Source organism: Syzygium oleosum, unplaced genomic scaffold (genome assembly GCF_021117445.2).
Source record: "Syzygium oleosum isolate NSW1041296 unplaced genomic scaffold, Sole_v2.1 Sole_v2.09, whole genome shotgun sequence".
Taxonomy (NCBI): Eukaryota; Viridiplantae; Streptophyta; class Magnoliopsida; order Myrtales; family Myrtaceae; genus Syzygium; species Syzygium oleosum.
The window spans coordinates 9,398,513-9,669,874 of NW_026607493.1; the positions used below are offsets into that span (position 1 = coordinate 9,398,513).

General features: G+C 41.7%; 36 protein-coding genes, 1 non-coding gene and 3 pseudogenes across 55 annotated transcripts in view; 19 read left to right on the forward strand and 21 right to left on the reverse strand.

Annotated features, from left to right (window-relative positions):
* The first annotated feature begins 4,368 nt into the window (after nt 1–4,368).
* LOC115690449 (dof zinc finger protein DOF5.6) lies at nt 4,369–6,574 on the forward strand. The gene is made up of 2 exons (XM_030616788.2): nt 4,369–4,649; nt 5,199–6,574. The coding sequence occupies exons 1-2, from the start codon at nt 4,599–4,601 to the stop codon at nt 6,156–6,158; spliced, it is 1,011 nt and encodes a 336-aa protein (XP_030472648.1). The 5' UTR covers nt 4,369–4,598; the 3' UTR covers nt 6,159–6,574.
* Nucleotides 6,575–7,455: 881 nt separating this feature from the next.
* TRNAP-UGG (transfer RNA proline (anticodon UGG)) lies at nt 7,456–7,527 on the reverse strand. The gene has a single exon. It is a non-coding gene; the product is annotated as a tRNA-Pro (tRNA).
* A 392-nt stretch (nt 7,528–7,919) lies between these two features.
* LOC115692053 (pantothenate kinase 2) lies at nt 7,920–20,529 on the reverse strand. Of its 2 annotated transcripts, XM_056314559.1 has the most exons (22): nt 20,062–20,516; nt 19,026–19,238; nt 18,689–18,756; nt 17,800–17,916; nt 17,242–17,361; nt 17,068–17,162; nt 16,891–16,984; nt 16,587–16,718; nt 15,835–15,947; nt 15,517–15,709; nt 13,519–13,727; nt 12,959–13,003; nt 12,825–12,873; nt 12,271–12,353; nt 11,024–11,140; nt 10,287–10,350; nt 9,917–10,063; nt 9,687–9,845; nt 9,137–9,220; nt 8,723–8,917; nt 8,506–8,577; nt 7,920–8,284 (listed from the first exon to the last, which is right to left on the reverse strand). In XM_056314559.1, exons 1-22 carry the CDS (start codon nt 20,339–20,341, stop codon nt 8,195–8,197), a joined length of 2,739 nt encoding a protein of 912 aa, XP_056170534.1. In that variant the 5' UTR covers nt 20,342–20,516; the 3' UTR covers nt 7,920–8,194. The 2 variants fall into 2 exon arrangements, with proteins under 2 accessions (XP_056170534.1, XP_056170533.1); XM_056314558.1 differs by lacking the exons at nt 7,920–8,284; nt 8,506–8,577; nt 8,723–8,917; ... (7 more) ...; nt 12,959–13,003; nt 13,519–13,727 and having other exon boundaries at nt 15,286–15,709; nt 18,689–18,759; nt 20,062–20,529.
* Nucleotides 20,530–22,124: 1,595 nt separating this feature from the next.
* On the reverse strand, nt 22,125–29,028 carry LOC115694292 (iron-sulfur cluster assembly protein 1-like; annotated as a pseudogene).
* Nucleotides 29,029–29,168: 140 nt separating this feature from the next.
* On the reverse strand, nt 29,169–33,311 carry LOC115694279 (uncharacterized). The gene is made up of 8 exons (XM_056314903.1): nt 33,130–33,311; nt 32,425–32,509; nt 32,233–32,301; nt 31,918–32,030; nt 31,392–31,503; nt 31,163–31,306; nt 30,205–30,379; nt 29,169–29,475 (listed from the first exon to the last, which is right to left on the reverse strand). The coding sequence occupies exons 1-8, from the start codon at nt 33,179–33,181 to the stop codon at nt 29,350–29,352; spliced, it is 876 nt and encodes a 291-aa protein (XP_056170878.1). The 5' UTR covers nt 33,182–33,311; the 3' UTR covers nt 29,169–29,349.
* A 671-nt stretch (nt 33,312–33,982) lies between these two features.
* Nucleotides 33,983–37,263, forward strand: LOC115662526 (GDSL esterase/lipase At5g62930). 2 transcript variants are annotated; one of them, XM_030584668.2, is made up of 6 exons: nt 33,983–34,138; nt 34,311–34,388; nt 35,538–35,678; nt 36,003–36,079; nt 36,527–36,691; nt 36,867–37,263. In XM_030584668.2, exons 1-6 carry the CDS (start codon nt 34,040–34,042, stop codon nt 37,033–37,035), a joined length of 729 nt encoding a protein of 242 aa, XP_030440528.2. In that variant the 5' UTR covers nt 33,983–34,039; the 3' UTR covers nt 37,036–37,263. The 2 variants fall into 2 exon arrangements, with proteins under 2 accessions (XP_030440528.2, XP_056170754.1); XM_056314779.1 differs by lacking the exon at nt 34,311–34,388 and having other exon boundaries at nt 33,989–34,138.
* Nucleotides 37,264–37,590: 327 nt separating this feature from the next.
* Nucleotides 37,591–41,498, reverse strand: LOC115690802 (triose phosphate/phosphate translocator, non-green plastid, chloroplastic-like). The gene is made up of 9 exons (XM_030617282.2): nt 40,988–41,498; nt 40,029–40,151; nt 39,773–39,925; nt 39,573–39,658; nt 39,325–39,409; nt 38,966–39,085; nt 38,787–38,864; nt 38,014–38,143; nt 37,591–37,859 (listed from the first exon to the last, which is right to left on the reverse strand). The coding sequence occupies exons 1-9, from the start codon at nt 41,420–41,422 to the stop codon at nt 37,783–37,785; spliced, it is 1,287 nt and encodes a 428-aa protein (XP_030473142.2). The 5' UTR covers nt 41,423–41,498; the 3' UTR covers nt 37,591–37,782.
* Nucleotides 41,499–43,892: 2,394 nt separating this feature from the next.
* LOC115694205 (E3 ubiquitin-protein ligase BOI) lies at nt 43,893–48,074 on the reverse strand. 2 transcript variants are annotated; one of them, XM_030621334.2, is made up of 4 exons: nt 47,921–48,074; nt 47,085–47,195; nt 45,491–45,852; nt 43,893–44,541 (listed from the first exon to the last, which is right to left on the reverse strand). In XM_030621334.2, exons 2-4 carry the CDS (start codon nt 47,188–47,190, stop codon nt 44,008–44,010), a joined length of 1,002 nt encoding a protein of 333 aa, XP_030477194.1. In that variant the 5' UTR covers nt 47,191–47,195; nt 47,921–48,074; the 3' UTR covers nt 43,893–44,007. The 2 variants fall into 2 exon arrangements, with proteins under 2 accessions (XP_030477194.1, XP_056170832.1); XM_056314857.1 differs by lacking the exon at nt 47,921–48,074 and adding an exon at nt 47,455–47,604.
* A 5,645-nt stretch (nt 48,075–53,719) lies between these two features.
* On the forward strand, nt 53,720–57,308 carry LOC115690677 (uncharacterized). The gene is made up of 6 exons (XM_030617115.2): nt 53,720–54,182; nt 54,521–54,634; nt 55,589–55,669; nt 56,148–56,320; nt 56,482–56,578; nt 56,946–57,308. Exons 1-6 carry the CDS (start codon nt 53,898–53,900, stop codon nt 57,054–57,056), a joined length of 861 nt encoding a protein of 286 aa, XP_030472975.1. The 5' UTR covers nt 53,720–53,897; the 3' UTR covers nt 57,057–57,308.
* A 383-nt stretch (nt 57,309–57,691) lies between these two features.
* LOC115694236 (serine protease SPPA, chloroplastic) lies at nt 57,692–65,628 on the forward strand. Of its 5 annotated transcripts, none has more exons than XM_056314790.1 (14): nt 57,692–58,195; nt 59,230–59,413; nt 60,288–60,425; nt 60,630–60,743; nt 61,051–61,221; nt 61,305–61,408; nt 61,857–61,924; nt 62,165–62,334; nt 63,082–63,151; nt 64,013–64,203; nt 64,333–64,438; nt 64,607–64,694; nt 64,786–64,929; nt 65,098–65,628. In XM_056314790.1, exons 1-14 carry the CDS (start codon nt 57,716–57,718, stop codon nt 65,326–65,328), a joined length of 2,259 nt encoding a protein of 752 aa, XP_056170765.1. In that variant the 5' UTR covers nt 57,692–57,715; the 3' UTR covers nt 65,329–65,628. The 5 variants fall into 5 exon arrangements, with proteins under 5 accessions (XP_056170765.1, XP_056170766.1, XP_056170767.1 ...); XM_056314791.1 differs by having other exon boundaries at nt 64,049–64,203; XM_056314792.1 differs by lacking the exon at nt 60,630–60,743.
* A 3,407-nt stretch (nt 65,629–69,035) lies between these two features.
* Nucleotides 69,036–69,980, forward strand: LOC115692266 (basic leucine zipper 43-like). The gene has a single exon (XM_030619071.2). The coding sequence runs from the start codon at nt 69,156–69,158 to the stop codon at nt 69,771–69,773; it is 618 nt and encodes a 205-aa protein (XP_030474931.2). The 5' UTR covers nt 69,036–69,155; the 3' UTR covers nt 69,774–69,980.
* A 2,415-nt stretch (nt 69,981–72,395) lies between these two features.
* Nucleotides 72,396–75,228, forward strand: LOC115690720 (uncharacterized). The gene is made up of 4 exons (XM_056314949.1): nt 72,396–72,544; nt 73,219–74,057; nt 74,143–74,216; nt 74,639–75,228. The coding sequence occupies exons 1-4, from the start codon at nt 72,482–72,484 to the stop codon at nt 74,776–74,778; spliced, it is 1,116 nt and encodes a 371-aa protein (XP_056170924.1). The 5' UTR covers nt 72,396–72,481; the 3' UTR covers nt 74,779–75,228.
* A 517-nt stretch (nt 75,229–75,745) lies between these two features.
* On the forward strand, nt 75,746–81,586 carry LOC115690430 (uncharacterized). 2 transcript variants are annotated; one of them, XM_056314989.1, is made up of 9 exons: nt 75,746–76,030; nt 78,574–78,925; nt 79,411–79,444; nt 79,582–79,800; nt 79,886–79,975; nt 80,287–80,352; nt 80,441–80,532; nt 80,618–80,665; nt 81,085–81,586. In XM_056314989.1, the coding sequence occupies exons 1-9, from the start codon at nt 75,976–75,978 to the stop codon at nt 81,200–81,202; spliced, it is 1,074 nt and encodes a 357-aa protein (XP_056170964.1). In that variant the 5' UTR covers nt 75,746–75,975; the 3' UTR covers nt 81,203–81,586. The 2 variants fall into 2 exon arrangements, with proteins under 2 accessions (XP_056170964.1, XP_030472630.2); XM_030616770.2 differs by lacking the exon at nt 75,746–76,030 and adding an exon at nt 77,468–77,988.
* A 563-nt stretch (nt 81,587–82,149) lies between these two features.
* LOC115662174 (M phase phosphoprotein 10) lies at nt 82,150–86,662 on the forward strand. Of its 2 annotated transcripts, XM_030584357.2 has the most exons (13): nt 82,152–83,068; nt 83,303–83,364; nt 83,788–83,911; nt 84,033–84,143; nt 84,253–84,390; nt 84,975–85,043; nt 85,118–85,159; nt 85,283–85,351; nt 85,545–85,616; nt 85,698–85,751; nt 85,843–85,984; nt 86,087–86,146; nt 86,224–86,662. In XM_030584357.2, the coding sequence occupies exons 1-13, from the start codon at nt 82,349–82,351 to the stop codon at nt 86,235–86,237; spliced, it is 1,677 nt and encodes a 558-aa protein (XP_030440217.1). In that variant the 5' UTR covers nt 82,152–82,348; the 3' UTR covers nt 86,238–86,662. The 2 variants fall into 2 exon arrangements, with proteins under 2 accessions (XP_056170438.1, XP_030440217.1); XM_056314463.1 differs by lacking the exons at nt 85,545–85,616; nt 85,698–85,751; nt 85,843–85,984; nt 86,087–86,146; nt 86,224–86,662 and adding an exon at nt 85,627–85,678 and having other exon boundaries at nt 82,150–83,068.
* Nucleotides 86,663–87,335: 673 nt separating this feature from the next.
* Nucleotides 87,336–89,726, forward strand: LOC115692980 (uncharacterized). 2 transcript variants are annotated; one of them, XM_030619966.2, is made up of 4 exons: nt 87,336–87,968; nt 88,433–88,871; nt 89,068–89,118; nt 89,299–89,726. In XM_030619966.2, the coding sequence occupies exons 1-4, from the start codon at nt 87,546–87,548 to the stop codon at nt 89,343–89,345; spliced, it is 960 nt and encodes a 319-aa protein (XP_030475826.2). In that variant the 5' UTR covers nt 87,336–87,545; the 3' UTR covers nt 89,346–89,726. The 2 variants fall into 2 exon arrangements, with proteins under 2 accessions (XP_030475826.2, XP_030475834.2); XM_030619974.2 differs by having other exon boundaries at nt 87,342–87,968; nt 88,448–88,871.
* On the reverse strand, nt 89,387–90,517 carry LOC115692992 (glutaredoxin-C1-like). Its single transcript, XM_030619982.2, has 4 exons — nt 90,339–90,517; nt 90,145–90,233; nt 89,907–90,005; nt 89,387–89,738 (listed from the first exon to the last, which is right to left on the reverse strand). The coding sequence occupies exons 1-4, from the start codon at nt 90,392–90,394 to the stop codon at nt 89,644–89,646; spliced, it is 339 nt and encodes a 112-aa protein (XP_030475842.2). The 5' UTR covers nt 90,395–90,517; the 3' UTR covers nt 89,387–89,643.
* Nucleotides 90,518–91,108: 591 nt separating this feature from the next.
* Nucleotides 91,109–98,731, reverse strand: LOC115692943 (uncharacterized). Of its 3 annotated transcripts, XM_030619929.2 has the most exons (13): nt 98,298–98,731; nt 97,759–97,894; nt 96,836–96,972; nt 96,156–96,357; nt 95,490–95,728; nt 95,263–95,374; nt 95,030–95,174; nt 94,684–94,826; nt 94,407–94,576; nt 93,448–93,750; nt 93,288–93,343; nt 92,732–92,946; nt 91,109–92,613 (listed from the first exon to the last, which is right to left on the reverse strand). In XM_030619929.2, the coding sequence occupies exons 1-13, from the start codon at nt 98,481–98,483 to the stop codon at nt 91,430–91,432; spliced, it is 3,228 nt and encodes a 1,075-aa protein (XP_030475789.2). In that variant the 5' UTR covers nt 98,484–98,731; the 3' UTR covers nt 91,109–91,429. The 3 variants fall into 3 exon arrangements, with proteins under 3 accessions (XP_030475789.2, XP_030475807.2, XP_030475801.2); XM_030619947.2 differs by lacking the exons at nt 97,759–97,894; nt 98,298–98,731 and having other exon boundaries at nt 96,832–96,972; XM_030619941.2 differs by lacking the exons at nt 97,759–97,894; nt 98,298–98,731 and having other exon boundaries at nt 96,828–96,968.
* Nucleotides 98,732–112,842: 14,111 nt separating this feature from the next.
* LOC115661747 (homeobox protein knotted-1-like 6) lies at nt 112,843–119,217 on the forward strand. Its single transcript, XM_030583955.2, has 5 exons — nt 112,843–113,483; nt 113,637–113,762; nt 114,031–114,172; nt 118,609–118,853; nt 118,953–119,217. The coding sequence occupies exons 1-5, from the start codon at nt 113,142–113,144 to the stop codon at nt 119,106–119,108; spliced, it is 1,011 nt and encodes a 336-aa protein (XP_030439815.2). The 5' UTR covers nt 112,843–113,141; the 3' UTR covers nt 119,109–119,217.
* Nucleotides 119,218–120,220: 1,003 nt separating this feature from the next.
* On the reverse strand, nt 120,221–123,795 carry LOC115662469 (LRR receptor-like serine/threonine-protein kinase GSO1). The gene has a single exon (XM_030584613.2). The coding sequence runs from the start codon at nt 123,378–123,380 to the stop codon at nt 120,471–120,473; it is 2,910 nt and encodes a 969-aa protein (XP_030440473.1). The 5' UTR covers nt 123,381–123,795; the 3' UTR covers nt 120,221–120,470.
* Nucleotides 123,796–127,222: 3,427 nt separating this feature from the next.
* On the reverse strand, nt 127,223–132,042 carry LOC115694475 (uncharacterized). The gene is made up of 5 exons (XM_030621596.2): nt 131,662–132,042; nt 129,231–129,297; nt 128,580–128,978; nt 128,105–128,445; nt 127,223–127,815 (listed from the first exon to the last, which is right to left on the reverse strand). The coding sequence occupies exons 1-5, from the start codon at nt 131,743–131,745 to the stop codon at nt 127,600–127,602; spliced, it is 1,107 nt and encodes a 368-aa protein (XP_030477456.2). The 5' UTR covers nt 131,746–132,042; the 3' UTR covers nt 127,223–127,599.
* Nucleotides 132,043–133,499: 1,457 nt separating this feature from the next.
* Nucleotides 133,500–135,488, reverse strand: LOC115662279 (uncharacterized). Its single transcript, XM_030584446.2, has 2 exons — nt 134,982–135,488; nt 133,500–134,209 (listed from the first exon to the last, which is right to left on the reverse strand). Exons 1-2 carry the CDS (start codon nt 135,239–135,241, stop codon nt 133,759–133,761), a joined length of 711 nt encoding a protein of 236 aa, XP_030440306.2. The 5' UTR covers nt 135,242–135,488; the 3' UTR covers nt 133,500–133,758.
* A 147-nt stretch (nt 135,489–135,635) lies between these two features.
* On the reverse strand, nt 135,636–137,966 carry LOC115662269 (plant UBX domain-containing protein 10-like). Its single transcript, XM_030584436.2, has 4 exons — nt 136,884–137,966; nt 136,387–136,560; nt 136,112–136,309; nt 135,636–136,001 (listed from the first exon to the last, which is right to left on the reverse strand). The coding sequence occupies exons 1-4, from the start codon at nt 137,442–137,444 to the stop codon at nt 135,774–135,776; spliced, it is 1,161 nt and encodes a 386-aa protein (XP_030440296.2). The 5' UTR covers nt 137,445–137,966; the 3' UTR covers nt 135,636–135,773.
* A 6,466-nt stretch (nt 137,967–144,432) lies between these two features.
* On the forward strand, nt 144,433–146,714 carry LOC115665394 (profilin-2-like). The gene is made up of 4 exons (XM_030587283.2): nt 144,433–144,628; nt 145,012–145,149; nt 146,216–146,350; nt 146,446–146,714. Exons 1-3 carry the CDS (start codon nt 144,494–144,496, stop codon nt 146,348–146,350), a joined length of 408 nt encoding a protein of 135 aa, XP_030443143.1. The 5' UTR covers nt 144,433–144,493; the 3' UTR covers nt 146,446–146,714.
* An 11,462-nt stretch (nt 146,715–158,176) lies between these two features.
* LOC115692557 (uncharacterized) lies at nt 158,177–161,648 on the forward strand. Its single transcript, XM_030619457.2, has 7 exons — nt 158,177–158,723; nt 158,832–158,918; nt 158,997–159,212; nt 159,729–159,893; nt 160,092–160,145; nt 160,260–160,406; nt 161,009–161,648. The coding sequence occupies exons 1-7, from the start codon at nt 158,442–158,444 to the stop codon at nt 161,384–161,386; spliced, it is 1,329 nt and encodes a 442-aa protein (XP_030475317.1). The 5' UTR covers nt 158,177–158,441; the 3' UTR covers nt 161,387–161,648.
* A 3,009-nt stretch (nt 161,649–164,657) lies between these two features.
* Nucleotides 164,658–168,941, forward strand: LOC115692571 (kinetochore protein SPC25 homolog). 2 transcript variants are annotated; one of them, XM_030619487.2, is made up of 8 exons: nt 164,658–164,990; nt 165,171–165,236; nt 165,418–165,564; nt 166,328–166,432; nt 166,511–166,600; nt 166,698–166,820; nt 167,044–167,272; nt 168,446–168,941. In XM_030619487.2, exons 1-8 carry the CDS (start codon nt 164,831–164,833, stop codon nt 168,462–168,464), a joined length of 939 nt encoding a protein of 312 aa, XP_030475347.2. In that variant the 5' UTR covers nt 164,658–164,830; the 3' UTR covers nt 168,465–168,941. The 2 variants fall into 2 exon arrangements, with proteins under 2 accessions (XP_030475347.2, XP_030475340.2); XM_030619480.2 differs by having other exon boundaries at nt 164,666–164,990; nt 166,319–166,432.
* Nucleotides 168,942–169,860: 919 nt separating this feature from the next.
* LOC115692566 (short-chain dehydrogenase TIC 32 B, chloroplastic) lies at nt 169,861–172,821 on the reverse strand. Its single transcript, XM_030619467.2, has 8 exons — nt 172,487–172,821; nt 171,307–171,538; nt 171,134–171,213; nt 170,784–170,937; nt 170,625–170,703; nt 170,447–170,534; nt 170,249–170,295; nt 169,861–170,158 (listed from the first exon to the last, which is right to left on the reverse strand). The coding sequence occupies exons 1-8, from the start codon at nt 172,713–172,715 to the stop codon at nt 169,985–169,987; spliced, it is 1,083 nt and encodes a 360-aa protein (XP_030475327.1). The 5' UTR covers nt 172,716–172,821; the 3' UTR covers nt 169,861–169,984.
* Nucleotides 172,822–176,501: 3,680 nt separating this feature from the next.
* On the reverse strand, nt 176,502–185,620 carry LOC115694570 (uncharacterized). 4 transcript variants are annotated; one of them, XM_056314970.1, is made up of 14 exons: nt 185,452–185,620; nt 184,681–184,786; nt 184,397–184,556; nt 183,577–183,682; nt 182,754–182,859; nt 182,482–182,641; nt 181,200–181,254; nt 180,986–181,119; nt 180,813–180,905; nt 180,097–180,369; nt 179,692–179,894; nt 178,588–178,815; nt 177,481–177,618; nt 176,502–176,942 (listed from the first exon to the last, which is right to left on the reverse strand). In XM_056314970.1, the coding sequence occupies exons 1-13, from the start codon at nt 185,583–185,585 to the stop codon at nt 177,508–177,510; spliced, it is 1,869 nt and encodes a 622-aa protein (XP_056170945.1). In that variant the 5' UTR covers nt 185,586–185,620; the 3' UTR covers nt 176,502–176,942; nt 177,481–177,507. The 4 variants fall into 4 exon arrangements, with proteins under 4 accessions (XP_056170945.1, XP_056170946.1, XP_030477536.2 ...); XM_056314971.1 differs by having other exon boundaries at nt 181,046–181,119; nt 184,675–184,786; XM_030621676.2 differs by having other exon boundaries at nt 178,588–178,809; nt 184,675–184,786.
* Nucleotides 185,621–190,981: 5,361 nt separating this feature from the next.
* On the forward strand, nt 190,982–199,619 carry LOC115668355 (galactinol--sucrose galactosyltransferase-like; annotated as a pseudogene).
* Nucleotides 199,620–200,641: 1,022 nt separating this feature from the next.
* Nucleotides 200,642–204,281, forward strand: LOC115693495 (SH3 domain-containing protein C23A1.17-like). Its single transcript, XM_056314620.1, has 3 exons — nt 200,642–200,980; nt 202,003–202,236; nt 202,685–204,281. The coding sequence occupies exons 1-3, from the start codon at nt 200,768–200,770 to the stop codon at nt 203,939–203,941; spliced, it is 1,704 nt and encodes a 567-aa protein (XP_056170595.1). The 5' UTR covers nt 200,642–200,767; the 3' UTR covers nt 203,942–204,281.
* A 357-nt stretch (nt 204,282–204,638) lies between these two features.
* Nucleotides 204,639–205,116, reverse strand: LOC115690979 (oleosin H2-like; annotated as a pseudogene).
* An 11,706-nt stretch (nt 205,117–216,822) lies between these two features.
* On the reverse strand, nt 216,823–219,066 carry LOC115661783 (protein LATERAL ORGAN BOUNDARIES). The gene is made up of 2 exons (XM_030583989.2): nt 218,713–219,066; nt 216,823–217,748 (listed from the first exon to the last, which is right to left on the reverse strand). The coding sequence occupies exon 2, from the start codon at nt 217,742–217,744 to the stop codon at nt 217,166–217,168; it is 579 nt and encodes a 192-aa protein (XP_030439849.2). The 5' UTR covers nt 217,745–217,748; nt 218,713–219,066; the 3' UTR covers nt 216,823–217,165.
* An 8,929-nt stretch (nt 219,067–227,995) lies between these two features.
* LOC115694024 (uncharacterized) lies at nt 227,996–229,346 on the reverse strand. The gene has a single exon (XM_030621130.2). It carries the CDS (start codon nt 229,115–229,117, stop codon nt 228,131–228,133), a length of 987 nt encoding a protein of 328 aa, XP_030476990.1. The 5' UTR covers nt 229,118–229,346; the 3' UTR covers nt 227,996–228,130.
* Nucleotides 229,347–229,493: 147 nt separating this feature from the next.
* On the reverse strand, nt 229,494–233,691 carry LOC115694013 (histone deacetylase 6). The gene is made up of 6 exons (XM_030621119.2): nt 233,076–233,691; nt 232,185–232,625; nt 231,949–232,091; nt 230,693–230,783; nt 230,473–230,609; nt 229,494–229,848 (listed from the first exon to the last, which is right to left on the reverse strand). The coding sequence occupies exons 1-6, from the start codon at nt 233,625–233,627 to the stop codon at nt 229,791–229,793; spliced, it is 1,422 nt and encodes a 473-aa protein (XP_030476979.1). The 5' UTR covers nt 233,628–233,691; the 3' UTR covers nt 229,494–229,790.
* A 5,864-nt stretch (nt 233,692–239,555) lies between these two features.
* On the forward strand, nt 239,556–241,361 carry LOC115661924 (transcription factor MYB53-like). The gene is made up of 3 exons (XM_030584120.2): nt 239,556–240,020; nt 240,118–240,247; nt 240,339–241,361. Exons 1-3 carry the CDS (start codon nt 239,894–239,896, stop codon nt 241,141–241,143), a joined length of 1,062 nt encoding a protein of 353 aa, XP_030439980.1. The 5' UTR covers nt 239,556–239,893; the 3' UTR covers nt 241,144–241,361.
* A 2,721-nt stretch (nt 241,362–244,082) lies between these two features.
* LOC115692682 (60S ribosomal protein L27a-3) lies at nt 244,083–244,824 on the reverse strand. The gene has a single exon (XM_030619619.2). It carries the CDS (start codon nt 244,742–244,744, stop codon nt 244,304–244,306), a length of 441 nt encoding a protein of 146 aa, XP_030475479.1. The 5' UTR covers nt 244,745–244,824; the 3' UTR covers nt 244,083–244,303.
* A 1,114-nt stretch (nt 244,825–245,938) lies between these two features.
* Nucleotides 245,939–249,044, reverse strand: LOC115692662 (U-box domain-containing protein 33-like). Of its 2 annotated transcripts, XM_030619598.2 has the most exons (5): nt 248,536–249,044; nt 247,645–247,763; nt 247,436–247,554; nt 247,115–247,323; nt 245,939–246,586 (listed from the first exon to the last, which is right to left on the reverse strand). In XM_030619598.2, the coding sequence occupies exons 1-5, from the start codon at nt 248,798–248,800 to the stop codon at nt 246,474–246,476; spliced, it is 825 nt and encodes a 274-aa protein (XP_030475458.1). In that variant the 5' UTR covers nt 248,801–249,044; the 3' UTR covers nt 245,939–246,473. The 2 variants fall into 2 exon arrangements, with proteins under 2 accessions (XP_030475458.1, XP_056170207.1); XM_056314232.1 differs by lacking the exon at nt 245,939–246,586 and having other exon boundaries at nt 246,851–247,323; nt 248,536–249,041.
* A 3,187-nt stretch (nt 249,045–252,231) lies between these two features.
* On the forward strand, nt 252,232–255,638 carry LOC115692650 (ferric reduction oxidase 8, mitochondrial). 2 transcript variants are annotated; one of them, XM_030619591.2, is made up of 8 exons: nt 252,232–252,670; nt 252,903–252,996; nt 253,092–253,277; nt 253,357–253,594; nt 253,693–254,020; nt 254,121–254,379; nt 254,481–255,187; nt 255,315–255,638. In XM_030619591.2, the coding sequence occupies exons 1-8, from the start codon at nt 252,505–252,507 to the stop codon at nt 255,485–255,487; spliced, it is 2,151 nt and encodes a 716-aa protein (XP_030475451.1). In that variant the 5' UTR covers nt 252,232–252,504; the 3' UTR covers nt 255,488–255,638. The 2 variants fall into 2 exon arrangements, with proteins under 2 accessions (XP_030475451.1, XP_030475441.1); XM_030619581.2 differs by having other exon boundaries at nt 252,235–252,670; nt 253,089–253,277.
* A 2,594-nt stretch (nt 255,639–258,232) lies between these two features.
* Nucleotides 258,233–259,255, forward strand: LOC115692673 (uncharacterized). Its single transcript, XM_030619605.2, has 2 exons — nt 258,233–258,494; nt 258,639–259,255. Exons 1-2 carry the CDS (start codon nt 258,332–258,334, stop codon nt 259,049–259,051), a joined length of 576 nt encoding a protein of 191 aa, XP_030475465.1. The 5' UTR covers nt 258,233–258,331; the 3' UTR covers nt 259,052–259,255.
* Nucleotides 259,256–262,750: 3,495 nt separating this feature from the next.
* Nucleotides 262,751–264,920, reverse strand: LOC115692687 (uncharacterized). The gene is made up of 2 exons (XM_030619631.2): nt 264,691–264,920; nt 262,751–263,192 (listed from the first exon to the last, which is right to left on the reverse strand). The coding sequence occupies exons 1-2, from the start codon at nt 264,832–264,834 to the stop codon at nt 263,037–263,039; spliced, it is 300 nt and encodes a 99-aa protein (XP_030475491.1). The 5' UTR covers nt 264,835–264,920; the 3' UTR covers nt 262,751–263,036.
* A 3,867-nt stretch (nt 264,921–268,787) lies between these two features.
* The window catches only part of LOC115692646 (protein NBR1 homolog), a 4,570-nt gene continuing 1,995 nt past the window's right edge, over nt 268,788–271,362 (forward strand). Inside the window, exons 1-2 of the mRNA XM_030619569.2 lie at nt 268,788–269,118; nt 269,982–271,362. The exon at nt 269,982–271,362 is cut by the window's right edge and continues 112 nt beyond it. Coding sequence (XP_030475429.1) covers nt 269,095–269,118; nt 269,982–271,362 — 1,405 coding nt within the window. The 5' untranslated portion in view covers nt 268,788–269,094. The remainder of the gene's footprint in view (nt 269,119–269,981) is intronic.

The following is a 271,362-nucleotide window of genomic DNA, read 5'->3' on the forward strand; positions in this document are numbered from 1 at the left end:
GGAGAGAAGGCAAGCTTGACCGCGTCGATTTCGAGGTCAGTCAGCATCAGAGAGACGACACGAGGACCGCCCGAACCTTAACCATCAGACGAACGCCGGAACTCTCCGATCGATTCAAATGCAAATCGACAACAGACCCTTGACACGAGGGTAAAAAATAGCTAAACTTCATTCTTATCATTTCCACCTAGTTTCTGTAATTTTCAATTATGACCCGTAACTTTTTCTTAGAGAGCGCTCCACATTAGTTGATACAGCTAAGACCATACTTTGAATATTTAAAACAAATGTCGGCGCAAATGAAAGATACCTAAATCTGATGGACCTAAAGCTTATTTACATTCAAAATGCGCTTGAGTTTCGATGATCGCTTATCAGTGTCCTGAAAAACTCTCTTACACGTTAATTACGTACAGTGACTGTTGAATGATACGGGACTTTATTACTTTCGAGTGGTTCGGGGCCGATTCGAATCCCGATCGTTCTTTAGTTCGTTTGTGGACGACATTCGAACCAGCATGACCCTCGGCTTTGCACGCGCTTATTCCGTGCGAGGCCAAGGGGCAGGCTTGTCTTTTCAGGTAATACTTATGATTTGAATCGAAGATTTCACAGCCGTTCGGAAAACTTTTAATACATGCTCGAACGATAGAATGAATTACTCTTACTCTTAGTCGTCCCTTCTCACCCTTTCGACTTTGGAGGGGAAGAAACCTAATTACATCTGGCTTTGAATAATCTACTCAAAGACGTACGTGTGCACTTATTAAGAGATCATGCATTGATCATAACACACCCGATTACCACTATGGGGATGGAAGGAGTTCCTTCAAAATCTGACTACAACCCAATTTGCAAACCCCTATCCCCTATTTTGAAGTTTGAAAAACCCCCCCTTGATGGCCCTTGCGGTACATGCCAGTTCCCCCAAAGCGACACTCGAAGCATAATCGCATGTGTCCGATAAAGCAAAATTCCCAGACCACCATAAACAAATTCGCATACTACCTCCACGAAATGATTAAAGATCTCGTGGAAATCAAAACACGAAAAGAAAGGGAGGAAAAAGAAGGGGGGTGAGACCACAAATCAATCCGGATTTAATCTTCGAAAAGGAAAGAAGGCCCCCAAAAAAACTTTCGAATGATGTTGGCGTGGAGAGCCCTTTCCGGACCTTTTCCTCCCCATCAAATAAAACACAAAGCAAAAGCAAAACGTGGGTGCGCAAATTGGAAAATTCAGGAATTTTTGGCTTCACCCTTTGGTCTTAAGCTTGAAGATTTGCCATTTCTGCGTTAACAGAAGAACAAGAAGAATTTGCTGTAAAGGCCCCGAGTCATATGGCTAAGGGCCTAAGGGCACTTGTCTTTTCTTTGGAGCAGCGGCAGCAAAAAAGAAGACAAAGCACTTGGCTAAGGGGCACTGTGAGTCCAAGAATCTCCTCGAAAGCGCATGCTGACACATGCATTTCACCATCATATGCATCCCTCCTTTTGATCTTTTTGGTCCGTTTCGATTTTGTTTTGATTTGATACTTCAAAGGTTGGTACACAGACGTGCTCGAAACTCGGAACCCACTTGTTCTCCAGCATTCACCAACATAGGATTCTTTCACCAACCGAGCTCCATGACCTAGCTCACAGCTACAAAACACACACACGTGGCACACACGTCCCATGCTGCCAATGTCTTATCACTGTTCAAGTAAAACCGAGTTTTACCGCTCGTCGGCACGACCAGAGGCGAGGGCAGTCAATGCGATACGATAACATCTCTGTTCGATCCGTGGCGGTCCATATATATCAGCTACAAAGTCTCTATATGAACGAGAACGTGAAGTTATCATGGATGATGATGATAAAACGGACCATCTCATCTCATGCCAAGTTTAATAACCCTTGATTGACTGCTGTGTGTCCGAGGTTAGTGGACAAGCTAAGGGCGGGGTCTGTCGCTTTATTCACCTGACAAGTTACAACCGACTTTGGATCCTCATCTTGTCCTGGGTTTTTGTCTGGAGTGTGTTGCTCAAGCCATCAAGAATCTTCGCAGGTTTATCTTAATCCTAAAGCAGCTCCACATAAAGTCCATCTGTCATGATCGAATTCGTTTTAAAAAAAAATGGGATTCAAACCCGCCCGTTCGCTTGCAAACTTCGGGATTTTCAAACTTATATTCGAAGACGAGGGAAGTCGATTGAAAACTTTGGACACACAAGACAAAAATATTCCACTAAACACATATGTCCATGGCATCGCACCTCACTACGGGAATTGATTCAATTTGAATGGGAACTCCCGTACCTTTGTTGTAACCCGATAAAACTTTCAGGTCGAACCAAGCTATATAGAGTTATGTTTTCGCTCACAACATTTCATTCAAGGCGGCATCAAATCCCAACAGTGAGGATCAAAGGGGTTCGGAATCATGCTATTTCGAAAATTTTCTTCGGTTATATACAGACAGACGACTAGTGAATCAATTATCACAAACAAGAAAGGGTAACGGGTCTGATGAGCTTACATGTGAAGAATACGCATTCGCGGGGGAGACTTTCTCCTAAAAAGTTTCAACCAATCAGATACATTCAAGGGTTAACTATCGGACTTGTCGAACCAAACTATACGTGCAAAATCAGAGCTAAAGCGCAACTTGAAATATGAGTTTTCAAGTTTCATTCAACTAACGTCCTCGAGTAGGAATTGGAAATCTTCAGCTGGACTCGAAGGTGGTGGTGGTCGTGGTGGTGGCTGGGGGGTTGCACGAGGAGAGTGAATCGAAAGGAAGGAGAGATCGCACGTGAGGCACGTGAGTGCGGGGGAAGGGAATATATGCCTTGCTTGTGGGAGGCGAGCGAGTGGGGCCCACGCGGGGGGTTGGGGGGGGGGGGGGGGGCCCGCAAGTTGGAGTGATGTTTGGGTTTCCGTTTGTTTTTTTTTTGGGCTGGAGAGGGAGGGAGGGAGGAGAGCAGGAGTCGTCTGCCGCTTTATCGGAAACCCCAAAATTAATATTCTCTTCCTCCTCCTTCTTCCTCTACCCCTTCATCGGTCACGTCAGACCCACCCCCCACCCCAGTCGTCACGAAGAAGCCGCTATTTCTGACGTTATCTATCTTCTTCCCCCCCCCCTCCCCCACCCTTTTTCCATTTTTTGTTCTTTCAAAAACGAGAAAGAAGAACGAGAAGAAAGAAATTTTTTTTTTCTCTTCATTTTTCCATGCGGACGTGATAATAATAATAATACACGAGAATCATCAAAGTACGAGAGCCACGGAATGTTCATTCGCTCTGAACGGAATCGATTTAAAGTGCAGACGATCTCTTTAGTCCGTAACAGCTCTGTTCTGTGGAGCGATTTGAAATACTTTCACGGACTTGAGTTTAGATACATATGGTTTTTCTATGCATGCTCTAGAAAGTTCAAAAAAAAAAACATACCTCGAATTGGTTCTCGGACCACTTCCATGCCTTTGCTTTTGAAACATGTATTTGCACCTTAAGTTTTGGTTGTGCATACCACTTTGCACCCCGATATCAGTTACTATTGCTTTGTATTGGCAGATCTATCATTTCCTTTCCCATAATGGCCCTTGCCAATTCAAACCCTAGCTCATCCAGCACAGCAGCCACCAGCGTCCATTGAGGACCTCTATATAGCTCTCTCTGTTGGCCAACAATGACCCCCTATCCGTCTCCATTGTCAGGTCACGTTCGCTCACCCGTTTGTTGTACGCTTCTCTCTCTCTTCGCCATACGATATGTTTAGATACTTGAATTGGGCAAAGCGCACCGGTGATGATAATTTCCACGTATAGAGCTATTCAATCAAGATATATTGATCTAGCAAAAAAAAAAAAATCAAGATATATTGAGCTCACAAATGAGACACGTTGACAATCCATGATGAGTTCAAACGCTTGATGCGAGGAAAGATTAAAAATATATTCTCGAATCACACTTCCGATTCGTAAGTTTCAAGTTACAACAATCACCGACACGTAAGATACGAGTAATGCTTATATTTATAACGTGTCGTCAGAAAAATGGATGGAGAACATTTTTTCCGATGAAAAGATGGAGAAAAACATGGCCTGATAAACCGAGTGTTGAGAACTTGAGATCAATGAGCCTTAGCGTGAATCCTTCGACCAAGAGCAAGTGTACATGGAGAAGGGTTTTTGCATTGGCCTTAGGTAAGTGGTGGACCCCACCATAGGGGTAGGAGGGGACGTAGAGAGACAGCGTAGGGCCCGCAGGATGTTAGCCGTACAAGTACATACCGCCGACGCTGCGTAGACCGTATTTCTCTCTCTCTCTCTCTCTCTCTCTACACTTCCTCCTTTTTCTCGCCTTCTTATTCCCAACCTTACCCGTGCTTCCATGCATCCACACATAAGCCATTTACTCTCTCTGTCTCTCTCTCTCTCGCCTCACTCACTCCCATTATATAATCAGAAGCTTCTCAGAGGAGTGAAGTGATGATCTGGGGGAGTTCTTTTCTGGAGTGATCTGGTCTTTGGTTCTTGCATGCGCGATCTTGATCCGTTGCAGGGTCGGCTTGCCGTGTGATTTTGATAAAGTGGAGTCATCTACAACAAAATGGCGTTCACTTCCCTGCAAGTCTGCATGGATTCGTCCGACTGGCTACAGGTCAATCATTTCCTCATCCCTTTCATCATTACCTCATCATCCCCACCTCCTGTCGCTTGATTTGTGTGCATTGTTCAAAGATAATCATTTCACCCTTCATCTTTCGCTCGAGGAAAAAGGTTCCCATCATCGAATATCTTCATTTCTTTCTTCCCTTCCGTACATCGAGATGCCCATTTGGGATCATAGAACGAAGCTTCGACTCTAGCCCTCTTCCTCAAACATCTAAACAAAGACGACGGTTTCGCTAATGTGGAAGGTGTTCACGTTACAGAGGATAAAAATGTGGCAATCGGTTACGTTCTCTGGCCATCATATTCATGCGAAAAGTACATCTCCGATATGTAGCAAATGTAATCAGAGAGAGGACAGTAACAGTTTGACGCCGTACGTTCTGATAATCGCTGCATTATTGCTTCCATAAACGACAAAGCAAGCCATGTCTGCTGCTTGCATTATTGTGACCTTTGATGATGCATATCTATGACACAAACATTTCTGCTGACACACGCACATTCCCACATTCTCTTGTCCTTTGATTTTTCTCAGGGCACGCTTCACGACGAATCGGGAATGGACACATCCTCGCCTAATTCGGGCGACATGCTCGCGTGCTCGAGGCCCTTGATGGAGAGGAGGCTCAGGCCACAGCACGACCAGCCCTTGAAGTGCCCGAGGTGCGAGTCCACTCACACCAAGTTCTGCTACTACAACAACTACAGCCTCTCGCAGCCCCGGTACTTCTGCAAGACCTGCCGCCGCTACTGGACCAAAGGCGGCACACTCCGTAACATCCCCGTCGGAGGCGGCTGCCGAAAGAACAAGAAAGCTTCTAATTCTGGCGGTAATAGCAACAATAGTGCCAACAGCAAGAAATTGGCCAACAATGATCATCAAGGATTTGGGGTCCCTAGCCACCCTGGGCAGTCGTCGGCGTCCTCGTCTCGAGGCGACCACTCGACCGACCTCCACCTCTCGTTCTCGCCCGAGGTGCAGCTCTCGCACCTCCACGGCTTGCTCGGCGTCCATGGGACCGCCTTCGCAAGCCCGGGCAACAATTTCTCGGGGCTCGAGAACCCGAGGCCCATCGATTTCTTGGAGAGCAAGGTAATGAGTTATGACAGCAATTTCATGCTGAGTGGAGATAGCCCTCATCCCCACCTGGGCGTGGTTGGAGATCTCGGCTCAACTGGGTTGGCCCCGAGCTTCCACGGCCTCTGTGGCCCGTTTGGGATGGCCATCGATGGTGGTAATAGTGGCAATACTAATAGCTTCATGGAGAATTGCCAGAGATTGAACATGCTCGTCCCATACGATCAGGGCCATGACCAGGAGCACATCAATGCGATGGATGTGAAGCCGAACCCGAAGCTTTTGTCGCTGGAGTGGCAAGATCAAGGTTGCTCCGACGCGAGCAAGAACGGGTATGGCTACTTCAACGGTTTAGGACCGTCTTGGACCGGGATGATGAGCGACTACAACGCCTCTGCGACCAACCCATTAGTCTAAAAATCAAGCTGATGCATAGTAATAGGATTGCTGTTTCCAGATCGGTTATTCCAATTGACTTTGGCATTGACGACACAAGAGTGTGAAACTGAGAAGCCCGAGAGTTCAACAATGGCTGCCTCTTTGAGCATCATCGCTATTGCTGATTATCGTAATTTTCCATTTTCCTTTTTTGGGTCGAGTTTCTTTTTTTGGTCGTCTTTGTTGTCATCTGATGTGGGTCGGTCTAGTGTGAAAGATCTGAATTCAAAGTCGTAGGATTTTGTGGCAACTCCGAGGAAGATATGTCAGTACTCTTTTTTTTGTTCTAGTGCTTAAAATGTGTTAGGAATTGATGTATCCCTATTTTAAGAGGTGCCATCTGTCTTTTTGCTTATGCTGAATGGTATGATTATTGTTATGCTTTTTTGCTCTTACGGGTTTTCTAATGGTGTCTTTCATGGTTTTTAAGGAAAGGTATATAAAGCAGGTTTCTAACAATTAAAAAACCAAAAACACCACCTCCCCTCTCGAGTCATTTGTTAACGATGGCATGTGACCTTTTCCATTCCTCGTTATAAATAACATTAACACAAGCTCGACTCGTATGAGTAAGTTCGTAACACCTTAAGTTCCGACTCATATGAACTTATCTCATGAATGTATTACTCTTGATATGAGCGTAACTTGTACTTTTGACTTTTGAGATAGCGACTTCTCAATATAAAAATTAAGATTACAAAGAATTTTATTGAGAACTATGTGGAGAAGATCGTTGATTTTAAAACTTTTATTTATGTTATCATTTATCAAATACTTTATTTAGTTAAATTTGAGTTTGATTTAAAGTGACAATGGTCAACAATTTGTTGGGTTTTAAAACTTTCAATGAATCACAGAAACATGAATTTTGACATGTGCCTTGGTATAAGTAGATAGCAGGGAAAATATTGTCTGCCTTCCAACTTCAAATTGAATTGAACAAAAGCAAACTTTCGGTCTCATTAATGAGACAAAACTTCCGGGCCATAGTCTAAAATCTAATCTCTACGGGAAGTCTTGATTCTACAAGGGGAAACCCACTATTCTGATCGTGATGCAAAGGGACCCTGATATGGTCATAAATCAATACTGTCTTAAAAGTCCTTGCATGTTTTGTTTTAGCGATTGAAAGAACAAGGTCAACATCGTGAACAAAGTACATGGGCAAGAGCCTTCAATCTACGAATTCTCCTGGCCTGAAATGAGGGATAGAAAACTGCAGAAATAATGGCGAAGGGTCCAAAAAAAATAGGAAGGAAAAAGGGGAGGTGGTTGAGGGGCATTCCGAGAATCGAACTCGGGACCTCTCGCACCCAAAGCGAGAATCATACCACTAGACCAAATGCCCTGCAGTTGTCATTACTTTACAACAAACTGTATATATTTTCTAGTCACAAGCGCTTCGAGCAATGAACAACACGAACCAGACGGCAATTTTTTTTTTTGGTGTTTTCACGATTCTACATTTAGAAGATCTGACATTTTAGAAGGGAATTGTACATATTTGACATCAGATTTGCAAGCTAACAAGGAACACAATAAGCCAATTCAAAGCACTTGTATTATGACCCTGCACCTTTTTATTTCACTCTGTAGAAACCCCGGACATTCAATACCATTTATCTATTCTGCGACGCTATACTAAGCTGAAACCTAGCCGATCTACTCTATGCTCGCATTAAGCTAAGCGGGAGTTCCTCCGCCGTCTATGCCAAGCAGGAGGCACTCCAGGAAATCATCAGGCCTGAACTTATTTGTATAGTATAACAAGAGCATTGGGGATTTTCCATCCCACTGAAGTAATCATTCCAGAATGTGAAACCTCATGCTACAACACTTGCCATATGATGAACTGTTATGGCAGTATTAAAATAAACACTAGAAGAGAACATGTTCAGTCATCTTCCAAGAGTCCAGCCACCACTTTTCATCCTATTATCATCGCTACTCAGAATCACTCTGAAGGGTCTCATCAAAGGATCTATCAAGAGGGCAAACAGGGAAGCAATTCAAGTTCAACCGGCCGGTTCATATTTGCAGACGCAGTCGTATATCTTGCCTTTGACCAGCTTTTCCGCCAATCTTTGATTCTTTACCATCGCAAGCTGTAAGACAGAATCAGTTCGTGCTTGAGACAGGGTGCCGAATATGAATTTCAAGCCATCTGCAGAGACGACCTCGCCGAAGCTTTTCATTTGCTCAACTTTTACTTGAAAATGAGGAAATTTTCCAAATGGATTTTCCCAGACCCACTGGATATTCGCACATAAAACGTGAAATGACACTTTTCAACCTTTGCTGGAGAAATTGCAATAAGAAGCTTTACCTTAAGAGCATCACATTTAAACCGAGCATTCAAGTTGGTGTGGAGAGCTCTACCCATGCCTTCCAGGATAACCTGCATTACAAGAGATCCATCATGTTGACTTTAGACAGCAAGACTAATGGAGTAGCATGATGAACATTCACAAAGCATAAGACTCATTCTACAACATAGAAAGGGGGTCCAAGAAGAAAATTCAGCATGTGACCGCGTAACCTACCAAATCAGCACCCTTTGCAGCGGCAGCTAGCTCAGAGCTGACCTGCCTCAAGTCAATGCATGGACTCCCACATCCATTCTCGACAGCCATCAGAGGAACTGAAGAAGAATTTTCTTTGGAGCCATCCATTGTGTTGGTCATTGCATCTACAAGGAGGCCTCCGGCTTCAGCCGCTCTTCGTAGAATATCACAGTGCTGTAATAGATCACAACAATCATTAGTCTCTCTTGTCAATTATGCATGCTTTAATATTCTGAGCAGGGTGAAGTTGGAAATAACAGAACACTACTATTTATTGTGCAAGCGGTTTCTTTTTTTGAGAAGAAACCCAAATGCAGCAAATACATGATAAAACAAAGTGGTGATTATTGCACTGCCATCCTCTCAGAAGGATGAGAATTTCAAGTTGCTAACCTTGGCAGCCTCAGCAACGATCTCAGGAAGCTCCATAGCAGTTACATCATTCAAAGCAGGGAGTGAGTTTGCAACCAAAACCACCTGCAAATGAATATCATTACACGTTCTTTAAAGCATAGCGAAAGGTTAAGAAATAGTAGCTGAGGCTTTGAGAGAATATGCAAGCCTAGACAAATGCCAATTATTTCAATTGATACTTACGCTTTCCTATACAAGTCAATAAGATGACGCCCATCTTCTTTCGGGAGGTTTCCATTTACATCGGTTGGTCTGGATCTCATTTAGAAGTACAGATGCATGAAATTTCTTAGCCTTTGTAGGTAAAGTTAGATGTCTTCACAAATTTATGTGGGAGGATTAAAAAATGTAAAATGATGCATGATGCCTTACAGTATCCAGATGTGAAAATCAAGCAATCGATTTTACAGGACTAACTTTTTGTTTAACTAGTTCCCAGTTGATGGACTGTGCAAGAAAGACTTGCACCACCTCTCATCTAACAGTTACAGACCATTTCTTTAGTCCCCGAATGTAAAGGAAACCTTACTTCTGTTCCACGTCGCAGGAGCTCTCTCGCCAGCGGAAGCATACCGAGTACGATATCAGCACCTGAATTGTCCACAAAGAGTAAAGCTCTTTTGTGCGGGCGAGGCTTCTGGGACCCCGATCCCAACATTCTCTCCTTAAATTCATCAAAATCATCCACCTACAACATGAAAGTGGGTCAAGTATTTCTTTTCCCGAATCTGTGTCAGAGTTTAAGTTCAATCCACTTACCCGCCACGGTCTTTGCATCTTATTCCGACTCATTCTATAAATTTCAATAATCGTTCCCTTGTGATAGAGATCCACACAGGCTCGAGATCCCCAGTCAAATATATTTGCTGCTAGGACACCTTCAATTAGAGTAAGCAGCCGTGTTTCCTGCAATCAAAGTACACGCTTCAGTTGATAAAATGATTAACTTGTTACAGTACGATCTCATTTTTCCACAAATATCGACACCTGATTAATTTTTCTTTGGTTGCAATTGAGGCTACAGATAGATGAGCCAAAAATTAAAACTGCAGATTTTCAGAACTCTGAACACTTCAATATTCTTTCCAGTAAGAAGGGAATAGTAGAGCTGTACTCATATTACACTCACCTCACTCATACTATCAAGCTCCATCAACAAGTCCGGCAAAACAGCAAGCGACGCCTCATTTTCCCTGTATTTTTAAGCCAAAGAAAATAAAAAACTAAAAGTGGCACTGCATCCACGCTCACACACATAATTCTTTAACCTGCCTGACAGTGTGATTGAATCTGTTTCTTCTCCCTAGTGTCCTTGTTAGACTTTTATTGGCATTTCCAGTATCACAACAAAAGTTGTCAAGTGAGATAACTACTCTAATGACATTCGGAACCACCCAAACTACTGACAAAGACATTCACCGTCTCCAAAGAATATTCCTCCCCAAATCATAAGCCTCTCATGTTATGTTGGAGAGGACTCGCATTGGGGCTTAGGTAACAAATATATCTAGCAAGCAGAAACAATCAGGGTTATTAGGGTCCATTTGGTACCTAAAGTTCAGTTTCTGTTTTCATTTGAAATTAAAATAGAAAAATAATGAACAAATGCACCTGCGACTGTGGGTTTCTTTGTTTTCAGGAGAACTGGAGAACAAAACGTCATTTTCCAAAGGAAATGAGAAAAAAAAATGGAATTCCACAGAAAACTTATAATGCGTAAAGTTGAAAATACCAATAATATTATAATAGAAGTGGTAAAATGATAATAATAACCAGCTTTCAGGAAATTATCAATGTAAACTTTTCCAGAATTAAAATTACCCTTGTTCACACGGATAAACATTTCAGCTGTCAATAAAATTTTACCTTTGCTTTATGCTTCTATAAGCATCGACAAATTGAAACTCCCTTAAACATTCTTCCCTTAATTCCAAAAGATTGGCCAATCCCAACTTTCCATAAGCAGCAGGCTCCTCCATCAACCTGCTTGGCAGAGTATTATTTGAATTTTACCGCTTCACTTATGACAATCAATCAAGAGTGAAAAATATTCAATCAGGCATTAGAAAAAAATGGCAACCAACAACATTGGAGACGAGAGTAAATTCACTCAAGTTCATTACTTCATCACACAAGAAAACAAGCATCGACGTATATGAATGAGATGGGAAGTTAAAGCTGTGTAAAGCAACTATAGTTATAGGAACACTGTGATTTCATATATTGGAGAAACAACTTAGAGGAATTATAAGTTGATCAGTCATTTACATTGCCCTCTCTCCAAAAGTCACAATCCGTGCACCAAAAACTCAGTTGGAAGCTGCTGATTTGCATGTGAAGATACTCAACTCAACAGTGGCTAACTGACACCGAAAAAAAAAAGAAAAAGAAAAAAAGGGCAGCTAAGCCTTATTTCACCAAATGGGTCAGCCATATAAATTCTTTTATGTCATTGCCCTCTAATATGTACCAGTCCTGTGTACCTTAATTAAAAACAAGTGCAACCTTGATGAAAAACCAGAACATTCTTACTAGTATTTAGTGTATTGATTGTCCCACATATTTTTTGACATCTTTAGCGGTTTTTTAGGATATTAAGATTGCAACAAGATTTTTAAGATAACCAGTTTTATGCATCTTAAAATTGTCATAATAAATTACAAAACACAAAAGATGTCTGAGTGAACTAAAAAGCCATTCACATGAAAAGGACATTTAAGTGGATCAAATGGACTCTTTGTTGCATCACCAAGCTGTGTCTTCGTTTGCATTGTCATATCAAATTCATGAAGCAATGGCGGAGTGAATCTTCCCAGTTTTCAATCATCCAGAGAACAGACACATACAAATTAATAAAATATTAACTTAGTCCACCTTGAGAAATACGGATGCTAAGAAGATGAAGGTAACTAATGGGATCCCTTCAATTCATTAAAAGGATAGACTCAACTCTTTTCAACACTCAAAAAGAGAACTACACACAAACTCTTAAGACACTTTTCATATACTCATCCAACCACGGTCCAAACTTGTGGTATCAAAGATCCAATTCGTCTCCTAGTCTTGCACCAATCACACAAAATGACAAGCACGTGGCAGAAGTATACAATTACCGAGCCAAATGAGCTGAAAAAGCACGGGCAAATGCATCGCCCCTCCTGTTGGCGTCATCAGTTCCTCCTTCACTTGCAACTGCCTGCAATTCACATAAAGTACAACTCTATAACCATTGTAGATCTGCTTATTATAAGCTTGAACCATGAGCTTTGTTAAAACTTAAAGATGACTACAAGCAAGGACAGAGTGTTGAAAATTTCAAAATTATTTTGTTGGGGGTTCTGCTGCAGTTACTGCAATGCAGGGTCCAAGGAGGGTCAGATGCAGGCAACCCTTACCTTTCATGTGATTGGTATAGTACCTCAATTCAAACCCAATTTTCAGTTTCCCGACATCCCCCAGTACGAGAAAAGCGCACTATCACTCCTTACTTAAATGGGATTCGCTTCAGAATTGGCCCAGGTCTGACCATCAGTATTTGCTCTCAGGGGTGCAAGTGCATGCACTCTTCGCATGCACATGAGAGAGAGAGAGAGAGAGAGAGAGAGAGAGAGAGAGAGAGAGAGAGAGAGAGAGAATTTCATTGGCCACAATCAGAACATGTAGATACCTTATCAACAAGGTCTGGTAAATGCTCCAGCAGCACGGTGAACCAGTATCTTCAATAAGATTTACACGAATCAGCTAAAGAGATACTCATAGTCATATAAATGAAATTGACACTGAGTAGTGTTTGCAACTTACTCTAGCTCACCAGTCTCTGATAGGTCAATAGTGTTAGGTTCATATCTGCAAAAATTGCATGAAAACATAGAGTTACAAGAGCATTTGGAAATATGCAATCACTGGTATCTAGGAAAGTTATAAGTTCACGATGCATAACATAATGGAAGAATATTATAAAAGAAGTCATTAAGGAATTTAGCGTATTAGGCTCCAGTAAAGACATTGTTTTTTATTTGTTTGGTCAAACAGTAGAGACATTGTTTAATTCATCAAAAAAGGAGTATCAATAAAAAGATTACTAGCATACAATTGGAATAAGGAAAATCACTACATAGGAATAAAGTAAAGTGCACAGATGTTTGAAAGCCATCCATATACAAATGCATGCGATAAAGGCTCATTGTCTTTTGGTCAATTCGGAACTGTTATCTCAAAGATGTCACGAAATATGTCCAAAAGTGTAAGAACTCCTCTTTTGGGACTATTTTCAACAGAATAAGCATGAGCTCATTATAGATGAGATTGATTGCAAGATAAAATAACTAATTAAAAAGAAAAAAGTGTGCGATCTTGCATACGTTTTTGCATCAGCCAACAAGGGAAACACCTCCAGAGTTGGCACAAGATGAAGAACACCAACATTTAAAGCACTTGCATCAGAGCGCAGAGTACCTCCCTTTGATGAAGGCACTTCAAAGCCTCCAAGTCCGGTGGTTCCAGGTTTAGCCATTGGTACAGGTGCAGTAATCTCAGTTCCCCTCAGCACAAACTTCTCCATCCATGAAATCTGCACTTTAATCCATAAGCATGAGGCATTCTGTGAAATTCTGCAAAGTATTGATAACCATCAAAGCTGGAGGATAAAAAACACCAAAGGGATTGCTCAATATCTCCACTGATATATATATATGGCATAGTGAGACAAAAAAGGAGAAATCTAGAAGGGCGTGACTTGGAATCAAGAGAAAATAATCAGGAATATGGCATAGCGAGACATATTCACTAAACACATTATCTTGTAAATGCTTGTGGTTGATGTTTTTTTTCTCTGTCTTGCAAATACTTGCAATTGGTGTATGTTTCTCTACCCCAGCCAATACAGGCATGTTCCTTTATTGAACTCAATATCTCATACAAAAATGATTACACATACGAATACATAGACCAGTATAACAGAGAAAGACCTTTGGGAAATTCAACAAAACTAACACAAGAAAATCGACATTGACAGCCACATGAGCTCAAAAGTACAGAATATTTTGTCGCTTAAACTTACTTTTTCCTACAACCAGTTTAAGCAACCCACACTGGCCCTGACAACATCTCCTGAATGGTTGTGGTTCCACACTTGAGTTCATTTAAAAACAAATTCATTCATACGAGCTTTATACATAATAGCAGTCAACTTATTACAATAAGACGAAAGACACAACACAAAAGGCTGATCTTTATTCTCTTCTTTACTATTGGTTAACTGCATATTTCTACTTTAAAGATTCTCTTGGCCATCTACATGTTAATGACTAGCTTTTCTCTTCCTGTGGGCACGTGGTTGTTGGGAATTGTGCTTTAAAGATGCCTGGACACTGATATAGAATACCAAGGATATAAAATAAAAAAAGAATCTTCACCAAAAGCCGCTTTAACACGCTTTATACTCAAAACTAGTGGCAACCTGAAATTGATTAGCCACCATGTCCTTTTAGCTTTTCCAGAACAATTTAATACAAAAGTAGGAACCTATTCTGTAAAACAGTATTGTTCCGCCTCCTAGTCAACTCGCTTATGCAATCTGTTCCCCGACTTTCTTTATTCTCGAATACTATCTGCTTGAAAACCGACCATAAAGCCAATGGGCCCAGTATCAAAACCTTGCTAAACAGGTTCAAGACAAGTTTCAAACTACAATCCATCATAGCAGTGAAATTTAACCATTATCTAATATGAAAAAATCCTTAGCAGGCCTTTGAAATTTTTCATACAACACGATGTCACTTATGTTAAATGCAAAAGATTGACAAGCAGCAACAACCATGGAAAAAGTTGTTGAACAGGAGAAACTTTTTCACTTGTCAATAACAAGCGATAATGACATTAAACTTCTGGTGAATTGAACAAAATATCTGTTCACAGATTATGTCAAAATTTTAGACAAGCTCTCATGCAAAAGACTGTCTAAGCAATAAAGGCCCTTGAAGACATCTTCATCAAACTTCTAATTCAAGTCAAAAGAAAGCCATTAAAGAGAATTTAACCAAATAAAGGAAGAATTGAAAGTTCTAACAGAAACTATATTTTGGACAAGTTCAAAAGATTGTAAGAATGCTCTCACTGAACCAAAGCACGGACTTTGATCCCCGCTACAGATGAACGGATGAGGAACCCAAACGGCTTATTAAAGGGATACAGATGATTCTCTCTTCTCTAAAATGAGGAGCTCCAAAGAAAACCAGATCCTCCAAAAAGTTAAAAGTGAGCGAAATCACACAAGCAACAAACCATGAAAAGTTTAATCTCATAGTTTCAGAGCTGTCAATATGTTCAGGAGAGCTTCTAGCTGTTCTAACTAAACTTGCCTTCTCATTAAGATCTGCCAGTGGCGGGCCATGAATCTTTCCTCCTGTATATGGTGCACCCATTGGAAACCTTTCCACTAACTGATGGACCATTAAGTCATCAAGACCATGCTTTTCATAGCTCATAAATGCACCTAATGCTCCCAGAAATCCTTCATGCCGCAGAAACATTGCTTGCATCTCCCCTCTTGACCTGCGTAATGCAACATTATTTAGCTCTGAATAACTGATAATCAAGACAGATAAAAGAATGCACTCAACTTTCCACTATAGCTATTTTCAAAGATCATGAATAAGCATAGTAGACCATAAATTTACCAGAAATGAACTGCAAAAGATATTGTGTCCATTGTATAAGCATGGCCCCTAATAAAGAAACCACCAAAAAAGATTCGCTTTAACCCGAACCTTAGTGCATTCAAGTAAGATATCTGCACAGAAAACGATCAAATCAGAAGCAAAGAAACAATAGGCACAGTGAGAATATCGCCATCACAAATTAGATTCCAATACAATGTAAAACCACATGCCTTCATTAAAAGAAATAATTGCAAGATCAGTCAACTAAACGAAGCCGAAGAAGTTATTCCATATATCCATTCTCATATCTATGGCGACTCCAAGAAAAATTTCAGAGTGCACATCCAGAAGAGGCACTGTGTATTATACCATTTCAAAAATATGAAATAATGCTACCTTCCTAAGATAGAAATGAGTGGTTAATCTTTCCAATAAATATTTGAAGTGATTTGATCACCCTAAAAGCCCTTGTCACTCGTAACTTTCTTTGTTAAGATTGAACCCTAACTAGGCTAAATTGTTCAATTGCCAAATCATATCATCTTGGTGCATTATCCACCAGAATGAATGGAATAATAAGTAGACGGCACTCATATATGTTTGCATGACCTCTTGTTATTCTCTGGTCTAAATGAGAGATTTGCGTAAGGTAACTAAGGAAAGGCCAAATCGATGGAGTACAATCAAACTCATGCCGGTGGTCACGATTGTAGTGCCATCAAATTGAAGAGTTAACGAGCAAAACAGGATCCTCTCTGCTTGCAACTTACCTGCCCAATATTGTAAGATATCATTCGCAAGAGAGACAAGGATATGTCTTCGGGTCTGTAGTCTTCGAGCTCCTTGTTTTCAGAAATAACCTTACCGAAACTTGAAGCAATCGTGGATGCAGATAGACCAATCTGGGATTATTAACAACATGAGAAGCTTGATCGCGTGGATGAACATGTGATAACACAATATTCAGTGACATGAAAAAGGAAATAATTTTGACAGACATACATGGTATATCGCCTTTCGTAGAACAAATGTTAGCAAAAAGCTTCAATGGAAGGAACCAAAACCAAGCCATACCTTAGAGTAATCCATACCGCCATATATGTCTCCAACAAGCATGTCAATTGTCCTGTTGTCTCCCCTTTGACTTAGCTCTAGCAACTCATCAAAACTGAAGGACAAAAAACAATCCATGGCACTAGCTTAGGATAACTTGAAGATAGATAGAAGGAAACAAGGGCTATCAAGATTGACCTTTTGCACTTTGTTAACAGCCTTCCCAAGCCCCAGTATGTACCTCCACCAACATTAGTACCACTGACTCGTTGAAATTTCCCATCGCCATCAACCTGTGGCAGGCAACATTAAAAACACTAACTATGAACATATAAGCTTAAGCACAGCCACAGAAAAAGATGATAGATTTACCTTAATCATGCTTACACCAGATCCGATATTAACGAGGAGATAAGGAAACAACTCATTGTGGTCGATTTGCACAAATTCTTTCTGACCCTCAATGTGAGTAAAAGCTTCATGACGAATTGCCTAATTACAATAAGTAGCACTGTTAGGAGGCTCCAAGAGACTTGAGAATGACATCACAACCAAGACATATGAAAATATTAATGCAAGTGAACTAATGTTCCTCCCATGCTGGCAGAGCTGTAGTTGAAAAATACATAATTCTGCAATTACTAACGCTGGGCGAATGACTAAACAATAGCAGAGCTCCACCTAGAAAATTTTGCTGTAGTTGATAATTGAAATGCTGAAGATTGGAGGCAAGAAAATTGAACAGAAAACAAAAAAAGGCACTTCACAACATGTTCAGGCACATAGGTTGATTCACGTGCTCAAACATGTCCACGTGATAAAATCTATGATGTTGAAAATAAACTTCAGGCTTCAGTTCCCTGTCTCAGGAAAAACAAAATAATGGACAAGGATAAAATCTAGCTGAAAGGGGAAGTGGAAAAGATTCACCTTGAGCAAAAAGTTTGCCCCAGCTACAAGACAATCCATTTCATCTTCTTTTTCAATACTAACACCAAGCCTTTCTCTAAAGAGATCTGCAAATTTGAATGCTCCGCCTCCTGTGGCCTTCTCACAAGAACAATGCGTTAATGGCTTGAGTTTCACCAGAATAGAACAGAAAGGAGGAAAATAGTCCCTTGCCACGAGTCTGACTACATCAGAGATTGTCCATTTTCAAAAACATCCAAATGCCGATCAATGAAAATAAACAAAAAGCAAACGCAAACACACGCACGCACACACAATCTTTATCAGATAAGAGAAGACTCTTACTATGTCAATGTTTGTTAATTTTCAAAAACATCCACATGCCACGAAAAGGGCACACGAACGCATATACAAACATACTTGTAATGAAGATATATCTTGACAAAGGTACTAAAGGAACTTATGGTTTTCCTACTAATGATGATAGGATGAATAATGTGAGGAAAAATTAGGTGGGCCTTTTGAGGAAAAATATAATCAGCACCCCACAGAAGACGATAAGAAACATAACGTCCACGATTGAATAACTGTTGTCCAAGTTAATATTATACTTTTTTCGCTTAGAAAGGGACGGGAAGTTAATATTATCATCCCTAACATCCACAATGTGTCACTGTAAGCTTCTTCTCAAAACACAGAAGAGGACTGCAACCAACATGAACAAAAACTAGGTCCTTTTTTCCGTTTCATGTATACTATAAACATTGTGTTCTTTAAATCAGATAAAAAAAATTTCATCAAGTGCAAAAAGTCTACATCTTCAAGAAAATTAAACAAACTTAGGTTTTTCTCCATTCATTTCGCAAGGATCACATAACATGCCACAATAGTCATATGAACAAGCGTTCACCTTTATTACAGCATTGTCAATGGGTTGTGAATTGGGAGACTCGGCACCCCAATGACGAGAATCTACATCTGTGACAACAAAACAAACCAGAAAATCAGTGTAAAGAAAGGAGAATAGTGTTGAAGATATAGGATTAAATCACAGAACGAGACCAATATCTAGATAGGAACATAGATAAGTTGCAGAGATGACAGACCAAAAATCTAATACATCGTGTTAGCAATTGCTGATAAAATATGCTCACTCAAGCAAATGTGCCAGTGTACTGGAAAGGACTTGAGCATGCACAAGCACGTGGTGCACACACAGAGAGCATGACAGCATAAAAGAAACGTACCACTGCGATGAAGCTGCTTGGAGTCTATAAAATCCAGGCACTCATTTAACTTGTTTGTCTCAAATTTAACAAAATGGAGCCTTCCACCTAAAATAGGGTAGCTTCTCCTGTTGCCATTGGATATCCCTAGTCTCTGCTTCACAGTTTTCTTCCTCTTATTGACAGTGGATTGGTCCTCGTGTCTTGAAAAGTACACCAATTTGATGAGAGAACCTGCCAGAACATCAACACATCATCAATTTGACGATGAATGGGGCTGCTTTAGAAGCCAACATTTAGTACAAGCAACTGATGAAGAAAAGGCTCTGACTGCAAGGCAAGGCTCTGACTGCAAGGCCCCTGTTCGCCCTTCCAAGTGCTAGAATATATTCTATCATTTACTTTTCGTCAAAAAACTCAACTTTGATCTTTTCTCAAGTGTTAGAAGAACTTATATCATCCATTTCTGATTATGCATTCTATATAGTGTATCAGGTATAGCCCCTCCAAATAGAAAGCACTATCAAGCACTTCTGAACCACCAGCTGCAAACAAGATCTCACGACATATTAGTAAAGATAAACTAAAGTGTTCTTGGAATCAGCAGGGAAAGTAAAAGGATTCGATATGTCCACTCTGGAGAAAAGGAAGAAGTTTTAAATTCGCTGGAGAGGGAAAAAGAAAAAAGAGTGGAAATTTGCGTGCATAGTATATCCTCAGAAATATGAAGTCAACGTCCAGACGGTGAAAGTATCTCCATCAAATTGAGGTAACAAGTAATATAAACACAAAAACAAGTTAATAACAATGAAAAGCTTTAATACTCAAGAGCAGAGTGATGCATAGTCTCTACAAAAACTTCATGCAGTGCATATCATTTTTTTCTCTCTCTGTTGTCAAACCTTACACTTCCCATAGAAGAATAAAGTAATGCAATCGATCCAAATACGGCTACACAAATTAAATGAGAGAAGGGCGAAAAGATGAGGGAGCTAATAAAACACCAACACAGTTTGAAAAACTTAGGAACAATAAATCCTGCAATCTTGTTCCGTACCTCCAATGTCAAGAGCCAAGTGAGAGATATCATCGGACTGATTAGGCAAAAGAATTGTGGGATCTCTCTCCTCAAAATTCCCTTGAATTGCTGCTTTGCTGAGGTCAAGCTGCGGCCTTGAACTAGACCTGTGGATGGAATTGCTGGCCAGATGAGCCATGGAATCACCCTCAGTGTCCTGGCTTTTGTCTACAGTATTGCTGCTTTCATGGGCATCTTCTTGATCTTTTATGTCGTCATTTCCAAGGGAGCTCCGGTAGTCTTCGCTTGGACCAGCCATCAATCCCAAAAAACCAAAGGGGGTTTTTCACCAACCTAACCCCCCAACTGTTTGTGGTCAGAGCAGACCTATCGGACACTTTGTCATCTACCGCAAGAAAACATGAAAAAGGAAACAGAGAAAAGCCCCAATCTTGATTACATATAAGGAGAAGAGTTACGGAGGAAGAAACGATTAATATATTCAGAGAACGAATGAGCAATTAGGGGATAAAAGAAGAGCCTTACAAACAAATTCAAAGTTCACTGTGTCACCTTGGCAGAGTAGGATAGCTTCCTTTGACCTGTAGCTTAAGGCAATAAAGAAATCCTCAAATTGGAATGAGGCGAGAGAGAGAGAGAGAGAGTGATAATGACTACTAAAAAGATAACGCATCGACCACCAACCCGGCAAAATAAGAAAAGGGCATGGATCAATGATCGAGGTGAACCGAAAAAAGATGAGATTGGATGAAAGCAAGAAAACCCAAGAGAAGAAGCGAGGCAAAAGCTATGGCGACTCTGTTTTTGACTGGCGGAGCTCGAATGGATGAAAACTGGGGGGGCTTCGAATTGTGCGAGAAGAAGAGAGAGAACGGACCTTGAATTTGGAAGAACGGTGTCAGATCAGAAGCCAATCCAAACAAATTCGAGGAAATGATTTCCGGGTGTTCGCGAGTTCGCGATTTGATTAAGGGGCAAGATTGGTTCTTGGTCCTCCTCGTACATACGTTGTTCTTGCTTCGCTCTGGTCCGAGAATATGTCCGCTCGCGTTTTCGGTGCGTGAGGAGAGCCACGATTGACAACACAAGCCAATCTAATGATAATAATAATAATTAGGATTATCAGCTGGCGAACACAGAATAATAAATAAGAAACAGATTTTGGGTAAACATAAATTTTCTCTTCAGAAGAAAATATGCGTGATTGAAGAGAAAATCGGTCGTTTCTAATCACAAAAGATGTGACACTATGAATATTATATTATATATATATATATATCGAGATTAAAGTAGGAGAGTGATATGATATGCGGACCTTCGTGGTAGGTGCAAGAATTGAAGGGTTTGGACACACTACCAAACGCTCGATGTTAGGGGTGTCCATGAGTCTCTAGGTCCCATGTACTTCAAAAGTTCATATGAGTACGTCATTTTGCCTCTCGAAAATAAATTTGAGTAATGGTCAATTTATTTGAAGGGAAACTATTTTCGAGAAATTGTTTTCTGACTTCTAGTGCTTGGATGACGGGAAACTAATCAATTATAAAAAAAGTTTTTCAGGAATTGAAAACAATAAATTTAGATTGAGCATACGTTTGTTTCACCGAAAACTTCACGATTAAGGAAAATTATTAATTTTACATTTATTTGGTAGTTTAGGAAAATTGATTTCATTTTTGTCAAAATGGGAAAACTTCATGATTAAGGAAAATTATTAATTTACATTTATTTGGTAGTTTAGGAAAATCGATTTCCTTTCTGTCATAATGGAGAGTCGCTTTTAGTGATCTAAGCTTTGTTATTTTCAATTCATATAAAACGTTTCGAGATCGATTAGTTTTCCGTCATCCAAATATCGAAAAGTAAAAAATAATTTCCTCAAAGCGGTTTTCTTTCTAACAAATGTACCTTGAAACTCATTTCAATATCTGTAAAGAGAGCTCCTCTTATTCATAAGGATCCACTGACCAATATAATCCCCGAAGTGCTAGGAAGAGGACAGCCTCGGCACCTAAAATCTTTATGGACGTCACCACACAGAAGTCATTGCTTTATGCAAAGCAAGAATCGACCCATCTCAATATCAAATGATCCCTTTCAGGATCAGCACTGCATTCATCACGGCGCTAAGCATAACATAAAACGTACACACGATATTCGTACAAGTATATTACAGGTAATACATCTAGTGACAGTGAGCTCGTCCTTATATTTACATCGGCATCTCTATATCTCAAGCTTCAACCGCCTTTGGATTGGCATCCGGACCGCCATTCGATTTGGCATGTTTAGCTTCGTAATCTTTTACAGCTGCCACGACGGCATCCTCGTCAAGCATGCTACAGTGCAACTTTACCGGTGGAAGGGCAAGATGTTTTGCGATTTCCCTGCAAAGGAAGTTGCAATCGCCTCGGAATCGGCCAAGGGCCAAGATGGAGCACAAGATCGAGACTCGACTACACATAGCTAGCTGCGGAAGATCATGAACAGAAAAGCAAATAAGATAATTTTCTATTCTAAAAGGCCTCCCAAGGAAACATTAAAAAAAATAAAAAATAAGGGGATAAAAAAAAAAATCATGCAATATTTCAATGGATAAGACAGTCCTCCATTTTTCTGCCTTTCACCCATTCAGTAGCTGAAAAGATGATAAAGAGAATTCAGTCATCAATAAGTGCAGAAAAACAACATAGCTTGACAAAATACAGACATTGCAAAAAAGGGTAAGACATATCGAGCTCGAAATAGATAGTATGTGCCTTCACTCCTAATTTCTGTACAGATATTTTCTTTCCATCTCACCATCTTATCTCGATGTAGAACAGCTTAGCCGTGATTATCTTGAAGAATGTGATCGTAATGCGCCGGAAATCTCCAGCTTTTCGATTAGGCTTTTTTTACTTTAGGCAATTTCGAATTATCAATATTTCGTTTGATTTTATTAGATAAGATTAGATTTGATTTGCTTTTGATGTTATCTTCATTAATTCAGATATCTTTAGGAGTCCTATCATTATAAAAGGACGTCCAAAGCTTTGTATTGGATATTATGAAATTGAATTGAATTCCAATCAAATCGTGAAAGAGTTTTCCAAGTTATCGCTTCTATCTCAAGGCCATTTGATATCGAGCGGTGTTTCTCCCGTGACGATGGTGAATAACGTGAATGTCAATCTCTCCGCCGCCGAGGGCCGTGGAAAGCGAGCCCATTACGCGGGCTGATTTCACCGGTTCGTGGATCAAACCGACGGAGGTTTCAAGAGATCCTTGATGCCATCCAAATGCTTGTCCACAAACCATGCGTACCCGGCTGCTCTTCCAGTGAGCGAATTCCCCGTCGTTCGTGATCCCGAAGATGCTATGGGGCGTGGAGGAATTCCCCCGACATAGGCGTCAAGACTATGTCGAGGATACGGAAGACAAAGACGATGATTTCCAAGAGATGCAAATTGTGTGGTGGTCGCCGATACTGTGGGATTCCAGGGAGGAGATGTTCGTGGGAATCGACGTCGGGAGGATATCGACGAGATCATGAGCAAGTATCAACTAAAGGTAGATCTCCTTACTTTCAATGGGAATTTGGATATTGAAGATTTCCTTGATTGGCTTTGGGAGGTCGAAAAATTCTTCGATATTTGGATATTGGATCGTGAAACTTGTGGCGCTGTTGAAGGTGAGCGACGACGTGAGGATTAGGATCGCCAAGTGAAACTTGTGGCGACAAGTTGAAGGGTGGCGTCCGACTTGGGGAAACTAATTGACGCGACATCGACAAGGCAAGGCTCTATTCGATCATGGGGTCAAATGAAACGAAGTTGAAGAAGAGGTTCCTCCCAATGGACTATGAGCAATCTGTTATTTCAGCAATTCCAATTGCCGACAATCGAATAGATCGGTCCAAGCTTATACTAAGAGTTCCTTCGACTCTCCGCTCGCAATAACCTGGATGAGTCCGAGGCACAACAAACCGCTAGGTACATTAATGGTTTGCGACTTAATATCCAGGATCGGGTTTCTTTGCATCGACTATTCTCTCGTCGAAGACGCCCAGGATATGGTGCGAAAAATTGAGGTGCAATTGGAGAGGACTAGCCCTAGTACTCGTGGTAGCAATTATTCGGGTCGTGGGTCATTCTGAGAAAGGAAGACTGACTGATGTTGCAAGTTCTTCTAGTCAACAAACACTTGATTCGAGCCGAGTTCCAGTGGTACTACCGGGATGCCTAAGGAAGCAAGAAACAATGCACTCCCAAGAACATCCATATGCCAAGTAACCGATCTCCCAATCGTAATACCCGAATCCAATGCCATGCGCCAACGATCAAGTGCTACAATGTAACGAATTTGGCCACGTAGCGATTGTCCTCATCGTAGAATGGCCAATATCGTTGAACATGACGAAGATGTGTATGAGGAAGATTGGGAAAATGAAGAAGAAGTGGGAGTGGAAGATGAAGTGGGCGAGCAAGTTAATTGTGTTGTGCGTCGTCTATTGCTTGCTCCGCGGACGTGAAGATACCCAATGGAATCGGCTTTTCCGCGCCATGTATCGTCAACGGCAAAGTATGCGATATCATTATTGACAGCGGAAGTTGCGAGAACATAGTGTCAAAGGCCTTGGTGGATCACTTGCAACTAAAGACGGAGCCGCATCACGCGCCCCTACACGATCGGGTGGATACGCAAGGGAGAGTAACTTAAGGTAAACCAATTATGCCGTTTACCTATTTCGATCGGGAAATCATATCAAGATACTATTGTCCGTGATGTTGTGGAGATTAATACGTGTCATGTTTCCTTGGGTCGGCCATGGCAATATGATGTTGATGCTACACACCGAGCTAGGAGAATACGTATTCTTTTGTGTGGCAAAAGGACTAAAATTACTTTGAGACCAAAGAGTAATTCCCCGAGATTGTGAAGAAGCGAATGCAGGTGGATTATAATGAACATCCGAAAGCGTGAAGGGATGTATATGATTGTGGACAAGGGCGACCAGCAAGTTGTGGTTCGTGTTCCCGACATTCTTAAGCCCTTATTAAAGGTATTCGTGATGTTATGCACGAGGATTTACCCGACGATTACCTCATTTGAGAGATATCCAAGATGAGATTGATTTTCTTCCAAGAGCTAGTCTTCCTAATTTGCCGCATTATCGGATGAATCCGAAGGAGAATCGATTCTACAGAGCAGGTGGGAGATCTCCTTCGAAAGGGCTTCTTGCGTGAAAGCAAAAGTCCATGTATCACGCCAAAGAAAGACGCACATGCGATGTGTCTGCCATTAACCTCACAAGATAGTTCATTCCACGACTTGCAAGAGAAGACGGCACGCATTTTCGAAGATAGACTTCGGCTGATAGCTCTATAGTCCGTTCGCATCCGTCCGGCGACGAATGGAAAACGAGCCTTCAAGACAAGTGCAGTGTTTGTATGAATGGCTTGTCATGCCGCTTTGGACTCACTAACACGCCTAGTACTTTCATGCGTTTGATGACTCGTGTTCTCAAACCTTTTCTTGGCAAGTTTGTGGTAGTTTTCTTTGATGATATACTCATATATAGTCCGGACGGGCGTCAACACATGGAGCACTTGAGGGATGTCCTACTAACCTTGCAGCAAAATAAATTGTTCATTAATCTGAAAAAGTGTAGTTTCATGACAGTAACGCCTCTTGTTTTTGGGTTTTGTTGTTGGCGCGGATGGACTTCACGTTGATGCGATAAGGTGGCCGTGATTCGCAATTGGCCAGTTCCAAAGAATGTTGGCGAGGCTCAAGTTTCCATGATCTTACAACATTCTATAGGCGTTTCATTCGAGATTTCATTATTATGGCCCCGATCACCGACTGTTTAAAGAAGGGCAAATTCCATTGGGGAGAAGAAGCTTCGCCGCTTTGCTCTTATAAAAGAAAACTCTCCACGCGCCCGTATTGATGCTCCCCGATTTTGAGAAAGTGTTCGAGCCGGGATCGTGATGCTTCCGCTGTCGGGATTGGCGCTGTCCTTTCCCAAGAAGGTAAGCCTATAGCCTTCTTTAGTGAAAAACTTAATGAAGTTCGCCGCCGTTGGTCGACATATGAGCGGGAATATTATGCCGCCGTGCGAGCTATAAAGCATTGGCAATCCTATCTTTATCAGGAATTTGTTCTTAACACCGATCATCGTGCTCTTAAATATATCAAGAGTCGAAGTACTTAAATCGAATGCATGCACGATGGGTTTCTTTTCCTGGAGCAATTTAATTTTGTGCTTCGTCACAAAGCAGCCATTTAAATAAAGTGGCAGATGCGCCGAGTCGACGTGTCGCGACACTCGTGACCATGCGCACCGATGTTGTCGGTTTTAATTACCTATGTTCTCTTTATCCCGAGGATGATGATTTTGGTGAGATATGGGAGAAGTGTTCAAACAGTTGTTATGGCGATATGATAATTCAAGAAAATTCTTGTTCTTTGGCAATAGATTATGCATTCCTCGTGGTTCCTTGCGTGAACAACTCATTCGAGAGCTTCATGGTGGTACTCTCGGCGGACATTTGGGGTGAGATAAAACTATAGCCTTGGTGGAGGAGCGGTACTATTGGCCTCAACTAAAGCGAGACGTGGGGCGATTTGTCAATAAATGCTACATTTGTCGGACCGCTAAGGGCCACTCTCTAACACCGGTCTTTATACCCCCTGCCTATTCCTTTGGGTCCTTGGGTAGACATATCGATGGACTTCGTGTTGGGACTTCCTCGCACCCAACGGAGTTTAGATTCTGTTTTCGTGGTGGTTGACCGGTTTTTCGAAGATGGCGCACTTCATCCCTTGTAAGAAAAATTAAGATGCTTCGCATGTGGCAAGTTTATTCTTTCATGAAGTAGTTCGTCTCCATGCCGTGTGCCGAAGACAATCACTTCCGATCGTGACACGAAATTTCGAGCCATTTTTGGCATACTTTATAGAGTTTGTTTGGGACCGATTTACAAGTATAGTAGTTCTTTTCATCCCCAAACGGATGGTCGACGGAAGTTGTGAATCGTACTATGGCGGATATCATTCGCCGCTCTACAAGTGATATGCCTAAGCAAATGGGACCTGTATCTTGCTCCCGCTGAGTTCGCCTTCAACAACTCGGTTAACCGCTCTACGGTACATCTCCCTTTCGTGTCGTTTATGGGCGTACACCACAAAGATACTCTAGATTTGGTTCCCTTGCCCAAGATTCCCGGCTATAGTGTCGGGCGGAGAATTTGGCGACCGAATTAATGAAGTCCAAGTCGCTGTTGCTAGTCCATTGGTCGCTTCTAATTCAAAGTATAAGGAGGATGCCGACAAACGGCGACGTTCGAAAATTTTTGAGGTAGGTGATGAGGTAATGGTTTTCTGCGAAAGGAGCGTTTTCCTATAGGTACTTATAATAAACTCGAAGCACAAGAAGATTGGTCCTTATCGCATCCCGAAGAAGATCAACGACAATGCCTATGTAGTTGACCTTCCCGTGATCTCAACATTTCCCTACATTTAATGTGGCAGACTTATTTGAGTATCATGCTCCCGATATACCCCTTTATCCTAATCATAACTCGAGGGCGAGTTTTCCAAGAGGGAGGGAATGATGTAGAACAGCTTAGCCTGTGATTATCTTGAAGAATGTGATCGCGTAATCGCGGAAATCTCTAGCTTTTCCGATTAGGCGCTTTTTTACTTTAGGCAATTTCGAATTATCAATATTTCGTTTGATTTTATTAGATGAGATTAGATTTGATTTTATTAGATAAGATTAGATTTGATTTGTTTTGATGTTATCTTCATTAATTCGGATATCTTTAGGAGTCCTATCATTATAAAAGGACGTCCAGCTTTGTATTCAAATATTATGAAATTGAATTGAATTCCAGTCAAATCGTGGAAGAGTTTTCCAAGATATCGCTTCTATCTGCGTCATTATCACAGTTCATTCCGTGCCCTGAATTTCAGCTAAAAAGCTCAGACTAAGTTCGAGAGATGTAAAATGTGATGAGCTTGTGCCTTCACTTCACCAGTCCACCACTTCGTTGGCCAATGTGAATGGTAAAATGGTATGATCTAACAGCACTTGAATAGGGAATCGATTTGATTCCTGGAATTCTAGAGAGCACGCACTGTTGAAAGAACCAGAGGAAAACCATTCGTTTGCTGTTCGAGGGAGCAATTCTGCGAAACGCGAAAATAGCCAAACCACATACCCTCGAATCGAATCTACTCACGTTGAATATCTTCAACTCCACCAGCCGGCATTGCCTCTTCCAAAAGAAAGGAAAAAAATTCCCACACAAAAATTTTAAAAAAAAAATCAAAAAAAAACCAAAATTCCCTTTTTTTTTCTCCCCCTCAACCGAAGAAACGCTCGATTATTCGTATTTACCGAACCAAAAGCATTTCTTCAGTCAATCACAAGTTGAGAACGAGGACGTGGAAGAGAAAAAAGATAATGCTGATAAGCAAAAGGTGGCTCACCAACAAAGGAAGAAGCGATGGCCGAAGGCCAAACCACACCCGAAAGTCTTGAAACGAGCACCGACGATCGTCCCGGACGCACCTTCGACGTTGATCTAAAGCTTCACGACGTCGCCGCACGCCGGCGCTCCGACCAGGCCCGTGCCGACTGCCTGGGTCGTCCTTCTCGAAGGATCCGATGTAGTGACGGTCGTCGCAGTGGTCGACAACGCTCTCGTGGTACGACCGTCGCAGGATCGTCGGCGGAGCCGCCCTCGCGGCGGTCCCGGTCAGCTCTTCTCCGGCGATCCTGAGCATCGTTGGGTTCGATTTGGAGAGAGCGATGGCGATGAGGGGAGTGAGGTTGGACTTTATAGGTTGCCGGGGGTGTGTGGACACGTGGCGGCAGCTCAGGGCAAAATGATCACGTGACGTATCGAAGCACCTGGGATCTATTTGGAGCCGTGTGATCCCAGGTAATCCGACGGCTGTTAAGGCGCACCATCCAAATGTTCCTCAAGAACGAATACCACGTAAATTATGACGTCACGTCCATTTTCAGTGCGAAAAATAACTCATTTTGTTTGTGTAACAAACGACGTCGTAGTACGCCTTGGGCGAAGCCATTGGTATGCCACGCCAACGTAGAGATCTGATCCCATTGCTGCAGCTAAAAACTTGAAATAAAAAACCCCACTGCTGTATCATCATAAGAATGAGCCCACAAACAAGATGGTCTGCCTTGTCAATCTAAGAATAGTCATGGGTTCATCATCTTTTACATTCAATTTTCGAAGATATGTGCAAACGGGCGAGCATTCTCGTCCGAGAGATATCTCGACTGCTTCAAGGATCGACCTTTGCCGCCGCGGATGCGTAGCTTACGCTGCTGTCTCTCGTGCTCTTGCACTGGCTCGACTGCTCGTATCGAAGGAACTTTATCTTTATCTTGGTAGAGCAGTTCATCAACATCTGATCACGAAAAGAAAGAGAGGAGATTAGACAAACCTTAAAACACCAACATCTATAGAAGGCAATACGAGGAGAACAACTTCACAACAAAATATAATAAAGTGTCTGTGCTGCCATGGACGAAACCGAAATCCCCGTGTCCATTACATTTTCGCTTGCAAGTACTAACGTCCTTAAAAGGGAGCCATCTCCAGTTCTAATATCTTCATATTAGAACTCGACTTATTGGATTCGTCCAGTTCAGTGTCCACACTGATTTTCAGGACAAAAAAGAGCTATACATACTTGTGATACTGCACGCTTGGAGTTGCTACTAGTTGAAGTTAGAAAGGGGGTGTATAAGCAAAAGAAATGATGCTCCCTGTCAAGATAGTCGACTTTTCATTACTCAGGCACTCTTGTGATTGAATGGATATAACCATAAGTCAGATATTAGTAGTAGACACCGGACAGTAATCGAGATTCAGAAGCGTAAATTTCACCTCGACCATAAATAGGTTTGGCCAGGGCATTTGACCAAACAAAATACCTGTCAGAGACGATTTATAGGCGATGCAGCATGACATGATACCATAAATTTATATGCAAATCTCACTCATGCCAAGCTCTATATGAAAGCAAAGTCGATTTCTTACAACAATCAATCAGACCTTTCTTTATGCAAACAGCTGTCAGATCAGCTAATTTGTTAAGGCATTCAAACAACGTCAAGATGATCTGAGGTCTTACATGTAGAAAAACACTAATCGGATGACGCCCACAAATTGTGTTGTGGTACTCATCTAGATACCGTTCGAAAGCATTTGGATCTCCAGTTTCTATTATATCCATCCCCGTCTTGTCCAAGGCCTCTATAGACTTGTATATATCCCCACATTTTCTGTTGTAGTGTGTGTAGCTGAAGCTGAAATAAACCGCAGGCAAAGATATGTCAAACGGAGAATCTCAACAAGCTCCCCAAAGGCCAAACGCAATGTAATCAGATCAGATTAAGATTTAGACCATCTATGGATAATTATTTCATGCTCTCGTGAGTAAAAGAAAAACGTAGCCACAGATATTGATTAAGTCCATCCTCAATCTTCCAAACACAAAAGATGAACACAGACAGCAGCAACAATGCATCTCCATCGCTTGTCAATTCAATGAAATCCTCTGTCAAAACCCCCCAATGAAGATACGTTGATGACAGATTGAATCAAACAACAAATCAAGGCCAAGCTCAGGCGGAAAGGGTCAGAAAGAACCGACTTTACCTAACCCCTCTGGCAAATCAATTGCCTTACTGATCCACGAAACAGCAACTTTAATCAGAACATCAACAACCAGTGATGCAAAATTTTTTAAAGCAAACTAGGCTAAAGAAGGAATAAAACCTGGCCAATTCTCCAGCTACACTACATATTTCTATGAACTGCATCCATGCCGCAAAGTTAAAGAATTAAACTTTACAGAGTCAAATTTGTTCACAAGTCATGATCGCAAAATGAACCTTTGGCATTGGTAATTGTACTCTTGCTGATTCCCCTTGTGACATTTTAGACTCTACATTGCAAAATATCTTCAACATAACTGAAAAGAACTTCAAGCTCCGACTTATAATAATTTCCCAATGAAAATAGCAAAATGCACCAAAGTGGATCAAATGTTCCCCTTTAAATGACTAGCAAATCTGAACCGCACATACCGTGTTCCCCAGTGACAAAAATCAGAGGATACTGAGAAAAAGTTGCTCGGATCATCTACATATTTGGCCAGCAATCGCCCATACATGGCCTCATTTTCGGGGTTAACAGCACCAACCATTATAGGTACTACTTTTACCGGGTGCCTGCATTATAACCACCAAACAGTTACCTTTAACAAAAAGAAGCAAGAATAGACAAAAGCAGCTTAATTAGTCTCAGAGGTAGTACCCCTCAAAGACTTTGGCAAGGTATGGCAAGTGCATTTCCATGCTGTGCTCGGCCTCATCAATTCGAAGATCCATCAGCTCAAATTTCCCAGTTGCTTTTAATTCCTCGATAACTGAAGTTAAGGTATAAAAAGGGTAACTTGAGGCATACATTTAGTTTCAAAATACCAATGGAAAATATCATCAAAACTCACATGCAATCAATTTCAATTTAAAGGAAACAGGAAGGCTTTCTTACACAGAGAGCACATCACAAGAATATATCGCGTCGTAAATCAGATCTTTTTAAACAGCAATGACTTTCTCGATCGGGACCAAACATCAGTTGAACAGATAAAATGAAAACAAAGCATGCAAGGTCTGCAATTCCAATATCGCATGTTCCTATGGGACAATCTTTCACCTGGACCAATTTTGTCATCTTCTCCACAGCCCACACTTCAGATTACAACATTACATCAGAGACGCAGGGAAAATCAATCTCCCTTGAAAGTTAAACTTTTCAAACATGACAAAACTAGCTTTACCTTCCAAATCGATGGGTAGGTCCCCAATAGGAGTCTTGTAAACAGTAGCTGTTGAAAGAGCACATTTGGGCGTGTAATAGTGATGAGATGGTCCAAGGAGGAATATCCTAGAACTGAAGTTATATATCAGTGAGATATTAGAAATAATACAAAATCTGTCGAGTGCTTTAAATTTTTTACTTTTCGTACACGTTTTAATTTTCTTGTATATCTCCTTCTGAGCATTTCTTTTAGGGGCGCCACAAGGTACTATTGCAATCAAATGGAATTGTTTGGTGGACAAAATTCTTCATTAACAAAGATAAGTAGCCATACATGCTTGTAGGATCTATATTTCCAAAAGCAAAAGCAGCAGCCCTTCCAGAATACGAATAACCTGCATGCCTGTACTCCAGGGCCATCGAGCAAGGTCGCAAACAATATGGAACAAAATAGCCAACGTTGAGGATAACCGATGTTAACATAACTGGATCAAGAGAAGAACCAAGATAAGGCTTCCACACTTACGGAGCGATCACGCCTCTTACATCAGGAGATTTTTCCAGGCCAGCTGCTCTAAGCCATCCCTCCAGCTCTTCGGCTAATTTCTTAGCTGATGATCATGCAAAAAAGATACTGTCACGATCAATGCGTTTGGACGAAAAATCAAGCAAATTCACTGACTATTCCAGTGCTTCTACATTTTATCATCCCATCGAGCTCCGCAAACAATACAATTAAAACACTCGTTTTTAGTTGGCGAGGCTAACTAAATTTCTCGAGGGAGACCCCAGAGAAGAACATCCCCTAAAGGCAGTCGCTAAATGAAGCTAATTTCTCGCTTCGAAAGCCACACAACACCGATGAACATCCCATCTTAAAATCATCGAATCATTCAAAGTCCCAGAAAGAAAAAACCAACGAGCAACCCATTTGCACCGATGTTTTGATCGACAGTCGAGTTTTGTTTCGGCCTCCGGAGCCGTTTCGTTATCTGGGGGAATGCCCTGTCCGTCTGTACAGATTTTCCGATTCACGACTTCCTCACAATCAAGAAACGGAAAGAGAAAAAAAAAAGGGGAACAAGCGAGAATAGCGCAGCCATTCTTAGACAAAGAAAAAAGCCTCAAGAAACCTTCGCCCTTCATCGATCACCGGGGGAAAAGCGCGAGCTTTGGGAATTCGAAAGCGAGAAGGTAAAGGTAAGCAATCGGTGGTGGCGGGGCGACTCACGGTTGTCGGTGTACCATGAGCCGGCGTGCGACGCCCTCCTGATTTTCTCCATGGTTTCCGAGAAAACTCAAGAAGGCGAGGATCGAGCACCGGAGTCCAAAGAAACCCTAAACTCGGCGAGCTGCTCGTCGTCGTCGTCGTCGTCGTCGCCGCCGTCGCCGCCGCTGTCGCCGTGCGTGCTCGAAGCTCTCGGCGACGAAGTGAAGAAGGAAGTGCTGCGAAATAATGGTGGTGGTGGTGGCGGTGGCGTCAAGATCGCCGCAACCAAAAGATTCCAAGGACTTGACGGTGCCGCGGCTTTTGCTTGCACACGTTGCTCGGCATCGCCGTCGACTTAACGGTAACCGCCGTTTCGAATGCAGCGAACCCTCCTTCTGGACTATTTCCTTTTTGCTTAGAAAAACCGTTGGACAATCTACTTTAATTTGATTCAACGTATACTTTTTAATTTTTCAATATAACATCGTATATAAAAATATTTCAATGTAATTTATTTAGTTGATTCAGGAATTATATTGAATATATATCAAATGTCCAAACTATCGAACGTTTATCAAAAATCGCATTAAACATGTAGAATCCAAATTCATGGACTACATGAAACAGACTATTGTATGCAATTTCGAATTGGGCCGATAGATTCTAAGTTGTTCCTGAAATAATAATTTGAACCAATTAAGCACATCATCTAAATGGATCGCATTAAATATTAGGGTCAAAATTTAGGGCCGTTTGCCACGTTATCCCTTAATAATAATTTGGGAGCAGTTGGGTAACGGCGTTCTTGTCACGCAATAATCACTGCCCTTCCTCTGTGTGCCTCTCTCTGTCTCTGCCTCTCTGTCTCTCTGTCTCTCGCGCGCGCAGCAGAATCAACTTCCAGGTTCCACCCGTGCGGAGCGGGAGCGGGATGAGGCCAGCGATCGTGTTGTTCGGGGATTCGATAACGCAGCAATCTTTCCAGCCGGGCGGATGGGGTGCCGCTCTCGCCGACGCTTACTCTCGCCAGGTTTCCGCATCCTCCTGTGTCCTTACTTCCTTCTCTCCCTTGATCCATCGACATCGAGATCTCGCGTTTCGATGAACATTCGTCAATGTTGTTGTTTTTTTGTTTGTCTGTTTTTTTTTTGGGGCTGTGGTCGATTCTCAGAGGGTGATTTGTTTTTCTTGGTGCCGTGCAGGCGGATATAGTCCTCCGTGGATACGGCGGGTACAACACCCGATGGGCTCTCTTCTTGCTGCACCACATTTTCCCCCTGGTGCGTGAATTCTTCCCCTTTCTTTGTGAGCACAAATCATTCCTTTCTGGGTGATTTCCCTTTTGTCGTTTCTTGGACCGTTGGCGGGTTCTTGATTCTCGCTCTGACGTCTGTTTTGGTTGTCGATTGCAAATGAAAGACTTTACAGAATTGACGATTCCGAGTCGACAAATGTTGTTTGGGATATCTAGTAGATCTTGCTAAGGATGTTGACGATGATACAATCCTTAGCAGTTCGGGTTGAGGATTTGGTGAAGTGGGTGTGAAAAAATGTTGAACATGATGGTTAAAATCTTTTCGAGGGTTTAAGACGAGAGATGGATGGTTACTAGATTGGGGGAGGTAAAGTTTTGACTATATGCTACGGTAATTGCAGGCAGGAGAATAATTAGCTAGTTAGGAAGCCAGATGTTGGCCATAAATTCAATGGGGACTTTGATTGTGTCCCCTAGATGTGGTGGTTTGCCCTTCAATACCTTCAGGGGTATTAGTATATGTATTGGAAGTAGCATCTCCTCCATACATTCTTATCTTACTGGCAATATTGTATAAAACGGGAAAGAGGTCATAAAAGACAGTCATGTTCTGTTGCAACAGGTAGGAATAGGGAAGTTTCATTGTTTGTCTATGGCATTACACGTTGGGGGATCTTTAGAGTTTCTGGCTAGTTAGATTGGGCCTTGCAATTTCATGGAGAAGGGCATCTTCTTTAGCTTCTTGTCTATGGATACGACCATTAGGAGGAGAAAAACTGCATCAGATGGACTGCTGTCTTCTATGTTGGTGGGCTGGCTATTCTAAGCATGGGAAATGACTTGAAATGGGATAGGCAAATGCGAGGCCAAGAGGATTTGAAAATGTTAATTCTTACTTTGGAACCATGTGAAATGTGACCCATGTCAACTCTTTCAAAAGATCATTCTTGTGGGTCAAAACATGGTTCAACATTTTGTACCTTGAGACTAGATCATGGGGAAAGCTCAAATCATAGTTTGCCAGACTGCAGCTGAAAAGCTGCAACCTTAGGAAGATGGCATGTACATCATGTTTGATAATCATATCAAACAGTTTAGATGTTTAGAGGTGTATTTTCTATTTTCACTCATCAAACATAACCTGAACATGTATTTCATGTGACTGACTCTGTAGGACTCTTCAAAGCCTCCAGTAGCCGCCACAATATTTTTTGGGGCAAATGATGCAGCTCTTTCAGGAAGAACTAGTGAACATCAACATGTGCCTGTCGATGAATACAAGGAGAACCTCAAGAAGATCGTTCATCACCTCAAGGTTCAGGATCACATCGATTTAGTTGAGCTGTTAAAAGTAGAAATGTCGTTTTAAGTTCTCCCCATTGCATGACTAGTGCGTATCTAGAATTTTTGCATCTTAGTTTCGATCCTTATTGGAGAATCGGAGTTATGTGATCCACACTTCATCACCGATGATGAACTTGCTTGGTTCGGTAATTGCCAGTCAAACCTCGAAACGGTCATTCTACAACCTTACACGGAAAGATTTGAGCTTTGTGATGTACAGGCCATGCTCTGCAGATATTTTTGCCTGTCTTAGTATTTGGAAGCTACAAGTTAACTCTCTCCTTTTCCATCTCAGAAAAGTTCCCCCACAATGTTAATTGTGCTTATTACCCCACCACCAGTTGACGAGGAAGGACGTAATGAATATGCCAGGTATACGCTTCTCCTTTATTGCAGTATAAAAATTTGTTCCGGCACAGCATGATACAGCTTGACACTTTTGCTTTTCCTTCTGTGTAATCTTAGTTGCTTCTTTACCTTCCTTATGCTCAAAATTCGTCGAACTTGCATGGACAAGTACAACACTTCCTTTTCTTCTAAAATTTTATGAGGTCCATGACTTTTCTAACCATTGCGCCGTTTCACATTCTGAGTGAAGTCACTGTCTGATTGTGTGCTCATAATCTGTAGTCGTTCCTCTGTGGAAGAACTTTACCTTTGCAATCAGAAGAAAGGAACATTGTGAAGGTTTTTTTCTCTTTAATCTAGATGTTCAAACATATCTAGGCGCCTAGGAATTGATTAATCATCCTGTATCTCCTCGGTTTTGATTGCCATGTATAACATAATTGTAGATGAACTTCTTACATTGTGAAACAGATCATTGCACGGCAAGAGTGCTAGAGAGCTGCCAGAAAGGACTAACGAAGTGACTGGAACTTACGCGCAGCAGTGCGTTCAGTTAGCCAACGAACTGGGGGTCCGCACAATCGATGTATGGTCCAAGATGCAGGAAACCGAGGGGTGGCAGAAAAAGTTTTTGAGGTTGGTCATATTCTTAAAACATCTAGAAGTGGTGTAACAAAACTTTCCTAGTTTTACTTAATAAAGGTTCCGGCTTTTCTTATCCTGAAATCCGCATCCCAGACACTTGCATTGTCGGATTGCTTCTTGAATCTTAAGTTCTAAATCTTTTCCCTGTACATTAATTCCTTTACAGTGACGGGCTGCACCTGACGCCAGAAGGCAACGCAGTGGTTTACCAAGAAGTCGTCCGGGTGTTCAGTGAAGCTTGGCTTCATGCCGAAGAAATGCCCTACGATTTCCCTCACCACTCGGAAATCGACGGAAGCAATCCTAAGAAAGCTTTTGAGCAAAGGTGCCTTTAGCATCAAGTGACTCGGATGGTTCATCTTTTTCTCATCTTCTAATTAAACATATCATGCTCCCCTCTCACTCAGCACCATACAGCACAATAATGGATGGTTCTTTTTCTTTATTTATTTTTCCTCCTTTGGCATGTTATAGTCATTATGACATTGTATTGCCGGTTCCTTTTGATTCATTGACCCGGAAATATTCGTTCTTTAGGATCGTTTCCTAAAGAGACTGTTACAGTTAGAAGTTGCACGGACCCCTTGCTAATGCACCGTGAAGAATATAGCACTGCTAGTGCATTCCTCCCTTTTTGAAGAAATTTTCTCAGGAAAAGGGTCGCTCAACTGAAATTTATCACATGCAATTAGTATCGCATGCCGATTACTAATGATAATGAATTATTACTAACCTCTGAAAGAATAACCAGCTGATCGGTTCGCCAAGGTACCAATTTTATTAAACTTCATTGATCAACTTGTTCCAACGAATTCTTTGATATCAAATGGCAAATACCCATTATGGATGGGTTTCACGATTTTCAAAGCTCGATGCTATAGAAAAAGATCGAGAACTCAAGGTGCTTTGCCATTGCCGACCAATCGGGGTACAATTATTTAGTTTTGCAAAAGAATAAACCTCGTGCAAAGTAGAAGCAAATAGCAAATTCTGCCAGACCTACAAGCAAATTGATTGCTGTGGCAAGATAAACCTGATCTAAATTCCAGATCTACAAGCCAACAGTTTTTCCCAAACTGACTTCATGCCGTCTTTGGCTTCGGCTTAATCCTCTTCACTCTGGAGTAAAGGAAAACCCCGGCGAGGGCAATGCCAGTGCCTGCATCAGTGAACAAGAAAATGTCAGCGGTTATATGGATTCGAATCGCGCAGCAAACAGAAATGCAAACAAACAGAATAATTAATGCTAAACAAAAGTCACGGTTTCAATGAAAGCAGCAAAATCAAGGGCGAGGGAACAATTCCCACAGTACCTATAGAATTGATGGGGGAAACTGGCGTTCGGAAGAAAACAACAGAACTGATAATCACTACAACCCGCTTCACACAATTACCAACAGAATGGGTGATAGGAGATACTCTCTGTAAAATCATATAGGAGACCTGCATAATTCCACCAAGAGAAGTCAGTGTCATCATCGTATATAACACGAGTGTGTAGGTTGGGCTCCTCGGGAAGGATGGGTTAAATGGACTTCCGTCGCTTATTGCATGTAAATATTGTTGCTATACCAGATGCCATGTGTTCCGACGAGCCGAGATGCTATATCACAAAACCTAGTATCTGTTATCTGACAGAATCGCCTATGTAGAGAACATCGCATAAACACAGCACTTATGCACAGATAGACATAATGTCATTTACCAGTGAGTCTAGCAAGATTATCTAGACTTTTTCTAAAAGCTATCTTGCTAGAGTACAAAACCCTAAAGGAAAAGGCACATCCTTTTGAGATCAAAAGAAAGTAACCAACAAAGAGCTCATAAATTAAGGCATATAGCTCAAGATACTAGCAAGACAAACAAGAGCTTCACTTCCTAATTGCTTCAATCTAATTGAGCATCCCGTGCTCTCAAGCATTCCATTAGAGCACGGTTACCACTCTCAAGACTCGACAGTCTTTGCTTAGTGTTTACTTAAATCTCGAAAATCTAGCCCATCAAAATACTCAGATTTGAATTCCATTCAAGATCCAGGTTCAGCGACAAGTATTTTATAAGAGTAACAAAGTAATGATGGACTCACCTGCTGATAAGCATGGAAGCAAAGGGCAGCCAGTAAAGACCTGACCAATACTTGTTTAACATTCAATCCACTCTTTGCCTGTTGCACGAGATGATAAAACACATGAACCAAGATCCACTACAAAAGTAAACATAACCGCTAGAAGCAGTGAGTTTTATTATTCTTCAGGGAACACTTACGGCCAATTCAAAGTAGCCCGGAGTAAATTTGAAACCTTCCATGTAACATGCCGCAGGGAATACTAGAATAAACGACATGACTGTTATAATTGAGAAGAGAGTGATGTTGTCCACTGATTCCTGCCAATACAAAATATCTAGAACAATCAGACATTCTTTTCTTCTTCTAAAGCAAATTTACAAGCATTAGCGCATGGATAATGATCTAACAAAGCAAAAAATGGGGACAATGGTACTATTACTTTGATTTTTTGTCAAATGGTACTTGACTAAATCAATCAGATGCACAATGTCAATGTGCAGAACCGAGACTACAACCTGGAGATTCTCAAAAAGATAAAAGAGTCAGGATGGATTACCTCTTTCTTGACCATCACTTTTTTGCTAAGGACATTTCGAGATTGATTGGACAGATTTGAAGCCATTGCACTCCAAAACCCCGCCCTTCAGAATCAGGAAACCAGGTCACAAATATTGAAAAGAAAAGGGTATCGTAGTACCGCAGAAAAAATTTCACATTTCTCATTACACACAAAACCATATTGTCCTAGTTAACTCATCTTCATCTGTATTTAATCTAACAAATCCATTTGCATTCAAAATTTACCAGTTAAAAGAGGCCTCAGTCATGGATGCTAATCCAACTCCACCAACAATTGGTAGCAGGGAACCAACAACCCAGAGAGTTGGCATCTGCAGAATTCAGGGGATGTCAGAATAAAGGACCCCTGAGAACGGACCACAAAATCACAAGTCACTGAATGAAAACCTGAAAGGTAAGACCTAAATCTCAAAGAGAAAGCGCACCTCTCCGAGAAACATTGCAGACAGGACAACCGAGAAGAAGGGCTCCATAGCCTTGATTGTATGAGTGAAGGAAACAGCTACTTTTCCAAGACTCATGTTAGTGAAGAGATTACCCAATAAGTGTACCACTGCCAGCGGGACAATTGCCATAAGCTGTTAATAGGAAAGTCATGGCAGGAATGAGAGCAAACAAAAAATTTGAACGTGAGGAGGAAAAACTGTGGACTTGCAAAGTTGCAATTGCATGGCAAGGTACCTGTGAACGACTGAGTTTTGGCCTTTTGTAGAGATTAAATGTCCACATGAACAGAACAAGGACAGACCCTACAGCAAACTGTACCATAGTGATGGTTGCTGGGTAGTGGTAAACCTTTAGAACCTGTAGCGAGTAATATTGTCAGATTTCTCTTTCCCAAACCATTCAAACAGCAAAGTGCTTCCAAAAGCAATTTCCGTGGCCACCATCTAACATGATCTGCCAGCTTACGCAGCCAAATTGAAAGGGATGATGCTGGTCTCAAGGCATTTCACCCTAGGAAAGCTATCAAATAGTTTCATTATATGCACGAGCGATCACCAGAGTTTAAATTACGACAAATAGTTCATCATATGTGGATGGTATTGGTCCTATGATATCCGTAATCTACAAACATGTCTAGAAAGTTAATAACGAAATAATGGAATTGCTAACATCAAATTACTAACACAGTTGAAGAATGACCCATCACCCATTAACATTGTCCATTGTAAAAATCCGTCCTTTAGCTCGGGATTTGTAGAATTTTCATCTATATATATAATGAGTAAAATGTCGGGTCCTTGAAGCGACCCTTCGGCTTCATCGGGTGAAGATCCTTATTGCTTATGTAACAGAACTCAAGAGATTCCACAATTATTGGACAAATCTAACCAGCTAAAGTCACGGTCAGAGATATCTGACGAGGAAACAGCTACAGTAATCAAAGTACCGGAGCACGTGATTGCTCGGTCTGTCCAAAAATTACACGATCGCCATAGAAATAATGAAGGTAGTCCGGAGCAGTCAGCACGGAACGCAGTAAACAAAGATCCAAAAAAGTGCCAAGCAAGCATCGAAACTACGAGGATAAACCAATGACAAGCACAGCGACGATGAATGAAACAGTACATGCTCGACGACGATTCAAAAAAAAAAAAAATTAGAACGAAAGAAGCAAAGTCACGAAAGAGGAGGACCTGCTTATTATAGATGTTGAAGTAGATGTTGAAGAGGTACCAGAGCCCAAACAGCAGCCCCAGCTCCAGCGTCTTCCTCATGCCCCCCGGCTTCTCCCCGTCGCCGGCGGCCTCAGGGACCGACGCCGCCCCGACCTCGGAACGGCTCCTCCGGCGGTCGCAACCGAGACCGCGCGCGCCACTCCACGGCCAGAGCCTCGAAGAAGATGAGGAGGTGGAGGAGGAAGGAGGAGGAGGAGAGGGAGAAGGAGAAGCGGAGGACCAGTGCACCGAGGGGACGTCATCGGGGGAGGAGGAGGCGGCGGCGGCGAAGGCGGCGAAGGCGGAGGAGGGAGAGAGGCGGGCGGGATCGAAGCCGAGACCGGAGCGACGGCCGTGGAGCGGCGGCGACCGGAGGCGGAGGGGGGAGAGGGCGGCGAGCGCGGTGCTCTGCATTTTCAAAGAGGGAGAGAGAGGAGCACACGTCAGCGGAGGTTGGTGTGATGGGTGGCGAGAGAGAGAGAGAGAGAGAGAGGGGTGTAGTGGTGATGACAAAATATTTTTTATTTTTTATTTTTTATTTTTTGGGGTGGAAGATGACAAAATTGGAAAATGCGGAATATTCATGCTTTCCCTTTTTATTAATTCTTTGTCGTTTTCTGGGATATTTTATGCGGGCGTTGGCGGCCCCCCTAAATTGGAGATTGAATAACATTTTAATTAATTTCATCGGATGAATTCAAAAGCAAAACGGTGACTCACTACAACTACAGTCCCGTCCAGATTCATGCTGCCCAAATTAGGAATCCGTCGCGTGCTTAGAGCGAGAGAGCCGGCGCGCTCCGTCTGATTCGCGTGAAAATATTTTCCAAATAATACATTTTTCATGAATATATTTTCCTTAAAAATATACGATTTGGAAATTATATGGTTTAAAAAATATTTTTCTTGAAAATGTATCGTTTGGAAAATATATGTTTTCTCAGTCATCCATTTTCCAGACGGAGCCTAAAAGTCATTTATTGTTGCCCCAAGAGAGAGTAAGGTCGAACTCGACCTAATGCGGTCCAAAGCATACGGAATCTCTAATCAGAAGTTAGGCAATGATGGTTCGATGCACGTTTAATTTCCGCCCAGAAAGAGAACCGCTCTGAATGACGGATAGTCGAAAATGTGACTTCTCCGACGACTAGCTCCGGCTCCAAAGTTACTCAAATCGTCGATTGAATGTCCAAGTACAATGCACGGGACAAGAGGTATGTGAAGGCAGCCGAGGTAGACCGGATGGCTCAAAAGCGGCACGACATGGAAACACACACATCCGTTCCACTTTCCAAGCAAGTTCTATGGTCCCGCGAGTGCTTTCCCGAACCAGAAGGGGACAATCTAAGTCCCGTCAGATCCGGTTTAAAAAGTACAACTGGGTTACCGGGCAAGATCGATTTCCGGTCATTACTCGTGGACGTTACGAAAAATTAAAAAATGTTGCGGACTCGAAGGTGACAAAACTTGCATTCGAATAAGAAAAGTCACGATGCGCACGACAAATTAGTGAATCAATAGTTGCGAAAATTTATGAAGGGCAAAGAAAAGTTACGATGGTTTAGGTATTTTACAAACAATTGAACAAGAAACTTACTATTAGCTTAGGTAGATTACTAATGTTTATGAATTTTAGGACCTATAAAATGAACAACCACAAAAAGGAAGATTGCGTCCTTCACAGATATGTTAGGGAAATATATTTTTACACTAAAGTTACTATTAGCGAAGACAATTACGTACGACAGAAGGAAAATTACGATCCGTTGGCTAATTTACTAACGATAGGACAAAAAGAGTTTACTATTAATGAGGCAGATTACTACCTTTTTTGTGGAGTATTACGAATCATAGGATTCACAGAACTTATGACGACGAAAGTGAAATGACGCCCGTGAAAGAAAAGTTACCAAAGATATGTTAACATGTAAATTACTACCAGTGAAGAAAATTACGAATGTTGAAGAAAAGTTAGGCATAATTACGTAATTTACTAAAAATAGAAGATGAAAATTTACTAGTATCTGAGGTATTATGACTGCCGAAATCATGCCTTTGAAGAAAGACGTAAATAACATACTACAAGTGATGACAATTTGTTTTTGGTCGAAATAAGTGATGACAATTGCGTACGCAAAAAGAAAGGTAGTTTTGCTAACAAAGCTGACGAGGAGAACTTGAGGAAACTTACTATCAAATTGAGCACATTAAGAAGCACATGGCAAAGTTTAGAAAAGTAGAGTGAAAGATTACGAGCGGCAGGAAAATTACTATCCTTGTTGAGGAAAATTTCGAACAGCAAAAGAAAGTTGCTAACCATAAGAGTAATCAAGTTATTAGTTACTCGTGACATTCTTCCATTGTCATGTGTGGAAATTGTCGAATGTTTAGATGAATATATGAAAAATTATTGAACTAACTAATGATTAAGGTAATTATCAAGCTAGGAAAAGTATCCTATTCAATTACTTCTAACGCCCCACTAATTTTTCAGAATATTTCCCAATCCACAAACAATTTTGAACTTCAAATCTTCCACTTTTTTGTAAAAGAAATTTAACAGAGTGAATATTTCTAACATTCATCGACGAATCGTCCCACCCAGATTGTCCCAGTACTCCCAACAGATCTTGAACCGGAATGGTGCCTGAATCACGACTTCGCACCAAACCTCCACTTGGCATAAAAGTCCCAAAGCCTACAGAGCCGAAACTGTCTGAACGACCCAATCATCTGCTCATCTACCGTTCCAATTCAGTATGTAATGCAAAGGAAACCAAGGCCAACACAAAATGGCACTATCTTTCCCTATGTTTATTCTTAAGGACGCCATTCATCCGACCGATTAACTATCCATGACCAAGACACCATTATCGGACAACTCTTGATTATAAAGAGGGGCAATCCACTTCACATATCATAATAATTCACCCAGCAAACATCATCATTTTGACAACTGCAAGTGCTTATCTATGCCTTGCACAGACCACGGGAAAATCTCAACACATGTACACTTGAACTAGGCCAGTTCTCATCATATTGCAGAGGGGGCACACATCAATAAACGCTGCACAATCTTTACATAGACACAAATGTTTGCAAGGCAATATCAAGATGGAGACTTCTTTAGTCTTACACGATTTGCAGGTCATCTGGTTCCTCTTGACCCCTGATGTCCCAAAACCGTCCACGAAGCTGAGATGGTTCTGGTTCGTGTAAGAGGCTGCATCATCTACCTCACTGTCCCCGCAGCCTTCCTTCCCTTGCATAGCGCCTTGTGCCATGACTTGCTGTAAATTGCTCTTCAGTACATTCACAACAGACTCGTTGTATTTAGCTCGGTAGTGCCAGGATTGAACTTCTGCCGTCACCTGCTTAATTCTTTCCTCTAGTTCCTTGTTCTTGCGGTTCATGTTTTCTAGTTCAAGGTCCTTCTCGTGTAACTTCTTGCCCACTCCTTTCTCTACAGCACTCAGAAAAGCAGCTGTATGTCTTTGCCGTAGTTCTCTTACACCCTTCGTAATGTTTTCTTCCTGATTCAAGCAAAGCGGTCATTAAGATGGCAACAGCACCAATTGAAGTGGCAGATATATATGAACAAGGACAATATAGGGGATTGCAAACATGAGACAACCAGCTTCAAAATGAGTGCTGAAGAAAACTTTTACCATACACCACGAATTGACATCTCAGTAGTTTATTAATTTGCATGTCTCTCCCACCGCATCATATATGTCCTCTCATCCCATTTGAGTGGACCACATGCGTATAACAGTCATAGAAATCACCATACATAGGAGTTCAACACTGATAAAAACAAATAGAAAATGGATGTATTGACTATATCCTATTGACAATATATGGCTGAGATTATAGCATCCATCTTTATCGTTTGGAAAACAGCTAACCAATGCAGATACATTCTCTGAACGTGTACCAGACACAATGTACTTGAACATGAAAATGGATCTCCAAAGACTAACTATTTTTGCTTTTGTTCCAGCATCACAAAGAAGATCATCTCCTTTAAGACATCAATTCTTTTTTTTTTTCTTGGGGGGGTGGTCTGCCACTGAACGACAATCTTAAGGACTAAGTATAGGCTTGTTCAAAACTTAGAGAATTAAATATCAAAGTCTAAAACCCTTACCAAAAAAAAAATATCAAAGTCTAAACCAAAGCTAAGATTGTTCATCCGCGGACGACACAAAATAATATCTCTAATTGTCGAGAACAAAATGACCAGAAATACAGCCACGAGTTTGAACAAACATATTCAATTCATGCTGCAAAATACATGAGTTTGCCAATGAACCGGGCATAAATATTCCTAGAACTGCGCCAATTGGATATTAAACCACAATAATTGTAGATGGTTCTACAGCCAAAACAAGACAAGGCATTTTTTGTGTTCTTTGAGCATTACTACAAAAATTCCAATATTTCTGGACAAAGGTAGAACCTTTCGCATAAAGAGATTACCTGTATTCTGATATAGTGATCAAATTCTTCTTTCTGTCGATCAAACTCCGTCTTGAAATTATCGCCAAGCGACAGAATCAGAGGCAGTGCAGCTGTCATGCTTTCACTTGCAGATGTTACAGAGGAGTTATGTTCATCCTCTTCATATGAAAGTTTCAAACCAGTTGACACAGGATTGGGATTGAAAATGCTCCCAGAATGACCTGCCTCATCTGGATAGATTTTATCACTGAGGGTTAGCGGATGCTTTTGCTCTCTAGAAAAAGATTCAGCTTCCCTAAATCTTTTAGCTGATCGGTCCATATTGGTAGTGTGATCCTTTCTGGTGTAGTTTAAGGGACCAATACTATTTCCAACTGGATCTGTGACAGAATGCATTACATTATGACATTAGCAAGCATGTAATGCAGGAGAAAAAGTTCATGCTAAAAAAGGAACATCCTTGATTGATATGAATGCAAGGAAGGCAACAGGAAAAAGAAGCGCTCCTTGTAATTCTGCAGAAAGAAGGTAGCCTTGGAGTTCCATCTGATACTTAATTCTTAAACAGGAAGTCGCAAGGGGATGAATGATACTTGGCATAATGTGCCCCCATGTATGAGAAATAAACTGCCACTAGCTATAAAGCCAAACTAAGTATGCTATGCTTAGCACATCATACCAATTCAACAGGTACAGGCTACAGAACACGCTCTAGGCAAGCTTCAAACATATGACCGGGTAGCCGTTCGTGCTATGCTCTAAGTAGAAGGGAAGAAGTATAATGGCATGGGCAAGAATTGTTGAAGACAAGAATATTAATGTGGAAAATATCACCGGCCAATTCATATGCATCTAGTCATAACTAGCGGTGACTTTCAAAGCACTAGTGTTATTTTTAGTCACTAGGGCGCTCCTGAAATTGCGATGACAAAGCAATTAGAAATTAGCAACTTACTGCCATCTTGTCCAAGAATAACACAAAAGAAGCATCAATTCACGAATAAAATATTGATCACCAATTTCTCTAGCATGAATAATCCAGAACACGACCAATGTGCATCCAGGAGTTACTTAGATTATAAACCAAAAGCAAAATTTACTCCACTTCAATTATCTTGAATCTGATCAGACATGGCTGGGAAAATACTAGGCCCCTCATCAATAAGCATGATATAAATTTGCACAAGTACAGGTCTGCCAATTGCATGTGTACCATGACTCCATGAGAATAGCTTCTGAGTTACCTGGTTTTTGATGATAATGCTGTACAACAACAAAACATTGGCTGCTGCTAAACACTGACAACGACGATGATGGTGACGGTGGTGATGGTGATGGTGATGGTGGTGATGGTGATGATGGTGATGATGCAAAGGCTATCTTCTTACCTGGCTTTTGACTATAATGCTGCATAATAACAATCCATTGGCTGCTGCTAAATTTTTATGATGATGATGATGATGATGATGTTGAGAACAGCAGCAGCAGCAGCCAGCAGCAGCCGCAGCCGCAGCAGGATAGTGCAAATGGACTAAAAACGACAGAAGACCACTAATTTTCACAGGCGAGAAAATAGGATAGCTATCAAAGATGGATTCTTGCTTGAACTTACAATCTCCAAATAACTGCAGCTGAGGCAATGCATTAGTATCATATTGGAACCCATTATCTCCAAGGAACACAGGAAATCCACAATTGTTGGGATCGCCTCCGAACATTTTTCCTGATGAAAACAAAAATACAGACATCAAATAACGAGAATGATTAAGAATGACCCAAGTAAAGAAACTAATATACACGCTCAACGATAGACCTAACGAAACTAGAAGCAAAAATCGGTTAATTACACGAGACCAGGAAAGCAAAAACACAGCAAAATGTCACGAGCTCTCGAGCTTAAAGTTCAAAAAACTGATGTATCTCAAATTAGCAGTTCAGCCGCAGCAAAACAGCACATGACCCACGAAGATCACCAAACATACACGGAAAAACCCGGTCAAGATTCCATCATTGGGCTTCTTCTTCGGAGGATCAAATAACGGTCAATTTGTCGGAGTTCAAAACATCATCGAAGCAAGCCTCTCAGTTTCCTGATCGATCAAAGAAAACGAAGGGGGGACCCTCGGATAAAGCGGCTCAATCTCCGCGTCCTCGAGCTCGACGCGAATTCAAGAAAAACTCGCTCGCTCACTGTCAAACAAACCCGTTCGAAAGCAAAGAAACCAGAGATCGGAGCACAAGCTACGCAGCGTTTCGGGAACGGGGAAGAAAACGAAACGGCGACACCTATTCTCGGATTCAATGCCTAAACCGCGGCAACCCCAAAGAGAAACCGATCGGTCGATTCGAGCGCGCCCGGAACACGACCGGTCCCCCCGGCAGGCCCCCGATCGGAGCCCCGAAACGGGAACCCGCGCCCGGGATCCGGGGAAGAAAACGACCGGGTACCTGAGGAAGCGCCGATCGAATCGCGGAACCAATCCGGAGGGAGGGAGGGGCGGCGGGGGGGGCGGGATCCGGAGGAACCTGCGGCGGCGGCGGGAGGAGGAGGAGCGATCGGCGGAGTCTGCGAGAGGAGAGCGCGGAGAAGGAAACGAAGGGAACGAAGGTGGTGGTGGTGGTGGTGGTGGTGGTGGGGGAGGGAGGAAATGAGGAGGGGGGGAGAGGAAGAAAAGGTGAGTGGGTGGGGGGGAGTGCGGGTGGTTAACGAGGCGGAGAAGGAAACGGATGATTCCATTTCCCGTTCGGACGGGGATTTTCGCCGTTTTGCATCTTTTTCCCGTTCCGGCGGAATTTAGTTCTTTTTTTTTTCCGGATGAAAATTTTGATGATGGCTTTATGGTGGAAGGAGATTTTTTTTTTTTAGCCTTTTTACTTAATAACAAGGACCTCTATTCACGGAGATATGGCATCCGAGACCAATACGAGCTAGCATGATCATTCGAATGTAAGTTCGATTTTGAAATATTAATTATACACGAATTTGGAGAGAATTTAATGCATTAGAAAAGTCTGATGTTTGTAAACATTAAGCCTGCCAAATACCGAGAGCTCGATTTGAATAAATGTGCGCAATAAACTCGTTCGACGGCTTTGTTAGCCTTTTGGGTCCCGATGGGAGTGCGATCCGCCTCGCCGGTTAAGCGAAACAAGAAAGTTGTTAGATTGTTTCGATAGAGGTGAATAGAAAGAAAGAAAGAAAAGAAAAGAACAGATTCTAATAATTAGGAAAGAAAATAAATTTAATAAAGAGTTCGAATGTTGTTTGAACACTGGCGATCAAACCTCACGATCTAAGAATTCTTTGTTTTTTATGTATTTAAAAACTCAAGATAGAAGAACAGCGCGCGAGCGTGTTATTACACAATCCCCGCAAATCCCACCATTTTCGGACATATTAAGAGGGACTTTAAAGAAATTGATTTCGTTGGTTGTTTGATTAGTTTAAATTTTTAGGCTCCGTTTATTTTATGGAAAACTACGCTCAGATTTTTATTTTTATTTTTGGACGTTCGGTTTACAAAAAAGAGAAACCATGAACCGGAATAAAAGAGTTCCTGGACACCAGAAATATTAAAAGGGAGAAACCATGAGATTTTTTCAGTATGAATTTCTTTAAACGGCGTTTCCACAGTACTCCTAACGAGTTCGGTTTTCAAATGTGATTGTCCATTTCCTTTCTCCAATCCATCTTCTCTTTCCCTTGACTTATTGTTCGTTCTCAATCCCGTGTCTTAAAACATTTGCTATGTTCGGAAGCTCGAATCATTTTTTCAAGTCCCGAAAGAGAATAACATGATTGCGCTCGAGTGTAATCTTAAAAAAATAAAAAAAATAAGAGGGTCGGCCAAATATATGTCGTCGCGGGAAAATGTTACGTTTAAATCTGCGAATTTCGTTTGCCCGATCGAGAAATCTAATATCGATGATATATTTAAATCTCAGGTTAAGCGTTCGTACACCGGTCAACGTACTCCAAGACCGGTGATAAGATCGAGAGGTCGAGCTCGCGACCAACGACTCTCGAATCAAGGTCTCGCGTCGCCCCGATCCGCCGCCGGTCCGCCGCCGCCGCGGCTGCGAAATAAGCGCGTGGCAGCCCTTGCCGGTATCGAACGGTCGTCGAAAAAAAACGAGGAAGCGCGATTCGTCAAGCCCCTCGTGGTACGAGACGTTCGTAAATGGCAGGCGTGGCGTCAAGGAAAAATGACGCGCGCGCGCGCGCGAGAGGTGGTCAACGTCAACGGAGCGATGGACGCGGCGGCGCGTGTGGGACCGTCCGCAGGCGATGATCCCCACCGCTGCTGACCGCGACCGACCGAGGGGGGTCTTCCGGTTGGGCCCCACTCCCGCCCCCCACCGCCCGACAGCTTTTAGCAAGTCCCCGCCACCGCAATTCACGGACAGGACCACCCCAACCCACCATTTCCCGCCAATTTTTCCATTCCCTCTTTTCCTCGGGTCGGGTCGGGTCGGGTCTAGATCCGCAGCGTCCCGGGGGACACGTCACTCGAACCGAGCCCGCGCGCGTAAAGAACTCTAGGTTTATGATTTTGGGGAACCGGTGGCGTTCGCCTTCGCGGCGTTTAGGCGGTTACGGAAACGTGGCACGGCTACCGGGAGCGCCACGTGTGAGGCACCTGTTGTCGAGATGGCTTTCATAACATCTGGTGTTTTCTTTTTTCTCTTTTGTTGGGGGTCAAATAACATCCGGTGTTTGTATGACAAGCGATCCTCGTTTTTTTTTGGGCCAAGCGCAGAGATGATGTGGGCCCACTCATTCAGAATTTTCGCTCGCGTCTTATCCGATCCATTGGATTCGTTCAATCAACTCCTTTCGTTAGTTATATTTTTTCAAAAATTTTAAGACATGATTGCACTTTTCAAATTTGATTGTACTTTTTAAATATTTTAGGACTCGATTGTACTTTCATGATAAATTTTAGGATTTGATTAAACTTTTTGAAAGTTTTAGAACTCGATTGTACCCGCATGACGAGTTTTACGACTTCTAGTGCACTTATCCAATTTTTCTTTTGTACGAATCCGGCATTTTTTGAGTGGGAAAAGGGACTCGGCTGCTGCTATTAGAGTTCCCTAATACCGATACGCCCCGAGGGCGGGAAACAAAAAATGCAAGAAAGCGATTAAGGGTGCGAATGGTAACCATTCCGCTCCGTAAATCAAATTCTTCGCGTAAATTGATTTTTAATTTTGTTAGAAATTGATTTCGGAGGAGAAACTGTTTGGTAAAACATGACTAATTCTCGCTTAAATTGATTTCGAATGAAATCTATTTTGATTTGTTGATTTTTTTTGCACCTAAAAAAATTTAAATTTTACTCAAAGTGAGTAGCCACATGTATTATAAGCCATTCAGTAAAGTTTTGAATTTTTTGATTTTTTTAAATTTTTTTTTGGCACCTAAAAAATTTTAAATTTCACTCAAAGTGGGTGGCCACAGGTATTCTAAGCCATTTTGTGAAGTTTTGAATTTTTTTATTTTTTAAATTTTTTAAATTTTTTTATTTTTTTGGGCACCTCAAAAAATTTAAATTTTACTCAAAATGGGTGGCTACAGATATTCTAAGCCATTCTTTGAAGTTTTGAAATTTTTTATTATTTTTCTTTTTTTTGGGCACCTCAAAAAATTTAAATTTCACTCAAAGTAGGTGGACAAGTATTTTAAGCCATTTTGTGAAGTTTTGAAATTTTTGATTTTTTTTGGGCACCTCAAAAATTTAAATTTCACTCAAAGTGGATGGCCACAGTATTCTAAGCTATTATGTGAAGTTTTGAAGTTTTTGATTTTTTATTTTTTTAGATCTCAAAAATTTAAATTTCACTCAAAGTGGATGGCCAGTATTCTAAGCCATTTTGTGAAATTTTGAAATTTTTGATTTTTTCATTTTTTGAAATTTTTATTTCTTGTAAAAAGGAAATTTGGGCTAGAATGCATTCGGAATAGAAAAGCTACAAAAAGTAGCTTCTCTTTTGCCAAAACTCATTCCGGAAGCAAAAATTCATTCTAGAGCAAAAAAAGAATGAAGTTTTACCAAACGCGTTTTTATTCCGGAATGCAAAAATTGCTCAGAACGCATTCCAAAATTATTTTAACAAACGCATTGCATTCGGGACGGTACGGAGCGCACTTCGCTCCGAATGGATTCCATGCGCGCCCTAAGTCTCGAGGGATAAAGAAACAAGGGATAAGTGCATTCAAAGTCCTAAAACTTGTCACGAAAGTGCAAATAAGTCCTAAAACTTGTCACGAAAGTGAAACAAGTCCTAAAACTTGTCAAATTGGTTCAATCAAGTCCTTCCACTGATTGTACTTTTTGAAAGTTTTAGGACTTGTTTGTACTTTCGTGACAAGTTTTAGGACTTATTTGCACTTTCGTGACAAGTTTTAGGACTCAAATGCACTTTCATGACAAGTTTTAGGACTTGTTTGTACTTTTTGAAAGTTTTAGGACTCAATTGCACTCTCGTGATAAGTTTTAGGACTTCTAGTGTACTTATCCCAAGAAACAAAGAGGGTTCGATCTGTATGACCAAAAAGGTTCTCGCTCCCACTCTTTCTTAGATGATATGGAGTTACTTGATACCCCCCGTTCAGATAGTGAAAGAGAGCAAATACTGGGCTTTGGTGGCTTGCATTGAGAAGCCATTGTGGAAGATAACGGGGATCTTTAAGCTGGAATTGTCATAATGGCTCTTATAGGGGCCCCACACCGTGATTTTCTTGACGGGAAACAAAGAACAAGGAGATCACGGCGGATCGCGTGAAACGGCGTCTCAATTTTTCGAACTCGCCTTTTAGTCCCAGCCGGAGGGTGGAGCGATGAGGTTTGGTTTTCAGACGTCGAGTTTCTACCCCGATCCCTTTATGAATCGATGGGACCGAGGGATTTCAAACCAAAATATTGAATCAATGCCCCTTGCCCAGTAAATGACGGGACGAATGAAAGCTTGGTAAGGCTCCCGTAACGTTAAAAGAGGTGAAAGATGCTGTTTTTCAAATGGGATCACTCAAAGCTCCAAAAGCCCTGATGGCTTGAAATGGGGCAATTCTATCACAGGTACTAGGAGGATATGTGTAGCTTGACTTGTTCCGGCAGGTGAACAGCTTCTTTGAGTCTGGTACTTTTGACCCCCCCGATTAACAGGACACGTATTTCACTCATCCTAAGAGTGCAAAATCGAGAAAGCACAAGCCAGTTTTAGATCCATCGGCCTTTGTAATTTTAGCTATAACACTATTTCAAAATTGATAGGCTAACGTGCTGAAACGCTGGCTTTCTGAGATAATTGCTACTGAACAAAGTGTCTTTGCGAGTGACAGGCAAATTCAAGACAACATTCGGATTGTTCATGAGGTTTTACACCAGTTAAGAATAAGAAGAGGGAAAAAGAAGTTTCAGACCGTCTCGAAACTATATATGTAGAAAACTTACGATACGATAGAGTCGAGTGGGATTTCTCGAGGAAGTGTATGTTAAAAATGGGTTTCTGCAAGCGATGGGTCTTCTTTGAATCATGCAATGCGCGTCTACCGTTTCATTCGACGTGAAAGCAAACGGAACCAACGCAACGCAATATCTTTGACCTTCACGAGGACCGTGGAGACCCGCCCCTTCTATCTTTTCATATCGATAGCAAATGTTCTTTCGTGGCTGATGTATAAATCTACAGAGGATGAGAGCATAAGAGGAATTAAGCATAATTGGTTCTGTCGACCAACTCTATCTCATTTACTGTTTTCTAGATGATGCTATATTTTCTCTGAACGGTACCATTAGAAAATGCCAAAAACCTGGCAACCGCATCGAATCGGCATTGCTTCGCCAACGGGTCAGGTCATCCCACTTGAACAAATCGGGCATTTATTTGGGTGGCGGCTGCATGTGCATTATTTCAATTAGCTATTTAATGGACGCCACCAAAAAAAAAAATTCAAGCCACGTCATCCTCGAACAGTGCCTCGACACGTGGCGCGTTCCTCTTCCATAAGAAGAAGCAGGAATCGCCTGTGCCTCGTACGCAGCGCGCAAAAAGTGCAGACCACGAACAGCGGCAAAAATTCAATTCCCCCATTAATTCTCTCTATCCCCAAAGTACCCCCTCACCAATCCCCCCATTCCCCCGGCATCACGCAAGGGCTTTACGGTAATTTCCCACTTCTCGGGGATAATCCCCGAACGCTGTGGCGGACATCAAAGCTGGGGAAAAAGTCCGCTGACATCCGAGACGAGAAGATAATCGGAACGACGCGCACGCTCTCCCTCGATTCCCGAGAATGTCTCGCTGCGATCGCGATTTTCCCGGAAAATGATTTCCCGAGAATCTCCGTCGCCGAAGCCGTCGCCGTCGCCGTCGTCTTCTCGGTGACGTCGGAGCTAGAGCGGACCGAGACGAGCGAGGAATGCATTCGCTGAGCCTGAAGGCTTTCGGCAGCGACGCCAATGCGGCGACGGCGGCGCGGAGGTGCTTCCCGCCGCCCCAGGCGAGCCCGAGGAGGGAGCGGCTGAGCTGCCGGGAGTTCCCGAGGAATTGCAGGATCGTCGCCGCTGCTTCTTCCTCGGAGGGGAGCGGCGGCGCGGGAGGAGGGGGCGGGGAGGGCAAGAGCTCCAGCGCCAGCTCGTTCCTGACGCGGAGTCAGACTTACGCGCTGCTGAAGCAGCAAATGGAGGTCGCCGCCAAGTCCGAGGTGATGGTTCGAATCCTCCTCTCCCGTCCGTTGGCTTGCTCAGTGTATGAATTTGTACGGTCCGGAGCCCTGTTTCGGGGGGGACGGTGGAGATATATATGCATTTGCGCCGTCGCACCATTTGCTCGTTTATACGAGTCGGTGAATTTGCGCATGAAAGAATGGATATTCGTTCGTAGCTTGTGATGGCTAATCTGAATTCGTAGCCACGGGGATTTTAATGATGTCGGTCTCTTTTAGGATGGTTGTGTGCTTCGTACCTCAAAGGAGGATTTGATTATATTTGGATACGGTGATAAGTATTGGCAGATAGATAAATTATGGTTTATGTGCTTTAGGATTATAAGGAAGCTGCTCGAATTCGTGATTCATTGAAGTTGTTTGAGGAGGAGGAGCCGGTTCTCCGCCTGCGGAGGTTAATGAAGGACGCAATCACTGATGAGAGGTTTGAGGTACTTGAAATTCTATCTCCCCAGCTTAATCTTTATCTTCATTTTTGCTGCGGCATTCTATGTCACCAGATCAGGCTTCAGTATGCACTATGTGAATTTTCAATTCCTTTTGTCTAAAACAATCCATGTGACGACGAACTGCCCCGTGTTGATCTTTACCATGGTATCCTGCCTCTAATTGGAAATTTCACTTCGATTTCTTTCTAGTGCCTCGACCCCTTTTGGGTCAGCTGCTAGTGGTAAATGTCGCCTGTTAAGGTAGTCATAACTTTATCTTGGGAGGTTTAGTATGTTTGTTTCCGTCATGGTTAGCCTGACTACTGTTGTGCTATGCTTGGGCATTAAATGCCCAAATCTCCATGTTTACCTCATTTAGTTGCCCATTTCTAATGTATTTTGAGGTCCAGAGTTCGAATGCTGTGCCCTTTATGCTTGAATCTTCTCTTCCCTTTTTCCTATTCTTTTCTTTTTGACGGAGTTGGATGCATTCATATGTTATAGTAGTTTACACATTCATCCTTGTCATGTATACGAAGCAAACAAGATCTGCAAGACGTGAAAATGCTTAGAGGGTCAAACATCTGATGCAAGATTTAGTAAAGTTTTGATATGACCATTGTTCCTGCTTCGTGCAAATTCCATCATGATCCTACATGACATAGCCATTCGTTAGTGACAACCCCAGTTGAAATCCCTAAACTCCAGCTGCTTTTCTTCAGATGTAGAACTCCATACATACGTAAGTGTATGTATACAGATTGGAGCATTATTTTGTTAGTTTTTGTCAAAGGAATGTCCAACACTTATGTTCTATCTCTGTGAGAGGATCAAGCTGACTTTGTTGATGATTATTGTGTTATCCTCACCTTATTTTCACTGGTTGCTGACTTTAGCAATGATGTTGGACTTGTGCCAACCATCTCTCTTAACCTTCTGATATGTCTTTTCTTTCAGGACGCAGCTAAATATCACAACGAGCTGAAAGAAATTGCACCCCATTCACTCTTGAAATGTGCAAGCGATGCAACAACCTTGGTATACACTTTATATGTTTTTGCTGCTACAATTAGATGGGCTTTTACAAAGTAAAATGTTACTATGAATTGACTGATGATTCTAGTCTGGTTCATGAATCTGTTTCGTATGCATAGTAAAACTCCATTAGTGTGCCGGTTATATTTAGTATGATGTTATGAACGTTTTGTATCTTGTAATTTAAATTTTCTGGGACATCTTTTGGAAACTGGTAATTACCTACAGTTACATGATGAGCACTTAGAAATGCTTGTAGGAGTCACCAGTCAGTATCAAATACAGCCCTTTTAGCAACCAATTTGTGGAAATTACTGAAATGTTCTGTTCAAGATCCTCAGAATGTTAGCCATCGAAGTTGCGGGAGTTCTCTTTAGGAAGAGTTTTTGCAGCCTGTTGTTCTTTGTTGCCAGCGTTGTCCTGTCCATTTTTTCCGTACCTGATGGTTCATTGATCTAAAGCAAAGTCCTTATTATTTCAGGGTATCAGGGTTCAAGTCAGGAGTGTGTACATTGAGGGGCGGAGTCAGCCTTCCAAAGGGCAGTACTTTTTTGCGTATAGGATCAGAATTACCAATAATTCAGATCGACCAGTTCAACTTCTTAGAAGACACTGGATCATAACTGATGCCAATGGCAAAGTCGATAACTTATGGTGATCTCTCTCTCTCTCTCTCTCTCTATCTATACATATATATGCTTGTAGTATTTTGTTCTTCATGTTATTGAGGCAGGAAATGTGAGACTGTGACTTGTTATTTTGATTTCTTGCAACAAGGAAGTATGTGTCGGACTTATTGTGTCCTTTTATTTCAGGGGAATTGGAGTTATAGGCGAACAACCCGTTATGCTTCCCAGGACTAGTTTTGAGTACTCATCTGCATGCCCACTCTGCACGCCCAGTGGAAGAATGGTAAGACTTTCTCACTTAGAACAATTGAGCTTACGTTCTGATTGGAATTGAAGCATATACATACATGCGTGCGTGCTTGGGTATTTTCTTCGTTTGTCAAACAATTTGCAGTTGCACCATGTAAATATTTTGAGTGAAGTTGGATGTAGAAAAATGGTCCAGAAGTAAGCATTCGACCAAGATGTTTACTGGTGGAAATGACATTTATATACAAGAATCCACAGTTTAACATGTAAGGTGGTTGGGGTCACTGTTATCTCCAAATCTATGTTGTGGTTTGCGAACGTTTGTGTAGAGTGGTATACATTTGTCGGTCTGAGGCACAAACGTTTGAACCTCATCCGCTTTTTCCTTTTCCGTTCTGCAGGAAGGTGACTTTGAGATGAAACACGTTGACAAGGTAAAGTCACCGACGTTCAATGTGGCCATCGCGCCATTCTCACTCTCCACTCTGGGGGATGACTCCGATGCCTTCTGATTTCCAGATGTCTTCTCTTCTTGAGATGGATCCGGCATTGAGGCGTGTCTTTGCTCCGATTGAGTTTCTTGTAGACTATTTTTATGGTAGAACTGTATAGCGAAGCAACATCCAGTTGTATAGATTACTCTTCCTCCAGTGCAATATGAGCTCTCGTCTCCTTTTCTTCTGTCTCTTTTTTCTGTGTTTGGACAGACATTGTCAAATATACGTATAGTTTCCCAAATGAGGCAGAAGTTTCGACAGTGTTTATGTCGGTTTGCATTGATGCTGCTCTTGGATCACTTTGTTTCAAATGGAAAGATAATTGGACAAAATCCTTTCACAAGAACACTTTGCAAGCAAAGTGAGTGAAAGAGAGAAATTTAGAAGAGGTCATTTCATCTGTCTCGCGAGTACTCCCAATCTTACGGTCAATATATATGCACCCGATATTCTTTTACTTGACGCCGTGCTTGCACGTGAGCATGCGGATATGACACGTCAGCGACCTTTTAAGGATGACGTGGCGCAAAGTCCACCTTGTCGCTCCGACTTCCTCTTCCTTACTTGCTGGTTTTCCCTCCGCCATGCTTAGAGACTTCGCCGACCGAAAACAGAACACACGGGATACGCAGAGAGAGAGAGAGAGAGAGAGAGAGAGAGAGAGAGAGAGAGAGATGTCGAAGCTTCTTCACACGCCGCAGATAACGTCCACAGTCCAAGCCCACCGCAAGAGCTTCTCTGCAACAATCCTCCTCCTATCCAAGACGCGCGCCCCACGTCTTCCTCTTCTCTCCTCTCTCCACGCGAAATCCGTCCCTCTCCTCCGCACCCCTCCTTCGCTGTCGAGGGCCAATCTTTCTCTTACCCGTCCTTCGGGTTTCGTTCCCCCCGCCGCCCATCGCAGGAGCTTCTCCGTCCGAGCGTTCGATGATTCCGCGCCGGCGGCCGAGACCCAGAAACCGGAACAGGAACAAGAAACCCAGAAGGAACAGGAATCGCGCGCCAAGAAAGACGGGGACTACCCCAGCGGGGAGTTCGAGTTCGAGGAGTTCGGGGCGTGGAAGAAATTCGGGGTCAAGCTCAAAATGCTCGTTGCTTTCCCCTGGGAGCGCGTGAAGAAGGGCAGTGTCTTGACTATGAAATTGCGCGGCCAGGTTCGGTCACTTGACGAACGATACTTTTGGTGTGTTTGAGAACAGTTCTTCATCTCTCTATCATACGTTTGGATTTGAGTACTTAACGCCTGTCAGCACATAAAAATTACATAAGATCTTGCCGTACATGCGGGGTTTGGCATATACATATTGGGTAGCAGGATACTTAGGTGTAGCTTCATCGTCGCTGAAAAAAGACAAGAAAAAACTGGGTGTTTGCCATGTTAGAGGTAGGCTTTACGGTAAACCAGATGTCACTTTTGAGTTTTGGGTTTTACTCTGTGTTGATGTATACAGTCAGAGAGAAAATATCGACACACATTGTTAACGGTGACTCAACCCCAATTAGGGTCGTATGATATGTGACTAATTACGATAGGGTACAGATCGAAACATAATTACTGAAATACCCCATAATACATATAAATTACACATTAAAACTCATGATTCATGAAAACGATTTGCAATGTTACAAAATCTTTGGAACGGCGTCGAAAACTCTTTTTCTTTTTCGGTCCTCTCAATACGGTAGTTTCATCTTCAGATGCGACAACTACTTATAGATACAAGAAGAGGAGTGAGACATGTTAAAAAATCTGCCCACTTACAAGATGCATGATAGAGAACCAGTGGAGAAGCGGTTTTCTGATAATGAGGTGGTTCTTCCAATTGCACAAGCTAAAAATTTGGATAGGCTTTAATTTTACTCTCATGTTTTTCAATGTAATGTCTATTGCTCGAGAGTTTGCTACTGAGTGTGCAAACAAAAACCCTTTGCTTATATTAATGTTGTGTTTCTTATTTGTCTCGCGAGAGGGTAGCTAATTCAATTTTACAATGATATATGACTGCAGTAAAAAAGCCTGTGCATTTGTTACCTGCGGCCCTGCCCGTAAGATTTTGACAAAGTGAAAAATGCATATTTATTATCGCCGCAAACTTGCTTAAGATCATGTTATATGAATCCATTATCTGACTCATCATGTATACCTCTCATTGGAGTTGAAACTTCTCGTGTTTTCCTTATTGTTCAGATATCTGATCAGCTAAAGAGCCGTTTCTCTTCAGGACTCTCCCTTCCTCAGATTTGCGAGAATTTTATAAAAGCAGCATACGATCCTCGTATCTCTGGTATTTACCTCCATATTGACTCATTGAACTGTGGATGGGGTAAAGTCGAAGAAATTCGGAGACATATCCTGAATTTCAAGAAATCAGGTAAAGAATGTGCTTACTTCTTGAATTTGGGTAGACATATACATACTATAAAGTGGCTCGCTGTTCCTAGAACCCTCATGCTTGTAAGACAGATGAATATGGTACATGCATGCACGCGATATGCCAGATTAAATAAGCTGGTTACTATGTGATCTTGGTGTTTTCACCTTAAACTCAGTAAATCAAAATGCCTTAACTTTGATTAAGCCGCCATGGTTTACTCTGGTGTATTTCTCCGTGAAACTTTTTGATGAGCTTATGAAGAGTTACTTAATGGTGTGAGTTTCCAACTGGTGGTGTGAACTTATTAAGAGTTACTTATATGGTATGAGTTTACTTTAATATATTGTTGCACTTTGAAAATGAGGGAGTCTTTGGGATAACAAGACTGGGTTATTCACTATTGATGAGGCCACAGCCCTTTTGCTTGATCAATAGACTATTGTACTCCATCATCTTCTTCTCTGGAATATGGCTCGCTTATGATATACTGAATTTTCTGGAAAGTTTTATCAAACCTAACACAGCTCAAAAGCGCTCTTCTTCAGCTTTTCTTCTCTAGTTAACATGTTTGTGGTGTAACAGTCAGTCTTACTGCCTAACTCTAGTACATATGCGCTTGGGGATAAGTGTGCACATATGTTATCCCTTGTGGTGTGAGTAATCCCAAATCAAATAAATCTGATTCAAGATTCCTGCAGTCAGAATTTACTTTCACCAAATATGATGCGATAGTAGGTTCCTTTAAACTGAAGCATACCGCCGCTTTAATTGCGCATTTGGCTTTTGCCTTTAAGATTTATCCTGCCATTGTTCATATACTAACTGTTGTTCTTTACTTTGTTTATGATAGAGCTTTATTATGATTTTATAGGTAAGTTCATTGTGGGGTACGTCCCTACATGTCGAGAAAAAGAGTATTACCTTGCTTGTGCCTGTGAAGAGTTGTATGCCCCTCCAAGTGCTTATTTTTCTTTGTATGGCCTGACAGTTCAAGCTTCCTTTGTAAGAGGTAAATTGATTTTCCAAGACCTTTAAACCTTAATGTGCTTTATCTGACAGCTGACTGACAATTGTAGCTTGGATGCTTATTTCTCAGACTTGTATGCTTCGATGCTATTAGGATTCCAGTACTTTTCTTTTCCTCCAGTTGACAGAACTTTTTTTGTTGCTTTTTTTGAAAGGGGAGGGTCATGACATGCTCAGAATTCTGCAGGTTCCTTGATACTTGTTATTGTAGTTGTTATTCTTTCTCTTCTTTTGATGAGGTCGGGGGGAGTGGGGAGGGGGATGAGGTTATATGCGAACCATTTGCAGCATCTGCCTAGATGTTTGAAGTTCTTACCAAAATCCTTTTGTCAATTCTGTCTTTAGGTTGGTTTGTCTTGGGGTCTTGAGAAGACAAGCATACATCAAAAGCATGTGGCATGCACATTTTCTCGTTTATATGATTGTAATCAGTGGATGACTTGCAGCTTTGATGCATAGCTTAAGCATGCCGGCAGAAAAAAATTGGATAGGAACTTAAAAGTAACTTTGCCGGAGTCTTTCTTTAAACCGTCAGCTGTCGGCAAGTGGCATGGATCATTTATCTTCTGGAAGCTTATTCTCTCTCTCTCTCTCTCTCTCTCTCTCAGGTTTATTTGATAAAGTGGGAATTGAACCACAAGTTGAAAGGATTGGTAAATATAAAAGTGCTGGGGATCAACTCATGCGAAAATCCATGTCTGAAGAAAATTGTGAGATGTTGACGACCATACTGGATAACATATACGGCAGTTGGATAGATGAAGTTTCTTCAACAAAAGGTGTCGTAGCTTTAACATCACATGGGCTTGATCTTCCAATTTGTACTTGCGAAATATTTCTAAGGCTCTTCTGTTTCAAACAGGGAAGAAAAGAGAAGATATTGAGAACTTCATAAATGAAGGAGTTTTTCATGTAGAACGGCTAAAAAAAGAGGGCTTCATAACTGACACGCGCTATGATGATGAGGTGCTTCACTCTACTCTTATTGTGGTGGGATGCTCAGAAGAAAGCATTTAGTAAAACCTGCCAAGGCATATACTGTTAATGATTTTGTCATACTAATATACATAAATACGTGGGTGGTCGGAAATTCCATGCTTGCATCTGTGAATATGAGTTTCTATTATTATTCGTGGCAGTCAGAGATGCCTCTTGTTTATCAAAAGCAAAGGTGTAAAAATTTCTTTTAGGAAATTTCATTCTTCTTACTTGCTTCCATAAAATAATTGTATGTGATCAAAAGCAACATGCTGGAGCTTACTAGTAGGGAGCTCCTTGGTGTCCTATTGTTTGTCTTCATTGTCCATGCCTGCTCATATTCTTATGTTATCCTTTACTAGGTAGAATTCCTGTCTCATCTTAGATTATTTTTACACTAATACTTATTTTTTACTAATGTGTAGACACATTGCAGGTGATAACAATGCTGAAAGGAAAACTTGGAGTGCAGATGGATAAGAATCTTCCGTTGGTTGATTATAGGTAGTCCACAGTTGGTCCAAGGAAGTCTCTGTTCAGTTTGTATGGAATCATTTTCCCCTTGTTACTGGTCACATGTGATCTGAAGTTTTCTAGCATATGAGCAAGTATGGTTTTAAAAGGAATGTAAAGTTTCAGAAACAAGTGTTCTACCCTCTGCCGATCTGGGAACAAAAAAATAACAGTTTCGGAAATTAAATGTTACCATCTCATGTTAATGGTCCTTTTCTTGTGGTACTACAGGAGGTACTCAAGAGTTCGCAAATGGACCCTTGGTTTATCTGGTGGTAAGGACTTAATAGCTGTAATACGAGCCTCTGGTGCTATAAGTCGCGTGAAAAGTCCAACGAGCCTTCCCAGTTCTTCCGGTGTGATAGCAGAGCAAATCATTGAAAAAATTCGGGTTGTGAGAGGTGAGATTTCTTTGCGAGCTCAGAAAACAGTTATAAGAATACTGGGTGGCATTTGTTTCTTTGGTGTAGTAATGCCAAAGCTCTGTGGTTGTCAACTTCCATAGATATGGTTATGAAGTGGCATTCTGTTTGCCTAGTTATGAAGCGGTGTTTTAATAGTAAGCTGGAGCAACTTATGAAGAAGATATGAATGTCTAGTGTAGTCCTTGTATTTCTTTTATGCGGAATCTCTAGTATTGCCATCTCCTGCTAGTGAGCAAATCTGTCCTGATGCTTAAGTGCAAAAATGATGTATAATTAAATTTTTAGCATCCCTTGAACCATCAAGTATTAGATCAAACTCTAATTCAACTGTTGAAATGTTTTATTATTCTACAACCTCCGGCAAAAAGAATCTTTCAAAATGCCTTCATGAATCAGCTGATTATATAATTTTGGCTTTTTTTTTCCTGCTTCATAATTCTAGTAAACTTTGAGTAAGTAGAGGTGGAAGCAAGCAAATTTAGGGGCGGACTACACTGTTCCCTTCGTTAGTCCACATGCATCTAGAAAGTAAGATGGTCAATCTTTTAGATGAAAAGCCAATTCGAAAGCCCTCCCTCTAAAGCATAGGCTGATAGCTCATCTCAAAGTGTTCCCATATTGTTATTATTTCCTTTTCTTTTATGGCACATCGAGAATTATCGTTTATTGCACCTTCTTTTTCATCGCATCTGTCTTTAAACATTATATCTTTCCTTTCTGTAGAGTCAAAAAAATTTAAAGCTGCTATAATCCGAATTGACAGCCCTGGTGGCGATGCTCTAGCCTCAGACTTGTAAGTGCTGCTATATGTCACCTGAACATTGTTCAACTGTCTTTTCTGGTGAGCCGCTCTTGATACTTTTAAAACATAAAAGCGTATATTAGCGAGAAATCAAGCTATATGAACGTCTTAGTTTTCTATGGATGTAATTGTAATGAATCGTGATAATCATATCTTGCTTTCACTGTGGTGTTTATAGTTTAATAGGGGGATAGTGTAGAACAAGACTAAAAAGTTCTGGCCCCTGGTTAATTAAGTACTTAGTTTTTCTTTTTGATCAATTGAGGACTTAAGATCTTATAAATGCCCTAATTTGATCTTGAGCTTGTTGTCGATTCATTTCTAGTGCCAAAATTTTAACGTGGCACCAACGTGGAATACTTTGGTCATCTGGGTTGTATGATATCCAACGCCTGGATTCCATCAGCGGTGAGTTTAAGACCTAATTGGGGCCTTTTTAAAAATCTCAAGTTCTCAATGACTACCGGTCAAAACAAACTCTAGTTTCTCCACTTATCCCTTTTATTTAGCTATTTCAAAATATTTTTTTTGCTAAGGAAGTTCTATAGTCTGTGGCATGTAAAAGCTCTTCTTCTCTATCTGGAATCAGAGTAATGCCAGTGCAAAGTCATGCGCTTTTGACATGGTTGACATTGCGCCATAAGATTAAGAAACTACCCATCTCTCTCTAGTTACTCCACTTATGGAGTTGAAATTTGAAGCTGGTGGGATAGCTCAAAAGATGCATTTGGCATCAGTAAAGTCTTGTGCCCTAAGTGATTTGCGTGTCATTTCCATGCGGTGGAAAATCTCATCTTTAACTGTCATATTGAAACGTATTACTCTTTCCTTCTGCTTTTTTTCTATTCGTAGCTTAAGTGGGTGTTTCATGATGCTTATGATGAGCAGAATGTGGAGGGAGATTAGGCTACTGGCTGAATCAAAGCCTGTTATTGCATCAATGGTTGATGTGGCAGCAAGTGGAGGATATTACATGGCAATGGGAACACCGACCATTGTTGCAGAAAGTCTTACCTTAACTGGCTCTATTGGAGTTGTTTCAGGTGAACCTAGCATCTCTTTGTAGTCTCATACATTGCAATAGTTGTTGTCATGCTACTGCTTTTCCTTTGGTTTTTCATAGCTTCATGGAGTTTCTAAAGTGGTTGAGTGTGCCATTTTTCTCCTTTCAGGGAAGCTTAACCTGGGGAATCTGTACGAAAAAATAGGCTTCAATAAGGAGATCATCTCAAGGGGAAAATATGCTGAGCTCCTTGCAGCTGAGCAACGACCTTTTAGGTGAGAGGCGTTGTCGCACGGTACTTTGAAGTGTAAATTAAGGAAGATATCTTGATAACTGTGCTGGGACTTTTGAGTGCCGTCTTCACATTTGGATTTTATGTGATGACATGTTCCAATGTAACCATTTGTCCTGCACTTTTTCTGGTTTGTTCTAAATGATTGCAGGCCAGATGAGGCAGAGCTATTTGCCAAGATGGCAGATAATGCATACAAAATGTTTCGTGATAAGGCGGCTTTCTCGCGATCAATGCCGGTACGGAAGCAACATCTGGGGTTCATCTATAGAACCCGCCTGATATACACCTGCTACTTAATGGAATTGTAATTGTTATATTTCCCCACAGGTTGATAAGATGGAGGAGGTTGCCCAAGGGAGAGTATGGACAGGCAATGATGCTGCTTCGCGAGGTTTGGTTGATGCAATCGGCGGATTTTCTCGGGCTATTGCGATTGCGAAAGAGAAGGCCAATATACCACAAACTAATAAGGTCGGTTGATCATCATGATAATTTTCCTTGAGCTTCGAATAGTTTTTCTGTTGATCTCGAAAATATTTGTTTCGAGCATCTCCAATACTTACAGAAATCTAAAGAACAAACAGAAACTTGTTTTGTAACAGAGTAGCTGCTAAGTTTGATCATTTATCTCGGGCGCAGGTCACACTTGTCGAGCTGTCGAGGCCATCTCCTTCGCTCCCCGAAATATTGAGTGGGGTAGGAAGCTCTCTTGTCGGGGTCGACACCGCGATGAAGGAATTGCTTCGAGAATTGACGTTTGCTGAGGGCGTTCAGGCCCGGATGGACGGAATATTATACGAGGGGCTAGAGGGCGCTTCGTTCGCAAATCCAATCTTGACCATGATAAAAGATTATCTGAGTTCTCTCTAGAGCGTAAGCTCCAACCAGTCTCGCGGTTCCGCCAGAAGTACACAGCAGCCTCGCTCGGTGCAGCGGGGGCGGGACGGCATGACATTCGCTACAGAAACGCACGGCACTGCTGCCCCGGCTCCGCAACGTGGAGCGGCCTCACGTGATATCAACATCTCAAGCCTGTTCAAAGCATATAGAGACGGAATAAGGATCGGTGATGATATCATTAGTAAGCTTCTATTTAAAAGAAAGTGCCTATTGATTATATATATTCAAAAGCCGGAGCTGCGAGAATGATCGATCATTTATTGCCCACGTGACACTTATCTTTAGCTATGTGCTCATCATGTGGCATGATACTTGGCATTATGTTGCCATAGAGAAAATTGTCCTAAAAAAGTCCTAAACTCGTTGCGTTACGCAGTGGATTAAACTTTCGAAGCATGCAAGGGAGAGCTTCATAGATTTGTGTCCCGTGTCTGAAAATACGAATCGTTTTTCCATGTCGGAAAATTCGAATTAGTGTTAGTATGTGTCAGGAATCTGTTGGTAGAAGAATGATGGTTGTTAATGGGGAGAAGGACACTACAAGTGTCAAAAATTGTATACGACGCTCACTTTTGGTACTAAAAGTTTCTTTTGGATCATTTAAGTGATCATTTTTTAAGTGTCAACCCCGCTTTGATCGTCCGGAAATTCGATGTGGGTCGCCGGAGGTCCAATCAGTATGTCAATAATAATAAAAACGTCGTTTGGCGGATTTCCCCTAAATAATAACCTTTAAATCTTCAAATCGAAAGAAAACCCAAATTTGAAAAACCCTAACCGGCCAATTCGAGCATTTGTTTTGGTTCGCCCCCCAAAAGTACTCGAGAAGCTCCCGATATACAGATCTCCGTTGGGGAGCGGCTTCTTGACGGCCCTCTCGGTAGTGGCGGTCACCGCCGGGGCGACCCGGCGCGTCAATCGGAGGCGCGACGACGAGCTCAAGGGGCTTTTGGCCGTCCTTGTCGGAGACGATGGGGACCCTAATCCTGTCCTTGTCCTTCAACCACGACTTTTCTTCTTGGTCAGCGAACTCATGTTATCCAGCAACACCGCCTCATGCATTTATTTTTGTCCCCGCTCCGTCGGGGCTCTACATCAAATCAAACACCTCCCCTCCTCTGGAAATTTCAGGCTTTCTCCACCTTGGGATAATCCATTGGAAGCACCACACTAGCGGTGGCGAGCCCACCGCCGGAGCGACATTCAACGGCGGTTTCTCGGTACAGAAGACCCCCCTCTCTCGCTCCCGAGTTTGGCAACTCCTGCTGTGCTGTCGTCTCGGCGCTCGAGGAGAAAAAACGATGTCGTTTTTTACGTTCATGTAGACTGTGTTTTAAAAAATACGCCACGTCACTTTTTTTAATTATAAAAGTCACGTACTTTGGCTGGAATTTCTCGCAGTTGATACTTCAGTGATCCGACGAAAACTTTTGGAACTAAAGTGAGCGCTATACACAATTTTTGACACTTATAATATCCTTCTTCCGTTGTTAGTGACTTACCAAAACTTTTATGAAATCATTAACTTTTTTGTTCTTTTAGTTTGTAAATTACCAATTTCTGTACTAACTTACCAACTTTTAATTGCGGAAATAATTAAGGCTTTGATTTTACTAATTTTTATACGAAACTGCCAACCTAAAGCGAAGTGACTTACCAATTTTCATTTGAACTACTCAGTAACGTTATAATTATTTTTAATTTTTCGAAATTTTCTATGGAATTATCAAATTTTATTTGCTTTGTTAGCAATCTCTTAAGACTAACTCCTTTCTATATTAACAACCTATATTTAGCGTGAGTCACGAATTTTTTTTTTCCAATAAATTACGTTACAACTCCTCCTGTTTGATTTACTTACAGACTTTATTTGGCTTTTCTTAAGTCGCCAACTTTTCTTATTGTTCACAAAGCTTTGACTTGTCTTAATAATGCCTTAAATTTACCTAACTTTTTGTTAGAAATTACCAACTTTAATGATTTATTAATTTTTCTCTGATTAAGTTACGAATTCGTTTCGGTTCATCTACTCTCATCCGACAATTTGGTTATGTCCTTAACTTTAACAATTTCTGTTTCCATCATTTTTTTTTGGCACAATGAACGAATTTGGCCAGCATTTGGCCGGAAAACTGAATTTACATACAAATTATGTTGTCCCCCAGGAAGCCGGAACTAGAAACCGGCCAAAGTTGCCGATCGGCATCACAAGTGCTCACTGGCCGGTTGACGAGACGGTGCAGGTTTTTCCAGGTGAGTGGGGTTTTCATCACCGGCCATGATCACAACTATCCCCACCACGGGGCCGCCGCCTCCACTTCCGTCGCCGTCGCTGCCTTGCCTGGCCGTTTGGGCATCGCTGGCTGGCCCCCGATATCGCGGTTGTTCCTGTTGAAAGAAAGCGTTAACAATGCCACCGTCACGATCCCAAGAAGCAAGGCCGGGCCGCCGTAGATGAAGATCAGAGAAATGGGGACGGATCTAGTGCGGAAATTGGGTAACTTTGTCCCTTCGTGTTGGGGTTTAGGGGTTTGAATGGGAAGAAGTGGGGTGAGCTGCAAACTTTTGATTTTCCCTTTCAAGAAGAGCTCTGGTTTTTGCTCAGGAAATTCCTTCTAAGATATGACGCGACATGGTTTAGCTCTAAACTATGAACGTAGATATTGCTTAGTTGTTTCATGGGCAAAAAGTTGGATGCTAGCTGGTGTTCTTTTGGGCGTGCCTTAAATGGGCTAATCCTCTCTCCATAGCAGGCACCAGTCTTAGAATTTGTTTAATGTCGACGATTTCTATATCATGCCAATTCCAGAGTCCCAGCCGGTTGCGTGCAAGCTTGCACCACCGACCATCCATCCAAGCTGAAATGCGACTTATTGTCGCATCGCCAGCTCTGGAAACCCTTTTTAAGTGCTCAACCGATAAGATTTGCTTACTAAAATTTCCGGTAAACACTTCAAAATCACTATGCTATCTTGCCAATATGTGATTTTCGGTATCGAAATATCAACCCTAATTAATACGGGTCTTTTTGATTCTTCGAATTACATCACCTCTACTTATTTGTGTAGGTCTATTCTTGGCCATTGGTCGTTGTCGAGCATCGTCCTACTTGCCATATTGGGATGGCTAATATTCCCGGGTCTCTTTTCACCGCATTTTGCGAGGCCCACTTTTTCAAATGCGTAAAGCATATGGACGGACTATGAAATGACAACCTCTTTTTCGAAGCTTTTGAATTCCGTTGCTTGTAAAATTTGTGAGATAAGTAGAGCTAATCGCGATTATGGAGTTGGTAACCTAGCCTATTAAGTACTTGGCTATTTATTTTCATTACTAAGTTACATCTGGCTTTGATCTCATCACATTATCTTTACAATTTTTGTCAACGCGACATATCGAGTTTGGTTGCTTGTAAAACTTGTAAGTTAAGTAGAACTAATCGCGATTATGGAGAGGGTCCTCTAACTATTAATTACTTGCCTCGTCATTTTCATTACCAAATTACATCTGGCTTTGATCTCATCAGATTGTGTTTACCACTTTTGTCAAAGAAACATAAATGAAGGTAGCCCCGCACCCTGAAATTGTAGTGAATTAACTGATGGGCAATTTGTGCATTAAGCATAGTTTGGTTTGGTGTGCATTGCACATTTTGGACTGTTGGACATAAAAGCTCCAACCTAATGCTTGATTCAAAGACCTGGACATCTTCTTCTTAGTTCATTAGTCCTATAAAAAACCTCTTGCCCTCCCAATACTCTCCTCCTCTCGTTCCCTCTCTTTCTCTCGATCTGTGTATGGAGATGGAGCTAACTCAGTTAAGTGGAGTGAAAAACTCCAGCCTCGCTCAGCCAAACACTGCTCATACTCTCCTCCATTTCCCTCCACAACAAAAACCACCGCATTTCCCCTTCAGCGCCCTCCATGCAGACCCTAAAATCTCGCCTCCTGATTTCACCATGTCGTCGATCCCCTTCGGCGGTTTCTTCACCAGTCCCCACGTCACTGGCGAGCTCTCTCCAAACCCATCTCTCCGCGACAACTCCGCCGCCTTTGATGAGGCCGGCGAAGATTTCATGAATCATCGCCATCACTTTGACCTTGTCAGTAACGTCGTCCGTGAGAAGAAGCTGAGAAGGATGATATCGAACCGGGCGTCCGCGCGGAGGTCGCGGCTGAGGAAGAAGAAGCAGATCGAAGAGCTCCAAATGCAAGCGGACCAGCTCCGAGGCGCCAACAGCAAGCTCGCCGACAAAATCATTAGCCTTTTGGAGAGCAATAGCCAGATCCTCCAAGAGAATGGTCGGCTCAAAGAGAAGGTCTCTTCGCTCCAGGCCGTTGCGACGGAACTGTTGACCCCCTTCAGGAACGCGGAAGAAGTTGCTTGCATTCTTAAGACCGAGGCATCGAAGTGATCGGTGCGTTGGCACACGGACAAGCTGTATCAGACTTGGTAAAAAAGTTATACAGACGAAAGTACAGAGAGAGCACTAACTGCAATAATGGCTCTTCAATCCCAAATAGTACTTTCTGTTGGCTATTATCGTATGCACGGCTTGCAAGATGTGCTGCACTTGCTTGAATGAACAAATTGAAAATATTAAGTTTAGAGTTTGTCGATATGTCTTCTTCTCTTTAGTGTCTGCTCTCATTGATCAGGGTTTGATTTCTCTCTTTCGGAGATCATGTTTACACCAATTCGGACGAGTTAATCTCCCTCATAATTGGATTCGATTCATGCATCACATCTCATGATGTCCTTCCAAACTCATGTAACTGAGAAGAAAGATAGTTTGTAGCTCATGCATCTTTGATATTCTTATTCCGATGTTTCTCCATAAGAAACTACCGATAAACTTTCTTCTTAATTTGGTTTGCATGCAGGGGAAGTCTGAAGATATGGTATAATCACCCGATTTCCACATGAAAATCTGGGATAGGCTCTTTTCCACAAGGACTCCTAGATTATGTATAATTAGTCCAAAAAAAAAGAGAAGCTTTTCCCATGTTAAAAGGCTAACTAGATTAACACGGCAAATATTAAGTTCTGAGTTTACCGCATCGGATAGCTAACTCGATCGAACAATACAAGAGCTTTAAGATAAGCAAAGACCAAAATTCTTACTCGTGCATTCATGGAGTTTTAGCATTTATGGGAAACAGAATAATTTCCGGGTGCATTGATTAATAGAGTTTGGCACTCAATTTAGAAAGATATACCAGTGCCTTGTCCATTCTTATTATGCTTCCTTCTGGGGAGAGATCTCAAGTAATTTTCACACACATAAGAAATTATGTTCAATTAGTTCTGAATTTTTCACAGTGTCCGGCTCACACGTTAAGGACTTCAGTGTACCGAGTCCACAACTCAACTCTAGCTACGAAACTGTTTGAGCAATGTGGACCTTACCACTGAACTAGTGGCTAGAAATCAAATTTTGACGCTTGTGTATGCAAGAAGAGAAGGATGTCAAATATGTAGAATTGGTTGTACCAATTATTGCATGAGAAACTTAGCGACTAAAGACAAGCATTAGATCAGTTCTGTCAGAAAAAAAATTGCAAATATCGAGCGAGAATTCATGTGTTTTGATACTCAGAGTGCCCACACTGCAGGAGCAAGAAAGTTCAGCATAGTGCTGAAAAAGAAAGAGAAACAGGGAAAAAAGGTGGGATTGTCGTATTTCATGCTTTTATCTAAACAGTCACTAGGAATAAGATTCAATGGGAGCATTTCGATTGTAGTCATCTGATCATTGTTAATGTTTGAGGAATTCTCAATAGTCAATATGAGCATCAACTTCTAGGTTAAATTCGTTTTTTTCTAGATTTATGAAAGATTAGTACCATCCTCACGCATAAGAAATTTTGTTCAATTAGTTTTTGAATTTTTCATGGTGTCCGGCTCAAACGTTGACGGCCATATTCACTTCTGTCTACCGAGTCCACAACTTAACTCCAGCTACGAAACTGCTTAAGCGACTATGGGCATGAATGATAAACATTCTTGTTTATGGAATAGATTTTTGGTTTCTTGAACGAGTTTCTGAATAGAGATATGCATTTAATAACGACATAAAATTTCTCCTCTTACACTCTTTTCATTCATCGACGGGCGGTGGCAGGAGATGAGGGTGAGTGATGAGAAGAGCTTTTCCAAAAATAGAAAAGTGGAAAATTTTATTTCTCATTTTTGTTCCAAACCTATTTTTGGATTAATTTTTTTTTTCAAAAAAAATAAAAAAAATTTGTATTGCCAAATGAATTTCTGTTCCAAACTTGTTCCCAGGAATAGAGAAATAAAAAATAGAAAAACAGAATGGTTATCATGCGCACCTTATGTATCTACTGTTTATTTACGCGTTTTGTGATTTTCAATTTTGATAAAATGGATAACATGTAAGAGAATCTTTTCATTCAAATATGCTATACAAAAAGGTCATTTTCTTCTTGGCGAGCTCATTCTAGTAATTAGTTAATTTTCATGTCCAAAGATTTATCAAGATATTCCCCTTGGCCAGTAAATATTCCAAGTTACAAAAAAAAGTCCCCCATTTTTCCCTTGACTTCTTCTTTAAATAAGTACTTGTCAGTTGATCATTCGGACATTGTACACATGAACAATTCAACTCGTACAAAAATCACTTTTGGACAAAATTTATCGTACGTGAATTAGTTTGGCTTTTCATGATATCCCAGCTAGACATGGCCACGGTTCGGAACCGGCGGTTCCGGTTCGTGACCATGTATGAACCGATTCGGAACCGGCCGGTAAAAAATTAAAAAATAAATTATGAAATAAAAAAATAATGAATTATCAAATTATGAAATAATGAATTATTCAATATAAAATGTAATCAAAATGTACATTGTAATCAAATTTGGGGAAAAAAAGAGTTTCTCCACTTATCTGCAGTTTTTTTTTTTTGGAACCGGCGGTTCCCGGCCGGTTCCAAAATTGTTGGAACCGGAACCGGGCCCGTAGGCCACGGGCCGGTTCCGGGCCGAAACCGGCCCGTGGCCATGTCTGAATCCCAGCGCCCAGTGTTCCGAAAGAGAGACGAAGGAGACGCTCCTCCTGGAAGCTGATCGATTCTTCTGCTCGGTCGGAGTTCGCCAGGAAATGAGAACGAAGAAGAGTCGGAGAGGTACCTCCAGGACGTCGCCGTCTCCTTCGCTGAATCAGGTTATTGGTCTCTCTCTCGTGTGCAATTCGTGCTGCGTGCCCTAGATCTAGAGGACAGCCTCGCCCTTTTCCCCCGGGGTTGTTAGTTTTCGCGGCTTCTCGTAGGCCCCTTCTTTGTTGGGTGCGCGGTATCCATTGCAATGTCTTGAATTTTCGAAGTGGAAGGCCAATGTAGTGGATGGGTGAATAGCGGTTTACGATGACGACGACTGGGGCGCGGCAGCATCGTGGGTTTGATGGGTACTGTTAGTATTTGTCACTGTCATGAGTCTGAGGACCAAAGCGGATGCAAGGCCGTGCTATCTCGAGGCGATCCACGCCATTATGAGGAACGAGTCGGCTTTTCTTAGTTGGGTTGCTCGTGTAAACTCGAGGCAGAGATAAAAATCTAACCTTTTCTCGCCATTATGAGGAAATGAATCGGCTTTTCTTAGTTGGGTTGCTTGAGTAAACTCGAGGCAGAGATGAAAATCGAACCTTTTTTCGCATTTCGATTGGTCGTGACAATTTACTGGGAGATTTCTGTCGTGGGGATAGCGAACTGGTTGTGCTTGTTATTCAGAATCTCGTGATTGTTTCGATCAGCGACTTATCTTTAGCTGATGGATGTTATTCACCTGATTGATTTTATGAATGGCGTATTACTTAGTCAACAAAGTTCCTGTTGTCCACAGGGTGTTGGTGGCAAAGACAGCAATGTGCATGGTGCGAGTGACTGTAATGATGGCGGCGAGCAACATGCCGTGGAGATTCCTGTCGAGAGATCCCGACCCGGAGGTTCGCGAAATGTTTCTGGTCAAGGAAGCGTGGACATTCATTTGCTGGTGAAGCAGAGTTGCTTAAAATGCGGTAAAGGTGGCCAGTTGCTAGGCTGTTCTGAGCCTGGCTGCCCAATTGCCTATCATAAGAAGTGCTTGAGCATTGAAACTGAACTTAGAAGAGCGGAAAACTATTATTGCCCTTATTGTTCATACAAAAGAGCGGTGACTAAGCTTTGTACATTGAGGGGAAGAGTTGAGTGGACCAAGAAGACTTTGTCTGCTTTCCTTACTACCGGGGTAGCTGATGAGGAGCAGAAAAAAGGAAGAGACAATGGAAAAGACTCCAATGTATTTCCATGTCCAGGACAGGAAAATGTCCATGACGATGAGAATCGAAAAGAGAAATCTGATCGCAATAAGAGTGTCTGTGGAAGTCAAGGTCTAATAAAGAATCGACAACAAGGCAAGCTCCAATCAGGGGATACTACAGTATCTTCAACTAAAGGGGATTTTGTCACTGATGTGATCTGTACAGGAAATGAAGTACATGATTTTGAAACTCAGCCTGTTTCTATGAACAGTAGACGTCCAATTGTAGTGCCTCGGGACAAGGCACAACCAGAGAAGGTTGTTCCACTAAGAAAAGTTTCCTTCCAATTAGGCATCTCTAAGCAGAAAGATTCTAGAGACAAAATGAAGGAAGCCACTCCTGCTGAAAAGTTGAGGCAACAGCAACGGTCCCCCAGTGAATTGTATGTAAGATAGTCTTAAAAAAATTTGGTATATTTCTACCATAGTAGAGAACTGGACTTATGAAGATGGCTGTTGTAAATGCAGAGCGAAGCTGCCCCTTCACAATCTAAAGCGTAGAAGATTATGGTCACCTGAAGAGGAGGAGATGCTAAAGGAAAGTCGTTCTTGTCATGAGTTCTTTTCTTTATTTGCATCATTTGCAAGGATAAAGTTGCATGCAGTTCCTTCAGGGATAGCTATAAATCTTCAATCTTCTTTTATAAAATCAATTTTCAACTTTCGTAAAGATATAAGGATTTATCAAATCCTGTAGATTATCTTTACGGTGAATCTAAATAACTAGCTGATAAGATCCTTGCATTACGTTTGCATAAGCAAAGTATTTTTACCAAGAACTCTAGGACTCCATTTCTAATTAATTGAACTATTGCCTCCAGCAGATTGTTGCTGGAATATTTGCTCCTTTGTGATGTGGTCGTTCACTGATTGGTATGCTTTTGACGAGCTAAAGATAACGGAAAGTGATTGGTCTCGCGATTTTATATTTTTGATCTCATACGGTATCCTGTGCTGCAGGAAGGAGTGCGGGCATTCTTGAGCAACGTGAACAAGAATATTCCTTGGAGGAAGATTCTGGAATATGGCCGTCGTGTTTTTGAGCCAACTCGTACACCAACTGATCTCAAGGATAAGTGGAAGAACATGACTAGCAGAAGGTAAGGATGATGGTCACTGTATTTTTTTATTATTTAAGAGGGCAAAGTCGGGAAGAAGACGGCTCTTTCTTTTTAGTTTATAGGGATTTAGCACAGGTTTTTGATGGGGAAAACGTCTCTGGTGGCTCTGCATGGCTGTTTTTGTGAGGGTTGATTGGTAACTGCTATTTTCAAGCTATGTACAAGCCATGTGCAGTGACTTGCCAGGAAACTCAATTTTGGACTTATGCACAGATTTTGTACGGGTTGATAATTTTTCTTCTGTATTATTGTCTAGTTGGGGGGCTGCCTGGATGGCTGGGTAGGAGTGCCAGCACAATGCTAGAGTTTAGGAAAGTGAGAAATGGACATAGGCGTCGATAGGCATTCAAGGAGCGAAAGTTCAGGATTCTGTAAATCTCTAAACTAAATTGAGCATATAGTAGATCATTCAGAACTCTTATTCATGTTATAATTCCTAACATGGCCTTGATTCCAAAGGGGAAACATCACGAAAGTATACCGCTCGGAAATGATGGTTTCGCAAGGCGTGTGGACACGAGGTCGCCAGTTCTCTTTGTTTTCATCTGATCACTATCGATCTGATTGGATTCGGTGGGTATATCTATCATACTCGTACATAGGGATTTGTGGCTCGAAAGTCAAACGGTGCTCTAAACAGAGATTCAATTCTGCCCGTCAAAGTGAGAAATCATTTTATGTACCAATCACGCGATTGGCGTGGTGTAATCGATCGATGGCACCACTCAAGTGATATGTGACCCCTTAGGCTTTGCATTCGAATTTCGCAAATCTATTGCCTTTTCGATCAACTCTCTTCCACGTGTGTCGTCGTCGTCGCGTGGTGTTGTGCTGATTAAACATGCGACACGCTGTCCGGTGTTTGCATCACACGCATCTAAAATTTTGATTTGGTGCGATTGAAGTACGCTGAGCCCCATCACCAAAAGCGTGAGCCCAACGACCTGAATGTACGTAACCCCGTCATTCACCCTGCATTTTCCCCCCAACCCGGAAAGACATGAACTTTGTCCTCCGCTTTCGCTCCAGCGATGCTCTCTCCCGCAATGGGGACTCCGAATTTCAGCTGAAGGTCTCTGCTCATTCTTGCCTATAATTTGGAGCTTCAAGCTTCGGGATTTTGCAAACGATCGATGTGAGGCCTCTTCATCGGTCGATCTTTGCTCTGTCGATCGATGAGATGAACTCAAGTTGCCGCGACGAACGACTTTACCAGAGATCGAACAACATGACGGGTGAGTCTCTCTCTCTGTCTCTGTCTCCGTGCATGTGTGCTTTCGAGTCGCCTTTGGATGTGCTTAGATGTGGAGATCATGCACGAGTGAAGAGTGAAGTGCGCGTAATGTCATAAGCTTTTGCCACCGTCCACATTCATTACGAACTGCACTTTGGATTCCCAGTAATGCCCAGAGTCGAACTGTACCAATGAAACTGGTAGCCAATAAGCCTCAGCTTCTTCAAGAACTCTTCTTTCCCAGTAAGAATTGAATTCACTTCTTCGCATCCTCTGGCGACCGTGTTCAAGAACGATTTCCGCACCGTTCGTTGGTGTTTTTCCGAACGAAACCATCCAAGTCAAAAGCGAAGAAAAGGTTTTTCCATCTGAAGGTGCAAGAATAAGTACACCCAACACTCCAACAATGTCTGTTTCAATAGTCAAGCCAAACGGAATTTATCATCTGAACTACGGCTATTTTCTATGCTGGGGTTGATTGCTTTTTTCATGGCTAGAGAGAGAGAGAGAGAGAGAGAGAGAGAGAGAGAGAGAGAGAGAGAGAGAGAGAGAGAGAGAGAGAGAGAGAGAGAGAGAGAGAGAGAGAGAGAGATGGGGAGTTTTATAGAAACTAGGATCTTGTTAGTAAGTGCCATTCCGCCACTCGTTAAGTAACTAAACAGAGAAAGTTTTCCGTTCTTCAATGCGATGATTTGCTTGCGTTATGCGTAATTAGAATTCTGAAATTCAAACTATTCCTTACTGAGTATGGTTAACAAGTGCCCTTGAAAATATATCGGCGTTTGGAATTGAAATGCAATAGCAGGTGTAGTCCCTGTCTACTCTAGTCTTGAAATTTTTTGTGACCTATTTGATTCCACTGCGTTATGTAGACAGCCGAACTAATTTCGGTTGCCCAATTTTCCAAAAGCAAACTGTTTCTCCCCTTGAATTGTGGGGCTTGTGCATATGCTTCAAGTTCACGTCAGTTTCAGCCTCAAAAGTGGGATCATTCTTTTCTTGAACAGACGCATGTCTTTGGGGGTCAAAAATTAGTCATCACGAATTAAGGAATACCCTTTGTCCCGGTCAAGCCAAGTTTCTCTTTCTCTCCCCAGGAGAAAATATAGATGCCTCCTTTGAACGATATTAGCTGATTACATCTATGCAAGCCGTCGAATCACGTAGATCTCACGAAAGGACCCCACCAAATAGATCGGCCCTAATACATTAGGCTCTTCTAGGCGAGTGGGCCGACTCGATCCAGATAAATGGGAGGTGAAAATATGTGAAAACTTTAAGTCCTCAATCAAATTGAACATGCATTCTATGCGTATCTATCGTTACTGCTGCATCATCTTAGCTTGGGCCGAGAGCTAAAGGCTCAAGCTTCCGTAGTTCAAGCCCACGATGAAAACTAGTGCAAGAAAATCGTCCATCGCAGAGGATTGCTAGACATTAGGGCCAACAGCTCTTCGTCGTTTCAACGCAGTTGGTGCTGCCTCAAGAGAATCTAGGGGTAGAGAGAGCAGAAGATTGCTTCCAACTTCTGTACCAGCCGACCTAAGCCCATGTAGTCCTAGGTGCATGATTGGCAAATTATGGCACTTGTCGAAGAAGGTCAGACATGATTTTTGTTCCTGCCCCCACCCTTTGCAGCACATAGCGTCCTTAGGTACCGCCTTTTAACAGTGGTCTACGATCACCCACTCCCTCCCTCGGAGAAAGAAGGCTAGACATACTTCCGATGAAAAGCGTTTGGGCTGCTAGCGTTCCATCCCTGTTTCTTCTTGCCTTCTCTCTCTTTCTCGAGGCTTCACTTCGGAAAAGGAGGGAAGATAAAAATGCATGAGATTCCAAAATGTGAAAGCTGACGCAGAATGCATGTTGGGAACAGGAGGAGAATTTCATATTTGCATGGTTGTCTTAAGATCGCGACTGGAGAGCCGTGTAATATTATAGTTTACGGGATCTTAACCGGTAAGAAAAAGGGGAGCTTGCGCCCAAAGTTCACGTGTCACGGCCCTTCCACCCCTCCAACAACGCGTAGCGTCTCCTCTCCTCTCATCCATCACCCCATTTTCTTGCTTTTCCTCGCGAGCTATCATCCTTTCCTTAGCTTAGAATTTAGCTTCCGCTTTTTCAATCTCACCGCACGACACAAAAGCCCACCTAAGAAGTTTTGTGAATTTTGAACTTCTCTCCGAGCCCCCATCTCGTTCCAGTCTTTTGATATCAATCCCGTCTTATCAGTGAACCCCGCATTAGGTTGCATTAGGATTGTTCCTACGTTTGATCCTGGAAAGCGAATAAGGAAAAGAACTTGAAAAGTTCGCTATGATTGCTTCAATGAAATCATAGTTGGGTCATTCTCTTCTCCAGCATTTATTAAGCTGCCAATAGTGCTTTTCCTTGTCTCCCCCGTCTCGTCGTCTTTTATATACTTTTATTTCCCTGTCGAGATTCAGAATTTGGAGGTGAAACGTCCATTTTTAAGGTCACTGAATCAAGCAAATATTCGGGAAATCAAGAATAACGAAATGGGTTTCCTAACTGGATCCTCAGATAATTCCTGGAAGCCAGCCATGCCGGGTGGTCACACGACCGCCATGGGTTACTGGTTCAACTGGAGGGTCTTGCTCTGTGCGATCTGGGTCTTGGCATCTTCGTGTTTTGCATTGATGCTTGTGAGGAAGTCTGAAGCTTTTTGCAGTCGAAGTAGTGGCAACGGCGGCCGAGAAACCATGCGAGAGGCTGCGGGTGTTTTGTATATTGATGAGACCTGGACTCCATGTCTCAAAGGAGTCCACCCTGCTTGGCTTCTGGCTTTCAGAGTCACTGCCTTCTTCTTGCTCTTAGGAATGTTATGTCTGACGGCTTTCATGGATGGCGCAAGCATATACTACTATTACACTCAGTAAGTCCTCTGTTTCCCCTCTTTTGCGTAATTAATTTTTCTCATTCCGTTATCATCTCAGTTAGAGTGTATATAGATTCGGGGTTTCAGGTAATATTTTGCTATGCAAGTATGTCATTTAGCAGTTCATATAATTTTGTTGCAATTGAGTATCAATTACATTTACGGCAGATCGGCCTACATAGGAAAACTGCATTTGCATTACGCGGAATAACTTAGAAAGTTTAAGTATGGAGCTTTTGGGTTCTAAAGGATTTTATTGGTTCGACACAGTAAGGAGATACGGGCTTCCTAATTTTAAGTGTTGCCAACATTAGCTCGATGATAACGAGCAGAAGTAGGGTTTTTTTCTATTAATGATATACACCTGAGTAATGGATCTCCTCCTTTAGCAAGTTGCTCTCACCTGAAAATGATACGTGCAAGGTCTAGAATTTTTCATCACTTCTTCTGTGGTTGACAGATTTAAATTTCTCTCTGAACAGGTGGACTTCTACGTTAGTCACCGTCTATTTCGGGGTATGTTATATGCAGCTCTGCTGACCCATTATGATCAAGTCCTTCATTTTGCTTCTTTCCTTCTATGTTTCCACTAGTCACTACCTTCTTATTTTCTTTATATGTCCTAACATGACTACTTTGTGGGCATCCTCCAGCTTGGTTCGTTGCTCTCTGCATATGGATGTTACAGGTATGGCGACAAATTAAGTGAATTTGACAACGCGGAGATAGATTCAGAGAAAGCAAATTTTGCGGCCCCAAGACTGAGGGATTCTTCTGGCATGGCTAACACCAACAAAAGCTCTGCTCCACCTAGTGAAGCTGTTCGCGAAACTGCAGGCATTTTTGGCTATTCCTTTCAAATAATTTTCCAGGTACCTATTATGTATGTAATTATGATCTCTTAAGCTTTGATGAGAAACCAGGACATTGACATTGTTTTCCCCTTGTACATGACAGATGAATGCCGGGGCAGTTGTGCTTACAGATAGCATCTTCTGGTTCATAATTGTTCCGTTTCTTGCCGTAAACAACTATAGACTGAGATTTGTAAGTAACAGAACATTGCTTAGCTCTTTAGCACATAAACTCAAATTCTTTTGAGGTGAAGATTCCGTGATAGACAATTATCCAATAGTCACTTCATACAAATGGGAGAATGTACAGCCACTCTCTTCTATGTGAACTCAGCACAGTAGCGCATTTCCTTATAATTGGCACAATTGTCTGATGGAAATTCAGTCAGTCTCAAGCTTGTATCCATTTAAAACAAAATTGCTTGAACAATCTTGAGTCCTTCCCAATGACTTGTCTGTTTTGTGCCACTGATCTAACCTACTTATCTGACCTTCTACTTGCAGTTGGACATAAACATGCATACCATCAACGTTGTTTTACTTCTTGGAGATACAGCTTTGAATTGCTTAGTAAGCACATAGTTCACTGGCATTATTTCCCTCTCTCCTTTAAGGTCAGGTACCATGTGTTCTGATTCCTGAAGTTCTTCCCTTGCAGCGGTTTCCTCTCTTTCGGATCGCGTACTTCTTCTTGTGGACGACCATTTACGTAATTTTCCAGTGGGTTGTCCATGCTTGCTTCACCATCTGGTAAGTGATCTGTATTTTTCCTACTGCATCATCGGTTCATCATGATCTATACTATCATGACACTGAATTGCATACTGCTTAACAGGTGGCCGTATCCATTTCTTGACTTGTCATCTCCATATGCTCCTCTATGGTATGTAGACCTTATGACGCCATGTTTTATAGCTCGTCCTTTAACAATTAATAAGCATGAGAAATGAACAATGCAACTCCCCCTAAATTTTTTCCACTCGAATTACTTTCTATCTAACTACACTTGCAAACTGAGACGGATTTGGACACCTGGATGGTTCAGTTGGAGACCCGGCTTTGTTTTCAAATTTGCAGTACTCTGATGTGTGTCTCTAGTTTCGAACAGCCTTAGTCAATTCTACAAATGATTGTAAGGCTCAATTCACATAGAAAGCTATTATGGCCATGACCTACTCCGTTACACGCAACACTGGATATTCCAGACAGAATTTGTTAGCAGTTAAGAATGCAAAGCAGGTTTGCTAGTGGTTTGGCTTTCTCGAGCAAATAGTCTTGACTCCTCCTCTATGGCATTTGAAGGTACTTCTCCGTGGCACTAATGCACTTCCCATGCTATGGCGTTTTCGCTTTGGTGGTGAAGCTGAAACACAGCCTGTTGAAAAGATGGTTCCCTCAGTCGTATCAATGTTCGAGGTGACATGGATGAATCGTTGTACGCGAGGCAAACCTATTTCAGTCTATCCAGAGTTTAGTGGCGCGGGAGACTACAGCGACAATTTCTTTCGAGATGGTACATAGGTGATAGCAGAATTACTCAGTACATGCAGTTTTGGCAGTAGAAAATAAGCAGGAAAAATTTGTTCAACATAGCTTTCTTTATCCCGAGAACATGTCACAGCCACAGGTCTAGAATTTGCAGGTGTCTGAAAGAATTCAAAAGAAAGAATTGTTTTTTTCTTTCTCCTCCTGTGCATACACTCATCTCTTGTTTTCGTGCAATGTTCATCCTGTCTCTACTTCATTGTAACAGGCACGAGCATATAAGGTAAATAACATGTGCCGGACACCATTTTAATTCCTAGAGATGTTGCCTTCACATCGTACCTATCTTGGCGAATGAGATTTCTATTGGTCGATTATATCACAAGTCACGTTAACGAGTGCCCATGGAACGCTAGATTTTAGAATGGAAAAACTACCCATTCTGATAAAGTCATTTGATTTCCAAAGCACATTTAATAAGAAGTGCCCTAGAAGCACTCTTCGGCATTTTCCAAATGTCAAACAAATCGGAACCAAGTCGAAACCCCTGGAAGGAAAAGATTCGAACGAACGAAAGAGGAATAGATCCAACGGCTCACATATGACTTCTTTCTTAAATTTTGGAAAGGAATGAGAAGAAACACAATTTTGAAAGCGTTTTTCAAACTATTGACTCGTTTTCAGTTTTCAATCATCAATTCAAGAAGCATTATTCGCGTCTTTTAACCTATCTAACTTAAATTACAGAGAATAAAAGCTCTCTTAGCTTGAATGCTAGAAACATTCTATGATTACATAAAAAAAACACAAAATTCTCAATTAAACTATACGAGGATTCGAAGTGTGTGATAACTTCATCTGGTTTTCTCTTCTCGTCTGCCGTGTATAGTGGGCCGCTTCGCTCGCTTTCTTCGCACCCTCCTCCTCGCCATCTAAAACCCAAAACCCCTAACGCTTCGTCGTCTTCGTCCCCCAACTCTCCGCGCGCCTTCGCCAAGAATTTTCTCGCCTTCTTTCCCATCACTTTCTGGGAGAAAAGGGACCAAGAAAAGGAGGCGAGAAAGAGAGAGTAAAGGAAGCGATGGTGAACCCAGAGGAAGCCGGCCTCCAGGTCTTGCGTCGCCTGAAATCGACCGACCCTCCGATATGGCTCGCCCCCAATCCCTCCCTTTCTCAGGAGACGCGAGCCGCCTCCCTCCACCTCTTCTCGTCCCTAAGACCCTTCTCCCCCAAGTCGCCGTTCGACCAGCTCCTGGTCGACGGGTTCGACGCCGAGCAAATCTGGCAGCAGATCGATCTCCAGTCGCAGCCGCTGTTGTCGAGCTTGCGGCGGGAGCTGAGGCGGTTCGAGAAGGACCCAGATGAAATTTCGAATCTTTTCGGGGACGGCGAGGGTTCGGAGGGGAAAGGGAAGGGCCTCGGGGGAGGCGGGGGTGTCGAAGGGAGTGGGCGTGGGGGCGTTGGTGATTTGGGCGGTGTGGGCATGGAGGTGGATGGGTTTGATGAAGTTGATGAGGATGGTGATAGTGATGAAGAGGAAGGTGTTGAAGAGAGAGGGGTTGAGGGTGGGGACAGTGAGGAGGAAGGGGAGGAAGAAACGAATGATGGTGGGATTGAGGATAAGTTCTTGAAGATTAAGGAATTGGAGGAATATTTGCAGAAAGACGAGGCTAGAGAATATGGTTTGGAAGATGCCACCAAGAAGAATAAGAAGGAGAAGAAGACGGTGATGACTGACTCGGATGAGGAAGAAGAAGATGATGAGGACGAGGACGAGGAAGAAGAAGGTGATGATGATGAGGTGAGAATGGGTTGATAGGTGTTGATGTTGTGATTGCATAGCAATCAAATTTTGTCTGAGGAGTTGGAAAATCATGACTCTGCTTTCGTGTTTGTGGAAATTTTTACTTGCATTTTCTTAATGTTTAGTTCTTTGTAGAAATCCTGAAATGCGAGTTCATTTAACTCATTGTCAGTAATTTAGATTCATCTTCTCATGATTGAATATTTATATTAGTAAACACATCTTTTGCAGCTCGACGAATTTGATGTTGATGATGAGGACGATGAAGGCACGGACAAGCTGGGAAAGGCTAGGTAATAATGCTTTTTCACGTTCCCAATCACTTCTTTACGGTTGATAATGTTGATGGAAAATTTAACAGAAGGCAGATTTTTATCATCTTTGTTTCTTTAAAAGACCGTAAGTCTTCTCATTTTTGTTGCAATAACAAATGCATGAGCATCCTTACTACCTTATGGGCATCCCCATTCCCTCATGTTCTTCCCAAGCAGTAAAAGAGATCACAAAAGACTTTCCTTCCTATCTGCTAATCCAAGTTGCATCTGGCTCTTTTTTCTCTTGAAGTCATGAATGCCACGATCGCTTAATCTGTTTAAATACTGACTTCCCCCATGCTTACAAATGTAATATCTTTTTCTTGGAGTTCTTTGGCTGGCAATCAACTTTTATGCAGCATTTTCTTATAAATCTCTTTTGCGTAATATGAGATTATTTAGATATGAAGACTTTTTCGGAGCTAAAAAGAAGAAAGTCACTCAAAGGAAACCTAAATCGAGTGATGGATTAGGATATTCTACAGATGATGAAGAAGAAGAAGAAAATGGGAGAGATGGAAACAAGGTAATCACAGACTGAGTGCATTTGCATAGGTATTCATATATTTGTCTTGTGTAATGGACTGCTTTCTGGATGCTCATGTGTTAGTTGAAATAACACAAGACTTAAATCCGCTTGTGTTCAGGGAAATCATAATCTTTCTACCCACGAGAAGGAACTCTTGGACCTTAAAGCCAAAATTGAGCAGATGGAGAAGTCCAATTTGGAGCCAAAAACATGGACAATGCAAGGAGAGGTGATGTTTCGTCCGTTATTCGTTTAATTTTGGTGAATTGGCATTCTGTATTGGTTTGGAAAAATCGTGCAATACTTGCATCTGGATTATATAATCGTTATGATGACAGGTGACTGCTGCAAAGAGGCCTAAGAACAGTGCTCTTGAAGTGGATTTAGATTTTGAACACAATGCTAGGCCTGCACCTGTAATCACTGAAGAGGTTACGGCTTCTCTTGAAGAGTTAATCCGGAACCGGATTCTTGAGGTAAAGTTTGTGCTTGGCTTTGCTATTTATGCTGACGGAATGCGAAACTGGAATAATTTTTACTCTTGCATTCTTTAACAAAGCTGGCACCGCCAACATAGAGTTATTTTTTTAAGAAATAGAAAATAATTGCTACACATTTTTAGTTGACAAAATAACGTGTCTTATAATTTGCAAAAATCCCTTTAAAAGTCTGCATTAGTGGCATTATTTAAATGCATACTTAATTCCCTCAAAGCTTGGAAATGTGCAAGAATTAGACTATACAAAATCTTCTGCACTCTGGAAGGGTGACTTGTATGGTATGACATTGCCTGATGATTCATAAGATATGCTGTTCTTGTCAGATTAGTTGATAATTCACGCTCACTCACATCTTAATATGACATGTACGGATTTCATTTTCTTTCCTACTTTAAGTTCTGGGGTATATGGACTGTAATCTATACCCTATTGAAGCTTTTTGTTGTACCTTAGGATTTAATTGAAGATCTCTGGCTCTCCATTATTGTACATTTAATGGACATAAAGTTCTACATTTGTAGCAAATTAACCCCGAGAAGCTATTGTATTATCTTCTGTAGGGGCATTTTGATGATGTGGAAAAGCCTCCTGGTCTACCAACGAAAGCACCAAGAGAGCGTAAAGAACTGGTAAGAATTGTTTTTTTATCACTGTTTAATCGGTCCGGTGGGCATTATGCAACTGAATTTTCTTGCCTTTTCAGGACGAGAACAAAAGCAAGAGAGGGCTTGCTGAAATATATGAGGTTAGCATGCGGTTCATTACTTTTGCCCCATCTATATCCTACTTCATGTCATTCTAAACTGGGGGGACTCTGACTGCTCAATGCAATACATTGATTCTTACCTGAGAATTTTCTCTCTTGCAGGAAGAGTATGCACAGAGAACAAATTTGGCTTCTGCCCCACTGTCTTTTTCTGATGAGCTGAAAAAAGAGGTATGTTTACAAAATTTCACATATATGTCCTCCCTTTTCGTTATATTCCTGTTCCTTACACAGAATACTTGTTGCCTCTGCTTTCATGATCACCTCTGTTCTTTATGTTCCCCATTTGAAACTTCATGCAATTTAATTGACCCATGGCTTCAAAATTATAATATGCTCAGTCTTACACCTCTATTCTGATCAGGCTAGCTTGCTGTTCAAGAAGGTGTCTTTGAAGTTGGATGCTCTTTCTCACTTTCATTTTGCTCCTAAACCTGTAAGTGCAGGAGCACCATCAAACAGTTTATTGGTGTTGCTAGAGCTTTTGGTTATTAATTATTTTCTGATGACTTGGCAGATAATTGAAGACATGTCCATACAATCTAATGTCCCTGCTCTTGCCATGGAAGAGGTTACTAATTTTATTTTGGGCAATAAGGATGTAAATTGATTGCATTTGGTTTACCATCATTAATTACATTTCTTCATGTTTCTGGGAGTAGATTGCACCATTGGCAGTATCTGATGCAGCCATGCTGGCACCCGAGGAGGTATTTGCTGGCAAAGGCGACATAAAGGATGAAACAGAGCTAACACAGGCAGAGAGGAAGAAGAGGAGAGCTAAGAAGAAAAGGATACATAAAGGTATATGCAGTTTTTTGGTGCAAAATTGTCCTTGTTCTTCCAATGCTCCATTTTGCTTTTGCTCTGAGATTTATCTTTTGTTTGGTGTCAACTTGATTACAGCTGAGGCAACAAAAAGGATGCCAAAGAAGGGTAGAGAAATGTCACTGAATCGCAGTGAAGGTACGCTTTGTCATTTTTGCATTGACCTATATTGCGGTGGTATTAGAATTTCACGTTGAATTGTTCTGTAAATGCAGGCAAAGAGGAGTAGATACTGCGGAGGCTCCATTTTATGTCAAAGGTTTCCGTTTTCCTCTCAAACAAGAGTTGGGTATAATTGTAATGTACCGAGAGTCAAGAGAATGAGAGGGGAAGAAGAGAATGGGTGGGCTCTTTTAGCGCTTCATTGACCCAGCTCGATGTCAAGGTCCACAAAGTTTTGATTGGTTTGGCCTGAAGTACAGAGAGACATTAAAAATAGATGGAAGATCTTCTCTGGGGGAAAGCTAGATAGTGTGATTATGGAAGCCACTCTACTTCATGTTAGTTTTTTGATTGAAAGGAGAAATTTTGGAGGAAAATCCTAACTCAAGAATGTTGATGCGTAATCGACTAATTTGTTTGTACCGGCCGTCTTTAGCTAATTGTTGGAATGCTTTATCATTAATTTATGAGCACCTGCTATTGAATCTCGAACTCAGTCTACTAAATCCAAGATCAGCATTTATCTGTCCAGGAAGGAACCATTTTCTAGCACTAGCAACCCACGAGTTCAAAGTTGGAAGTATTTTTGGGAATTGCCCTGGGCTCTCCTTTACTTTGTAAATTCTTTTTCACAAATGAGTCGACAAGTGGTCGCTGCTGATGGTTTACTTCTGATCTGCTGAGGCCAAGATAATTATGAAATAGGCCGAGCAGAGTGTGCATGGGTATGTGATAAGTGGTTGATCAGGGTATGTCTTGTCTTCAACTATAAGGTTTTGTCACCCTCGTTGCAGATTCTCAGTGCTTGTGTAATTTGTTAGGAAGGAAACTTCTCTTAGCCAAAGTTAAGAAGCCAATACTTAAACACACAGATTTTGTTAATGAACCATGTTAAGCTATCAACAAAGAAAAGTTTTCTATTCTCAACGCATCTGACTTTTGTTTTTTATGATATGTGTGATTAACCACACAGATAAGACTGGATTATTGCCGTGGTTTAAGAGAAGTATGGATGCATTCGGGCATTTTTATCTTGGCCACTGATGCACCAAAGCATAAAATAAACAAACTCAAGGGTACTTAAATTAAGGGTCGTCAATAAAATCTTGCTGCAAACTTAAAAAAGTAAGAGGCAAAGCGAAAAAGCAGGAACAAGCAGCTGGAAAAAGCAAAGCAAAGCAAAGCGATTTGAAGATGCACTCATTTCCTGCTACCATAAAGCAAAAAGGCAAACCCACAACCCTCGGTATTACCAAAATCTCCAACCCAGCTTAACTTCACTCGTCCTCTTTCAAAGTGATCTCCAACTGCACAAGCAAAGTATCACCCTCGCCAACCTTCTTCACCCGCTCCCTGCTGCAACTCTCACACTAACATGGCCGAGCTCAAAATGCTGGTCACCGCCACCATCTTCCTCTTCACAGTCCTAATAATGCCACTGAACTCCGCCACCCTCCACGTCCCGACGTGCCGATCCTACTGCGGCAACATCACCGTCGACTACCCCTTCTCACTCCAGCACGGCTGCGGCCACCCGGGATTCCGGGACCTCCTCTTTTGCATCAACGACGTCCTCATGTTCCACATCTCCTCAGGGTCCTACCGTGTCCTTGACATCGACTACGCCTACCGTTCCCTCTCCCTCCACGACCCCCACCTGTCCACATGCGACTCCATCGTCCTCGGCCGCCGCGGTAACGGCTTCTCTGTCGAGCCCTGGCGCAGCCCCTACCTCTCTGCCTCCCCCGACAATGTCTTCATGCTCCTCGGCTGCTCCGCGGTCTCCCCACTCTTCCAGGTAATTTAGACTCCATTTGGTATGGCTGTAATCCTACTGCAATTGCATCGCGATGTACGACGCATGTTTTGAAACTACATTGACACGCGCTTGAGATACTCGATTCGCTGTGAAGTCTGAAAAGTGATTGATCGCCAATTTAGGAATTGATTACACTGTTTGAAATTTATAGTACCCAACTGTATTTCTTTCACAAAAATTGGACTTCCTCTTGACTCTTTTTTTATCCAAATGTGATATGTGATTAAAGATATGTAACTACTCCAAGAATATGACTATAATTTGATTTGATTTCACATTAGCATAGATTATGGATTGATTGGAATTGGATGTTGGGTAACGCTTTAACCATAACTCGATTAACCTATGCATTACAACTTTAAAACGCGCTTCTTCAATTGATTTGTTTCTTTATACATTGTTGGTACTTAGTACGTGGTATTCTATCATCAATACACAAATAGCTTCTCTTCTTTCAGGGCTTTGCTGACCGCCACTTGCCGTGCCGGAATGTCTCGGGGATGGGCTGTGAAGAGTACTACGACTGCCCAGCATGGGACTGGGTCGGCCGGAGAAAGATCGGGTCAAAGTTCGGGTCAGGCCCGCCGGAGTGCTGTGCGGTCTCGTTTGAGGCGATCAAGGCCATCAACTTGACCAAGCTTCAGTGTGAAGGCTATAGTAGCGCATACACTCTCGCCCCATTGAGGGTCAATGGCCCGCACGAGTGGGCGTATGGCATACGCGTGACCTACTCGGTGCAAGGGGGCGACGAGTTTTGTGGAGCGTGCGAGGCCACCGGCGGCACGTGCGGGTACAGCGACGGTGTAGATGATCATAACGATGATGGGGTCAAGCAATTATGCATGTGCGGGGGCTCCAATTCCACCTCCAATTGCGATTCAGGTGATCACATTTTGGTCATAGTCTTGGTTAATGAATTTAGAAACCGTAAAACTGTCCTTGTCCAGTGCAAATTCCTTACCTGAATCCCTCAAAAGAGTTGCAGTTTTAATCTGTTATGCGCCTCGATAAGTTCAGCAAATTTTTGACGATAGAGAGTCCTAGTTATGTGACGGTCCAAGATATGATGATCATGCAGGTGGGTCATCATCAAATAAAGGAACATGGTCTCCAATGAACATCTTAGCAGGTACTTCTCTTAGTAGTTGATCTTTACCCTCGAAGTCGAATTTTGTCAGTTCGGTAACATTTAGTATTTTATCAGTGATTCTCTGAACATGTTAAGACATAGATCAAAACCTACAATGAATTTTTCCTTTTTGTTCTTGAGGATGCTTAATTCTGATTCACCACCTCATTATGCTCGTAGGTTTCATGACGTGTGCATTAGCCTGGATAACATCCCACAAGAACTAAAGATCGGTACTCACCCGCAGTACGTAAAGGATGAATGAGGATTCTTGACAATCCTGCTTGCTTGGAAGAGAGATTTTTGTTTGCCTTTTTTGTTTTGGCTTGAAAGAGAGGTCTTTACGTGTCTATAACCGTTTATTACATCATCATGGAACTACACGACATACAACTCAAACGCGACCAGTCTCCATCTCGCATTACATTATGCAGAAACAAGAGCAAGAACAAGAACAAGAACAAGAGTCTCATCTCTGTGTATGGTGTGACAGCTGGGACAGTGTGGTAATAGTGAGAGACTTGACTAGATGATATTAAGCTGAGCTGAGTTGTTAGCAATTGCTCCAGCATCCATGAGAAGGGGCTTCAATTTTCCCGATTGGTGCATCTCAAGAACCTCTGCAGTAATTTCAAAGTGAAGAAAAGAAGAAAAACACAAAGCCTGATCAAAAGACTTAATGCTATGAGACATAATTAAGCACTATGATTATCTGTAATGCATTCACCGAACCGATCTGGGCATGTTCAAGAGTGTTTAAGATCAAGGAAAGGAGGAGGAGACTTAACCGTCGGAGCCGCCGATGTGTTTACCGCCGATGAAAACATTAGGGACGGTCCTCTGCTTCGTCCACTCTGCTAGAGCTGACTGAATCTCATTCTCGTCTCCTGCGACGGCCCAAGTGTCGAAACGTTTCTCAAAACCTCAATTTTATCAAGAACTCTTCAGGGGAATAAGCAAAAGACCATATAAACACGAAATAATTCTCTACCAACATCCAACATGGCGAGGAAAGAAAAAACGTACTCTCCTCATCGAGTTCAATGGCGTTGTACGCAGCACCATATTGCGTGAACAACTGCTTCACCCTGTTGCAGTAGCCACAGTATGTCTTGCTGCACCCAAAGATAAATAAACAAAGTAAGCATCTAGATCAAGAAACCATGTATGGAACACGGGCATGTTGCATTTGCAAAAGGAAAAAGAACGAAAATGTCTACCTAAAGACGACTACCGGAGTGGAGGATACGATCTCCTTAGCCTTGTTCAACGCCATCTGGGTCTCTCTGTCTATTGATGAACTCGTCGCCAACCCTGGCTTTTATGGATTCAGTACGATGTACAGATTTGATAAGATCGATTGTGCTCGACGACATACGCGAGAGAGAGAGAGAGAGAGAGAGAGAGAGAGAGAGAGAGAGAGAGAGAGAGAGAGAGAGAGAGCGAGAGAGAGAATGGAGCCAAAAGCCAAACGACCAGGTGTCCCTTGTTAAAACAAGGGAATTTGCATGGATATGCCTGGTGTCAACGTTTCATTACAGTAGCGCAGAGAAGGAAAAGGAAAGTCAAGCAACGTTACCGTGATCAACCGATCACGCCATGTGAATACATAAGATCTTGTACTCGCTGGGACTGTTGGACGGGTTCTTACCTCTGGTCTCCAATTATTATTTGAGTGAGCTTGAAGAACTTCTGGTTTGGTACATTTCTGATATTTTTGGATCTTATGATTATTTTCAACAATGCATGGTTTTAATCTAGTTAATACATTTTCGTGAAATGATTATATTGGTTAAAAGCTTCGTCCTTTATTTAATGAAAAGAGGTCTGCTCATTTCTTATATCCTGATGTAGATTTGGGGTGTGACACGTTAAAACAGATTTGTCGAGATAGCTATACTCCATGCAGAGCAATGCAATAGCTTGTTGTCCAAGAAACTGAGTTCCTTGAATAATTTGTGTTGCAGAAATCTGATGCACACAACTTGGGTTGAGTATGGCAAGTTTTGGTTGTCACATTGATGAGGAATTAATTACTCGAGTTAGTTAGGGGCTGCATAGCCCTAAATCACTTTACAATACTGCAATAAAACAGGCTCAACTGTCCAATCCCTAATTAATCACGAAATTTTCATTATTTTCTTCCTGTGATACCCAAAAAGGGATCACAACCCCAACCCCCTAATCCGCCAACTTGAAAGTCCCACATAATTAACTGTGTAGCAGATAGCTTCAGCTCCAAGCAACTGCTGGAGGGTAAATGAACTGATCATGATCTTTTCAAGTGTCAAGGTTTTTCATCAGTTGTTGTCTACTTGGATGCAAAAATGGCTTCCAACTCTTTGTACAACCCTGTCGGCTTTGAGTTGAAGTCCGAAGACGAACTCGCGGACGTGCCCCCGCTCTTTTTGGTCCCCCAGAAGTCGCTCCACTTTGGACGACTGCTCGATGGGTCGTTTGGCACTGCACTACTTCCTTCTCTACTAAAGCTTGCCTTGGCCAATTCCCTCAGTTGCCTTAGCCACGGTTTATCTGTTGAACCTGAACTCCGGCTTCCGGAGCTCCTATTCCTACCAGCAGATGATCCTGTGTCTCCATTTTCTCCGCCACTTGGTCGAGTCTTAGGGAAATTGCTTTCCAGGCCTTGACTCAATTTCCGAGGGACAAAAATGATTAGGACTCCAAGTAACGCTACTTTCAACCCCAACAAGAAGGATTTATCATCAGGGTCGAGCCGCTTGGTTTGTTTATACAGTGCATACCACTCATTGACCATTTGAGCCACGAATCCAATCAAAAACAGCACAACCATGAAAATTCCCATACAAGTTTCGTCCTGCTCCGAAAATTCCTTCCTCAAGAGAACTGCGCATGATGCGAAAATGCCTACTTCGGTTGAAACCGATATGATCTCGACCAGTTGAACTTTCTTCTTTATGAAAGGCTTCTTCAGCACAAGGAAGAAGAGCTGGAAAGAGGTCACACACAATAGGGTGATCGTCGGGGTTCTAGAAGACCAGTCGTTCATATAAGTGCCGGCCAAGATTCCCAGAGCGACCCTTTTGATGCATTCGAGCAATGTATAGAATATCCTGAGGATTCCAAATATCTTCTGTATGAAGGGCGCTTCGGCATCTTCCGTTTCATCTTCTGAGGCAATTATGCGATCACCTTTCCTTGGGTGGCCTCCAGATATCTGCGAGAGCATGTATTTTGGGGGACCTCTAAGGTCTTCAAACAACGGGCCATATTTTATCAGGTAAGCGGAGTTAGGCTGTTTTTTCCATGTCCATTGGCCTCTTTTACCTGGACCAAGGGTCACTCTAATAAGCTCTTGATACCAGTGAAATCGTCGGCCTACTTGATGGACTTCCTTGTATTGAAGCAGTTTCCCAAATGTAATACCAACTGAGAGGAAAAGGAACAAGGATAGAAGTTCGAAAGACACGAAACCCAATAGCAGAATGCCAACTACAACCGCTGACGGAGTTACACCTATCATAGAGAATAACACGGTAAGCCGATGAAGCTAAAGAGGCAAGACAAACAGCTATTTTGTTACCTTAGACAGAATATTCTGGTCGTTAACTGGATAGAAGAGCGTGTCACATACCTTGGATCAGAGCAGAAGAGGCCTGACATATACAAGGTAAAGCAAGAACTAAAAGAAACATCTCAAGTCTTGGGAATGTGAGTGCTCCATAACTGTCTTGCTTTTCAGTTGTTTTGTTCTTGAACTTAAGAATCAATAGAAGCAGAGCATGCAGTAATATCAAACTGCCACCGATTATGGCCAGCCAGAACATATTTCTACTGAAATCCCTCCACCTACAAAAGACCAAATCGTCTTCATCAACAAAAGTAGCAGGCAGTCAGAATTACATCAAACTTCCTTTGGAGATAGCCCAATATCAAATAGGACTTAGAGCTGTAAAAGGGAAATTTGTAATCGACAAACTAGTGGCCTCAACACTCATCTCGAACTAGCAAGATGTTCAAATGAGGTACATGATTCTGCTTCCTATGACAGCAACGACTATAGACGAATTAGTAACTTTTTCTCCTCATTTTGAATTGATTTCTTAACAACTACTTACAATTCATTTCTGCAGCTTCTCAGATTAAATTTTTAGCAATTCATATCTCATCGAAAACACTGAGAGACTTACCCACTCATATGTTGAGGATCCAAAATGTATTCAACTTCTGGTTTACTATTTTCCATCTGCAAGTATACAATTTACAATGCCATGGTTATTATGGTTAACAGAGCCAATGATGGAGATACGACTCTGGAGAATAGTACTATAGACCAGAAGTTTCCCTAACCTCGAAAAAGGATTTGTACTCCATTGGAGAAAGTGGTAATCCATAAACTGTAGCAGCTCGTTTCAACTTCTCTTCTTTAGGTGTTCCGATTGTTTCCAAATCAAGAACTTCACTAAAGTAGGATGTTGAATTCGCAGGAGGACTTGAGCCCACCATGACAGGCTGGACGTGCCCGACTTCCCATGGGAGACTGAAGTAAGGAATACTCCACTGCAGGTCCCTTGCAAGTTCATAATACTCGACCGGCAATATAACTGCCAACCATCTAGATAGTGCAAATACCTGGATGTGGCATACGATTCTCTGTATGGAACCATAGAAACTTCTGTTAGTCTCTTGCAGCAACATTAGCAGTCATATATGAATTCCACAATTAGGAAATATTCAGAAAAACCAGGACCTGAAAGAATCCCCCTCTCTACTTAAAGTGCACTTTTTGGATCGTCAAATTGTTCACTTTTCTGTGACATCTTACTGTTTCATTGATGCGACAGAGCCGATATAACAGTGTTCTCCAACATATGAAATTCCAAGCATTCAAAGGCAACAAACAATATGCCTTGGAGAATGCTCTTATCCATGTCAATATATATGAAGTATCTGGTGTCTAAACAGCATTTTGACCCCAAATGATGACGAGTCTTTTTTTTTCCCTGACATTGACATTGTTCAGATTTCTCACTTGGAAAAGACTAAGTTGTAGGGGTGGCGGTTGTTGTTCAGATTTCTCATAACAAGTTCCCTAATAGAACTGAAAATACAGAATCTTTTTTTTTTCCTAATGAAAAACAAAAAAGTCACAAAACACTCGTGTAAGCAACACAGAGAATAGTGTCTAGCAAACAAAAAAATGATGCAGAGAACCGTGGCTAAATAAAAATTTGTCCATGAGACAATAGTAATTTAAGTAAGACGCATGGCATTGCAAAGACTAAATCATCGGGAGATTTATAACATACAAAAAGATTCCTCGAAGGACTGGATATCAAAGTGGCATATGTCCGCGGGAAAGCACCAATAGCTAGAAGGCTTGCTGTTGAAACAGAGAGCAGTCCCGCAGCCAAAGATGTGATACAAAAAGCAGCAGTTGCAGTGACAGAAGCGACAGAAGACACTACGGGCATGGAATCTGTAAAATTTAGCCCATAACTTAGAGCAAACAAGTAAACACAGAAATGCTCTCAATAACTTAAATAATGACTAACTGAGCTTATAAAGGCATGAGCAATTCCTTACAATGTCTCACTTGAAGAATATTGGAAGGTAAGTTTTTGTTTCCAGCAACATCCCCAGTTGCATTTTCAGGAATACTCACAGATACTATATCATCTTCTGCTTTAATCTCAATGGAGTATTTGCTTCTGCTCATTTCATAAAAGCTGGAGAACATATTGATGGGAACAAATTCGATATGTCATATGTAACTGCTGTAGAAGTAAAATCTTACAACAATAATGGATAAAATTTAAATGTGGATCTTTGCCAGCACGACCATGTTCCTAGGTACGAATAGTGTGTACTTGTGTGTGGATTAATTTCAATTTATGAGTGCAAAATGCTGGGATGGTAAAGTAGAACTTACCTCTGCAAATGACCTCCTGATATTGCTATATTAGATGAATTGAAGCCGAATACTGGTTTAGCAAACTTTATTGATATAGGGATATTGTGCTCTCTTGTCCTAGAAGTAGAGGTCGTGCTCAACCTAACAATTGGTCTCTGAGAGTCTGAGAGACATTTGCAACCATGTAAGGATAGATAATTCACATTAAAAATAATTATAGATAGTTGAGTCCTTTAGAATTTAGATGGTACCATAAAGGAAAGTAACTGGTGCAATAGGAGAAACAGCAGTCGCTTGTCTGCTAATTATTGACTCGGACTTGAGGCTTATGGTGATTATGGCAACGCCAGATGTATTGGCCACCTGAAAATTAGAAAATGCAGTTTAGAAAAATAAAGAAAATTGCGAATACAACATAGTACAATTTCCAGAACATGTATGCAGTCACAAAACATTAAAACCAAAAGATATAACTGACCGTGAAACCAAATTTCCGATTTCCGAGTGTTTTTCCATTGGTCGGGAGAAGGGTGCCCTGACTTGTGTTGAGTGATTCTAGGATTTCTGCTGATGAATTCATGACTGGTTCCGAAAAATAGAGGTACACCCTTAAGTTGTTTTGGTTATTTGTAGCTTGCACTGTTCTGATTTGATTATTGACTTGAAGCATCTTTTCAGGAATGCGAGTCCTCAAGTCAACGAACACATTCCTTCTGTCTAATAAATGCATCACAAGGAGGGGTAAAATCAGATCGTATTCACATTTGAACTAAGAATAAATCATATACACTTTGTGCAGGTTAAATTTTCAGAAGAAGTATTTCTGAAGCGTAGGAAATGAATTGAAATGAATTCCCACTGTCCGAGTGTAACTAAGACCACTATTATCAAGTGAAACTAACTTCTATGTGTCTGCTCAATCATCAGCATAGGAAGATCTCAAAATTAGAGACACCATTATCCTAATTACCATATAAATGAAAATGCTATACCAGTTACATGTAAGAAAATCTGCAGAAGAAAAAATGATGGTTTGAGCATCCTAACTTTATAACTATTACACATGCTTGCAAATCTAAGAGAATCCCATTTGAGGATGGTACTCCATGAAAGGTTGGGTAAAAGTACCAATGAAACGACTCACCAAAATGCACGTAAAAGCTTGAATTAGCTGTCCTTGTGAATGGATTTCCAGCATTGTCGGTGCAGAAGTGCTTATCCATAACCAGGATCACTCGTCCATACTGTATAGTAGAATTCAAACTTACTAAAAGTGTGTATTCGAGGTTTGGCTGCAAAATGTTTAGAGTAGATGGAATGACTTGGCCAGCACCATAGACAAGTAGCTGCAAAGATATCAAGTACTTAGTACAATCAGTACATCTGATTATCCAAAGATACAGCACAAACCACTAATAGAAGCAGTTATATCAACTTATAATGAATTTGTCAGTAATACAAGCTCATTGGGCAATTTGAACTGATTTGCTGGAGAGATCAGAAAGTATTATTCAGTCAATAAAAGGTACATCTTTTGAAGTTCATGTTGTCATCAGCGTGTTGTCTTAAGATTTCGAGTCCAAGTTTTAACTTTAGAACATGATTAAAAAACTGTAGCTCCTTGCCCTGATAGTCATTCATTATGTTCTCCAGCACACTGTGATCTGCCTCATAAACTATTACATCAGTTTTTTACTAGAGCTGTATTTGTGAACATGATATGTTACAAAGTAAGTGGTTTCGAGAGGGATGTAGAATTCCGCAGTTAACATGACAAGAGAGGACTATTGAATCTTAAAATGTTAAAGATAGCCACCTACTCACGTTGCAGGCATCCACAGAAGAGCATCCAAAACCTCCTCCACCAACACATGGCTCACTAAATAAAATAGTCACAGAGACATTAACGGCACTTGTCAAAGACGCTGGAGATGTTATGTATGCTGTTGGCGGAATTGTATCTGCAGAAATGGAACAATCAAATGGGTAATTTGCGGGATCTCTCTTTTTGCTATTTGAAGCTTGTTAACAAAGCAAAATCTATATTCTGAGCAAGGGTATACTCAATTGTGATCTCACACAACATAACTAGTACAATTGCAAAACAAGATCAACCATTGGTCTTAGTACCTAACCTAAGTGCCAGCTACTGTCATCATGACACCAAGTTCAGTAATTCAGCATTGCCAAATGTTGACCATCTACACTTACTTCATTGTGGGTCTAGCTATGACAACAGCTTACCAAGTCACTACGAATAGGATGCACCTCACCTAAACTTTACTGCTGTATAGTGCTTGTATTCCTATTGGCCATTTCCCTGAGCACCTCAACATATTTTCAGATGAAAAAAGCTAGTTGCCCAAAGTATGTTTTTCCCAGTAATGACCAAGAAAATTAATAATTCTAGCAGCAAAAGCTTTGATTTCTCTGTTTGCAGTGACAAGCAGGTTTTACTAATTTAAGGACATCATATCAAATCAACAGGCAAATTCACGAGCCATCACCTTGTCCTTGTTGATTGGGTGAGCAATAAAGTTGCAGAAAAACAAAGTGTAAGTCTATAATTATCTAAAATACTCATTCTTTGAAAATCATCTCCTGCAGATTTTTGTATGTATGATATTCTTCCTAAGAAAACTAGTTGGAACAACAAATCAATTTAAACCTTGATTTCATTTTTTAGTTATCCTATGTTAGAAAAAGATTGAACCATCCGAAAAAGATAAAAGGGATAGATTCTTGACCAATTGTCCAGTTATAGGAAGCACAGCCAATTCCTTGGGATCCATTTGCGCACACCTCAAATGAATGATTTCCATCTAGTAAGCCACCATATGAAACTTTCCTGCCTCGACAGTCTGAGAAGGCACCACTATCCAGCTGCAACAGTTTTGCATATGGAGAAACCAAAGAATTATTAAATCAAGTAGCATGAAAAAGACACTCGTGATTTGACATGACTCTCGGGTAACAAAAACAAAATTTCCTGCTGAATCATATAATGAGGTGGTTTCTCAGAAGTAGTTGCCCATCAGAATATGGAAAACAGTTTACTGTGATTTAGCAGAGAATTAAGCAAGGGGAAAAGGAGGGGAAAAAAGAAGTGAGGAGCACCATTAAAAATGTAACATTTCCCAGTTCCTTTATTGGTAACGCACTTAAATCAGAGCAATGGCCAATTCCTATTTTGTTCCTCACAGCAGAACACACACCGAGAGAGAAGAATCATCACTGGCACGAAAGCAAGGGTGAAAATCACAGTAGAACAAGAGCCGAGGCAAACCTTGCAACTGAAGTTACAGTCAGAGCAAGCTTCAACATTGCCATTCACCAAAGGTTCGAAAGAAAATGCAGTCGCGTTTCTATGCGAAACTGTATTAGGAAACTCAGTGAGTCTCACAGATAACCCAGAGCCATCACAACTTGCTTCCCAACACAAAAGTAGAAGGACCCAGAAAAGCAAACCCATCACCCACTGAACCTCGAGAGCCAAGCACGTTATCTCCAACGTTAAAAGGGATCAGAACTCTACCGGGAAAAAGGAGACATTTTCGTGTTTTGTCTGACGAAATTTTGAGCAGGGGATGATAAAAACGTAAGCTTGCGGACGGAGAGAGGGCGGGAGGGAGAGTAAGATAGTGTTCTTAATGAGATGGGCCTTAATGGCTGATGCAAGATTCCAGCTTTAGGATAGTGCACATGAGACTGACAATTCAAGACAAGTAATTTCGTGCAAGATTCCAGCTTTAGGATAGTGCACATGAGACTGACAATTCAAGACAAGTAATTTCGTGCGGATAAATGAGAGAGAGAGAGAGAGAGAGAGAGAGAGAGAGAGAGAGAGAGAGAGAGAGAGACGTTTGAATTCAGTGAAGAATAGTCAGACAGAGAAGCAGCATAGCCCATAACATGATCGACCATCACAATTCATCATCAGTCATAAGAGAAGCTCATGATGCATTGGACAAATTTCTTTATAACAGGTTAGTTGGGACTCTCTGGTTCAGACATTATTAACATGCAATGCAGCATCCATTTGTCCATGCACAGTTATTGCCCTCTACTCTTTTCTCATTGGCAGTTATTACCCTTTTATTTAAAATTCACCTTGCTGGCTCCCACTTCCTGACCTACCCTTGACCATATTTTCAATAGCTTAGTTTTTCATGTGATTTCATAGTGATTCAAGATGATACTATAGAGTTTCTCGATCGAATTTTTCATTTCAAAATGTAAGACTTGATCATGAGTCATGCGACTCGCTGGGATGATGACTCTTACGAGATTCTGAACACAAATTTTGACAGATTTGACCAATGATTTTTTCTTAACCCTTATCTCCATATTAGGTTATTTTTAAAAGAATATATATATATATGTGTGTGTGTGTGTGTGTGTGTGTGTGTGTGTGTGTGTGCGCTTTTGTAAATAATGTGTGGGTCTGAACAAGGAATTTTAGGCTCCAAGTACATGAACCAGTTCATACAGGCTCGCCCATTGCTCAGGTGTACTTGGAAGTGGAAAGAAGCGGCAACTTACCATGAGGCTTAATTCCATATTCTAATTTGGAGATTATCAAAACTAAGAACGAGATCCATAGAGTTTTGCTATATCTCCGAACAATGTTTGAAATGTCAAGCTACTCCATCCGCATTTTCGTTTGCGTGGACCGATAGGAAAATTTAGATAGCGTCAAGATAATCCATAGATAAGAATTTTGTGTTCGATTACTTAAGAGGCAGCCTCAACTTTGGTGCTGCTTTCTTTCACGAAACGAGAGTGATTATGAATGCTCTACCGATGATCTTGTCCAAATCTGAATGTCTTTGGAAGATAGGTCTTTACTCTATGAGTAAACCTAAAAGCCTTGAATTCTTAAGATCCACATACAGGACATTTCTCAAAAATGTTTCTCAATATAATAGACCTACCAATGAGAGAAAAGAAGCAGCAGCAGGATTGGCATGTGCATGGACAGCTTCCTGGAACACAGCACACAGACCATGCTTTCCCAATCAAATCCCAATAACTCACCAAATGTGTTGGCTACAATTCAAGCGGCATCAATGAGATGTATCCAGCTAATAGATTTTGCCCACAATTGGTAAAAGTAGTTTTTTTTCTTGGAGGGACAGTTTTGGTAAATCTCACTGATCACTTACCAGCTACATATGATTAACTTGGTCTGTTGATAATTGTAGAAATCCGGTAGTGTACAGTTTACTCCTTCTTATGTGCAATTAGTCAAAGTTAATCGCCTGCGTCAAGCTGAATTGTGGCATTACCGGCTTCCTTAATTGTCCGATAAAAGCAAATGCATCTAGTGCATCTATTGCTGGTAAATGATTTGAAAGTATCCTGTGAAACATAGGATTCATTATTGATGTCAACATACGCAGAAACCCTCAATTTTTTATGGATGAATTGAATAGAAGAAAAGGGACTTAAATGAACTCTCTAAGTGCTGTCTCCCTCTTGTTGTCCAGAAGAAAGAAACAGAGAGAGAGAGAGAGAGAGAGAGAGAGAGAGAGCAGGGACAGAGGATGACAAGGACATGTTTTTTCTTCTTTCTCGGTCCAAGACAAGGACATGGTTATCAATCCCTACTAGCTGGTCTTGTGGCGGTCCTCGAAAGGTAATCCCATCTTCTTAGCTTGAATGGAACAAGTGGTTTTAATTGGAGAAAACTATAATACTTTCGTCTTCGAAGCTAGACCTCACACACATCATCTCTTTGGATGACTCACAAAAAAGTACAAAGAAACAAAAAGAAAGGCATGACTTCACAGATAACAAAGAATGAAACAATGACTAGATTTTTTTTCTAGGAAGGGGAAGTGCTTCCCTAAGTGGACTTGATTATAGCCTGCCCGGTTTGTACTTTGAGCCTCGTTGGCTCAAACGGGCCTAAGGGTGAGTCCATCGAGTCACCAGGTCCATGTTCGAGTCCATCCCTAATTGAGCGTAAACACCATGAAGTTTACCATCTTATATTTGGTCGGGGCAATATGCAAATAGAAATTCAATGAATGAATTTACGGGGATGGAGATCCATGTCTCTTATGGTATCTGAACGGTTAGCCATGTCTGTTGTGTAAGCACGTAAATAGTTCTGACATTTATGATCGAATACATCAGCGGTCGCCGGTCGGGACGGTCAGAAACGCAGGATGAAGAGATGGGATGTGGAGGGGAAATCCACGTTCTTGAGCGCAAAGTTATTTGCATTTGGTAGAGGGAGGAGATCATGAACTGGTTCCGAGGGATGGCTTGTCCAAAGCCCAAAGGCTGAAAGCCCGAGCCACGAGGCCCAAGTTCGATCTATATGTTTTGTTGGGCCAAACAAAGCCCATATTTCCTCCACTTTGATTTCAATTAGGCCCGCCTTTACGGCCCAATTATATCAACGGCACGTGGATAAGACAATCTTCTTCATGTGATATTATCTAACTCGAGGTATCGAACTCCGATCAAAGGTTCGAATCTCGGTTCTCATTATACTCGTTATACTGTCTTCGGAACGTTGTGTATGTGTTTCCAGTTATCTGTTGCAAGCAGCAACCTTCATATCTTGCAATTTAATGCGCAAAATCTAGCTTGTTCGCAACATATAGTGCTAACAAATACGCACCAACATGTCTATCGAAGATAATATTCTTTAATCTATATTGATAGTTTCAACTTCAAAGGAGAAAGTAATTGCTGCTTATATAATAAGTGATTTAAATTGTAATGGAAATTCACGTGCCAATGATTTAAGAGGTCATGACACCAACAATCCTATTACGTTTTATCTAAGGCCATGAGGCTTCACATATAGTTAAGTGTTGGGAGGTGAAGGTAGGAGGTGGCGATATGGCTTGTAAACTCGCTTTTTAACCCATCTTTAACAGGCCGGGTGATATATGGATTTCCTGAATTTTTTGTTGTGAGTACGAATGGAGTCGCCATGAGTTTAATATTGAAATGTTGGCGGTTGAAGCCGAACTTTTTTTCTATTAAGGGTCCTTTTGTCGTTTCTCTTTATTTTGCTTTTAGGTGAAAAGCTACACTTCATATATTAATTATTGATAAGGCATTGATAAGGTAGTAGCTATGAGCGACTGATAATAAAACAGAGAGAAAAGAAAAAGAGAGGTTGTGACGGCCAAAAGGAAGAAAAAGTGGATTTTTCTTCGTAAGTGTTCTCAAATCTCTTTGTGCCCTGTTTTTGAGGGAAAATTATCATTGTATTCCTATTTTCCATTGAAGCCTAGTGGATTTGCAGGGAGCCTGTGTGGATTGTTTGCTTGTGTTATTTTTTTGGAATAGGTGTGCAATTCCTATCAATTGGTATTGGAGCCTAGGTTGGCTAATTGAGAACATAGAGAGTTTTTCAGTGACATTCGATTGAAAGCAAATGAAATGGAAAAAGATAAAATCATAATCAATAAGTTCGATGGGCAAGATATCTAATGGTGGAAACTCCAAATCGAGGACTTCCTTCAATAGAAGATCTCTATGCACCACTTGAGGATTGGAAACCCGAAATCGTGAAAATGTATCCAACAGTAAAATTATGATGGAAAATTCTTGACTGAAAGGCATTAGGTGCGAAAAGATAGGGCACCACATCACAAAACCAAGGACTGCAAAAGAAGTCATTGATATTCTAACAATTATATATGAGAAGGCGTCCACATCAAATTAGAAATTTTTGCCGAAGAAGTTGGTTAATAAGAAGTCATCTAATAGAGGTTTTGTGGCAGAGCATATTAATAGTTACATTGTAGGTCATAAGTTAGTTAGAATCTGCGGGCATGAACCTGGGTATGAAGCTCCAAACTTTACTATTTTTATGTTCCCTTCTGAAAAGCTACAACACCGTAGTGTAGAGAATTTCGAGCACCATGAAGGATGGTTTGACTCTGGATGATACTGTGAGTAACATCATGGATGAAGAGGTGCGAAGGAAAGTCTTAGGTGGAGATAATTTTTCGGTGTCTACGTCTTCGACGACACTAATAGTGGAAAATCGTGGGAGAAGTAAAAGCAGAGAAAAATTCAACCGACGTGGCAGGTCACAATCAAAGAGACAGAGAGAGGTTGCAAAAGACGAGGGATGGTTTTTGTCACTAGAATGGACACCAGAGGTTTCAGTGTGAAGCCTACAAAAAGAAGTAGCTGGGTGAAAATCAAGGAGCTAATGCAATTAATAATGAACCTTTGCTAGAGGACTTGTGTTTGTCTACAAGGTCTGCCTTGACGACAGACAGGTGGTATGTTGACTATGGTGCAAAGATACATATTTCTTGATTATGCTAGTGGAGATATCGGGTAAATGGTTGTGGGAAATGGCCACATGTGTCCAATTGTTGGAAAATGAACTATGATTATGAACATTTCAGGTTGAGGACATATAGTTTTGCGTGAAACCATACATATTTGAAGAAAAAAATGATCTTAACTAATAAACTTGACCAAGAAGGTTTGTAACAACCATTAGATGCGGGGAGTGAAAGATAACCTCAGGGGCAAGAGTAGTAGCATAGCGAAAACATGCGGATACAATTTACCTTTTCCTGGAAAACATTATCAGTGATATGGTTGCAACTAAATTGGCTACTGTAGTTTGTCTACTTTTTGGCATTATTGTTTCGGATATCTTGATGAAAATGGTGTAAAGTAGTTACACTCGAGAAAGTTGCTTCCAGGTTTGCATAAAGTTGAGTTGGATTTATGTGTTGCATTTATGAAAAACAAAACGTGGTTAGTTTTCAATTGAATGGGCAATAAAATAAAGGTCGAAAGCTAGAGTTGCTTCGTACGGATATGTGAAAACTGGCTCAGGAATTCTCTTACGGTGGTAAGAGATATATTGCCACTTTCATTGATGATATGACAATGAAGACTTGGGTCTATGCTCTTAGAGAAAAATAAGAAGTATTTGGGATGTTCAAAATGCGGGAGACCATAGTAGAAATAGAGACTGCTTATCAAGATAAAGTTATGAAGTCTATGATAGTGGTGAATGTACGAGTAAGAAATTTGCAGAATACTTGAGCTGGGAAGGTATACATGGGTTGAAAACTATTTCTAGAAGAGAACCGTGTAACTAAGAGGATGAACATGACCGTGTTTTAGCACACGAGATGCATGAGGCTACATGGGGTCTCCCACTGCACTTATGGGCTTCTACAGTTGATATAGCTATTTACCTGATAAACAAGAGTCCATCTAGTGCACTGGATGAGGAATACCAAAAGAGCGGTAATCAAGTGAAAATGTTAATTATTCATATTTAAAAGTTCTTTTGTTGTATAGCATATGTTTTGATTGACAGGGTGGATAAGAAGAAGCTTGATGCTAAGTCTCAAAAGTGCGTCTTTATTGGATATGTGGCAATGAGAATGGCTATAAGCTTTGGGATTATGAGAATAATAAAGTCATTCGTAGTCGGAATGTGGTATCCCACACAACAAATGTACAAGGATCGTCAGACAAAGCATGAGAAGGCAATGGAACTAGAGTATGTTAAGCTGCACAAAATACCCGTGAAGATGGTTCCAGCAGATGAGAGTGCACCTAAAGGGGAGGTTCGAGATGAACTTATTATCAATGAGTAGACAGTTCAAGAGATACGAAGTGATTCGAAAGAGACTAATGACCCGAAGTACCTGTCTTGAAAATATCTACACGTGTAAGAAAGACAAAGGTAATTTTTTATCCATTAGTATGTATTGTTCTCAACCGTATCTTATATACAAATTCAGAAGAGTCAGAGACTAATGATAAGGCAAAAAAAGACACATCTCACATGCAGTGAGAGCATACTATGAAAGACAAGATGGGCTCGTTATCTTAGAATAAAAATTGAGAGTTGACCGAGTTACTCACTGGTAAAAAGATTTTGTTAAATAAGTGAGTAAACATGATAAAAAATGAAGCATATTGTCATATCGGATACAAGGCGAAACTTGTGGTCAAGGGTTTTTCTTAAAAAAAATGGATTAACTACTCCAAGATATTTTCACAAGTAGTGAAAATGACATCAATTAGAGTTCTGTGGAGTATAATTGCAATGGAGGATCTTCATCTCGAGCAGTTGGATGTGAAAACCAATGTTTTTGCTTGGTGACTTAGATGAAGAATTATACATGGTGCAACATAAAAGTTTGAGGTCAAAGGTAAGGAGCACATGATATGTCGTTGAAGAAAAAGCTTGTATGGTTTGAAGCAAGCTCCGCGACAATGGTATTTAAAGTTTGAAGGTTTCATGTAAGAAAAAGAATTTGCACACTATGAAGCTGATCATTGTGTTTATTTTTCGCAAATATGGCAATGGTAATATCGTGTATCTCTATTTGTATGTAGATGACATGTTAGTGGCTAGCTCCAATACGAAGAGAATCACAAAAGTAAAGAAGATGTTGGCATCGCCGTAGGCTATGAAAGACTTAGGAGAAGCCAAGAAGATCTTAGACATGAAAATCATCGGGGATAGAAAAAAATAAGAAATTATGGATGTCGCACAAAGACTATGTGAACAAGGTGTTAAAGGGATTCAACATGAACAAGGCAAATCGGTAATGACTCCTCTAGCAAGTCACTTCAAACTTTCCAAGGATATTTGTCTAAATACTCAAGTTTTGAAAGATGAGATGGCAGCAGTTTTATATACATAAAAGTGGGAAGTTGATATATGTCTTAGTGAGCACAAGATCAGACATTGCACAAGTAATGGAAGTTGTGAGTCGATATTTGCAAAACTAGGGCAAAGAGCCTTTGGATACACTAAAATGGATATTGAAATATTTAGTAGGTAAATCAAATTACTCTCTTTGTTAGGGATATACATCTTTAGAGTTGCAGGGTTATGTGGATGCAGATCACTCAGGTGATTAAGATAGTGGTAAGAGTACCACTGGATATATCTTTACAGTTGCAGGTACAATAGCGAGTTGGGTGTCTCAACTACATAAAGTGGTGGCTCTATTGGCAACAGAATTGGAGTACGTGGTGATCACGGAAGCCTATAAGGAAATCATGTGGTTACAAGATTACATGGAGCAAATACATCGAAAGTAGCCAGTGAGCACATTATGGAGTGATAGTCAAATGTAGTGCATTTAGCAAAGAATGCAACTTATCACTAAAGAACTAGACATATTAAGATGGGTTGTCAATTCATTAGGTCAGTATTTAAAAATAATGAGTTAAAGCTACTGAAGATTGATGGCTCGAAGAATCCAACTAACATGTTTACCAAGGTAGTAAACAAAGAGAAGCATACTCTTTGTAATACTACCATTAGCATTACTTTGTGTTAATTGATGAGGGGTTATCACAGAGGCACCAGTTCCAGTTATTAGTTTTAGTTTTTGAAGTAGATGGTTGCAAAGCTGCTTGGTACATTGGGTGTATCTGTCTTCAAGTGGGAGATTGCTCGCGGATAAAGCCGAACTTTTTATTAAGGGATTTTTTTTCTTTTCTCTTTATTTTGATTTTAGGTTAAGAACTACACTTCATATATCAGCTATTGCAGTAGCTGTGATGGACTGAGAAGAAAAAAGAAAGAAAAGAAAAAGAGAGGCCTTGACGGCCAAAAGGAAGAAAAAGTGGTTTATTCTTCGTGAGTGATCTCAAGTCTCTTTGTGCCCTGATCTTGAGAGAATATTATCATTATATTCCCAGTTTTTTCGAAATCTAATGGATTTGCAAAGTGCATTTTCATGGAGACATAACCCAAGTTTGAGTAAACTTTGATAATAAATTTTCCGGTGTGTTCTTTCAATTATGTTCTTTTATTTTTATATTATACATGTGTGGATTGTTTGCTTGGTTTAATTTTCTGAAGTCGGTGTGCGATTCCTACCATGGAATGCTTGTCTACATTTTAAGCATTTAGTGCTAGTAATACAAGTAGCAATTCTTAAGTATTTAGCTATAAGGAATCAATTCTTACCAAAAAAAACTTTAAGGAATCAGTTGAGAGGAATTAATTTTTCTAAATCTAACCTAATGGGTTATCTTATCTCAATGAAAATTGAACTAGACACCTTAAACTTTTTACAGGAATTGTTAGCATTGATTCCTTAAAGTTAAGTACTTAAAAATTCCTTAAAGTCAAATACTCAAATACTCAATTGATTTGACAAAAAAAAGAATATGATTCTTTTGTAATGCATAAAGATGATTTTTGATATCAATTGATCAAATGAAAAATGAAAGGGCAATCAACATCTACGTAATACATCTTAGTGTCCAAGTCCGAGCGGGTTGGGTCGGGATGAACATGAACATAAGCTCCTCAATGTATGTTGTAGGGAACGCTTTCGTATCGAAAGTCCACCATCAATTCTCACTCTGTAAATGTGTCTAAGAGAGAGAGAGAGAGAGAGAGAGAGAGATACAAATGGAAAGCTAATTACGGTACTCCGATCACTGTGGCATGCCGATGCCTAAGCAAATATGTTGACAAGAGTGAGGACATTGCTAGTCACTTGGGTAAGATCCACCATCCTTTGCCTCACCTCACCTTTGTGCCTTGTCTATAACCTGACTCCTGAGCCTGTCCACACAAGTGTTATTGTCTGTCAGTGAGACACTCACCCAGAATTGCTCATTTTCCGAGACAACGATTTAAGGGAAAAAATTGCTAAGAATTGGAGCCCGAGTTAAGTCGAGTTAAATATGAGTCACTAATTGTATTACATAAAAATAGGTCAATTTTGGTTAGACCATTTTCAATTCGACCCAACTCATTCATTTGACTCATTTGACTATTATAGTGGAGATGTATAAGCCGGAAGCTTGGAGTTCGATCCTCATGTGAGGACAGATTTCATGTAACATTAATTAGGGACTAGTATCAAATCCATCCCCTAAATTTTTTCCTCCCACAAAATCGACAAATACTAATTTTCAAGCATTATGCTACTAGAACAATGAGAGAGAGAGAGAGCCCATGTCAACTCTATGCATTCCATGTGAAGCAAGTGAATTTCAAGAATGTCTTTATCAAAACAAAACCGAGGAGAGTTCTGATTGGATTCGGATCACGTTTCTGGACTACGATTCGGCCGTTTGTCACGATCCTCATAGACTTTTTCATCATTCAGCTCTTTCTTTTATTATTTCCCGAACTCATCATCTTAAGTAATCTTGATTATACTAAAAGAAAGAAAGCAGCCTTTCACTTTTAAAAGATATTCTTTGCCCCTTCAAAATCCACCAACAGAACAAAAAAATTATTATGCATTGGCCCCACCACCTAAAGTTTGGTCCTGTGAGTCCACATTTAGACATCTAAACCTGTATTTTCTTTGTTCATTCCCTTTAGAATAATCTCATTTCAAGGCTGCTTTAAACCACACGGGTCGCGCCCATGCAACTGATAGAAGATTATAAAGAATAAACCAAAGTCTCATCATCAAAACGGAGGGCATTAGGTTTAGAACAAAGATTGTTGCCAAAAGAAGTTTGAGGAAGAAGACAAGAAAGCGAGCTGGATATATTCCGGCTCTAAGCAATGATTCTCGGCAGAATCTTGGAGCGTGTTATTAGGCGGTCGGGGTCCACTAAATACACAGCTTGGGATTATCCTAATCTCGTAATTAGGGCAAAAAGAGGAAATTGACGTACACTCTTCTGGACCCCCGTTTTATTTTCTAGAAATCTCGTGATTCTTAATCAGTCCGTGCTTGCCGTCGTTCCGTGTGAATACTTGCATTACTATATGCTTCTGGCGTCAGCTCCACGAGATCAAAGTTGGTCTCCACCTCGTTCGGGCAGTTGAAAATTTTGGGTTCGGGTAATTTGGTCGAAAAATATCGGGAACAACCACCGGCGAAGAATCAGAAAAGAGAGGAGGAGAGAAGCCAAAAAAGGAAATGAAAATCATGCATGCATGTGATCTATGATGGTCAACTTGTAATTGATACTGCCACAAACTCGTGTCTCCAAGAGCACTTAGATTCATCACTCGTTTTTAGTCTCGTAATTCTTATTCTAACTCTAATGGAAGGAACGGATCGCTTTCTGGGGTACTAGAGGCGGCCGTGGAGAGTTGAATCCCCGGCATAAACATCATTTTTGTAGAGGAAAAGTCATGTCCACTAGTACGATAATGCAGGAATAATGACGAAAATGAGGTTTTTGATTTGTACAAATCTCGAAGTGGGGAGGGAGAGAATAACCGCATCTGATATTTGATTAAATAAGGAGCGAATGGGTGCAGTGTTTTTCCCAGAATCCGAGAATGTTTTTCGTCACGAAGAAGGAAGCGATCGTTCTGATCAGAATGGCACGTCCGTTCATGTCACTTGGAGTTACATTTCACCTGCGCCTATCGATGTAGCTCAGTGGCTCTGCATTCTATTGGCATTCCTCGTGTAGCCGGGAAAAGGGCAAAATCAAGAATAACCCGCTGAGCACTCACTTTTCTTGGAGAGCGTGCGCCAATAAGTTTTATTGTCTTGATAATATCTTTGGAAGGTTATCCGCCATTGGAATTATAACCCTGACATCACATAACGCAGTGATGGTATAAGGCGATCCTTAAAAATTTCAAATCCATCCGGTGATTTTCAGATTAAAAATTAGGGTTAATATTACCAAAAATTACAAATTTATATATCTATGATAATTTTACCCCGAATTAATTTTTTAATCACCAAAAATTTCAAATTGGTACACTTGAAACAATTTTACTTCAAACTAATTTTTTGACTACTAAAAACCCCAAACTGGTACATTTGTGACAAATTTACCTTCCGTTAGTGTCCGTTAAATTGGATTAATATTATGAAAAATCACAAATTGATAAACTTGTGACAAATAGAGGGGTAAAACCCCAAACTGGTACACCCGTCAACTACCATGTGTCATCAAACGTAGCAATTTGACAGTAAAATTTAACGAAAACTAACTGGGTTAAATTTGTCACAAGTGTACCAGTTTGAGATTTTTTGTGATCAAAAAATTAGTTCGGGGTAAAATTGTCAAGGGTGTACCAGTTTAGGATTTTTTGTGGTAAAAAAAATAGTTCGAGGTAAAATTAACACAAGTGTACCAGTTTGAGATTTTTTGTGGTCAAAAAAATAGTTTTGGGTAAATTTATCACATGTGTATCAGTTTGAGATTTTTCGTGATATTAACCCTAAAAATTAAGGGTTATTCATTCAAATCTCATTAATCGTGTGCAAGTTGCTTTAGTTAGGGCTATTTGCGCAAGTGAGAAACTTGATCTTCATCTATTAAAGAGGCTTAAGGCTTATAGTGTGTAAATGAGTCTCTAAATAGTCATGTCTCTGCACCTGTACTAGTAGATTATCAAAAGAAGAAAAGATTTGGGTTGTTTAGATTTTCATGTAAGTACTAAATACATGACTTTCTAGGTGTTTGAAACAAATCTACGGCATTACAATATTTATTTATCCCTACCTTCATCAACTGCAGTTGGATCATCCATTGCTTTAAAACGATTGAACTTCATATATGGAGAAGAATTGATTGGTATGAATGAATTGATAATCTAGCATAATAAGGCTATAACCAAGTGATCAAGAACAGTCAACGAGATCTTAGTTTGACTTGTTAAGTGAAATCAAAGTGATGCCATAGTATCCAAATATTTTTTAAAGCTTTTATAGGAGTATACATACTTCCTTGAAGGATACGAAGAGGGTTTCTCAAAAAATACTATTAGTTATTCACAATCGGTAAGACAAAACAGAATAGGAAGAAATTGGGGTTAAATGGATGATATGGAAAGAGGAACAGAATAAGAGGTTTTATTACGTTTATGTTTTGTGGTTGCGAAATCGTGTAGAAGAATATCAGGTCATTTATTCTCTTTTGCTTGAAATTTTTTTATGAAAATAATATATATAGACACACGTGAAGTACTGATTGTGGAACGCTATTGATCAAATATGGCGTTAGCGGAGGAAGTATATATTCTACAAGAGTCCTGGGTTCCGTTTGTTTCGCGAAAAATAAATGATTTGAAAATTATTTTTAAAAAATAATTGATTGTATTGATTGGAATAATTACTCAATGATTTTTTTTTCATTTTCGACAACAATTTATGTCTAAACACTTTTATGGACGATTATGATATTTATTTTTGCGATCAATTTTGAGAAAATATTTTTCAAATAATTCATTTTCTACGAAACAAACGCATCTAAAGGAAACATTTTCCAAAAAATTAGTGTATTTTTGTGTTAGCCATTCAATATATCTAAAGGCAACAAAAGCAAAAGGAAAAAAATATAAGAAGAAGCTCAATTTCTGTATTTGTATGAATTGTATCTCAACATCTTCATTGTGATTTTGTGTTCCAAATTTGCAATGTCTCGCAAGTACCACTAACACACAATAAATTCCACAGGAGGTTACCAACTTATAGTTCACCGAATTTTGATTCTAATTGCTCAATCCATTGAACTTTTGGTTAGTTTCCATCAATGCACTTTGGTTGAAATAAGGTCGATATTTCCGTTGAACGCTAGCATGGTGTTCAATACGGCACCGTATAATCGCCAACGCTAAAAAAACACACTAACAATAGTAAGAAGCCAAAGAAAAAAGAAAAGAAAAGAAAAGAAGGACAAAGGGGCCTCACATCGATGTGGAGGAATGCTATCGGCCCTCTTCCCGCGGAAAGATGGCCAACCCTTTATTATTGTTGTGAATGACCGTTACCACCCTCCACGATAGAAGAGAATCCATAACCCTAAATTGTCAATGCTGGTGAAACTCCGCCCCTTTTATTTTCTTTTTATTTAGCTATTTTGTTGTTCAACTTTTTTTTCATTCAATCTTTTCATGGTCAGCTTGCCTACAAGATTAGCTAGATCACAATCGAAAATCTATCAATTTCAAAAGGGTTAATGACATCAATGGTCTATAAACTTTGATTAAATGTGCAACGTGATTTCTGAACTTTTAATTTGTTCAATATAGTCTCTGAACTTTGAATACATGTTCAATTTAGTCTACGAACCATACTGAGATGTTTAATATTCTCCTTCCATTAATTCAAGTTCAGGCACTAAATTAAATATGTACCAAAAATTTAGAAATCATATTGAACAATTTAAAATTCAGGGACGACAATACACATTAGGCAAAAATTTGAGAATCACATTGAATAAATCAAACGTTCAAGAATTATATTACATATTGAGATAAATTTTATGAATTATTTGTTTCATTTTTCTTAATGCAAAGAGGTAGGGAGATGGATGAGGAGTTTATTTAAGCTCCGTTCGTTTGGCAGAAAATATTCTCCTTTTGGAAAATATTTTCCCGGAAGTCATTTTCCTGGAAAATGTTTTCCGAACATAATTTTCTAGTGTTCGACCAATATGAAAAAGTTTCGGAAAATATTTTTCGCGGTGAGCGACGACCGGGCGGCGGCGGCGGCCGACGAGGCGGCAGCGGGCGGCCGGCGACCTTAGTGAAGAAAAAGAAGAAGAAGCTCGAAAAATGATTTTCGCTTTGAAGAAGCGGAAGTCATTTTTCGTAGACTTTGCTATTTTGTAAAGGGAAGGAAAATATTTTCACGTAAAACGTTTTTTGCCCCCGAACATCGGAAAACTCGAAAAATATTTTTCGAAAGAATATTTTTCGCCAAACGACGGCGCTTTAATTAAAATTCGAGGTACCACATTGGCAAATGCGATTGCGGTTGGCGACGGTAAAATTTTCCCCCGCGGACGCGCGGCCATGAGGGCGCGTGGAGGAGGAGAGAGAAAGCCTGCGGGAGCTTTATGATCTCCATGAAATGAAAGCACTGCTTTTCTTTTCTTGCTTTCGAGTTTTCTCCTCATTTGTACGCTAAAATTGCGCTTCTCAATGCATCTCCTCTTGCTTCTGCATCGTCCATTTCTTGTTTCTCGCACAAAACAAAACCAAACCCTACTCTGTCTCTCTCTGTCTCTCTCGTATTCCATAGTCCACTCAAACATGAATGATTGAACACTGCTTTCACAGTTTGCTCAGCTCTCTCTCTCAGACATCCTCCCTCGTCCTCGCCCTCGCTCTCGCTGTATTTCTATATATACAAAACTACCGGCACAAGACACAAGACACAAAGAGCAACCACGAACTGTTGCTCTCTTGGTATACGCATATATAATGGAGGGACTGTACGGACTGCACATTCCCATGGAGGCTGTACCGGAGGACCTGCAGGTTTCTCCGGAAGAAAGTAACCGTAATCATCATGATCATTATCCTTTTAGTTTTTTTCACCCGCAAAGCTCGACGTCTTTTCACCTGTGCGGGCCGGACCACCAGTTGGTGCCGGGTTCGTCCGCCGTATCCGATGCCGGGTCGAGCATGGTTGTCGTTGCGGACGGAGGAGGAGGAGGAGAAGACGAAGAAGATGATGGCGACGCCTCGACAACGCTTCGAGCCAAGATCGCCACGCACCCTCTTTACCCTAAACTGCTCGAGGCGTATGTTGATTGCCACAAGGTATGGTTATTACGAGTCTTTGACCTCCCTCAGGAAAGTAGTTTTTACTGTTTACGAAGATCAGAGTTTCGAAGCGGCACTTACGGAAAGCCTATAGATGTCGTGTATTGAATTAATTCCCGGTTCTTTCTTTTTTCTTTGCGCCGCCCGCAGGTGGGGGCTCCGCCGGAAGTAGCGGGTTTACTGGACGAAATCCAGCGACAAAGTGACGACATATCTATGGTCACAGGATCTGTTGACAATTGTCTCGGTTCGGATCCCGAACTTGATGAGTTCATGGTCCTCTCTCTCTCTCTCAAGTTTCTGCTTGTTTTGACTGAAACCCTAGTCAATTTTAACTCAAATTCTTTCAGTTTTCTTGCTTTCGGACATGGACGTTGGACTTGGTGGCACCAGTTTGGTCTTGTTTTGTTTTGGTCCTTTTCCCTTCTTTTCGGATCTTCTTCTTCTTTTATCTTCTCGAGGGCCAAACTCAATAATCTTTATTTAATTTTGTTATGGGCAACTCAAAACTGAATGTCAGCACTGATCGTTCTTAATTACGTAGGGAACTTACTACAGGATGTTGGTGAAGTACAAATCGGATCTGTCAAAGCCGTTCGAGGAGGCAACCTCGTTCTTGAACACCATGCGTGACCAGCTCAACACTCTTTGCCACGGGTCGTCTTCATCGACCAACTATCTTCATGGTCTCTCTCTCTCTCTCTCTCTCTGTCTCTCTGTCTCTCTCTCTCTCTGTCTCTCTCTCTCTCTCTCTGTGCGCTGTTCCCTAGAAGATGTGGCGCCTTTTTTGTTAGGTAATATACATTATAAGCCACTCGGAGAAGAAGCAAAAATCTCTACTCGCTGTGGAAATTGACTAAAAGAAAGCTTCCCAAAGAAACCCTAACAAGGAAAAGGCCTTTTTTGAACCTCTCTCTTTTGTGGTGAATGTGCATTCAAGTCCAATCTTGACATTGACTAAGAGAATGTTGAAAAATATTTGGTTGCTGGTGTCTTGACTCTCGTACTTATGAGTCGCGGTTAGGTTAGAGTCGTAAATAACTGATTCGCTTGCCTTGAGCCGCTCTTAAATAGACTAATATTGTGCTAAGAATGCTGAAAATGATTTATAAAGTAATACGAGTACTTTTCATTAGCTGTGTTGAGTCTGGCATATGCCTCGTTATATATCAATTTTTGCAGATTACTTTAATATATACTTGATTTTACTATGTACACAAGTGGGTAGAGATTAGTTTGTACAGTCTATTGTAAGGTACGGCATGCTATTTAGAGGTATTATTAGAGTATCAAAAAACTTAAGTTGACCAACTTAAGGTACGACATACTATTTAGAGGTATCTTTGGAGTATCAAAAAACTTAAGTTGACTTTACGAAAACATAGGTTCGTGAAAGTTAGTTTTATGTAACTTGTGTAATAAAGAATAGAACCTCCTTTTTAATCTGCCTCTTGAGGTTGTTTGCCATTGAAGAAGCTGGTTTTGATAGCCTATAATGGACAGTAAACTGTTGTGCATATGATTATGAACTAACAGCCAGTCAATCAAGAGCGCTTCTTTTTATTTGTTTGAAATAGTGAAGTAGTAATTTGTCACAAATGAAATAATTGATTGCATTTACTGCATTTACATTCTCTGTTCATTTTAGTGTTATGTCATCGAGGTTGGCATTTGCTTGTAAATTGCTGAGTGCCTTTTGTTTTCAGTCTTTTGAGCATCTAGAATGTCAATACATGCTGTCCAAATTTTGTCTGGCCACCCCAATTTAGTTTTTCCAGGTTCTTTCCTTTTCTTAGGATAAGGAAGCCCGTCTTAGATGAGAAAAATTCCTAAAATACAAGCGAAAGCTACAATGGTTTTCGTGAGGCTGAAAAGGAACTTGGGAATGTGGAATGAATTAATTGGACCAAAATCGCCTGAAAGAAACCAGCTGCTGGTCTTGGCCAGGGCTTTCATACTCTATTCGTAATCACTAAAACAACTTTCGGACTCCAAGTCCCTGCAAAGACACATGGAGTGCATCTTAGTATATATAATTCCATTACATGGACTGCGGAACAGATCTTTTCTCAGAAACCTTATTGGTTTGGATAAAGACAATGTTGATGTTGTCTGATTAAATCTGTTGAGTGCCTAGTGTGTGTGTGAGAATGCTGTTCTTTGCTTTTGCATGTTGTGATAACCACTCTGCTCTTTTTATATCCCTGCCACTATCATGGCAGTTTTTGTGCATCACTTCATGCTTTATAAGACTGGAGCCCTTTAATTACTCTCAAACTTTTTTTGTTTAGAACGAGGATTAGTACAATTTTCAAGTTCCTAAGGAGAATGGCCCTTGCAACCGGCCATGGCTAGAAAATATTATTAACCTTCTTGAAAGTTTGTTTTAAAGGTGGACTTGTACCTGCATGTCGGGATTTGAAGATCTCAAATTGTTCTCTTGCACGTGAAATAACTCATTAAGAATTCTTATAGACTGTTGAGAGTATAAGTGATAGAACATGAACTCATGGGCAATTGCCAGTCATATCAACCATCAGTGGTACGAGATTCCTTGTCGAACTCACAAGGAGCACTAATATGTTGCATAACAGGTGCAGTGAAAAAGTGTTAAGAGTTACAAAATATGGTAATACTAGCTATTGTAAGATTGGTCTTCGTAATTGGTATCATAAGTAACCGAATAGATAGGTAATGACATTTAAATAAATGGATCGTATTCAACACTTGGTAAAAGTTTTCCACTAAAGTCGATAAAACCAATTCCGTAAACCTGGTTTTAGAATACCTAACAGAAACTGTGCAATATATAATGTTGGCTAGTGTGCCTGTCTTTCCTTTTCTAACTTCAGTCCTTACTTTGATTAAATCAATTTGCCATCCATTTCCTGCTTTTGAGGCTGCATGCCTAATAAAATAATGATTCAATCCATAGATCTCCACTGGGGACAGAGGAACCTTGTCCCCAACTTGATGCTTTAATCTTCTTCCTTTTAGTGCACTTAAGGAAAGATTGTGCACGACCTCATTGCCATGGTCTATTTTTAGCATCTTTATGCAATAAAGCTTCCTCAGAAACCATTGTAGTGATCTGGTCCTCAGTTTCTCCATTTATAAGTTCTGAGGCTATCAGCTTGAGATATGTTAAGGGCATATTCAGTGGCTCGTTAAGGATACCGAGCACGTGAGAGTGTACTTGGCTGCTCTCGAGTTTAATTAGTTTATTGTAACAGTGTTTCTGGCTAGCTGTTTGAGTTTCTTGTGAGCCTGCCATCCCACCGAAACTGAATGACAGATATTCCTCGAATGTTCAGGTCAAATTAATGTTCCGTAATCTTGCGTCGTAGAAACCTCTAATGGGACATGTTTATGCGATTTGCTGTAGTCTTATTGTTAGTGCTATGACTCATCAATCTTTTCCAAATCAGTATCAGCTGGATGTTCCTTCTCGGCTGGTGACATGGAGCAATTCCCTAATGATATAAGATACATGATCATTGGCACTCGGCTATTCTATGTTTGGAGCTTTTTTTCTTTACATCACCGTCACTTAGTTGTTGAAGCAAATGTCCATGGTAACATTCTATTTTGGCCAACATTGCTCGACTCTCTATTTACAGTAGTGCTGACTATAGATGAGTTTCATTATCTATAGAGCCACATGAGTCAATGCTGTGATTTTGGAGGCTTATGGGTGCGTTGCAAACTAATATTGGACATAAGTATTGTCCCAGTCTTTGTTGTCCTGTGAACATTTCATCACTTGAATCGGGGCATAAATCTCATTTGTGTGCCGTTTCTTCCCTTGAGCTTTCCCTCTTTAAACCGAAAGAGCCAAATTTTTTTAACCGTCGCATGTCAGTAAGGGAGGATGCAAGAATTGCTTGTGACCTAACACATTGATGTCAAGGGCATATTATATGTTGAGCTATGTCATACTGCATGGGCTCTTCTCCCTTGAATGACTTTTTCTTGTTGTTTGGTGAAAAGTGTTGTGTAGAACCGTTTTGCAGATGATGTCGTAGGTAAAAGAACGGTGGCATAGAAATTGAACTGAACATTATTTGTTTTCACGGAGCAAACATTATCACTTAGGTGAAAATGCACAAATTGGCCAATCTCCCTGCAACTCGTTCTTTTTTGCATCATTTTATGATGGCTTAGAATATGTAGGAGAAATACAGTAGTTTTTTTATGTGAACGAGGAGAAATACAGTAGTAGAAAAGAAGGGAAAAGGACAAATCAAAGTGAGGAAGAAGTTGGTCCCGGGTTTGACGCTGCGCTTGTACCTTTTGTCAAAAGAACACATAGAAATGACAACATCTTCAGTCTCCTCTTCTTCTGCGAATTTCAGGGTTTCCAGATTTTAAGGAGTACTTCCTTAGTTGGCATCTGACCAGGTCGGAGGGGGTATGTCCGTTGGGTTTGAATTCTCTGGTTAGAGATGAAGACTGTCCAGTGCCTGCAAGTTGCAATGTGACATCCGTACGTCCCGCGGACGCAACCCACTGACTGGGACTCGACATCACCCACCTCCTCCATCCTTTCTCTGACCCCCCCCCCCCCCCCCTCCCGCTCTCTCTCTCTCTCTCTCTCTCTCTCTCTCTCTGCAGGTACAGATGTGGGTCGTGTTGCATAGCATAAAAGCACATTTGGGTTCAGTGTCCCATCTTCTGCAAAAGACTATCCATTCTGAGCTCATTTACTCGGCCCATATCGAACTCTTTCAGACAATCTTGTTTGCGTATGACTTACTCTTGCCTTACTGCCTGAAAATAATAACAGAAGTTTGAAAGAATTAAAGAGAAAATGTTGCCGAAACGGGTCGAGTCTAATCGAGTGAAGGAATTGCTTTATGTTTAGCATGGCTGCGCCTTTTTTCTCTTTCTTAAATGTGCTGCTCCTAGGATTTGTGAGGGTGAGTCCTCTCGATTATCTCTTGATATTTATGCAATGTGACATGAAAATTTAATTTGCCTTGAAATTGAGAATTTTGCTCTTGATATTGAGGATGATGTATCGTATGGGACTCTTGTTATGTATCTTATGATTTGTAATGAGCAAATTCAAGAAATTGATCATCCTCCTGATGAGCCTGGCATTTCCCTTTTCTGTTACTAGTGATGGAAGATTGTGCTGGGTCATCTGAGGATGATCTTAGTGGAGGTGAGATCGATGTGTCGGAGGGAAACCGGTCCAGTGAAGACTGCGAACTTAAGGAAAAACTCCTGCGCAAGTACAGCGGATACATCGGGGCTCTAAAGCACGATTTCTCGAAGAAGAAGAAGAAAGGGAAGCTGCCACGGGAGGCCCGGCAATTGCTGCTCGATTGGTGGAGCATTCATTACAACTGGCCATACCCCACTGTAAACATTTGCACTCTATACATACTAAACTAATCCTGAATCATCTATTAGTTGATGGGGCGGTGAACTAAAGTGCTTGGTGTTCCTGAATACATACAGGAAGCGGACAAGCTCGGATTGGCAGAGGCGACGGGGCTGGACCAGAAACAGATCAACAACTGGTTCATAAATCAGAGGAAGCGCCATTGGAAGCAGGCCGAGAACATGCCATCCGGCATCATGGAGAGTCTGTATGGACCGTTATTCGCAAATTAGTGATATCAGGTGTTGGGTGCAAGATTTCTCACGTAGGATCACCTGTATAAGTTACGGAACCTTGCCTCTTGGTTTTCCATGCAATTGAAAATACTCTCCTCTTTCTTAATTCGGGGGGCATCGGCAGTGTGTCCTAGTGTTTGCCTTTACTGATTGGATGATTGGTCCAGGACTGTGACATGATCACTCCTGATGATTTCTTTCCTATCGATGTCCATACGTGATTGAATATGACTCTGGTAGCATCGGGCGTGGTCATGATTAATGGAAATCGCTATGGGATTCAACTCGGACGTGGGCCTTGCAGGGAAGGCCCATATAAACAAGCAGCCCTCCATCATGAATGATAATGACCAGAGGAGGCCCTTAAATGGATTCTCGAGGGATATATAATGAGGTGCCCCAATGTCAAGATTCAAAACTTCAATGTTAATGCCTTGTTTCATAACAGAGAAGGAGTCGTGAATAGACTTCGGGGTGATGACATGGTCAAAGAAGTTAAAATGAGTGGGGCTAAAATATATGTTAAAAGTAAAAGAATCGTGAAGCGTAGGAGGAGTATGAAGTTGACGGCGAAGACTAAGGGTGACGAGTGTTGCTAAATGGTGGTTGTATACCGAATGTATGGAGAATTTTTCTGCTTCTGTGGACAGTCTTTAGTGCGCCGTCCTATCGAGAAAATCCTTGCCTGTTCGATAACTTTGGCTTCTTTCGTTGAGTCGGCTGAAGATTCAGAGAGCTATACATTGAATCAGGCGTGAGTTGGTGATTCATAGTGGTGGGGTTGACAGCGACGAGTGCATTCCAACGTTGGAATATTAGGATAGTGACATGAGCCATCATTTCTGATAACAATAGCTCTCCCCACGCTCAACTCTCCTTTTCGCATTATTCCCAACGAGAGCCTTCATTTTTCAATGTACATCTTAAGTCATTGAGCCGAGATATTGAACGACGACTGAGTGTATTACCATCGTCTAGTTATATCTAAAAGAGAAGGGTCATCATAGAAAAGTCGTGGCTCCGTATGTGCAAGGAGGTCAGTTTTCTGACCTGCACAGCTTAAGGTTAAAATTATTATTAGTTAACTTAAATACGTACACAAAAAGGAAACACGAAAACTAAACAGCGTCAGTGAGTTTATACACGTTGAGCAGACATAATCTTTGCACAATAGTGATACACAAAGACAGTGTGGAACAGAAACTCTCAGCTCGGCTGTCTGAGCTTGCAAAACGATCTTAACGTATTCATTTTGCAAAAGAAAAGACTACGGAGTAGAAGAAAGAACAAAGGAATACTGGGAAATCAACTGAAAACTCAATGAAAACATGGAAGAACACAAAAATAGTCAATATCTCCTCATAGCGATGTTCTGTCTGGACTTTCTACATCCATTTTGAGCTGGAAGATGCATGTGCTCGATGGATGCTTCTCGTGCGAAGGCGCCAACCAGGAGTTCATTTTCCAGTAGTCGCCGTTGTTTCTTCTCTTTTCATTTCCATGGATCCACATCTCTTCTCTCTTGAGCTCGGCCCCGCTTCCCTCGGAGCTTGATATTAGGACTCTCCTCCAGTTGCACCAGATTCTGACCATCATGTAAAGCATTGTCAAGCATATCAGTGCTGAGACAAAGACGATAGCTGCCACGATCCCCGCGACCTCACCTTTAGACAGTGACTTCTCCATTGCTTGTGAGGAGCACAATGCTAATGGTGGGCCGCAAAGCTCCTTGTTTCCGAGGAAAGAGCTGAGTGGGAATCCTGAAAAAGTTAGAGGGAGTCGGCCCTGGAGATGATTATTTGACAGGTTCAGCATGTGAAGGCTTGTCAGTTTTCTTAGTGAAGGTGGAACTTCTCCTTGAAGCTGATTGGAAGACAAGTTTAACCTCTCTAGCTTCACCATATTGCCGAGCGAAGAAGGGATCTCGCCCGAAAATGAGTTCCTGCTCAGATCCAGGATCACCTGCAATTCAGTTAGCTGTCCTAGTTCGGATGGTATCGGACCTGTCAAGAAGTTCTCTGAGAGTCTCAGTTCAAAAAGCTTTTTGCATTGCTGAATTGTGGAAGGAATGGTGCCTGAAAGCTTGTTCTTTTGCAAATCGAGGACATTTAGAGCGATTAGATTTCCAATCTCCAGTGGAATCACTCCGGAGAGATTGTTGCTATGGAGGGAAAGCTTGAGGAGCTTTGAACAATTTCCCAGCTCACGCGGTATTGATCCTTGTAATGCATTGGATGAGAGATCTAGCTCCCCGAGTTCTTCTAGTCCCCCGAGCCAGGAGGGTATGGCGCCTGTGTAATTGTTGTTGCTAAGTAGGAGGTGTTCGAGTTTTCCACAATTCGATAGCTGAGATGGCACATTTCCATCCAAATTATTGAAAGAAAGGTCTAGAAATGTGAGCTCGGAGAGCTGGCCGAGCTGAGAAGGAATGTTGCCAGTGAGATGATTGTGGGCAAGGCGGATACGGGTTAAATTCATTGACATGCCCAGTGTGGAAGGGATGGGGCCTGAGAAGCTGTTGTTTGTAAGATCGAGCGCGGTCAACAGATTTAATCCGCAGAGGGCAGTTATCGTCCCTTCAAATCGATTGTGGGAAAAGTTGATTTTCCTCAAGCTCTTCAGAAGGAAGAAAGATTCAGGCAGCGGACCCTCCAAGGAGTTATTGTAGAGTGTGATCGTGCTGAGTTCCGAGAGAAACTGGAAAGTGGGTGGTAAAGTTCCGGAGAGTTTATTATCGGCTAAGGCCAGCAGCTGAAGCTTCGTGCAGTATCCCAAACTCGGTGGGACTGGACCCGAAAATTCATTCTGCCTCAGATGAAGCACCACCAGATTCTTTAGCCTCCCAATCGTAGCGGGAATAGACCCGCTAAAGTGGTTCCCAAAAAAATCAATCGCAGTCAAGCTCGAGCAGTCGGTCAGCTCTCTAGGAATGCTTCCCGTCATCTGGTTGTCATACAGGTAGAGGGTGCTCAACTTGTCTAACTTGCCGAGTTGCTCCGGAATACTGCCTGTTATCATGTTATCAAAGAGATAAAGATTTTCCAGGGTGCTAATGTTCCCGATCTCAGGTGGTAGGACTCCGGTGAAGCTATTGTTGTTGAGAAGAAGATCGGTGAGCTTCTGTAGCTTGTCGAGGCTCGATGGTAGGGACCCTTCAAAGTTGTTATCCGATAAATCCAGCTGTTGGAGTGAGGAACAGTTTATTAACTCCAAAGGGAATTTTCCGGAGAGTTCATTTCGAGCGAGAATGAGCTGCTTCAAGCTCGAGCTGCTCCAGCAGAAATTGTTCGGTAGTCCACCCGTCAACATATTATCGGATAAGAACAGAGCGTTTAAGTTCTTCAATTGGGTACTGGAAAGGCTAATAGACCCGGAGAGGTTATTTTCCGATAAGTCGAGCATTTCGAGCTGAACCAGCCCATTGAGTTCTCGAGGGATCTCACCTGTCAGTCTGTTGCTGAGCAAATTTAAGTACCTCAAATTAGAGAGACCACCTATTTCAGTTGGAATTGGTCCAGTGAGGCTGTTGTTCGCCAAGTTAAGAATTTGCAGTTTCTTTAGCGATCCCACCCAAGAAGGAATGTCCCCTTCCAACATGTTGTTGGATGCTGCAAAGTTTTCGAGCACTTCACAGCTGCTAATCTCTTGAGGAATCTGGCCGCTGAGGCGGTTCTTCTGCAAGTCCAGAGACATCAAATTCTTCAAATTTCCAATCTCAAGAGGTATACTCCCTTTGAATTGGCAATAGGCAAGGCCTAATACTCTTAACTCCGACAAGTTACCGATATCCGGGATGATCTTGCCGCTTAAGAGGTTATCTCCTATTCTTAGGACTTGCAACTTTTTCAGCAGGCCTAATTCCACGGGTATCTCGCTGGAGAGAGAGTTGGAATAAAGGAGGAGCGACTTCAAATTTTGAAGCTTTGAAAGCTCGGGAGGGATCGAGCCGGTGAGGGAATTCGATGATAAATCAAGCATCTCTAGTGAAGCGAGAAAACCATACTCAGGTGAGATTGTACCCGACAGCCCAGAATTCGTCAAGTTCAATCCCACCATCTTTAATTGATCATCTGAACATGTGACCCCATACCATCCACATACATGAACTTCTGGAGACCAATTGTTTAGAACTCCAGAAGGATCATTCAGTTGTGCCTTGACTCTTAGAAGCCAGTAGGATTCTGATGGATCATCTCCTAGAGAAACATCAAGAACAGCACCAAGTATGCTGAAGAACAGCAGGAAATGAATCATTTGTCTGCTTTTCATTTCAGAATGATGTGTGACCAGCTCAATGGCAGTTCGAACTTAAAGTGTTGTATGCTGATTCCCAAGATTCTGAATCTGTACTCGAGAAATTTGATTCCATGCAGAGTTTAGAATTTTAGCAGGCAAGAACCAGCTAAAGTAGTTGAAGCTCAAGAGACAGAAACAGCAGAACAAGAGGTGACACAAGAAACAGAGAATTTGAGGAGGGACAGTTGGAAGAGAGATGGAAAATTTTTTTAGAGGGATGAGGCAATGTGTCTTGAAGTTTATATAGCTCTATTACTTAGAGTTGTTTATTGAGCTGTTAATGGAACTTAATTAAGCTTAAGCCACTCATATCATTGAGAAAAGCAGTGTGGTTTTTTCCTTTATATTTGGCTAAAAGGCATGTGAGTTCCTTTTTCCTACTTTTTTTCTCAAGCAATGATGGAAAACTTTAGCATGCTATTCAGCTTCTGAGATGAGACAGTATGTGGGGGATAAGATATTGTGATGGGCATTGCCAAAAGACCAAAAGAGTTGAGGGAGACTGACCCACTAGTACCTACTAGACAATCAAGAAGTGGACCTTTCCCTAGGCTTATATTTGATATTGAAGTCTATGTCAACTTAAGATTCGATCCATGATGAATATGAAATATAGGATGATAATGAAAAGACGAACAGATCTTGCATTAACAGTGATACAATACATACGTTTCAGAAAATCATATCAGTCTTATGGCAGAACATAGTATGATAAGATGATAAATTCCAATATGTTTAAGGCTGTGAAGAACTTAAATTTTGCATCCAACAGCTCAGAAAGGATACCATACACCTTTCTTTTTTTTCTCTCTGTCTAGAGAATTGTTCCAAAGATTATGGCTTGCTTCTGAGAGATTTGATCAGCTGACTTTCAATTATTTGCCTGATTAAACAGGTACAAACCCATTAGCTCTAAAAAATTGCGTCATGCTCTGCAAATAACATATAAGATCATTCTCATATAGACATTTCATACTGTTACCACTAGGAGTTTCTTGGTCAAGCAAGTTGCTTGAAGACACAAATGTGAAAGAAATTGAAACTGTATAAAGCTTACTCTAATCGCGGTCAACAAATTATTTCTCCTTTGTTTTAGTGCTTCACATTCCCACTTTTTTGTCGTACTATTGCTCCTGGCCTTATTCGGTTTTGAATCTTGTGATTTGCGAATTCAGACATCAGATATTCTCTTGCAACCTAAACCACCTAATACCCAATTAAATACAGGAAAAGAACAGAAGACCAGAACAACCACACTTAAATCAGGTTCACCACAAAAAGATGACCCTCAAACCATGTTCAGACCCAAAGATCATGTGAATCCTTGCTTTTGCACATCAAGAAAAAGAAAAAGAAAAAATGCACTATGGGCCATTTGAATTATATAGTTATACCAAGATCAGAGAGAAGGAGAGAATATTGCCTCAACAAAGAGCCAAGCAGATGAGGACAAACAAGTTCACATCAAAATTGGACATTACTTTGACAGAGATAAGTTGTCTTCCTTATTTTTTCAGTGTAGCTCTCTATATCTCTCTCCATCAACTTTGCTTAGTTTCTCAGGATTTAGGCTGAGGCAACCAATATGGGTTGGAAATCCCCACAGGCTTTTTTGTCCCATCAATATCACCAGACAAGGAAACAGAAAAGTACTCGCATTCACCAGGACCATTTGTAACCCAAATGCTTAAAGTTTCACTTTTTATGCTTTCAATGAAGAGAATGTCACCCAAAATGCTTACAGTTACAGATACATTCACCTTCTTTGCCACTCTCTCTCTCTCTCTCTCTGTTTTCTTCTTTAATTCTTCCAATCACTCTTCGAGTGCGGTTACATTCATGCATGCTTACAAGTCAGAAGCACCAGCATGCATGCTCAGCAGATCAAAATCCTCTTTTGCCTTGTACCAACAAAATGAAAGAAGGAAAGAAAAATTCGATAAGTATTCTACCTAATAGAAACAGACAAATTAACAAAACAGAAATTCTTGTGAATCCATCAGAGTTGACTTAACAAATCCTCCTCCTCCTCTCTATTCTAGATTTCTCGTTTAAAGAAAAGAGACTCCAAGCACCTACTGTAAAAATTAAACAAAGAATGAGGGGACTTCTTGGGTTTGAAATTTTAGCGTTTTGACGACAGACGCAAAGACGAAAAACATAGAGCCAAAGGAGAAGGTAACATTATTGAGCACGAGTAATATTAAACAAAAGCCGTGCGATAACACTTGGTTGATGGTTACTGTCTGAAAAAACAAATGAACCTAATATTCTCTGCTTTTCAGGTTAAGCTATTGTGATTGTGATGGTTGAGGTTCAACGACAGAGTAATGAAAAGAAAGAAATTGCTATAAATAAGCAAATTAAGAGCAGAACTTTTAGCAGAATTTGACAGAGATTGAGGGCATGAGAGGCTCAGAGCTTGTTTCATTGTAATCTTTTTGTTCTTATTTCCTTCTCTACCTCTTTGTCTCAAGTTTAATTCGAAAGGTATCAGTCCAACAACCAGGTTTTGATCTTTCATAGCAACTTAACTGCTCAAAATTATATGTCACATAAAAAATAAATCATTGGTGTCCACCACCAATCATTTAGGCAGTCTACATGATCTCCATGTGAAGTAGCATTTGACTTGTGTCAGGAATCTGCTTCTGGTTGGTTAGAGATTGCTTAGCTGGTTAGCTCATAAAGTGTTGACTTTTTGGTCACTAAACTTTTTGTTTCTACTTCTGTAGCGAACCCCAAACGAGACGTCCTCTACCTCTTTGACTATCGAAAGCCTAATCACAATTTTTTTAATTAATTGCACAAAGAAAGAATCTCAACTTAAAGGGTTATCCGGATCAAGATTGGCATTGGAATAAGGGGCTTCCCTTTCCAATACATTTTGGACATCTGCTGAAACTTTTGGTTGGTCAATTTTCATCGTCACTCCAATTCTCAATACTTAAACACTTAACTTAATCTGAGGGTTGAATTCTAACTTCATCTTAGGTCTGAACGCTAACTTCATCTCATGGTTGAACAATGGATTACTTTTATAAACATGTCCAAAACCTGGGCATTTTTGTTCAATCACACCTTTGTTTGGCTGAGAAAATTTCTTCCTTTCAATCATCTTCGTTTTTTTCTCTTTGAGGGTTCAAAGTGGGTTAATCAATGTTGGCATGCCAAGGTTTGAATTCAACAAAAGGGGCAAAGCGCAATTGGGTGATACTGGATAAGGACCATAAAAGTTTGGGGATTCATCTAAGGTTTCGTTGGATCAAAGGGAATTCAACTCTAGGATTATAGCGTTCTTGTGGGCCGAACACATCTCCACATAATGGTCCTCCCACAATCGTTTGATGGAAAATCCAAAGTGGAATGTGCAGACAATCCAAAGTGCTTCTGGAAGTGATGACAAAAGTAAAAATTTGGCATTGTAAACAAAACCTAGTCGAGAATGCTTCTCGTGTCTTACAAAGACTAATAGCTCTTCTTTTTCAATTATGCTTAAACATAGGCCACTGGCAAAATTCTTCCCACGGCTGAACATGCTGATGCAACTTCTTATACGAGGTTTGTTACTTCCGTTTCCTTCAAGCGAAAGTTGATACTCAACATAGTAAATTTAAGGAGAGTGTTATTTTCTTTGTACAAAACTAGGCACGTACTAGGGACGTGCTTAGAATCCCAGAGAAAAAAATACAGGCTCGGCGGTCAAGTAGCATACTCCAGATGCAAGAACACAGCGACCTACATGAATACTCTAAATTGCCAAAAATGAAACCCTAGAGGGACACTCCAGCAAAAGGTAAAGTGACCGGCGAAAATGCTAGGAAAATACTATTCATCCACAATGCATAAGAAACTTGGAAAATAATGCTAGGAACTGTGAGAAAGAGCTCTTGAACCTGCTTTTGAACATGTTCAATCGCTGTACGTTGTGAACTGTTTTCTTTATGGCACATGTCACAGCAGAGTGATGCTAACTTGATCCCCAGCGTCTAAACTACCCATAGGACCGTCAAAACCTTCTACTCTGCTGTGAAGAATCTCCACTTCAACTGTTTATTCACCTTTTTTGGCCTACAAATTCGCTTGGTTAATCCTATCTACCCTTACATCCACCCTATCTGAAAGGTAGCATATGCATGGATGTACAACAACGTGGTGATCATCTCATGAATCCAACTAAATTGTTCACCATTCATTCTGCCGTGATGGGGTTCGAAGTAAAAATCCTCATGAGGATGCTTGAAAGCGACCAGATGCAAATGACACCAAGAAACTGAAGGACATTCAAAAGAGTACTTAAGGAGCTATTAATTGCCAGGTTGTTTGGAGTCACTTCTGCTCCTCTTACTGTAAAGGACAGGGCTGTCACCAGCTGTGCTGCTCGGTTCAGTTGGTGCAACCTATAAACCTGTTAAGCAACAAGAAACATATGGGTAAAAAATTCGGCCCTTTCTTTGTCCTTATAGATTTTAAGTGCCAATTGAAATTATGAATAGTGGCCTCAAAAGCATTTAGAATTCCAAGCTGGCTATTCAATGGAAAAAAAAAAGATATGGACCTTCAATAAAACTACTTCATCAAACAGGCTAAATTTTTAAATTGATCTACAAATGAGCTAACTAAAGTACTGCATTGGCCAATCCAAAGACCCTTCAACGAAATCACACAATAAGACAACATGGTATGGTACCACTCACCTGAAATATAATGGGTATCACAGGCATGGAAGGGGATTTGCGGTATCTTGCGTATTGCTCGAATGCAAATTGGACAGTAATACCAACCAGATATGGAGCAAGTGCTGCAGAAGCTGCAGGGCCGGTCCATGGCCAGACAAAGCCCATGGTCACCATAGGAACTGTAAGACTAAGCACCAGGGCAGCAACTGAAGAGATCCGGTGCACCAATTGCGGAGCCAACCTCTTCTTTTCATCTGCAGAGTCGGACGCCAAAGGCCTTCGCATGCGGTCTATAAGTAGAAGAAATATTGCAACACCGCAGTAGAACAGAGCTTCCGTGAAGAACAATATGAGGAAATCTGCAATCACAAAGCCACATCTGAAGTGAGAAGGAAATGAACTAATATGTGGACTAGTAAACAGAGAACAACTGATGCCTGCTATTCTCTTGGGGAATAGCTAAACATGTGTTGACATTAGAACTTTTGCTCACCTGTCAGCAGAGAGTCCTCAAATATAGTACATAGTATTCTCCGAAGGTACAGTGAAGGGAAAATAAAGGACGTCACAAGCACAGCCGGCCCAAGGATCCATTTTAGGTTGTTCTGATTCCCCTGCGGTACCTTAAGAAGTTTGTCCTCCCTTCCATATGGACGATTGTAAAATGATAATAGGCCCGGTTTTCCATCAGTTCCCTCAAAAGGGACATACAAGCTGCTCAAAGAAGAGGATTCTTCAGAGGGAGTGAGAAGATTTGTCTCCTCTAAAGCATCTGAATCAACCTCACTGTCTTGTGCATGCCCCACTGAAGTAGCGCAGAAAGTATTTTTCCCATTTTGGAACTTTCTATTCGAGATGACCGCTCTATCGATGAAGCCATGAGCCTTGACGGCTTAAAAAAGGAAAAAAGAAGAAATCAAAACCAATCATCAATCCAGTAGTAATAGATAATTGATGATAACTAGCAAGATCGTGAAAGAAATAATATATTGTAAAATGGCCATAGCCAAGATTTTTGAAGTTTGAAGTTGAAAACTAAAGTAGCTAAATATCAGAATCCAGCTGCTTGCATCATTGCAAAAGTCCTTAAATCGGATGTGCCTACGCAAAATACAGATAGAACTTGTTTAGTTCTAGAAATTACCCTTAGAATTGCTCAGCCAGTGAGTATCAGATGAGCGGCTTCCACATGGCACTCTTAATAGGCCGAGCTGGCAATGAAAGTATCAGAGGTTTAAACAAAATTAGAACCAAATTTTTTAAAAGAAGATATATCACTTCAAAAAAATTAGGATCACTGAAAGAGAATTGTTTTCTCTATCAAGTAATGCGCAATACAATTGGCAGAACACCAAATAATAACCAGTTGAAGAACCCTCAAGATAACTGAAAAAGGTAACTTGTTGAACACTAGAAAGGAAAATGAAAAAACGAGACACCATATCTTGAGTTAATGCAATTGCAGTCACCAAAATCCCAGTTTGGATCCTATGAATCAAGAAAAAGATCAAGATTTCCTTTTCTTCTCTTCACATGTTAGGACTTTGACAATATAAATGATTTTCGTCCACAAAACATTAGAATTGCTAGAACCTCCTTTATCCAGCAATTCAATTTTCATTAAAACTTAAGATACCGAGATTGAAAGCCCAACGAAAATTATAGGAAGTGATTATCATTATTAGCATGTGCTGAAAATAAACAATCATCAACTTAGTATGTTGCAGTCATTCCCAAATGGGACTATAAATAATCAGTTGACCGAATATGAGCAAATGGATAAAAAAAAAAGGCATCCTTCAGTAAACAAGCTTCTTTTAGGAAAATTGATAATGTCATGTTCTAAGGACAAGGAGGATTTGATTCCCCACTTGAAATCTTTGAAGCAACTTAGCAACATTCAAAAGACAATCAGAATCTAAAGAGCAGCAGCCTAAAGCATTTTATAGTTCTCAATCCATCTCTTATAGCAAAGAAATTTTGTCCAATTGTAAAAAATTTCTCACCTTTACCACTGTATCAAAGATCTATTGTAGTCCAAACACTTAAAAACATTGTAGTAATAAATGTTGGTCATTATATGCAGGTTCATTATATTCTCTAGAAGTTGGTACCCCCTCTCTCTTAGCCTCTTATGTGAGGCTGTATTTGTACATTTAAGCATTTAGATGATAGAAACTTAAAGTAACGCCCAAAGCTAATTTTATCTCATATATAGATATTTTAGGTTTGCAGTTCTGTTCTCACAAAAAGCATTCTCTATCGATACCGTTGCATATTTCCACATACGTTCATAACACACTTTTCTGTACTTCAAGGATCTTAACGCCTGACACCTCCATAGATGTTTTAGTACTAACTTTGGAGCTCTGATCCAACTAAACCCAAATTTCTTCAAAATGAAACATCTATCCACATTTATTTGTCATCTTTTCACTAATAGAATCTCATGATCCTAGCAGCAAAGTTCACCATCATAAAACCTAATCCACCATCCTCCGCAGGATCCAAATCTTAGTAACCTTGAATATGATCAAAGTAACTCTCTGGCAGTTCACTTACTCAGAATTCATTCTCAAGGTGACTCTATCCATATATAATTAATTGTCTAGGAGTCAAATCCTAGTTTTTAACAGCATTCATTGAGTAACTACCTATCTTACTTTGGCATTCTGATTATTCGACCAACCAAGAAAATAAACATTTGCACCATCCTCTTGAAACTAATACAACATTATCTGCAGTTGTCCTCTCATTAGCAAGACGTACTAGAAGGCCAAAATACTGTGGACATGAGGTCAAATAGAATTATAGTGCCCGGAATTAACTCTGGGTTCACCATATATACAACAAACTTCAACAAGGATGAGAGCATCCACCAGAAAGCATCCATACAAACAGCATAAAAGCAAACAATGTGGAAATCCACGACTGTCTTTGAGATTCACTGACCGAGCCCATGCTGATGCACGGTCTTGCAATATCATCAATATTAATGACATGGTACACATCCATCCCTCGAGAAAAAGGAAATGGAAGGTTGCGCTAGTCCAATATTACATTCCCCCCCCTGTTGGGGTGGTGAAAAAAGACTTTATCACAGATTCTCCATTATAATAGGAACTTATCCCAACATGGAGCCTAAGGACAAATTGCATAACCATATATCAACCCCTCTCACGCTCTTCACCGGTTCTTAATTTTCCAGACAATTAACTTAAGCCGCGGTCTCCTTTTAAAAAACTATTTATGGATTCTTGATACAGTATGTATGTATGCCTTCACTGGAACTCTTGTCATAATTTTCCCAGAAAATCGTACATTTTGCATGAAAATTCTACTCACACACCCCGATAACAAGCACGGCTGGCTCAATCTCGACAACGAAAATAATCCAAGAAATTGTAGCCATAATCTACTCACCACCACCACCAGCACCACCACCACCAAGAATCAGATTGACAATCCACAAGCAAGAAAGCACGCTGAACGATGTACAAAAACTCAGCAGAAATCAAATCTTTGAAGTGCTAAACACAGTCCCGACCAGACCAGGTGAAATCTTTCTCAATTACCCGGAAAACCTCGGGCTTGAACGGAGAAGAAACGGAAGTGGCAACACAAGACACCGAAGAGGAACCGGCTCTGACCACCACCATCTTTCTACAAGGACGACAGCAGCAGCAGCATGGCCCAGTTCAGTCCAGACGCGGTCGCCGCCGCATGCCCACGGGAAATCGGCGCAACCCCATTTCGTTTCCGAGAAATCCCAGCAAGAATTGCTCGGTCCCGGGAATTTCTCACAAGGGAAGGAGGAGGCGCCAGGAGGAGGAGGAGGAAGGGGAATATATAAAAATCTACTTCCTTGTTCTTCTTTGGAAGGTTTCGGAGAATCTGAGGAACGGGCTTGTGAGGTGAAATGGAAGAGACTGCCACCGGTCCAGACAACTCAAAAACGGCTCGTTCCATTGGGTTTTATACCGAGGGCGAGCAGCATTTTCGGAAAAAATTTAGGATGCCTTTTGCTAAATTTCCTTTTTAGCCTAATTTTTGTCGCCCGTAATTTGAGGGGAAATATCATATGAGGGAATGTGACCAAGATGTACCTTATACTTGATAAAGGTTATTTTTTTCATTTGATATAGTATATTGATATCGTAAATCGGTCTTATTCAATTTAATCATGTGCGTTCGGGGGAGAAAAGAAGAAAGAAAGAAAGAAAGAAAGAAGACTTTCTCTTTTGTTATGTTTGGTATGTTTTTTTATAAGTCTCAAATTTGTACATCTTGGATGAAAATTCATTTCTACCGATTGTCGAAATCAACGCATCGATACATGTATGTGTGATACGTGGTCAAGAAAATCGAAATATTCTTCTACTTTTCTACTTATTGACACTTTCGTATCTTTTATTTTGAAAAGCAAACGGGGCGCAATAATATTATTACGAACTTGATTAGAAAGATAGAAGGGGGATAAAATAGCGTCTCGAGTAGGTTTCGAAATTAGGGTAATCAAAGGGGGAAAACCGATGATGAATTTTTTAAATTATTTCTGATAATTACACGAATGAAGACCCGTGTGCATTTGCATATGATCATTTGACTCTTATCAAAAGAAACATTATCATTTGCCAACAAAATTTTGGTACCGGACGAAAATATCCCGAGCCCTTCGGGCCTACAAATGGACTGGACAATGTCATTGAGAGGGAAATGCAAATGGACTCCACGGGACACGAATGCGAACAAGATCGATGTCGAGTCCAACATCATCGCGTGGGCTCTTTATAGCTGCATGTGAGAGCTGGCTCGTTCTTGGAAGATGGCATTTTCATCACAGATGAAGGCACCATTCACCTCAACGTAGTGCAGGACATTGTGACATGAATCGAGTGAACTGCTATGGGGGTTGATCAGATCACTTCTTTTGGTGATTAAGGAAATCAAATTGGAGTAAATGGGGGAAGAAGGGGATGAAGAACTCAGGTGGACTTGCATTATTACAATCCAGTAAGCTATCGCTTATGCAACAGGGAAGTTTCTGACCAACTCATGTCCGTGGTTACTTCCGAAATGTCACTTTTCTAGTCAACATTGCTAACTAGCTGTCTTATGGGTACATGAGTTTGGCAATGGAGCATTTCGTGTCGTTGTGAGGTATCCCGTGGCCTCTCCGTGATTGGAGCAAGACGAGTCATTCTGAGAATGTCACCAACGCTGCGAACGGAGATCGAATCTTTGTTGATATATCTACAAACCTTTCCAGGCATTAGCTCTTCAGATTTGGAACCACTTCTTCCCTAATTCCGTTCAACACGAGTCTTACATTACTCATCTCACTGATCATTCGTTTCTTTACGTTCACCAAGTTGGCAAGTTCATTGTGCTACTACATCTGTGAGAAAAAAGAGAGCACAAACAACAACCCGAACTTTACTCATCATATGAACCTATATAGAGTACTACAATCCCCGCTGACCTGTGAATATACACGGACACAAGGCAGCATGAAACGTAAAGTACTTTTTTTTAGAGACAACTTGCACACTATGTCCATAATTACTGTTATAATAAGAGCATACTTCTTGTCTTTTATCTACTTAACCCTCAGGCAACATTATCAGCAATGACAGACATGATTCATTTACCACTCAAATAAGCATATAAGTTCAGGATGAAGCTACACCGCCTAACTTATGTCCATTCACTCCAGCTACTTCAACATCCACCCAGACTTCGTTCACTCGCCCGATGATCTGGAACGGGGTGCTATACTGTGCAATCGAGTATGCATAGTCGCTTTTGGAAGTAATATTTGCCCATGTAGATCTGCTTACGCTGAGAGCGAGTTTTCTTGCTTCTTTGACAACGATGTCGTCCAGTGCGAATCCAGGGAACTTCCTGACGGCAACATAGTGGCTGCTCCAATCATATGGTTCTAGCTTCAGCTCGGGAAGCGGGGTTGGTGGGGTCGATTGGAATTTCGTGGGCAAGTAGAAACGTACGACATAGGCTGACGAGTGGAGGGGTCCTGCCCCCGGAACGATGCTCGTCAAGACAGGTAATGTCATTGCCAACCTAGAGCAATTCAAATTGGCACCTTGGGTGTACTCAAACAACCTGTAAGAAGAAAGAAGGGAATTTATATATCTACAAAATTGTAGCAACCAATGACATTTCAATCTTACAAGGCCACACGACATGGATATTGAAGATTGACAACGTGAAAGAACTCATCTTTGAAGTACAAGCATAATATGCAATGTTCAGCCGAAGGTCAAATCTATTCTAACTCGTTGAGCAAAACAAAGACCCCAGACAGGAAGTTTCATAGAAAAAAACCAATGATGCAATTTTATGCAGACTTTCCTGGACATGGCAAGTACACTGCTTTATGCAGTAGCAGCAGAGTTGATCTTCATTTAGAAATAATCGAGTAAAAGAATTGCCGAACCACCCACCAATCAGTATGGGCCAACAACTGAGCACTCAGCACACATCCAGGATGAAGATGCGCATCCTCAACGGATATATTTAGGCTCACAAATCAATCATTAGAATTGAAAACATAAGCAGAAGCAATAGATCATAAAACAACAACTGCAGATTAGTCACATCTAGTGAAGGCTATTTTGTTCTGGAACTAAAAATACATATGATTGCATTCCTGGAAAAGACACCTTAGTGAACGTAAACTGAAATCGAATCAACTTATCACTAGCGATGCTCTATCAAAGTTCATTCAACGCGATTCAATCACTGTCAAGAATCAAAGGCCAATCCTTGAGCTATAATAGAAGTTTCCGGCATCTCAATCCCTATAACTTTCCACAATTAAGTGAAAAAACTAGAACTTTTCGAATCAATGAGAGAAGAGAAGGAAAAAGGGCACCTCTGGTAGCCGTTGAGAGTGGCCATCTCAAAGGAGAGGTCGCTTGCCTGAGCGGACATCCACGAGGAATTCCCGTACAGCCTCACCTCAAAGTCTGACTCCACGTGGACGATCGTATATTGCGGCGACTCGATCGAGTCGCACATGGCGGCGAAGAGGGAGAGTAGGCTGAGCAGCGATGCGATTGCAGCGATTCCTCGTCTCTCCATGTTTGCGATAGCGGGTTCTGGTGCGGGAGAGTTTGAAGGACGTGGTTTCATGGTCGTGTGGTTTATGAAGGAAGACGATAACGAATCGGACAAAACACAGGTCTGAGATAACGAAGATCAGAGTCCACAGCAAAATGTTCCCGGAATATATTGTTGTCTTTTATGAATCCAGACTCGAAGAATGTCGTCCTAGGATAGAGTTGATGACAAATCAAATGGCCTGTCTCAACTTGTCAACTGTCAAGGTGACGGACAACGTAGTTTATTAGACAACTGACATTTTGTCGACTTTGTAATTATAGCTATATTACTTTTATCATTCAGATTATTGTCCGTATACGGAAATTGTGAGATATAACATTTCATTGGTCTGATTGGGCTGACTCACTTGTCACTGCAGGCCCACAGATCTATAGGATGCGACTGTGGAGATCAAGAGAACGGGTGCAGGAATGTATGTTATGCATATCGATCGTGAAACAGTTGAAATCATTCAACGACAGTTTCTGTGAATAATAAGCCTAGTGTTGGTACACCGCATAAGTCAGTAAAATAACCCGGACTATGTTACTGATACTGAATTTTAAAGGGGCTCAAGGAAGAGGCTTGCTCTAGGATAGAGACCAGCATCTTTCAGGGTCATTCCCATCTGATCGACACCGTACGTCTTTCTCGGAAAGCTCGACACCAGTCTGTAATTCGCAATGCCCGGGAGGCCTAATGAGTCGATGTATGTGTAGATTGATTGGATCTTGTCTGTGCACAAGAAGCTGTGTTCTCTTCTATCGCCATTGGGGAAGCGAATCAATATCTGGAAAAGATGGAAGTTAAAGGCCAGGAGTCATTTTTTTGACTCTGATCTCTAGTTCAAGCTTGTGAGTATTGATATTCTTTTTGCAACATCGGTGTGTCATGCCATACCTGTGTCACCTGTTGATCTATTCCTTGACTAGCTTTTCCCTTGTTTTGCAGTCGTCTGCTCGCGGCCGTAGCCTCTTTCGGTTTATCGTACTGCTTATTGGAATTCTGTAATTTCTCATAATCTTCTTTACGCGGAACTTCCTTCAGATTATGAAACTTGGGTCCTGCTCCTCCTGAAGACTTCCTTCTTTCCTTCTCCTAGAAAGCGGAAAGAGAAAAAAGATTCAGTTCATGGTCACTTCTTATTACAAGCTACTCAGTAAATTACATCAGACCTTGTCTATCTCTAGAGCAGCAAAATATGCAGCATCTTGTTCTTTTCTTAGATGCCGATCAGCTTTTATCTTTTCTTCTTGCTTCAACCTCGCACCACCAAAGGCCGACCCTTGCTCTTCCACTGTCCTCTGGAGAATGTCAACCAGCTCCGATGGGGAAATCGGACCTTCTATCTAGCCATTGTTAATCAAGCACAAAAACAACTTTCAATTATCGCTGAAAAAAAAAGAGGACTAACTTTTAGTTAGGACTTCAATATGTTAGGTCTGTGTAATAGTTTTGTAATATTTGAGATCGTGCCCCTCTATATGGCAAATCATTGTATGAAGGTACTGTTAAGACTCGAGGACTAACGACGACCATTTTAAGTTTTTTTTTTTCCCCATGTTTGCGGTTGCATTGATTAGTTTGCTCCAGAGTATGGTCATCACTATCAGGAAGAGTAGAAGTACCTAAATCTTTGGAAAGTCAAAAACACAAATATGTTCTAAGAGACCTGTTGTAGTACTGCAATGCTATCGCCGGGAGGTGGAGCGATAACTGTGCAGAATGGGAAGCTCTGGGGACGCAACGCCATGGCCATTTGCAAGCCCTCTCCACTGTCAGTGAGTCCTCCCCAGCTAACGAAATTCTCGTCAAGGAACTGCACGACCATCTCCGAGCACAGGGTCTCCCTACAGAAGGAAGGGGTGAAGGGGTGATCCGGTGCGTGCAAGTACAGGAACAAGAATTTCCGATCGGCTTCTGCAATTTTGAGCGCTTCCGTGAGCCGACACGCGTAGAAGAAGGGATGCATGGAGCCGTATTGCTGTTCGAAGACTGTCAAGAATGCCCACTCATCTTGGGGAATTGTGGGTTCTTGTGGATATTGAGGTGGGTAGTTAATGGGGATATGTTGGTGTCTTCTGTTGCCGATTCGCATTAAATCCATGCTGTGATTCATTGCTCTCGAGAACTCGCCGACGATGGCCCGAGGTAGACTGACCATCCGGCGGACTATTCCCCTGCAAGTCCCCTCTCCTGTTCCTCTTGCACTCTCCCTCACCGAAGACGACATAATTCTTAAATGATCGCACGGTGTCGGAAAGTAGATCTCGGGGTGGAAGTGTAATCCGATGGTATTGGTCCAGAGATCTTAGTAACAAGTTCAACTCTCAGGGAAGCTTTTGAACGGAGGAGATGAATGTAGACAGTGACAAGGGACAGAAAAGAACTCATTCCTGATTCGCGCGCTTTAAAGTGAAGTAGCGAGAAGAGTGCAGAAAAGCTGAAGATGCTCCTTCTTCCTTTTCAATTCACTTCGACAAAACTCTAAAAGATGATTCCTTCCTTGTGTGGGAATCAAGTGCAGGATTGCTAGGGAATGATCTTACCTTCTTTCCTTCTACTTGAAAAATGCTGATGACCTTGCCACGGCATAATACATAAATTGCACTAGAGAATACCACATCAGCCATAATATCATGTCACGATTCAACTCACTACCCCGCTTTCTCCGACCTAAATTGTCGAGACTGGAGTCGAGAATGAGATTCGAAGTCCAGCTATATTCTTTCCTGGTCATTCCAGATTTCAGGAACGCTCTTTTTATACTTCCTCAATTCTGAGATAAACAAGAGATGCTCTACGTTCAATAGTTGCTAGTGTTTGTGGCAAGACCAGTGTAAGTGCAAAAAAGGATATCTTGTTACCAAGATTGGAGGAACGCAAGTCACGCCTGGGCAACACAAGTGTCGCTTCAAAATGCATTATCAGGTATCATCACCTTTAGAAAAGCAAAAGCAATAGCACTCGGAGGATTCCTCCAAAAAGACCATAGAGAACAAATTATTGCACCGTCACATCAACAATGCCACTAGATCATGGCACTGCTATTATTCATCACCCACCCTAACATCATTTTCTTTTCCTCTTTCTTCTTCTTCTTCCTATTTTTTTTTTTTTTTTACAGGAGCCACCAAAAACCTTAAGTCATGCCCGCTATGACGCATTTACCCTAAATTTTTTTTTCTGTTATACAAATCTCAAACTTATATCCGTGACCTTACCAAATTTTTTTTTTCCTTACCAAAAAAAACTTATATCCGTGTAGCACATTTACCCTCCGACAAAGTTCTATCAATAAAAATCGTTAAAAATATGCCTACATGGACGCCGGAAAGCAAACAGTGTCGATATGGTACTCAAGTTGCTTAAGTGACATAAAACCGATGTTGTTTTGGCTGAAAAATAATCTAAGGAGATATTGACGGAGGGTAAATGTGTCACATAAGTATAAATTCGGGATTTTCGATGTCACAAGAAAAAGTTTAGGATAAATGTGTCACAGTAGACATAGTTTGGAATTCTTGATGTTGCAAAGAAAAGTTCAGGGTAAATGTATTACAGTGGGCATAGTTTGTGATTTTTTGTGCCTTTTTTTCCTTTTATTGGGGGCCGAAATCAGAGATTTAAGATACGTATATGTAATTTAGGTAGGAGAAATCAAACAGAATATATATACCACCAAAAGGAACATTGAAAGCTTGGTAAATCAGATTATAGAAAGTAAGAGATAACCACGTATCGCGATTGCCGGATCTTATCTTGAATGCTTGGATTATGAGAAGATAAGTAGCTCTATATGTACTCTACGATAAAGCATGTGAAATCATGTAATTAGCGGGACAACCACAAACACGTAGAAACATAGAGCGCCTCAAGTTTTGTATGGAAGATTTTCATATTTTGAAGGAGAAAAAAGATTTCCATCTTCTTCACCACAATTGCTATGAACATCCTTAAGTCACAAACCGGCGAGAGGTTCACTTGCGACATGCAATATATTGATTTTTATATGCAATATATTGATTTTTATTAAAAAAAATTTAACTGATAAAAGAATATCTAAATAGAACTTCAAACAATAGAGAATGACTTTCAGTTCCATATGCAGTAATTGAATGGCCACGAGGGCAACCACTAGCGAGACTTGCCCTCGCCGGATGGCCATGAGGGTAAGGGGGGAGTCTCGCCAGAGGCCGGCGAGGTCAACCTCTCTGGCCCTAGGCTCTGGCCGGTTGCCGAGGTCCAGCGATTAGCCAGAGGAAGAAGGGAGGGGAGGAAAAAAAAAGAAAAAGAAAGAAAAAAAGGAAAGGAAAAAATATATAATAAATGTAAAAATATTATTAAAAAGTTGTCCACGTTAGCATCGGCCGTGCCATGTAGGTTGCCTGGCGTTCACGTCAGCAATATCTGACTAAAATTAGCCGGAAAGACTAAATTGGTAATATGTCAAAAGGTTTAGGATTAAATTGGCACAAATGCAATAGGTTTAAATTGGCACAAATGCAATAGATTTAAGACTTTTCTGACACTTTTCCTCGAAAGAGAGAATTGTGTGATTTTTGTATATTTTGCATAATGAAGAGTAGGGGATGTATTTATAGCTCTTTCATTATGACTATATGATACGACAAGATATTATAATGGCAACTGTAATTAATTAGCGACATGCACAATCAAAAGAGATATATGCACAGCTTTGATAGGTATGGAGAATCAAGGGAGATATAGAGAATTTCATAAATATATCTCTAATAATCATCTTTTTGCGGTCATAATCGTGGCGTTTCACATATGTTTTGCTTTGTTGGTTAAAAAGGAAAACAAAAAAAGAGGGTCTTACCGAAGCAATTTCTCTTCATCTATCAAAAGATTTTCAGATAGCGCAGAATAATATTGAAGTGATGAAGTCACTACTCACTAGCTTCTCCTAGTCGCTCCGTAAAAATCATCAATGTTATAATTTTTTTTGGTAAAAGCAATATTTTAAATAGGAACGGTAACTTTTAGCTCTTTTCAAATTAATTACTTAAGTGCACACTTAGCATTAAATTAGCAAACTTATTCATATGACGATATAAAAGGGAAAAGGAAAGAAGAAAGAAGTTCAAAACAAGAATTTTGTTGTCTAGGATTATTTATGTCTAGATCCAAGTCCAACCCGCGATGTGGTCTCAAAAAGCTTGGTTTAGACCGCTCAATCGGGGAAAAATAGAGGCTCTTTAGCATTGCTAGAGTGGCTGTTTCAAGAAAATCTTTCTTATCTGGGGACGTGATTGTATGAATGATGGTATTCCTTTTTGTGTTTCTAAGCTAAATGTTTTCATATTACTTTACTAGCTCGTCAAATTTTGTTTTAACGAATATATAAAATGAGCATAAATACAAATTTAAATCATCGAGCAAAGATTAGCTAAGCGATCAATCTTCCTATTTGTATTTTGGTATCCTCCATCGAGACTAATTTGTAAGGCCATGCTCATCATTATGCGGTGGAGACAAACCCGATGCACATGGACTGAATTTTTCCATATATCCGTGGAGATCTATCGATCCAAGCGAAAGTTGGAATGTTTCCTGTAATTCGAAAAAATCGTATGAATTTTGTGCCGTGAATTGAAAATAAGAATTTGTATGAACAATTGTAAAATGTAACACTTCCCACGTTTTTTTTTCTCAACTAATGATAATTTATTTAGACATGAAGAGATCACCGAGCATTTTCCCGATATTAAAAGAAAGAGATGGTGTGTGTGCGCGTGACGATAAATAGAGACAAAAGGAGAGAATTTAAAGATTTATGGATGAGCCAAAAGGACAATCCTGCAAGAATTCGTTGTGCCATGCCCGAGATGTCACCTACCAGAATGGCTAATGTAATAACCATAACTACAGGAGTTGCTGTCGGCAAGGTTGTGCTTGGACCTCTGCGTGTCATTTAGTGATGAGCAGTAGGAGTCTCTCTTCATACACGCACTTATCATCTCTATGGTTTTCGAATAGGGACTGCAGTCTACAGTGATGGTGCTCTTTCCAATGTATTTTCCTCTCTGTGAAACTTGCAGTGGGAATAATCATGGGCTGCCATGGCTGATCTTTCTCAAAGTACGAGAAAAAAACACATGCAAGGAGAAACATCATTTTCCTCACTATTTTCGGGTTTTCGATTCTTTGAATATGGCTGATCAAGTATCCAAACTTGAAAAAAAAAAATTAAGTTTATATCTTTTATCTAATGCACTGTCTTTCTTTCTCGTGTTGTACATAATCGATAAATGGCAAATTAATCGATTAACTATAGTCAACAAGTGCGCAAAAGTACTCGTTAACAGGGTCCTTCAAATTCATACACACCGTCGTCATTGAGATCAGAAAAAGTAAGACTTCGTAATTAGGAGAGAATGACAATTGATAATGTGAAAAGTAACTGGTAAAACAAATGGGACATTTACTAAGATTTCTCAATTGCAACTCGAATCGTTCTTTTGCCGTCTCCTCGACTCTAGAAAAACTCAAAGTAAAATCGGTATTTTCTGCGTCTTATCCATCTTTTGTGCCTCCAAGTTTCACCATACAGTGAAAGAGTAAAATTGTTAGGTGACTGCTAAATATTATTCAACTTACGACGGAGCGAATATTGGGTAGTCTTGCGGTGTAAACTTCTTACATCTCCACAAACAATCATAATTATCAATTTCGAAAGAAAATAAACGTCGGAGATTCACACAAAACTCAAAATGGATAGTTTAATTCGCGTATGAAGTATCGAAAAATTTTCCTTCTGCGTACCTAAATTTTTTTTTTCCGACATGTCGTGAGACCATGGGTACATACAATCCTCTTGCAACTAAAGAATTGGTGCAAGCAAGCTCTGTTCCTACTTTGAGAATCGAGTAAAATTTTGTTTCATCTCTCTTTCTCCTCTACTGTCTTTCTTGAAGCAATTCTGAAAAGTGTTGCTCGCTTTGCTGCATCGCCGGTGGAGATTATGGCATTGGCCCATGGGCTTTTTACCACTCGAACCAGCTTGGAGCCACTGGTTTAAACCATGATTTGGGTTTTATATTGTAACACATATTATTGATACGATAAAATGATCGCATAGTTCGCTCTTGATTGCAATTAGGTGTCATATCGTGAACATCCTAACTTACAGTAGGGCATTCTTGTGAGCTATTTGATCAAGTTGGGCAGCATTCATCACCGCGAATTGCAATTACTCTTCCTTCTTGTTCTTATTTGAAGGCACGGATCTACGGTTCCGTAGCTTACGACGGAAAAGAGGGATGCAATCACGTGCGGATTTGATGAACCCGAGACGCTTATTGCAATCGGAGTCTACCTTGGCGGCACCAAGTACGTGGTGATAAGTGGTGAACCGGGTGCTGTTATTCGGGCAAAGATGGTAATAACTTTGTTGCCTCCTTCCTTTTTGCCAATAACAGTATTATTTAAGCTGCTAGGTTTATATAAACATTCTTTTTTTTTTTTTTGGGGCCTTTTGATAGGTTTCTTATGTCTTCTCTAATCTGAAATACATCTACTATCATAGTTTTCCGGGACACGATGTCCAGTAGGCACGTTAATTGACACGGCTCCTTGGAAGGAGTGGTGCACCATATTTCGTAATTAAGTACAAAAATGTCATAAAATTACATTACCGTTGCAACTAAGTTTAAATGAACCGTAAAAGAGACGATATTAATACTATGTGTTGGGTATCTTAAAAATTTCCAACTGGGAAAAATGACAAGCTCATTCGTTCGACACAAAAAATGAGACGTTTTTGGAAAATCGATTTTATTGTTCCAAAATGAGCGTTTTGGAAAATCGATTTTAATAAATTTTTATCTTTTTAAAATCGATTTTTTAATTATCTTTTTTCTTTTTCTTTCTTTCTTTTCTTTTTTTTTTCTCCCCTTCTTCTTCGGCAGGTCGCCGGTCACCGTAAAGGCCGACGACCGGCCATAGGAGAGCTCGAGCCTTGCCGGCATGTCGTCACCAATGGGCAGCAAGGTGGAGGCTCGAGCTCGCCAGATCGCGAGGTGGAGGCTCGCCGATTGTTGCCGTGGCTTGTGATCAATAGAGAAAAAAATAAAAGAAAAAATAAAATAAAATAAAATAAAATAAAATAAAAGATAAAAGATAAAATTACAATAAAATCAAAATAAAAAGAAAAAAAGAAAAGAAAAATAAAAAATAATTGAGAAGAAAAAGGAATGTGAAGGATATAGATGAAAGTGTTTTTTTCTCCATCGAGAGAAAAATAATTGTTTTCCTTGACTAGTTTATTTTCTGTGGACCGAAAGCCGGAAAACTCGGAAAACATTTTTTTGGAAATTATTTTTCGCGAAATGAACGGAACATAAAAGTGTCATAATGTTCATACGACGCCGACTTTAGTGCCAACACCTTTCGCCGGACCGTTTAAGCGCCAGATGAAAGGAAAGACGATCACTTAAGTTTGAAAATTGTTACAACGCGACAATTGTATCACCGATTTTAGAACAACGCATCGGTCGCGATTGAAATCGTCAAGAAATGAGTAGATTTTTTCCTCTTTTTTATCGTGTATCAAATCGTGAGCAGCAAATTAAATTTTGTGTTTTTTTTTTGCAAATTAAATTTTGTGTTAAACACACATGAATATGTATTTAACCACCATTACACACCGATCCCCACATTCGGTTGAATGCTAACCGAGCGTTTTCTACATATCTCACGAGATGTTCATCAATCACACGAGACGGATGGTTCGAATAGCCATATGATAACGGACGCGAAAATGCGATTTAAGTTATTTCAGGAAATACAAATAGACCTCCTCGAGATAGATAAATTAACCGGACGTAATAATTTCGTTGGCATCTGAAATTATCGTTTTTGTCCATTTATTAAAGAGGAACAAGCTTTAGTCACTCTTTTAGTAGCCAATATGGCTATATACGTTCGTGAAATTTTTTTTTTTTTAACCATGGATCATAAATAATAGGGGAGAGAGAGATATTGAGAGATAAACACGAGTGGAATTTCCATAATAAAGAAAGAAATTTTCGGAACGGAAGCCAATAAATAATTCAAGCGCACTTGCGCGTGTTATATTTTTACGCAAGCGGGATTTTTTTTTTTCCTTTTTTAACTTATTTTCTTTGTTTTCGAAATCTTTTTCCGTAGCAAAAAGGCGAGCAGAGAATATTCAAACCATTATTAACGCAAGCGCTCGTGCCCTGTTTCTCCCTCCATTCTTCGTCTTCTTCTTCTTCTTCTTTCACAGAATCGGAGATGGAGTGGGAAGATTACTACGAAGATTACTCGATGTTCAAGAAGATGAGCACGGATGAAGACGGCACGTATCAAGCCGCTGCTATCATCGGCCATGACGGGAAAGTTTGGGCCCAGACTGCCAACTTCCCTCAGGTTCATCCTCTCGTCCAATTTCTTCAATTTAAAACCTGTTTTTTCCCAGTTGTGAATTCTCTTGTTGCTGTAGAGTCTTCGATCAGGTCATTAGTCACTCCGAACGATAAAACTCGGTTCAGAGTTCTAGTTTTGTTTGATCATTGAATATCGGTGTAACTTACAGCGGCATTCCTGTAATCGGATTTGATCAAAAACAGGGGAAATGCAAATATTGGACGGCATTCATCACTTGCGAATCATGGTTGCTCTTCTTTCGTCTGATAGACTTCTCTGTTATTAGTTGGATGTAGGCGATTTGATCAAAAAACAGGGGAAATGCAATATTGGACGGTGTGTTCAAGATCGTGATTTTACATGGGCATGGATTTTCTGTTCTGCAGCTTACGACCGAAGAGAGAATTGCGATCATGCGCGAATTTGATGAACCCGGGATGCTCACTACGATGGGACTCTACCTTGGCGGCACCAAGTACGTGGTGACCCGAGTTGAACCAGGTGATGTTATGCGGGCAAAGAAGGTAATAAGATTGTCGCCTCCCCCACCTCTTTGTCATATGCAGCAGTCTTATTTGGCCGCTAGGTTTAATTCTCTTATTCCAAAAGGTTTTCCTGGAGACATGATATCCACTGCCACACCCATGATCAAACGGCTACCCAACTTCGAAAGAAACGTTCCACTCGAACATACCTGAGAGGAGAAATGTCATTTACAGAACGTATGAGATCTGGTTTAAGTTATTATGATGCAAAACAAACATGGATGGCTCATCCTATTAGACCTCCTAGCAATCCTAGTAATGGTCGGCGGTCAATTTGAGATGGCCTGGCAGCGCATCTTTAGGATGGATAACTCCACATACTGCTTCTTTCCTCCGACCTAGCACGTGACCCTAGCACATGCTTATCTCCATTCAGAGTCTCGGACAGCATAAGATGCTTTGGCTAAACAGGAAACTGCTGAGTCATACTCCATTCTTTGAGGATGAGCCTCAAGAGCTTTAGTTTAATTGACTGCATTGCCGTCTGAGTAATTGTCTTGCTACATTTGTCACAGTGCTGAAGCTTGCTCTTACTCTCTCCCTACACTATCTCTTTTAAGTTTCCTTGTTGGTGCTCTAACCAATGCTGTAAACGGTTCTCCTATCACCTCCCCCCATTTCCTATTACTTCTTGAGAATCTTGTCGATATGCTCGACACACTCTTTGTTGAATAACCAACTTCTGCAGTGGAATTCCTAAACCATCCTAACAGTGATCGTTTCGGCTTGATTATGCAACGGCTCTATGACTAGTCAATCGAAAGTAAAAAAAAGAGAGAGAAAAGGTTAGTCAGCTATGGCTGTGGACATAAGTTGCTCTGCTTGTGATTATAGGTTTTACTTCATCAAGTATATAATAAAATCCATGTCGGCTTCAGCTTTTATGTGCTCGCTCTGAAAAGCTAGTTTCCTTAACTAATTTGTCTCGAAGAGCTTGCGGCAAGAGGTGTGAATAATTTTGCATTTTGCAATTTCTTGTAGGACCCGTACTTCTAGTAATCGATGGCTTCTCTCCCATCACTTAGTTGTTCTTATTTGATTTCAGCCGGGTGAAAGTGTGACCATCAAGAAGACAAGTGCGGCCTTGGTCATTGGCATATATCCAAACCCCGGGATTTCTAATCGGTGCAATGGGATTGTTGAGAGGGTGGGCGACGACTTAATCAAGCGAGGTTTTTAGGTACGTCACGATCGCATCCTTCCTTCCTATATGAAATCTTGCATTCTCTTGATGCAAGTATCATGATTAGATCGGGATTGTTGGAGTTGATGCAGGTTTTCGTTGGACACCATGGAAATCTCAAGTGCAAGAAAGGTTGTTTGGTTTGTAAATGGACTTAGACACTTGCCGTTTCTTTACTTCTTTTATGAAACTTTTGCCGAGGATGCTGGTGTTCCGCTCCTAGAAGCTATTTGATAGCTTATCGAAATACTTGAACTGTAAATGCTGATTGAAATTCCTTCTAGTGAAGGTCAAAGAGGTTTATCGTGACTGGTAATCAAATGGATGAGTCTCTGTCTGATCATGAAAATGCTTTCCTCTACCTTTTTTCTTTCATTCATCTCAGCTTTGTTTCAATATCCGATCATCTGCAATTGATTGTTGATGGGCATAGTGCATTCCCTTCAAGGAGAAAGAGAAATCCTTTTCTCATAATGTTGTGTGCTCTACAGTCCTTCCTCTTCACCTTCTTGACCTGGTTTACTTGTTTACTGTGCTGTTGTTACTGCATATGGAACCGAAAAGTGATTTTCTGTGGTTGGGAGTTGCATTTAGATGACTTCTCATCACTTCAACATCGATACGTTCCATTTCGAGAGCCTGTTTGTGCCTTGGGATTGTCCAGGGCGAATGTGGTGAGAAGATGGAAATCTTTTCCTCTCCTTAAGTGGTGAAAATAGAGATTTTGAACCAATGCATTGATGAATACCTAAAGTCTCTTGGAATCCCAAGCGATTTTTGGAGAGGGCAAGCAACAACACCATTGAGGCCGCATCTCTAACTATAGTTTGGCGGGCGCTTGCATGGGTCTACCGCCTAGGTGGGGCGCTTTCACAGAACCTCTTTGAAGTTAGGAGCGATGAGGTGGCTCAGATTATGCCACACTCTTTCAAATGAGGAGAGGATTCTTCAAGACATGAAGTAGCACCAAATATAGTATTTTGATTTTTTTTCTTTTCACATTTTGGAATGAACAATGATGTGTTAGAATTCTTTAAAGAACTTGCAGTTAGGGTATTTTGATTTTTTTCTTTTCACTTTTTGGAACGAACTATGCTAAAATTGCTTAGGAAATCTTTGAGAGTTTTTTCTATTTAGAACAGTGGATGGTAGAGTTGCTTTGGAAGTTTTGAAAAATTTATATTTTTTCTATTTGGAATAATGGATTGTAGATTTGCTTTGAAAGTTTCTGAAGAAGAACCTGCAGTTAGGGTATTTTTGTTTTTTTTTTTTCTCATTTTGAAATAAACAATGGTAGACCTGCTTTGAAAGTTTTTGAAGAAGAACTTGCAGTGAGGGTAATTGAAATTATGTATGGTAGAGTTGTTTTGTAAGTTTTTGAAAAACTTGCATTTAGTGTATTTGGAATAATTGATGGTAGAGTTGCTTTAAATTTTTTGAAGAAGAACTTGAAATTATGATATTTGGAATGATTGATGGTAGAGTTGTTTTGGAAGTTTTTGAAGATGAACTTGCAATTATGGTATTTACGTTTTATCCTTCCTTAGTTTAAAATGAATGATGGTAGAGTTGCTTTGCAAGTTTTTGGGAAAGAAATTACAGTTAAGAGTATTTGGAATGATGGATGGTGGAGTTGCTTTGGAAGTGCTTGAAGAAAAACTTAAAGTTAGGGTATTTTTGTCAAAAAAAAAGCATTGTCTTCATCCTCTCTCCCTCTGATTTGCAAGAAGAGCCAATCTCGCTCATCCCATGTCTGTGATTATGGCCTAATTTCACGATCGACCCATAAAGTTTAAATCCCAATTTGTACTTCAATAACGGTCGATATGTTGTTCTAAAATCAAAGTTGTAATTGTTGTGTTGCAATAATTTTCTTAAGTAATTTTTTTTCTTAGATTCGGCACTTAAGTGATTCAGAAAAAAGTTGAAACCAAGATTAGCAACGTGATAAAGCTACTGCATTCTAGTGTCCTTTTCCCAACTAGAAATTTCTAAGGTACACTAGTACATGGTATTATTGTCTTTTTTACTGTTCATTTACACTTTGTTGCAACGGTAATGTAATTTTATGACATTTGTGTACTTAATTACGAAATATGGTGCGCCACTTCCACGTCGCTGGCCGGTTCGTAATGCTGAAATGATTTGCAAGTAAAAGTTTTATGTCAATTTACGTTCCTACTGGACATTGTATCCTGGTAAACTATGACAGTAGATGCATTTCAAATAAGAGAAGACATAAGTTACCTATCAAAAGACAAAAAAAAATTATTTAAACCTAGCAGCTTAAATAATACTGCTATGACAAAAAGGAAGGAGGCAACAAACTTGTTAACTTGTTACCATCTTTGCCCGAATAACAGCACCCGGTTCACTCCCGATCACCACATACTTAGTGCCACCAAGGTAGACCCCAATCGCAATGAGCGTCCCTGGTTCATTACGTGATTGCGTCCCTCTCTTTCGTCGTAAGCTGCAAAACCGTAGATCCGTGCCTCCAAATAAGAACAAGATGGAGTTATCGTGATTCACGGTGATGAATGCTGCCCAACTTGATCAAATCGTTTACAATAATGCCTTGCTGTAAGTTAGGATGTACATGATATGAAACTAATTGCAATAAAGAGCGACATACGTGATCTTTTTACCATGTCGTAAAAATGCGTTGCAGTATAAACCCAAGTCATGATTAAAACCAGCGGATCCAAGCTGGTTCGAGTGGTAAAAAGCCCATGGACCAATGCCTATTCTCCACTGGTGATGCAGCAAAGCAAGTAAAACTCCTCGGAATTCCTTCAAGATAGTAGCGGAAAAAAGAGATGAAACAAAATTTTACTCGACACTCAAAGTAGGAACAAAGCTTGCTTGCACCAATACTTTAGCTGCAAGAGGATTGTATGCACCCATGGTCTCACGACATGCCCGAAAAAAAAAATTAGGTACGCGGAAGGAAAATATTTCGATACTTCATAAGCGAATTAAAAACTATCCATTTTGAGTTTTGTGTAGATCTTTGATGTTGGTTTTGTTCCGAAATTGATAATTATGATTGTTCGTGGAGAACAAAAAATTTTACATCGTGAGAGTACCCAATATTCACTACGTCATAAATTAGAATACTATTTAGCAGTCACCTAACAAATTTTACTCTTTCACTATCCGGTGAAAATTGGAGGCGCAGAAGATGGATGAGATGTAGAAAATACCGATTTTAGTTTGAGTTTTTCTAGAGTCGAGGAGACGGCAAAAGAATGATTCAGGTTGCAATTGAGAAATCTTAGTAAATGTCCCAATTGTTTTTTAGTTACATTTCACATAATCAATTGTCATTCTCTCCTAATTACGAAGTCTTCCTTTTCCAATCTCAATGAAGCTAGTGTATAAATTCGAATGATCTTGCTAACAAATGTCTTTGGGCACTTGTTAATTATATCTAATCAAGAAATTTATAATTTGCCATTTATTGATTGTGCATGACACGAGAAAGGCAATGCAATGGACAAATGATAAACTTAATTTTTTCTTGGGAAAATTTCAAATAAGGGTCTAAAGTGCTTTCGTTTTCTCAAATAAGGACCTGAAGTGGACCTTGTCTCAAACAAGGACCTGAAGTGCTATCGTTTTCTCAAATAAGTGCCTGAAGTAGACATTATCTCAAATAAGGGCCCGAAGTGGTTTATTAGTCTCAAATAAGGGTCTCACCTTGATGGCTGAAGGGCATTTTCGTCATTTATTTATTTATTTTTATTTTTTGACCTTTTTCCTTTTTATGTTTTTCTTCTCCTTTTCTTTTTTTGTCCCTCTTTCCTCCGCCGGTCGCCAGCGAACGTCGCCAGTGAGGGCAACCCTCGTAGCGCCGATGAGGACAACCCTTGCCCAACGCTAGCGATGGCCACAAGAGGGAAGAGAGAAAAAGATAAAAGGAAAAAGAAAAAAAGAAAGGAAAAATATATATTTAATTTTTTTTAATTAAAATACCCATTCTTCAACGTCGAAATAGTCACCGACCGGCCAAAAATCCTTATTTGAGACGATTTGGCTACTTTATGCCCTTATTTTGAGATTAATAAGTCAGTTCATGATTTTATTTGAAATAAAATTCACTTCAAGCCCTTATTTGAGAAAATGATAACACTTTATATCATTATTCAAAATTTTCTTTTTTTTCTTTTCAAATTTGAATACTTGATCAGCAATATTCAAAGAATCGAAAACCCGAAAGCAGCGAGGAAAATGATGTTTCTCCGTGCAATGTGTTTTCTTCTCGTACTTTGAGAAAGATCAGCCATGGCAGCCCATGATTATTCCCACTGCAAGTTTCAAAGAGAGGAAAATACATTGGAAAGAGCAACATCACTGTAGACTGCAGTCCCTATTCGAAAACCATAGAGATGATAAGTGCGTGTATGAAGAGAGACTCGTACTGCTCATCACTAAATGACACGCAGAGGTCCAAGCACAACCTTGCCGACAGCAACTCCTGTAGTTATGGTTATTACATTAGCCATTTTGGTAGGTGACATCTTGGGCATGGCACAACGAATTCTTGCAGGATTGTCCTTTTGGCTCATCCATAAATCTTTAAATTCTCTCCTTTTGTCTCTATTTATCTTCACACACGCGCGCGCCTTCTCTTTCTTTTAATATCTGGAAAATGCTCGGTGATCTCTTTATGTCTAATAAAATTATCATTAGTTGAGAAAAAAAACGCGGGAAGTGTAACATTTTACAATTGTTTATACAAATTCTTATTTTCAATTCACCTCACGTGCACAAAATTCGTACGATTTTTTCGAATAACAGGAGGCATTCCAACTTTCACTTGGACTAACTGATGTCCACGGATATATGGAAAAGCTCAGTCCATGTGTATCGGATTAGTCTCCATTGCATGATGACGAACATGGCCTTACAAATTAGTCTCATTGGAGGATAGCGCGATTTTTCACACGTACTTTGTCCTGCCCAAACCAAAACATGAACCGGATGATTAATCACTTAGCTAGTTGTTATTTGATGATTTAAATTTGTGTTTATGCTCGTTTTATATATTCGTTAAAACAAAATTTGACGAGCTAGTAAAGTAGTGTTTCACCAGAAAATGCTCCCGCGGCGAAATATAATTCACCGAAAGTCGTTCTTCGGTTTTTAATGTGAGGAGACCGGGTTCCGTGGCGACTCCGGACAGGAAATATCTAGGGAGACAAGGAAAAACGGCGAACTTTTACTTCGAACTTCGAACCGGACTATATGTACAAACCGTGCCGGAATTTAATCGACGACAAAGCTTGAAAATACAGTCGCACACGTACACAAAGATGTAACGCCGAAATTTAATCGACGACGCAACACTCGGGATAGAGATACACGCCGGAATTTAATCAACGACGTGAATCGGAAAGCTACCTCTAAGGAAAGATAAAGTGCGGTACATGAAAGTAAAGATAATTGAAAGATAACATGTTATTTGATTTTTGTCAGGGTCCTTTCTCCGGTAGATGGCCGGTGATATTTATAATGGTCGTGTGGTAATTGCTCCTTAGCAGTTTTCAACAGTTGTGCCCATGTTCTTCCATTCCGAAAATCTTGTCTTCATGTCCATGTGATGCCATGATTCTGCTTTCAAGATAACTGTCTCGCGATCTTGTCCACAAGTGATAACTTCCTCATAATCATGGTTCCAAGTAACTGTTCTCGCATGTATGCTCCTTAGTGGTTTCCAACAGTTACGTTGAATCCACTACCTTGACGGTTTTCTTTTTACTCCACTACGTTGGCGGTTGCTTTGATTCCACTATGTTGACGGTTACTTCTTCTTTCTGCATCTCCAACCAGTCACAACCGTCGACTTCCTCTTAATGTCGAAAACTCTACAGTGATTTTCTGAGAAAACTCAAAACATAAAAGTTGTAAATCCATGAGTCTTCGTTCTTTTGGCTTTGGAATCAGGTCAATCCGATCTGTCTCGAAGAAGTTATGATCATTTTCCCGAGCTAGCATAGAACTGAAATTTCCTTAATAAAGTCGTGACCAGTCTTGTCAATAATACCAAAAAATTGGTCATTTTTTGGTGTAAATATATACACATGACACATGTCTCTGACATGTGTCCCTTCTGTTGGCAACTTGATGATATTTGCTTCCACGTTACCTCAAATCTCCGTCATGTGTCCCTTGATGATCTTTGGCACAAACGAACCATGTCGACAAGTTGGCTATTTTTTGGTGTAAACAAGTAGTATGAAAGCATTTAGCTTAGAAACACAAAAAGGAATACCATCATGCATACAATCACGTCCCTAGATAAGAAAGATTTTCTTGAAACAGCATCTCTAGCAATGCTAAAAAACCTCTATTTCCACGATTGAGCGGTCTAACCAAGCCTTTGAGACCATATTGCAGGTTGGACTTGGATCTAGACATAAATGACCCTAGGCAACAAAATTCCTTTTTTGAACTTCTTTCTTCTTTCCTTTTCCCTTTTATATCGTCATATGAATAAGTTTGTTAATTTAATGCTAAGTGTGCACTTAAGTAATTAATTTGAAAAGAGCTAAAAGGCACCGTTCCAATTTAAAATATTGCTTTTACAAAAAAAATTATAATATTGCTGATATTTACAGAGCGACTAGGAGAAGCTAGTGACTTCATCACTTCGATATTATTCTGTGCTATCTGAAATCTTTTGATAGCTGAAGAGAAATTGCTTCGGTAAGATCCTCTTTTTATGTTTTCCTTTTTAACCAACAAAGCAAAACATATGTGAAACGCCAAGATTATGACTGCAAAAAAAATGATTATTAGAGATATATTTATGAAATTCTCCGCATCTCCCTTGATTCTCCATACCTATCAAAGTTGTGCATATATATTTTTTGATTGTGCATATCGATAATTGATTGCAGTTGCCATTATAATATCTTGTCATATCATATAGTCATAATGAAAGAGCTATAAACACATCCCCCACTCTTCATTATGCAAAATATATAAAAATCACCGAGAAAAAACCACCAAAAACCCCAAACTTTACCATTTGTGACACATTTACCCCTAACTTTTTTTTGTGCCAAGAAAAACTCCAAACTATGCAACTTGTGACACATTTACCCCAATATACTGTAACCTAGGGCATTTTAGTCTTTTTCCCCTTTTCTATTTTTTTCTGTTTTTTTTCTTTTTTCCGGCGGGGGCTGAGGTCGCCGGCGAGGTCTCCGGCGACCTCGCCGGCGAGGGCAGCCCTCGCCGGCGTTGGGCGAGGGCAACCCTCGCCTCGCCGGCGTCGGGCGAGGGACCCTCGCCCCGCCCAGGCGAGGCGATGGCCGCCCTCGCACGGGCGGAGTGGGCTGCCCGCCGACGACGTCGGCAAGGGCTTCCCTCGCCCCGCCCGGGCGAGGGTGCCTCGCCGGCGTCGGGCGAGGGTCCCTCGCCCTCGCACGGGCGGGGCGAAGGCTGCCCGACGCCGCCCTCGCTCGGACGGGCGAGGCCGCCCGCGTCGGCCTGCCCAGCCGGCGTCGGGCGAGGGCTTCCCTCGCCTCGGCCGGGCGAGGGCGCCCTCGCCCGCCTAGGCGAGGGCGCCCGCCCGGCCGAGGCGAGGAAGCCCTCGCCCGACGCCGCGCGGCGGCCCTCGCCCGCGCGGCGAGGCGAGGACCTCGCCCGCCCAAGCGAGGGCCGCCTCGCCGGCGTTGGCGAGGGACCCTCGCCCCGCCCAAGCGAGGGGCGCCTCGCCGGCGTTGGGCGAGGCGGCCCTCGCCTCGCCGGCGTCGGGCGAGGGACCCTCGCCCGCCCGACGCTACCTCGCCCGGGCGGGGCGAGGAAGCCTTCGCCCGACGCCGGCGAAGCGAGCCTCGCTCGCCCGTGCGAGGGTTGCCCTCGCCTAGCCGGGGCGAGGGAAGCCCTCGCCCGACACAGTAGCGGGCGAGCCCTCGCCCCGCCCGGGCGAGGCGCCTCGCCTCGCACGGGCGGGGCGAGGGTCCTCGCCCGACGCCGGCGAGGCGAGGGGCCGCTCGCCTAACGCTAGCGAGGGCAGCCCTCGCTTGGGCGGGGCAAGGGTCCCTTGCCCTCTCCGGCGAGGTCGCCGGAGACCTCGCCGGCGAGGGCAGCCCCTGCCGGAAAAAAGAAAAAAAAAAGCAGAAAAAAATAGAAAAAGGGAAAAAGACTAAAATGCCCTAGGCTATAGTATATTGGGGTAAATGTGTCACAAGTTGCATAGTTTGGGGTTTTTCATGACACAAAAAAAAGTTCGGGGTAAATATGTCACAAGTGGTAAAGTTTGGGGTTTTTAGTGGTTTTTTCCCAAAATCACCCAATTCTCTCTTCCGGGGAAAAGTGTTAGAAAAGTCCATAACCTATTATATTTTTGCCAATTTAGTCTTAAACCTTTTGACATAGTACCAATTTAGTCATTCTGACTAATTTTGGCTAGATATTGCTGACGTGGACACCGATCAACCTACATGGCACGGCTGATGCTGACGTGGACAACTTTTAATAATATTTTTATATTTATTATTTTTTCTTTTCCTTTTTTTTTTCTTTCTTTTTCTTTTTTTCCTCCCCTCCCTTCTTCCTTTGGCTGGTCGCTGGACCTCGGCAACCGGCCAGAGCCTAGGGCCAGCGAGGTTGACCTCGCTGGCTGCTGACGAGACTTGCCCTCGCCCTCGGGGCCTCTAGAGAGGGCTTGAGCCTCACCAGCCTAGCGCGAGGTCGCCCTCGTGGCCATTCGGCGAGGGCAAGTCTCGCCAGTGGTCGGCCCTGGCCTCTGGCCAATTGCCAAGGTCCGGCAACCGGTTGGAGGAAGAAGGGAGGGGAAAAAAAGAAAGAAAAGAAAAAAAATTAATAAATGAAAAACAAGAAAATAAGAAAATTATTAAAAGTTATTCACGTTAGCGCCGGCCGTGCCATGTAGGCCGGCCAGTGTCCACGTTAGCAATATCCGGCCAAAAATTAGCTGGAAGGACTGAACTGGTACTACGTTAAAAGATTTAGAACTAAATTGGCACAAAAAAAAAGATTCAGAGCCAAATTGACATCAATACAATAAGTTTAGGACTTTTCTGATACTCTTTCCCTCTCTTCCACGTATTCTTATCTCCCATGACTATGGAATTCGAATTCTTCTCTAATGCCTATCATCGGAAATAGGCGAGCATCCAAAATGACACAACCGAATATATCTCGAGAAGATAAAAGAAGAAAATAGAAAAGACAAAAAGACAAACAAAAGAGGAGGGGAAGAAAAATATTCATATTCTAGGGTGAGTGGGGAGGGAATATAATCAATTCCAACTTTATAAAAAGGTGGTGCGGTGGTTCCACTGGAGATCATATTAAATCTAACTACATCATGACGGCCTGCTCCATGGGGAGCCCAAAAGCGGGACCGATCCTATTCCTCCATTATTCCTCAAAAACATATGTCCTTTCGTTTTTATGTACAGCATGAACGAGTGACAGTGCACGTACTACCTATTTTTCTCAACCAAGAAAAAAAAAAAAACATGGTGAGTCGAATATCGATTATCCTTGCCAACACAGGCATGCGGCCCTACTAACGAAGAGACTGAAGGTAGGGCTGGAGAATTCCGGATCGGGATTCAATTCTCATGAGCATCGCACACACATGTATATAGTAGAGAGGAGTGAGACAAAAAAAATATATGTTTTGATTTTCCTTCCGATTCCTTAATTTTTATTCGTATTTATCTTGGTTTTATTCCCTTCAATTCATTCATAGTTCATCCTAATCAAAGCACTATAAGTATGGGAGAAATCGATTTTTTTACGCATCATTTTTATCGCAAACATGTAAAATTGACATCAGGAAAATTTTTAAAATAACCCAAATCAATCGTTTTCTCGAAGAAGGATTCACCTGGAGTGGCCAGTTTAATCTCAAGTAAAGGTTCTTGGCAATTCTTCAACTAGTCGACAAACTCCACACAAACCTTAGCTTCAATTTGGGCAAAATCAGAAAATTTTGGACAAAATTGCCCCTGCTCTAGCTGCCGGAACAAGCCGGCCCGCGAGCTCGAGCCCTTATCCGAGACCAATTTAGCCACTTCGGCCCTAATTTGAAATTTTCCCGACAACACGTTGATATCACTAGCGAATTAAAGAGGCCGAATGTACTTTGTATACTATCTTTTTTCTTGCAATGGATAAATTAGGAATTACAAGTTGGCAAGTCTTTGGAAAGTGGCAAACATCATCACTCGGGACCTTAAAAAAAAGGAAAGGTAAACCAGAATTTAGGCCGAGGGGCTTTTCCGCCCCCACATAGGCATACGCATGTTTCTTAACAAAAGGAATTTATTTAATTTGTTTATGCTTTTTTGGCACCGATCGGTCCTAGAACCAATTGGGTCCTGGTTCCACTGTAAAAATTGTGAATTTTGTCGAACTCAAAATTTCAATTGACTGATCCTAGCCTTACAAAATGGGACATAGAAGTGAAATTCGTCACTGATAATTGCAGATAAATTAGGTTTAACATTAATTATTTTTTGAAAGGGAAAACTTACTCAAAATCTGTCGGTAGGTCAGTTCGAGTCACGTATTAGAAACCCTATTCAGGGGGGGACCGGTTTCTAGCTCTTAGAATCGGGCACAAATTGAACCGATCGGATCTATTCAGCGGTTTATCTTTTCTATCCGACATCCAACTGTATATATTTCTAATTCTGAGTTGTCCGAAGAACTCTAGCAAGAAAAACGGAAATCGAAAGAATCCCCATACATTAGCATACCCCTATACACGAGGTCCATTTATTTCGTCTTTTATGCCATTTTCAAGAAAGATCTCTAAGGTGCCCAAAGAGTCACGAGGGAAATATCAGTAGGGCGTGCTAAATTGCTAAATGTGAGAAGTCAGGGAACCCACCATATTGGTGCAACTCCAGCTAATCTCATTAATTAGCCAGGCTTGCTACTCTGCAGAGAGTTATTTATGACGTAATTAATGGGCCTCTGTACGGGCCCTTGTTGCTTAGGTGGACCATGACATCAGAGTGTTGTCAGGTCGGGTGGGACCGGGGGGGCCCTGTTCAATTAGGGTGGTGGGGGCCACCCCGGGCCCACCTCATCATTCGCCTCCGGTGAACTTTCATGGAACTTTGACTTTGAATTTCCGGGGTTATGACCAGAAAGTTTTTGAACTATAACACGGTTTAGGAAGGAGAAATCGTGCCCCTGCACATGCTGAGGTCTCATCTTGACTACAGAACATTGCCACGAGAGGCAAATGTAAGGTGATTATAAGATTAAAAATTCCCTTTTTATTTGGTGACCTTACAATCGATGTGTGAAAATATCAATAAGTATCTATGGGAATTTGTTAACCTTACGGGATTGTACCTGTCAAGATAATTCTCTGAAATACCTAAAAGCAGCGGTGTTCGCTTTCACAGCTGAAACTACTGGACGAAAGCTATATCAAATGACCTCTTAGATAGAGAAAATCGATTGATTATGCTCTTTATACGAGCGCGAGACGGTCCACCTTTTATAACCCATAATGCTCATATTCATGACGGTTGCAGCTAGCATACTTTCGATGTTGACGGAACATTAATCTACGCCAAGCTCACATTTTTATTTCGACAGTGTTTTTACGGTGCTTCGATGTGAGATTGAATTGTCGGCTGTCCCTAGTTCTTGCCCAATCTTTCCCTTTCGCAAAATGTACTGAAAACAACAGTGTGATTTTCCGTTCCTGCCATCCTGTAAATTTTCTCAACTCTATGGTCACATACAGAACAAGAGATGGGTCTGTCTTGAACTCCCAATTATGGGTAAAACTACGATGCAGTTGAGCTCCTCGCATTCCCCATTTTTTAATGCGCTCCTGCCTCAAGTTTCTCCGGTGTCAGAAGCATAAAACCAAAACACCAGATTCTGAAGAGAGGGAGAGAGAGAGGGGGGGGTGTTTTAATATTGTGAAAACGATGAGGCAGAGGACTATTCTTTCTCTGCACTCTTTCGATGTTCCTCTGTTTCGCATGGACATGAACACTTATCATTCCTCTCTGTTTTGAATTTTTCCTGTCATGTGCTTATCATCGCACAACAGGACAACACCACCCCAGTCATGCGAACCCAACAACACTCTTTTTCTCAGTCAAAACATTCCTCAAAATTGGCACTTTCCCCTCCTCCTTCTCCTCCTCCTCGGATCATGCCCATGTTGGTCTCTTCGTTCATTGCTCTTTGTTTACTAAGCCCTGTTCTTTCACAGCCTGCAACAGCAGCAGAGTCCATTAACAAACCACCAGTCAACCAAACTTTCCATCCATATAACGAGCTGCACAAGCTGAAGAAAGTCCACTTTTATCTCAAGAAAATCAATAAACCTGCGGTGAAGACCATTCAGGTTTTTTTCTTTTTTTTTTCCGTAGTTTCTACTAATTCTCTGGTCTTTCTTGATAGAGCATTTGGCTCAGCAATGCCGTTTCATTTATTTTGCTTTTCTTTTTGGCAGAGCCCAGATGGCGATTTGATAGACTGTGTGCTTACTCATCTTCAACCTGCTTTTGACCACCCTCAGCTCAAAGGGCAGAAACCACTGGTACTACTTCACCTTTTATCAATTCACCAAATAAATTAAAGGTGGAAGATTTGAGTCTGAATAATTGGGATTCTACAGGATCCACCGGAGAGGCCAAAGGGCAATGACTCAACCGCAGATGAAATCGCAGATGGTTTTCAGCTATGGGCCGAGGCAGGTGAGTCATGCCCAGAAGGAACAATTCCAATCAGAAGAACCACAGAGAGAGACATGCTCAGGGCAAGTTCCATTAGAAGGTTTGGAAGGAAGCTGGGGAGAAATGTGAGGAGGGACTCAGCAGGCAGTGGTCATGAGGTGAGCGAGTCCCTGCTCACGCAGCGTTTTGCTGTCTGTGTGAAACTGTCAATAATGAACTCAGATATGATAAACAAGAAAGATTGCAGAAGTCTCTGTTTTTCCAACTATCAGAAACATTCCTCAACAAAAAAGAAGTTTCAGGCTTTGGTACTGTTGGAAACATTCCTTCATAATCAGCAAAGGATAAAACACATTGTGTTTGTCTTCTTTTTTGAATTTTTATCCTTCATACAGCTGAATATACCTTTTTAGGCATTTGTTGCTTACTACTAAATCTAGTTTTACATGAATGGAAACTATTGTTTGGCACCAATCATCAGATTATTGAACTGTCTACATTGAGCCGTTTGAAAACTTAAAATCCCATTATTGAAAAGAGGACCATGCATTAATTGATTGAAGTTACGGCCTAACAACCTTTGATCCAAAACAATTAATAACTTCAATAGTCGTTCTTTGGATTAGTAGCATTTTATAAAGCAGGAATCTAAAGAATTGCTTTCCTTATTACAGCATGCAGTTGTGTACGTGAATGGGGACCAATTCTATGGAGCCAAAGCGAGCATAAACGTGTGGGCACCCCGTGTCACCGACGAGTATGAGTTTAGCTTATCGCAAATATGGGTAATTTCAGGTTCCTTTGGCAATGACCTTAACACAATCGAAGCCGGATGGCAGGCAAGTGTATTTGATCATTCATTGCTATTTTTCTCTGCATTCTGTAAACCAGACCACAAACACTAGAGAATAACTCTAATTTTCTATGAAGGCCTGGAAAAATGAAAATGTTAATGTTTGACACAGATTTGAAGGATCAGTTTAGCCCGAAATTATTGTTTGTTACTGATGAATTATCTGAACATTCTCTACAATCAGGTTAGCCCGGAATTATATGGAGATAACTACCCAAGGTTCTTCACTTATTGGACTGTAAGTATCATCTGGCTAGGTCGATCTGACACAAGAAATCAGTCGAATTATATCTTTTCGTTAATTATGTAAATAAGAAATTTGAAAAGGAACTGAGAGGCGAACAATTTGCAGACAGATGCATACCAAGCAACTGGCTGCTACAACCTACTGTGCTCAGGCTTTGTTCAGACAAACAGAAGGATCGCTATTGGAGCCGCTATCTCGCCGAGGTCTTCTTACAACGGCAGACAATTTGACATTAGTGTAATGGTTTGGAAGGTAAACTGAATGCCGTTATTTCGATGTATACATGGAGCTTTTTGGCTTTCAACTTGAGATTCTTTATAATTTTGAAATAACTTGTGAAGTAGATAGTCTTTTTTTTTTTTTTTGGACGTAGAAGTAGATAGTCTGCTCTAGACTTCTTTAGGGGTAGATAAAATATTTTGCCTACACTTTAAAATTAAGACTTGATTAATATGGCGAATCTCTGCACGGTCAGTAGCAATTATCTAACAAGAGTTCCACTGTTGCTAAATGTGCTGAGGAGATCCATCATGAGTCCCACTTTTAAATAAATGAAGTTGACCACGCTAGTTAATCAGCTTTCTGGCATAGCTCTTCCACCTTTCATTAGCATTTTAATCTTTTTGTAAGATTCTATTTGTTTTTTTCAGTCACAACTGCAAAACACTTCACGTGGGCTCCTGATTTTTTCCCCCTCTGCACATGAGCAAAGATAATGAACTAGATCCATCAAGAAGAGCTAATTAATGCTATTACAATAAAGTAGCAAATCATATGATTAGACCCCACTAATGTCGATTAATTATCCAAAAGATTCACTCTCAAGACCAATGATGCCAATGCACTATTTGCAGGATCCAAAGCACGGACACTGGTGGCTCCAATTTGGTTCAGGCCTACTTGTGGGATACTGGCCAGCATACTTGTTCAGTCACTTGAGAAGCCACGCGAACATGGTGCAATTCGGAGGTGAAATCGTCAACACCAGATCGAGAGGCTACCACACCTCCACGCAGATGGGCAGTGGCCATTTCGCCGGTGAAGGGTTCAAGAGGTCATCGTACTTTCGGAACTTACAAGTCGTGGATTGGGACAACAGCCTGATCCCTCCGTCAAACCTACGCATTTTGGCCGATCACCCGAACTGCTACGACGTGAGCCAAGGGAGGAACAGAGTTTGGGGGACTTACTTTTACTATGGAGGTCCTGGAAGAAATGTGAGATGTCCATGATCAGATCAGAATGACTCAAATTGTAGAGTTTTTCCTTTTTCTTCCTTCTTTCTTGCTTAAGCTGTTAGCCATTTCGCTTTCAGATAAATTTATCTTTTTTTCTTCCCTAGGCATCACATGGTTTGAGTTGGTATTGCTACAAAATTTACATGGTTCTTTTGTTTTCCCTGACAGCTTGCTGATTGGATGATCCCAGTTTTGGCAATTATGTATATCTTCGAGCTATTGAGTGTTAATAATAATAGCTGATTTATCTTGGACCTTTTGTAATCTCTCTCTCTCTCTCTCTCTCTCTCTCTCTCTCTCTCTCTCTCTCTCTCTCTTTAATCTCCTTACCAGACATGGTCAGTGGGCCTTCTCTGCAACATTTAAATACATCCTAACTTGCAGAACAGTTTTCAGCTGTGTTAGATGACATAATAAAATGCATCTCAGTAGACATATCTTTATGGATATATTTGCAACGCAACAATAAATGAGATTGCAGTCAACCCCAGAACAACAACAGGCATAAGCAAAGAAGGGTCCTTGCCAACCCAGCTTTTGTCTTACCAAAACAAAGTCCTGTCCTTTTCCTTCATTTGAGAAGAGAGAGACCACAAAGGAAGCTTGCATGAGGGAAGCTCTTGTCTATTCTTTTTGGCCAAAGAAAAGCAGGCTCGCATTCTCACAATTTGACTTGACTGGAAAAGAGAAAGTTGCGCTCGTCTTCCCTACCATTTGAAATGCAGTAACTTGCATCTGTGGTGGGGCTTCTGTGAATGTTATTGGGGTTCGCCAGTGACAAAAGATGGGAGAATGATGCTCTTTTACGTGGAAAGGCAAGCGAAAGGCCCATTATCTTTTTCTTTCTTTCTGCATTGTTCTTGTTGTCTTGCTAATTAGCTATGGTGGGGCAAATGCAAATTGCTTTTGAAAACTATTTAGGATTAGCTGTTTTGCTTGTTGGGCTTAATTAGGCCAATCTGGCAAATGTGAGAAGTTGTGAGAAGGCCAGACTCGGCCCAAAAGTCCCAATATCTTGTGGTCAGGCCCAAATCAACATATCTCATTGGAGCCCCTTCCTCCTTTGCTCCAATTAACTTTTGGCCGAAAGTCGATTGGGGTGTTAAAAGCCCAGGTTGTCGGCCAGCTTTAAGCTTTGAGCATTGAAAGCATTTGCAATGCCGACTTTTCCAACTCCCACTTCTTTCCAACATTTCCAATTAACTTTCGGCCGAAAGTCAGCATTGGGAATGTTAAAAGCCCAAGGCTTATCCGACTCCTTAAACGAGATTTCTTTATAGCAAAGTGGCCCCTGATTTTTTGGCAGGTTCTCTCTCTGACTTTCGGTAGTACTAGTTCCTAAGGGAAAAAATTATCCAAAATAATCCCCCAAAATTTTTGCCGCGATACATGTTTACTGTCGAATTTTCTACCGGTATACATAACCCTGGAAACTTTCATTTAACGCTCCATCCATTTTTTGTGCAACTTCTTCACTATAGCAATAACCGTGAAATGAGATACTTTAAAAATGTTTTCCTACGCACCTCATAGAATATATTTGGAAACATATCTCATAGATACCTTTTGGAGTATGCACATAGATCGCCTTGCCTATGAGTATTCGTTGAATAAGGCTCTATCCACAGGGTGACAAAAGAGACTCAAGGTTACTATAAATAAAAGATATTGTTATTTGAATTCATGATTTGCTGCATTGAAAGCAAATGCTTATTCACTCAATCAACTTCTTGGGGCTGTCTTTATGTATAGCTCCAACTGACTTGTTGATGCACATCTCATCGTTGGTAAAACTTGACTCAGTTACGATGCAATACTACTATATTCATTCGAACGGAATCTACTAGTGTGAGACTGATTTTCATTTAAGGTAGCACTTTTGTAATTTAAATTGACTTTTAAGGGTTGGCTTTAGATTGATTTATGTAATTGGAAAGAATTTGCACCAAGTTAGGCACCAATGAGATGAAGAACTCCCTCCCTTTCCAAAGGATTTAGCTAATAATTCCATGAGAAGGATTAGGGTGAGTTTCTTTTATTATAAGTCAACCGAGTCAAGCATTTTGGTCATGAAAGATAGAAAAGGCCAATTCAAGTTTCGCATGGATAGCATTGCACGTTTGGGCAGGAAAACTAACAGCGGTTGACTGCGAATTTTGTAAGATGAAGGAGGAATTTGCAAGAAGTTAAAAGAGAAGGAAGCAATTTCATTTTTGATCATTTTCTATGGAGGGGCAATTTGCAATAAATTCTTAAGATTGGAGTAAAAACATAAATATAATAATGTAAGAAAAAGTCTTCTTGTTTAGGTACTTCTGAGAAGGGGTGTGCAAAAAAATCGGGAACCGCCCGGAACCGGTGACTTCTAAGGGAACCGATCCAGGTCCCGATTCCAATTTTCGAGCGGCCCGACCTTGGGCGATGGCTGCCGGCGCCAGATCTGGCTAGCCGACAGCTATAGCCCATCAGCGGCTCCGGTGAAGGGTAAGCTTTTTTTTTTTTAATAAAAAAAAATCCCAAAGCCCTTTATAAAATAAGATTTGCCAAATATTACTTGAGCAAAAGTAACTTCACAAAGGAGTTTTTACCAAATGCAATTTGCATTTCACCAAGGGGCTTTGAGTTAAAGGTATTTGCATTCCCCCGAAGCCCCTTGGGAATGCTGAAGCAAACGCACCCGTAGTTCCTCTCAAAGGAGTAAAATTCCACTAATAAAATAGCCACTAGACTTTCGTGTCCTTTGGCACTTTGAACAAAAATTTTACATTCATTGGCATTCCGATGCAATTTGACCGGAATCCGCCTTATTATCCAAAAGGCTTGATCAATGGCCAAGCCCGAGAACCCGTGCATAGCACTGGGTCCGATTCTTCTTTGTTTTTTTTTTTTTGCCCAAATTTGATAGTGATTGAAAAATAGATACCACACTTTTACCGTAAAAAGCGATCGAAAGTGAATGTATTGAAACGAGTCCAACATGGAGATGCCTACTTATATCCGCCCGTTTTGTCCTTCTGATCTATCGTGACCGAGCTAGGGCGGGCCTAGCAAGACCCCCCGGCCCTACAACAATCTCAACTTTTTGGGACATCACATCTTTTATCACATGGCCATATGGACGACATTCCATCCTAAGATCAGCTATAAGTTCCGGTTAGCAGCAATAGCATGAATCGTGCGACAAAAGAGAGCAAATTCGGTTTATCCCGACTCAGCGATTCCAACTGACCGAGTCACTCGCACGCTCCCGAGAAGTCGGTGTTTGTCCCCGTTTCAACCGTCGCTTTCTGGCCTTTTTGCCGTTTATTTCTGCAAGTCATCTTTGGCTTCTCGTATTTGAACTTGAAAGCAGAAATGGCGGGCTGAGAGCCGGAAGCACATTCCAATCTCTCTCTCTCTCTCTCTCTCTCTGTGTATCGCTCCGTGGGGACGACGACGATGCAAGGGGAATCGGTGCGGGCGAAGATGGAGACCCTGCGGCTGGCGTGCGAGGCGGAGATCTCCGCCGAGCAGCGCAAGATCGACGCGTTCGCGGCGTCGTTCCTGGACTCGCTGCAGTCCACGAAGGCCAGAGCGCAGGAAACCGTCCAGGATCAAGGTCCGTCTTGTCTTCGTTCCTTGGTTCTCAGAACGGTACCGTACCGTCATTCGCGCCCATTCTAGGCTAGGGTTTCGGAGGGGATTGAGGGGTTGCTTCTGTGGCGATTCGATGTGGTTTTTTGGGATTAAAATCGGGCAATTCGAGATCAAGTTCCGCTCTTTTTTGTTCCTGTCGCAGGAAGACTATCGAAGTTGAAGAGCAGCTTGAAAGAAGAGGAGGATGAGCTCGTCAAAGCTCTCGCAGGTTTGCTTTCGACTGTCCTGGTCTTCTGGGTTAGATGCTTTGGTTGCTCTCCTGTCGTAAGCAAATGCTTTGGCTGCGTCGAACTCAGAGTCTTCTCCCCATTGCCCTGTTAAACAATTGGTAACCCATGGGAGTACGGTTTTTTGTGGCTCGCTGAATATCCGTATCTGACTTTGTGTAGTTAAGACTCGTACTGAGGCCAAGCGGATGGCGATTATGGACTCCATCTGTGCCGTAAAATCTAGGCAAGAGAATCTTAGGAGATCCTTGCAGGACCAGAAGTCGAGGAGGGATAAGTGCGCTGCAATCGTATCCCAAGAATTGATCGGTATGCCCTTTATCTCTGTTTTTATCTTCTCTGAGTGCGGTCAGCAGAATCGTGAGGTGCAGTTCTGTAAAGGTTTGGTCACTACTTAGCTTTTTGACTCTGACCCTTGTGTCAGAATTGTGTGTGTACTGTGTAGAGGATACTACTTGGAAATAGTTGTGTTGCTAGGCCTGCTTATCCTGGAAAGATGCAAAGGAAGGTTGAAACAGGAACATTGTTATTGTAATGATTTCATCAGGACAACTTCTCCTGGAAATGCAAAATGTGCACTTGCGTCTCATAAGCATTAGGTGCAGCCAATATCCCATAGAATGCCCCCATTTTCCTTTGTCTGTATTGACGTATTGCATTTGTATAAATGTTGGCTTTGGCATTTAGCCATTGGCTTGAATATTCAAATTCATAACGCTCGGTTTTTGTTCTTCTCATCATTTTGGCCTTAAAGGACCTGATGTGAATCCTCTGTTAGATTAAACATGTTATTGCATTTTGACAGGTATCAAACAACTCACATGTATTTCCTATTATAGATATGTAACTTTGAACCTGAAGACCAATGCAACACAGCCGGACAAAGAAAAGTTCAAGATGTGTTGCAACATTCCTGTTATTGTGTTCTCTAACTGATTTTCTTTGTTTCTTTCTGGTTATTTTAGTATAATAATGATTTGTTGCTACTGTTAAGTGTTTCTCATTTCCTTTAAAATATCGATCCTCTCTCCATCTAATTGCTCGTTATTCTGTTCATTGAAAGCTTTGACAGCATTTGAAGAAAAGAATGAACAGAAAATGGGACAAAAGGGGGATATACAAGAGGCAATTTCTTGGTACAATAAGGTTCTTGGTTTTCAAATTGAAGGTGGAAATGGTAAATGCAAGCACTAGGATGGCACTGTTATTTCTTTATCTTGCGTGATTGGTCTCATGACTTCGAATGTTATTGTAGGGGTGACCTTCATGTTTGATAATATCGACATAAAAAGTCCACACAACGTGTACCTTTTCACCATTCGCCATGCAAATGACACGTATACATGTAAGGCTTGGTTGTTGGTATTGGATGTTATGCTTGGACATCTAAACCATAGGCGAAGTTGCTTACCCACTTTTTTTCTGTTGCTGGATTGTCTTAGTATTGGAATGCGATCCCCCATTGGATGGCACGAAAGAATTGATCCATGAGTTGAACAAAAGCAATGATCTATACAAGTTTGTGAGGATTATGAGAAGGAAGTTTCAAGAATTTGCAGCACAGGGTAAATATTTCTCTCTTGTTTCCTTTACATGTTATGCATATGAAGTTGACTTTTGCCACTGTCAACACATGTCAGACCTTTTGCCTATAGATCTGAACAGCAAACACCAGCATGTATCCCGACTTCATCTATTATCATTCTGTGATATTTGACTACTCGTGCGTATGTTTCTTTCAATGTGGATTTTGCGCTAACGCAAATATACTATATTCACGATATACAGGAACCTCACCATCAAATACCACAGTTCATCAAGAGTATTCAATAAATTCTCTGTCTGCTCCAGTTACCTCAGTTTCAACTGAAATTAGTGAGTCCCCAGCAAGGAAGAAATATTATGAAGCTGAATATGGGGAAGGTGATAGAAACATTAAAAAAGTGAACCGCGGTACAAGCACTAGAATAGCAACATCTTCAGGATCTGCATCATCTCTTCGCCGGTCATCTCGAAGGTATTCTTGGATAGAACTTTCCATGTTATGTCTATTTGAGTTGCTAGGAGATACTTTAGGGTCATTCGTTGTTCAGTTTGGTTCAATTTGAACTACATTTCAATAAAGAAAAAAGAAAAAACTAAAACCAAATTGATAACTTCTACTTGTTATCGGTTTGAAACTTTTAACATCAAGGTGAGCTCAAAACATTCATACTTAACAAGTAGTGATTATTTTGAGGAGTAGCTTTACATTTATGAATTGTGTGAAATACTCTCATATATAGGAGTACCTCTACAAATTCTAAAAAATGGATGAGATGTGTGATCAAGATTTTTATTTTGTTATTGTAAATGATTAAGCGGGAGAAATGCTCAACTGCTAGCCACCATGTGGAAGTTAGTGGTAATATATGAGACTGGTGATGGCTATTGGTTCGGTCATTTGGTTGTTTCTTAGGGTGCTTGGTTTAGTACTTTTGGAGCTTTCGTTTACCAGTCAAGAAATAGGATGGGAATTACTTGTAATTTTAAAAAGTGCAAGGCAAAGTGAGATGATGTGTGTTTATCGATTTGGTGGTGGATAAAAACTGGGAATAGTGGGTTGGGGGCCATTTTTCAATGAGATGGCTGTTCGTGCAAGACGTTTTGCATTTAATAGGTTTGATTGTTCATATTCGTACTTTCGGATAAAGGAGGTGGTACCTTAGTTGGCTTTGTTACAAATAAGCTTTTGAAGAAGAAGAAGAAGAAGAAGAAGAAGAGAAAAAAAATGGAAATACAAGAGTAGGAAAAAAGAAATGAGGTGGCTCCCACGTTACTATTTTTGTCAACTCACCGCTGAGGTGGCATGCTACGTAGCCGAAAGCACGTGACTAGGATGAAGGAAGGACGACATTGAATTAATTTTGAATAGTTTAGGAACTAAATGGAACAGAAAAAGTCCCAGGACCACATTGAATAACTAGAAAAAGTTCATGGACTTCCTATGTCATTACACTTTTGTCATGGTTGCACTGGTCCTTGTTAAAACAAAATACTAACCTTGCCGAAGGCTAACATTATGTGAATGAAAAATTTCGATTTTCTGTTAGTTTGACTTCATTTCCTCGTCCCCACCTTAAAAATTTGGAATTTCTCATGAGATTTTGTTCCTGTTTTATGACACTCCATGATTGTTGCTCTATTTCAGGTTAAGAAATAAGGATTGAGACATTTTCCAAGTAATTGTAGATCCCTTCTTTGTCACATCTTGTGACATGGTCGAGTTATCAGTGAGAGAGGTTGCCTGACAGTTGACGTGTAAGAGAAGATTTTACAATATTCATCCCATAATGGAGCATCTTATGAGGCGTACCGGGCTGTATGAGGTCCCCATTTTTTGGTTTGAGGTACCCATGTAGTTGGTCTAACCCAAAAGAACATGTCGAGGCGATGCATAATCACAGAAAAAGTTGTGGGCCAGAGTGTTACAATTGCCTTGTATTCTCTTGGGTTACTTGCTGCAGTTTCCTGGAATCTAGGAGTGTAAGCTTGTGTATTTGTTGGGAATGTGCTCTTTTTGACTAATGTCAAGACACGATTGTAAGCTGTTTACTGCCAATTATCATGAATTGTGCTTTGTAGTTCGTCTTAATTAACCTTAACTTCCTTGCTATCTCACTTTGTATACTAACCCCCTTTGTTCATGTTCTTTGCATTGACATATTCATTTTAATATTCTAACTTTTTATTCTATAATGATTTGGCTATTACAAACAATATCTGGACAATAAGATGTTATTAATAATTCAACGTCAGGAAGCTACATTTACTTTTCACATTAATGCATCAAAATAGGCACGCTGTTGATCTTGGTGAACAATTTTCAGGAATTGAGTTTCATCGTGGAGCATATTAAGCGACTAAAATTAGGTTCTTTGTGGTTTCAAATCCATGGGTATACTCTATTACTGTCAATATGGAGGCTTTCTGGAAGATGATTAGTAAGCTCATAGGGCTTGTAATGAGACTTTGATGTTTTCCTGTGACATGAAAAGCTAGCAACAGGGAAAAAAACAGCAAAGCTTGTTTTAGGATAAAAGTTAAAAGCATGGAGAGTTGATTGAGTAATGGCATGTATGGTCGAGTCATTTATCATCATTTACACGACAATCCTGTCTCTTTAGCTTTCCTATATTTCTTGATGAAAATGACATGCCGAGCTTGCTTATGCCACAAATGTCTGCTTAAGCAAGCCTAACATAGTTTTATTTTAACTCTTTAGGTTTTTATATCATTGACTACATGTGAATGCTGCCAAAACCCTTCATGTTTAACGAGTTGCATCTCATGAATATGTATCTTTTAGCTATGGAATTTCCACCCATGTTGATGTAAATGTTGAACATATACAATTCGATGAAGTAACCAGTTCTTGCATATCTCCTTTGGACTTGATGTATGGGAAAATTCTGTGAAAATGTTCTCATTGTTTGATTCGATGGTGGAGATTGAGAGAACTATGCTGTATCCAGAGTAAGTTTCAGGTGAAGAATTGCGCATAGGGAAGTCTGCAAGGAACGGAAATGGAGTTTTCATCTTATCTAAAGTAGCTTTTATTTTCAATTGCTTTTGCTTTCCCCACCAATAAGCCTACTGCTGTGTGTGCCTTCTGTAGTCTTGAATACATAACCTTATGTACACGTCTCCTAACTGCTGTAACTTTACAAAAGGTACATCGAATATCTGTCTATTGCCGGAGTCGTCTCTGGATCAATGTAGTTGTCCGCTTCCATAGCTTCTTTGCTTCATGTTCATCGTTTGCTAGACTGGAGCAGGTACTCTCATTACAATCTGCAAAGTATCTACCACTGATCCCTTCTGTCTTGGGGCTCAGAGCAACATAACATGTTGTCGATGCTCCCTGCAATCACAAAGACAGCTCTTGTTACAATTGAACCCGAATTACTCTCTTTGCGCACCCGCTCGCGAAATGTGAATCGTGAACACAAACCTGAGATATAGTCTTCAGTAGCTTGGATGCAATGAAGTACAGGGAATCTGCATGGAGAAATCTTTACTGATTAGGTTTACTTCATATTCTTGGGTTGTAATCGTAGAATTATTAGATAAATTATGTGACAAACTAGGAATTTTTTGGGCAAGTGAATAGAAAATATATTTTATTCGGCTACATTTACATGAGTCTTGCCTGTAATAAAGCCTTTATGTGCTCTGACAATTCCAGTCTTCACTATGCCTGGATGGACCGCATTAATGGTAACTCTGGCATTCCTTGCCTGTCATGTGAGTTCTGGTGTGAGACTTGATTGATCAATTGAATGAGAATAACATGAAATGATTCTCAGACTCTTTAGTGGAGTTTGTACCTTGAGCTGTCTTGCCATTTCCTTGACATGCAAAACATTGGCTAACTTCGACTGAGCATATGCGCGCGTGCCGTTGTAACTGCACGATCGAGTGGATCGATGAAATTAGCTTCTTTTTTTATGTTACCGAGAAGTTGAATGGAATCAGATTTCATTTACATTTTGGGGTTGATGATCTGGTTGAAGCGGAAAGAGTCTCTCTTTACCCAGCTGTGAATGACTGAGGAAACGTTGATGATCCTTCCTTCTACGCCTGATTGTGATGCCGTTTCTATCATTTTCTCTAGTAGCATTTCTGTCAGTAGATAATGTCCTGCCAAAATGAATTCCCTCAATCAGAACCTGATTAAGAATGTAAATCAATTTGGAAAAATGAAGGTTCTTAGTATATAATCGATTCAACTTGGATACTATCCTGGTTATACCAAGAGTTTTTGATATATCAATAGGCGAATCAAGATGAGAATTTAGCAATGTCTGCGACTCGTCGATGATAGACCGTTCATTACCTAGGTAATTTGTTGCGAATGTCATCTCAATCTTCTCTTCCGAAAACTCCAACTTTTGGGAGAATACTCCTGCATTGTTTCTGAAAAATATTTTGCATCTTCCATTACCATTTTTGAAAACATAAAATGCAAGTGTGGAAATATTGATTATAGGCAAAAAGTAAGAAGCTTACATAAGGATGTTAAGTGGCAGTCCAAGAGACAAGAACTCAGCGCAGAATCTTTTAATGGAAGTGAAGGAGCTGAGATCGATCTCCAACAATATGATTTTGGCGTTTGGAGATTCCTGCAAAATCTTGTCCCTCACTTCAGCTGCTTTTCTCAAGTTCCTTGCTGGTATTACTATTCTGACCCCTCTCTTTGCTAACACTCTTGATGTTTCTGCTCCAATTCCTGACGTAGCCCCTTCACGACCCAAAAATACATATATAAGAGCAAGTAGTTTGGGTTGTAGGAAAACATGCATGTCAGTCTAATAACATCTGTAATATGAAGGAGGAGAAAAATGGGGAAGGCACATGCTGGGCTTAGCAGATATGGTACAAAAAGCAAGAGATCTGGTGAAGAAAATGAAGGAAAAAGATCCTCAGAGAAAAAAACCATATCGTCCCCCATTTAACCCAAAATAAGAGAGCCACCAACATCCGTGACCATTACTAAGCATGTCTGCTATTTTTTTGGTAATCCATCTCATCTTCTCCATTACCAGATTAGTATCTGAATGCAGCTTAATGTACACCAATATCGTTTAATATAGTTATAGTTGATAGAGCTGTTTGTGGCGCTGATTCGGCCGGACATATTATACCCATCTAGAAGCCAAATTAGATTTGCTCTCAAAATGTTTGAAATTCATAGAGAAAAAGGCCATAAAAGTGAAGAAACAATACAATATTCTTCCCTGAATATGGAGAGAGAGAGAGAGAGAGAGAGAGAGAGAGAGAGAGAGAGAGAGAGAGAGAGAGAGAACAAAAAAAAAACCTCTTGGAAGAAGAAGAAAAGCATGTCAAGCAAGTAGAGAATTATCTCTCAAAGCAGAAGCAGACTCCAACCCATAACAGTGAAAATACCATAAGAAACAATACAATATTCTTCCCGGAATATGGAGGGAGGGAGGGAGAGAGAGAGAGAGAGAGAGAGAGAGCAAAAAAACCTCTTGAAAGAAGAAGAAAAACATGTCAGCAAGAAGAGAATTATCTTTCGAAGCAGAAGCACACTCCAACCCATTGGGAGCAAAAGAGTGGAATGGACAACCTCCCCACCCCAACAAAGAACAGAAAAGAAAGCAGAAGAGAACTCCTTTTTTTTTTTTGTATGAAGATCAAGCAAGAGTGTGATCAGAGACCAACCAACCTGTGATGATGGCAGTGAGGTGAGAAGGAAGCAAGTAAGAACAATCCACAGTGACTTGCTCAGCCGTGGCATTCGAGCCATACCCACTGGGGCCTGCAATTCCTGCTAAGTACCTCAAAGTCTCCTTCATGAAGATGCAGCTCAAAAGCTCAACAAACCGAGACACCAGTTTTAGCAGAGAGAAGCCACGCACATATAGCGGATTTATAATGTTCTGAATATAGTCCATCAATTGTTTGACCAAGCTCAAATATGTGTATTGTGGCGTAAGCCTCAAACAATGAACACACCACCCTAAGTAAGTCAGAGCGCATAGCACACTTTTTGTTAGTGACACTTTTTCTTCTGCTGCCCCATTGGAGAAATGTCTTTTGACCCAGCTGAGAGACAAATTATACATTGTGGTCCATAGACACACTTAATTGCTTTTAGACACACGTATATGAAGGTGTTGCCAATGTGAAAATGCTTCCATTCCTATTCTCAGTCTTCTCGTTTATACTCATCATAATAATTACTGTCTGCTCTTATCTATGACCCTTACCATTTTCCTAACGACTCATATATAATAATTATTTCGTGTCCTCTTTCTTTAGGTACTGTTTCTATCTATGAGGAAAAAACGAATATGCGTAACTATTACGTAAAAGATTGTCAATAGATCATTTGTGAACACGTTCCTTTTACTGTAGATCTCAAATTTAGTTGGATGTGACATGAGCGCAGTTTGTCTCCCAAATGACTTGACTTTATTGCTATGATCTCGTGGAAAAATAGAGAGCCACATTCACACGCTCCAGGAAAATCATACGCAATGATAACGTTGAGATCATGATATGAGAATTATGCTTAATTTTGGATCTGAATGGTAAAAATATGATCATTGTAAAGGCATCGAGTAAGTGGACTTTTAAGCCTTCTCCCAACTTTACCAAGATATATATCTTGTTGATGAAGTTTTAAAACTTCATAATTCATGCAAACAAGATGATTAAGAGTTAGATTATTTCTCTCTGTTTTGGAGGTACATCGCACTGATTGGCCCATAAATTCATGATGCACCTTTTGAAACAAATAAAATTAGGTTGCCCCACATGTGAAATTCAAAGATGAGTCAAAAGTTTAGACAATTAACTTGTCACATCTCACCTAGTAAATGAAAGTTTTAAATAGAAGTTCTGAATGCATATGATCATTTTTCTGTTAAAGCCATTATATTGGCTCACGCTACAATTGAAGGACAGTCATCTAACAAATGCAATGCAAAAACTCCATACCATTTCTTACTGTTTCTGAATACATTATGCAAGTCTCAAATATATCTTAGTTTGTCGAATAAAATCAAGATGTAATTTACTTGTGAAAGTGACACAGATAAGATCTGTGAATGCTTTAGCACTAAAAGTTTGTGACTGGCTGAGACAATTTAACCATCCAAAAGAATGGTTATAATTTCACACTCCATTACACGTGCATATCTAGAGAACCCATAATGATAGAAAACACACACATACATACATATGTTGAGAGGTTGAGCCATATATGCATGAGAAAAGGAAAAAGAAAGTGTGTGTGCCATCAATTCTTAGAGACAAAATTGCTTTTGGTGCGTGCCAAAGCTTGTCCCTTCACGTCGCCTTTTGTCTCAAATTGGCCAAAGAGTTTTGTCCAAATTCTTACACCTTTGGAGAAATGATGGCCATTGTTGGAGGTTTGACAGACTAAAAGAGAGCACTGAGGATGACCCTTCAACAATTGGAGTACTGTAAGTGGACCCATTGTGCTTCCCAACTTGAATACACCTTTCTATTTCGCTTGCCACAGCTTCTTGAAGCACCAATCCTCCAAAGCTTCACGTGATCTTTGGCCTTTTGATTTTGTTTGCTTTCATCTCCAATTGCAAGACCCTTAAATGGGTGCAGGTGAAGACTGATTATGAGGGCACTGGTGCTTCCATTTTTCCCTTGTGGAGCACAAAAGAGCAGTTCGCCAAGATTCAAAAGCAAAGAGTGCTTTTACTTGGGTGTGAGGAATTAGGGTACGATTATGACTATGGTTTCAAGAGAAAAAATCATAATAGTTTTGCAACCTTGATCAGTCTTGTTCTCTCCACTAAAATCAGAAGAGTTTTGATGAAGAAAAATCAGAATACCTCATTCTTTTAATTGTTTTTTTTTTTTTGAATGTTTGACACATAAAGGGATTGTTCATCCAGGCAAGCTTCTTGATTCAGTTGTGTTCTGTGCAGTCTTCACAGGGACATTTTCAACTAAAAGGTAAACGTGAAGGAGACAATACAAGCTTTGCCATCGACAAACCTTGTCTCCTCCCATCTTATTCTTTGTCTAAACTGGCAAATAAAGACATGCATTGCCAGCTTGAATTCACAGAGTTCAGCCACATAATTAGGTAGGGGAAAATCTCGTGCATAAATTTTCAAGCCAAAACCAATGGCCCAGAGATAGTGAAGTCAAATCATTTTCAGTTTAGTCCAAAAGAAACAAAATTAAAAAAGAACCATTTTTAGATTTTGTCTTGACAACTAAAGTTACCCCTCATCTCCTAATTGATTCTCCTAAATAAAAGATGTCTTTGAGAAGGGAATTACTACCTAAAGCAAGATCATGAGCACCTAACTTAGCGAAGAAAAAAATGGGATTATCACCCACTTTATCAACAAACCCATTAAAGACAAATGAAGTACATAAAGCAAAAGCTTTTATTCACCAAAAACCCTCAAGGACCTTCTGGTCCCAATGTTAAATCATGTCCCCCCCTCAAAACTGAAATGTTCAACCTGAATTAATTCAGTTCAATAAAGCAAAATACGAGACCTGCCGACAAGCCCTAGAATTTCTCCGTGAGATCAATCATGTCAACCTAGCATTTTCCATCATGGAAGATAAACAAAGTCCACTAGAAAGAAATTTGTATCATCCTGAAAAATACAGGTCACACGTGCCATGTACAAAATCATAGTATGAGAGGATGGGCCAAAAAAAAAAAGGTGGGGCTCACCTAGCACGAGCCAATCGCGGCGAAAAGGGGGACATAATCAAGAATCTTCTATGTTTTTCACCAAATGTGGCTCTAATAGCAGATTAATTAGCTATAAGTTATTAACGATTTGATTGGATAATACTAATCTATCAGCAGACAGCACGGAAAGATTGTCTAATTTCTCCTTAGATTGGGCCTTGCATGGCAAGATTCTTCACAAAAGGTTGCTTGTCTTCTTCACCTACAAGAGCATATCTATCCAAAAAGACGTCTGATTTTGGGATTATCTTAAGCCCAACATGAAACTTAAAGAATTACTAGGTTTATAGCCTCTGGTTACACCTTTCGAAGCATGCAATTTGAAATAAAGAATGGACATACCACCTCCACACCGACATTACTTTTGAACCTCATTGAATTCCTGTCATTACGTGAATACAATGAATAAAAAATTCTGGGTGTGGCGAAAAAGTTGGAATTGGAAAATTTTAGTCCATGAATTATAGCAAGACAGAATAATGTGTTCGCCAAATGCTTCCTGAGTGGATTCACTATAGAGAGTGGACAGAACCAACTTGTTCGGATGAAAGCGCTTCATACTCTTATTTAGTAGTCAGCTAATGAACCAATTCAAGAAACTGAAGCAAATGTTCTCAGCTTGCATTCTCAAGAAATCTTGATCCATGCCCCATGTATATATAGAGTGGCAATTTTGATGCACTTCGTTCACTGCAATCCATTGATCACACTATTGACCTTGTAGCTTATCTAGTATTCCCCAAGATAATTAAAAGGAAAAAATGACTGGATAAAATAGTAACAACTTCCTTATTAGTCAAATACAAAGATTGCAAATATTGCTCAAATCCATTGTAGTGACTCGGTTGGATGGTTCAAGGCCTACTAAGATTTGGTTGGATCTACCAAATGCCATATCTAATAATGCTACTGTAACAATTTTAAGGGATCTTCCGGATAAAACCCCAAGATAATAGATATAATCAAGTCCTGAAACTTGAGAACCAAGACAATCATCACATTAAATTTATGAATTATCAATGCATATTCCCTTATAATTAAAAGGATAATGTTAGACGTGATAATATAGACCTACCAAACTCTTCCTGGCCAGTGGCAGCCCTGTATGTACTTAAAGTTATACATTCCTCTAGTCTAGATATGTCTACCCTCCATCACAGGAAACAAAAATCATAGTGAGAAGTCATTTCCTTCAAATACAGATAGAAGTGGTATTCACAAAAGATGTGAGGGGCAAAACTGTGATTCATTCTGCACAAGAGCCATTTCAATTCAATCAGCGTCAACTTACATGTAAGACAAAAATGGCAAACTTTGTCGATATATACATTTATTGCCAATAATCTCAACAAAGCAATATCCACCTGCCTTCATAAGACCATCTCTGCATTTGTAAGCAGATGTACATCAACATTATCTGCAATATAATTCCACACATAAGTCAAGGTTAAAAGTGAAAAGGAGGCTACACAATCAACTTTGCGTGCATTTTAATCTTTCTTAACGATGTAAGAGAAATCTAACTACCAAACTCAGCTTGAAGCAAGTTTGATTGAAAATTGCGGTTCACCATAATAGAATGATATCATCAAGGTAGTAATTGACCCAGAAAAAGGATGTTTATTGGTAAAGGTTAGAGAAAATAGAGAAACAAAACAAAGTTGGTGTGATGAAGTTCTGCGACAATGCTAGTTAGGAGTAAAACTTATGTCTTAAGGTATAACGTGACTGTTGTTTAATAGAAAAGGGTCATTAACATTCAAAAACTTCTGGAGAAGTCTCCATCGCTCTTCAAAATAAAGCATCTGGATAGGTATGGTTCATCCTGGGTTCACCCAAGATTCCCCATTTATCTGGCCATTAAATAGACCTCTTCCACTCTCGCCTTGTGGTGCTGCATCTGAACCCACCCGACATTCAGTGCAAGATCTAAAATATATAAAGCTCGAGTGTACCTTTTCAAAGGGTAATTGCCAGTTGTCTCACTGATGCTTTGTTCTGCTTTGAGGCCAGCCCAAGCCAGCACTGCCAACATTCCCAACTGCCTGAACTGGTTCAACCGATCCCTTCACAGTCCGCCCTAGACCCTCACCCTGCAGTTGAACATAGGACTTGTTATCAGATAATCAGGGAAATATATGCAATTGAATTAAGAAGATCTTGAGATTTGAGAGTCAGTTTTGATTGATTAATCAGTTCTAGACGGAGGTTGACGAAAGAAGTGGAAGTGCCCAGAATCACTAGGTTCAGATAGGCCACGTGTATGTCAAGGCTTATGAAACCAGACTATTAACCAGTTGAAGTTGTCCAACCGGAAGCAGGCTTGCACCTAATCAGGGCTGAACTTGGGTTGAAAGAGAAAACCCTAATCACTAGTTCAACTTTTTTGGTCCTGTATATACTCAATTTGAGAAACTGCTGCCAAGTTTACATGGTTTCAGGCTCACCCAAGGAGCCAAGGACTGAGATGTTTGAAAAGCCAGACCTTCAGCTCCCCTGGCACGTACATTGAGCACCAGCACAGGCCCATGAATGCTGAAACTAGTCTATTGTCAATCATCTGGTCCTGGCACTGGCAGTGAATTAACTCGGTTGAACCATGCAGCAGTTACATGACCATGTCTTCCTCCAATCTTGGTTTTAAACTATTGAAGCACACAGGGTAGATCCTATGTAGAGAGGCTATTTTCTCAAGGTGAACCCTCAAAATGGACTTATATCTGAGAAACCTTACAGCTGCACCAAAGCTTCCTTTACATCAGGAACTTTTGAAAAAAAAAAACGAAGCAAAAGGAGAGAAGCAGATCCAACAAACAGTTTCAGATGACAGGGGAAGAATCTTATAGGTAGACATCAATAACCAAATTGTGACTCAGCGCTAAAAAACTGGAACCCAGTGGCCCAACCATCAGGCCCGATGAAAGCCAGAGACCTTGACCTATCCAAGAGAGTTTTATTTTGAATCCCAGTCAACTGTGACATATTTGTGTTGTACAAAATACTTAGATTAATGAAGACGTTTGCCATTGAAGAGAATGTTTTAATCTGCATCATAGTATTACCTCCTTCCAGCCCATGCTTTCAAGGACTTTTCTGGCAAAACTACCAGCTCCAAAAGACATGTTGAGGGCTTCAGCTGCGGCTTCTTCTGTAGAGACAGAAGTTCCGGAAGATCCTACATCATCACCACAAGACGGCAAATTCTTTTGTCCAGGCCCCACACCATAGCCATGATGCAGCATTCTTCTAGCAGCAGCTCTATCCTTGTATCCAGGTCCTATATGCTGGCAATATAAGCAAGAAGTATTTAATAATACTGACCATCTCAATCATGAGGTCCACACAATCACCATTATAGTCCAGTAAAACGGGAGAACGTGAATAAGTCTACATCTTTCATCTATTGAGCAGATACTTTTTGGTAGTCAAAGTTGCTTCAGACAAGGTCATAAACCAGTCTGTCGCACTGTCTTGCAAGTTTCACCTAGACGTTGCAGATTAAATTCTGGGCTATGTTGTTAAAGTAGGTTCATATAGGTCTTCTGCATTCTTATGCATATGCCCAAGGTACATGTAACATCATGTGGAACTTCTTGTGCAAGAGAAAGGACATATCTTCAATCACTGCTCCTCACTCCACCCACCAAAAAAAAAATTGACAAATATGGACCAGTTCTTATCTTCTAGATAACGAGAGAAATTATTTGAAGTATTTGTCAAGCAACTTGAATGAAGGCTAACAACACAAAAGCTACAAGAATATCTGCTTTGTCACGGCTCCAATAAAATAATTCTAATAATCCATGATGACATTAAGATCTGGCAGCCGATGGATGCCCATGGTGCACAGGATCTGTATGCTACCCAGACATGATAATTGTGTTGTTGCTAGTCAGTAACCTATGATGTGATGCATACTTCGGGGCAAGAGGTGTGAAGCAAGAAATGTTGCACATTGGCAAAGCTAAGCCATAAAAGTATTGAGCGTCCTTCATCTAACACTTGGAAGGGCCTTCCAGCCCTTTCCATTTGCATATAAACTTAAGTTCTATTTTCAGCATATCAACTATCAAGGGACACGCTCAGTCTAAAGTAACCGGGCAAGAACGAATTCTTTCATTACTCAGATCCATGGCAACCTTCTATATTGCTCATGATGATGTTACCTTCTGCGATGCCAAAAGTTCATCTGGTTCCATATCTGCTACTCTTTTTGATTCACTACTCTTAGTGGATTTTGAAAGGCTGACAGGTTCTCCTCCGGCTACTAACTCGGGAAACCCCCAATCTTTCGTTGGATTTGAAGAATCATAAGAAGTCACTGAAGCTAAGTAGCTCGCGCTGGGACTCCGCAGCTTATATATTTTTCCTGAAAGAAGAAATTTTTAAGAGATCATCAACTAAAACTCACATGAATGTACACATCCTCAAAAACTATACAGAGGTTGCATGAATATAAGCAGCCTGAATATATATTTATGCTTCCATGTTGAGCTATAAAGAGAAACGAGCTAGCCCCGCATGAAAAGCACAACTGTATAAACTGTCACAATCATGGGGCAAAACCAAACCTGTTCTAACTCGTACCAGGTCAAAGCGCACTTGACATATTGGAGCAGTTTTAAGAAAACCGCCACCGGCAGGCATAGATGGGTGGAGTTTAGCAGATCGTTTGACGAGCCGGCCGATTAGCCTAACCACTTGACTTTTTCCATCCTTTCCTGACCCTGTTACCACTGCCCAGTCCCACAAATCCACAACTGGGAACTCCAGCGCAGGCTCTTCTCTTGATTGAATGACTTGACCATATTGAGCTTGCCATTTTTCCTCATCTTGCAAGAGAACTGGGTTGACAATATAGTGCAGTCAATCAGTATCACCAAAAATAGATAATTACCTTTTGTAAACTCTGAAAATAAACTGGGTTAGAGCGAGTGACATCATATTGTCACACTTATACATATATAGACAACATAGGAGAACACGTTTCTTAGGAGGCAATGCCCCAACTCTTTCACCATATTGATACTTACAGGACAGATACTTTTATTTAGGAGCTTTGGAGTTAAGAAGTTAAGAAGAGGTCAATTGCCTCCAGAATGGTCAAGATTAATTCAAACCTCAAAAATAATTTCATGCTGCTTTTTTAATCATGACCGCAGATATTATTCTTTTCCTCTAATTACCTCCAACAAATATTCTATCTCCGCCATAGAGGGGGAGAGAGAGAGAGGAAAAAACAAACGTTGTATACAAAAGTGCATTTTCCAAGTGGTAATAAGGCAACCTTGATTTAAAGCGTCTTCATTTGAAACAGATGGATTAGGGAGGTCTTCTGGTATCCACTCTCCTTCTTCTAGCTCGTAAGCATCGTTAGTTTCTGATTCAAAAGAAAAGGCTTTAAGTCATTCTGTAGGAGTATTTTGTCATTCTAATTGTGAGCAAAACACTAGAACAAACCAGGTGACGACAATCTAAAATCATTCCCATCACAAGCTTCAGGTGGTGTCATCGCATCACCAGATTCACCACCAGCATCAATTGCCGGATTGGAATAGCCAGCCAAATAAAGTTCAATCAGTGTATCCTCCAACCTGACAACAGTGAAATATCCACTTCAGCATATCAGGAAGAAAAACTCTACAACAAGAGGCATGCTGCAGAAATATGGTACCATTCTGATGGTGGCTGTGGATCTTCAGAAGCATGATGGACAGTACCCTCATTGTCTGTGCAACAATAAAACACAATATTAATTTTAGTGCATGAACCTGGAAAACCATGCTTTAATTTGTACAATCCAGTTGCTTCCAAGATAAGTCCATCAAAGGAGATAAACCAGGAGAAAAATAGATGGATAGACAAATTCTTTTGCACTTTGGCAGTGTAAAAACAGACAAAATGTCAAAGCAAGTTTTCGGTGAAAGCAGCACAGCGACGGCAAAAAATCATGATATTAAGCTACCAGACTGGTGGAGCTTGGTGGAAAATTATAACAAAGGCAGTGGCCAATCAGGCCCAGCAATACTTGGGCTGCCATGAACTTATTGATCTAGAAAATTTAGAACTTAAAAAATACACACACACACAATTGATATTTGATATAGCCATATCATATCCAGCTGAATATAATCAGGGCAGTGCAGATATGGAAAGTTGCTATACTTTAAAAGGAACAATCATTTAATAAGAAGTCTGTATATTGGGGATTCTATCACATAAAGCAGAATCAAACAACTTCTGCTCTAGCTTATTGTAATTGATAAATGAAAAAATAGTAGGTCAGACCGATGGGTGGTTGGAGAGATGAAATTCTGGAAAAAGCACCAGTTAGTGGTTGTTGATGATGTCAAATTCTCAATGTTGAGAGTATATTCATGCCTTACATACTCATAGACCTCATGTTAAGAGATCACATGGACTGATATGCTCGAAGCACCAAAATCCACCAGCACTAACTAAGAGATCATGAGGATGTCAAAGAAAAACTATGGTGCTCTCTTAAGCCAAATAAAAGATACAATTCGAGTTCTTGACAAAATCACATTTAAAAGTGATAAAGGTGTAAATTCCATCGGTCGTCACTCAATTTTAGTGGATTTTGCAATCGGGCCATTGAGTTTTGATTACCTAAAGCATTACACTTTCATTTCCCTGCAATTGAAGAACTTTGACCAATATCTGCCAATCTAGGGCAAAATGCTGAAGGGGCAGACAGGTGAATGTATTTCCAGAAGCCTCACCATTGCCACGTGGCTGTCATGTCAGCATTACCCCGGAAATTGGCCAAATACTAGTCAAAGCGCATTAATTGCAAAAGAAGCAAAATTCAGTGCTTTAGATAATTTAAATCAAAGTTCAATGACTTGGTAGCAAAATCCACTAAAATTTAGTCAACGCTAGTGAAATTTACCCGATAACAGTCACAAACCCACTGGCCTTCAGAAATGGTTCACCTGAACTGGCCTCATCAGCTATTGTGTCCTCTTGTTGGCAAGCTTCAGATTCGTGTCTCAAGATAGAGGAGTAATTGTTGGTCCTCCCATGACATGTATGTGAATGAGATTCATTTTGAAGGGAATTTATGCAAGTACCTCCCACATCACCTTTATCAACCTGAAGTAACATGATGGATGAACATATCAAAATTGAACCTATATAGAAAATTACATAACATAGAAGGTAAAAGAAAAATTAAACTAGTTCAGGGCGAGAATACAATGTCTACCAGGTCGGATTTCAAGGGCACATAATTTCCATTTTGAAATTTGTAATATATACCATCTCTACTGCTGTAGTACCAGCCAGTATTGGGGTCATGATAAAACCCACTTCTGCGGAAGTACAGAGAACAATAATGAGAAAAGAAAGGTCAACAGCAAAAACCTCTCCAACTAGATAAAGTTGGCAAAAATAATCAGCTTAACAGTTTAATACCAGCTCTTGAAAACAAGAAACTTCATATCCACATTACTAACAACATGGGATAAAGTTCTCCTACACGACAACATCCTGTAGAGCAAGGATTTCTTGAGCTTAACTTGTAGAACGAGAAGATTACCGTAATACCTCCTAGAGAATCATGGCTCTACATCGCTCCGGTATTATGTCGACCTGGTTCTAAGTCATTTCATGAGGATCAAGGTGCCAAAAAGTAAATTATCTTCAAACAAGTTTAAATTATATATTATGTTCATGACGTGTGTGCAACTGTGCATAAATATTCAACAACGACAATAATAGTTAAACATAAAATGGAAATTAAAATTCTATTATGAAGATGTGTCATCTATGTGGCCCCTGTAATGACCACGATAATCTAAAACGAGCAACACCTTAGCATTTTTCCTGTATTGATTTTCTATTCATTTTGCTTTCTGACCAATGCAATACACAAGAAAGTCAAGGAAAAAAGTGCAGATCTTGTTCTTGACTTTTGTCATCAATAAAACAAACATTATCTACACATCGAGAAACCACATGCTTATAATAGAAATCACATGAATTTAAAGATTCGACACCCGTGAGATATCAAGTGCTAAGGGAGCAACCTGGCATCAAAGTACAGCTGCGATGTCTCATCCCAAATAAAGGAGCACTCCCCCTGCAATTCTGCAGACCTATCCCCCACGGAATCCACTTCTCTCTTTGCAGAGGCTAGACATCAATGACCAAGAGACTTATCAGGCTTTAGAACAATACGACATGTTTGATTAGCTGAACCATAGTGGGACATTGGACCCTCACAAAGTTCCAGGTGTCAACAGTCTTTTGTATAAAGTGGTATGTATGCTCTAACCACTAGGGTCCTCTCAACTTGAAAATCTGTTCTTTCAAATTATGATACTTAGTTCCCAACCAAAAATAGATAAAATTATGATACTTAATGAAAGTATTGTTAGCAACATTTTTACATTATTAGCTGAATCATCAGCATTAGTTATCGCAGAGTCCTGAAACAATATCACACAGACGTGGACAAAGACTACATGAATCCATAATCCTAGAAACTTCTTAAACACACAGAGAAGCAATGCACAAGCTAAGACATAAGTGGTTTCCATTGAGACTATCGTGAAGAGCTTCAGTCAAGTCAAATGCTATATTATACCAACTTAAGCAGAAAAGAGCTCACAACGGATGCCAAAACAAAATCACCTAGCTTCAATAAAGACATACTACATACCTAAACCCAAAAAGTGCTCCCACAAAAAATTGCCAACATTAAGCAGCTCAAAGCACTTGAGGATGTCAAGCAAAACCATGGGGCTTCTATCAAGCCAATATTACAGCCTTATATGTATTGATGATAATCAGTCTATATAATCAGTGAAAACGTGAACAGAAGACTGGCACGAAGAAATGGTTCACCTGGAGTGGCCTCATTGACTACAGTTTCCTCTCGGTGGCAACCTTCAACTTCAACTCCCTCGATCAAGGAGGGATTACCCTCTCCATCACAACCTTTGCGTGAGTGTGATTCATCTTGCGGGAAAATTTCATTGATACCTCCTCCATCACGTTCATCAACCTGGATGAACAGGATAGCGAAACTTATCAATATTGCACCTTGTAGGGTGAAATGCCAAAGAGCCAACGAAAGAAAGGAACAAAAGGAGCCCCCTGGAAAACCAGGTCAGGAAGATTACATCTACCGCTTCATGCTTTAAAGGTACGTAATTTCCATCCTCAAATTTGTAATAAAGCCCGTCTTTACTGCTATAGTACCAGCCCGCATCAGGGTCATGATAAAATCCGGTTCTGCAAAAGGTATAAGAAGAAAAACTGTGACAGAGAAATGAGAAGTTCGAACGATTCAATTCGAACATAGAAAGAAGAAAATCTCTCTCAAAACCGAAAGAACTTACATTCACAGCAATGCAATGGGAATTTCTTGACATTACATTATTTCGCGAGGAACACGGATTATCTAATAGGTCCAATGGAAGGTCAAAGGGTCATTCTTTTCTCGAGTATACAACTAATAATCACTCCATCGCATAAGAACCTTATGCTTACTCTTTCATATAAGCAAAAACATACGCCAAGCCCAGCGCTATGAACTCTAGGAACAGTTCTTCGGTTGTTTGGCCAAGGAAGACAACCATGTAGATGCAAATGTTGACTCTATACACCAATCACTCTCTCCCTTGCAAACGAGCACCCCAATTCAACAGTCAAAATCAGCTCGTCTAGGAAGATGATTAGCCTAATCAATCCCGCCAAAGAAAGCGGCCAAAAAAAGCAAAAAAAGAACACCCAAGAGCTCGAAGAAGCAAATTCGATGGCGAGTTTTCGCATCGAACCGAAAACGCCGAGGATCTCGCCATCCGGTCGAGCGATCGCATGCTCGCCGGGTCCTTCCCGTGCAGGCGGGAAGCGCCGCGCGAAGGAGAGCGTTTCGAATTGCCGAGAGCGAGAGATACCTGGCGTGAAAGTACAGCTGCGACGCCTCGTCCCAAGCGAAAGCGCAATCCTCGTTCGGTTCTTGAGGATTCTCCTTCTCCGCCATGGACGTTCTTCCTCCGTCCGCCTCTCTCTCCAATTCTCGCCCCGCCATGAAAGAACATCGATTCGGGCTGTAAAATGAAAGCCCATTTGAGAAAGAGGCGGTGAGCCCAAAGTATTAAATTCAAATTGGGAAAACGACACAAAGTTACAAACAGTCACGGTTCAACGTGCAACGTGGTATCTAAATCTTTAATTTGTTTAACGTGATTCCTGAATTTTAACTTAATGTGTAATGTGATTCATAAAATTTTAATTTATTCAATACGGTCCTAAATCTATGAACTTTATAAAAAATATTCAATTATATTCATGGGCTACAATGTGCATTGGATTGAACAAATTAAAAGTTCATGGATCATTTTATATATTAGATCGAAATTCAGAGACTATTGGTGTAATTATTCGTTATACTAAGAAGTAGGATCGATTCTCATAATAATAATAAAAAATGCAATTATTAATTTTGTATACGTGGTATGATCCATCTATTTCTGCGAACAATTCTTCCTGTCCTAGGCACTGTCCCGCCACCTGTCTAGGGGTAGCATGGGAATTTAGAGCCCCCCATTTAGTCAACGGGTAGCGTGGAAATTCGGAGCTTCAGTAGTCAACAGGCCCGCTACGTGGCATCTCGTGTGAGAACCTGCGGTGGCAATCTTCCAGGCTCACGTGGCGTCCTGACAATCTTGTAGGCTTAAGTGTCCCACGCGCCAAGGACCAATATTTTTTCGCTCTCTTTTTTTCTCGATTCATGTTAAAAACACTTAACAAATAGGTGAAGTCTTCCTCTTGAATCGGTTAAATGTGCATTTGACAACAATTGTGTTCTCGAAAATAATTTCTATTTAGAAATGATTGTTTTTAATTTTGTGTCCGGGAACAATTTATAAGCATTTGAAGGTATTTGGTAAATGCCCAAACTTTCTATTCTTAGAATAGAAAAAGAACATAAATGCGTTTGGTAACTACATAAAATTTATTTTTATTAATTATATTTTGAATTTTTTAATATTTCTTTCTTTTTATTTTTCTTCTTCCCCTTCCTTGATCATGGCCAGGTCGCCGGCGTCGGCGACCGACCACAGGCTAGGGCCGGCGAGGGTGTTGCGGCCCTCCCCAGATCTGGCAAGGGCTGGACCTTCGCCCAGGTCGCGAACCGCCCTCGCCGGATCTGGTGAGGGCAGTGGCGAGGGCACCCACGCTAGATTTGGCGAGGGCAGCCCTCGCCTAGGCGACGAGGGTCCGGCCCTTGCCCTCGCCGGCAAGGGTAGCCGGTCACCGGTGGCCTGCTATAGGCCAGGAAGAAGAAGAAGAAAAAAAAATTCTTTTCTATTTCTGACTCTTGTTCCCTTTTTTGCTTCCTGATTCTATTTCAAAATTGATTCTGGAAACAAATTTTCTCAAATTTGTGCCCGGGAACAAAAAATTGACTAAACGGATTTCTGTTCCAAAACTGATTCTGAGAACAAAAGAATAGAAATAATTATTATTTGGCCGGTTGCCAAACGCGCCCTAAGCTAATTTTAGAGTAAGTTTGTTTCACAAAACATGAATAATTTATAAAATACTTTTTTTTTAAAAAGATTGCTTGTATTATTTACAAAAATGAATGAACGAAAAATATTTTCATATTTAGACATAAATTATTGTCGATAATGAAAATATTTCTTATAAATTAATTATTTTAAGCGATACAAATGCCCATTTTAAAGAAAATATTTTTTGAATCATTTTTTTATAGCAAAAAAAAAAGAAGTTTTGGCTAATCTAGTATCACGGCTTAAATCTCATTAATTTACAAAGTAGGAGATTGGGAAAGATGATGGACTTGATGGTGTCCACTCATGTTGGCGGCTGCGATTACCAGGTTCGATATGTTTCTACTAGGAGTGTCAGAACCGAACCGAAAAATCGAATCGAGATACGAACCGAACCGAACCGAACCGAAAATTCATGCATTTTCGATTAAGTTCGGTTTCGGTTCGGATAATAAATAAATGAATTTGGTTAATATAATGGTTTGGTTCGGTTCGGTTCAAATCGGTTCGGATTTCGATTTTTTAATGTGGTTTTCTTCCCTTCGCGCGCGCTCTCTCTCCTCAATCTCACTGTTCTTTACTGCTCACCTCTCACTGACTTTTCTCTCTCTCACTTTTTTACTTTATTCTCTCTCTTCCTCTGTGTTCGCACTCTCACTGCTCTCCTCTCTCTCTCTCTCTTTCCTGCTTTATTCTCTCTCTTCCCTCACATCATTATCATCTCCCAAAAAGTGACGAAACACATTTTTCTCTCTGGCTTCTTGAAGTTGGGCCAGGTGCCGCGCTTGAGGTGCTCGGAGGCGGTCCGTGACGGGTTGGAGGCGGAGAAGACGGCCTCGTAGAGGGAGTGCCGGAGCTTCATGGCCTTGGCGAGGCCAGTGTCGGCGTTGTGGACGAGCATGGGCTCGAGGTGCGCCCAGTACCACGCGCCCTTCCCCTTGACGGCCTTTGGCCGTAGCATGACAAGCCCCTTGTAGCGCTTGTTCACGGCCTCGGCCGTCAGCTCGTCGGCCGATGCCGACATCGAGACCGAGTCCACCCGGGCCGGCGACGGCGGCTCCGAGGTGTTTGTGATGGCCGCCATTAACCAAACGGGTCGTTCGAGTCCCGGTCCTCGCTTTTTTGTTGTTAGAGCGGGTTCAGTCGCCGGAAGTTCGGTCTCCGGCGAGTGTCCATGGCCGACTCCGGTGATCTGGTGGGGCCTTTCGGTGGTGGGTCATCAATTGACCTGCTTCTTGACGGGAAGAAGAAAGAAGAAGCAGTCTCGCAGAGAAGGGAAGAGAGAGAGCGGAAGAAGAAGACGAGGAGGGGGAAGGGAAGAAGTGTGAAAAAAGATAAAAGAAGAAGAAATCGAAAACCAAACCGAACCAAACCGAATCAAATCGGTTTATCGGTTCGGTTCCAATTCGGTTCGGTTCCTATTTGGTTCGGTTCAAGGAGGCACCCTTAACGGTTCGGTTCGGTTCTGTTTTTCAAGAAAATCGAACCGAATCGAACCGTTTACACCTCTAGTTCTACGTTGTTCGTGGAGTTGTGAAGGAGAACTTTAATCTTAAAATTAGAAAAAATAAAATAAAATAAAATAATATTTTTTTGACTGCTACTTAGTATGGGCAGTAGGTAATGAGATGATGATCTGTCTCCGAGGCCACTGAAATTTCTAGTGGCTTCCAGCATGGTATGACGGGGTCCACACATCACGCTGCTATGGAAACTTATGTCCATAAAAAGTGAAAAGAATGCATTAATCTCGTGCACTTACTACACAAACCAAATCAAAGTACCATGTCCAACATTAGAAGCCAATTAAAAGGTCAGCTACTTCTTTAATTAACGATTAATTCAGTTTAACCCCACAATCGAATTGTATATGTATTCTAGATTTGGTTGTGTTATGTTGAATTGTAATGACGATGAGTAGCCGGAATGGTTCCATCCGAGAACCGAATCAAACCGAACCGAACCGAAACGGCCTTGCCAAACCGGATCCAGGCAGGTGCACACGAAAACCTAATAGGTCCTAGGAAAACAAAATTGGGAATTCGGCCTTGCTCAATTTGGTTTTCGATTGCATACCATAAAAACGTTGGTTTGGAACCAGTTTTTGTCTTCTTTTTTTATTAAATCTTTGTTTAAGAAAAAGATAAATGTGTTGGAGATGGGTTTCGTATTTGAGAAGTCTAAAAGAATTATCAATACTTTAACCATTGTTCACATAATATGTTCTCATACAATAACAGCCATATTCCTTAACGTCAGCACCAGTACCTAGATGGATCCTGTAATTGGCCTGCTTGATTCCAAGCCGACTCTAAAAATCGAAAATAGACACCGAGAGATTAATTTTCAGGTTCTTAATCCGAAACCAATGCGTACCAATTCCTAAGTGGTCTTCCTCATTACGCAACGCAATGCCTTTTCCAAATAGAGTGCAATGGAAGGTGCATGAATTTCGGGGCGTCCTCGTGAACGAAACACCTAAAGGGTTAAAGAAATTGGGGGGGGCGAAGCAATTCGGAAACATCTAGAAAAAAGAAAGGAAAGGTCGAGAAACTTGGACGTCACAGAATGAACCACCCAAATAAAGTTCAAAAGGAAATTGGCATCTCTCTCTTTTAGCGTTCTTCCCGGAAATTACCAATTTGTGGACCCCCTTCGTAGCTCTTCTGATGTAGTAGAAGCTGCAAGCGTTTTAGATTATACGGAGTTCATTGCCATAGTTACGTAGTGGTTTAGGGCCCATTTGGTAACGTGCCAAATAGTGAAAATTTCTATTCTTTTGTTCTCAGAAATAGTTTGGGAACAGAAATGTGTTTGGTAAACTTTTTGTTGGCACATTTTTTGCAAATATTTGTCCGATAAACAGTTTTGGAAGAGAAAGCAAGAAGTAAAAAAAGTTCTTCTTATTTCGGCGTAATTTTGAGAATCAGTTTTTTCTTCTTTTTCTTTTTTTCTTTTCTTCTTTTTGTGTTGCTCTTCTTGGGTTGTGGCCGTCGCCGCGACCGCCACGCCCGGGCGCGAGGGCGTCACGGCCCTCGCCGCCGGCGGAGCGGGGTCCCCCTGCCGGCGAGGCGAGGTTGGACCCTCGCCGCCGGGCGAGGCGGCTCGCCGTCGGTCATGGCGAGTCGGCCTCGCCCGGATCGCAAGGCCGAGCCTCGCCATCGCGACCCACGGCGAGCCGACCTCGCCGTGGGTCGTGACGGCAAGGCTCGGCCTCGCCAGATCTGGACGAGGCCGACCTCGCCATCGCGACCCACGGCGAGGCTAGGCCTCGCCAGATCTGGGCGAGGCCGACCTCACCGTCGAGACCCACGGCGAGGCTCGGCCTCGCCAGATCTGGGCGAGGCCGAGCCTCACCGTGGGTTGCGACGGCGAGGCTCGGCCTCGCCAACAACCATGCGCACCCTTATTGTCCTGGACAGAATTATTACTTAGGAACGGATTAAGCACTATTGAGATTTAGCTTCACAAAATCCCTATTGTTACTTTGGCCATTATATATCCAGTATACTCGATGTTGGTGTATAGCGTGGCACTAAAAGCTCGTAATATCTACACATTTTCTGAGAATTTGGCGACTCGGCCGTGTCTTTCGTAACGACTTCGGATGCGGGCGCCTTTTCAGTACACCCGAGATACCGAACCACTATACTATACTGATTATTTAATGTGTCATTCAATCAAATCAAATCCGATCTATCACATGTCAAGAACCGGTCGAATCCACCCGTCGAACTGCACAAGAAGAACCCACGAAAACACAGTCTACACGCGGTGCGTGTCGGTCCAAGGTCGCCGCTTGGCATGTTTCAGTTCCCATCTGCCGTCATGCAAGAACCTTTTGCTGCAACCACGAGGACTCGAATCACAGTGGGCAAAGCATGTACAGATACGACTTCTACATTGTTATACGCATTTGATGCTGCCGATTCCGAGCCAAGAATTTTTCTAGCAAATTAAGGAGGGCAAAAGAAAGATAATGCAAAGCCAGTGATCTTCAGTTGTCGCTGAGCTGAGCAAAATAGGAGTTCTCCATTCCCCAACTAGTGCATTGTTCTTTCTCCCACCGTATAATTTCTGCCCTCCATCCATGCCCATCAATCCCAAAAACCAGAACTGTTGCTGCACAGTGATCGATTTATAAAAGAAAACAGAAAGAAAATGCGTTGCCGGGTCCTCCAACTCCACCTAACTTTCGCTCTATATAAACTCCACTCTCGATCCTTCCCTCATTCCGCACTCAAAACACGTAGTTTCACGCTCTACCATAGCTCAATCTTCCTTCCAATGGCTTCTCCAAGCTTGACCAAGAACGCGGCGGACGCCGTGGCCCTCCTCGCCGACGGCGGTCGAGTGCCGTCCTGGATAGCCCTCGAGGGAGCCACTTTCGTCGCCAACGGCCACCCGGTCCTCACCCATGTCCCTCCCAACATCATCGCCACCCCATCACCCACGGTCTCCTCCAACAAGGCCAAGGCCGAGAAAGACGGGGACCTCGTCACGGTTGGCTGCTTCGTGGGGTTCAAGGCCATGCCGCCATGTGGCTAGCCTCGGCAAGCTCCGTGGCGTCCGGTTCATGAGCATATTCCGGTTCAAGGTCTGGTGGACCACCCACTGGGCTGGGTCCAACGGCCGGGACGCGGAGCACGAGACCCAGCTCATGATCCTCGACCGGAACGACTCCGGGCGCCCCTACGTATTGCTGCTGCCGCTCCTGGAGGGTCCGTTCGGGGCCTCGCTGCAGCCCGGGCCGGACGACTAAGTGGACGTCTGCGTGGAGAGCGGGTAGACCCGCGTGGCCCGGTCCGTGTTCCGGAGCTGCCTCTACATGCACTTCGGCGTGTTAGAAAGAGTCAAAGTTGTTTTTTTTATGTTTTTCAATTAATAGCTAGTCGTGTGTTTCTGTTACTTAGTGGGTCCTAGTTTTCAGGACTTAGTTGGCAGCATGTTGCTACACACGTTCACCATTTTGAATCAAAATAGTTGCTATTTTTGTTGGGATCTCTTCTGTTGATGTACAGCCTATAAAACGGCTAAGTTGTTAATTTCAATTATATGGACGAATGCAGTAAGCATCTTCAACCAGTGTGTCTCTCCTTTACGGGTTTCTTTTTGGTGCTTGCAAAGCACGCCCATCTTCTGCATTTTTACTGTATCAGTGGTATCAGAGCCAGCAGCAATCATGGCCACAGATTCCAATTTTGTCCAACCGGCAATCCCTCACTTTGATGGTCATTATGACCATTGGAGCATGTTGATGGAAAATTTTCTAAGGTCCAAAGAATTTTGGGAAGTTGTTTCTTCTGGAATTCCTGAACCGGAAGAAGGAGCCACATTGACAGCAGCACAACGGACAGCTCTAGAAGTAGTTAGGTTGAAAGATCTTAAAGCCAAGAACTATCTCTTTCAGGCCATTGACAGATCTGTCTTGGAGACAATCCTTTGCAAGGATACTTCCAAGCAAATATGGGATTCTATGAAAAAGAAGTATCAAGGCTCTGCAAGAGCAAAGAGGCAACAACTGCAAGCTCTTCGTATGGAGTTCGAAACGCTACGAATAAAATCAGGGGAGTCGGTCACAGATTATTTCTCAAGAACGATGGCAATCGTTAATAAGATGCGAATCCACGGTGACAAGACGGAGGATGTCACCATTGTTGAAAAAATTCTTCGATCCTTGACGCCAAAATTCAATTTTGTTGTCTGCGCCATAGAAGAAGCTAAGGATATTGAAGAACTTTCAATTGATGAACTGCAAGGTTCTTTATTGGTTCATGAACAGAAGCTCCAACACCAAGATATGGAAGAACAAGCCTTGAAGACCTCTACTAATTTTCGTCATTCTTCAACAACAAGAATGAATAATGGTAGAGGGAGAGGAAGAGGATTCCACCAACGCAACAGCAACATCAATCCAAGAATTGTAGGCTCTTCTTCTAATGATGCACGAAGTGGAGGTCGAGGTTGGTATTCAGGTGGTTTCAAGCCAAAACCAACAGATAAATCTAAAGTTGAATGCTTTAGATGCCACAAATATGGACACTACAAGTTCGAATGTCGAACCAATCTTAGTCGACATGTGGAAGCAACAAATTTTGCTGCAGCAAATGAAGAAGAAGGAGAGAAGCTCCTAATGGCATGTCAAGAGAAAGAAATGTCTTCACCAAATTTATGGTACCTTGACACTGGTTGTGGTAATCATATGTGTGGCAACAAGGAGGCATTTTCTTCTATCGATGAAACCCACCGCACAAAAGTGAAGCTTGGAGATGATTCTGCCATTTCAGTCGTGGGAAAAGGTACTGTTCAAATTTCTTCAAGAGGGAAAATGCAGACCATTAATGATGTTTTCTATATTCCTGAATTGAAAACAAACCTCATGAGTGCTGGCCAATTACTTGAGAAGGGGTATGAAATTGTATTTAGAGGTGGAGTTTGCAAGATTTATGATCAGCAGCAGAACTTGCTTGTTCAAGTTGATATGACATCAAATAGAATGTTTCCTCTTTACCTTCATGATTCTGATCATGCTTGTTACGTGGCAAAATTAAAAGAGGAAGCATGGATATGGCATTTTAGATATGGGCATCTTAATTTTGGTGGTTTGCGGACACTATACCAAAAGCAAATGGTGGAGGGACTCCCTGCTATTAAAATCCCATCAGAAGTTTGCGAGGATTGTGTTGTCAGTAAACAACATCGAGCTCAGTTTCCACAAGGCAAGGCGTGGAGGGCAAAAAAGCAGCTTGAGCTGGTTCATTCAGATCTTTGCGGTCCAATTTCACCGGTTTCTTATGGAGGTAAACGATATCTGATCACATTCATTGATGATTTTAGTCGAAAGGTGTGGGTGTATTTCTTGCATGAAAAATCTGAAGCTTTTGAAGCATTTAAGAATTTCAAGAGTCTTGTCGAAAAAGAAAGTGGCAATCCAATCAAAGTTCTTCGAACTGATCGTGGAGGAGAGTACAAGTCTCTTGAGTTTGATGATTTTTGTACGAAGCATGGAATTCGTAGGCAACTTACTGCAGCCTATACACCACAACAAAATGGTGTATGTGAGAGGAAGAATCGAACCATCCTCAACATGGTGCGAAGTCTATTACGAAGTAGTGGAATTCCGAAGAAGTTTTGGCCAGAGGCTGTAAATTGGAGTGTCCATCTCTTGAACAGAAGTCCCACACTTGCTGTTCTGAATATGACTCCTGAAGAAGCTTGGAATGGACGAAGGCCGACGGTTGATTACTTCAAAATTTTCGGGTGTATAACATATGCCCGCGTTCCAGATCAAAAAAGGAAAAAGCTTGACGATAAAGGAGTAAAATGCATCTTTCTTGGTGTAAGTGATCAAACAAAAGCTTACAAACTCTATGATCCTGTGACCAAGAAGATTATAATCAGCCGTGATGTAGTATTTGACGAAGAAAAGTTCTGGCTTTGGAATGATCAAGCTGAAGGGGCTGCACCAATTGTAGCTGATTTTGAAGAGATTGGCGAGGAAGACCAACAACACAATTTGGTCTCAGCTCGCAACAGTTCTGACCCTATTGAAACGGAGGAGCAGCAGCCCAATTCAGATATTGCTGCAACACATGATGAACGCCCCCAACGTCACCGACAAAGGCCAGCATGGATGAGAGATTATGAGGTGTCTGGAGTTGATCAAGGTGAAGATCCGTTAACTCGCTTTGCTTAGTTTGCAGATAGTGGTCCAACTACTTTTGATGAAGCAGTAAAACATCAAAAGTGGAGAGATGCAATGGATGCTGAAATTAAAGCAATTGAGAAAAACAATACTTGGGACTTAACAAATCTTCCCAAAGGCCACAAGACTATTGGTGTCAAGTGGGTCTTCAAGACAAAGCTGAACAAGGATGGTGGCATTGACAAATACAAGGCGCGTTTGGTGGCAAAAGGCTATAGGCAAGAATTCGGAGTGGATTACAAAGAGGTGTTCGCGCCAGTTGCGAGACTTGACACAATTCGATTGGTGATTGCGCTAGCAGCTCAGAGATCGTGGTCTATCCATCAGTTAGATGTCAAGTCTGCCTTTTTACATGGTGATCTCCAAGAACAGGTATTCATTGACCAACCTCCTGGATATGTGAAGCCTGGTTGTGAGAATAAAGTATACAAATTAAAGAAGGCTTTATATGGATTAAAGCAAGCTCCTCGAGCTTGGTACAGTAGGATTGAAGCTTATTTTTTGAAGGAGAGTTTTACGAAGTGTCCTTATGAACATACTTTGTTTATTAAGGTTGATCATGGTGGGAAACTACTTCTTGTATGCTTGTATGTAGATGATCTCATCTACACAGGGAATAATGGTGCCATGATGGAGACATTTAAGCAATCCATGATGCATGAATTTGAGATGACAGATCTTGGGTTAATGCACTATTTCTTAGGCATTGAAGTTAATCAATCTGCAGCTGGTACATTTGTTTGCCAAAAGAAATATGTGCAGGAGATTTTAGAGAAGTTTCAGTTGAAGGATTGCAATTCAGTTGCCACACCGATAGAGGTTGGATTAAAGCTCACCAAGGATCCTGGTGGAAGGAAAGTGAATAGCACTATGTACAAGCAAATTGTGGGAAGTCTCATGTACTTAACAGCAACAAGGCCTGACATCATGTATGGTGTTAGTCTCATCAGTAGATACATGGAGAGTCCCACCGAAAAACACCTTCAGGCTACAAAGCGTATTTTACGCTATTTGAAAGGGACATCATCTCTTGGGTTATTTTACAAGAAAGGAGAAAGATTAGATTTGCTTGGTTTTACTGATAGTGATTACGCTGGTGATATGGATGACCGAAAAAGTACTTCTGGTTATGTGTTTATGCTTGGTTCAGGGGCTGTCTCATGGTGTTCAAAGAAGCAACCAATTGTTACTCTTTCGACCACTGAGGCTGAGTTTGTGGCTGCCACCTCGAGTGCTTGTCAAGCTATTTGGTTAAGGAAGATTCTTGGAGAACTTCGGTTTAAACTAGAAGAAGCAACGACAATTTTCTGTGACAACAATTCAGCCATCAAATTGTCAAAGAATCCAGTTCTACATGGGAGAAGCAAGCATATAGATGTGAAGTATCATTTGTTGAGGGATCTTACAAAAGATGGTGTGATTGATCTTGTTTTCTGCAGAAGTGAAGATCAAGTTGCTGATTTGTTCACAAAACCTCTTAAAATGGCCACATTTCAGAAGTTAAGGAAGCTCCTTGGAGTTTGTTCGATGGATGCCTCAGATTAAAGGAGAGTTTATTTCTACACATTTAAACTGATCACTTGTAGTATCAGTTTAAGGGAGGGCATGTTAGAAAGAGTCAAAGTTGTTTTTTTTATGTTTTTCAATTAATAGCTAGTCGTGTGTTTCTGTTACTTAGTGGGTCCTAGTTTTCAGGACTTAGTTGGCAGCATGTTGCTGCACACGTTCACCATTTTGAATCAAAGTAGTTGCTATTTTTGTTGGGATCTCTTCTGTTGATGTACAGCCTATAAAACGGCTAAGTTGTTAATTTCAATTATATGGACGAATGCAGTAAGCATCTTCAACCAGTGTGTCTCTCCTTTCTGGGTTTCTTTTTGGTGCTTGCAAAGCACAGCCATCTTCTGCATTTTTACTGTATCACGGCGACGACCCCTACGCGCTCGTGAGGGACGCGATCAGGGAGATCCGGTTCCACTTGGGGACGTTCAGGCTTCTCGAAGAGAAGGCCCCTCCCGCCATCGTGGACAAGTTCGGCTGGTGCACCTGGGACGCCTTTTACCTTTCGGTGCACCCGCAGGTAAAAATTCATGTAATTGTTAAGGTGTTTCATTTGACAAAGCCGATGTTTACACTGATCGGGTCTGATATTACATGTCTCATCTGTTTTGTAGGGAGTGCGGGAAGGCGTGAAGGGATTGGTGGAGGGCGGGTGCCCACCGGGCATGGTCCTGATCGACGACAGGTGGCAGTCCATCTGTCACGACGACGACCCCATCACTGATCAAGAAGGCATGAACCGGACGGCTGCCGGGGAGCAAATGCCGTGCCGGCTAATCAAGTTCGAAGAGAACTACAAGTTCAGGGACTACCGGAGCAAGAGAGGCGACTCCGCCAAGGGCATGGGGGCCTTTGTTAGGGACCTTAAGGAAGAGTTCAGGAGCGTGGAGCACGTGTACGTGTGGCACGCCTTGTGCGGCTGCTGGGGCGGGTTGAGACCCGGTGTCCCGGGCATGCCCGAATCGAAGGTGGTGAAGCCGGGGCTGTCGGAAGGGCTGGGTACGACAATGGAGGATCTGGCGGTGGACAAGATAGTGAACAACGTGGTGGGGCTGGTCCCGCCGGCGAAGGTGCACGACATGTACGAGGGGCTTCACTCCCACCTCGAGTCGGTGGGGATTGATGGCGTCAAAGTTGATGTGATCCACGTGAGTCATCCTGCTTTTTCTCCATGCTCATTTCTTTCTTTTTGTCACCACTTTATGCCTTAGGATCTTCCGGTTATTGTGACAAACAGAAGAGGGACGTAATTTAATTTGCAAAACCAGTGCCTCATCAATAAAATATGGACTAGATTAGCTCACGAATGCGATTTATAGATGCAGAACAACAATTCATATAATGACGTAAGTCTCCACCGTGTTATACTGGCATGAGTTCTGCACTGCTAGTTGAGCAACTTCGGTTTTTCCAATTCTTGAGCCATTCAATTGAACATGAAAGGAAAAACCCTTTACATGAGTGTACAATCGAGATTTCGATTGCAATTGCAATTGCAACTGCAGGGTTGTATAGTTGAAAGCAATGAGTCCACAGGGCGGTGGCTCCAGTTTCTTTTTTGGCGTTCCTCCTGGTGTTAGCCTGTTAGGTAAGTAACTGGCATTTGCACTCAACATATTGCACCATGTCAGTTCTCATAATCCGACCCTGCATGGGTCGGGTTGTGAATTCGTATTCATCGTCTGAATTTTGGTATGACTGCCTATGCTTTTACCACCCAGATTTCACAAACTCACTCTGCAGAGATAATTGTCTGATCTTTAATGGTTTGCATAGCTTCCACACATTCTATACTTAGTAATCACCTACTTACACACGATTGGCCATCAGATGCCCCATGGATCAATCTTTGTTTAGCTTATATCTTGATATTTATCTATGTATTAATTATCTTAGCCATTGCGGTTTCAGTTACTGGAGATGCTCTGCGAAGAGTTTGGAGGCCGGGTCAAGCTAGCTAAAGCTTACTACAAAGCGCTCACTGCTTAGGTGAGGAAGCATTTCAAAGGAAACGGGTCATTGCGAGCATGGAGCGCTGCAACGATTTCATGTTCCTCGGTACAGAGGCCATATCTCTTGGACGAGTCGGTATGTCTATCAAGTTCGATCCGATCACGAGACAAACTCGATTGTTCTTGTGTGTTTATCGGCTGAGTTGGTTTCTTAATTCAGTCAGGCGACGATTTCTGGTGCACCGACCCCTCAGGCAACCCGAATGGGACATTCTGGCTCCAAGGGTGCCACATGGTTCATTGCGCCTACAACAGCTTATGGATGGGCAACTTCATACAGCCAGACTGGGACATGTTCCAATCAACCCATCCGTGTGCAGAGTTCCATGCCGCTTCTCGAACCATCTCCGGAGGGCCAATCTACGTGAGCGACTCAGTCGGCCAACACAACTTCGACTTGCTGAAGCGCCTGGTTTTGCCAGACGGGTCCATCTTGAGATGCCGGTACTACGCACTCCCCACTAGAGATTGCTTATTTGAAGACCCTTTACATGATGGGAAGACCATGCTCAAGATTTGGAATGTCAACAAGGTAAAGAACAAAGAAAGTTGCCTCTGGTCCATCTATTGAGTTCTCGGAAAGATGTCTCCGAAAATTAGCACTGAAATAACATTTTCTTGCGCATACCAAATCAGTACACGGGAGTCATAGGAGTGTTCAACTGCCAAGGAGGAGGATGGTGTCCCAAGTCCAGAAGAAACAAGAGTGCGTCCGAATTCTCGCGCATTGTGTCGTGCTATGCAAGTCCTAAGGACATTGAATGGAACAATCCCAAGAATCCTATCCCCGTGCGAGGAGCAGATGTGTTCGCAGTGTACATGTTCCGGGAAAAGAAGCTTAAGCTCCTGAAGTCCTCGGAGAGCCTAGAGATTTCCCTAGAGCCATTCAACTACGAGCTCCTGACGGCTTCGCCCGTGACTGTATTGCCAAGGAGATCAGTCCAATTCGCGCCCATCGGGTTGGCGAACATGCTCAACTCCGGCGGAGCAATTCAATTGCTGGGCTTCGACGAGAACACGGTGAGGATCGGAGTGAGGGGAGCTGGAGAGATGAGGGTGTATTCGTCGGAAGAGCCGAGAAGCTGCAAAATTGATGGGGTGGGAGTGAAAGTTAGGTACGAGGAGAAGATGGTGAGGATTGAAGTTCCATGGCCGGACTCCTCATCTTCTGAGCTCCCTGTTGTTGAATACGTGTTTTGACACAAAAGGGTTTCTGAATCTTCAACATGTAATTCTCTCTTTTTTCAATGAAGATCATAGTTCATAGCCATTCCACTTCATGGTTTTGTGGCCTGAAGTTCTCATAGCAATCTACTATTTGGCAAAGGGCTTGTTGCGGGGAAAGTGTGTGTTCATTTTTTTATCTTATTTAAAGGAATTTGTCTATTGAAAGACATATTCCAGATCTAAAAATATTCATGAAAACATGACTATGCGTATTTATATTTCCCATCGAATACGTTACTGTTGAAAGTACATAAATATCCATATCACGAGTCATTCGTTGAGGATGACAAAACAAAAAGATAGCGGGAATGTAAAAATAAATCCTTTTTTTTAAGGTTCTCAATTTGCTCAAGTGCAAGTGACATGACATTTCATGTTAAGACTTTACAAAAAGCATCTTAGTGATGCTTAATTTTCATTACGAATGACTAAAATTCTTGCAAACAATAACCCTCTACAGCTAAAAACAATCTTATTCACTGATTACTCAAGAGATTCACATATCCTATGACCGGGAGGTAAATTGGCTAAAACAATCGACTTTGCTACAAATAAAGGTGTGCGGCCCAATGGCAAGTCGAGGAAATGCATAACGGATAAAATTTCACCGGTTTTTTTTTTCCCTCGCTCTTTTAGTAGTAACGGTCAGGTGATGTCTCGGGTGAATTTTCACGCATCATACTAAGCCCATCATTTTCTCCTTCCATTGAAGATAAGCAGCCATCGTCTCGAAATTTAGAAATTCTTGAAGAGTTTGATCAAGTGCCACCCGCCCTTGATTGCCAAAATAGTTACGTCGAATACCAATCGAACATGTACGGGGAGTTGAAAAAAAGAAAAAAGGATTGCGTTCTTACCACGTCGTATAAAGTGGCGGGAAGGGAAGCAGGAAAGAAGGCTAGAGCCACCGGTAAAATCACCGACTCGTCGTCGTCGTCGTCCCGCGAAAGCCGAAACCTTTCGTTGGGGAGGGACGCGTGACGCGGCTTGATTGGCTCCCTCCATACCAACCGAAAGACCAAAGCTTCGTTCGTCCGCGGATCAGCGAATTGCTCGCATCGAGAAACCCTAAAAAAAGTTGAGGTGGTCAATTTCGAGCAGCAGGAGCTGGCGCAGGACCACTGTTCTTGTCTCGATCCTCCCCTCCCGTTCCTCGCTTTATATAGATCGGCGACGATTCCATCCGTCGATGAGGACGTCGGAGTACAGGGGCAAGCCTCCGGCCATGGACTTCTCCGGCTCCCGGCCCGGCGGCTTCTCCGACGACGACAGCGACGCCGACGACGCCTACGACTTCCAGCTGCGCGGCTCCTGCAGCTTCAACTTCCACCCTGAGCACTCGCAGCCGCAGCCGCAGCCGCAGCCGCAGCCGCAGCAGCAGCGGCCTTCTTCTTCCTCCAGAGTACGTTCTCCTCTTCTTTCCTCGTACCCCTTTGCTGTAAGCACGCCCTATTTGGGTGGTCAGTGAACTGTTGGCGGCTTGGAAATGGGTGCTTCGCGAGTTGTCTGCTCGCGAATCGCGAGATCGAGCTCTCTAGTGGTCCCAAATCACGGCACGAACCCGCGTATGGTTCGGAGTGAAAGGGAAAGGGGAGGGTGAAGAGAGAAGAGATTTGAAGAAGTAGAGATTCACAGTGAAGAGGAATTCATGAGAACATGAAGATCGGGGAGAGAGAAAGCGAGTAGAGAGGATTATAGCACAGCTAGTGAGATGTCCCCTGTTACAAGAGCATATAAACTCTTACACGATGCTCACCGAACGATCACAAGTTGATCTATGAGTGAAAATGCTCGGAATGCTGTCACACTTGATTCGCCTTAGGCTTATCACAGAAGTGTTCCTCAATTTTGGATAGTTGCTCTGGTTTTTTGGCCATGAAATTCTTGATAGGTTGCGTATCACAGTATCACTAGCCTCCGCCACTTGCCCGTGACGTGCCCTCGAGCCGTGATGATATCCTCCTCTATAAGTCTGCTTCTTCTAAAGGGATGATCTTGAAACTTAAGCTGAGATGATAAGATTGACTTCATCGACTCGAGTCTTCCGGTTACGGAGAAACTATACCTGAATTTCCGTTCCTGTACAATATCTTTGCCTCGGATAGCATCATAGAGACTCTTTGGCTATTTTCTTGCCATGTGCTCACTCTGTTGGGCATTCTCACTTGTGCTAAACTTGTTGGTTATCAAGATACTAGTTGCTTACTTAAGTGGCGGAAAATTTTCTCGGCAGTGAGTTTTCTGAATATGAACTCGACTATTTCGTTAAATTGTTTGCTGAAGTTGACCCTCTATTTCATCTATTTCTGCTGTTGATGAATCTATCTCTCGCTAGAGATAGAAATGGTTTTAGTTATGCCTTCCTTACAGCACACGACGCTGCAAACTTGATGGATTAACTTTTATATTTGCAAACCTGGACAGAGGAAGGAGCGAGTTTCCTTCAATGAAACATTGATTTCTTTGATTGAGCGCAAGATGAAGGAGCACAATGATGAGGTACTTCATGCTGTGGAGGGCGTCAGCGCAAGACTGTCTCAACTGGAGACCAGGACGCGCCAACTAGAGAACGCTGTGGACGATATGAAGGAATCTCTCGAGTATAATCATGGGAAAACTGATGGAAAGCTCAGAGAGCTGGAAAACCTGCTGAGAGAGGTATTTCAACTTCAGCTGTCTCAGATTTGTGACGATATTATTGTGGTGCCTGGCTTGGAAAAGCACCATAGAATATGGACAATGGACTATGAATTTTTTTGTGAGTCATTTTAACTTGGTAACGGAGCTTTTTGGGAATCGTTCCTGCACCTGGATGTATATTCATGTTGCTGGAAGTTAATGATAGTTGGCGGTTGGTATGCAGCATGCTAATAATTCTCTCCTTAAGACGTATGAAGTGTCAGTGGTAGCGGTAGTACTGATCCCTCTCTTGTAAACATATCGAAGTTCTTTGTTTTTGCAGTTACTTTTACTTCCAATACTAAATTGCTAATATTGTACTGAAATGTAGTTCTTTTCACATTCCCTCAACTATTGCACAGTGAGTGTTCTAATGTTTCTCGACTTAGTACACTCTCAACAAGCTTTTGATATTTTTATTTTGTAGGTTCAAAGCTGTACTGGGGATTTGAGAGATAAAGAAGACATAGCTCATGCTCAGCTGCAAATTTTAAAGCTTCAGATCCTAAAAAGCGAAGCACGAGAGGAAAAGAAGGAAAATTCTACTCAGACAAACTTGGCACAGCAGAAAGCAGCTCCCGAGACTCGACAATCCACAGAGCCACTTCCGGTCCCTGTTGTCTGCTCCCAACAATTTTCATCTTTGCTTCCATATGTGTCTACTAACCTACCTCATTCCGATGCTTTTACAATACCATTGGGAACACCACCACAGCTTCCATCCCAATTGGCCCAGAGCACCAGCCCCTTTGTTTCACAACCAGAACTGAATAGCCAACCACCCGCTCAACCTCCAAAGAACAGCCATCATCAACACTACACACCGCTAGTTTCTCATTCACAGTCGATGCCTCCAGTGCCTTATTTTCCATCTTTACCAGCAGTACCGTATCCCTCAAAACCAGCACCGACACCTCAAGATTTCAGACTGCCTCCACCATATGGTGCAGTGGCTCCCCAAACCCATTTTCACGATAAATACCACAAGCCACTAATTTCTCATTCACACCCAGCGCCTCAAGGGCCTCCTCTTCCGTCTTCACCAGCGCTACAGTTTCCATCAAATCCAGCACCGACACCTCAAGATTTTGGTTTGCCCCTGCCGTACAATTTACCTTCTACCCAGCCACATCATGAACCTACCCATGACCTCAACGAGCTTCCTTACATGCCATCTCAGAACTATCCCCCAAGTATTCATGCGCTTCCAGGGATGCCCTTCATTTCTTCCCATCAGTTGCAGTCTCCTTTCGGCAAGACGTATGATCAGCCCCCAAGTAGGCCTTATTCAGAATTTCTTGGCAGATATAGTTCGGCAGGAGGGAGCTCCAATTTCAACAATGTTGATCCTCGAGGAAAGTATAACTCAGGACCTGGCAATTCATCTGCGAGAACTTCATCTCCTCCAGCCCCTGGCGCGGGAAATGACTACTCGCAATTGCCGGTCGCCCGGATTTTGCCGCATGCTTTACCAACTGCCTCTCCCATCGGTTCTGAATTGAGTTCCGGGGAGACCAAAGGGAATAGGGCGCTGATGGATGATGCCATCGACAAGGCTGTTGCAATGGGGTTCAGGAGGGACTTGGTAAGAGCTACTGCAAATAGGCTGGAAGCAAAAGGGCAGCATGCGGACCTCAATCTGCTGTTAGACACTCTGACGAGCACTGGGGAGTCTCGGGGATAAGTCGCAGGTTGAAGCAACGACATGCTCTGTTCACCATCTTTTGCCTTCCCATGTGGGTGACTGTTAAATGTTGCGGAGCTTCTAGTTTTTGCTGGTGAAGAACATGATGCACATGATGTATATATTATATGGTTGGTGGAGCTTCTAGTTTTTGCTGGTGAAGAACATGATGCACATAATGTATATATTATAAGCTTGGTATATATTATATGCTTGGTGTGACAAACTCTCAGTTTCTGATCGTATGAAACCTATCAAACTAGCTACATCTCTCTCTCTCCCTAAGTGTCAGTTAAACATGAAACGCATACTGGTATTTACGATATTCTTGTTCTGTGAATGGGCGTGTTTTGCCGAGTGTGTGGAACAGTATATCGTCTGCGACTGTTTTTTTCTGAATGGAAGGTTGAAATCGAACCGTGTGTTCTGATTTGAGGATTCTTCGAGTTAGTTCACCAATCTGCTCCGCGAATTCGGGTTTTTAACGGAGAATATAAGAGTTGAGAGCAAGCATATGTTCATGTCACCTTAATGTAGCAGAACTCGGCCGCAGTAAAGTCATATTCATTCGATTACATGCTCGCATAAACAAATCCCAAAGTGAAGCATCATCATCTCTCTTGTCCACTTCTCACACAGAAGACGACCGTGACAAGCGACGACCTCTATAAGCTCTCTTGTTCACGTCCTCACAGCTTCACGGGCCGTGGGCCTTGTCCTGGATGGCCTGGTCCATGTCCTTGGTCCTCTGGCCCAAATGGCCCGCCGTGTCCAGCGTTTTCCGCTGGGCTTGCTCGGCTTGCTCCGGCAGGTGCTCCCTCATGCTCCTCAGCAACCACGTGAAAAAAGCCAGCCCCGCGATCCCAAACGCCCCCGACGTCAAGAACCCGGCGGCCGCGAGGCCGATGGCGAATGCTGCGGGGATGAGGACCAGGCTGAAGAGGATGAAGAGCGGGGCCGCGACGGTGAGCCCGAAGAGGGTGCCCGCGAGAGTGAGGCCCGCCAGTAGGAGGAGGACACCGCCGAGCGGGACGAGCGTGACGACCGTGAGGACCTGGGCGGTCGAGGGGCCCCTCTCGGAGAAGAGGTCCCCAGAGCATCTGGGTCGAGGCGGCCAGGGGTTGCTGGCGGTGAGGGCGGAACTGGAGCTGCTGCGGCTGGTGGTGCTCCACCATTTGGTTGCCGGTGGTGCTAGGAGGTGTTTCGACAGAGTTGATCAAGTAGTGAGAGTGATAGTCCGATGCAGAAGATTAGTACGCAGAAGAGGCGAGAGAGCGTGGTTGAACATTTTAAGGAGGGTGGAGAAGTGGACACGTGGATGTTTTTGACACGTGGAATGGTGTGAGAGCGCGAGGGGGATGCATGAGAAACAAGTCCATGGTGTCGTCCAAGCCTAGTGTGGATAATCTTCCTATAAAGACGATTTGTTTCTTTTCTTTGAGAGAGGAGTGGGACTCTATATTTGACGGGGACTTCAACACTGTTGTGTTTTCTGTGTGGCAATTTCTCTTTGTTTATATAACGTGATATGAAGACTTCACTTTATTTGAAAATCGATTAGGTTTGCTAGCTTAAAAGCAAATTTATTTATTTAATGTGACACACGATCGCTTTATCAAAAAGTGATTGGCTTGCTCTTCTACATCTACAATACAACGTCCATTACATAAAAATTCTTTCTAGTCTCTTATACAGCGGGCAATTCCTCGCTCACGCAATTGCAAAGGGTGTAATATAAAATGCGAAAAATGTGGTTATTCTCGCTCGACGAATCCAGCAGCTTAAGTGAACCGAAACAAACATAATACTCCGGTAAGTCTTAGGGTTTCCGGATACTTATGTACTGACTGATGCAAAATATTGTTGACTTATGAAAGATTACTTTTGTAAGCCAAACAATCATGATCACATGTTGGATTGCAAGTGGCATGGTAAACAATATTGAAGGTTGCTGGTGTAGGTTTGGTATAAATCCATATAATCTCTCTTAGGAATAAATATTCGGTGGTTTTTACTCATCAGGTCATCAATCTACGTGGTGTACATATTTTTTTCTTTCATCTAATTATCATTTGACACATATATTCTGATGTAGAATCAACTTAAATAAATTAAAAGTCTAATTTTTTTCTTTTTTCCCTCCTCAGTCGTAGACACTACTATGGCCGCTCATATCAATCACTGTTGGAAATCGCAAAGGATTTTTCAGATCTCAAGGAGACTCTTCGTAACCCAAGTTCATCTTGATACTTGGAATCTAGAAAGTTGTTACCTAGGAGGTTATGTCTTTTAAGATAGCCTTTAATGTTATGAATCTAGACGTGTCTGTTCATGTGACTAGAGTAAACGTAGAGTCGTGTGTTAATCCTATATATATGTGCGTCTTGTAATCTTTTTTTATATACAAGTGAATACAATAGTATTTCAAATTTTCTTCTAACATTTGGTATCAAAGCCAGTTGTCTAAGTTTTGAGAGATCTCGAGTCAGATGGCTTCTGTGAGTAGTGCCGGGAATGTCCAACCTCAACTCCCAAGGTTTGATGGGAAGAATTTTGAGCATTGGAAGATCCAGATAGAGGTGCTGTTCGGATTCCAGGAGCTGACCGAGATTATCGAAGAAGGATTCGTCGAGCCAGAAGCAGCGGCAGATTCGACAACGGAGGAGCAGAGGACGATAAAAGAAAATCGTAAGAAAGATCGTAAGGCTCTCTTTTACATCTTTCAAGCGATAGATTCGTCAATCTTTGAAAAAGTGGTGAATTCGAAGACGGCGAAGGAAGCATGGGATACTCTCATCAAAATTTACAAAGGCGTTGAGAAGGTCCAGAAGGTTCGGCTTCAGACTCTTCGTCGACAATACGAGCTCCTTCAAATGGAAAAGTCGGAGTCCATTTCTGACTATTTCTCACGCGTATTGGCTCTTGTCAATAAAATGAAGGCCAATGGTGAGACTTTTGGTGATCAACAGATCGTCGAGAAGATTCTTCGGACGCTAACGTTGCAGTTCGAATATATTGTGATTTCCATTGAAGAATCCCGTGATCTCTCAGTTTTGACTGTGGATGAGTTGATTGGCTCTCTACAAATGCACGAGCAACGACTCAAGGAGAAGTCCAAGACGGTGGAGGAGGCTCTACAAAGCCAGTGGGTGTTACCCGATAAAAAGAAAAATCTTTCTACTCAAAAGAAAGATAAAAGGCGGCAGGAGAAGCAACCTCGACAACAAACAGATAAGTCCCATATTCAGTGTTTTAATTGTAAAAAGTATGAGCATTATAAATCTGAGTGTCGAAGCAAAAGGATTGGTGGTCAAAAGTTTCATGCTAAAGTAGCAAGTTCTGTCGATAGATTTGTTGAAAGCAATGATGAGCATGGTAATGCTCTTTTATTCACGTGTAATGCTTCAAATGGAGAACCAGAAGAATGTTTGGTACTTAGACACCGGATGCAGTAATCACATGTGTGGCGAGAAGGAGTTATTCTCAAATTTCGATGACACCTTTCGTTCGAAGGTGAGGTTCGGGAATAATGCAAAATTTCCTATCACGGGAAAGGGGAGCATTAAAATCAAAACAAAAGATGGGTCGGTTCAAAACATTTCCGACGTTCATTATGTTCCCGGTCTTCGAGAGAATCTCTTGAGCATGGGACAGTTGTCCGAGCGAGGCTATCACATGATCATCAAGGATGAGGTTTGCACGATTCATGATGGCAAAGGAGGATTAATTGCAAAGGTAAAAATGGCCCGAAATCGCCTTTTTCCTTTGTATATTAATTATGCTATGTCATGTTTTAGTGCCTCAAAGGCAAGATTCTTCATGGCTTTGGCACAAGCGGTTCTGGACATGTGAATTTCGACGCCTGAAGCTGTTGTGTCGAAAGAAGATGGTGCGAGGTCTCGCCCAAATTTCTTCTCCAAAGGAGATATGTGAACCATGCGTCATTGGGAAGAAGTCCAGAGAAAGCTTTCTTTCAGGAAAATCATGGAGAGCGTCGAAGCCATTGGAGTTAGTTCACTCCGATCTCTGCGGACCGCTTGGTGAATCGTCGAATCGCGGGTACAGGTATTTTGTTACCTTTATCAACGACTTTAGCAGAAAAACATGGGTTTATTTCTTGAAGCAGAAATCCGACACCATCGATACTTTCAAGGAGTTCAAAGCCTATGTCGAAAACCAAAGTGGGCACAAAATTCAGATTCTCCGAACTGATCGTGGCACAGAATATTTGGTTGGTGATGGCTTCTTCAAGCAATGCGGCATCAAGCATCAATTGACAGCACGATATACTCCTCAACAGAACGGAGTAGCGAAGAGAAAAAATCGCACTATCGTCGAAATGGTACGTACTATGCTTTGTTCTAAACATTTGCCGAAGCATTTTTGGGCGGAGGCGGTTGCTTGTACTGTTTACTTGTTGAACAGATGTCCCACTAAAGGTCTTGAGTTCAAGACACCGACCGAGGTGTGGAGTGGTCGAATCCCTTCAGTTCAGCATCTTCGTGTGTTTGGGTGTATTGCTTATGCCCATGTGCCAAATGAGCTTCGTAAGAAGCTTGATGAGAAGAGCGAGAAGTGCATCTTCCTCGGTTACAGCAATGAAACCAAGGGTTATCGGTTGTATAATCCGGTAACGAAAAAGGTGGTAATCAGTGGAGATGTTACCTTCAACGAGGAAGGTGAGTGGACTTGGAACATGGAAGAAAAGAAGCGTTTCGCTTTGTCCTAGATGAGGAGGAGACGGTTCGCCCGATTCAAATAGTCAATCCGAACCAAGAGCGGCTTTGGTGGAACCGGTTCGATAGCGATTCGATAGTAGAGACTTCGACACAGTTACTTCATCAAATTCTGTTGAAAATCCTATCGAAAATCTTGCTGAAAGTTCTTCACGTCCACGGCGAGAACGAGTTTTACCGGCTCGTTTGAAGGATTGTGTTTTGTCCAATGATGATGATCCTCCGATGAAGAAATTATCAATTTTTCTCTCTTTGCGATTGTGATCCGACAAAGTTTCGTGGAGGCTTCCCAAGATAATGGTTGGGTTTGCGCGATGAATGATGAGATCCACGCGATTGAGAAAAATGATACGTGGGAGCTCACATCTCTCCCGGAAGGCAAAAAGTCCATCGGTGTGAAATGGGTCTATAAGACCAAGTACAAGCCTAATGGTGATGTTGATCGGTTGAAGGCTCGTCTCGTAGTCAAGGGTTACAAACAAAAACCCGGGATTGACTATTTTGAGGTATTTGCTCCGGTTGCTAGACTGGATACCATTCGTATGATCTTTGCCTTGGCTGCTCAGAAACATTGGAAAATACACCAGATGGATGTCAAGTCCGCATTTCTCAATGGCGTACTTGAGGAGGAAGTGTATGTGGATCAACCTGAAGGTTATGTCAAGAAAGGTCAAGAGGGCTTTGTCTACAAATTGAAGAAAGCTCTTTACGGCCTTAAGCAAGCACCGCGAGCGTGGTATACCAGAATTGACTCTTATTTTCTTAATCATGGTTTTACTCGATGTCCTTATGAGCATACTTTATATGTTAAGAATGGCTTGAACGGTGAGATGCTCATTACTTGCTTATATGTCGATGATCTCATATTTACTGGAGATTGTCAAGAGATGATTCGTGATTTCAGGGAGGCTATGACTCATGAGTTTGAGATGGTAGACATGGGTCTGATGTATTATTTTCTCGGCCTAGACGTTACACAATCGGAGGATGGTATTTTTATTTGTCAACAAAAGTATGCCAAGGATATTCTTGAGCGTTTCAAGATGGCTACTTGTAAACCAATCAGCACTCCCATGGAAGAAAGGTTGAAGTTGACAAAAGACGGAAGTGGTTCCGAAATTGATCCCACGTATTTCAAGAGGCTAGTTGGAAGTCCGAGATATTTGACTTTTACTCGGCCAGATCTTGTTTTTAGTGTTGGGATGGTAAGCGATTTATGGAGCACCCTAGACAATCACACTTTCAGCAAATAAAAGAATTCTCGCGATACATTAAAGGTACGTGAATGATGGTGTATTCTACACTCGTTTCCGATAATTTTCAGCTTGTGGGATATACGGATGCTGATTGGGGAGGTGATATTGAAGAAAGAAAGAATACTTCCGGTATGTTTTCTCTTTAGGAAATGGAATTTTTTCTTGGGCTTCAAAGAAGCGGGTAGTTGCTTTGTCTAGTGTGAAGTGGAAACATAGCAGCAGCTTATTGTGCTACTCAAGCAGTTTGGTGCGTTCGATGATCGCGAGTTACGGCACAAGCGGAGCATTCGACGGTGATTTATTGTGATAACAAGTCAGCAATTGCCCTTGCAAAGAATCCAGTCTTCCATGGAAGAAGCAAGCACATTGATATAAAATACCACTTCATTCGAGATCTGGTGAAGTCCGAGGAGATTGTGCTGCAGTATTGCAAGTCAGTAGACCAAGTAGCTGACATGTTTACTAAGCCGTTGAAGATAGATTCCTCCCTTAAACTTAAGAGAATGATCGGCATGGTCAAGATGAACTCGGCTTAAGGGAGGCTGTTGGAAATCGCAAAGGATTTTTCAGATCTCAAGGAGACTCTTCGTAACCCAAGTTCATCTTGATACTTGGAATCTAGAAAGTTGTTACCTAGGAGGTTATGTCTTTTAAGATAGCCTTTAATGTTATGAATCTAGACGTGTCTGTTCATGTGACTAGAGTAAACGTAGAGTCGTGTGTTAATCCTATATATATATGCGTCTTGTAATCTTTTTTTATATACAAGTGAATACAATAGTATTTCAAATTTTCTTCTAACAATCACAGCCACCATTCGCCACAACCTCCATTCATAAGCCCTCCAACCCCAATGTGGTCGCCACGCCAGAGGTGAGTTCCCTCCTTCCACGGGAGCCCAATCATAGTTAGTATCTCGACCTAACCTACCATTTCTCTCTTATTCCTCCATCCACAACCACCCAACCTTCGCACCCCTCGCCGTTGCCACCGGCAAAGACGCCAGCATCGTACCCTAGGCCGAGCATTGAGGCATCTAGTTGTCACCTCCTCCGTCATCTTTGTGAACCGGCCGTGAGCGGCTCAGCCATGGACAGAAGGAGCAATTTTTTTGTCAATCTTCTAGTGTTTCTTTTTTTGGTTGTCCCCTCTTCCGTCGTCTTCCAGTTCTCTTTAAGTAGGGATGAGCGGTTCTAGATTCTGTATAAGTTCTACCTAGAGAAAAATGTTGGTCGGAGTCGATTTTCAATTTTTTTTATTCCAAATCAGAAGACATGTGTCAAGTGATAATTGGATAAAAGAAAAAGATACATGCCACGTGGGATGATGATCCGGTAAGAAGATTTTCTGCTCTCTCTGGAAGTCCATGCTATGGAATTCTTTCTCTCTGGCTTGTCAGAGTTGAAACTTGAATCCACTGTTTTTTAATGCGGTTCTCATCCTTGAACTTTACTTGTTTCATTCAGGTTCAAATTATATGTTCATTGCACATGATGCTGGTCGATGGTCTTGGTTGGTACACGTTGAAAAGTAGCACATAGAGTTCCGCGACTACGTTTTCCATGCCTAGCCCACGGATCACATCCTTGGGCCTTGCTTTATTTAGGTTTTTGTCGGCCAACCAATATTATTCCTAGTAATAATTAGAAGAGAGTAAACAGTAGTTGAGATGAATTGAACTTATCTCGAGTTCAAAATATTTATGGAGCCAGTAAATATTACCTCATCCAAAAATCGGAAAAATTACTCAATCATTTTTAAACCTATTGTACGGATGTCAATTCAATTTTAAACCTTTCGAATTTGCCAATTTAATCCTAAAATTTTACACAAAATTTTGATAATTCCTTCTGGTCAATTTTCGCTAGAAATCGTCCACGTGGCGGTTCGGTCATTGCCGACCGCCCTACATGGCAGACTGCCACGTGGGCGATTTTCAGCAAAAATTGGCCGGAAGGACTATGTTGAAATTTCTAAGCAAAGATTTAGGATTGAATTGATAAAAATTAGAAAGTTTAGAATCGAATTGGCATTCATACAATAGGCTTAAAACTGATCGGATAATTTCCCCTCAAAAAACCTACTATAGTTGCATGTTGAAGAGAAGGGACTATTAGAAAAAAAATAATGAGAAGGCATCGTAGTCCATTAAGCGAAATTCATTTCCAATGTTGCGACCTTATCGATCTAGTCTCGTCGTGGATTGTACACAAGTTAACTTTTGCACATTAGACTGCACATCCTTGTTTCATTTAGAAGCAAGCGATCGACAACATGGATAAGAGATTGTCAACAAATTTTCTCGTGACTTGATCGTAAGAAAATTAGACCATGCTAAAAATCAACTTAAAGACGGACACCATTTAGATCTTTGATGGGCCAATGGCCATCTAGGGTTTAACCTTTCCTACAACCGATCACCCAAAAGACAAAAAAAAAATGAAAACTTTTACTTAGCAATAAGGAAAAGAAATTAAAGATATTCAACCATTTGAACCAAAGAAAGCCAAATTATAGATATGAATTGTTCGTGAATGTATGTGTTTTTGTCACCTAGCTGATTTGAGATGCTAGTGTAATCTAATTGCTTCCGATAGCATTACGAGGTTTCTCTTTAGGGTTTGGTCAACCAACCTCGCATATTTAGCCCTCTTAAAAAAAAGGGTATTATTCTCTGACTTAATTAATTAATGGTCGATACATTCACATTACTATAAACCCTGAAATTCCCCACTCACGAAAAAGGTTGGAGAACGGGCACATATTTCTACCCATCGAATACCTTAGCCTTCATATTCTCAGATCTCCAAGATCTGTACGTATCGCAGCTTTTCAATTAACAAGTCCTACGCCAAAAGACAGAATATTTATCGCCAAAAGATCAAACTGATCAAATCTGATAATGTCCGGTTAGTTTATGAATCACGCTGATGGGAGCCATCATAGCCATCATCATTGGCAATCTTGGAAGAAAAGATTTAAAAGTGAATACATCGACAGGGATGTGTCCTTTAATGTGGTGTGGCGTGATTTAAAGCTGAAATGGTAGGTGAGGGAGATCCAATTAAGTATGCGATCCTGATCTAAACCGTCCTCATATTCATTGAATTTGTTCTGTTTAAGCTAATTTAAAGTTGGTTCAGAAGATCTGATGTCCAAGGACGGTCCTCTTGGATTTAGGTCGGCGTTGTATATGGAGGTGTCGCACCGGGGCATTGCATTGTCAATGATTGGTAGCATAAACCTTTGGCAATGCCAATGCTTGGTGCGGCAAAATCTATATAATTTTCTTTATCATGATTGAGATACTCCCTTTTTCTTTTACTTGGGTCATAAAAAAATGTCAAATTCCGACTTTTGAATAAGAGCCACCTTCGTTCCTATCCTTCGCATGACGCGGCGGTTTTTTCATTGGTCCGTTCAATCTCTTGCAGGTACCCTTAATTCATTTATGTGAAATTTTGACCTTTACAACAATTAATATTGATGTCCACATTAGAGGAAGGAGCTACCTTGTTCCTACCTTATTTGGAGCAAATCTCTCTCTAAAAAAAATCAAATTGCAATTTATAAGTAAAAGATATGAGTTCGAACACATGCGTTGAAAAATTAGGGATATCTCAATTTCATCAAGATAAGGAGGCCACGTCCATATTTAGTGGGCAACTAAGTTCCCGATGAGAGTGGTAACTAATGGGACAAGAGATATGTTCAATTCGTTTCTTCTAGCTAATTATGAAAAATTATCTCAACTATTTGCAGTACATATGCATCAATAAAGCAGTTGATTATGAATGATAGGCTCAATATAAATATTACTTGATAACCAAAAGAAGTTCTAATGTTGTTCATTTAAGCGCAAGTTAATTCTGGTTCTTGCTCGGCGAAAGTAAGAGGAAGGAAGGAGAAGAGAAGAGATATACTAAATGGGATCCTTTTTAGGGCATTTAGTATTATGATATTATATAGTAAGGGATATAATACATGATACTCAGCAAGCCTATGCCGGAATTTAGTATTTGGAGATTGCCTCATTGGAATTTCTTCCGTCGCTCAGAGCAGAGCTAATGATCACACTTCTGAGAAATAATTTGGTAATTTTAACAAACTCAGATGATGCTTTCAAGTGAGTTTACATTAATCCTATGGACACCCCTATTTATATCATGTACCCACGGAAGTATATGAGTGAATGCATAGCATATAGTACATTTCCATGAGTGTGTTAGTACCAAGCTATCCATGAAGACTCACTGAGGTTTAGCTAAAAAAAACGTCAAATATGCATTTCAATAGAGATAGAGAGAGATTTGGGGGAAATTGGATTAGACAGAAATTCCTGGCACATCAAGAACATCCTAACCTAAGAAATGCGAGCGCACTCAGGTACAAATTGTTTTAAAAGAGGGTGTTTACTGGGTACATTTATTGGACTGGCAGCTAGAACTGTTGAAAAATATGTGAGAAACAGTATGTTGTTTGCTTCTCTTCCACGTCTTTCCTGAGAAGATTTGATGGATTCTAGAACAACAGAAAACTGTCGGTTTTTCTCAGGGAACGACATGACCAATACTTTAAATATTTATCTAAATAAGTACGAAGTTCTTTTATTGAATGCAGCTTATAACTTGAGGGAAAAAAAATTTGTATAACGAAAAATCTCAAATTTATACGCATATGATAAATTTATCTCAAATTAATTTTTTGACCACTAAAAATCCAAACTGATACACCTGTAAAAAATTCACTCTATGTTAGTTTCCGTTAAATTTTACTGTTATTTTGCTAAGTCAAATAACACGAGTCAGGTAACAAATGTATCAGTTTGGGATTTTACCCTCCGTTTGTCATAGGTATATGAGTTTGTTATTTTTGTATATTATTTTAATTTAACGTAGTGTAAATTTGTCACAAGTATACCATTTTGAGGTTTTTAATGGTCAAAAATTAGTTTGGGGTAAATTTATCACAAATGTACCAGTTTGAAGTTTTTTGTGGTTAAAAAAATAGTTTTTGATAAATTTATCATAAGTATATTAATTTTGAATTTTTTATGGTATTAACCCAACAAAAAACAAGATTTCTATTTTTCGAAGCTCGAGGCAAAGCGAAATCCAAAAGTGGGATTTTCGTGGGGGCAAGAATTTTTGCAACAGTGTGTTCATGCTTTTTCTTGATAATGTCTGAGAAATTGATGAATTGGAGACATGACTCTCACTGAACCTTGCAGAGATCAGAAGCCCCGACAAATCAAGAGAACAGTTTTACAGGCAAAGATGAGAAAGGACCATGTTGCTCATTTTCTATTCCTTTTTTTTTCTCTCTCAAATTTTTTTTTCTTATATGGTAAAATCAAGTTACAAAAGACATGGTTAATTAGGGTTCACTTTTCGACAAAAAAAATAGGGTTCACTTATTATGTATGTATCTACTTATAAATTACCATGTCATACAAATTTTCACTTTCTATATTTTGACTTAATGATTTTAGTATAGTTTCGGTTCTTTTTTTTTTTTTTTTTTTAAACTGAGGTGTCCGGGCCAGCTTGCGCGCACCTCGACTATTCCGGGGAGACTAAAGACAAAGAACCCACCGCCATGGCCCTCACTTAAATCACAAGTGCTCACTGAATCGAACCCGGGACCAAATGCGCCTAACCACACAATCCCAAGTACGCCCTAACCAACTGAGCTACCCATGGGTGGGTTCCTTTTTAATTTCCTTGGAGACAAATATTTTTTCTAGTGAGAGAGAGAGATACTGTGTGTGTGTACCTGGCAAGGTTAAAGAAGGAACAAGAAATGGTCAACTAGCGTGTGGGTTTGTGTTGTAGAAAGAAAAGGATGCACAAAAGGAACACCATGCTAATAAACTTTATGTGGATCAAGAGCATTTCAAACCTCAAATAAAGAAAGAAAAAGCCTACCTAGGAAAGATCTTCTTTTTCTCTTGAAGGCAGATAAAAACCCTAGTTCTGTTTTTGCTTGGAAACATGTCCCTTTTTGTTATTGGCTTCTCAGTTGGCCAATACTTGCATGCTTACTAATAGCAGACGATAGAGCATAGCATGCGAATTGGCCAAGAAAATGTGTAAGAGAAGCATGCACGTAATAAAGCTGCAGCTTTTTACGCGCACTGGAGAGAAGACAGAGAGAGAGAGAGAGAGAGAGAGAGAGAGAGAGAAATCAACTGGGGTTTATAGTTGATGGCGACGTTATATTCTATTTTGATTTTAACTTGGATTCTTATATGGGGTATGAAAAGCCTGAAAACTCTTGCAGGGAATTATGAGGTAAGGGGAGGGAAAGAACTGTGACGACTGTGCAGATTTGGATTTTCATGAACCTTTCTTTTCTTTTTGCCTCTAGAATTTCAGAACTTGGAAGTCAATGTTCCTTTTCCCCCTCCACAAAGCTACCCAGTGTCACTGAGAAAATAAATCAAATAAAAAAATGAAGCGACCTCTTTCAATATATAGAGCAGACAAAATTTTAGGCAAAGTCACGAGAGGACACAGAGAAAATGTGTGAGCGAAATGCATTTCCATTCCCCCCTCGCAAAAACTTCACACAATCTTTTTGAAAGGGTCTTCTCTACAATAACAATTATTCACACTTTCGAAACCTGCTTTTTTTCCCCTTTCATGAGAAAGACGCATAGCCGAACGAAAAGCCACGAGAATATCATGCCAGGAATATGCTGAAGCTATAAGAGTTGAAGTTGAAGACTTGTGCTTTATGACTGCTCAAAGATCTGATCAGAAAGTGATAATAATCACAGTGGTCCTCAAGAACATAGCGCAGAAAGAGAGATGAGAATACTGGCATATATGATTAAAAGAGTCTTGTAAGTGTGTGAATAAGCTTAAAGAATATATAAACAATGATATAGAAAACTGCAATTCCGCAGGCACATGCTTTGGAACAGCTAGCAATTATAATATAAGCAATTAAAACATATATAGCTACTCAACAATACTCTCTCTTGAGCTAGTTTCTGTAGCTAGGTTTAACAGGGATTGACACATTAATACGAGTTACCCCCATAAAACTTATTGCTTGTATAATGAGCAGTATGTTAAAATGGTCTAGAAGCTATAGCTACTACAAGACTCCACATATATATAATAAAAATTGAACAGAAACCTCAATTTATAAAATCCATAACCAAGTAGGTATGCACATGGTTGATGGATATCACCTTCCTCATTAGGGCTGATCCTATTGAGTTCTCACATATTACCTCCTCCTCCATTGAAGTCCCCTCCAAAGCTATCATTCCATGGAAGAGGAGGATAAGGAAATGGATAAGGAGGAAGAGGAGCTTGATAAAATGCCCCTCCTCCTTCATTGCCTATTGGCCTCCCGACACCACCAAACTCGAGCGGAGCTGCCCTTTGGCGTAGCGTAACAGGTTGCACTGGATTATTGCTCCCAGGAATGGCTGCTGAGGATGGAATCCCGTTGCAGGCGTATCGGATGAGATCGGCATTGGCCGTGTCAAGCTCCTTCTGGAGCCTTTGGACCTGCCTCTGGAGGAAGGAGATGGCACCAACGCAGCCGTAGACTGGGTCGCGGACCCTCGCCTCGGCCTCATAAGCTAGCGAGTTCACGGCGTCCTCTCTCTGGTGTGGGAGGAGCTCGTTTAGCAGCTTGGTCACATTGCTCGCACCAAAGATCTTGTGGACGTTGGCGAACTTCTGAGGCTCCTCCGGTGGGAAGTAAGGCGCAAATATGCAACCCGGCATGCACTTCCTCCTCAGGAATTTGCAGGCAGCACAGGGGGAGTTGTAAGAGCTGGATGATGACATGTCTCTACAATCCACTGATTCTTGTGAGCACACATTTTTCATCAATTTCAAGAACCATCGTATGTAGTTTGAATGCAACATATATGGTTTAGCTTCCAATTAGCTAGTGCGTCTTTTTCTTTGAGTCCACTCGCCTGGCTTGACTCCATCGTTTTGTTTACTTTTATAGTGAGAGATATTTTTTGCTAAAAATCTTATAGTGAGAGATTACATGAGAAAGCCGTTGCTCTAGGGTTACAGAGGATGGCTGATGAGTGAAGCATATAAGTACAAGTAATCAAAAGAGAAAAACGCTGAATAGTTTTATCCATCCTGGTTCCTAGAGAGTTGAAGTGTATCAACCTCAAGCTTCATTTCCAAATGTACCCTTTTCAAGAAAAATGGTAACTTCATGCCAACCCAGAATTTCCCGAGTCTGAACATTCTTTATTGGCTTTCCTCTATTGCTCTTGATAAGAACTAGGACATCTTCGTTTCTTATCTTGTTTTTTTGTTTTTTGGCTTTTGTTGTTTCCACTTTACTATTCAGCAGGTCACTCTCTCTCTCTCTCTCTCTCTCTCTCTCTCTCTCTGCTCTCTCTGGTGCTCAAGTGTCTTTCAGATCAGAAGAACTATTTGTGTGCACATGCTACTCATAACTCAGCTAGAGAATTCAATCTTGCTCAAGTTAGTTAAAACATCTGACCAAAAAAAAGTGTTAGTTAAAATAAACAGTTGTTTCTGCATCTCCCTATAACATAAAAGTTCAGCAAAAAAATTTTAGCACCTAAACATTGTAAATCCCTAATTAAGAAACTCCAAGCATGTGTCTGAATACCTAGCTATTTTTAGTCTTTTTTATGCTCCAGAGTTTCCCAGAAACTTCAACCTTAGCCGGTGAAGAATAGCTATAACTCATGATCTTTACCTGCGTCATAGCTAGTTCAAGGTCTACTTGATCAAAAGAAATTAGGAAAAAGGAACTGTACCTTTTGCCTTGTAGGATCTCTCTCAGGAGATTTTTCCTTGTTCCAAGATAAAAAAGTGACCTTAGAAAACGATGGGGGAGAGGATGAAATTTGTTGCAGACAGATTCTAATGCTGAGAGAGCAAATTTTTATGATGAAACCCTAATTGGGCAGTAGCGTAGAGGAAGGCAAATAGTCATGCCAATTCATCAATCACACACCAAAAAAGCAAAGCGAGAGAGAGAGAGACAGAGACAGAGAGAAGAGAGAGAGGTGGAGGCAAAGAGCATTTTAGTGGATGGGGAAGGAATTGGAAGCCAAAAAAGACAAAGGGTAATAATAAATGAGAGGGTACAGACCCTAGAGCAGAAAAGAGTGACTATAACCCTCCCTCTCATAATAATATCAGCCATGCGTGTGTGGGGGATGACCTTTCATTTCCTGATTCTCCCCCCAGCCCCCTCTCATCCTCGTGCGTTTAGACAGTGTATGCATCCCCACATGCAAGGGTTGAAGAGAATATAAGCAGGGAGATGTCAAGCCTCAAAAAAATTCATCATAGAACCATGACTTGTCAAAATAGTATTCCCTTGATCAATGCTTGTTCTTCTGAAAATCATGGCTGTCAAGCTAGTCAAATCAAATTAATGTAGCATATCACTATATTTAACAATCGTTTTCAACCCAAGTAGATGAAACCCATTATAAAACTTCTTCTTCTCGAATGAAATGTGCAGAGAGGCCAAACAAAAGCGTCCATTGTGCACATAGAGTACAATGTTTGTCTAAGTACCGGTGAAGAAGTTTGGTACCGAAGATCACCCAGGGGATAATCCGGATCCATCAACGTTAGTGCGACTCAATTTCATTAAAAAAAAACTTAAATTATGAAAGATGGGTTAATTGCACAAATCAGTTGTTGCAATATCAAATTTTCTTTCATGAACCGGTCACACTTACAAATTAATGGTTTGGTGGTGCAACAGTGATTTCATCCATGCTATTGCTGAATCATCATCCAAATTTGATGTTCGCGTGTTACTTTGATTCTCTAACAGCCCAAAAAGAAAAGAGTGAATTCCACAAGAATATGTATGTTGGTAAGACACCCAGTAGCTCATAAATTCATGACTATGAATGCATCTTCTTCTTCTTCTTTTTTGCATGGCGATGTTTTCGTCAATCATAGATGAAATACTTATGGGATAAATAAATAGATTCGACAGTTTGAATTCTTTTTAAACAGAGAAAAAAATTCATGCGTTTAATATTCTTATATATATGGTAAGGGGTCAATATTTTCCATTTTCATCGCTTCTCTCGTGGCAGTAAAAATCTGATTTGGTCTCAACTTTTCTTTCTAATATAATGTTAATTTTAATATGGCAGTCATAGTACATTCATTAGGAAACTCATTTGAAGGCCCTTTTAGTTTGACAAATTCTATTGACTTTCTCGTTCAAACAAAAAAATACAATTTTAAATTCGAATGATATTGAAAAAATTTCAAAATTTTTATGTGATCTTAAAAGTTGATATATGTGTAAATTTTTTAATATTGTGTACTAATACTTTATTAAAGATATGTTTAACAATTGTCCCTGCGGTATTAGTTGAATTAACGAAAAATGAGAATAAAGTTTTCCGATACTCTTTAGAAATGAAAGGATTACCGATTTTAATTAAGTCGGCTACTTCAAAAATAAATTTTAAATTTCCAAAACATAGTGAATAAGGCTTAACAAATGTCTAAGTGGCACTCTTTTAACATCTTCTTTTTATTAAATTATTCAAACATGTTTACAAAGAAATACCCACCATTCAATTTAGTAAACTTGTCCTGCACATCTCAGTTACATTTACCCAGATTACATAGTATGGTGATCCGTCAATATGCCACTCATTTTTCGAACTAGGGGCAGCTTTCTAGCTTCTTTTTTTTCTTCCTATCCTTTTCAACACTTTAAGCAGTGTTCTTGAAATACAATGACTCATTCAAATAGTCAAAAAGGTTGAACAATGAACCATGAACAATAATAGAAAAATCATTGAGGCCTTCGAATCGATATCCCCTGTAAATGCAAGTGGCACACCTCAGAACTGCAAGATCGTGAGCCTACGCTCACTATGCTTTCCATTTCCCCTTTTCTACTGTCTCTTGGGATGAAACACACAATTTTTTTCTTCATCTGTCAATTCGCTAGGGATTCTTAAAACTCCAATACTAGACCCCCCCTCTATATATGCATATATTCTGGTAAACTAGGATGTGTTGAAGGGGCAAGAAAGAGAGAAGGGAAACATTTAATTCTTACTGCTTATTGCTTGAATCTTTTTTACCTTTTTGATTGTGCATTTACGTCTGCGACAAAGGGTCATTGTCCTAGATGGAAGTTTGTGAAACCACAGTATACTTAACAGACCTATAGATACTTTTTTTTTTTTGCTAAAGCAGACGTATAGATACTTATAACTTGATAAGCAAGTTTTTTCCTTATAGCTTATTCTTCTTGTCATGATTAATCTAAGAAGAAATATTAAAGAATCGGATGATAGGGAGAATCCTCAATACTCACACACAACCATAATGAATATCCTATCATTGCGATACTTATAACATCGGGCTAATGTTTTATCATTTTGTCATATTGGAGATTGACGATATGACGATCATTTTCATCAACTATACGAGAAAACAAGATATACTAATCAACAAACAACATGACTTGTTGCAAACCCTAACCAAAATAATAGGACCGTGCAAACTTCTTGAATTAATTGACTATGTTTGCTATATCATTAACAGGATGTCCACGTATGTAATGTTGTCCTACAAATTGATAGGTACTTAAGACAGGAAAAAATGAATACGCTACATGTATGTATGCATGCATGTATGTATGTATGTACGAATAGATATACTGTATTGAGAACCAAATCCTTTGAATCCTCTGACCCCGCGATTGACGAATGCTTCACTTTGTCCGGTGAACTCCATGCCCTCCTTCCACTCCTATTCCCAGGTGAATCTATGAAAGGTGAAATCGGAAGATGGACTGCTGCAAGATCATGTAATGGGAAGGTACCATCACGGGTTCATCCAAAGTATTGTTCGATAATAGATGATGGAGACGTCAACAGGATTCTACTGACATGTGTACAAAGTGACAGAATTTTTGATAGAATACTAAAAGGACCCCCTATGCTATGGTTGTGTACATGTGTAGGCTATGATGGGTTGTAACTGGGAGGGGGTATTTTGGTAAAGTTGTGCCTACATATAGCAGCTCTCACACCTTAACCTAGCTCTTCCTTAAGCTCAATTTATTAAAGTATATTGCATAGTTAAAATAAAAGAAATAGAAGAAAAATGTTTGTGCTTCTTATTCGCGTGATCAGTGAATCTCATTCTCATTCCAAAATTGGAAATGTTATTGCGGGCTGACTTAAACGCTTTAATTGATTGCATGCCGAACAGCGAAATCTACACAGAGCATTGGTGCTGTACCTAATTATTCTCCCCAGCCAAGCTTCTTGAATATGAATCTTTGGGGATAGTCCAAAGTTTCTCATTTTCATAATTTAGATTTCAACGCATTTTCTTTCTCACAACGAGAAGATCGAGAAACCTACTACTCGAATTATAAGCCCTAATGATTGAAGTTAATATATGTGAAAACAATATCGAATCACGTTACTCAATAACGACCTAAACTCTAAGAATACCATCTTATTGATATCCCGAACGCAATTTCAACCCTTTGGTTAAACTTACATGGGGGTATAAAATCAAAAGTAACGAATCTAAATAATAGTTTAATAACAGCTGAAAATGATGATCTTGGCGAAAATTGTTCAAAAAGTCATAAACCTATTTCACTTTTGCCAATTCAGTTATAAAACTTTTAAGTTTGCCAATTGAGTCCTAAACATTTACACTTCTTGCCAATTGAGTCCTAAACCTTTACACTTCTTGCCAATTGAGTCCATCCGGTCAATTTTGTCCGGAAATCACTGACATGGACGCCGCCGGCCACGTGGCGCTGGCATGAACATTTTTAAATAATATTTTAATAATTTTTTGAAATTTTTATTATTTTTTTCTTCTTATTTTTTCCTTTTCTCTGTTTTTTTTTTTTTTTATTTAGAGTTGACCGGCGAGGGTGGCCGGCCGACCCTCGCCGGCTCTGGGTGAGAGCGCCGCGACCCTCACCCAAAGCCGACGAGGGCCGCGACACCCTTGCCCAAAGCCGGCGAGGGTCAACCAGCCCTCGCCTGGGACTAGTGAGGGTCGTCGGCCCTCACCTATGGCCGGCGAGGGTCGGCCGGCCACCCTCGCTGTAAGGACCCGGGGTCTACACTGTGTAATATTGTCCGCTTTGGGCCAACTATGCTTCCACTGCTCATGATGAGAACAAAGCCTTGAGGGGAAGGGCCAGAGAGCGCCCAAATAGGACAATATTGGGCTTGGGGAGGAAGGGCCAGAGCGCCTCTACCCAAGACAACGCGTTTTAAAGCCGTGAGGGTCGGGCTCAAAGCGGATAATATTACACAAGGTAGACCTCGGTCCTTACAAATGGTATTAGAGCCGACTCCCGATCCGCGTATGGGGCCACGTACCGGACGCCGTGCTCGAAGGAGGGAGAATGTAACGTCCCGGTCCGACGAGGGCGAGAGTGGTCGCCGGGCCAGAGGGCCTGGACAAGGAGCTGCTCCCGGCAGGCTTCTAGGATGGCAAGGGGAGCATGTCTCTTGTCCCACATCGCTTAAGGGGGAGTCATGGGCTATTTATAAGGCTTGGGTTCTCTACTCCGTAACGCGCTTCACATGGGTTTGCTTCCGCGCATGATGAGAACAAAGCCTTGAGGGAAGGGCCGAGAGCGCCCTAAAGAGGACAATATTGGGCTTGGGGGAGGAAGGGCCAGAGAGCGCCTCTACCCAAGACAACGCGTTTTAAAACCGTGAGGGTCAGTGGGCCCAAAGCGGACAATATTACACAGTGTAAACCCCGAGTCCTTACACTCGCTGGCCAACTCTAAACCAAAAAAAAAAAAAAACAGAGAAAAGGAAAAAAGAAGAAGAAGAAAACTATAAAAAAAATTAAAATATTATTTAAAAATGTCTACGTCAGCGCCAAGTGGCCGGCCGGCGTCCACGTCAGCGATTTCTGTCCAAAGTTGATCGGATGGACTTAATTGGCAAGAAGTGTAAAGGTTTATGACTCAATTGATAAATTTAAAAGATTTAGAACTGAATTGGTAAAAGTATAATAGGTTTAGAATTTTTTGGATAATTTTGCCGATGATATTGAATGCTGATGTGCATGCGGTAACAAGATATCACAAAATGCAAAAGGGCATCCTAAGAAGGAAGGGGTCTATATGTATGTAATAAATGGTGCTGGTGAGTGGGGCCTTCGGAGAAGGAGAAATGTAGCTGTCAAGAGAACTATTTGGTAAAATGGTAATGTGAGTCCCTTTCAATAGCCCCGACCATCTTTAGTTGGCCTTTGTCCTTTGGCCCCTAGCCTAGCTATGTGCCTACACACCCACACCCCCCTCCTTCTCCCTTTCTCTTCTTCCCCCCAAGAATTAGGGTTTCCACCAATCCCCATGTGGGGGGCATTCGAGGAAAGGACACTCTACTCAGTATGTCTCTTTTGCGTACTCCACAATTTTCTTTTGTCAAACGATATGGAGCATGTGCACCTTATCATTATAAATATGAAGATCTGACTTAAAAAGTTTGCTAAAATAATTTTTGCCAATCGATCTTTGCTCTCTTATCTGTATTAACTGGGAAAAATAAAATTCCACTGTTGATACCTCTAATTGATCAAGTTCCCCCGACTCCAAAGCTAATTAGTCAAAGAGTCGATATATCCGTCGAAGCCGACATCAGATTTTGGCGAAAAAAAATGAATTTGTTTATGTTTGGGACTTAAAGCTCCAAAGATGAAGACCATGACCAAAGACTACTCAACATGAAACATTTCACCTGAGCTTTTCACGTTGGACTCTTGCCAACTCTAACAGACAGTCAAATCTAGTTAATTAAAAAGGTTATGCAAGTTCGACATTTTGATTAGATAGATTCAAAAGTTCAAGAACCTAATAAAAAAGTATAGGCAAGTTTAGAGATTTTAAGTTGAATATTGTCTTCAACATTAACTTATATTGATATGATAAAAGTGATTGAATTCTTAATTATGATTCACTCATTTAAAAGCCGCGGCTTTAAAGTGTATATATAGAATTCTATGAATATGATCCCGGTACTCCTGTTGTTGTTCATTAGGAGAGTAAGCTAGAGCATTCATTGTGCAGCTGGTAGAAGAACAAGAGATTTTCAACTAGGCTATTCCCGTAGATATATGGCCCATTTGGTTCAACTTTGCAAATGAGTCTTGGGGGAATGCAAATACCTTTAGGTTAAAGCTCCTTGGGAAAATTCAATGGCATATGGTAAAAAATCCTTTGTGAAGCTATTTTGGCCCAAGTAGTGTTTAGCAATTTTTTTTTGCAAAAGGCTTTGGGAATTTTCTTTTTTATTAAAAAAAAAGGTTACTCTACCCTTCGCCGGAGCTGATGAAGGGCTAAGGTCGCCAGTGAGCCAAATCTGGCACCGGCGGCTGTCGCTGAGGACGGCCGCCGCCTGGGCGAGCCAAGGATCCGCAATGCCGAGGATGCGTGACACAAGGTCACACGACCGTGGTTGGCTAAATCTGGGTCGCTCGACACACAGTAGCTCCGGCGATGATAGCTTGAGGAAGAAGATGAACAGTACTTTTTTAGGGCAAAAGTAGAACACATAATTATCAATGAGGACAATATTGAAAAGAAAAAAATGTCATTAAATTGCTACTGTAGCATTCCAAATGCTAGCATTTGGTCAATGGAGTCCCGAAAACTAAACTAAACATCTCATATTTTTTTCAAGGGATTTTAGAGGCTCAAAGTCCATTCTCAAAGCTGAACCAAATATCCTCACGGTCTGGCTATTCACATCCTCCATCTACATCGCGTATCCCAAAAGAAGGGTACGAACGTGCTTGAAAAATACCATATCATCCAAACTGACTCTCTGGACCCAACGACTGTATAGCATCCATGTCCGATATCCATCTGAAGTATAGTACTTAAGGTTTAACCCTAGCAAAAGTGGCCATGTCCCCATCAGCTCATGGCCTAAGGTCTATATGCATCAAATCACAGTGCAAAAACCTATGGAAAACACCCGATAGATACAATAATAAGTGTTCCTTTACCTCTTCCTCGTCCATTTCTCTTGCTTTTGTACCTCTACCAACTGCCAGCGAAGCACGCCTGCCGGATTTCTAGCGAACATTCCATGTGGGTCAGCTGAACCAAAGCAGTCGTAGATCATCCATAGCTCGCCCCTCTCTCTGCCTATAGGAATGTCATCTAGGAGCTTATACGCAGTCGTGAACATCTTACTTGTTCATCACGTTGCATTGTTAACTATCACATCAAACTGAGGACCACCAAACGATATTAATTTTCTTACCAAGTCATCATCTCCTTGGGGTGATTAACGTTTTCTTAATCTGGCAAATGTGTCAGGGGCGCCTAAAGCAATGCCCAGAAAAAAGCTGCCCCTTGGTCGATAAAGTCCAACCTTAATGCTCCATTTACTTTCCCTCTCTTTAACCTTGCACCCAAGATTCTGATTCTTTGTGGAAAGTGGAACCTCATGTTTATATCGGCCCTATGTTTAAGACTTTACAAGAGAGTAATTAGGCTTTTGCAGCATCTCATCTGTCTTTGGGTATGAAAAGCAGATCAGGAGTATTCTTTTGATATGGTAATTACAAAGATACTAGTAGTGCAAGTTCAATTCAGTGACGATGTACGCCATCTCGTCCATCGGGAAGCAAATACCTCAAGAAACTAAAAGCTTTTGTGATTTCTTCAGTATGTGGGCTTGTTACTTGGAAGTTTATAATGCAGCACTTCATATTAAGGATGGCTCTTTGTATATTGGGCCATTAGTTCGGTTAATGCAACTCCTGTATAAGCCCAGCAGTTGAGAAATGTTCTGAAAAATGCACCCATAAATCATTTTCGTTGTTTATCTTAGTCTTGTTTCATAATATTTTTGGAAAATATTTTTCGAGAAAATAATAATATTTTTCAATACTTGACATAAACCTAAACAGAAATAGAAAATAGTTTCCATCATTTTGGAAAGGAAAATCAAATCAGACGTTAGTAACATTAGCAAGGGCAGTCGAGGAAATAAGCACAGGCGGGACCCGGGCGCGAACACTTGGGTCCCTAGCAAAAGCACAGGCACCGATCCCAAGTCCATGGAGGCTCGACTCGAGGCCTTTCTGCCCATGCCTAGATCCTTGGCACCCGAGCCCGATCAACAAAAGATGAGCGCAAGACCTTGGTGCTCGGGCCTAGGCTCGGGTCCATAGAGGCCAAGCTAGGGACCTAACACTCGAACCCCGGTCCATCGAGGTTGAGCCCGGGATGCTAGTGCCAGTGCTCGGGTCCCCAATGATTGGGCTCGGGTCCTTGGTGCTCGAGCCTTGGACCATGGAGAAAGGCCAAGTCTAGGTCCATCGAGACCGAGCATGGGACCCCAGTGTCCATGCTCAGGTCCTCGAGAATTCGGGCAAGGGCACTCGGGTCCCGATTTGTGACCTTAATGGACTAAGGCTCAGGTGTGAGGGATCCAAGCATGAATACTAGGGTTTCGAGCTCGGCCTTGATGGATCCAGGCCTGGGTGTCGGGGACTCGAGCACGGGCATCAAGTTCTCAGGCGTAGGCATTAATGACCCAAGGCTTGGGTGCGCGTAATCCAAGCGGGGATATTGGCACCTAAGTCTTGGGCCTGAGCGCTAGAAACCCGATCACGACCTTTGCGGACCCAGGCCCGAGTGCTGGGGCATCAAGCATGGACACTGAGGTCTCAGGCTTGGCCTAGATGGATCATAGCACCGGCACCTAGGTCCCGGGCTCGAGCGTTGAGGACCTAGTGCTGGGTGCTCAGGAACAAGCATTAGGGTTTTTGTGCCAAAACGTAGAGTTTCGGATCCAAGCATTGATATCTAGTCATATTTCGGAAAATGATATCCGATTTTTTAAGAGGAAATTATTTTTCTAAATTCAAGCAGGTTTTCGTTGACTAAGAAAACATATTTCGTTTAACTCATTTTCCTCAACGATCCAAATGTCGGAAACGAGAAAAAAATATTTTTTTTTCATGTGAAACAAACGGAACCTTAGTCTCGCCAAAAACGCTAAACCTATCGAACTCACTAGACACAAGGCATACTGCCCATTCAAAGCAATGGGCGTTTGCATTTCATCACTGATCTGTCCAAAATTCAAGTACACGATCAGTCGCACTCCAGCTTCCTTCCACACAGGAATAAACACAAACACATGGCGTTCACCACCCCCTTCTTTACTCGTCTCCTGCTCCGACAGAGTACTGACCGCCGATCGGCCTCCACATATCGACATAGCACCTCAAGGGCTTGGGGAGCCCCGCCCTCCACGCATCAAGATCCGGCATTCGGCCCGTGAGAGCGAGCGAGCTGTCGTCCTCCCTGTTCCCGAGCCGCAGCACCTGAACCTCCTCCTCCCCGAACACCTCCCGCATCGCCTCCAGCGTCTCCGCCATGACCGCCCTCCCGTCCCGGGTCTCGTCCTCCGCCTCCACGCAGCTCCCTCCCACGTTCACCATCAGCCTCCCTCCCCTCCTCAGCCCCTTCCTCAGCCGCTCCCACGTCCTCCGGTCCTGCAGCTCCGGCACCAAGCAGCCTTTGCTGAACAAGTCCACCAGAAGGCCCGCGAACCCATCCCTCGCGCTAGCCCTCAACGCGTCCCCGATGTGGATAAAGATCCGACCTTGGTGGTCGCTCTCCAGCCTCGAGAGGCCGAAGTACTCCCTCGCGACGTCGATCACGGCCGGGTCGAGCTCCCACCCGTGCACCACCCCGCGGGGGTAGAGCTCCAGGAGCAGCCTCGCGGCGGAGCCCGCGCCGAACCCGAGGACGCCGATGGGGCCGGGGGGCAGGAGGGGGGGCAGGGTGGCGAAGACGTCGAGGTAGGTGGAGGTGAGGGGCTTGAGAAGGAAGGAGATGCTGTGGATGTTGCCCGGGGAGTCGAGGAGGAGGAGGCGAGAGCCGGCGAAGGGGTGGTCGCACCTCCGGGAGACCTCTAGCACGCGGATGTAGTTGTGGCGGGACTTGAACCGGGCCAGGGTCTTGACGTCGTCGGCGGGGATTCCATCGTCCTGAGTGGCGGCTGCAGAGACGGATTGGCGGCGGCGTTTCGGCGGGATCAGGCGGAGGCCGGCGGCGGTCGGAAGGGCGGGTCTGACGGGGAAGAAGGCAGGAGGGTTTGGAATGGGAAGGAGGTAAGAGAGTGGCGATGAGAGGGACAACATCCTTTGTCTCGTTGGTGTCGAGCGCAGCTCAAGGGACCGAAGATGATAACAATTTACAACCCGAGGAGACACCAGAGAAAATAAAGACCAACAAAATTCGTAGCTGAAATCCCCAATTTTGTCAACCGATGTGATGAGTTCTCAAATTCATGACAATGACAATCTGCAAGTGTATTCTAGATTCATTCCCAATTTCACTGAAGAATGAGCAGATCAGGAACATTAGAGACATAAACGAACGAAATTTTCTGTGGCCAAAGGTTGATGCAGTTGCGTAGCTGCTGCATAACTTGCACAAACCTTGATAATTTTACCGAAGATGATCGAAATGGGAACCGAACCGATGCGACAAACAGTATGATGATAGAATGACATATCTGGGTAACTAGGTAAATCCATCTCACATAAGCCAATGAAACGAACGACATCAGCTGGAGACACGAGAAAACATCTCATTTACACTCGGCAATTCGGTCTTTCCTATTCCAACATACAGTGCGACATCAAATAATCAAAACCTGCCTCGTCTAGTGCGGCTCACCAATCATCCAATGTTGCCCGACCATTGGAGAGACTCTATTGGCTTGATAAGGTTATCTCCTCACCTAGAAAGAATTTCATGCGTTGCATATCAGAAAGACCCAAGAGTACACAAGAATTAGAGCTGGTGTTGTCAAGATGGTGGACGATCTTCACTTGTTTTGCCCCCACTGTTTTCACCAACACTGTCCCTGCATTGACCAAAAAACTCAAATAACTATTGGAGTCATGGATCACCCACAACCAGCATAGAGAGAGAGAGAGAGAGAGAGAGAGAGAGAGAGAGAGAGAGCAGATCAAGAGAGAACATCCAAAGTAGAGATCAATAAAATAGGTACTAATTAATCGATCAATTTCATTTTGGCTGTTAAAGTGTGGGTCCTATCAAATCTCAGGATACAAAGTGTATGTTTTACTAGCAGACAAATGTAAATACAAGAGGTAGCTGTAGATGGTTTATCTAGTCTTGTTTTTCCTTTTTTCCACTCTCGTTGCTCCTCCGTTTTCCTCATGAAGGAACCAAGATTATCCCAGTTACAATTCATCTTATAGTTACTTTAGTGTCAAGTTACTTGGTGAACTGTTCGGTAGCCCTTTGAGGATAGAAACTTAGTGATACAAGTACTGCACTTTGCGGAGTCCAAGTTACTTAATGTTACTGGAAGATAAATCACCAATGCCTCCTAATAAGCTCCTAAAAGTTCTTTTCCAAAACATGATTACACCTCCTTGGGAGAAAAAAAAACACGGAAGTAGAGATGCTTCTAGTTGGATTACGGCAAGATTGCAACACCAAAATTTAGGAAATGTCTGACCTCATTTCAACATTCTCATCATGCAAAGCATCAGCATTCGATGACCTATGTCGACTCTTGTCTTCTTCAGCATCCGATTCATAATCATCACCATTCCAAATGCGCTGCTTGGGCCTTTCATCCATATCTTCCTCAGCCTGCAGATTTTTTGTATCCAATACTGAAGAACACGAAAGGACAATTAATATCTAGGAAGAGTCCAGCGGTCCAACAAACCTACCTCTTCTGGCTCTTGTGTAATGGGTGGTGTCATCTGAAAAGGAACACTTGGTGCATGGGGGATTCTTGATAGCTGCTCTAGTAACATATTCCTGAGATACAGATACATTACTTGTCAAAAACTAATTCATGGAGGGAAAAACATCGTAAAGATTAAACTCCATCCTAGCATCATAAGAGTAATTAAAATGCAGGCGCATGCCTAGACTGGTTATTGGAGGGTACGGAGGAGTTGAAACCAACAAATTGAAGAAACCTCGAGCGAAAATTTTTTCCAAGAAAACAGCAAACAAATAGAGCAATTGTATCCACTATCAGAAATATCACCAGGAGTGGAGACAGAGAATTGCCTCCCAACATACTTCGGAACTTACTGTTTTGTTCAATTTCAACTGCACTCTTATGAGTCCATAGAAGAATTATCTCCAGGGACTCCTAAAACAAAAGGACTGGTCTAAATACACAACTACCAGTAGCATACTACTTGCCTGAGGACAGTGCAGCTTGCTCGTATTAGTTTCTCTAGTTCTCTTTGCAACACACAACTAATAGAGAGTAAAACCTCTGTTTGCAAGTAGAAAATATCAAACAAGCTAAAAAACTTAACTATAAACAAAAAAGCAGTGTGCCGAAAAGAGAATAAATAAATAAATAGTAAAAAAATAAAAAACTCTCAGGCTTTCCAAATTAGAAAGCTAGCTTGTATTCAACAGCTCCAAGAGAGTAAGAAGCCCGATCTTCATATTACAAGAGGATTTTCAAGCAACCTTTTGCAACTTCTGAAGCAAATGCATGGACAACCCTCAGAAAGCCAATACTCTCAAAAAAGACTCCAACAACTGTGCGACACTGTGTCTAGTAAACAATTCTAGAACCTCCTGGAGGAAAAGATTCGCCGATGAATAACTAATCCCGCCTATTTACAAGTACAAGACTTACAAATTCAATAGGATAAGCAGCGTGCGTGAGACAGAAACAAGACCACCATATTCACAGACCAATTCACAATATCACTTCTCCAAATAATGATCAACAACTTCATCTCAACCAGAAGACACATATAAGTCTCTGAATATTATAAATGGAAAGTAAGTTGCCAACGCCACTAATCAGGAGTTTGTTCTCTTATTTTTGTTCCTGGATGAGCTGTTGAGTGGATGTAGTAGTGTATCCAGAAAATGTTCACAAAAACTAGAAAAGACATAACATTTATTTATGTATACTCTATCTATAATCAGAAACAAGTGACCAGCAAACCTGATTCTCTCCAAATCTTTCGGTGCATTAAGATTCTCCATGCTACATGGCTCGACATGAAGAGTATAATCTGGGCCAAAATACTCGTAATACTCATTGTAAGGCAAGTCATTTTCAGGTTCCACTCCCACCGCAACAGCTGTCTGTGTGACAAAAGCAACACACAAGATTTCGGTAAACGCCTCAATGCTACACAAAGTAATATAATCAACAGAGAGACAGATGAAGCCACTGACCTCGTAACACCAACAACGAGCGACATTTCTCATTGTATAACCTCCCCCACCCAAGACCATTAAGGGAACATTAAAAGATCTTAGAAAACGGAGGCAATCTGCATGACCTTTCACAGACAAATTGAAGCATCCCAATCGGTCACCAGACAGTGAATCTGCCCCACACTGAAGAACAACGGCATCCGGTTGATATACCTCCATAACCTTTTTAATAATGGGGCGAAACATGCCACAGAAACTATCATCATCTACGCCATCATTCAGTGGCACATTCAGGGCGTAGTTCTTCCCAAGCCCTGCCCCGGTGTCCTTAATGTGCCCGCTTCCAGGGAAGAAGTCCCCAAACTTATGGAAGGACACGGTCATGACTCTATCCGTCGTATAAAATGCCTCCTCCACCCCATCCCCGTGATGAACATCGATATCCACGTAGAGAACACGCTGCAAAATTCATATGAATTGAGTTAAAGGGATCCGGCGAAATGATTGGTTTGGTTGTGATTAGTCATACCAAGGACATAGCAAACTCAATAGCATGCTATAGCCTACAGAGATGGTAGAAAAAAGTATACAACATCAAGGGATATTCGCTAATTTCTTCAAGCAGCAAGACACTCAAACTGAGAAATTCATATGCACATTGCCTTTATCTAAACTATCCCAAAACACTATTAAAAGATAGAAATGAAGATATAAAACTCCATGAAAGGCAGAGGATACCTGAGAACGATAGGAAAAATATCTAAAATCTAGCATCATCACAGCTAGGTCAGAATTGATTAAGATTGTTCATCTCTAAACATTTTCTGACCACGCATTACCTGTAAATCTCTGTATGCATTGTGCAAAGAGAGAGAGACATTGAAAGGAAAAAAGAGAAACTTTTAATACCCTGTGAACCTTGAGGAGCTCAAGAATTCCAAGCACGATATCGTTGACATAGCAAAACCCAGAAGCCTCGGACTTCTTGGCGTGGTGCAGCCCACCCGCCCAATTGAGGGCGATGTCGGAATCGCCGCGGTTGAGCTTGACGGCGGCGCCCATGGAGCCGCCGGCGGAGGCCTGGCAAAAGCCGAAGAGGCCGTCGAAGACGGGGCAGTCCTCGCCGACGTTGAAGCGCTTGAGGAGGCGGGAGAAGGCGGGGTCGGAGACGGTCTCGGGGGTGACGGAGGAGAGGAAGTGGACGTAGTCGTCGGAGTGGAAGCGGCGGATGTCGGTGGTGGCGGCGGGGAAGGGGCGGCTGATCTCCATGCGGCGGTGGAGGTAGTAGTGGACGACGAGGTTGTGCGCCATCCGGATCCTGTGGGGCTTCATCGGGTGGCCCTGCCCGTAATAGTAGTCGCCGATCGTCGGCTCGTAGAAGTAGCTCACGCGCCGCCTCCGCGCGTCCTGCCCCACCGACGGCAGCGACGCGCCGCCGCCCCCGCCGCCGCTGTCGACCATAGCCTCCGTCTCTCTCTCGCTGTCGCTGTCTCGAGCTCTCTTGCACGCTCAGAAACAAGGCATTGCAGAAGACGAGGGGTCAAACTCGAACTCATATTTGAACTCTCTGAACCGAGAGCGAAAGACGGGTTCCATCCGAATGCTATTTGGGTTTCGGGTTTAATGGTCCATAAACGTTTGACCTAACGTGCATATATGTCTCTAAATATTTAATTTATTCGATATGATCCTTGAAATTTGACAAAAATGAGCAATTTATTTAACGTAGTCTCTGAAATTTTGGTAGGTTCTCAATTTAGTCCTTAGATTATATAAAAATGTTCAATGTTGTCATTCCATTAATTTAAATTCAGGATCAGTGTTAAATACTTTCGTATAGTACAGGAACTCAATTGAACCTAAATAAAAAATTTATGAACTACATTGAAGAAAGCAAATGTTCAAGGACGATATTGCACATTGAAATAAAATTCAAAGACCATATCAGACCAATTAAAAATTCATTGACCACACATTACACATTGAACTAAAATTCGTGGACATTTGTATCAATTATCCCTCCAATTAACCCCCGAAGCGGCTCACTTTTTGCAAAGCACCCCCCTAAATTTGATTTTGACTTAGACGACCTTTTTAAGTTTTGTACTCCGTGTTACCAAAGATGATTGATTCTAAAATGGGTCGATTTCCAACAAAGAAATCCGAAAACCTCCTTGTTTTGGGCCGGTTTCCGGATCTTAGAACCGAAATTGAGTCGGGAGCCTTTGGACAAACACGGGATGCATATCTTTTAGATCTAAGAACTGGATTGTTAATTTTTTTTTCATTTGCAAGATATATAATTTAAGATCGAATCTCCTTCCTCTACAACTTCTTATATTTTTTTCCTTGCTTAAAATCAATTTTACCCGATACCCACTTTTCCTAGGTAAACTACTTTTACTTGGTGGTCTAGAGCAGCATTAACCTTGGAACCGAATGGCCTTTGTTGGCTCAATGGGTTTTTAGCCCGGCGAACCTACCCGATTCACTTGAGAACCGGCCGATCGAACCGGCCAATTTGGTTATCGTATTGAACCAAGATTGATGCTCAGCTCACCCCCTTACTCGCACGAGGTCATATGCGTGCATTCTATGAGATTAGTGGGAGTCAGTAGATTCCGACCACGCTTACTATCAAGAAGGACATGTCGTTGGGCCGAGTTAGGGCAAGAAAAGACTCTTAAGAGGACAGACCAAACCCATCATCCACAGAACGAGTCCAAAGACTAAAACCACAGCATACTACATGTCCCCAAATACGTGGCCCGAGCATGACGTCGGGGCCTTTTTACCAATTTGCAACCGCAAGCCCAATCCACTGTGATTACGATATTTCGTTTCAAAATGTTGCTTTTCTTGGCCACGGTTCTTCTACACGTAAAAACGTGACAATATGATTCAATTGCTAGTCGCGGACGATTCTTTACGGGCTTCTTCGATCGATGCAGCCTAATTCCACGTGCGAGTTTTCCCAAGTAAAGAGAACATGCTCGGGATAAACTTACGACAACTTCATTCATGGGTTCACCCCGTATCATCACGTTTCTATACAATACTAATCGAAAATAAGAATCTGAAGGCTAAATTAAACAAGACCGTGTATCTCAAATCAAGATGAGGGTTTCCTATGCAAATCCGTCAAAATCAGGTCGATTGCTGCATTGAACTTTTAAGACGAGTGATACATATTTGACGAATGATTCCGTGTCGTGTTATTTTCTTTTTATACATATGTCGTAGAAAGCGAAGTTAGAATTTGGGGCGCTAAAATCAACGAGGGGCATCTATCTTGAATTAGGGCGATACGGTGTTGTGTTGGTGTCAAATCATAGCGTTAACATCAATTTGGAGACGTGAGATAATCAGCAAACCCTGCTTTTATCATCTTTTTTAGCTGTGAATGTTCTTCTCAAGGCACTCTAATTGCCGCTTTTGACTTGAAAAAAGAGCTGATGATAGGATTGATTTGGTGTCGGGACATGAGTTCGTGGGGGACCAAGGAATCTCGAAGCACATCTCCATCCAATTCAACTTTAAGACGGATTGAAACAAATTAAATCCGTCGTAATCACTCATTTTTAACTAGAATTAATATCACAAAAAAAACTTCAAATTGATATACCTATAATAAATTTACCCTCGTTAAATTTTATCGTCAAATTGCTGAGTTAGATGGCACGTGGCAGTTGACAAATATACCAATTTTGGATTTTACTTTCCGTTTGTTACAGGTGTACCGGTTTGTGGATTTTCGTGATATTAATCCAATTTAACAGAAACTAACGGTGGATAAATTTGTCACAAGTGCATCATTTTGGAGTTCAAAATCATTTTCTAAAAGTCATTGATTTTCTTAATTATTAGTTAAAAGGATTAATATCATGAAGAACTTCAAACTGGTACACTCGTAACAAATTTACCCCAAAATTAAAAGGGTTGATCGTGAGAGTATGTTGATCACTTTCTCGGATTCCGGCTCACAACTTATTAAATTCATAGGGTTAACAAGATATTTCGTGGATTCCGAGTTCGTTCATCATAATGGACTACTTTCTCTGTCACGAAAAGACGACGCGCGTTTCAAAAACATTCATTTACTATACTACATATGTGTATGCTAGGTATGAAACAGGCGATTCTCCCGAAACATCTAAAAATAAAATATATTTTCATCGGTTACGATTAAATCCAGTTTAATCCACACCCATTGTCGTCCTCGGCGCATCGTCTCCGACGGATGCATGTCTCTTGCATAATAGGATTCCATTTATTCCGTATTTTTAGGCACGGAACAATATGAATTCGATGCGCGGAAATTTCAAGATCGATGCCCAATTTAAATTTCAACACCTATCATCTATTCGATCGACAGCTCATAAGCACTGAAATGCATAAGAAACCCGATATGCTACGCTAGACGACGGCAATGCACTCGTTATCATACTTTGGGAATTCATCATTTGACTTTGCTATTCTTTTCCTCTTCTTTTTCTTTTTCCTTTCCCCATTTTTAGTTTTGCCCAACTCCATATAAAGCGAAAAAAGATAAAGACGCACGACTTAGCATTATCAATTCTCCTTAATTTTTGCGTGCTCCTGATAAACGTGGCCAAATTACTCTTCTTCTTTTTTTTTTCTTTTTGGGTTGCGAAAGGGCACGTCTTTGTAAAAAGATCATGGCATCTGCCACCAGACATCATGACGTGTGCATCAACAATCAACAGTTGAAATTGAAATTTCGAAAACACGTCCCATCCATCAACTTTGGACCCCCTAATCTCACATAATTAGAGGCATTACTCCCGTCATATTCCGAGGAGGGCACCCGCTTGTGACTCGTGGTCGTGGAGTCAAAACAGACTCGTGTCTTTTTCTTGGCACTATCTATTTTTTTTTTATATAAATGAAATCCATGAGAAAATAGAACGTTAATACACTTACGTTCCAAACTAATTTTTATGTCATAAAGACTCTCAAGTTGGTATATTCGTGCCACATTTATCTTAATCTAATATACCCATGTCACGGTTACTTCAAATTATGGTAAATCTGAGATTATTTTGGAGGTAAATGCAGCACGAGTGCACAAGTATGGCATTGTTATACCAGTTTGGGAATTTGTTGTGATCTACAAATTAGTTTAGGGTAAATATAGCACGGGCATACCGGTTTGAGGTAAATGTGATGCGAATGTATTGGTTCGGGAGTTTTTATGACACAAAGATTAAGTTGCTGGTTTTTTATAGTATCGACCCCAAAAACAGAGAAGTCAGCCACATCTTCTAAAGACTTTTAGGAAATGATTTTAAAGGGAGAAATGAATTTCATCCTCTTACATTATAAAAAAGTTATGCAAAGAATTCGATTACAACAAAGCACACATTACGACTATTCGATAGCGATTGTATAAGCGAGATTGGTAGATACTCCTATTTCCTGTTCATGCATAACTTCCTGTACCCAATAATCAAGGGACAAAAGCCATAGTTAGGACCATCAATGATGGAGACCATTTACTTACCTTTGATGAGCTTATTCGAGAACTGATTCAACAGCTCATGGAACAGTGCCTTCCTCTCTGTACCTTCATTGGCTTTGGAGTCTTCCAAGCTTTTCCCACTTCCTCTCCTCTCCTCTCCTGGATGGTCGATAAGAGCGCGAATGATAATCATTCTATTTCTCTATTTTCTAATTTTTCTGTTCCTGAGATTAAATTTGGAACATCAATCCGTTTGGCAACGCAATTACATTTTTTTATTTATTTCCGAGACAAATAAAAAACAGAAATAACAACTCTCTTACGTTCGCTCTCGCCGCTCCCCGCCGCCACCCATCTCCGCCTCCCACCGTGCCGGCCGGCTGCCTCCCACTCGCCGCCGCTTGCCAGCCATCCGCCACTGCCCACCACCGCTCATCGGCCGCCCGCTGGGAACAGAAATTTAAGAATAACTATCAAACGAATTTTTATTCTGAGAATAGTAATTTTGTTTCGTTATCGAGTGCTACTTTTCACTCAAAAACTCGTCTAGGGAATAGAAAATGGATGTTTCAATTTCTAGCCAGAAATAAGGCCGGGGATGAAAATAGTTATCATTCGCGCTCTAACTCATCTGATCATCGAATTCCCCTCTTCTCAATATGTTCGTCCTGCAAGAATGGCCGAGTCTCGCTGTTCAGTCGAAACACTCGCCGAACAACCCGAGCATCTCTCTTTTGAGGAAGATGTCCTTGATCTTGCTCCCCGGGAAGAATTGTCGCAACGTCTTGAGACGTTTGCTCTGGTTGGTAAATTCCTTCGCCAGAAAATTATGAATCTGCTGCTCTAGGCTTGACATCTGTCATTTCCCCAAACATATAGAATATGCACCAAAAAATTGGTACTTATGTACAAATACGAGTTAGGCAAATTATCGGACATGCAATATGCATGTTAATACAAAGACTAGGGATAGAGAAATGCTTCGCCGATTTACGGTGGATCGGCTCCAATTTGTTGCCTACTCCACTACCCGAGACCATTCGGAAGTTTTGCCGAATCCGCTAGACTTGAATCGTCAAACGAGGGTTAGTTTACAGTTGAGCCGACTCTTCTTTAAACGGTCATTATGGATGGAAGTCGAACGGAATGTATTTTTGTGTCAGCGCCGCAAATTTGGGGGTATTGGTGAGATAAAAAAAATTGAAATATTGATGTGCCATTGGGCAAAATTCAGGAATTATTCTGTGGGATTATCTTTTAAATAAATTGGTGCCAAAGTTCATGTGCTCAAGGCAAAGATTTAAAAGGTGATGCTACTTTTTGAAAGCTATCAGAAAAGGAAAGAAAGGAGCGACCCAGTGAGATGAGGCTTTTGTGAAGAGCAATTTGCAGAATAGATAAGGTTCCAAATGATTACATTGGTGATTCGCTTCTACACGCGGTATGCGCTATCAGAATCCCCACATTCTCGGGATGGCTAGGGATGGGGACGTGTAGTTTCAGATGTGGGTTTCGACTCCCATGTCCTGCAAGAGGCGAAGCAAATGAAATTGACCTGTTCATGACTCGTGTCGTCACGCATGACGGGTTAGTTTGGCTCTTCATGATGCCGATTACCGCTACTTAGAGAATAGTGATTGATATCTTTGCAATGTTTCATGGACCAGAACTGCAGAAACGAGTGCTATGATGAAGGATAAGGTAGACGTTAACTCTTGTGAGCGGTAGTTGTCGAGTAGCATGTGATCGTAAGTGGACCAAAACTTGCTTTAAAGGAGCCCACATTGCTTTATGATAAGGAATCAATCTTGGCGGCACAAGCCAATCCCCACCGCTGTTGTTCTCCTCCAGCATTCATGGGACAACGTCTGTATTCATACTCATATTCAAGTACTAAGTACTCACTCCTGCGTAGTTATCTCACACGTCTCTCTCTCTTGGAGGAACTGAGATGTCTTCAAAACTAATCCACTCTCAATGCAAAAGAAGAATCAGATTTGCGTAAACACCACTTGATTGCCTTCACCAAATTGCTTTGCTCTCTCTCTCTCTCTCTCTCTCCCCACACAAACACCAACTTGAGGTATAAGTATGGTTAGCGACTGTTCACTTTAAATCCTCATGAAAACTTCACTTCCCACCCACTAACCACCACATTTTCCCGTTTCTCATTTTCCTCAAAGCACTCTTATTTAGGGAATGACTGCTTAGAGGAGGCCACCTCAAGTTTCCAATTTTTTTCCAAATGGGACGTAGCTCGTGTAATCAGAAAGTGAGGAAAGGTTTATGGTCGCCTGAAGAAGACGAGAAACTGTTCAATTACATTACTAGACACGGGGTGGGTTGCTGGAGCTCCGTTCCGAAACTGGCCGGTGAGACTCCGCATTCGAGCTCCTGGGCATTTGTAATCTTCCGTGTTCTTCAGAAACACTTGAATTCTCAAAATGCAACTGTTTTATCCTTTTGCAGGTTTGCAGAGATGTGGAAAGAGTTGCAGATTGAGGTGGATCAACTATTTAAGGCCTGACCTGAAGAGAGGCATGTTTTCACAGCAAGAGGAGGATCTCATCATCACTCTTCATGCAGTTCTAGGAAACAGGTATCGACGCTGACGAGTTACAATTCTTCGGCACAAGAAAAAGACAATGTACAATTGCCACTTTCATATTTGACCCTTTCATTATATCCAGGTGGGCTCAAATTGCCACACAATTGCCCGGACGAACCGATAATGAGGTAAAGAACTTCTGGAACTCGTACGTGAGGAAGAAGCTGATGAAACAAGGTATCGACCCGGTTACCCACAAGCCACTTAGAGAATTAAAAAGCAAGTCTGAGAATTGCCTAGAGATTGAGGCAGCGCAAGCGCTGCAGGAGTTCAAGGGAAGTCGAGATATATCAGGCCTAAGAGCAAAAGAACCAGCATTTCCTATGGATGGTATGCATGGTGGACCAATGGAATCATCAATTGGAGAGGTCTACCTCAACAGGGCACTGTTTGATCCTGCATCCTCCTTAGAATTCCATACTGCCATCACCCCTGTCCGCCATGGTGCCAAATCGAGACTGGTCGATCCAGGATACTTTGCGATGAATGCCGCTCCGTTCTCATCAGCGTCGAGCTCAATGGATTTTGAACATGGGAACAAGAACACAGCTGACAACCTGGTCTCCAGAATGAGCTGTTTGTTCTTCCACGAAGCGAAGAAATATTGCAGCAACAGCTCAAACAACATCAGCAACGATGCCGAGTTCCGGCTGAACACTGCGGCGGAAAACGAAGATTTACCCTGGGTCAATGACAAGGAGTTGGACCCTCTGTATCAGTTTCAGGTAAACGTGACAGGGTCTGAAGAACTCAAGTCAATGTCATGGCAAGAGGAACACCTTCATGCTCACGCTGCGGTAGATTTCCATAGCGATCACCCCTCAATGTCACTGTCAGATGAGCAGATATTACAGGCACATTTCGATATCTTCCGAGAGCCGATATGAACATGTCAGTTCATGTCTGTTGCAGGGTATTCTTCCTATATTGTAACGAATGAGATGATGTGTTATTTTTCCAAGCATTGTGAGATAATATGTTGTGCCCCCTAGATCGCGACGGCGTTGCAATAGTACTTTTTTGTTCCCTCCCCCCCAAAATTTTACATGATTGTAACTTTCGGGGTCTTCACCTTTCTGCTTTTACGCGAGGCATCTTGCGGTTAGAGTGCTATTGTCATGGTGGTTGCTTTCGAACTTGTCCGCTGTCAACTTTCATCATGCCATGGTTAACAACCATGATGATATTCTAAATCATGATTTTTCACTACTCTTTCGCTTTTCAGAACCTTCCACAAGAACAATATCTGCCGACACACATACGCCTGAACCAACGAAAGATTAAAAACGGGAAGGTTCTCATCCAAAATCCTGCACTTTATGTATAAAATGCATTCGAATCCTAAGACTGTCGATATGTAAAATAGAGTTCCAAATCATTTTCAGTAAGTGCGATAACCTCCTTTGGGCATTGGACTGCATCTTTAGCAAGTGGAAATCGCATACATAGCAGTCCTCACGTGAAGAAGCTTCGTTGTACTAACTGAAATGCTATTGCCCTTTCAATGGACCCATTTGGTTCAACTTTGCAAAAGAGTTTTTGGAGAATGCAAATACCTTTAGGTTAAAACCATTTGGAGAAATACAAATGGCGTTTGATAAAAAAAAAATTGTGAAACTACTTTGGCCCAAATAGTATTTGGCTAATTTTTTTTTTGTAAAGGGCTTTGGGATTTTCTTTTTTATTAAAAAAAAAACCTTACCCTTCGCCGGAGCCGGCGAAGGCCTACGGCCGCCAGCGAGCCAGATTTGGCAACGACCACCTTGTCCTTCGCTGTCCGAATCCGGTGTCGTCGGCCCTCACCGAAGCGCAAAGAAGATGAACAGTAACAAAGGGGCAAAACCAGAATATTAAAAAATAAGTTAAGGTAGTTTGAAATAAAAAAAATTGGTTTTAGCATTTGGTAAATACTAAAAGCTCAAAGCTGGTCCGGACAAGTTTTGAGCTTTGAGCATTCCCAATGCTGGCTTTCGGCCGAAAGCCTATTGGAAATGCTTGCCAAACGCTCCAGCATTGGCTTTCGAGGTCAAAAGTCCCTTGAGAATGCTAAACCAAATGGGGCGAGTAAGGGTTGAGATTTATTGTGTCAATCGAAAGAATTAAGACTCGTTGAGACTGTACACTAATATTAAGACTCTGATGTACTTTTCTCCTCAAAAGTTGATACAACCTTCCGGTGATCTCAAAGAGAACCTTTCCTTTTTTTCTTTTTTTGGTCAGACAAAGAGAACCTTTCAGTGATCTCGAAGAGAACCTTCCCGTTTGCACACATTGGGACGTACGCAGGAGTTTCTCCACTCACCAAGCCAATGAACCCCACCGAGAGCGGAAAGTTAATTTACATGGAATAGGCACATGACCAGGGCTGGTGATCCTCCAATTACATGGACGAGTCAACTGCTACAAGAACCTCCAACTCCGTATACCGAAGTAATGATATAAAACTAGAGCAGCCTCGCTTTCATTGCAAGTCACCTGTCTTCTGAATGAAACTTTCCCAACGAAATGACTCAAAAACACGTACCCTAATACAGAGAGATTAGTCATTGTCCTTTCATACTGTAGAGATTTCGTAGTTAAAAAGTTTTCAAGTGACATCGCCAGTGAATACAAAACTTGATGGTGTCTTAAAGGTATTATGAAAGATGCTGGCGAGTTTGGAAAGAAAAACCAAAGGAACTCTTAGGAGCCAGAAGGAGTGGCCGATTAACATAAGGAGGACCAGCAGAGGTTCATCCAGTTGATTGACAGTCGGTCGAAGCCAATAGCTATTGTTGGATGACAAACAAACAGTGGCACATAGAGAACTTGGAAAAGGTGCGTGTCCGTCAAAGAATCAACTGTCGCACACGAGGTAACTCTAGGTGACAATACCTAGAGAAGTTGGTTGTGGAGTTCAGTTCGAAAGTAAAGGCATGTAGCTGTTGATGATCGACATGGAAGCACACAATACCAGAACGCTCAAGGTATAGCCCCAGAGTTCTCAGTTGATTGGTCTGTCATGCATAGACTTTGCGTCAGCACTCAGCTCCTTCACGATCCAGGTGGTATCATTTTAAACAAGTTTTACCGAACTGTTCAAGTCATAGGAGAAGCATGTGCCATAGTGAGTGCGGCGGCGCACTCTGCAACTCGACAACGTCGTGATGAGAATGCAAGGATTGGCATTTCTAAGTACTCTCTAACAAATACAAATCATAGTTTAAAATCCTTTGCCACAAATAACTTTACTCATCTTCCGAGATACTAAGCTCTCTCGTCCTGTCCATGTCCTCATCTTTTAAGCTAATTCCAACCACACAAGGGTGAAATGCCTTCAAAATCATCAATCCCAAAAGGGAAGGTAAATTCTGGTTTAAACTTCCACTACACTGTGAATACATCCAAAGCAAACGTAATCCTTTTACTTGAGTTTTTCCTAGGTATTTCACAGCAAGTAGAACACAGGATTCGTGCCATACAGAAAAACATTTCCAAAGAACATCCTTTGGCCAAATCTGTCTGAACCATTTACATTGAGGAGGAAGCATCGTGCGCGAATGATCACCGACTTTGCTGACCACGGCAACTCGCTAGCTAGCGACCAGCAGTTACAATACATCCAATGCAACAATAGTTTCATCCACAATTTTCATAAAATGCCCAAATTACTTCAATCATCCACAATAGGCATTAAGCGCAGGCTTTTCTCTCATATAATGGCGGATTTCGCACAAGTGAAGTTCACACACCGGGCTAGATGAGGAACTGCGACCCGGATTTTCCTAATAATTCCTCAAAAGACAAACAACAACAACAACGAAGTAAAACACTAGGAACACCAACGAATCCAAAAGAAAAGTTACCATTTGCCTCCATGAAACAGATCAAACCATTGACCAAGAAAGACACCGTGCTCAAAATTTATCAGCATTCGACAAGCAATGTGACAATAACGCCCCATTCTCATCTGATACAACTATTCCCCAAAAACAATAACACAACTTCGGTAACCAAAACCAACAAAATCAGCACTAAAAAGAAGAAAAGGAACAAACTTTGATTCACCTAAGCAGTGAGCACAACCGCACCACCGGCCTCCTTGATCTTCTTCTCCGCGATCTTCGAGATCAGCTTCGCCTTCACCACGACCGGCTGCTTCCCCGGCAGCACCCCCTTGCCCAGGACCTTGAAGTACCCGAACTGGGTCACGTCGATCACGGGCGCGCTGTCCTCGGAGGCCTTGTCCTTCACGTCCTGGGGGACGAGGGACCAGAGCTTCTCGACGTTGACGATGGGGGAGTAGAACTTGTTGCGGAGCTTGTGGAAGTACCGCATGCCGACCTTGCCGAAGTAGCCCGGGTGGTACTTGTCGAAGAGGATGCGGTGGTGGTGCATCCCCCCGGCGTTCCCGCGGCCGCCGGGGTGCTTCCGGTGCTTCCCGATGCGGCCGTGGCCGGCGCTCACGTGGCCGCGCTTCTTCCGGTTCTTCTTGAATCGGGTGGTCATCTCTCTCCCTGCGGAAGAAGGGGTCGGGGGACGGGAAGCGGCGGTGCGGGCAGGCGGGCGGGCGGCGAGAGGCGAGGAATGAGGGGGGAAGGGGGGGAGCTAGGGTTTTTGAGGAGGTTGAGGATGAGGGGTCCGGATTTACTGATTTGCCCTTGGAGGGATGATGGGCTTGGGCCTTGCATGATGAGATTGGGCTTGTGGACAATTTCTACAATAGATTGGGTTCATCTGGTGTTGGCCCATATTTTATGCCAATTTTTTCTTCACATGATGACATGATGCAAATAATCCGAAGGTCGAGGTCATCATTCGATTACGATGATCCGTTTGTTTCGCGGGAAATGGATGATTTGAAAAAAAAATTTCTTAAAAATGATCACTTGTATCACTTGAAATGATTAGTTAATGGAAAATGTTGTGTCTAAACATATTCATTTTCATTTTCATGGATGATGGACATATCTTTCGCTTATTCTTTTTTGTAAGCGATACGGCAGTCATTTTCAGGAATACGTTTTCCGGATCATTCATTTTCATGTGATACAAATGCACCCTGAGCGCTTATTCATTGAGTGTGAATGGTTTTGACGCTAATGAGGCACCTAACGTACTTGATTTCGAGATTATCTGATTCATAAAGTTATGTCTCGCAAAAAAAAAACGGTGATTTCAGAAATCAAACCGGAAAGTAAATGAAGGGTTTATCAGTTGGATTTTATTATCTTCGGTAGGAAAAAGAAGGGAAATTTAAGTTCCATTGCGAAAGTAATCGTGCTGCAATGTTCATTGGATTTTCAAGAGATCTCTTTTTGGGTAGATTTATTTGCTGTGCCTACAGAGGAAGGCCTAACTCGTGCCTAAAAATTCGGCTTGATAGTTGAAACCAAACTCTCTTTGGACCAAACTATAGCCGTTCATGACTATGCAGGGAAGTAGCGTATAAACACGCAGCATGTAACAGTCTGTCCCATCAAGGACAAGTAGGGAGAAAAGGAAAATTCTCTCAGAAGGCAAAAAGAAATTGAAGGACAAGTCCTCCGCATCCACTGCTACGTTTGTACATGTTATGTTATTGATCCGCATGTTCTTACTATGAGGAAATCTTGTGCAACTTCAGATACACTCATACAGAGAAGGGTTTGAGAAATGGCGAAAGTGGTGCTTGAAAGGGAAAAAAAAATAAAAGAACAAGACTCATGAAAAAAGTGGGAAATGAGGTTCTTTCCAGTAGCTTTCAGAATCAACTTTTGGAGATGACAAGGAAAGGCAATTTCAAGGGCTGTAAACTGTTTTTCTTCGTCTGCCTCTCATCCAAAAGCTTGTAATCTTGTAGAACCCCCCCATCTCTCTCTCTCTCACAAAAAAAAAGAAAAAGGATAAGAAAAGGGGCTTGTACTGCCTTGTGTATGTGTCTTCTTCAGCCTGATGCTGAACATCACATCTAATGAACTTTTTCTTCAGACGGAATAGTGGGTTCTAGACAGCCTCTTCTACTCAAAACTAGAGGCTGTGTGCTATTACAAATTTCCTCTGATATCTCATTGGGTTACACTAGTATCTGAGTTCCGTTTTGGCTTTCTGTCATGAGAAGTCGACTATGTCTGCGCCATCGTATTATTGTTGTTCATCTGCATTCCCCGTCTCATGCGCTGAACAGATCAATTATCGTGTGAAACATGTGTGTAGGAAGGTCCCTCCCTCGGCTTGAAGACCATTTTCTCGATCGCTCTTACTTGGATTGTTGATCATCGTGGTGATGCTGTTTGTGTTTCGCTGTGTTTTTACGGCAATCCTTCCTAGGTCTGATACACGCTTGAATTTCTTCGATTTTCGTCCTACATGCTGCATGCAAATCTGCGTAAACTTCTAGTACAATGGCCAACTTTTCAAAGATTTTTCAAAACAAATAGAGCAGGGATGTGCTCATGCCTACATGCGTGTCTGCCTAATTTCATTGGCCGGCTTTCTTAGTATCACAAATCCAGATCACCCTCACATATTACATATCCTGGATAGTGAAGTTTATGGATGAAACTATCTGATTTAACACCTGATAAGAGAAAAACATATCCAACAAGAGAAGAATGATAAACCAAGGCGCTGGGCTATGGTCAAGTTTTTCCGTAGTTCAGTTTTGATATGGTCAAGTTTTTTTGGATGTCTGAAGAAACACTGTAGTTCAAGACTCCTAAACGTACTCCACCCGAAGTGTGCATACGTAGTTACATACAAGCTGAAAAGCTCCAAATGTGCGTTTCTAATCATGAAATAGCTTACAACGACAGCATTCCTTGTTGGATGTGGCAGGTAGATCAAATATACATGTCAATTTCTATTGTTAATGCAACTATGTTGATCAGTTGAACTTGCCTGAAAAGCACATGCACTCAAAAAAGTTCCTTTCGGAGTGGCGAGCAACTTCTTTTCCCGATGAACTCGACACCTCGTTTGGACGATTCAGCTCTCTCGCTCTCTCGTTGTCTGAGACCTTCTGGCCATCGTAAACAACAGTGACCTCACAATAATCTGGGGCATGCTTTTTCACAAATTCTCCTTTTGCCAATTTCTTTGTCAATCGCCTTAAGATGGGAAAATGTCAAGGCAATTAACTATTTGTTTGAAGTGAATTAAAAAATGAACCGAAAATCAAAATCCCTTCTCAGATTCTCGGGAAATCGGCGATAACCTCACCTTGAGTAAGGCGCACGTTTGGTTCCAATAACTAGCTTGGTAATATTAACAACAGGGATTAAATCGAGAATAGCTTTTGCAATGTTTCCGTGCTCAATAAGCATCGAGTCCACAGTCACCTGTAATGTGCAATCTAAATTCAGTAGTCAGGACTTTGCAATGTGACAGCGCTGGTGGTATGAGATGACAATAAGAGTTCGGAGATATACCTTGGCATCGGCGCACAGGCGAATGTACTTCTGCAGGAGGTTCCTTCTCCTGTTACTCTCTTCATTCAGGTAAACTCTCACTTGGTCTTGGCTCAGTTGGCTCCTCGATAATCTTCCAACTGAAGTTCCGTTTAGACAATTCAAAGGACAAAAAAACTTGAGCAGGGGAAGTAAATCGACGTGAATTCAAGAAGAAAAAATTCCTGCTTAGCATCAAATTGAACAGTATATCCAAAAACAACAAGCATTTACAATAGACAGACGCAAGCAGTTTCGGATCGACGCTTTAATGAGTACAGAAACAGTTCCAACTATCTAAGTGTGTCTGTCAATTCAACTGTTTGTTGGTCCGATTGGAATATGCTTTTGTTTCACCTGATGCCCCAAATTCCACATTGCCAGTCTTGGTTACCCTCAAATCGGAACGACTTGGAATAAACAAAATTGTTTCCGGACAACCAATGCGGATATGGTAAAACCTATGTAATGAACTTGAAGGGACTAGGAGAAGCAACTTATTTCCTTTCTAAGAACTTTCCCTTCCTTAAAAATGATTGCTTTTCCTTAAACGACACATAAACGAGAAAATCGAACGAAATTTTATGTAAAGAAGCAACCAAGAAGTATCAATGATGTATCGTTTCTTCAAGTGCCTAAACTTTTGTGTAGACAAAGGACAGTGAGAAAGGTCATCAAGACCTTGGGACTCTGAGCAAATTTTCATCCGCTTTGAAGAATGCCCTCGACGAAAAGATTCAATTTTTCTGGGTGGTACACAAAAAATAACCATCTTTAAGAAAGAAAAATGACGACCCATCAATGCTTAGAGCAAGACCCATCACAGGAGAGACTCAGAATCCCAGAACGAGCGTAATGTTAACCAGATGTCACCTGGTGTGGGAATGTAAGCGACAGGGGGGAAGATATGAACAAGGAAGACGCGAGCATGATGAGGAGCCGACGAGACAACGTGGTGATCAAGAGCCCATTTGACAACATCCATGTCGTCTCTCCCGACGGCCACGTACACGTCGTTGCTGCCCACGTCCACGCTTCTGCTCTCCTCGCCAATCTCCACTATTTCTGGGGACACCATTGTTCTTGAGGTGCAATACTGCACCGTCTCACCCTGCAAGCAATCATCTTCTACCTCCATTCTGTCTCTCCCCGTGCCCCTCTCTCTCTCTCCCCGAATGGAGCAATGGCCACTAGAGAAAAAGGGTAAAAGAAGGAGAAGAAGGGGCCGAGATGATGAAGTGTGAGAGGCGTGGATAACAATTAAAGAGAGAGTAGACTTGGTGTCATACAAGGGAAGAGTCGTTGCTCTCAATGCGCACGAAAGGTGAGAGAGAGAGAGAGAGGGATGGTCAGATTCTCTTTTGTCTAGTTTTTGCAGGCTTTGGGTTCAGCTGTAGACTAGAATAGACCTGGCCAAAGTCCCAAAATATTTTGTTTATATTTTTTTGTCTTCTCTTCATATGTTTTTTCTTTGGCCAAAGTCTTTTCTACTAATTGGAAAGTTTATATAGTTTGGGTCTTGTTTCCTTGTTTTCTCAGGCTCAGTGCATTAACATGCAACCAGCTAATAATTTAGGTGTGATGGTAAGTTTATAAATGTGAGAAAAATTCTCACATTTTGAGCTAGTTTCACGGGTGAGAGAGGCCCAATATCACCAAACACATGTATCAAAACTTACTAACAAGTTTATACTCCACAGTTACACAGAAAATATTGATTATTACTGCTCCGACCCAGCTTACACAGTCTTGTGAGGGGAGGTTATTAGAGCTGGTGGTCGGTTCATAAGTGTCAGGAAAAGCTTTACTCTTTTAGCTAACTTTTGGGGAGAGAGAGAAGGGTTCAAGATGACCTAATAATTTTTTTATTTTTTCTCTCGCCAAAATTCCTATCTAATAATTTGGCTTATGAGTTTTTTTTTTTCAATTTTTTCACTGGGAATAAGTTTAGAAAATCGGTCAAACAATAACGAATCAGGCTTATAGGAAAAAGATCACATATGTTGCGCGCGATTAGACGTGTCACTCGAGATGCACAAGTGATCTGCCTCACATATCGGATGACACAGGAACGCTCGAGCTTGTGCGGAGTCCAATCTTACGTCTGTCGGATCCAGAGCCACCAATGGAGAAAAATCGGATGTCTATCGATCATCAACGTGCTTTTGAAAAAGGTGAGGATATGGAATGGCCCTATAGTTAGGCACATGCACATGTATCTCTTGATGGGGATAAAGATGGCACCTCATATTCCACTCTAGCTCAATAAACGATGTTGAGCTGCTTTGACTACTATGCTTCCCCAAACTCATGAAAAGCCTTTTTCGTGCAAACGACTCCCGAGTCAAAAGGCAAACACATTAATCTGATGGGCGCCCAATACCCGAACAGAGAAAAAGGGGTACGGTCCAATTTGTGAAAATCATAAAGTAACCTTTTGACTTTCTCAATAAAAATCAAAATTGTTACATCTCCATACATGGCTATAGAAAGAAGGCATGGTGAAACCAAAGAGGAAGCCATGAAAAGATCCAAAAGCATGCTTTAACTTTTCACAAAAGTTGTGTGTCTAACTCGACGGAGGGAATCCTAAGGGGAGAACTTAATTGGTTTTGAGTGGTAGTCTCGATCGAGAACTAAATTCCCCCCCTCCTAACTTTTTTGGGATCTCGGCAAGTTGCCCTCTAATGTTTTAATTTTTGCAATTTTGCCCCTCGACTTTGTGAAATCGGTTGTGATAGCAAAATTTACTCAAAGTCAACGCCAGGGGACACACTGCAACCGACTTCCGAAATTTAGGGGTAAATTGCAAAAATCGAAACTTCAGGGGGCAATGTGCAACGATCCTGAAAGCTTGGGGGCGGATATGCAATTTGCCCTAATTACCCGTTTGCAACTTGATGAATTGGAACAGACAGACAAGAATTGGAACTCCACAAATCTTTTGGGAGCCCTTTTTTCTTTTACTATTCAAATATAAAAAGCATGGCTTTTATATTTAAATGAGTTTGGGACTTTTTTGGGTGGAGAGGCTCGAGGACGTGGCTGGACCAATTTGGAATTGGATCTTATGATGAGCCGAAGTTCTTTGGTAACGGTGTCGCCCAATTTGGTCCGGGCCTTTGTTTTTGCATCGTCGCTTTTAGCACTTGGTTCTAATTGAAGGAGGATGAAACTGGGAAGACAGATGCATAAGGAATCGTTGGTATGGGACTTCTAGTTCTAGCTACAGATTTATTATATCACCGGTGAAGGACTTTCCTTTCCTTACATGGGGTTGCAGCTATGAGTTGGGGCCGCCCGAGGAGCATAGATATCTATGTCGGTAATTATCAGGTGATATATATGTATGCAGGACGGGAGACTGTCGTGTCCGGTGAAGATTAATTGGGTGTTCAACGAGTCTTGATCACCCCGTTATTAGTAGCCAAGGTATGGAGATTGCAATTTCGATAACTAGCATTCTAGAATCCGAGGCATATCTCAAAGTTGAAGGATGATGCCTCGAATCCGTTTGATGGATTCTGGGTGTTTCAAATTCAATAGGAGTTGGAGAGATTGCTTTTTGTGGGTTTCCTGCTCGTGGATTCCAATTTTTATCAACCTCTCAGCTGATTCGAGTGCTTTTCGAGCAGGAACGCACTGGACTCCTTTTGTTTTTTACCGAAAGCAAGTAGACAAACTCTCTCCTTTCTGCTGTCTGGTCAAAACTTAAACCTGGAAGATTCGGTTCTTGGAACCAACTGGTTGCATCGGGGAGACATGGTCACTCACCCAGTTTGTCTGACAAAGTGCTAACTCCTAGGAATCCACATGGTTGCATTCCTGTTCTTGACCCACACCACACTTCGGAATTCAATTTTGTGCCAGAAAAGGAAAAAAGTTTTCCTCTGATGAGCGAGCAGAGAGCACACTCCGAAGTAAAAGGATAACACTTGATCCAGTGCCATCATCACTCTTTGAGAGAACGAGAATGGCTCACAGAACATCAATCTATTTATTCTACTCTCTCTCTCTCTCTGTGTTAGAAATCAGTTCTTGCCTTCTGATTAATGAACTGAAGCTCTTTTCTTCTGCTGTTGACAAACAAATTCCATTGATAATGTCTGTGTTTTGAGAAAATAAAAAAAAAGTCTCTCAATGTGATCTGGGTATTTAGATAGCCATCTTGATATCAACAGCAATATCAACAGCAAAGGCAAATAACTTTCGATCCCATCAATCTATTCATTTGAAATCTGTGTACCGGTTATAGCTAAATTCTTGGGTTCCCACTTTCATTCCAACCCAAAGAGAAGAGTCAAAATCACGAGGATAAGCAAGAAAGACGTGGGAAGGAGTAGTGGAAAGTGGGACCATTTAGTCCACTAACTAAGTATTGGACCACATTAATACAGAGAGCAAAAGGCATGAACAATGTCACTGAACTGATCTCGCAATAGACAGGAATTGACACAGATCCGAAGTTCGTATCTACAAAAACAGGAAAACTTTCTCAATCATCATCCTCACCACAGTCCACCCCACGAGAGAACTGGCCCACCTACTTTTTCTCCTTATTGGATCGATTTGGTAGTGATGAAGGGCCAGAATATTCTACTGTGATGCAGGCGTCGCTATATGATACATATCTCAGCGCTTTAGATTTGAAGATCATGATACATTCTTCCAACTATGTTGAAGTGGCTCCGGAAGTGATAGGCCACTCTTGAGTCGCGGTGGGGCTAAGCCACAAATCATCGTAACTGTATCATCCCCTGGAGGATGTCTCTATTAGATTTTCGCTATAAAGAGACAGCCACCGCTCCGTGCCTCGAGCGAACAGAGTAAGCCACTCGGAAGATGGTCATGATGGCAAGAGCAACAGTTCTCGCTCTCCTAAAGGCACTGATGATCTCGGTGTTTGCCGGTTGGGTTGCCCTTTGGATCCTCAAGCCCACGGAAATGTGGACGAGGAAATGGAAGGGAGCCGAGGATAGTGCTCGCGGCACGGTTTTTGGCTATTACGGTATTACCCTATTGTCTTTTACATCTAACCTAGAGGCTAGAGTCATAGCTGAAAGCAGCCTCTTCCACTTTAATACCATAGTTCATAGGGTTCGATTACTGGTACTAGGTTCGAAAATTGAAGCTGCACCAATCATTTCTTATTGACAGAAACACAAACAAAGAGCGAGTCGTATTGATCACACATCCAAATCATTGTAGGACGAGTAATTTTGTGTTCCCTCTATTTTCAGGTCTCAATTTCGCTGTCTACACCTTTCCTATCATTGCTCTTGCCATTATTGGATCCCTGTACCTGAGTGATACAGCGAGCAGCGCGATAAGCAGGTGGTAGAAAGCTTAAGTTGGATGGTTAATTAATATATCTGTTCACTGTATGGAGTGTCAAACCATTCTCTTTTCCTATTAATATTTGGCAGTAGGCAAAGGAAGACTTCGGTATCGGCTCTCTCCTATCCAATCATAGTGAACAGCCTTGTGGGTATCCTATCAGTAGTAGAGATCCTGGGAATTCTCATGTTCGTTATTTTCCTGGCATGGACTTTCTACTGCCGCATCTCTCATGACTTCGAGCATCTGATGCCAATTAAATCACTTAAACTGAGCATGTGAGTGCAAGCAATCGCTACTTAAACCAAAGTAGTTATGTGTTTAAATATGCGCTAACTAGTAATGGCTTTATTTCAGATGGCAACTGAAGTACCTGAGAGTAGCAACTCGGTTTGGGCTACTAGCAGAAGCCTCCTTGGCTCTGCTTTTCTTGCCTATTTTGCGGGTCATGCCCGTGCTTCGCTTGCTAGGCATCCAGTTCGAAGCTTCTGTGAGATACCATACGTGGCTCGGCACCGCGATGATACTTTTCGCTACTTTCCACGGTGCAAGCACCTTGCTCATCTGGGGGGTCAGCCATGTAATCCAGGATGAGGTGATCTTTAATTTTCTTTCGGCTCAGTTGAAGTAACAGCATTATGCCCGGCAACAACAATTGGATTTCCACCGCACTCACTCTTTTTTAATAAGCAGGTATGGAAATGGCAAAAGACGGGCCGTATATACCTCGCCGGAGAGATCGCTCTTGTATTGGGGATTGTTATTTGGATCACGTCTCTTCCTTTTATCAGGAGAAAGCAATTCGAAATTTTCTATTACACGCACCATTTGTACACAGTGTTCATATTGTTTTACTTGTTTCATGCTGGGGATAGACATTTCTACATGGTGTTTCCTGGAATCTTTTTGTTTGGCCTGGACAAGCTGCTCAGGATCATACAATCAAGACCGTACACTTGCCTTCTTTCAGCGAAAGTCTTGCCTTGTGAAGCTATCGAGCTTACCCTGCCAAAGGACCCGAGTAAATCCAACTTTGCTCCTGTTTAGCACTCCGAATATATGCACATCATCACAGTTTAAGTTTCTTTAAAGCAGGCTATTTAACTTATTATTACTTGCAGAACTGAAATACTCTCCGACTAGTGTGGTTTTTATGAATGTTCCGAGAATTTCCAAACTTCAGTGGCATGCCTTCAGCATAACTTCCAGCTCCAACGTTCAGGAGGACACGATGTCGTTGATGATCAAATGCGAAGGATGGTGGACAAGTTCCCTCTGTCGTTTGATAACCGAGGAGCTAAATTCAGATACTCATCGGACAGAGTGCATACGGGTGGCAATTGAAGGTCCATATGGGCCTTCCACTGTTGATTTCCTCAGGTTGGCTCAAAAGCCTTGGTAGTGATCTTTTTCATGTGCTAACTGCTAACTACATGCTTACGAATTTCCCGAGTACTGAAAGCGAAACATACTTTCTGCAGATATGACAGTATGCTCCTGATAGCCGGGGGAATCGGGATAACGCCGTATCTGAGCATTTTGCAGGAGATTGTGTCGGCCCAAGGAAGCAGCCGATACAAATTCCCTGAAAAGATTCAACTCATTCACGTTGTAAAGAGATCCCAGGAAATGTCCCTGTTGAGCTCGATTTCGCATATACTTCGCAATCAGTCTTTGGGGAAATTGCATCTGAAACTGAAGGTTTACGTGACCCGGGAGGAGCAGCCAGATGCAGCCGCAAGAGTCCTTCAAGATGCGCTATCTCAAGGGCAGATTGTGCATTTCGATGCAAAAGCTACAAGTTATGCAGTCCACGGGTTTGATAAGCCAACTGTACTAGCTGCAATACTTGGAATTGCATCGATTCTGTTCTTTGTTCTCCTCATATGTTTCAACCACATTTTTGTACCATCGGAAAAGAAAGCCGGCACCCTCAAGCCTAAGGGTGCGGACAGCCAAACAAAAAGCCCATCTTGGGTGGTTGATCTTATTCTCGTTTCTTGTTTTGTCATATCCGTTGTAGTCAGCATGACCGTGGCGCTTATGCTGAGATGGAAAAGAATTAAGAAAGCAGTTCCTCCGACGTCTCCCAAAAAAGCAGGCGGTTTCACGGAGCCAAGTTCGACAGAGCCAAATGACCCTCTTCAGGAACACGAAGTCCATTATGGAGGCAGGCCTAATTTCCAAGGTAATTTTTCAGTTTCATGCACTCGTATCTCCTTACTTCTTGATAATCGACCTATTTACGTTTGATCAAGGACCTTCAAACTCGGAAGACCACGTGCCTTAACCTTGGACATCATTAACTTCAACAGATATCTTTACCAAGTTTCCAAACGAAACCGGAGGATCCGATTTCGGAGTCTTGGTGTGTGGTCCCGAATCGATGAAAGAGTCGGTAGCCAAATCACTGCAGCAAATTGGTCGAGGTTGCGGGGCTAAGAGGAGATCCAAATTCACTTTCCATTCCCTCAACTTCACGCTCTAATCAAAAGTCGGAACAGATTGAGATTATCGGTTCCTAAGAGAACTGTGATGCAAGTGTAGGGATCCAGCTTAGTGTTCCAGCTTGTACAGATGTATTGACATCATCTTAACTTGTATGAGTGCATACGAGAAGAGCCAACTTCTCAAGTTCATTTCCATCTATCAGGCCTTTCTGAGTCTTAAATTCAACAGCACAAGCTGATTGCATTCCCTGTACACTAATCAAGAACCAATCAACTCCGGCTCTTTCTGCGCTACGCGGCCTCATTAGGAAGCTCCAGTCATGATCAAATTCTCTTGTTAGACGTATTTGGTTAAGGGTAGTCATTAAAATATTTGATAAGGTCTGTCAAGAATCCTATTATCATCTGCTCACCCATAAAAGTGGGAGCACAGGGAGGATCCACCAGGACCAGAAATGCCTCGCGAGCGAACGGGGACCACGCGTTCCCATTCCATTTGAATCCACTAGCGCGAACCGAAACGTCGGATTGGAATATCGAGGGAATGCACGTCATGTCATTCCAATGGTCGACAGCGCCAATCCCGTCATCTTCATCATCCTCAACCTGGGCCATACGTGAGGAATCTGCCCGTTATCGTCCGTTTCTCGGTAGGAGAAAGAGACACCAGATATGAATTCTGAACAAGCCAGTGCCACTGGATGACGCCCATTGATCCTGTACGTTAGCACTAGGCTCGATGTGGACTGAACCCAGAAGTAGAATCTCAAGCTACGGTCCAAACTGATGCCCCGGACAGGCCTCCACGTGTCCCCCATACCCCCTCATTCGTCCGCGCACGCACCCCGAAAATATCGAGCGGGCCAGCATCTTCCCACGTCGCGCGATCGTACCGGAACCCAGATCCGTTCACCTGCATGTCGCCCCCGACTAGGTCCATACGAACGCGAATCCCGGTCAGCCGAAGTCGAACGTTTCGGCGAAGCATGTGCTTCGAGACTTGGAAGACCTCCAAGTCAAACCCAAAAAAAAGTAAACAGTCTTTGCAAATGCCTTGGCCCCATGGCAACGCACGCCATTTGACGAAGAGCTTTCGCAGCTCCGTATGAACCTAGAATGTTGACTAAGTCACCGAAACCGACTGAAAATTACACTGATAAAAACAAAAATATCTATAAAAAAGCACCCTTTAGCACATTGTTAGGCCACCACGAACACCAGCTCTACTGGTAAAGAGATTGGAGAGCGGGACCAGAAAGTATTAAGTCCAGAATTCGATCTCCGTCAGTACCGCACACATATGTACATAGAAAAGATAAGCGAGACAGAAAGAAAAACAAACATTGTCAGGTCATCAAATTGAGCACGACGTTCATCATGACATGTACCATCGATATTTTGAAAATTACATACTCTTGCTACGCGCATTTTACGGATGTAGCGCGATCCGTGTTAATACGACCCTCCAAAAAAAAGCCAAATTCCCTACTAGTTCGCTTTTCCAATATGAAAAGCTTCAAACCTCGAAGAACACGCTACTGTTTTTTCCAAGGAAGCCCCCGTTCTCGCTCGTATGTGTTTCCTTGTCATTGGGAGTGTTGGACCGACCGAAACTTTGGGAATCTAAAAGAATATGCCATCCAGCTCCTAGTCAAATGTACCTTAGCGGGACCGACCCCCCCGATTCCTTCCCGCCGTTACGGGCCACCTGCCTTGCAACGTACTGCGTCCTAGGTAAACGGTTCCTTCTCCGATCTAGGACACGCTTCGTAATGTCTTATTTTATTCGCGGTATCTTGTCCCGATCGAGACATGAAGTTTCCACGACGAGAACTGGGAGCCTGGGTCAACAAAATTAGAGCTCTGTCGAGGAACGTGTCTGCCGGGATTCCAGTGAACTAATATATTTTATTTTTTGGCACACCTTTTTTTGTTTTTGATGCGATAATAAAAATGAATAATACCATGAAAAATCTCAAACTGGTACTCTCGTTACAATTTTATCCGGAACTAATTTTTTGATCACAAAAAACTCCAAAATGGTACGTCCAAGACAAATTTACCCTCCATTAATTTCCGTTAAATTTTATCGTTAAATTGCTGAGTTGGATAACGCGTGACAGTTGACGGGGTTACTGGTTTGAGGTTTTACCTCCGTTTGTCACACGTGTACTAGTTTGTGATTTTTTTTTGTAGTATTAATCCAATCTAACGAAAATTATCGGAGGGTAAATTTGTCGCAGATGTACTAGTTTGGGGTTTTTTGTTGTTAAAATATTAGTTTAGGGTAAATTTATCGCGAGTATACCGATTTGGGGTTTTCTTGCTGTCAAAAATTTTCTTTGATTTAAAAATATCCGAAAATTTCCTTTTTCTTTTTCTTTTTCTTTTTCTTTTTTTCCTTTGTTTTTAAAATTTTCCTAAAATTATGGCCAAGGGAGTCGGCCGCACCAGACGGCGCCACCAAACCGACGCTCGGCTTTGCTTCAAGGGAAAGGGTCGGGCGCCACTGGGCCACGTCAGTGGGGCCCGGTGGGCCCCCCCCCCCCCCCCCAACTCTTTCCTCCCTAACATTCGACCAAAACTTGGAATATCCGAATATCGCCCCGACATGGCGTAAAACGAGAAAAAAAAAGAAAAGAAAAGAAAAGGGGGAAAAGTCCATTCCGTTTCGTCGGTTGAACCCGCGTGACGGACCCGCACCCGACTCCGAACCTACGCCCCGAAGCAAAGAACCCCCCCCCCCCCCCCGCGACTATAAATACCCTCCCCGACTCGTCCCTTCGTTTTGAAGCCCTCCGCCTCCAGCTCCTCCTCCGACTCCGACGAGCTCAAACCGTCTTCCTCCTCCTCCTCCTTCTTACATTCACGAGTACAAAAAGATGGTGAGGGAACCTGCAGTGGATTCGAGCAAGACGCCGAGCGCTCTGAAGTTCCTCTGCAGCTACGGCGGCAAGATCGGCCTCCGCAGGTCCGACGGCGAGCTGCGCTACGTCGGCGGCTTCACCAGGATCCTGTCCGTCGACCGCTCCGTGTCCTACTCAGGTTCGTCCTTACGTCCGTCGTGTGTGTCCTTATTCGATGAAGCGCCGTCTGTCGCGACGGAGAGACTCCGATCGGTTTCGGTTCCGGAGGATTGGTGTTGATGAGTCGTTCGTGCCCGTGTGTTTTTTTTTTTTTGGGTTGCAGAGCTGATGGTGAAGCTGATGGAGTTCTGCGGGTTCTCCGTCGTGTTGAGGTGCGCGCTGCCGGACGGCGACCTGGAGACGCTGATCTCGGTGAAGTCCGACGAGGATCTGGCCAACTTGATCGCGGAGTACGACAGAGCTTCCCTCGGGTCGCCCTCTCCCAAGAAAATCAGAGCCGTCCTGTCCCCGCCGGAATCGCTCAAGGTCGTGTCCCCGCCCGCGTCCTCCGCGTCCAGCGTCGACCTCTCCGCCCGCAATTCCCCGACGCACGCGGCCGGCGACCGGTGGCGCACCGGGAGCCGGTCGCCGCCGGCACATTCCCAGGTCAGAGCGGAGACATTGCGTTGCTACCCCTGCTACGTCGAGCCGAGGAGGGTTTGGGCCGGCGGTCACGGCTGCAAGTACTGCCACTGAAACACGGGAAACGGGAAAGTTCGAGAAGAATCTAGAGAAACGAGGACGACGATAAAAAAAAATAGAGTGATTACACAAATTTAGAAAACGAATTTTAGAATTACAGTCGGAATGAGAAGTGTGATTCTGATGAGTCTGTACAGTATTCGTTCCCCCCCACAGGATTCCTTTCAACAAATTTTTTTGGCTCAGGAACTTCGGACATGCGTTTTCGCGCCCTCCCACCAAATTTTCTCATGCGCCATGGATGAAAAAACACCGAATCCTCTGCATATACACGACCGATTTCCCCGTGTCCAGCTATATGTTAGAGACGTTCGCGTGATGCCCGTGAATCCTTCTTCGTTCTGGCCGCGGTTGATTTCGGACGTTCTCATTCCCCCTCATTAGTTTCGCGACCGCGATTTGCTTCGCTGAATTTAGCTTGCCCCGTGTGTGTGTTCAGTCGTTTATCTGTTCATCGTATCTGTTCGAGTGATTTTCTGTATCGTGATTGATTTGGGTTGCTCTGTTTTTGATGTGGGTGTTGCAGGTCAGTGAGGTCATCGAAGGAGGAGAATAACGCCGCCGGGGGTCGCACGGGAGGGGCGGAGCTGAAGAGGCGGTGGTGGTGGGGGGGGCCCGCCGGTGGTGGAGGGGGCCACTGGCACTTGCGACGAAATTTCCGGGGCCGAAGGTTATGCTTGTTGTCCGAAAGGCAGCGGTGGTGGGCCGACGCGTAGTCAAACCGCAAACAAATCAATCAAGACTTTGATTAAAACAAGAAGTGGAATATGCCCTAAATCGAACCGAATTAAGCCTTAATACTTTAATGATTTGGTGCCCCACGGGGGACAGGTGGAAGTGGTGGAAGGAGGAGCCGTGAAGGCAGCGCGAGCCGCTGCGATGTGGGGAAGGTTTTAATTGACACCCCAAGGAAAAGACGTTAATGGGGGGATTCTCGACCGTGAAGTAAGGAACGGGGAAGGGAAAGCGCCCAAAGTAGATTTGGGTGGGGGGGATCGTGAGCAGGTCGTGAGGAGGACACGACAGTTGGCAAATTGGACCATTAAAATTTGATGCTGTCTTCCTTATTTAGGTGGCGGGGAAAAGGTCTGAGTATTCGATAATCAAACGCCCGTTTGGACTAGAGGGCAGGACACCATAGGTTGGAAATTCAATGGGGGCCAACCGGAGCCAATTCGAACCGATTTCAAGTGGGGGTTGGAAATATTTTAATTGAACTTAATTATCATTATAAAACTTGATTTGGGACTAATTATGAATGCACCGGATTGATATTAGGAAGTGCGCCCTTAAGATCGCATCGAAGCACCCGAAAGTTGGCGGAGCCGTCACCTTGACTGCTGTGAGGAGAAAAGAATTAAAAACACATGAGATGTTTGTCAATGCTCGTGTAATATTAAATTTGATATTAAATTTAAAATAATGACTACCAATCGGAATAGGAGCGAAAGACAAAGGGATCTTGGCTCAAATTGCTCGAACTATTTAAGACTTCTCCTGTATCGGTTAAGCGAAAACAGATAGCTTATATTACATGAGCATATTATAAACGTGAAACCTCGTAAAAAAATGGCATCACCATAGAAATTTAAAAGTATTAGCCAGCGAGTATGGACTTAGGCAATTCAGTTAGAAACGCACTCGAGAAAGTGAATATTCTAACACGGACTTCGGTCCAAAATGGTTTGTCTAGAAACCTTCCTGCACTTTCGAGAAAAGGCATATTCTAAATCGAAATTTGGTCCAATTGGCTTGTGTACAAAAATAGGCTTATGGTGGCGACATAAATTGACCTAAATGCCATCATAAAGGCAGGGGACTATAGGTAACGGAGCGCAAGCCATGGATACTAGGTCTTCGGAAAGATAACCAAATCTTTAGGTTCCTTTCGTTTCGCGCTAGTTTATTTATCGTGAAATAAGCATTGAAAGATTTAGAAAACATTTTCTTGAAAGTTATTTTCCGTAAAACGAACGGAGCCTTAGGGTGTGTTTGTTTGAGGGAAGAGATTTTTCGGGAATTCATTTTCCGGAATTTCACTCGTTTGGTTCGCTGAAAATAATTAGTCAAACGAAAATACTTTCCAGTCAAGGAAAACATTCATGCATAAATTTAGCAAAGTGAATTCCCTAATCTAAGAAGGTGAAAACACTTTCCGGAATTGCTTATTTTGAATTTGTTAATATTTTCTTTTCTTTTCTAACAAAAACAAAATATTTTCTTTTCTATCTTTCTTTTTTCTTTTCTTTTTTTATTTTTTCAATTTTTCTTTTCTTTTTCTTTCTTTCTCCCTTTGTTGGTCGTCAGACTCGACGATGGTTAATGACCTGCCACATGCACGGACCGGTGAGGGAGGAAGAAGGAAAAAGAAAAAGAAAAAAAATCATTTAAGAATTTGATTTTTTTTTTGCCTAAGATAAAGTCATGAGATTGAAATCATTTTCCAAATGAGATCCAAACACCAGAAAACTTTTTCCATAAAAATCACCAAACAAAGGAAAATTAACCATTTTCCTGAAAAATGAATTTCTGGAAAACATTTTCCAGAAACATTACGTTTTCCGTGAAACAAACGCACACTGTGTTTGTTCGAGTGAAAAAAAAATTCGCAAATTAGTTTTCTGAATTTTCACGCATTTAATTTTGCCGAAAATGATCGATCAACAGAAAATTACTTATGATCAAAGAAAATATGTGCGCTTAAAGTTAGGAAAATGAATCACTTGGGTGCCACCCTTCCTACTTGGAAATGGGGAGGTGGGGAGGTCAATTCCCCACCTTCTCAGGGGATTAGGGGTGGAGACGTTTAGTTTCAGATGTGGGTTTCGACTCTCACGTTCTGTAAAAAGGCGAGGCAAAAGTTTGAGAATGAGTTGAGAATTAAAGTAGGACAGACAAAAAAAAAAGTTGGAAAAATGAATTTCCCAATCTGAAAAGGAAAATATATTTTCGGCAAAATTTCCAAAAAAACATTTTCCTTTGTCATGAAATTTTTTTCGAAACAAATACATGCTCAATATCTTTATTCTCATGCTTCAAGAGATTGAAACGTGCAAAGAAGAAAATGTTTCCACGATCTTGTGCTAAGACTGTAAGAAACAGACAACGAATAGGTGGTTGTGATTTGTGAACACCAAAAAGTTTTCACTGGGTCTTCTCCGACGATCAAAAGATATACCCCGATCTACAGCAACCAAAATATCATCCTCAGCACACGAGTTTATCGATGCTGACCGAACAGTCCGAACCGGTGAATAGCCGGGATTTAACTATATGATACAGACAAGTGCGATGAGGTACTTCCACCCAAGCCTCACGAAACAAGAATAACCAAGTTCATATTCATACAAGAAGGGGGATCCAAACCATCAGTAATCCGGACGAAAAAATATGCAGCAGCTATCTATGGAATCGTAAGTCTGTCAACTGGCAATTCGAACTTGCAAGACGAGATAGCAGCAGCACAGGATTCATCCATTCAATCACGAGGAGAGAAAGGGTCATTCGACCGGTTACAAATCAAACTAGCAACTATGTGAGCTCTCACTTTGTGAACAAACGAGAATATATGGACTTCACCGACTACCAGAACCAATAGTAGAATGACAACAATATTAGAGAAGGCCTAAATTTCTCCATCGAGATATGTAGAAGAAGATACAAACTGGTTTAGCGCAAACGAGAGAGGAGAAATGACAACAAGAAAAGGTCAGTAGATGCGGCCACAGCTCGTATTTCTAGTCCCTCCAGTTCAGACAGGAGAAGATAACAATCTCAACTGATATCCAGGATACAACTTCCCACTTTCCTTCCTTCAAAATCACATTGGTGTCTCTCCGGGTGAACAACTTAAAATTACAGAGCAAAAGTATGGACATCGTAAACTCACAGCTGACATTAGTTCTCAAATTCTTCTTGATGTAGTGAGGAAGGGAAACACACACACACACACACACACACACACACACAAAAGGAAATGTCACACAGTTTCCTGTTCAAATTCATCACCTTCAGACTCATCAGCATTGTCCGGGTCATCATCATCGGCATCTTCCTCCTCTGCATCTTTATCGATGTCAGCAGCACTTTTCCCGATCACCACAAGGTTGCTATTCAACTTTCTGATTTCGTTACACTGTTCACAATATACATACAAGTAAATTACGAATAAGAAAGAAAAATGACAAAATCCAAAACGTTAATCGTGTGTCCTTGTTAAGCAGTCAGCGGCAAGAACTACGAACAAGCATGTTACTTGGGACTAAAATATTCAATCATGGTGCATTGCCACATCGCATGTCCTTATAGGCCAGCAATGTAAGCTTAATTGCACCAAGTCTAACGGCAACAATTACAAACAAACATGCATAGCCTAGAGAGGGAATGCAATGCCTTTTTGACACCTCCTATTCCTTCACTACAAGAGGGAAGCCCACCTGCGAAGCAGGAGAGAACAAAGCGTAGCATCAAGATGGGACTTTACCTAAACCAAGAACGGACCAATTACTAGATCTCAGAAGTGACGACAGAGCTATAACTATACGTACTCTTTTATTTCACTTTTCATCAATCTGCACTAGCACGCTCCAATTTGAATATTTATACATTTCCACGACATTCTTCTCTCAACTCTAGTTTTCCCTAGAAGATGCAGATAACTTAACACAGCTAAAGAAATCATTAAGCACTCTTAAAGTCCTTAAACCCTTCCATACTCAACATTCAATTTGGAAAACAAGCAAAATAGCAATTAAAAGCAGCTGCCAGAAAACCATCTGAAATTTGTCACTCAACAATCAAATAAGGAAGTGCCTAGAACAAAGAACCTAAGAAGACCATATTCATCCCTTCCTCACATAAAGCAAAGCAGAAACTTTTGTCTCAGTATTGCCACCAAGAGAACGAATGCCTTTCACCATGCCTCTGTTCACAATTTCATATACCTTTCCTCAGTCGATTGAATATTACAAGTACAACTAATAAATACTGTGAGCATTTCAGTATTTACACAACCCAACAACTTAGGCACATGAAAGACAGAACCATCCATCCGACATGGCATGGCACAAAGAGATGTAAAAGATTTCATCAAATGGTTGAAACTCTACGGAATAGCCGTGATCACGATTACTTTGCATATGTCTCCTCATAACCAATCATTATGCCACCAGTTCTGCATCAAGCATTAATTTTTCCACTCAAGTAGAACAGACCGAAAGCATAATTCCCATTACAAGTCTTTGTTGCAACGACTACCGAGATGCATTTCGATCCTTGACCCCGTATTGAGAAGCAAATCAGATCAGCGCACAGAGCAGCTCGAATCCGGGCACAGCTCTAGCAATTCAGTCATCAAACAGAGATAAAGACGTGTTGCTGACACAAGACTTCAACAATCGTAACATCGCAGAGAACAAACTAGAGTTATGCGCTGCCTCGAGCTTCTCTCCACTGTCAGCAACTCTAATTCCGCTTCTTAATTTGATAACACAACAAAACCAAAATGGTGTCTCGTCAGAATGGTCCGGAAAATCACCACCGAACCAAAAGGGTCTTCAAGAACTCCCTAGCACTTCCCCTCATTAACAAGGCAAGAATGAAAACGACCGCATCGAGACAAGAAAAAGAATCACCTTTTCGTCGAAATCCGACTCCTCCAGGGCGAGCAGGAGCTCCTCGTTCTGGGGCTGAGGCCACTGCGACGGCAGCAGGAACGACGACGGAATCATCCTCGTCGATTCCGGGAACTGGGTCATGAACCCCGGGAACTGCAACATCGTCCGGACAGACACCGCAAGTCTTGCTTGTCCCAAGAACGCTGGATTGAAAAAAAAATAAAAATAAAAATAAAAAGAAAGCAGAAATTTTGAAAATTCTGCTTCGACTGCAGTTCTCTCTTGAGAAGAGAAAGAACGAAAGAAGCGCGACGTGAACTGGGTGCGGCTTGAAATTTGGGACGCGAGACGGGAGATTCAAAAGGGCCTGTTCGACGGGCCCGGTAAAGAAGAGTCACGGTTTTGAGGAGCCACGCTCCATGTTTTTCCAGTTCTTGAAGGGCCAAGGCCCAGATTAGGAAGCAGATATTCGATGCAGAGCCTTTTGCTCTTGCTCGATATTCACTCGGCCTCAAAATGCGTGCCTAAACTTCCAATCTGTTCGGTTTAATTTTCCTTTTTCTTCCGAGGCTCCGTTTTATTTCGCGTAAATCTTTTTCTCATTTTTCGGTGTCCGGATTGATCAGAAAAATGAGTTAACGCCTAGATAGAAAATTCTACGTTGGGGCACGTGACATCAAAGCTCATGCCCACGACCTCGGCGTCTGGGCCAGGTAGGGGTGTCAATGGGTCGGGTCGGATTTTCATGATACCCGACCCGACCCAAATATTGGACATATGTGTTCGACCCGACCCGAGACAAGACCCGAACAAGATAAAAGCTACACGATCGGGCCGGGTCATGTCGGGTCGGGTCGGGGCGGGTCTTGTGTTTCAAACAATGAATTCAGAGATAGAGATAATGAGAGAGACGTCATTGTTGCGGATCCTGAATTCATCGTCTTCCCAGCAACACCCCGTGCATTACCACCCCGGCCTCAGCGATTCAACCGCCGCCGCGGCATCATCGCCTTCTGCGCCCACCGTCCCGGCATCGTTGCTGTCGTAGCAGGAGGACTCCGCGTCGTCGACGAGCCCGCCGCCGCCGCAGGCGTCGGCTTCGGCCTCGTTGTCCTGGGAACCACCACTGCAGCAGGCGTCGGCAGTACTTCCGCCATGAGAGCTCTTCAGAGATTCGTGGAATGGCTGAGGCCCGTCGTCGACTTCCTAGCCCGTCGTCGGCCCGGAGACCCTCCTGCACAGCCTCATTCTCAAGGCCAAGACCCAGATGGGACTTTCGTCGAGCGCCTCGCCCTGCGCCTTCCGCCAACCCTCCCACCACCCCTCCTCGCCGCCCCGCCATTTCCATCCCCGCCGCCCATGGCACCGCCGGCGCCACGGGCCGCCTCGGCCCTCCCCCAGATCACTCCCCGCGGGGACTACGAGGTCGGGAAGGGCCCTTCTCTCCGGGTTCGCCGCGGCGTCGCGAGGCGAGAACTCCGGCCCTTCGCTTCCTTTTGAGAGCGCTCGTCTGGGTCGTATTTCGCTTCCTTGAACGGTAGCAGCAGCAGCGGCGGCGTGAACGCTGGCTGTGCGAGCGATTTCATGGAGGATAACAATCAACTAGGCGATTACTTTACGTTCCTCAACGATTCGTCCAAGTCAGGCGATGCTTTCGAGATGGGGTACAATGCGGATACGCATTTGCACAGGAGGAGTTACTCCGAGAGCGACGTGGGCTTCGGCTGCGGCGGCGAGGACGCGTGCTTCGGGGGCGGGTATAGGCCGTGCCTGTACTTCGCGAGAGGCTTCTGCAAAAACGGGAGCAACTGCAAGTTCCTCCACGGCGACGATTTCGAAGGTTCCGTGAACTTCGTCGGTTCGCCGAGTAAGTACTGGGAGGGGGAGGGATCTTAAGAATTTTAGTTATTGTTTAGGTTGGGCTTGGGTACCCCAGCCCAATAGATCCAAATAATACCCAATTATTTTTATTGTTACCCAAACAAGTTGAGACCCAACCCAACCCAATAAGAAAATTTCGTGTTCGGGTCGGGTCGGTTCGTGTTTCGGTTCGGGTATTGTGTTTGGTTTTGACACCCCTAGGGCTAGGTCCATAGAGGTTGAGCTTGAGACCTCGATGCTTGTGCCCGGATTCCTAGCGCCCAAGCTTGGGCCCAATTGAGGTTGGGCTCAAGTTCACGGAGGCTTGCCCCAAGACCCCAGTGTGCGTGCCTCGAGGACATCAAGCCCGGGCCCGATCCATAAAAGCCATGCCCTAGTCCTTAAAGGCCGAGGTAGGACCCAATGCCCGTGCCTAGGTACGAGTCCATCAAGGCTGAGCCCGGGACCCTAGTGCCCAAACCTGGGATCCTAGTGCCTATGCACGAATCTCTCACGTGTGAGCCCAAGTCCACTGAAGCCAAGGCCTAGGACTTTGGTGCCGGTGCACGGGATTGGGTCCTTGGAGCCTAGGCGTGGGTCTTTTGAGGCTGGGCTCGGGACCTCGACGCCTAACACCTTGGCGTTTGTGCCCTAATTCGTGCGCTCAGTTCCGGGTCCATTGCCCCTGGGCCCATGCCCATCGAGGGTGGAACTGGGACCCCAATGGCCATGCCTAGGTCCTTGACACCCTGCCTGTGTCCCTATGCCCGGGCCCGAGTTCTTGATGCTCATGCCCATGACCCTACGCTTGGCATCGAGTCCATCAAGTGTGGGCTTGGGACATCGGGGCTAGTGTTCGGCTTCCCCACAGCTGGGCCTATGAACATTGAGGTTGAACTCGGGACCCTAACACCTGCGCTCTGTTCCATTGAGGTTGAGCCCGGGTGCATCACGGTCCAGCCTAGGACCTCAATGCCTGTGCACAACACCCGTCCCTTAGTCCACCAAGGACCTTGGTTCCCTTGCCTTGGCACTTGGGGCCAAGTCTATCGAGGTTGAACCTATGACCCCAATGGCAATGCTCGGGTTGCCTATTGCCCGTGCGCAAGTCGCCAATGCCTAAATAATGTATTGCCCGTGCGCAAGTCACCAATGCCTAAATAATGTACGTGTAATTAGGAAATTTTTTTTTATCAAATGATAAAAAAATATTTTTTACTTCATTTTCAGATTTTAGCCAAGTATTGCAAAACATTGTCATTTTTCTGTAGAATATTTTTCAGAAAATGTCAAATTTTTCACGAAATAAACTGATACAAATGTAAGTTGGATGTCACTTGTTTTCCCTTTTTATTTTCTTTTATAGATATTGGCCATTTTATCATTTCCTACGACTTCTCTAATAAGTCGAGGACAGAAAATCCTACGTGGACAGAAAGAAGCGCGAGGACACGTGACGTGTCACGCTTCATCTCCATCTCGGAATCGCGACCGTCAATCATCGTACCCATTCGACGGCCATTTCTTGAAGAGCAAGTCGCTCCCTCTCCAAAGTCGATGCTTCCCGCCTACGCATCAGAGCCCGGTAATCTACTGCGCTTCGCTCCACAGCAACAGCAAGTCCCGCAGACTTCCGACGTGGCACAACCGACGCCGCAGGATCCTCCATCGTCTCCGTGGGCGGGCCCGCTCTCGCAGCAATTTTTTTTATATTTCCTCCGTTCTTTTTCTAATCCCCATTAATATTTAGATTTAATACTACGAAAAATCTCAAATTAATTCTCCAAACCGGTATGTCCGTGATAAATTTACCCTTAATTAGTTTCCGTTAAATTTTACCGTCAAATTATCGAGTCTGATGACACATGATTGTTAATGAGGTATACTAGTTTGTAATTTTTCGTAATATCAATATAATTTAATAGAAACTAATTGAGAATAAATTTATTATAAATATATTAGTTTAGAGTTGTTAATGTAATAAAAAAATTTAATTTAGGATAAATTTATGACGTTTATATTTACCGATTTGAAAATTTTCGTCCTATTGACCATAATATATATTCCCGTTCCCCATTTTTTCCTTAGCGAAGAAGATATAGACACCCGCCAGAAGGCCAAAAAAGTCAATAAGGCCTTCTTTCTCCGCAAGCCAAAACCAAATAAAAGAAAAGAAAAAAACAAAAGGAAAAAGCAAAAAAATTACAAGGCGAGTGAACTAAATAATATATAAGCCCCACGCACAGCGAGCGATCAGGGCCATGGCAGCATCGTACTTTTAGAGAGAGAGGAGAGAGAGAGAGAGGGAAGCGGATTACTGGTACGCTTCGGGGAGTGCGGTTGTGATCTCCGATCGGCGCTAACGATTCCCCCGATTCCCGATCGGCGGCCGATTCTGTCGGTTCCTGTGGAAGATTTTCGTGCGGTCGCCGTGATCGTCGCCCGGGGTTCGGCTGGGGGGGATTTGGGTTTAGGTTTTGGTTGGGGTTTTCTTTACGCTCTGCTCCTGCGGATCACTGGGACGCTCGAGTTTGGCTGGCTGGCTCGCTCGCAACTGTGAATATGGAGTCTACTCTCGTGATCAAGGTCCGTCCGATTCCCTTCCCTTTGGTTCCCCCTGTGCGTGTGTGTTCTCGATTTGTTCCTGCTTCGGTCGGTGAAACGACGGAGCTGCCGCTCGCCGTGGGGCTCTGCATGGGTCGCTTCGCGAAATTTTCCATCTTTATTTATTGATTTATTTATTTATTTGGGGTGTGGGTGTGGGTGTGGGTGTGGGTGTGGGTGTGGGTGTGCTGAGCTCTTTAATCAACGTGCGAGCTGTAGGTTTGGACCGTGGTGGATTAAAGGTGCTTTTTTTTTTTTTAATCGATCCGAATTAGGAAGAGGGAATTCTGGTTGCTTTTCTGTTTGCATGCCGTGCTTTTAGGGCTTGGGTGTAAACTTTCGTGATCTGGGCATGTTGCTTCGCCGACTGAATGGGTTTGTGCCGTGCTCGGTTCCGGGTTTCGGTGTCGCCGGCAGTTTTCTAGCTGTGAAAATGCTTGATTACCAAGGCCAAGAATTTGGGCCTTTGGGAGAAACCCAGCTTCTGTCTTTTTTGCTCTCTATCGTGATTCAGTGTGCTGCATGTTGTCATGCTTGCTAAGTCATTTCAGGAACTTAGGTTCCTGTGCCGGAGCTGTTGGTTATATGGTGCGGAGACTTATTTGCGATGTTTATGCGTGCCTTAAAACCTAGCAGTAATCATATGACTGTCTTTTACAAAGAACACGATGGTACCTGTTTCTCTTTTGGCCGTTGTGCATTTATTTTATTTTATTTTCAGGGTAGTCAGTTAATTTGAACATGGGCTTCTTAAGAGCCAGTTTCTTTTTTTCTCTTTTTTTTTGTTATTTGTGGTACAATTTTCAAGGAGGCATGTCGCACTTAACTGTGGTACATGGTTGTAGGTCAAATATGAACATACTCTGAGGCGCTTCAATGCACGCGTGGATGAAAAGTATAACCTGGATCTCGACGTGGTTGGCCTGAAGGCCAAGATCCTCAGTCTGTTCAGTTTCCCTTCTGATGCTGATTTGACTCTGACCTATGTTGATGAGGATGGTGATGTGGTGACTCTCGTTGATGATAATGATCTGCGTGATGTGATGAGGCAGAATCTGAAATTCCTGAAGATTAATGTATCTGTGAATAGTGAGAAAAGTGGCAGATCATATGCTTGGTCGAGTGGAAATTCTACCCCACTAAGATCCTCTCAGGGCCAGCAACCATTGCCTGATGTCAGTGCCGTTGTTGCTGAAGCTCTAAAAACTGTGCATGAACCAATTCGTGAAGCAATTTCAAAACTATCGCTGGACCTGGCTTCTAAAGCTGCCTCCTCTAGTCCGACAATTTCGGACTTCTTTGACAGTTTTACGAAGTTGGGTCAATCTTCCCTGAATACCGGTTTTCGGCCTCAGGTTGGTGGGAACGTGGGTGGTGATAATGGTGGCTCTGCAAGTCCTGGGGCCACCTCAGTGGCAGCTGATACTGATGCTGCAAAGGATGAAAGCATGCACGGTGTGATGCCAAACTCTAATTTTGGACACTCATCACCTAAGGAATGCAAGGATGTGGATGATGGAGGTGTTGATGAAGGCGGGGTCGTGTCTGCCGCTCCAGTCCATGTGCCTGTTGATCTTAATGCCGATCTCCTTGGGGAGTCGAACCTTTCAGGTGGAGAGACAAAGGTGGAAGGCCATAAAATTTCAGGTGGAAAGACACAGGGTGAAGTCATGAGGGAATTAAAGAAATTGAAAGATCAGATTAGCTGCCAATCCGGTGGGAAAACAAAGGTGGCATCGGAGAACATTTCAGGTGGGAAGGTGCGTGGGGAAATCTTGAAGACAATGAATAAAAAAATGAATGACTATATCAAGGATCTAGCTAGCCGCCAGTCTGCTGCCTTTGGAGCATCCACAAGCACGGTACACAATCCAGGATATCTTAATCCTCATCCTGTTTGCATCCCTGGGTTTACAGTCAGCTCCTTTCAACCATTGCATGGACTGCCTTTTGTAAATGGCATGCCTGTCACACCGGGTCCAAATGCAAAGGTGGAAGTCCAGAATGTCTCAGGTGGGAAGACACAGGCTGACGTCCAGACAGAACTTCAGAAAAATGTCAATGATAACATTAGCAGTGTTGACCCTGGAGCATCCCCAACTGTGGCAAACACTACAGCAATGCCGAAGCCTGCTGCTGTTGGTCCCTCGTTTGAACCATTTAGTGGATTGTCTCTTGCTGATGACTGGTCTTTTGGACATGGTGCTCCCCGACGTCCACATCCAT

What these genes read in the sequence shown, in the direction of transcription:
- LOC115690449 (XM_030616788.2), top strand. Translation starts at nt 4,599, where the DNA reads ATGGCGTTCACTTCCCTGCAAGTCTGCATGGATTCGTCCGACTGGCTA. An exon ending in ATTCGTCCGACTGGCTACAG is followed by an intron (nt 4,650 to 5,198) that starts GTCAATCATTTC and finishes GATTTTTCTCAG; the next exon opens with GGCACGCTTCACGACGAATC.
- LOC115692053 (XM_056314559.1), bottom strand. Translation starts at nt 20,341, where the DNA reads ATGGCTGGTCCAAGCGAAGACTACCGGAGCTCCCTTGGAAATGACGAC. An exon ending in TTGACAATGCTGTAATAAAG is followed by an intron (nt 17,917 to 18,688) that starts GTGAACGCTTGT and finishes TCTTGTGAGAAG; the next exon opens with GCCACAGGAGGCGGAGCATT. An exon ending in TACCAGACCTTGTTGATAAG is followed by an intron (nt 12,354 to 12,824) that starts GTATCTACATGT and finishes TGTGAATTGCAG; the next exon opens with GCAGTTGCAAGTGAAGGAGG.
- LOC115694279 (XM_056314903.1), bottom strand. Translation starts at nt 33,181, where the DNA reads ATGGAGAAAATCAGGAGGGCGTCGCACGCCGGCTCATGGTACACCGAC. An exon ending in GTAAGAGGCGTGATCGCTCC is followed by an intron (nt 32,302 to 32,424) that starts GTAAGTGTGGAA and finishes CCTGGAGTACAG; the next exon opens with GCATGCAGGTTATTCGTATT. An exon ending in CGATTAGTGTTTTTCTACAT is followed by an intron (nt 29,476 to 30,204) that starts GTAAGACCTCAG and finishes TTTCGTGATCAG; the next exon opens with ATGTTGATGAACTGCTCTAC.
- LOC115662526 (XM_030584668.2), top strand. Translation starts at nt 34,040, where the DNA reads ATGAGGCCAGCGATCGTGTTGTTCGGGGATTCGATAACGCAGCAATCT. An exon ending in CCGACGCTTACTCTCGCCAG is followed by an intron (nt 34,139 to 34,310) that starts GTTTCCGCATCC and finishes GGTGCCGTGCAG; the next exon opens with GCGGATATAGTCCTCCGTGG. An exon ending in AGATCGTTCATCACCTCAAG is followed by an intron (nt 35,679 to 36,002) that starts GTTCAGGATCAC and finishes TTTCCATCTCAG; the next exon opens with AAAAGTTCCCCCACAATGTT.
- LOC115690802 (XM_030617282.2), bottom strand. Translation starts at nt 41,422, where the DNA reads ATGCAGAGCACCGCGCTCGCCGCCCTCTCCCCCCTCCGCCTCCGGTCG. An exon ending in TCAACATCTATAATAAGCAG is followed by an intron (nt 40,152 to 40,987) that starts GTCCTCCTCTTT and finishes TACTCGCTACAG; the next exon opens with GTTCTAAAGGTTTACCACTA. An exon ending in AAGTGATGGTCAAGAAAGAG is followed by an intron (nt 39,086 to 39,324) that starts GTAATCCATCCT and finishes TTGTATTGGCAG; the next exon opens with GAATCAGTGGACAACATCAC.
- LOC115694205 (XM_030621334.2), bottom strand. Translation starts at nt 47,190, where the DNA reads ATGTTCGGAGGCGATCCCAACAATTGTGGATTTCCTGTGTTCCTTGGA. An exon ending in GCTGCAGTTATTTGGAGATT is followed by an intron (nt 45,853 to 47,084) that starts GTAAGTTCAAGC and finishes ATTCTGTCACAG; the next exon opens with ATCCAGTTGGAAATAGTATT. An exon ending in ATCACTATATCAGAATACAG is followed by an intron (nt 44,542 to 45,490) that starts GTAATCTCTTTA and finishes TGCTTGAATCAG; the next exon opens with GAAGAAAACATTACGAAGGG.
- LOC115690677 (XM_030617115.2), top strand. Translation starts at nt 53,898, where the DNA reads ATGCATTCGCTGAGCCTGAAGGCTTTCGGCAGCGACGCCAATGCGGCG. An exon ending in GGCAAAGTCGATAACTTATG is followed by an intron (nt 56,321 to 56,481) that starts GTGATCTCTCTC and finishes CTTTTATTTCAG; the next exon opens with GGGAATTGGAGTTATAGGCG. An exon ending in GCACGCCCAGTGGAAGAATG is followed by an intron (nt 56,579 to 56,945) that starts GTAAGACTTTCT and finishes TCCGTTCTGCAG; the next exon opens with GAAGGTGACTTTGAGATGAA.
- LOC115694236 (XM_056314790.1), top strand. Translation starts at nt 57,716, where the DNA reads ATGTCGAAGCTTCTTCACACGCCGCAGATAACGTCCACAGTCCAAGCC. An exon ending in CTATGAAATTGCGCGGCCAG is followed by an intron (nt 58,196 to 59,229) that starts GTTCGGTCACTT and finishes CTTATTGTTCAG; the next exon opens with ATATCTGATCAGCTAAAGAG. An exon ending in CTCTATTGGAGTTGTTTCAG is followed by an intron (nt 64,204 to 64,332) that starts GTGAACCTAGCA and finishes TTCTCCTTTCAG; the next exon opens with GGAAGCTTAACCTGGGGAAT.
- LOC115692266 (XM_030619071.2), top strand. Translation starts at nt 69,156, where the DNA reads ATGGAGATGGAGCTAACTCAGTTAAGTGGAGTGAAAAACTCCAGCCTC.
- LOC115690720 (XM_056314949.1), top strand. Translation starts at nt 72,482, where the DNA reads ATGAGAACGAAGAAGAGTCGGAGAGGTACCTCCAGGACGTCGCCGTCT. An exon ending in CGTCTCCTTCGCTGAATCAG is followed by an intron (nt 72,545 to 73,218) that starts GTTATTGGTCTC and finishes TGTTGTCCACAG; the next exon opens with GGTGTTGGTGGCAAAGACAG. An exon ending in GGAGGAGATGCTAAAGGAAA is followed by an intron (nt 74,217 to 74,638) that starts GTCGTTCTTGTC and finishes TGCTGCAGGAAG; the next exon opens with GAGTGCGGGCATTCTTGAGC.
- LOC115690430 (XM_030616770.2), top strand. Translation starts at nt 77,889, where the DNA reads ATGCATGTTGGGAACAGGAGGAGAATTTCATATTTGCATGGTTGTCTT. An exon ending in ACAACTATAGACTGAGATTT is followed by an intron (nt 79,976 to 80,286) that starts GTAAGTAACAGA and finishes TTCTACTTGCAG; the next exon opens with TTGGACATAAACATGCATAC. An exon ending in TCTCCATATGCTCCTCTATG is followed by an intron (nt 80,666 to 81,084) that starts GTATGTAGACCT and finishes TGGCATTTGAAG; the next exon opens with GTACTTCTCCGTGGCACTAA.
- LOC115662174 (XM_030584357.2), top strand. Translation starts at nt 82,349, where the DNA reads ATGGTGAACCCAGAGGAAGCCGGCCTCCAGGTCTTGCGTCGCCTGAAA. An exon ending in CTGATGAGCTGAAAAAAGAG is followed by an intron (nt 85,352 to 85,544) that starts GTATGTTTACAA and finishes TATTCTGATCAG; the next exon opens with GCTAGCTTGCTGTTCAAGAA. An exon ending in CTGCTCTTGCCATGGAAGAG is followed by an intron (nt 85,752 to 85,842) that starts GTTACTAATTTT and finishes TTCTGGGAGTAG; the next exon opens with ATTGCACCATTGGCAGTATC.
- LOC115692980 (XM_030619966.2), top strand. Translation starts at nt 87,546, where the DNA reads ATGGCCGAGCTCAAAATGCTGGTCACCGCCACCATCTTCCTCTTCACA. An exon ending in CGGTCTCCCCACTCTTCCAG is followed by an intron (nt 87,969 to 88,432) that starts GTAATTTAGACT and finishes ATACACAAATAG; the next exon opens with CTTCTCTTCTTTCAGGGCTT. An exon ending in CACCTCCAATTGCGATTCAG is followed by an intron (nt 88,872 to 89,067) that starts GTGATCACATTT and finishes ATGATCATGCAG; the next exon opens with GTGGGTCATCATCAAATAAA.
- LOC115692992 (XM_030619982.2), bottom strand. Translation starts at nt 90,394, where the DNA reads ATGGCGTTGAACAAGGCTAAGGAGATCGTATCCTCCACTCCGGTAGTC. An exon ending in CATTGAACTCGATGAGGAGA is followed by an intron (nt 90,006 to 90,144) that starts GTACGTTTTTTC and finishes GGGCCGTCGCAG; the next exon opens with GAGACGAGAATGAGATTCAG. An exon ending in ACACATCGGCGGCTCCGACG is followed by an intron (nt 89,739 to 89,906) that starts GTTAAGTCTCCT and finishes AAATTACTGCAG; the next exon opens with AGGTTCTTGAGATGCACCAA.
- LOC115692943 (XM_030619929.2), bottom strand. Translation starts at nt 98,483, where the DNA reads ATGGGTTTGCTTTTCTGGGTCCTTCTACTTTTGTGTTGGGAAGCAAGT. An exon ending in TCAGGAGGTCATTTGCAGAG is followed by an intron (nt 94,827 to 95,029) that starts GTAAGTTCTACT and finishes TATGTTCTCCAG; the next exon opens with CTTTTATGAAATGAGCAGAA. An exon ending in GATCCTCAACATATGAGTGG is followed by an intron (nt 92,947 to 93,287) that starts GTAAGTCTCTCA and finishes GGTCTTTTGTAG; the next exon opens with GTGGAGGGATTTCAGTAGAA.
- LOC115661747 (XM_030583955.2), top strand. Translation starts at nt 113,142, where the DNA reads ATGGAGGGACTGTACGGACTGCACATTCCCATGGAGGCTGTACCGGAG. An exon ending in CCGAACTTGATGAGTTCATG is followed by an intron (nt 113,763 to 114,030) that starts GTCCTCTCTCTC and finishes TTAATTACGTAG; the next exon opens with GGAACTTACTACAGGATGTT. An exon ending in ATCGACCAACTATCTTCATG is followed by an intron (nt 114,173 to 118,608) that starts GTCTCTCTCTCT and finishes TTCTGTTACTAG; the next exon opens with TGATGGAAGATTGTGCTGGG.
- LOC115662469 (XM_030584613.2), bottom strand. Translation starts at nt 123,380, where the DNA reads ATGAAAAGCAGACAAATGATTCATTTCCTGCTGTTCTTCAGCATACTT.
- LOC115694475 (XM_030621596.2), bottom strand. Translation starts at nt 131,745, where the DNA reads ATGGTGGTGGTCAGAGCCGGTTCCTCTTCGGTGTCTTGTGTTGCCACT. An exon ending in TCAAGCCCGAGGTTTTCCGG is followed by an intron (nt 129,298 to 131,661) that starts GTAATTGAGAAA and finishes TTTCATTGCCAG; the next exon opens with CTCGGCCTATTAAGAGTGCC. An exon ending in TGAGGACTCTCTGCTGACAG is followed by an intron (nt 128,446 to 128,579) that starts GTGAGCAAAAGT and finishes TTGTGATTGCAG; the next exon opens with ATTTCCTCATATTGTTCTTC.
- LOC115662279 (XM_030584446.2), bottom strand. Translation starts at nt 135,241, where the DNA reads ATGAAACCACGTCCTTCAAACTCTCCCGCACCAGAACCCGCTATCGCA. An exon ending in ACTCTCAACGGCTACCAGAG is followed by an intron (nt 134,210 to 134,981) that starts GTGCCCTTTTTC and finishes TTCTTCTTACAG; the next exon opens with GTTGTTTGAGTACACCCAAG.
- LOC115662269 (XM_030584436.2), bottom strand. Translation starts at nt 137,444, where the DNA reads ATGTCGTCTTCGGTGAGGGAGAGTGCAAGAGGAACAGGAGAGGGGACT. An exon ending in CTGCTCTAGAGATAGACAAG is followed by an intron (nt 136,310 to 136,386) that starts GTCTGATGTAAT and finishes TCCGCTTTCTAG; the next exon opens with GAGAAGGAAAGAAGGAAGTC. An exon ending in TAGATCAACAGGTGACACAG is followed by an intron (nt 136,002 to 136,111) that starts GTATGGCATGAC and finishes CATCTTTTCCAG; the next exon opens with ATATTGATTCGCTTCCCCAA.
- LOC115665394 (XM_030587283.2), top strand. Translation starts at nt 144,494, where the DNA reads ATGGAGTGGGAAGATTACTACGAAGATTACTCGATGTTCAAGAAGATG. An exon ending in AGACTGCCAACTTCCCTCAG is followed by an intron (nt 144,629 to 145,011) that starts GTTCATCCTCTC and finishes TCTGTTCTGCAG; the next exon opens with CTTACGACCGAAGAGAGAAT. An exon ending in ATGTTATGCGGGCAAAGAAG is followed by an intron (nt 145,150 to 146,215) that starts GTAATAAGATTG and finishes ATTTGATTTCAG; the next exon opens with CCGGGTGAAAGTGTGACCAT.
- LOC115692557 (XM_030619457.2), top strand. Translation starts at nt 158,442, where the DNA reads ATGCGAACCCAACAACACTCTTTTTCTCAGTCAAAACATTCCTCAAAA. An exon ending in GGTTCTTCACTTATTGGACT is followed by an intron (nt 160,146 to 160,259) that starts GTAAGTATCATC and finishes AACAATTTGCAG; the next exon opens with ACAGATGCATACCAAGCAAC. An exon ending in TTAGTGTAATGGTTTGGAAG is followed by an intron (nt 160,407 to 161,008) that starts GTAAACTGAATG and finishes CACTATTTGCAG; the next exon opens with GATCCAAAGCACGGACACTG.
- LOC115692571 (XM_030619480.2), top strand. Translation starts at nt 164,831, where the DNA reads ATGCAAGGGGAATCGGTGCGGGCGAAGATGGAGACCCTGCGGCTGGCG. An exon ending in GGAAACCGTCCAGGATCAAG is followed by an intron (nt 164,991 to 165,170) that starts GTCCGTCTTGTC and finishes TTCCTGTCGCAG; the next exon opens with GAAGACTATCGAAGTTGAAG. An exon ending in TCAAGAATTTGCAGCACAGG is followed by an intron (nt 166,821 to 167,043) that starts GTAAATATTTCT and finishes CACGATATACAG; the next exon opens with GAACCTCACCATCAAATACC.
- LOC115692566 (XM_030619467.2), bottom strand. Translation starts at nt 172,715, where the DNA reads ATGGACTATATTCAGAACATTATAAATCCGCTATATGTGCGTGGCTTC. An exon ending in CCTCACTGCCATCATCACAG is followed by an intron (nt 171,539 to 172,486) that starts GTTGGTTGGTCT and finishes TGGGTCGTGAAG; the next exon opens with GGGCTACGTCAGGAATTGGA. An exon ending in CAGATCATCAACCCCAAAAT is followed by an intron (nt 170,704 to 170,783) that starts GTAAATGAAATC and finishes TCGATCGTGCAG; the next exon opens with TTACAACGGCACGCGCGCAT.
- LOC115694570 (XM_056314969.1), bottom strand. Translation starts at nt 185,585, where the DNA reads ATGGCGGGGCGAGAATTGGAGAGAGAGGCGGACGGAGGAAGAACGTCC. An exon ending in CAGCTGTACTTTGATGCCAG is followed by an intron (nt 182,860 to 183,576) that starts GTTGCTCCCTTA and finishes GTACTTCCGCAG; the next exon opens with AAGTGGGTTTTATCATGACC. An exon ending in TGAAGACGCTTTAAATCAAG is followed by an intron (nt 180,370 to 180,812) that starts GTTGCCTTATTA and finishes TTGTCAACCCAG; the next exon opens with TTCTCTTGCAAGATGAGGAA.
- LOC115693495 (XM_056314620.1), top strand. Translation starts at nt 200,768, where the DNA reads ATGAGGACGTCGGAGTACAGGGGCAAGCCTCCGGCCATGGACTTCTCC. An exon ending in GGCCTTCTTCTTCCTCCAGA is followed by an intron (nt 200,981 to 202,002) that starts GTACGTTCTCCT and finishes AAACCTGGACAG; the next exon opens with AGGAAGGAGCGAGTTTCCTT. An exon ending in TGGAAAACCTGCTGAGAGAG is followed by an intron (nt 202,237 to 202,684) that starts GTATTTCAACTT and finishes TTTATTTTGTAG; the next exon opens with GTTCAAAGCTGTACTGGGGA.
- LOC115661783 (XM_030583989.2), bottom strand. Translation starts at nt 217,744, where the DNA reads ATGTCATCATCCAGCTCTTACAACTCCCCCTGTGCTGCCTGCAAATTC.
- LOC115694024 (XM_030621130.2), bottom strand. Translation starts at nt 229,117, where the DNA reads ATGTTGTCCCTCTCATCGCCACTCTCTTACCTCCTTCCCATTCCAAAC.
- LOC115694013 (XM_030621119.2), bottom strand. Translation starts at nt 233,627, where the DNA reads ATGGTCGACAGCGGCGGCGGGGGCGGCGGCGCGTCGCTGCCGTCGGTG. An exon ending in AAAGATTTGGAGAGAATCAG is followed by an intron (nt 230,784 to 231,948) that starts GTTTGCTGGTCA and finishes TCTGTATCTCAG; the next exon opens with GAATATGTTACTAGAGCAGC. An exon ending in TTACACAAGAGCCAGAAGAG is followed by an intron (nt 230,610 to 230,692) that starts GTAGGTTTGTTG and finishes AAAAATCTGCAG; the next exon opens with GCTGAGGAAGATATGGATGA.
- LOC115661924 (XM_030584120.2), top strand. Translation starts at nt 239,894, where the DNA reads ATGGGACGTAGCTCGTGTAATCAGAAAGTGAGGAAAGGTTTATGGTCG. An exon ending in CTCCGTTCCGAAACTGGCCG is followed by an intron (nt 240,021 to 240,117) that starts GTGAGACTCCGC and finishes ATCCTTTTGCAG; the next exon opens with GTTTGCAGAGATGTGGAAAG. An exon ending in CATGCAGTTCTAGGAAACAG is followed by an intron (nt 240,248 to 240,338) that starts GTATCGACGCTG and finishes CATTATATCCAG; the next exon opens with GTGGGCTCAAATTGCCACAC.
- LOC115692682 (XM_030619619.2), bottom strand. Translation starts at nt 244,744, where the DNA reads ATGACCACCCGATTCAAGAAGAACCGGAAGAAGCGCGGCCACGTGAGC.
- LOC115692662 (XM_030619598.2), bottom strand. Translation starts at nt 248,800, where the DNA reads ATGGAGGTAGAAGATGATTGCTTGCAGGGTGAGACGGTGCAGTATTGC. An exon ending in CGCTTACATTCCCACACCAG is followed by an intron (nt 247,764 to 248,535) that starts GTGACATCTGGT and finishes ACGGAACTTCAG; the next exon opens with TTGGAAGATTATCGAGGAGC. An exon ending in GCCTGTGCGCCGATGCCAAG is followed by an intron (nt 247,555 to 247,644) that starts GTATATCTCCGA and finishes TGCACATTACAG; the next exon opens with GTGACTGTGGACTCGATGCT.
- LOC115692650 (XM_030619581.2), top strand. Translation starts at nt 252,505, where the DNA reads ATGGTCATGATGGCAAGAGCAACAGTTCTCGCTCTCCTAAAGGCACTG. An exon ending in CACGGTTTTTGGCTATTACG is followed by an intron (nt 252,671 to 252,902) that starts GTATTACCCTAT and finishes CTCTATTTTCAG; the next exon opens with GTCTCAATTTCGCTGTCTAC. An exon ending in GCGAGCAGCGCGATAAGCAG is followed by an intron (nt 252,997 to 253,088) that starts GTGGTAGAAAGC and finishes AATATTTGGCAG; the next exon opens with TAGGCAAAGGAAGACTTCGG.
- LOC115692673 (XM_030619605.2), top strand. Translation starts at nt 258,332, where the DNA reads ATGGTGAGGGAACCTGCAGTGGATTCGAGCAAGACGCCGAGCGCTCTG. An exon ending in CCGCTCCGTGTCCTACTCAG is followed by an intron (nt 258,495 to 258,638) that starts GTTCGTCCTTAC and finishes TTTGGGTTGCAG; the next exon opens with AGCTGATGGTGAAGCTGATG.
- LOC115692687 (XM_030619631.2), bottom strand. Translation starts at nt 264,834, where the DNA reads ATGTTGCAGTTCCCGGGGTTCATGACCCAGTTCCCGGAATCGACGAGG. An exon ending in AGTCGGATTTCGACGAAAAG is followed by an intron (nt 263,193 to 264,690) that starts GTGATTCTTTTT and finishes TATTGTGAACAG; the next exon opens with TGTAACGAAATCAGAAAGTT.